This window comes from Plecotus auritus (genome assembly GCF_963455305.1).
Source record: "Plecotus auritus genome assembly, chromosome: 8".
Classification (NCBI taxonomy): Eukaryota; Metazoa; Chordata; class Mammalia; order Chiroptera; family Vespertilionidae; genus Plecotus; species Plecotus auritus.
Genome location: NC_137782.1, coordinates 94,377,222 through 94,616,151, shown reverse-complemented (window position 1 = coordinate 94,616,151; position 238,930 = coordinate 94,377,222). Strand labels below are relative to the sequence as shown.

The window sequence follows — 238,930 nt, the reverse complement described above, 5'->3', positions numbered from 1 at the left end:
AGCTCTTCCCTTGTAATTACCCGAGCTGGGCCTTGATCCCCAACTCTGACACTAAAAACCAAAGGACACAAAAGTCACAGCCTTACTCTTCTCTCCCTCCCTCCCTCCCTCCCTTCCTCCCTCCCTCCCTCCCTCCCTCCCTCCCTCCCTCCCTTCCTCCCTATTTCTCTCTCCAGCTCTCTGCAAACACTGGGTTTACACAGGACAGTAGGTGCAGGATACCATTTATCTCAGTGGTCTTTCACTAGAGTCAGTTTTGCCCCCTCGGGGACATCTGGCACTATCTGGGGATATTTTTGGTTGTCACACTTAGGGGTGAGGAGGTGATGATATTAGCATTGAGAGGCTGCGGCTACACATCCTGCAGTGCCCAGGAGAGCACCACCCTGGACCAGGAAGGGCTGGGGGAGAATTCCTGATCTGGGTAAATGGTGGGGAAAATAAGTTTGTGCCCACAGGAGAGAAAGGGTCAGAAAGACAAGCCCCCAGGTGTCTATAATTATTTATCTTTTGGTGAAAGGATTTGGGTAATTTTTTTATTTTTATTTTCTATGTTTTTATGTACTCATTGAATTTTTTAAGGAACAATGTGCATGCATCATTTTTATAATCAGGGAATAAAAAGAGCTGTTTTGATCTGTAAAATAAAAAGGGGCTTCAGGACTTGGTGAGCCTGATCCCACTCCTGCTAGCTGCTGTCAGGCCCAGCTCACTGGGAAAAGTCTGGGCAGTGAGAGCAGCAGTCCGGCCTGCGTTACGCTGTGGGATGTAAAGTACCGCCATCCTGGACAGGCCCGGGAGTGGGGAGGAGGAGGGTGGTGGAGAATGCTGAGCTGCTGCTCTCACGCAGCCCCTCTGAGACCATGTGTCCATTTTCCGCACAGAAATTTAGGCGACGGGACTCAGGAGGGCCTCTATGTGCCAGAGACCGGGACATAGGTGGGTTCGGCATGCCACCCCCCCTTAGGGTGGAGGCCTGAGTTTCCCCTTTCCAAGGTGGCATTTATCCCTAGATCACCTTTATGTCTTCTCAAGGCTGGGCTTTGGCTGGTGTTCTCAATCAGCGGACTATTGACATTTGAGGTGGGATAATTTTCTACTGCTTGGGGGTGGGGGGTGCATCCTGACATTGTAGCATGTTCAGCAGCATCCCTGGCCCCCACCCATCCTCTCCCAAGTCCCGACAACCCAAAATGGCTCTAGTCAAGGCCAAAAGGGCGGTAGGGGTGGCCCAGGTCACGGCTGGCAGGAGCATGGTCAGCCGTGCTGTGTTTTAAGCAGAGGACCTCCTAGAAACGGTGCGGGCTCCTGAATCAGGACGCCTGCTGGCAACATTGCTGAGTCACTGCCCGTGTCTTTCACCTTTGCAAATCTTCCCTTGTGGGTATCCCATTGGAGACAGCCCTGAAGGAGCTCTTTAGACAAGTCCCAGGAGGTTTTCCTTCAGACAACGACCGGCGGGCAGAGGGAGCCCGCGTTTTCTGGAAGCACATACCCCACAGACTTTGCGGGCAGGCTGGGCAGGTGTGGCTGCAGCCACTTTGCCCACTAGTGCCTAAATCAGACTCAGAAGATGTGCTTGAAATTGAGTAAGATAAAATAAAACCAGTCTGGAAATTCAATATCTCACAACCCTTCCCGTCTTTTTAAAAATCCATAATTCATAGATAACCCAGTCAAGGGGTGTGCAGTTTGAAACGAATGATCCTTCTTTCTAAAGACTGGGGCTGGGAGAGGCATTTTCTTGAAATGCAGAAAATAAAAGCTAACTCTTTGGAGCTCACGTCCCCTGATCTGGACCTCCTCAGCCCAGACCTCCATCCCATAGGGACGGGAACATGACAGACACGCTCTAAACACATGCTAACTACATGGCTAGGTATTTGTCCGGTGCTGACTTCTCATGGGCCCGCGATGACGGATACCCAGGGTTACTCATTGCGCTGGAAAACACGTAGCTACCTGCCACAGAGAACTGGTTAAATAACCGAGTCCTCCCTTGCAATGGAACGACCATGCAGCGCTAAACACAGAGCCGGGAGGCTCATTGTACAGTGAGAGGAGATGCGTCACCGCATTGTTGTAGTGCGGCGGGGAACAGTGCTTATGCTGTGCTACCATCTGTGTTTATAAAAAAAAGAAAAAACACACAGGTATGTTCTGGCTGGTAGACACCCGTGTGTCCCTCAGCTGGCGCCTCCCAGGTGGGGATGGGAGGCCAGAGCACACCCCACACACAGCCTTTTGTATGTTTTGATTCTTGAACCAGAAATAAGTGCTCAGAAATAAACATGTAAAATTAAATTTCCTTTAAGAAAAACCCCATACACAATGCCAATTTGTTAAGAAAAACACACCATGGGGGCGGAAATGATGAATACCGAGGAAACAAACCCGAGCGTGTCACCTTGGGGAGATCCAGGCCCCTCTCTGGAGCTTGAGGTCTATCCCTCGGCAGTTGTCTAAGGGTTCTCTGCTTGGTTAATATTCTGTAATAATTTGGCGTCTTCCGTATTACAGCGTGGCCCACAACACTCTCCAGAGCTTGTGGCCCCTTGCCCCGCGTCCCCCACAGGGTGGATGGTTATTATGCCGATCGCATGGACTGGTCTTTGGATATTATTTCCTATCTGTGTCAATGGATACAGATTCTTCCATTCGCTGTGGTAGTGTAAAAGTTCCTTTCAAATCATTGATTTAAGTAATGCAAGAGCCAAAAAAAAAAAAAAATGTTGAGTAAATACCAGCACAGCTAAGCCTGCAGATGTGCAAAGACCACAGAGCCGGGACCTGGCAGCTGAAATCTGGGACACGCAGCTCCACACAGCATCCCCCCAGCAAATCCACTTTACTCTCAATCACCTGGCCTCTTGGGCTCCTTGACTCAATATGATCAAGAAAAGAGAAAAAAAAATAGGCATTTGCAGTGAGCTTTCAGGGGCTCTGCTGAGCAGCAAATCCAGGTGTCCTGTCATTAGGTGGGCGGGGACAGCTCCTCAAAGTACACCGTGCTCCTGCGCGTGGTCTGTCCACCTCTGTACAGACCTCCCATTCCCTTTTAGAAGGTATGGCCCATTTTCTGATGTCAATTATGCTTTAAGTGCCACATATCCTAATCTGATAAGGGAGGCCTAGTGAGCATCAGGGTCGGCTGGATCAGTGGTCGGCAAACTCATTAGTCAACAGAGCCAAAAATCAACAGTACAACGATTGAAATTTCTTTTGAGAGCCAAATTTTTTAAACTTAAACTTCTTCTAATGTCACTTCTTCAAAATGGACTGTCCCAGGCCGTGGTATTTTGTGGAAGAGCCACACTCAAGGGGCCAAAGAGTCGCATGTGGCTCGCGAGCCGCAGTTTGCCGACCACTGGGCTGGATCAACACTTGCCTGCAGCCCATTCTCAGAGATGTTACAGCAGGCAGTGCCACAGATTGTCCTGGGATAAGGCACTACCCAGGTAGACCTGTGGTCTAAAGACTGGTCAACAGGCGAGATGGCCGTATTGCTTGATGGGGTACTTCCTTAAATGCAATGCGCTTGATTACACTGTGAAGACACATGGAGGGGGTCCAGAGAAGGTGTGAGGTCACCTTCCCCAGGGACCTGTGGGGACCGTTCTGTTCTGATACGCCCGAGAGATGGAACCAGGTTACCAGATGCCCACCCTCCACATTGCGGGAGTGGGTGTGGGTGGAAGGCGGGAGGCAGAGCTGTGGATTCCGTTGGCTGGGTGTGCGGAGAGATGAGCATTTACACACCTGTGTCACCGAAGGGCTCAGGTAAATGTGACTGGAACTAATGAGAATATAATTACCCCACTGGGAACTGCAGGGGCTCTGGAGGCCGCAATCTGGTGCTAATGGAAACACCCAAAGGGGAGCGCTGGCCAGAAGAAGCGGCCACTTTTGTACTTTCCTGAAGGTTCTGGTTCTGGAAAGTTCTTGGGTAGGGGCGATGAGAGGCGCCGGGAAGTCCATCTTAGACTGTCTCAGAACTAGGCCCCTCCTTTACTCCTAAGTGGGGACAAAGTGGAAAGACGAGGGCTTAGGCCTGGTGGCCACAGCTGTAGCTCCCGTCTTCTTGGCGGTCCCCACCTATTGCCTCTTGCCACCTGGCCGTCCATTTTGATAAAGCTGCAGGGAAGACAAGACGACCTTGACACACGCTAGGCCAGCCTTGGGCAAACTACGGCCCGCGGGCCGGATCCGGCTGTTCTATCCGGTTCTCTTGCTCTCCCCTCCGCTCCTTTACTTTGAATTTATATTAGTTCACACAAACACTCCATCCATGCTTTTGTTCCGGCCCTCCGGTCCAGTTTAAGAACCCATTGTGGCCCTCGAGTCAAAAAGTTTGCCCACCCCTGCCTAGGCCCTGGCCTGGTAATGACACCACCGAGTGCCCAGCTCCTCCCCACTTCCTGGAGGCCAAGCACTAAAGCTGGTGTGGCCAGGGGGCGTGGGCCGCAGGCTCTGCGAGCTCAGGTGGTTTCCAGCACGGCCCCCCTCCCCCCGCACATTCTTGGGGATCTAGATCACAACTGAGTTTGTTCTGTGAGAGAGGAAAACCCGTCTTATTGCTCATACCGAGCCAGCCTTCAGAATCACCTGTGGGCTATAGATCCCCTGAAGGCAACAGATGAGCCACCTCGCCTAAATGAGCATTTTCTTCCCTGTGTAGTGAGTGTGTGTGTGTCGGGGGGGCGGGGGGGGGGGGCGGGGGGGCGGCTTGGGCACTCTGCTACACAGACCTTTAAAAATACAGATCCCCAGGCCCTCAGATCTGCTGATTGTGTCCCCAGAAGTGGGGCCCAGGGTCTGCATCCTCATTAAAGCCTCCCTCTCTCAAACCCACTTTAGAGAAGGGGCCTAAGGATAATTCCAAAATGGAGTTTTCTTTCAAAAGGCTGCTGGGGAGAGTGGAGGTTGAGTGGTGAGCCACCACGTTGATTTGCATGAGGGTGGGAGGGCAGAGAAGTTTTCTGCCACCTTGAGACCTGCTCTCCGAACAACTCGAGGCTGTAATTATACATGCAAAGTGAAGCTAGAATTTCAGAGAAGTATCTGGAGAATTCAAGTCAGAAGAAGCACGTTCATCTGAAATACCTAGATAATTAAAGAAAAAAATATATTCATTGCATAAATTGCTCATTAATTCACTCCTCTATGGGGGCATGCAGCTTAAAAGCAGGCGCCTTGATTAATCCAAGCTATACGAAATCCTCGAGAGGCCCCCTTCTTTCCCTGTGCCTGCATCTTCATATTCCCTTCCTCTCCAAAAAATCATAAATAAAGTTGTCCCTTTGCAAAAATGTGTTTCGGATCTACCAATGTCCTCTCGTTGGTAGAATCAATTTAGGTGCGCTTTTTTCCTTAAGCACACATTTTGAAATCAGATGCATTCTTTCCAGTTCACTGGAAATGCTAATTTTTTCCCTTCACATTTTGAAGTTACATTGTGTGTGGCTGAGCATGTAAGAGCCTGCACAATAGCACTTCAGAGTGACTGAGGAGGGACGCGATCCCAATCAGAGGGAGAGCCGGGGAAATGGTTAATTTCACAGGCAGGCCACTGATTGGGAGAAGAATCTATAGAATTATTTATTTCCCTAAAAAAAAAAAAAAAGCCCTGAAAATTCAAAAACCACTTGGAAAGAACAAACGTCTAATCCTGATGGGTTGATTTTTTAAGACCCTCTAAATGAATTTCAGCACGTTCGGTCCCCACTCATTCCCCTGCCTGCCTCCACCTCGACCTGGGCCACCTGGTACTTTACCCCAGCTGCTTCTTTTCTGGTCAGCTATGTTACTCAGGTACCCTGGCTTCTCTGCCGGCTACCTGGTGCTCCTGCTCCTGGCTCCGCTCTTCCCCACACCTTCCCCGGCACTCCAGGAGGGAGGCCAGGATGACAGCCTCCAACAGGAACCAAGGTCCTCCACCGAACTCGCCTTTAAAAACATAGCCTTTTAATGTCTGCTGGCTGGAACGAGAGCGCGTCTCTTTAGTATCTTGCTTGGGATCAATATTAAATACTCTGTACTGCCTTGTTTTACAAAGCTATGGAGGCCCACAGACATCCTGGGTCAGAAAATTCTGCGTGTAAACAGGGAGGTGGATAAATAGAAACCATTTGCAGGCGCGTAGGGACACTTCTTTCCAGTCAGTTAACACACTGATAGGTTGTTTTTACTGCTCATTGAAGGACCCGATCCCCAGTCTGGGGATTTTATAGGCCAGTAAGAATAATTAGAGGGGAAATGGCCACTCTTCACTTTACCAGGAGAGGCATTGGAAAGCAGCCACTTCCCCAGGAAAGGAGCTGCACCTGGGTGCCCGGGGCAGCACGAGCAAGGACAAAACCTCAGGCCCAACTATGCAGGGAGCGTCCACCGCTGTGCGCCCTGCACTGAGCCCGCCTGTGGGCTGGCACATCTAGGCACTAGGCATGGGTAAGCAGGTCCTGCTGCCCCCAAGCTCCGCCTCTGACTTGAGTGCATCCAGCCAGGTGCAAATATTTCACAGGACAGACTTGTACTGAAGCACTACCCATCATTTGTCTGAAATCCCAGCGTCACCACGTGTGCTGTATTTTATCTGCTCCCAAGACGGACCAGCTCCTGCATGTCCCCTCTCCTGGCCCTCGCTTACTGCCAAGCTGACTCCCCTGACTCGCCCAGGTCCCTCCTGTTTCCTGAGTCAAATAAACATAGTTACACGTATTGCCTCTAGATTGATTTTACATCTTTTTATAGCATAAGCTCTTCTGATTACAATAGAAATCCATGCTTATTATAAAACAATAAAATCCTGGCTAAAATGGATAATAGAGGACGTGTCGTGATCCGGCTGCTGGATACCACCTGCCTCTCACAACTGTCTGGGTCAGAGCCTCCCGTGCCTCCTCCGGGCCTGTGCCCATGCGTGAGGTTGCCCCGCGCGTACAGATGCTGCTGTCATTTCTGGGTCATGATCTACTGAGACGAGCATCTTCCTGCCTCAGGACATTAGATTGACCGTGTTCCTTTGAACTGCTGCATGCCTGCGCTCTGATGCCACCACCCCGTGTTACCGCATCTCGGACCCGCTTACTCTGATGATGTGAACTAAAGAAGCTGGTCTTGCTCTAACTTCCTTCCCCCAAAGCAATGCATGTGCATTATTTACAGGCCTAAGAGTCCTTAATGCTCACGGAAATGAGGCTCCTGTGCCGCCCTTAGTCCCTACGCTGCTCCTCCGGCCATTTCTTCCCATGGTTCTAACCAACATGCTTATGTGGACATTTCTGACTTAACACTGGGGGTTTTGGGCCCCCCAGCACTCTATGCTGGAACCACTGTAAGCAGCACTTTCTGTCTTCCATCAGCATCACCCAGGGCGGCAGACACCGACCAGTGTGGCTTTCGAGCACTTGAAATGTGGCGCAGGCAACTGAGAAACAGATGTTTCATTTCCCCGAATTAAAGTGAAATTTCAAAGACGAACACTTGACTCCGTTATTGGAAAACTTGAAAGTTTGTTTGGAACAACTCGGGTGTGTGGATCTGTGTTTTCCACTCTAAATTTTATGGAATTAAAATACAGGTCAAGTACTTTCTATGAAAATTTAGCGTTCAAATTGCAAGGCTAGAGGAGCAAGATACACACCAGATTTTGAAAACTTGCTGTGGCCAGAAGAAGGTAAGGTATCATGGTAGTGTCTCATAACGCTAACCCAGTGGTCAGCAAACTCATTAGTCAACAGAGCCAAATATCAAGAGTACAACGATTGAAATTTCTTTTGAGAGCCAAATGTTTTAAACTTAAACTTCTTCTAACGCCACTTCTTCAAAATAGACTCGCCCAGGCTGTGGTATTTTGTGTAAGAGCCACACTCAAGTGGCCAAAGAGCCGCGTGTGGCTCGCGAGCCGCAGTTTGCCAACCACTGCGCTAACCTGTTAAAAGAGCAACGTGTGGGTGTTTTAAATCATCACTCGTGGCCCCACCCCCACACAGAGCAGACCTGCCCCAGAGGGTGGAACAGAGCTGTGATTTCAAGGAGGGGTTCCTACTCAGCGGTCCAGAGATGTCAGAGGCAGGGCCTCCTGCCAGCAGCCTTGGGTCGGCCCTTCCGCATGGAGGCATCCCTGGCGTCGAGCAGGCACACAGGTGGGCTCTGTGGACGGCTGGGGCTGTGAAAGCCGTGTTTTCCTCCAGAAACAAGAAGAGCTGGAGGTGCTCCCCAGGAGGTCAGCAAGCAGAGCGAGGACCTGGAGCTCCGCTCAGAGCTCGGACCTGGGCTGCAAGGAAGACCAAGACAGACAAGGGGTACATGCCACGCCCCCTCGGACTTTATTGTTGAAACGTCCTCAAGGTCACAGTAGCAGCAACAGTAAGAACCAAGCACTTCACAGGATCGCCATCCTGTTCTACAGACGAGGAAACCGGGGCAGCGCTGAGTGCCACCCGCTCAGGACAGCCCATCGGTAACACCGAACTCCAGCCCTGTTGTCTCCTTAGCGAGAGGCCTGCTGGGATAATGTGCCCGCAGCTGAGTTCAAACAAACCACTGGGGACAGCCCAGGCTCAGCCAACCAGGATGGCGCCAGTGGCCAGCCACCCCTGCCTGCCCCTGCTCGGCAGGTGGTGATGATTCCTTGGTTGGAATAGTGGGGGATGGGGGTGGGGGAGGGGGGCGGTGTGGCGAGGGCTCACAGATGCACGGCGGCTGGCTGGCAGGTGCTGCTCATCTCACAAGGGGTGTCAGGGCCCCCAGAAGCAAATAACTTGCCCAAGGTCAAATTCCCAGCTCCCCGAGGCCAGGCGAGAAGCTGTCCATCTCAGAAGAAATCATCTGTGTGAATGATTGCCCACGTCACTTGCTCCAGGGTGATCACACTCCCACTCACCTTGGCCGGACAGCCCGTCCTTTATCTTGTATCTGCTTCTGTGCATGCCCCTGTGACGACACTGGGAGCCCAGGCCCAAGGCGCCGGCAAGGACCTGTAATACAGAGAAGGGAAGTCTGTCAGAGCTGCCTCCATCACATGCATTTCTCCCCACGCAGGCAGGCTGGGAAAAACGGCCTCACGCCTGTCCCAGAGTGCTGCCCAGGGCACCAAAGTCCAAAACCAGAACCTGCTGGATTAGCTAAAAACACAAAAACCGAAACCAAGCACACCTGTGTGTCCATGCCTGGAGGTGGCCGCCCAGAAGCGTCCTCTATGCGTCAGAGCCACCAACCTGAGGCCGACCCAGGGATGGGATGGGATGCTGGCCCCATCACTCCTTTCACATTCCACCCAAATAAGCACCCGACTGTACGACACTGGGACAATGGGAACCGGTGCTGTCCTGTCCAACAGGTTTAGCCCCCACCCCCCCACCCCGCACAGCCCTGCAGGTGATAGATGTCTACACTTTATTTACCGGCAGACACACATAGCCCCTTGTTCCTCAGCCTGCTAACAAGCCGAGGTCGTTCATCACCCGCTTGCTCCTTTTTGAAATTCACCGAGCAGCGGGCGTCTCTTTAAACGCAGGCACATAATGCATTTTAAAGAGCATTTCTGCACAGATCCATTTGCTCGGCCTCGGCGCTGAGCGCGAGATGGAATGGTGTTTTAGCGCGCACCTCCCGCGGCCTGTTTGGAATGCATATACTGAGATGTTATGTGGCTCTGGACCGCCAGGCTCCTGGGGGAGGCTGTCCTTAACACTCGGGCTGAGTGACGGTTCTGGCAAGACCCCAGCCGTGGGCTGTGGGGGCTGCTAAGCCTATAAGGGTGGGTCCTGTCCTCCAGAACTGAGCACCCAGGCAGGGCGCTGAGATGTGGGTGTGAGAGGGGAAGTGTAGGGCGAGAGAAGCAGAGTGGGAAGCCCTTCGGTGAGGGGTGGGGCTTCTTGCTGCTTGGTCCTGGAAGATGGGCGCTGGTGTCTCTGCCCCTCACTTCACGCCTCCGTGAGGGGTGTTGGGGGAAGCTGGTGCGTGGCAAGATGTCCTGTAGGAAGAGCTGGCGTGAAGGATGGTTGGGGGTCTCTCTAGAGTGGAGGTGGTAGAAAGGTCATTCCTGGGTGCAGAAATATCCCGGGCGAAGTAAATATCTCTTGATGGGAAGGCAGTAGCTCTGGGCTGAGAAGGAGCATTGGCTAAGGTGTGTGTGGGGGGGGGGGGGGGGAGATGCAACTAATGCCCTCAAGGCCCTCTGAATTCACTTGCCCCAAACCAGACTCAGGATCTCCCCCCATCTGGTCTCCTTCCTGAACATCCTGCCTCAGTGGATGATAGCTGTGTCCAGCCAAATTCTGCCAACTATGTCCCTCACCCTCAACCTGTAAAGATAGCCCTCTCCAGTGCCCTCCCCAACCCTGGGCACACCCCTCAGCTCTCCCTGGGCCTCTGCACTGCCCCACTGTGCCCACAGAGTCTTGTCCTCTCTAGTCTATTCTATACACAGCAGCTACAGACATTCTTGTCAATAAATCTCCCACCCCCGTGAAGCCTGTAGCAGCTCCCCGTTGCTCTTCGGATAAAGACCAATATGCTCCACTTTGCTCCCCCCTTGACTCAGCCCTCACTATCCTTCCTTCAGCTCACTCCTCACCTGCTCCCAGAAGCTGCCCTGACCTCTGATCCCAGCCATAACTTTGTATGTGTGCCGTGTGTGTGTGTGTGTGTGTGTGTGTGTGTTTGTGTGTATGTGTGTGTGTATATGGTTTTCAAGGTCTCTGCTCCCTGACTGGATGGCAGAACAGGGGCTATTTTTGTTCATCGCTGTATGCGTGGCACATCACAGACCCTGAATGGATGGATGCATGAGACCTTGAAGTTGCCAAGGAGTTTAAACACCACCGTGTAGACCACAGAGGGCCCCCAAAACGGTGGTGATATGCTGGGGGCTATTGGTGCTGCAGATGGTGGGAAGGTAACAGAATGAAGATGCCGTAGGATGATTCTTCAGAAGCACAGCTAAGAACAGGTGTGACAGAGGCCAGGCTGGAGGCAACTAGAGCTGCTAAGGGCCATTGCAATGCTGGTGGTCTTGGGAGATGGGAGCACCCGCGTTCATGGGGCTGATGAAAGGAAAAGGCACGTAGAAAAGGCTCAGGTTCTGAAACAGGCTTTTTAGACACCACACTCTTCCAAGCAAGACACCAAGACCCTTGGAGTTTCACTGGCTTCTGCACAAGTCCTCACTGGAAATGTAATGACTAACAGCCATCCCTGCCGGCCTTCGCAGTGTCCAGGCCTCATCAGTGCCACAAAGCCCATGATTTCAGTCTCCCACCCAGGCGCCAGGTACAGTGGGGTGTGGGCCAGTAAGGGGGGCCTGCCCGTGTGCATCCATCTTCACTCTGAGCTTCAAATTCCTCCTCTGCGAGATGTGGGGGTGGGGGAGGGGGACAGCATGAATCCTCTACTCTGCACCCATGGGCTCCGCAGGCATAGCACAGGTGAAGAGAGAGCCAGGCACCCAGGACGGGGTAGACATGTCCCCCCAGTCCTCGACAGCCCTGCACTGGCCACTGCAGCCCCCACTCCTTGGACGACAGGGCCTCTGAAGGAAGCAAGAGTCGGTTTCGGCTCCTGGCCCCGGTGACAGCATGGAAACTCATGATTCATGTCCCGGGGAGGCTGCAGCTAAGCAATAAAGTTGTCGTTTGTTTTCCACTGCAGAGTCTATGCATTTTTATTTTGGCTGCTGCTGCGGCAGCAGGTCCTGGAGAGGTGATGCTGGCAGAGGTGAAGAAAGAGGCTCAGAGGGAAGGATGTGGGGAAGCGATGGTGAGGGTGGGTCTGGGGATGGGCTGCCTCTGGCCCCAGTAGCTTCCCAGGACATTTCTGTGCATATTTTGAGTTAACCATTCATCCGGGCACTGCAGAGTCTTAGGGAAAGGTGACGGCACCCCCTGGGCCCATGTTGCTGGCTCCTGATAGCTTTCAACGAGCTCACAGGCAGTGGTCTCGGGTAGCCCAGGCCACTCCCAGGAGCTCCGGGCAGGAGGTGCCATGTCGGTTAATAGCTTTTCTGGCACTGGCTTTTGTCCTTCAAGACTTTGATCTAGAGTTCTCTGGGCCTGGGCGGGATCTGAGCCACAGCACTCACACTGAAAAGAGTGATTCCCCGGGGGGTGGGAATGAGCAGGGGTCTTAGGGGGATCCCCTCTGACCCCTCGTGTTCCTAAGAGGCCACTACCTCCCCAGCCATCGGGCAGGGCCGGAGGTGGCAGGGAGGTCTCCAGCTGCCCCCCGCCCCCCCCCCCCCCGCCCACCTCCTCAACCTGTGTCTCTCAGTGGCAAACCCAGGGGCCCTCACCGAGAGACAGGACTGTGCAGGCCCAGAGAGCCACTGCCGGGCCCACTGCATTTCCCAGTGAGGTCCCAGAGCCTCATCCAGACAAGACACATCAACACTTTGCTCCAGATAAGCCAGAAGTCCTGATTCACAAGTAGGGAGAGATAGTGAGTGTACAAGGACTGGGGAGAGGGAGAGCCGGCTGGCAATACCACCCCAGTCGCTCCACAGGCAGAGCCCCCCCTCCCCCCCAGTGGCTTCCATGCTCTGAGCTCTGCTTTCCTGCAGGTGGCTTTCTGATAGTGGGTGTCGCTCCTGCTGTCCTACTTGCTGGAAGGCCCCCCTTCTGCCAGAAATCATGGCTTCTGGGAGCAGGAGCAGCTGGGCAACCAGATGGAGAGCTGCCCCAAGGCTCCTTCTTGGAAACCTGCAAAGGAGGTGGTGCAGTGACTCGCCAACAGAGCTGCGGGCTGAGCAGGGTGTGGTCAGGCCTCGGGCCAGCGGGGAGAAGGGGCTTTACTAATTGGTTCCATGCTCCCTGAGTCCCTCTGCAAAGCTTCTGGCACATTGAGCCCGTGGCAAGGCCTCTGGCAGCTCCAAGGCTTCCAGTCAGTACCTGAGTCCAGGGAGGGGGAACCATCAGGACTTGGCTTCCAGACCACTCCTACTCTGTCGGGATCCGGAGCCCATGTACTTGAAACCGCAGGGCATCTTACCCACCCCTTGGGGTTTCATTCGACTCTCACAAACCCATCCGCAGCCCACACCCTCGATTTCCCTGCGAGTCAGAGTCTATACCAAGAGCACACATCCTGGTGGCTCACTGAGAGTGCTGGGCCTGCTCAGGCCACAGGAGCCACCCACCTAAGCCCCGGAGTTCCCTTTCAAATGCGACTCCTGGGTCCTTAGAAATGAAATACTATTTGGTTATGAATAGAAATGGCTGCAGGGCCCCTGGAGGACGGTCTCTTTGTCAGGCAGGACCCAGGCTGGACCTGTTTCTCCGTAGCGAGGCTCCTCCCTTGGGCCCCCTCCCAGGTCAGAGCCCAGCCCCCAGCAGTTTGCCCCTGGAGCTGACTGGAGGTTCCGTTGCTGCCTCCTGGCTGCTGCAATCCTTCAGCCCATCACTGTGATAGAGACTTGCTGGGACCACCGGCCGCATAATATTCCCATTAAATGCAAGGGCACATCTGACAGGTGCTGCGGTCCCCGCGGAGCATTTGGAGATCCTGCTCGTAGACTCAGCGATGGGTTTCGCTCAGAGGATGAGAATTAGATTTACTTTCCATTTGCTGAGTCATCCGTTTGCAGGTGTTCTTTCCACATTGGTGGGGAAAGTTAGGCCCTGTGTCTTTGCAGGGTCAGTGGACAGAAGGGAGCGTCCCACTGCAGAAACTGCCCGGCATGGGTGTTGTGTGCTTAGTTTTTTTGTTTGTTTGTTTGTTTTTTATAATAAAATGAGTTTTATTTGTTTTCTTTGTTTTGAGGCGCTTTGTTTTTGCTGAGCCTCCTTTAAGGCTCGCGTGCACAGCGGCTGCTTAGTTGATGTTCTGTGTGCCCAAGGACCTGTTTTATTTTTGTTTTTACCATTCTGTACTCTCACTAAATTAAGATGCTGGCTGTGAAAGTTGGCTTTGGAAAGTTTCCTAATTTTCAGACTGAGTCATAACATGTTAGAATATTTCGCAGAATTATTATTTTAAGAGGTTGTACGTTGCCAAAGCGATTCTTTTTCTTACTAAGAAAAATTAAGCAGAGGCTGCGTCTTCTTAGGGCCTGAATCTGGTTTTCAGATCAAACCGAGCAACATTCCACATGCTCTGTGAAAAATGACACAAAACCCCAGAGCTTGATTCTTTTTCTCCCCAGGGGTTGTAGAATACTCATTTTTGTCTACATTATATGGTTTGTTTTTGGCTTTTACTCAGTTTTGCTCACATCCACTTTGGGAGCTGAAAGCTCTGAAGGCAAAAGGAAGGTGCTGTGAGCTCACCTGCCCCGCAGGGGCCGGAAGCCACCTGGGAGCCCATGTGCTGGGAGACCTGTGACACTGACCGCATGCCTGCTGAACATGAGGACAGAGCTTGGGGAGAAACATTCTCTTTTGAGGCCTCCCTCCTGGGACCCACTGGGTCAACTCGTGGAAGGGCATGAAGGGGGAAGATTTTCAGAGGCAGTTGACCAGGTTGGGGACTGGGTTGCCATGGTGATGTAACATGAGCACCAGCCCCCACTGTATTTCCAACACAAGTGCCCTGTGATCTGTATCCCCAGCAACACGAAAGACACTACTCGCATCTCCTGGCAGTCTCTTTTCTTTAGAATCTCCTCCTGTGGGGGTTCTCCCCTGAGGGCCTCAGCCCTGTGCTCAGCACCAGCCCAGCCGTACCCTGCTCTTCACCCTGCTAGTCTCATGCTTTAAACCAGGGTGGGGAACCTTTTTTTCTGTTAAGGGCCATTTGGATATTTATAACATCATGCAAGGGCCAAACAAGATTATCAACTTAAAAAATTAGCTGCTCTATTTGGTCAAACATTTAACTAACTTACCCCTAATGCCTTGGCAAAGCCAGACTGAATGATTTCACAGGCATTATATGGCCCTCGAGCCAGATGTCCCCCAGCCCTGCTTTAAACAATCCCAGCAGAGAAGGCATGCCCATCACTAGGGGCTGAACTAATGATGGGGTGTCTGGGCAGCTCCTTATATACTGAACGGAAAAGGCTTCACAGTAGATTGCCCAGTGAAGAGAGCAGGGTGCACAGCACTGTACACAGAATGTGCTGCAGTTCATGTAAGGGAAACGGAAACACACACACACACACACACACACACACACACACACACATTTATATATACAAAACACAGCTGTGGGGAATGCAGACAACACCTGGCTGGTGATTGCCTTTCAGGAGAGAGAGAGAGGTGAGAAAGATGGTCACTTGTCACTGTGAACTTTTTGTATCTTTCAAATTATTTTTAAACTATGCACATGCGCCGTCCAGTCAATATAACAAATAAATACGGTATTAAAATCCATTAGAGAGTTTGCTATTGAAAGAAATCCAAATGAAAAGGAATACTTTTATAAACAGAGGAGACTGGAGACATTAAAAATGGCAGCAGAGTAAGTGAATGCTGCGTGGACATGCTCCCAGGAACAAACTGGAATTACAACTAAAATACAGAAAAGCTTCCTGAATAGTAAGTGGAAGACTTCCAAGAGAAACCCTGATGCCCAAGGGCAGAAAGTAGAGATTTCATAGAGACTAGTAGGAGGGGCAGAGGTGAGGAAGGGCTGGCTTGGTTCCCACAGATAGCAACTGAAGTTCCAGAGAGATAGCTCAGCTGTGGGGATTGCCACTGAGAACTCTGGGATCTCATCCCCAAGCTGTGCTCCCCAGCAGAGAGCACTAGAACTGAGAAGGGTACCCACACATCTGCTATGAAAAGCACCAGAGTTGCTGTATGCCAGGGAGAGAAGGCTAGAAATTTGGGCACCTCTTAAAGGGCCAATGCACAAAATTCCCTGTGGAGCCACCCACCTTGTGCTGCAACAGAGGGAGGGTAGAGTGAACTGGAGCTGTGTGAGCAGAAGCCAGGATTGGGGACTCAGGAGTTAGAGCTAAGTAGGCAGACACCCCAATTTATGGTGCTGAGCCTCACGCAGCAGAGGACATCTTTCCCACATAGACATTTGCCTTGCCTGGGAGAAGACAGTTGACCCACCCTATTGGAAAACACCTTGCCCTGAGGCCACTTAAGAGATAAGAAATAACAATTAGCCTCCAGGCAGAAGCAACACCTCACCCTGTTGAAAAAAAAACAAAAAACTCTTAGCACTGGGGCAATTCAAGTCAGAATCCTATCAGTCCATAGACAGAGACAGTCTCTGGAGGCTTTGAGTCTTTGCCTGACCTAATTAGTCAGAAATAGCATTTGACACTATCCTCCACTAGATATTGAGAGGCATAGAGGCTCTACCTAAGACATAGTCACAAACCTAACCAGACAGCCAAAATGAGGAGACAAAGAAACAACCCCCAAATGAAAGGACAAGAGAATTCTCCAGAACAAGAGATAAATGAAGGAGAGATAAGAAATTTCTCTGAAACAGAGTAATGATGGTAAAGATGCTCGACAGCATGAGAAAAGATATAGTAACTATGAAAAAAGAACAGTCTGAGATAAATAATGACCTAACATAAATAAAGAACACATTGGAAGGAATACACAGCAGATTAGGGGAAGCTGAGGATCGAATCAGTGAATTACAAGACAGAGTTGAAAATATCACTCAATCAGAAAACCAAAAAGACAAAACAATTAAAAAACAGAAGGCAGTTCTAGCTGGTTTGGCTCAGTGTATAGAGCATCAGCCTGCGGACTGAAGGGTCCCACGTTCAATTCTGGCTCGATCCCCAGTGGGGGGCATGCAGGAGGCAGCCAATCAATGATTCTCTCTCATCATTGATGTTTCTCTCTCTCTCTCTCTCCCTTCCTCTCTAAAATCAATAAAAATATAATTAAAAAAAATAAAATAAAAAACAGAAGGCAGCTTAAGGGAGCTGTGGGACAATGTGGAACGTAACAATATTCAAATAGCAGGTGTGCCAGAAGAAGCAGAAAGGGAGAAAGGAATAGAGAACATGTTTGAAGAAATAATAGCAGAAAACATCCTGAACCTGGTAAAGGAAAAAGTCACACAAGTTCAGGAGGCATGGAGAACCCCAAACAAGAAGACCCCAAACAGGCCCACACCCAGACACATCATAATTAAAATGCCAAAAATAAAAAACAAAGAGAGAATCTTAAAGGAAGCAAGAGAAAAGAAAACTATTACCTAAAAAGGAATTCCCATAAGGCTGACACCTGATTTCTCATCAGAAACTCTACAGGCCAGAAGGGAATGGCATGAAGTACTCAAGGTAATGGAAAGCAAGGATCTGAGACCAAGATTACTATATCCAGCAAGGCTATCATTCAAATAGACAGTCAAATAAAGAGCTTCCCAGATTTAAAAAAAAGGCTAAAAGAGTACATTACCACCAAGCCAGCATTACAAGAAATGCTAAAGGGATTACTGTAATGAGAAGAAGAAACAGAGAGAGAAACCTAGCTATACAGAAATATAATGGCAATAATATTTCTGTACATATCAATAATAACCCTAAATGTAAATGGACTAAATGCTCCAATCAAAAGGTGTAGGGTAGGAGAAAGGATACAAAAATATGACCCAACTATATGCTGTCTATGAGAGACCCACATCAAAACAAAAGACACATAAAGGATGAGAGTGACGGGATGGAAAAAAATTTTCCATGCAATTGGGAAAGAAAAAAAAGCTGGAGTAGCAATACTCATATCCAGCAAAATAGACTAAAAATGAAGGCCATCATAGGAGACAAAAAAAGGTCACTATATAATACTAAAGGGATTGATCAAACAAGAGGATATAACCTTGTTAAACATATATGTACCCAACATAGGAACACCTAAATATATAAAAAAAATTTCAAGAGGACTTTAACAGAGAGATCAACAATAATACAGTCATAGTAGGGGACTTTAACACCCCACTGACTTCACTGGATACATCTTCCAGACAAAAACTTAACAAGTAAACAGAGACTCTAAAGGACACACTGGATCAGATAGATTTAATTGACATTTATAGAACATTTCACCCCAACGCATCAGAATATACATTCTTCTCAAGTGCATGTGGATCATTCACAAAGTTAGACCACATGTTAGGACACAAAACGAGTCCTACAAGTTCAAGAAGATTGAAATCATATCAAGCATCTTCTCAGATCACAGTGGAATGAAATTAGAAATCAACTACAGTAAAAAAAAAAACAACCCAAAAACATTTAAATGCCTGGAGGCAACATAGCATGTTATTAAACAATGCATGGGTTACCAACGAGATCAAGAAAGAAATAAAAAACTTCCTGGAAACAAATGAAAATGAACACACAACAACCCCAAATCTCTGGGACACAGCAAAAGCAGGCCAGAGAGCAAAGTTCATAGCACTACAGGCATACTTCAAAAAACAAGAAAAATCAGCAATAAACTTTTTAACCCTAGAATTTAAAGAACTAGAAAGAGAACAACAAGAAAATCCCAGAGTAAATAGAAGGAAGGAAATAACAAAGACTAGAGCAGAAATAAATAACATAGAGGCTAAAAAAAAAAAAAAATAGAAAGAAAAATCAATGAAACCAAGAGTTGGTTCTTTGAAAGGATAAACAAAATTCATAAACCATTAGCCAGACTCATCAAGAAACAAAGAGAGAGGACCCAAATAAATAAAATCAGAAATGAAAGTGGAGAAGAAACCACTGACACCACAGAAATAGAAAGGATTGTAAGAAAATACTATGAACAGCTATATGCCAACAAGCTGGACAATGAGGATGAAATAGACAAATTCCTAGAAACACACAAACTCCCAAAACTAAATCAGGAAAAATAATAAAACCTGAATAGGCCAATAACAACTGATGAAATAGAAGCAGTAATCAAAACACTCCCAGCAAACAAAAGCCTGGGTCCGGACTGCTTCACAGGGGAGTTTTACCAACATTCAAAGAAGAAGTAACACCTATACTCCTCAAACTATTTCAGGAAATCCAAGAGGAAGGAACACTTCCAAGCTCTTTTTATGAGGCCAGCATTAGCCTAATTCCAAAACCAGATAAAGACACTACAAAGAGGATAGGAAGTTGGCTGCCGATGGGAAGGCAGGCTGCAAGATAGTGTGTGAGTGAGAGAATGAAAGGAGAGTGTGTGGACGTACGGGGAGTGTCTATTTGTGAGTGAGGGACAGCTATATTCCAAGGGACTGTTGGGGACTGCCGGATTGGACTCCCCTGACCAAGCAGCCTCCACTGCTGCTGAAATCTCTCCCGGAGCGACCGGCTCTGCCACAGAGACCACGCTATCTTAAAGGGGAGAGTGGCTGTGATTGGAAGCCTAGCCTTATCTTCAACCTGGAAGAATTGGATATCACAACACCCAGGGACTAGCTGCAAACCCAGGAACACCGGGTCTCAAGCAACACGAATATGTGGACTTGGATGAGCTCTGCACCTTCTCACAGAAAAGTCAGATTTCTCCCAGAGAAAGGTGAGGTCTGCAGTCCAGGCTGAGGGAGAAACAGGCACAGTGGGGTCTAGAGGTTCAGAGGAAGTCTGTGCCCCACAAAACCTGTGGCCGTTGGGGCCAGTGTAGTCCGCGAATGTTGTAGGGGGTCCACAGGGCTGCTGACAGAAGGAAACTAGAAATCAACCCATAGCTGGGCTGGGCACAAAAAGGCGGCCTGAAGCTTTACCAGTAAACCAGCTGCACTGTGCTAGGGGAAATAGACATGAACAGAGACATGAGCAGAGTCGCGCAAAGTGCCGGGGCGAAAAAGTCGCGAGTTCATGCATTTACTCTGGCTCTTTTTTCTCTTCAAATCCTTGCTTTCAATTACTAAGCCCAGCACATAGGATCACCCAGTTAAAAACACTCTCAGAGACTGCAGGGGAAAGTTGTTTTTGTGGAACCTGGGGATCAGAGCGGGGAGAAACAATCAGAAAACCAGCTCTGGGGCAGTCCATGCCCCCAAACCAGTAGTAAGTGGAGCAAGAAAAACAAATTCTAAATACTGGGTTGAGAGGACTTATAGCCCCAGATGTCAATACAGAAACACTGCCACCCAGGGGTTGAGTCACAAATTGACTCTTGTGTAAATACAACCACAGGCAGGCTGAGAAACAAAGAAATACTGCCTGCTTGAAACAGGATTGTGGCTTGTGACACAGAGGAGCGGTAAAACGCAGGGAACTTCAATTCTGTCCTGACTACCTGACTGGAAACAGGCATGCCAAATAGAACAGTAGAAGAAGTGAATGACCTTCACTACTGTACATTTTTATTTTTTATCTTTTACTTAAGAAACTAAAATTTTTTTCTTTTTTCCTCACTTGATTTTACCTTTTTAGTTATATTTTATTTTTAATCAGTATTATTACTACTATTATTTTACCTTTTTTAAAGTTTCATTTTATTTTCTCTTTATTTTATTTTATTTTATTTGGGGATTAGTGTTCTACATCCTATTTTCATTTTAATTTTAGCATCATTTTACTCTATCTCAACTTTACCTTTATGCCAGCACTATCGTCCTCACTTTTCCCCTTTTGTTGTCGTGTTTCTCATACTCTATTCCTGCATTAGATTTTCCCTATTCCTCCTTTTTACCCCATTAAAAATTCATCCTAGCCAAGACCAGTTTGGCTCAGTGGATAGAGCATCAGCCTGTGGACTGAAAGATCCCAGGTTCGATTCCAGTCAAGGGCACATACTTTGGTTGTGGGCACATCCCCAGTAGGATGTGTGCAGGAGGCAGCTGATTGATGTTGCTCTCTCATCAATGTTTCTAACTCTCTATCCCTCTCTTCCTCTATGTAAAAAATCAATAAAATATTTTTAAAAACACAAAAATTCATCCTACTTATATATCTAATTTTTGTTCCCCTGCTCCAAGTCTATACACACCTTTCTCTTCTCTTTCTTCACTATCCAAATTTTTTCTCTCTTCCCTTTTTTTGTTTTCTTTTGTTTGCTTTTTGTTTTTTTCTTTATTATTATTTATGTTTTTTTGTTTTATTTTGTTTTGTTTTGCCCTTATTTCTCTCTGTCCTATTGTTGTTGTTAGTTTGATTGTTGATTAGGTTGGTATTTTTGTTTGTTTGTGTGATTGTTTCTCTCTCTCTTTTTTGCTCCCATTTTTCCTCTGCTCGCTTGTTATTAGTTGTTGTTTGTAGTTTGCACTCATATCTGGGAGTTAGTTGTTTGCACTTTTTTTTTTTTGTATTAGTTGTTGTTCTTTTGGAGTTTTCTTCCCAAATAAATAGTTTTTCCCCTTTCTTTTTTATTCTCTTTCTTTTCTCTCTTACTTCTTTTCCTTTTCTCAATATCATTTTTGCACTTTTTTCAATCCCCTAATTCTCTTTTCTCTGGTGGTCACCTTTATTTGGGGTTATTAGTATCGTGAATACATTTGTGTTCAGTGCTTTTTGCGTTGTGCCTTGTTGTGTTGTATTTTGTGCCTTTAAGTGAATGCAGGAGAGAGAGAGAGAGCTACATAACCAGACACCTGGAAAGGAGAGATCATGGGGAGACAAAGAAATAGCCTGCATATGAAAGAAAAGGAGGCATCACCAGAAAGGGAAGTAAATGAAATGGAGGAAAGAAATATGTCAGAGAAAGAATCCAGAGAAATGGTCATAAGGTCGCTGAAAAGATTGGAAGACAAATTCAACAATATGTGTAAGAACCAAGAGGAAATGAAGAAGAACCAAGAAGAAATGAAAAATGACATCACTGCAATAAAGAACTCAATAGACAGGACTGCTCCAGCCGTGAAGACAGAAGAGAAACAGTCCAGAGATGGAAGACGCTGACGACGCCTTGCCATACTAGCAGTCAGCAGCTGTGCATCACTGCAGGTTTCTCAGGACCAAACCAGAGAGGGTCGGACCTGCATTACCACCATTTGTCCACCATCCAGAACTGAAATATCATTGCTGACATGTACACATAAGGAACTGTTTGACATTGGAATTGGGACTCAAAAGAACTGTTGGCCCAGAAAGAAACTCACTACAGACTGATTCATTTGCCTCTCAGCATAACCATTATTGCTTGTCTCATTTTCGGTTCTTATAAGTGTATTTCTAGTATCACATGATCTCACTCATCTAGGGGAAATAATGAACAACATAAACTGATAAACAAAAACAGACCCAGAGACAGGGAAGCATCGATCAGACTGTCAAACCTCAGAGGGAAGGTAGGGGAGGGTGGGGGTAAGGGAGAGAGATCAACTAAAGGATTTGTATGCATGCATATAAGCCTAACCAGTGGTCACGGACAACAGGGGGGTGGGGGCATGCGTGGGGAGGGGTTTGGGATGGGAATGGGGGGATGAGGACAAATATGTGATACTTTAAGCAATAAAGAAATAAAAAAAAGAACTCAATAGAAAGTATCAAGAGTAGACTAGAAGAAGTGGAGGACTGCATCAGTGAGCTGGAAGACAAGGTAGGAAAAAATATCCAAGCAGAGTAGCATCTAGAAAAAAAAAAACTTAAAAAGCAAGAGGAGAGCCTAAGGGAACTTTGGGACAACATGAAACAAAACAACATCCACATAAAAGGGATGCCAGAAGGAGAGGAAACTGAGCAAGGAATAGAAAACCTGTTTGAAGGAATAATGACAGAAAACTTCCCTGACATAGGGAAGAAAAAACTCACACAAGTCCAAGAAGCTCACAGAGTCCCAAATAAAAAGGAACACCAAAAGATCGACACCAAGGCACATTATAATTAAACTGACAAACACCAATGACAAAGTAAGAATCTTAAAAGTGGCCAGAGAGAGACAGAAAGTTACTTACAAAGGATCCCCCCTCAGATGAGCAACTGATTTCTCAACAGAAACACATCAGGCCAGAAGGGAATTGAATGAAATATACAAAGTCATGCAAAGGAAGGGTCTGAATCCAAGAATACTGTACCCAGCAAGGCAATCAATCAAAATTGAGGGTGAAATCAGGAGCTTCACAGACAAAAAAAAAAAAAGGAGTTTATCACCACCAAACCAGAAATGCAAAAAATACTAAAGGGTTTGCTGTAAAAAGAAGAAATAGGAAACAAAGAAGGAACACAGGCATAAAAAATAAAAATGGTGACAAACAGTACTTATTAATAATAACTTTAAATGTAAATGGATTAAATGCCCCAATCAAAAGATGTTGGGTAGCTGAGTGGATAAGAAAACATGACCCATATATCTGCTGTCTACAGGAAACCCACCTCAGAAAATAGGACTCACGCAGACTGAGGGTGAAGGAATGGAAAAAGGTTTTTCAGGCAAATGGAAATGAAAAAAAAAAAAGCTGGGGTAGCAATACTTATATCTGACAAATTAGATCTCAAAGTGAAGGATATATGAGATAAGAAAGGCTACTTCATAATACTAAAGGGTGCAATCCAACAAGAAGAAATAACTCTGGTAAACCTATACGCACCCAAAACAGGAGGACCCAAATACATAAAAAAAAAACTTCTGGAGGATATTAAGGGAGAGATTGACAGCAATACAGTCATAGTAGGGGATTTTAATACCCCACTAACACCACTGGACAAATCCTCTAATCAAAAAATCAGCAAAGAAACATCAATCCTAAATGACTCACTAGACCAGATGGAATTAATTGACATCTTCAGAACATTTCACCCCAAAGCCACAGGATATATATTCTTCTCAAGTGCACATGGGTCATTTTCAAAGATAGACCATATATTGGGACACAGGCAAAGTCTCTTCAAATTCAAGAAGATAGAAATCATATCAAGCATCTTCTCAGATCACAATAGCATAAAACTAGAAATCAACTACCATAAAAACAATTAAAAAAATCAAACACCTGGAGGCTAAATAGCATGCTATTAAACAATGACTAAGTTACCAGAGAGATCAAAGAAGAAATAAAAAGCATCATGTCAACAAATGACTATGAAAACACAATAATCCAAAATCTATGGGATACAATGAAAGCAGTTTTGGACGGAAGTTCATAGCTCTACAGGCCAACCTCAAAAAATAAGAAACAATGGTAATAAATTACTTAACAATGGTAATAAATTACCTAACCCTACAACTCAAAGAGTTAGAAAGAGAGCAACAAGAAAAGCCCAGTGTAAGCAGAAGGAAGGAAATAATAAAGACCAGAGTGGAGATAAACGACATAGAGACCAAAAAATAAATAAATAAATAAATACAAAAGATAACAAAACCAAGAGCTGGTTCTTTGAAAGGATAGACAAGATAGAAGAATCTCTAGCCAGGCTAACCAAGAAGCAAAGAGAGAGGACCTGAATAAACAAAATCAGAAATGAAAGAGGTGAAATAACAACAGATCCTACAGAAATACAAATGATTATGAAAAAAATACTATGAACAACTCTATTCCAACAAAATGGAAACCTAGATGAAATGGACATATTCTTAGAAAAATGCAAGCTCCCAAAACTCAACCAAGAAGAATAAAAAAACCTGAATAGGCTGATAACTACTGAAGAAATTGAAACAGATATCAAAAATCTTCCAGCAAATAAAAGTCCTGGTCTGGATGGCTTTACAGGGGAGTTCTACCAAGAATTAAAAGAAGAACTAAAACCTATCCTCCTCAGACTATTCCAAAAAATTCAAGAGGAAGGCACAATTCCAAGCTCTTTCTATGAAGCCAGCATTACCCTAATCCCAAAACCAGATAAAGACAGCACAAAAAAAAAAAGAGAACTACAGGCCAGTATCCTTGATGAACATAGATGCTAAAATCCTCAACAAAATTCTAGCAAATCGGATTCAGCAATACATTAGAACGATCATACATCATGACCAAGTGGGATTTATTCTGGGGATGCAAAAATGGTACAATATCCGCAAATCAATAAATGTGATACATCACATAAATAAACTGAGAGACAAAAATCACATAAGTATATCAATTGATGCAGAAAAAGCATTTGACAAAATCCAATACCCTTTCTTGATAAAAATTCTCAGCAAAGTGGGAATAGAGGGATCATACCTCAACATAATAAAAGCCCTATATGACAAACCTACAGCCAACATCATACTCAATGGGCAAAAATAAACCCATTTCCTCTGATAACAGGAACAAGACAAGGATGTCCACTTTCACCACTCCTGTTCGACATAGTACTAGAAGTACTAGCCATAGCGATCAGACAAGAAGAAGAAATAAAAGGCATCCAAATTGGAAAAGAATAAGTAAAACTATCGTTATTCACAGATGACATGATACTATACATAGAAAACTCCAAAGACTCCATCAAAAAACTACTAGATCTAATAAATGAATTTGGAAATGTAGCAGGATACAAAATTAACACCCAGAAATATATGGCCTTTTTATACACCAATAATGAACTCACAGAAAGAGAAATGAAAAACCAATCCCATTTACCGTTGCACCAAAACATTAAGATACCTAGGAATAAACTTAACTAAGCAGGTAAAAGATCTGTACTCAGAAAACTACAGGATATTCAAAAAAGAGATAGAGGAAGACATAAACAGATGGAAGAACATACCATGTTCATGGATTGGTAGAATCAACATCATTGAAATGTCCATACTACCGAAAGCAATCTATAGATTCAATGTAATACCTATTAAAATACCAATGGCATATCTCAAAGAGAACAAAATCAGAAATGAAAGAGGAGAAATAACAACAGACCCCACCAAAATACAAAGGACTGTTAAAAAATACTATGAACAACTCTATTCCAACAAACTGGACAACCTGGAGCAAATGGACACATTCCTAGAAAAATATAACCTTCCAAAACTCAATCAGGAAGAATCTAAACATCTCAATAGGCTAATAAGTATGGAAGAAATTGAAGCAGTCATCAAAAAGCTTCCAGCAAACAAAAGCCCGGGGCCAGACGGCTTCACAGGGGAGTTTTACCAAACATTCAAGGAAGAACTAAAAACTATCCTCCTCAGACAATTCCAAAAAATCCAAGAGGAAGGAACACTTCCAAGCTCCTTCTATGAAGCCAGCATCACCCTAATACCAAAACCAGATAAAGACAACACAATGAAAGAGAATTACAGGCCAATATCCCTCATGAACATAGATGCCAAAATCCTCAACAAAATTCTAGCAAATTGGATCCAGCAGTATATCAGAAAGATCATACACCAAGACCAAGTAGGATTTATCCCAGGAATGCAAGGATGGTACAATAACTGCAAATCAATAAACCTGATACATCACATAAACAAATTGAGAGATAAAAATCACATAGTCATATCAATTGATGCAGAAAAAGCATTTGACAAAATCCAACACCCTTTCTTGATAAAAACTCTCAACAAGGTGGGAATAGAAGGATCATACCTCAACATAATAAAAGCCATATATGATAAACCCACAGCTAACATCATACTCAATGGGGAAAAACTAAAACCATTTCCCCTAAGAACAGGAACAAGACAGGGATGCCCACTCTCACCACTCCTGTTCAACATAGTACTGGAAGTATTAGCCATTGCAATTAGACAAGAAGAAGAAATAAAAGGCATCCAAATTGGAAAAGAAGAAGTAAAGCTGTCCTTATTTGCAGATGACATGATATTGTACATAAAAAACCCGAAAGACTCCATCAAAAAACTAACAGACTTAATAAATGAATTGGGCAATGTAGCAGGATACAAAGTTAATGCCAAGAAATCTATGGCATTTCTATACACCAATAGTGAACTTACAGAAAGAAAGACTAAAAAAGCAATCCCATTTACCATTGCACCAAAAAAATTAAGATACCTAGGAATAAACTTAACTAAAGAGGTAAAAGACCTATACGTGGAAAACTACAGGACACTGAAAAAAAGAGATAAAGGAAGACGTAAACAGATGGAAGAACAGACCATGTTCATGGATTGGTAGAATCAACATCATCAAAATGTCCATACTACCCAAAGCAATCTATAGATTCAATGCACTCCCCATTAAAATACCAACGGCATATTTCACAGACCTAGAAAGAACTCTCCAAAAATTCATCTGGAATAAAAAAAGACCCCGAATAGCCACAGCAATCCTGAGAAAGAAGAACAAAGTAAGTGGGATCTCAATACCAGATTTCAAGCTATATTACAAAGCCACTGTTGTCAAAAAAGCCTGGTACTGGCACAAGAACAGACATATAGACCAATGAAATAGAATAGAGAATCCAGATATCGACCCAAACCACTATGTGCAATTAATATTTGACAAAGGAGGCATGAACATACAATGGAGTCAAGAGAGTCTCTTCAATAAATGGTGTTGGAAAAATTGGACAGATACATGCAAAAAAAATGAAACTAGACCACCAACTTACACCATACACAAAAATTAACTCAAAATGGATATAGGACTTAAACATAAGACGGGAAACCATAAAAATACTAGAGGAATTCAAAGCAGAGAAATCTCAGACATATGCCGAAGCAATTTCTTCACCGATACAGTTCCTAGGGCAATGGAAACTAAAGAGTAAATAAACAAATGGGACTACATCAAAATAAAAAGCTTTTGCACAGCCAAAGAAACCATCAAAAAAACAACAAGAAAGCCCACTGTATGGGAGAACATATTTGCAAATGTTATCACTGATAAAGGTTTAATCTCCAACATCTACAGGGAACTTATACAACTTAATAAAAGGAAGATAAATGATCCAATAAAAAAAATGGGCAACGGACCTAAATAGAATCTTTTCTAAAGAAGACAGAAGGAAGGCCAAGAGACACATGAAAACATGCTCAAAGTCACTAATTATCTGAGAGATGCAAATCAAAACGACAATGCGGTACCATCTCACACCTGTCAGAATGGCTACCACGAACAAACGATAAGTGCTGGCGAGGATGTGGAGAAAAAGGAACCCTCGTGCACTGCTGGTGGGAATGCAGACTGGTGCAGCCACTGTGGAGAACAGTATGGAGTTTCCTCAAAAAACTAAAAATGGAACTCCCATTTGACCCAGTAATGCCACTTCTAGGATTATATCCCAAGAAACTAGAAACACCAATCAGAAAGGATATATGCACCCCTATGTTCATAGCAGCACAATTCATCATAGCTATGATTTGGAAACAGCCTAAATGCCCATCAGCAGATGAGTGATTAGAAAATTATGGTACATCTACACAATGGAATACTACGCTGCTATAAAAAAGAAGGAATTCTTACCATTTGCAGCAGCATGGATGGAACTGGAGAGCATTATGCTAAGTGAAATAAGCCAGTCAATGAAAAAAAATACCACACGATCTCACTCATTTGTGGATAATAAAGAACATTATAAACTGATGAACAAAAAGATAGATACCAAGGCAGTAAAGCATCAAACAGACTGTCAAATTACAGCGGGAAGGTTAGGGAGAGGTGGGAGAGATAAGAGATCAACCGAAGGACTTGTATGCATGCATATAAGCATAACCAATGGACGCTAGACATTGGGGGGTGAGGGCATGTATGGGAGTGGGGTGGGGGGCAATGGGAAGATATGCACACATGTAATACCTTAATAAAAAAAATGGAAAAAATTAAAAAAAAGAAAACTATGTTACCTCTACACAATGGAATACTACGCTGCTATAAAAAAGAAGGAATTCTTACCATTTGCAGCAGCATGGATGGACCTGGAGAGCATTATGTTAAGTGAAATAAGCCAGGCAATGAAAGAAAAATACCACATGATCTCACTCATTTGTGGATAATAAAGAACATTATAACCTGATGAATAAAAAGATAGATACAGAGGCAGTAAAGCACCGAACAGACTGTCAAATTATAGCGGGAAGGCTGGGGAGAGTTGGAGAGGGGGAGAAAGAGATCAACCAAAGGACTTATATGCATGCATATAAGCACACCAATGGACACAAGACACTGGGGGGCGGCGTGGGATGAGGGCATGCGACAGCGGGTAGGGCAGGCTGGGAGAAGGTCAATGGGGGGGGGGGGAAGGAGATATATGTACTAATATATGTAATATTTTAAACAATAAAAAAATACAACAGAACAGAGAACCCAGAAATCAACCCAAGCCATTATGCTCAATATTTGACAAAGGAGGCAAGAGCATACAAAGGAGTTAAGACAGTCTCTTCAATAAACAGTGTTTGGGAAATTGGGCAGATACATGCAAAAAAATGAAACTAGACCACCAACTTACACCATACACAAAAATAAACTCAAAATGGATAAAGGACTTAAACATCAGATGGGTAACCATAAAAATCTTAGAAGAATCCATAGACAGCAAAATATCAGACATGTGTCGTAGCAATATCTTTACTGATACAGCTCCTAGGGCAATGGAAACTAAGGAGATGATAAACAAATGGCACTACATCAAAATAAAAAGCCTGTGCACAGCAAAAGAAACCATCAACAAAACAACAAGAAAGCCCACTGAATGGGACAACATATTTGCGAATGTTATCTCTGATAAGGGCCTAATCTCCAAAATTTATAGGGAACTCAAGACAACTTCACAAAAGGAAGATAAATGATTCAATCAAAAATGGGCAAAGGACATAAATAGAAACTTTTCAAAAGAGGACATAGAGAAGTCCAAGAGAAATATGAAAACATGCTCAAAGTCACTAATTACCTGAGAGATGCAAATCAAAACAACGAGATATCATCTCACACCTGTCAGAATAGCTATCATCAACAAATGAACAAACAAGTGCTGGCGAGCTTGTGAAGAAAGAGGAACCCTAGAACACTGCTGGTGGGAATGCAGACAGGTGCAGCCACTGTGGAAGACCATATGGAGTTTCCTCAAAAAACTAAATATGGAGTTCCCATTTGACCCTGTAATCCCACGTCTATGAATATATCCTAAGAAACATAAAACACCAATCAGAAAGGATATATGCACCCCTATGTTCATAGTAGCACAATTAATAATAGCTAAGATTTGCAAACAGCCTAAGTGCCCATCAGCAGATGAGTGGATTAAAATCCAGATGTACCATTGTGTGGTACATCTACACAATGGAATACTACGCTGTAAGTAAGAAGGAACTCTTACCATTTGTAACAGCATGGAAGGACCTGGAAAGCATTATGCTAAGTGAAATAAGCCAGTCGGCGAAAAATAAATATCACATGATCTCACTCATTTGTGAACTATAATGAAGAAAATAAACTTATGAACCAAAATAGATCCAGAGGAAAAATATTTTTGAATATAATGGAAGTAATCCAGTTATTTGCAGATGTTTAATATTTCCTACAACTTTGGTGATATTACACTATGTTAGTACAGTTTTGGTAATATTATATTTAAAATATTTTTTCTTGAAATATTAACTTTTATTGCATGTAATATTATATTTAAAATCGGTTTTTTTCTGGAAAAATTAATAAAAAACTACTAGACTTGATAAATGCATATAACATTATCATACTTAAAAATTTTTTTCTTGAAAAAAACCCCAACAACATAAAAAAGAAATAATGGCAGAAAACTTCCCTAACATGGTAAAGGAAAAAGTCACACAAATCCGAGAGGGACAGAGAACCCCAAACAAGAACAATCCAAACAGGCCCATACCCAGACACATCATAATTAAAATGCCAAAAATTAAAGAGAAAGAATCTTAAAGGCAGCAAGAGAAAAGCAAACCGTTATCTACAAAGGAGCTCCCATAGGCTGACACGTGATTTCTCATCATAAACTCTACAGGCCAGAGGGAATGACATGAAATACTCAAGGTAATGGAAAGCAAGGATCTGAGACAAAGATTACTATATCCAGCAATGCTATCATTCAAAATAGACAGTCAAATAAAGAGCTTCCCGGAAAAAAAAAGGTTAAAGTAGTATATCACCACCAAGACAGCATTACAAGAAATGCTAAAGGGACTGCTGTAATGAGAAGAAGAAATGGAGAAACCTAGCCATACAGAATTTAAATGGCAATAAATAAGTACCTATCAATAATAACCCTAAATGTAAATGGTTTAAATGCTCCAATCAAAAGGCAAAGAGTAGCTGAATGGATACAAAAACATGACCCAACTATATGCTGTCTACAAGAGACCCACTTCAGAACAAAAGAGGCACACAGGATGACAGTGAAGGGATAAAAACAAGAAACAAAGCTGGAGTAGCAATACTGATATCTGACAAAATAGACTTCAAAATAAGTCCATCACAAGAGACAACAAAGGTCACCACATAATACTAAAGGGATTGATCCAACCAGAGGATATAACCCTGGTAAACATATATGCACCCAGTATAGGAACACCTAAATATATATATACACACACACACACACACACATACATACATACATATATATATTTCTAGATGAATTTAAGGGAGAGCTCTACAACAATACAGTCATAGTAGGAGACTTTAACAATAACTGACTTCATTGGATAGATCTTCCAGACAAAAAATTAACAAGGACACAGTGACTCAAAAGGACACACTGGATCAGATAGATTTAATTGAGATTTATAGAATATTTCACCCGAAAGCTGAAGAATATAAATTCTTCTCAAGTGCACATGGATCATTCACAAAGATAGACCACATGTTAGGACACAAAACAAGTCTCTACAAGTTCAAGAAGATTGAAATATCAAGCATCTTCTCAGATCACAGTGGAATTAAATTAGAAATCAACTACAGAAAAAACACCCCAAAACATTCAAACACATGGAGACTAATTAGCATGCTATTGAACAATGCATGGGTTACCAACGCGATCAAGAAAGAAATAAAATACTGCCTGGAAAAAATGAAAATGAACACACAACAACCCCAAATCTCTGGGACACAGCAAAAGCAGCCCGGAGAGGGAAGATCATAGCACTACAGGCCTACCTCAAAAAAACAAGAAATATCAGCAATAAACTATTTAACCTTACAATGTAAAGAATAAGAAAGAGAACAATAAGAAAAGCCTAGAGTAAGTAGAAGGAAAGAAATAATAAAGATTAGAGCAGGAATAAATGTCATAGAGACTAAAAAACAATACAAGAAATCAATGAAATCGAAAGCTGGTTTTTGAAAGGATAAACAAAATTGATGAACCGTTAGCCAGACTCATCAAGAAACAAAGAAAGAAGACCCAAGTAAATAAAATCAGAAACAAAATGGAGAACTAACCATGACACCACAGAAATACAAAGGATTGTAAGGAAATACTATGAACCACTATATGCCAACAAGCTGGACATTGTGGGTAAAATGGACAAATTCCTAGAAAAATATAACCTCCCAAAACTGAATCAGGAAGAATCAAAAAACCTGAATAGGCCAAAAATAACTGATGAAAGAGAAGCAGTAATTAAAAAACTCGCAGCAAACAAAAGCCCTTGTCCAGATGGCTTCACATGGGAGTTTTACCAAACCTTCAAAGAAGAACTAACACCTATACTCCTCAAACTATTCCAAAAAATCCAAGAGGAAGGAACACTTCTAATTTTATGAGGCCAGCATTGCCCTAATCCCCAAACCGGATACAGATCCTACAAAGAAAGAGAATTACAGGCCAATATCCCTGATGAACATAGTTGCTAAAATCCTCAACAAAATATTAGCAAATAGCATCCAGCAATATCTTAAAAAGATCATACTCCATGACCAAGTGGGATTTATTTTGGGGATGCAAGGCTGGTACAATATTCACAAATCAATAAACATGATACATCACATAAACAAACTGAAAAATCACATGATTATATGAATATATTCAGAAAAAAATATTTGACAAAATCTAACACCCATTTTTGATAAAAACTCTCAGCAAAGTGGGAATATAGAGAGAAAATCTCAACATGATAAAGGCCATATAGGATAAACCTACAGCCAACATCATACTCAATGGGCAAAACTTAAAAGCATTTCCCCTAAGAACAGGAACAAGATAGGGATGCCCACTCTCACCACTCATGTTCAACATAGTACTGGAAGTCTTAGCCACAGCAATCAGACAACAAGAAGAAATAAAAGGCATCCAAATTGGAAAGGAGGAAGTAAAACTCATTATTTACACAGGACATGAGATCATACATAGAAAACCCCAAAGACTCCACCAAAAAACTACTAGATTTAATCAATGAATATGGCAATGTAGCAGGATACAAAATCTACAGCCCCCAAAATAAGTAAGTAAGTAAATAAATAAATAAATAAATAAATAAATAAAGGAACAAACAAACAGAGGAGCCCACCCCTCCACCCCTTTTCAGTCTTAAAGTTTCACTTTGGAAATTTCAGAAGAGTTAAGAACTAAATAGTGAAGGAAATGCATTCTTCCACCTCAATTTCTGGAGTCAATTGTGCCCTGAGAATGTGCACAGAGCTTATATAAAAGTGCTTCCCCATGGTGCAGTACGCACTAGGCCACATAGCCTTTTTCCTCAGGACCAAGTCCTTGGTTCTGTCCAATCCCCACATTTCCTCCTGGCTTGGAACCATTTACTTGCCCATGCTAGCAAGCTCTCCATGGCTTGTATTTAAATGCCTGAGAGTGTTCTGCCTTTGGTTTTAGCCTGGGATCCAGTGGCGAAAAAGAGGCAACTCAGAAGTTGCAAACAAAGTAAGCCACCTTGTGCAGGATAAGTGGAAGAATCCTGCCAAGAATTCAGGGAGACAGTTGATTTGTTCTAACAAGAAAACCAGCAAGGCTGTTGACTTAATTGCCCAATTCAGCACAACCTCAGCATGCGCTCCTCTGAGATTGTTTTGCAGACTGTCCCGGAAGTGGGGTGCCGGGATGCCATTCTCCCCACCTTGCTTTGGCCTCAGCAGCCTTGTCTTCATCCCCAGGCCAGATACGGAGCCAGTGCACATCCGTTGGACCCTCAAATTCAGAATTCTATGACAATTCTGATAGTGGCTGGGCTGATGGCTGACACTGCACTTTCTCTTTCTTTTTTAAAAAATCCTCACTGAATATGTTCTTATGCATTTTTCCTTTATTATTATTTTAAAAATCCTCACCTGAGGATACGTTTATTGATTTTTTTTTTTTAGAGAGAGAGGAAGGGAGAGGGAAAGAAAGGAAAAAACATCAGTTGGTTGCCTTCTGTTTGTACCCCAACTGGGGATCAAACCCAAAACCTAGGTATGTGCCCTGACCAGGAATCGAGCCTGTAACCCTTCTGGTGATGGGACGACACTCCAACCAACCGAGCCAACGGGCCAGGGCTGCACTTTCAATGACAGCATAGTTTGCAGGTTAAAAGTGGCAGAGCTTCCGGAGTCTGTTGTGCTTCTTTGGGAGCTGCTGCTTACAAGCGACTGGGACCGCGCATGTGTTTGATTCAGCGCATGCCTAGGACTGACATCAGAAATGTTGCGCACTTCATGCCTGACATAGTCTCAGTGCTTCATCCATGCTAGTTTCTTTCGTTTTACCAAATTATAATCTTTTTCAAATCCATATTAAGTCCCTAATGCAGAAAGACTTCTCTTGGGCAGTGGTTACACTGAAACTCCTGGGCAGTGGGTCTGTTTTTATTCATTTATGCCCCATCACTGGCCATTTAGAGAGGGCCGAGCACTGCGCTAGGCACCGTGCCAAGCACTGGATGAATAAAGACAAATAATTGGTGTCTCCCCTTCAGGGAACTCTAGAGCAGGGTCAGCAAACCGTGGCCCCAGCCCCACCGACCTCCTGTTCCTGTGGGTACAGCGGCCCCGCGCGTCTGTGGGGAGAGGGCCGAGCCTGGGACGAGGCGGTGCAGCCTGCAAAGGCTCAGATCTTCACCCTGGGCCTTCACAGAGCAGCTGGCAGCCCTGGTCTGGGGGAAACAGGGCCTTGAGCAGACACTTGGGACCTGGGAGAACTGTGTCCTGAGGCGGCCAGGCAGGCAACTTAGGGTAGAGGGGTAGGATCTGTGTGGGGACGGAGGCCTGGCTGTGATTGGCATGATTAGAGAACAGCATTCTTTACAAGAAAATCAACCACTTCCTGGTTTTATCTGCTTTTTTCTGACTTGCCCTAAATGCAGAGGTCCTCACGTTGTTTTCAGCAAGAAACTAACCCCGTGGAGTCACGAGGACCCATGAGGGCCTTTCCCTGCCCCTCAGAGAAGGAAGTGATGATTGGGATGCGATGTCGACAAGCTGACCGCTGGTTTTCTGAAGCTTCTAGAAATGGTTAATGGAACTCAAGTGTTTCTGCAGCGCGTCCTGAAAATACACATCATTACTCCGTGTCCCCTGTGGCCCCCGCCCGCGCTGCAGGAGGCCTGGCCTCTCCAGAGACCACATGCCGTCATGTTTCAGAGCAGCAGAGTCAGGTTTTGAGACCTTTCGCTCTTTGTTCTGCACAGTGTTGACCTCTCATGAAAGGTCAGTGGGTGTATTTTTAGCTCCCGTTCCGCCCTAACCTGAAATACTCTGATTGCAGGCTGGAGTAAGAGAGGCCCCAGACTCCAACCCTTTCCTCCGGGACTCCTGATGAGCCCCCGCTGGGCCTCCTGAGGTGTGTCCCCAGCACTTCCAGCTTGCGCTCTGGGCACCCGCTCTCCACTGCCGGGCGCGTGCGTGCTGGCCTGTGACATGAGGCACCAACTCCAGTGGGTTGTGCCCTCCATCTGCTCTTCAGATTGCACGGAGGCGTGCTCCTGCCTCTCCCCTCCAGCCTCTGCCTGGGTCCGGAGGTGATGGAACTGGAGGGGAGTTTGAAAAGGTGACCGTTCTTAACGGGGAGCTCCCCCTGCCCCCCAGGCCCGCTGGTTGAGCTTTAAGTCCGCATTGAGGACTTTCAAAGAAGAATCAAGGCCTTTGGCCCAGCCTGGCCTTTACAGACGGGGAAGCTGTAGGGTTGCCTAGGAAGGGCTCTGCCTGGAGTTTTTCGGCCAGAGACCTTCCTAGGCAACCCTACAGCTTGAGTCCCTTTTGAGGCCCACAGTTGGGACAGACACACCACCACCATTTCTGTCTCCCCCCAGGTGTGGCAAGGAAACAGTATGTGCCCTTGGCCAAGCTCACCAAAACCTCAGTCCTTCCTACAGCCTGTGGGCCCAGCTAGTGGCCCGGAGCCTTAAGGAAATGGGATGGCAGGTTTGCCTTGTCTGAGGTGGGGTGAACTATGGCCAGGGTTAGTGGGCATGGAAAGATGGGGATGTGAGGGAAGCTCAAACCTGCAGGACCCATGCTAGGGAGCTCTGGGTGAGCTGAGGTACCCGGCTGGGCCTGGCATACAGCAGACACCACTCAGTGATCCAGCATCCCTTCCCGAGGAACATTCCATTAAGTAATTGCTTTAGTGGCCAAGTTATGTATCACCGAGAATGAACCCGGCTGCAGCTTATCATTCACTTTTACTGTTTTGCCTAGAGAGGTTTCCGAGGCAGCGCGCAAAGCCAGGAGTGAATAAGGACGGGGGTGACATTAAAGGCGGGCTGTTAGCAGAAGCGAAAATTAAACAACGCAGCCAAAATCGAAGTCTGGTGGCGCCTTGCCTGCACGAATGGGGAGATTAATTGCCACCCATCCCGGAGCCTCTTCTGAGTGCAGAGAGTCTGCAAGGGCCTGTCTCTTGAGATCCTAACCCTTTCGGCTCCACCCTGCAGTTAAGGGTTGTAGCCCCCCTTTCCAGAGGAGGACCTGAGGCTCAGAGAGGTGGAAGCACTTGTCCAAGGTCACTCAGAGAAGGACTGGTAGGGCTGGAATGAGATCCCATCTCAGGGTCACACTTGGCTGCTGGAACAGCTCACCTGGCCAGGTCACACCTGCAGAGCACGAAGCGAGCAGAGAAGGTCCACCCACAGTAGCAGGAGAGAGGGGGCACCCACGGTGCCCTCACCCTAGTGGCCTGAGCGTCGCCAGGCCTGCCTCGAACCGAGGATTACATACCAAATAAAAGGAGGCCCGGGCGCCATGTCTAAGCAGGAACGGAACAAAGGTGGCCGGCCGCCATCTCCGGTGGAGAAACTGGGGTGGTAAAGACAAAGAGTGGCTAGTGCTTGTGAGCCCAGAACCCTGCCCCTTGGCATCCTCCCGAGATGAACACTGCATCTGCTCGCCGCATTCTCACTCTGCCTGCAGGATGGGCGCTTCTAACGGCAGAACGTGAGACCCAGAGGGCCAGGGGCTCCGCCACAGCCATCCAGAAAGAGGCAGATCCCATCAGCCCAGCTCTAGAGCATGTTCTCATAGTGACACACAAGCAGACCATGCTGTGATGTGCCCTATGACCAGTCAGGCTGTGCCCCGGAAGGCGAGGGAAGGGTGACCTCCCTCATCACTGAAGAACTAATTGTGTCCCGTACACTGTTAAGGGGCAGGGAAGGGCAGAATCCTCTTCTTCCTTTTTTAAAACAAGTTACCAAGAAGATTAACAACAAGCTCTGCGGCCCCAGGGGGCAAATGCTCTGCTTGGTCTGAGTCACCATGGGCAAGCGCCCATGATTCATTTCCTGGGAGTTCTGCAGGGTTGGGCCTTCACTGTAGGACATTTTATTTTATTTTAAGAAGCATCAGCTTTGGTTGATTACCACTCAGCTCCAGACTTTGCCGCCAAAAGCATATGGAAAAGGACCAGCCAGCCATCCAACTCCTCAAACAGAAGTCCTATTTAGTATCCGTTTCCTAATTGGCTGAGGGGATGCACAGGAGGCCTCTGCTCAGCCGCGGGAGGCTGGTCAGAACAGAGCATCTTTATGAAGCCCATGAAAGGCGGGAGGAGGCCAAGGGCATCTGCATAGGAAGAGGGACAGCACTTGGACTGTCTGGAGCACCAAACAGACCACGCTCTTCATCTGAAAGAATTAGTTAGTCTCTTGCAAGTGCCCCGGGTTGAAGCACAGAGGGCATACTTATGGCTAAATATGAGCAAACAAGGTAATCCTTTTCCTTTCAGTGTCAGATAATCAATAGGGAAAATACAGCATATTTATAACCAACAATTAGGCTTTCACTGCATGTCCCCCCATTGCCGACCACCAACCACCCTCTATAATCCCCACCCCCAAATTTGAGTGACTCCTACTGCGAATCAACCAAGTCTTCCTGGTTGCAGGAAAGATGCCATAGCATGGCGTCAAACAAACAAACCAAGCAGCCACTAAGGACGATTTTTAAACTCACATCATGTGGCAAGGTGGATTTTAGCGTTAACCGGCAGCCTGAAGAGCTGGCAGCATAGAGAGGGGCGTCCTTGAAAGGGTGTGTGGGTGTTCTATTGTGTTATAAGGTAATATAATCAAGCAAACTAAATGAACTCATTATGATCGGCTTTTTATTCCCCGCTTGTCAGAAGTCATAACTGTAGGAAGCATTCTCCACCTCGATCAATTGGAAAATAAACGCCTTGGTGTTTGTGGAGAGCACCTCTGATAGGAAGAAACAGAAGGAAAGGTTTGGGGACCGTGGGGGCCAGCACTCGGTCCTTCTGACAACCTGGGCCTCGCAGCAGTCCCTCTGCTTCCTAAGAGCTGATGCTGAAACACGCATCTTCTCTTGGGAGTGGGCAGGTGGCTGGGATGGTGAATGGTGTTGGTCACCCAAACCACTTCTTGCTGGGGAATGGAGGATGGAGAAAGCAGATGGAGATGTCTGCGGTCTGCGGAATGGAGAGCCCTGAGCAACGAGGCTCTGTCCCAGGGAGCACCGCTTCTAGATTTGCTTTGCTTGGCAGAACCAGTTTGCCACCTTGGCCCTCATGACCTTGGAGGTGACAGTGAGCTGGCCTCAGAGGTCCCACCAACTGGCAGTCAGCTGCCAGAGCCCCTCACCATCACTCAAGTATATCTTGACCATGGGCTATGCAATGCTTTGCAGTATTTCATCAATCATGTATTTTAGCAGTTTGGGCTTGAGGTGACATCCCTACATATACTCCCATTTCCTAGATTGTTGCTCTTTTTTTTTTTTTTAATAAGGAAAATACCAAACATACAAAAATAGTGAGAACAGCATCATAAACCCCCATGTATCCTTCACTATCTCCAGCAAGTCTCAACGCACAGCAATTTTGTTTTCAACCATCCCTCCCTCCCCCATCCATGGGTTATGGAAATGCCAAATGTCATGAATATTTCTAAATGATATGCATTCTTCAAAAAATATAAGAACAATACCATTTTCACACCTAAAAATGGAACAATTCCTCAAAATCAAATATCCAATCTGTGTCCAGAGTTTCCTCATTGGCTCAGAACTTTAAAAGGGAATTTGTTTAATTCGGGATCCAAATAAGTCCACACATTATCATTGGTTACTTGGCTGATGTGTAGGGTCTTACTCTATAGATTCTCTTCATGTCCCTGCAATTTACTGAAGAAACCTGAGCAAATGCTGTAGAGGTTTTCAGTCTGCATTTTGCTGATTGCATCTCCACAGGTTTGTTTCAAATAGTGATATTCTAGTTCTATTGTGTCTCCTTCATTAACTGAGAGATTTCCATGAAGAGAAGCATTCTCTCATCAACTTTTCAATTTCCCTGAGATGCAGCCCTTTTTTTAAAAAACAAAAAACCCCGAAACAACCCAAAACCAAATAACAAGGCAATAAAAATGCTTGCTTTTTTTTCCCCAAAATAGGGAGCTAGTGTGTAGGACCCTCCCCAGGTGTCCAGCAAGTTTCCAATCTTTCAATCCATTGTCTCAGACTGCATCCCCTTGGTCCAGAAGGCAACCCTGGCTTTCCCTGCCAGGATCTTCCCAGTGGCCTCTGCCCTCTGCCTTCCCTTTTTTTAAAACCTCATGCCCACTGACAGGCCACGGAGCCATGGTGCTCTGCACCTTGTGGTTGCTGGATTCAGCTCCATCTTCTCTCTGGACCGTTTGTAGCAAACTGGGTCTTGTATTTATTCAATTTGCTGACACACAAATGGTTGTGATGAATGTCTGGGCTATGGGGATGCTATGCAAAAGCGCTAATGCAAAAAACCAATCAAGAACCCAACTCCCCAGCCTCCCCAAACCCCAGCAGCCTTCTGGTCCCAGGGACTGAGATGCCAATCCTGCCCCTGACGTTCATGGACATCTGTCTCACCCCTTTCACCCTGAACTTCAGCTGTGCTTGGTGGCTGCCCTCAGTGTCATAGGGCAGCGCATGGATTTCTACTCCCTCATCTTTGTCATCTGGCTGATTTATTTGCTGCATCTTCAGCGGAGAAAAGCAACTGCCAAGCCTGGCCCAGATACTGTGGTTTTCTTGTCAGTCTTATGATCTTTCAGTATTTCCTGTGACTTGGCTGCCTCCTGTTCTCTGCAAAGGTAAGCCAAGCCACCTGCACACCCTGGCCTCTGCAGGGGAAACTCGGAGTTCTGGCGAAAGCTGACTCGTCCTAGACATGCTGGTGTCCTTGGGCGGGGGAGCTGGGGTCCCCGGGCCTGCGCCCCTCCCAGGGAGCAGTGCTTCACCGAGGACTGCAGGGCCTCAGAAATGATCTCGGAGGCATCTTGTTCCTGGGCGAATCGACCAGCATCGCCACATCTGAGAAGAATCAGGTCCCTCCGCTCACCCATGTTGCCTGGAGAGAAAGAGGTGGTGCCCCTCTCTCTAAAAGGCAATTTAAAATGAAGAAAGCGGGAGGCACTGTGCACACTCTTGAATTCCTTCCTGCTCACAGCAATCCACCGGATTGAGTCAGACACCAACACTCCCATTGTACAGATGGGGAAGCTGAGGCTGAAAAGGAGTACAGGCTGCACCCTGAGTGCCGTGCGGGTGCTGACGGAGGGACAGGCCCAAGAGGTCCTGGTCTGCAGACTTGGACCTGGGCAGTCTTCTCCTTGGCTCGTCTTGTCCCAACACGGTAAAAATCCAGAACTCTTGTCCTGAGTCATATTTAAAACCTCTGCTCTCTTTGTAGGAACCATCTCCCTAGCATATACAACTTTTGTCCCTTAACGAGTTTTGCTAAGAACATTCTACAGTCTTCATCACATCCTCTGTTGAGTCCCTCTGGCTTTCCATGTCTCCTCCCTCCCTCCCTGTCCTCTTTTTCCTCTCTATCACCCTCCTCTTCTATTCTTTCCTCTCTCTTCTTTGTACTTCTCTCCTGTCTCCTCTCCAGCCTTCCCCTTTTTTTCTCTCTTGTTTCTCCCTTCATTGCCTCCTCTTCTTCACACAACCACATTCCCTCCATTCCTGCCTTCACTCTCCCTCTTTTTCTCCCAGGTTGGTGCTGAGACCTTTACCCCCTCCTACTCATGTCTCTCACTCTACAGTCATGCCCAGTCCCTGATCCCGAGTGAGGAGTGCCAGCTGGGTGGGCCATGTGCACATCACAGTGACTAAGTGTCCCCTGCCTGGAACGCAGGCTAGCGGTTGTCTCCATGAAACACCCCAACACCACGAGCACACTCAGTGTTCCCCAGGCCCGCAGCTGTCAGGGGGCAGATGCAGGTCCCAGCATGCTCTCAACTTTTTATAAAAAAGTCCTTCTCTTGACCCTGAAATCATATTCAACATCTTAGTCATTCCATATAATTTGAAAGAAGCATTAACAGAACATAGACTCAATGATCTTTAGAAAAATAATGAAGACAAAAAAAAAAAATTGCTCCTTCCTTTACAGATTACCCATGGAGAACTACAAGTACAGAAACGCATTCAAATCTCATTAAGTGGTTGTATCTCCCAGGCTTCGCCAAGGCGCCGCATGCCAATTTGTTCCTCTGTGAGCACCGAGGGTGTCTGAGTGCCTCTTCACGCTGGAAACTCAGGTTGGGCAGGCAATTGAGAACCTGGGACAGGCCAAGTGCCGTTTCAGTCCCCTCCTCTGCCAATCTCCTTTCTGATGTTTCTCCATCTCATCTTCTTGTAATCACCCAGATGGTACTCAGCGAAGAAATATAGTTACCAGGTTCCAAGGTCTCAATCTAATTAAAAAATGCTTGCACTAGAGAGAATTCTACTTCATAAGCATTGTTCTGATGGGGTGAGGGTGGAGAGGACTTTCAACAGATGATTTAAAACCCAGAGGGTTGGTTAGATACTAAATAAAAAGTGGACGGCTGATTTGCAAATAAGATTTCCAAATGTCATCTCAAATAAAGGCCTTCCAAAATTTGAGTTTTATAAGTTACACTTACCCATCTGCTCTTTGTGGGGAGTGTCCTTCTCAGTTAGTCCAGGAAATGTCCTCTTCCTGAAAACAGGCTGCCTCATACATGTGAACTGGGGGATGTGTTGGTTTTCATGACCTTTATCCGCTGCTGACCTTTTCCAAGTTCTGTCCCATGAAGAATCCATTTTTTAATGTATTCACCCGACCATCCATCTACCCATCAAGCGTGTGCCCCCTGCATGGAGCACCAGGTCCCCCTCTGCTTGTGCTCTGGAGTCCCACTCTGAGTGGAGGGAGGGGTTTGCGGAGGCGCAGCTTGGTCTGTGACTTCTCGGGGTTCCCAGTGACTCCTGGAGAGTCACACAGTGTTCATGTCCTATACCCCCTGCCAAGGAGATGGAGACAAGGGAAGTTCCCATGGATGGGAGAGGATGAGGTCGGCCCCTGCAGACACCTCTTGATGGCTCCTGATGGCGTGGGTATTCCCAAGGTCAACCTTCGGGCACCCATGCCCACTAGATGGGGCCGCCACTACCAAGAGCTAGGAGTCTTCCTTGGGTCTTCCCAGTTGACTTCCCGCTTCTCTGAGGCCTCCCTACCACAGCCAGCGTTTGTCAAGTACAGAGCATAAGTGAGAACTCAGCAGGAACACCATGCAGAGCGGCCGAGCTGAGGCCAGAAACCATTGCCAGCTCAGCCCTGTCCCCAACTTTATTTTTAGCCAGTGAGAACTGAGACCCTAGTCCGAGGCACTCTGGTGGGTGGGAAGTCTTCAGTCCCTCTCAGTACCATGGCCCCAAGAATTTCTTTCTTTGAAGAAGAAATTTCTATGACTTTATTTTTGAAATTAAAAACATTAAATTGACCCATAATTCCTATACAGTGGAACATTCAGATCTTAATTATAACACTCAATCAGTTTGGGTGGGTGCATGCCTACCATCCTGGAAATGGTCCTCATTCCTCTTCCGGTCAATTCTTCCCCCACCACCACTGCCTGACTTCTGCCTCAGAGCTTATTTCACCTGCTCTAGAATCTCAGTTACATGGCACCTATGGTATGTACTTGTTAGTGTCTGGTGTCCTTTGCTCACCATGTGTCTATGCGATCGCAGCATATTTAAGCCGGTCATTCTTTTTCATTGCCAAGTAGTATTCCACCACAGGAATATTCCACACCTGATTATGACCGATGTGCATCTGGGTTGTTTCTAGCTTGGCGTTAACATGAATAAAGCTTCCGTGAACATTTTTGCAGGGTTTCTTGCAAAATGGATGTATGTTAATGGATATACATTTTCATTTCTCTAGATAAATGCCAAGGAGTGGAATTGCTGGGTCATGTGGTAAATGAACATCTAGTGTTTTAAGAAACTGCCAAATGGCTCTCCAGCAGTCATACTTCCTCCTGTGACTTCTCAAAGCCTCCCCAAGTCACAGCCCATATGTTGACTGGGTCACTGCTGTGAGCACCTGTTATGTGCCAGGCACTGTTCAAGGCACTAGGAACTCAACAGGAAAAAAAGGCCCAGACCTTATTCCAGTAAGCTCTTTTAAAAAGATAAATGGACAAATTTGTACAGACAAGCAAAGGACCTAGAATATCCAAAACATTTTTGAAAAAAGAACACAGTTGAAGGACTAATACTAGCCGATTTCAAGACTTACTATAAGCACAGTCATCAAGACCATGCAAGCTACTGATGAATGGATAGCCACTTAGATCAAAGAGCAGATAGTTCAGAAACAATAGTCTTTTATTTTTGTCTATTGGTTTGTGTGTGTTTTTTGCTTAATCCCTTCACCTTTTTCACCCAGTCCCACAACCCACCTCCCTTCTGACAGCTGTCAGTATGCTCTTGATCTATGAGTCTGTTTCTATTTTGTTTGTTAATTTTGTTCATTCTATTCCACATATAAGTGAAATCATATGTTAATGGCCTTTCTCTGAGTGGCTTATTTCCCTTAGCAGGAAGAATAGTCTTTTCAACAAATGGTGCTGGGATATTTTTGGATATGTCCATATCAAAATAAACAAACAACCCTCAAACCCTAAAGCACAAAAAATCTTTTATCCATACTTCATATCATATACAAAAATGGAACTTGAAATGGATTATAGACCTAAATGTAAAACCCCAACCTATTAAACTTCTATTAAAAAAATTGGAGAAACTCTTTGTGACCTTAGGTTGGAGAAAGATTTCTTAAATAGGACACAAAAAGCATAAGCCATAATAGAAAAGAAGTTGATAAATTGGATTTCATCAAAATATAAAAACTTCTGCTCCTTAAAAGACACTGTTAAGATTATGAAAAGATAAGCCCAGACTGGAAGGAAAGATTTGCAAGCACGTGTCTGATAAAGGACTTGTATCCTGAACACACACAAAACTTTTACAGCTCAGTAAGAAGGAAAAAAGGCCAATTTCTAAATGGGCAAAAGATTGGAATAGACACTTAATCAAAAAAGAGAATAAGTGTATTTTGAAAAGATGTTCAACATCATTAGTCATTAGGAAAATTAAGTTGAGATGCCAGTATACGCTTAATAGAAAGGCGAAGATTTAAAAATCTGCCACAGACCTGACATACCAAGTGCTGGAGAGAATGCAGAACAATGGGGACTGTCATTCATTGCTGGTGGGGATGCAGAAACTCCGGAAGACAGTTTCTTATAATGTCCAACGTACACTGACTGCACGGCCCAGCCATTCCATCCCCGGTGTTCACCCAAGTGAAATGGAAACTCAGTCTCACAAAATCCTGTATGAGAATGTGGATGGCATGTTTACTTGAACTCACTGAGCTGGAGGCCCAAATGTCCATTAACTGGTGAGTGGATAAATGGTGGTATATCCATACAATGGGATACCACTCAGCAGTGAGCTGCTGGCGCATACAATCACAGGATACTCTAGAAAGGATTAGGCCACACCCAGAGATGACATGGGTCTGGTGCCCCTTACATATTTTAGACAAAGCAAAGCTATAGGGACAGAAAATAGATCGAGGATTCCCTGGAGGTGGGGGAGGGGACTGGCTACAAAGGACACAGGAAACGCTGAGGATGATGGGAAAATTCTATTATCTTGACTGTGGTGGTGGGTACAGAACTGCATGCATTTGCCCAAACTCCCGACTTTACAAAAGACCCTGCCTTGGGAGCACCCCACCTGCGTCTCCGAGGGTGCCTGCTCACCCCGCTTCTCTCCCCTCCTCTGTTTTGTGTCCTGTTTTAAGATGACCTGGGGGCGGGGGTATGTTTGTCACTGTCTGCCAAGTGACGCCATCTTTGCTTTTACTCCCTCTTCAAACCTTCAGGCCCTATTTGGACATGGTGAAAACTGCTGTTTTTGGTGTCATTTCTGGTCTGTGCTTTGCCTGGTGTTTCTTGCTGGAACGACACAAAGCAGCGTCCTGGTGCCAGGTACCTGGTAGCCTTCGGATACTGCACGCTGCACAGAGGCCACCTCCTCCTGAAGCTCACCCCGGCGCTGGGCTGCCTGGTCCCTCCTCAGCATCAGTGGTGGCTGGGGAGCCATTCCTTGTCAGCCTGGGACAGTCCTTCTTTCAAGGCTGCTCTTTGTTTTCCAACCTGACTGTCTTAATACCTAAAAGAGGTGCTGCCAAAACCAACAGCCACCTTAAAAGGCCTTTTCAAAGACATGTTTACCAAAGGTGGAGAGATGTGACCGCTCCTCACGTCATGCACAACGCAGCCAGCGTGCTCTGGCGTAGCTTTTGATGTTGAAGAGCTCTGGACTTAAAGGGAATCCAGAGGTAAAGGGAGGAAGTGCAGAAGAAAGCATGCTGTATGCCCTGCTAGCAAGCCAGAGCCTGTCCATTGTAATAGGGTGCGCCCTCCCAGCCCACATGCGCGGGCATTTCCAAGTGCAGCGGAACAAAGCAGATCAACCCAGCAGTACGAAGGCTGGAGAAGCCCTGGGTCTGAGAACTGGAAGGGGCCTCCAGAGGCCACCTGGTTCGCTCCTCCCTGCCCCCATCTCAGGTTGATAAGACGTCAGATTTCCCTCCATTTGAAGATGAAGGCAGAGAAGGAAGAGGCCAGCCCAGGCCATTTACCTGGTCCAGGAGACACTGACCCCACCTCCAGGCCCCACACACAACCTTCAGCTCAGTGGCACAGTGACATGTGATTGCGCCCCTGTGGGCGGAGACACTTAGGGGTCCTTTTGTGTCATACACTCGACTTCACCCTCTGAATGGCCAGCAGGCCTCCTCTCATCAAGATCACAGGCTGTGAGTTGGGAAGGAGTCTTCGGAGATGACGTGGTGACTGTGCAGACCGAACACTGGGAACGAGGAAGAGCATGGCAACGCCCTCATTGACCAGTGCTGATCCACGCTCAGTCCTTATTGACACCGAAGATTCTTCTGCAGCAGCTGCGGCTGCGGCTGCGGCTGCGGCTGCGTTTGTCAACCCCCACTACGCTCTGGGGAAGAGCATGAGTAGACCTCTTGGGTTGAACGGCCAAATGCTCCTCTGCTGGGAGACTGCCACACTCAGGGTCTCCGTGACAGAGACAGAGGGTAGGTGACACTGGTTACCAAGGCCTCGATGGGGCTGGTGCCGCCCAGGGCGCGGAGGCTTCTCTAGGCTCCTTGGTGGCACATGTACCTGGAGGCCCTCTGGCCCCGCTGCCGGCTGCCCCACAGTCCCGCATAGGCTGCAGTGAAAGGGCACTGGCTGGGTACGGCCTAGGACACTCCCCACAGGCGTGGACTGGGCACAGCTGGTGCAGAGCCCACAGGTGTTATTAGGAAAAAATGGTCAAATGCACAGCAAAGCAGAAAGAATAGTACAGCGGTGCCCCACTCCCATTCTTAGATTTACAGCTATTTTCTGCCACCTTTGCTTTTTCCATATTTGTGTGTGAGAGTATTATTGCAAAATCACTGGACGAAAGATGCAGACACCAAGAACTCACCTACATAACCACACAATTTTCAGCTCATCCTAAGAAAATTAACTGTAAGTCCACCAAATCCCCTAGGAGCTGATCTACACGCCAGCGCCCCACTTGCTCCTAAGCTGTGGAGGAGCTATTGTTAATCATTGTTATTATTGTTATTACTTGGACCCAGAATCCAATCACAGTTCCTGCGCTGCACTTGGTCATTTGCCAGACTTCTCTGTACAGGGACCCTGAGGAAAGCCCAGTGGAATAGGGAGATATCTATTCTCTCTGAGGAACCCCGACAAACAGGAGAGAGGTTTGCCCCGAGACCTAACGTGAAGTCCAGGACAGCGGCCCCCAGCCAATGGTCTCAGGCTTCAGGACCCCCACCCCACCCCCCACTCTGTGCCAGCAGCGCTTCCCCCAAGTTTGCGCAACTCCGGCCACACCATGCATTGCCAGGCTCTGGCCTTTCAGCAGAGGGCGGAGCCCTGGGTCCTGCGGGAAGGGCGCTGGCTTCCTTCTATGCATGAGGGAAAGGAGCAATGTGTTTGTTTTAACTCTTGCCTCTGACCAACATCCTGGGTTAAGCTCTCACTCTCTCTGTTTGTCAAGAAAATATGTGCAGACACATCTCTCATCTCTCACAGATGAGCCCGGAGCTCCAGGGCTTAGTGCAGTTGCTGAACATCCTGGCGAGATGGAAGGTTCTCGAGCCCCATGGATTACCTGTCCCACCTGTCAGCCAGCTCCACTGTTTACCCCAGGAGGAAGGCTAGGGTGTTGTGGGCATGAGTTGCCTAAGGGAACAGGAAGTGGGGTGGGCTCAGGCTCCAGGGAGGGGCCCCTGCAACGGAGAGCTTCATCTCCTGCTCCCCTAGAAAACCTCGTTGATGAGAAGTGGAGCAAAGAACAGAAGAGCCCAAAGAGAAGCAGTCAGGGTTTGCACGGTGAGATCTGGCTCTTCCCACCCAGAGTGGTGGCCCCACTGCACTGGCGAGATTCCTGGCTTCTTCTGTCTTCCATGCAGCCATCCCTGAGGACGAGCCCTGTGGACCCCCAGAAAAGGAAGTGGGGGTCCTTTGGGCTGCTGAGTGTTTCACCTTTCTGCTGATCCAGAGACAGAGCTTCCTGAGCTATTAACACCCTTATGTGGTAGCTGATCTGGACGCTACCAAAGCCTTAGCATCCAGGTACCAGGAAACTCAGAATAAAGATATCCATCTGATTTCAGGGGCTTGATGGGATAGGAAGGAATCTGTAGTCTAAGGATCATGACTCTAGAAATCAGAGAAACCTCAGACCACCTTATCTCAGCCTTCTCCTAGACAGAAGAGCGGAGGCTCAAGGGGCCACTGCCTGGGTGATTGAGCTATGGTGCAGAGCAGGGCTGACTCCAGCCCTACCCAGTGCCTTTCCACCCCACGGCTCTGCTCATCTCCCAGGGCTTCTGTTAGGCAGCTGGGAGGCCTTGGGAAATACTGATTTGTAAACATAGAGGAAGGGCAAGTGCACAGGGCCAGGTTCTCTCTTTGCTAACCTTTGGGTGAGTGCAAGGAACCCCATGGCTGTGAGGGACCAAGTCCAGCTCAGAGGCAAGGGGGAGGTTGGCTAACTTCTGTGCAGAATCAGCTGCCCTGCAAAGGTCCAGGACCTCTCTGGGCAGCCCCCAGCCATCCCGACCTTAGATTTCAGTCTTTGTTGAAAAGTTTGCTTGCCCAGCTTGGCTGACGGTCCCTACGAGTGACAGATTCCTCAGCTGGCACCAAACAGGTAATATAACAGCCCTGGTCACTCCTTCAGTGAAGAGAGCAAGGACCTGTGCCAGAGGGAAGGGGCAGGTGTGGTTCAAGGGGGCCACACCCTCCATCTACGTAGTGTAGACCAATATTCCAGAACTAGATATCGGCCAAGGACACTGGCCCCACAGACTCAACAACTTCTTGCCCTGTGCTCCTTCTGCACCCAAGCACAGCCTGTCGGCAGCATGCTGCGAGCACCCACTCCCACTCGCGATGCCTGTGGTGGCTGAGTGTCCTGTCTTCCATCTGTTGTGCTAAACGTGGTCTGTATGCTCTCTAGGTCCATGCTCTTTGGGGAGACAAGAAAAAAGGGTTCCTTTCGAATTTTCGGCTAGACCTGTCTTGTTATATGAATGATGGATCAATTCATCTTGACTTTTGGTGCAAAAACTGATAAGGACATTGTACCAACAGGAAGATGTTACCTAGCTAAGATTCCTTAAATTTGCTGTTTTGCACACCGAGGGGTGCTGAGCTCTCGGAGCTGTCGTTTAGCAAGCTGTGAAGACGATGAGACAGTACTGATGGTCACCATGAGGCAGTCAGTAGGTTTTCTTCTTCCTCCTGGAAGGTGGTCCTTTCAAAGGACCTGCCATCTTCTTGTTGCTCACTCCTTTCCTTGACACAGACCTCCCCCTTTTCCTTTCTTCCCCTTATTTGTGAGTTTCCCCAGAAGAGCCTGAGTGAGACTGGAAATGTGCCAGTGTTCAGATTGTGGTGCGCTAACGAGCTGTAAATGTGGGTCAATCAGCAGATGGAGGTGCAGAAATCACAGGCTGATTCTTCTAACTTGGAAAACAAAAGCAGTGTTCTGGAGAGTGATGGGAGCGTTTCCCCCGGTGACCCATCACCTCATGCAGTTCCTATGGGAGGAGGTGCTGCTCTCCACTCTGAGCAGCTCAGACTCTGCATTGGGTAAATCACTGTCGCCCAAAAGGCCACTTGCTTTCCTGGGCCCAAGCCTCAGTCAAGCTGCCTCTTGCTAAGAGGGGCTACTGGCTACTCTGGTTAGCAAAGACCATGCTTCATCCCTCAAAGCACTACAATGCATGCACCCAGGTGGTCTCCAGGGAGGTTTTAGGTGGTAAACACATGAATGTATTTTTCGCTTAAAGGTTACACTATTTATCTTAATGCAGTTTGGGGATGGGGGGTGGTGGTATCTAGAACATCTAGTGAATGACTTCAAGGATATTATTGCCTAGCAGGAGGCTAAGTTAAAAAAGGGAATTGACTTTAATCAACTTTGAAAAGGAAATACTCCTGGAGAAATCATGGTAAGCACATGACTGAAATTGGTGGAGCACCATTTTGTTGTCGGTTCAAGTCTGACTTCCCGAACTGCCTGAGCCCACCGGGACGCCCAGCGCAGCCGCTCCTCTGTGCACCGCCTCCCACTCACCCACGGGTAACGCGTGCCTGGTCTTCTGGAGCAGAGAGCAGAGCGGGTCTCCTACCTCTCACCATGAACACTGTGCAGCACCCAGAACAAGACCCCGTGGTTGCCCAAGATGCTGGCTGGCGCGGCCCCTTGTAACTAAGGGAAACTTGGGAGCAGAAGTTTGGGCCCCTTTTCCTCTGCCCGGGTCTAGGGAAAAAGGCAAGCAGGGAAACCAACAAAATGGCAAAGGCGTTTGGACTGGTGGGGGAGGAAATGGCTTTCTCTGTTTTTCTTCAATTGCCAGGATGGAGAAAATCAAAGCAAAGCAAAAGAAAATTGCTGCTCTGCAGCAGCCCGCAGGAGTCCTGCCGACTTGGCCCTGAGCGTGAACTGCCTGCCCAGAGAGGAAGCTGCGACAGGGCCGCAGCAATGGTGAGCTGTGGCGAAGGGTGCGTGGACACAGCCTGCCCCCGATGGTCTTAAAACAGGGACATTAAGCTGATCTCTCCACCCCCAAGCCACCGCAGGAGCCCACAAGAAAATGAATTTCTCTCTTCAAAACTGAGGTATAATGGAAGCGCCTTTTTGTCTGATGCATCTATGGAGCTTAGATTTAGAATTGTGGTTTGAGGAGAAATTCTGAACCCAAACTGAAGTCACAGAAAGGACCCCTTCCCATTTGCAAAACAAAAACACCCCTAGCCCAGAAGCCTTCTGCAGAGCCCTGGCCCTCAGAAATCCGTGGATTACCTGAAGAGCATTTCCTGCTTTTCAGTTTTGCAATTTTTCAGAAAACATGACTTCCCTAAAGGGCTAGGTGGATAAAAAAGAAAGACGTTTCAATCTTTACTGGTCATGAAATAAATAAAATATATTCCTAAAGTTGTTAACTTTTAAATTGGACTGGATTCTCTTTCTTTCAGTTTAATAAGTTAAAGAAAATAACATCATGCCTTGGCTACTGACTGATAAGATGACTGTTTCGTCTGGCGATTTATATGCAGCGTGTGATACATGGTTTAACCTTTCTAATTGGGGGACATGCTGTCTGAATTAGTGACAGGACTGAATTATAGTGCTTTTAAGAAAAGATATTCCATTTTAGTACTTTCACGTTCATGAAACCATTGGAACTAGTCTCCCAAGCACTGTCCGGGGGCGTCCCCCAGGGAATCTTCCTGAAGCAGAGAGAAGATGAACTTGCCAGCTTAGTGCCAGGCCGGCTTGCCCACACTTGAAAACAGCATATTAGTTTCAGTTGTTTATTCATTTCCGTTTCAAATTTTAATTGCACTAATTAATTTGTCTAATAATTCTGTAAGGTTGGTGGGGAGTTAATAAATGCTCAATGAGTTGATTCTGATCTCTCCAGCAGATGAGTAGGTTTTGGTCTAGTTCTTCTTTTGAACAATCGTGACCTGGTCCAGGTGGTGATGGCCAACAGATGTGGCCTCGTCTGTACTTCGGTGACTCGGTATGACAGCAAATGCAGAAGAGAAAGCACCAGAGAGCCTTGGGGAAGAGCCCTTCCAGTGAGCTGGGAGCATTAACAAGCGCTTAGAGCCCAGCCCTTCAGAGGCTGAGTATTGAGGGCTGGCTAGGCGAGGGGGCCCTAAAATGGGCCCACTGTCTAGGAAATGCCTGTCATTTCACACAATGAGGATGTGGCAAGAAGGTAGGCAGATGGCTAACACTTGTCACCCCATCAGGGCTATTAGAAATGAAACGCCCTTTGTGACAGTGGAGCCACAGGGCCCCTCTGCCTCCAGGGCAGCATGTGGGTGCCATGTGTCACGTGCACAGGACCCGCGTGTCGCAGCTGAGGAAGCGGGGTTGGAATTGCATAACTAATGAGGTGGATTGATAGTGAAGGGAAACGGCATCGGCGGGGGGCTAATGTGAAATATCAATTCCAATACATAATTTAAACTCAGGGGAAAGGTAAACTGTTCTGACAGTGTTTATTTCTGTTATAGAATGTGCCGGGAGGGGGGAACCTCATGCATAAAACAACACGCCCACCGGGTCATGGATACATCAGATGCACCTCAGGTGGGCGCACACTTGCCGCAAGGAGGTCTGTGGGCAAAGGGGCAGTAGGGATGCGTTCCGGGCTCTTTCTGAAGATGTTTCCTAGTGAGACCAGGAGCGGGGAAAAGGCCAGAAGAAGGAAGTGGGGCAGAAATAACAGACCATCCGCCAAAGCCGCAAACAACTCTCCAGGTAACCTCTGAACAGGACTCAGCCCATGATGTGGATGCAGTGGTGGGAGGCAGCCGCGCGTGCCAAAGGGTGTGCTGCTCTGCACGCAGTAGGTCAGCCTGCAGAACAAGGGGCTCGGAACAGAACTCTGGCCGGGCTAGCTGGGTTCCTCTGGGGAATTTCTAATTATAAAAGGGGCAACTGCTGCGTTGGAGCCGTCACCGGAGAGCTTGGTGCCTGCAATCAGGGAGCGACAGTGGGGGTGCCTTTTCCACTCCGGAGCCTCTCTTCTGAGTACAGGAAGTGTCAGCTGTCTCTTGGGATAAATCCTCCCACTGTCACAGACACAGGCAAGACCAGGTAGAGAACAGGGGGCTCACCTGGAGATGCCAATCCTCACCCTTGGGGTACTTCAGGCAAAAGGATGCACTACTTGAAGAGATGTTTCCTCCTCTTCTCCACCCCGTCTCTGTGTGTGTCTCTGTTGCAGTCTTGTTATTTAGGGTTTTCCTTTAAGTGTGCATTCTGGTTGAAAGTAATTACCCAGAAAAATACTGAAGGGAGGAAAAGGAATCCCATATCTTACTTACTCTTTGCTCATATATTAAGGGATCCATTTTCAAAATATAATTTTTTTTGGCAAAGCCAGAACTACTCACAGCAGACACAAGAAAGGCTGCCCCCATTTTAGCCTTTGTACCCAATGGCACTGGCTTTTCCGGGAATAAGGAGAGAGATCATCCAGTGAGATTTTGTTTGGGGTTGACTTTGATGTTCCCATGTCTCGATGCAACTTTAAACATCTCTTAAATCCACAAACCACTCCTGAGAGCCTTTTCTCCTCTGAAAAGAAATTACTTGGAACAAATATGACATCGATTTTCCATCTGCCTTGATTAGTCTCATTGGGTCTGATTTTTATTATTTAAGGCTTACCAACAACGAGAATACCCAGTTAGCAGTGGTTCTAATTCGATTCTGACCTTTAAAGGAGAGAAGGAAGGTCTGGGCCCGCAGGTGCCTGACACTGCCACGGAACAGGGCTGGGTCCGACTGTCCCCACAGGTGGGGTCGCTGGCCCGGCTGAGCGCTGAGGGTGCTCACAGGGTGAGGAGGCGGGAGGCAGGAGCAACGGCAGGGATGCGGGAAGAAGTGGGGCCCGCGGCACCGCTGTGGAAGTACTGTCCACGGCAAAACGAGGTTTGTGTGGTAACTTTGATCAACAGATGGTTGGCGAGGAAACATTGGTGTCAAACAGCTCTGTCTTGAGACTGGGTCCATTGACAACGAGCGAACTGTGCAGGAAAGATGAGGTCACGGCGCGTATAGGAAGCATAGGGGATCTTTTATAGCCGCCGGGGAAGGGGCCTGCGGGGCTGTCTGCACTGCATGGGTGTGGAGATCTGCTGGGGCCCACCTGCCGCCTGAGACACTGGCGGTATGCATTGCTCCTAGTCTTTTTTCCATAATGGCTTGAGCTTTGGAACACACTGACCAGACCCAGAGAGATAAATATGTGGTCTGTCGAGTGTCCAATCTTTCCTAAGTGAGGCATTCACTGGAGTTAAGCCTGACAAGTAGCAGACAGGAGCCAACACAAATTTGAAAGGCTTTCATCTTAGACGGACCTTCTTTTTCTAGCGTCTGCAAAGAAGATCAGGTGATTCGACATTAATGCCTGTAGTGTACCAGCCACCCCCTAAAAGTGCCCGCAATGCTATGTATGTTTAAGGTGAACCATAATTTCCACGGCACCATCAACACACCTGCCTTAGACACACAGACGTCCCTTTTGGGGCGAGGAACATTTACAGAAATGTAACTGAAAAATAGACGGGATTTCCGCAGCCATCCACTTTGTTTTCCTTTGGTTGATTCAGGAGGTGAGAGGCCGGCAGCTCACGAGGTCAAGGCTGAGGCCGGAGCAGAGTATTTGGAGGCACCTGGCATGCGCGGCCATCCCACCGTGTCCAACCAGAGAAAAACTACAGAAGGATCAACATGTTACTGAGTCAGTACAGACATGGGACATGTTTGCTCAGGGATACAAAGGGGAGATGTAGCTCAGAGACATGCAGAGTGAACCCAGCCCTAGGTAAGAAGGGCTGAGCTTCCCAATGCGGGCACTACAGCTCGAGGAGGAGAGGGGGTTTCAGGGAGGCTCCTGCGGCTCCGGGCTTCTCAGCGGGAGGTAGAGCCTTCATTCCTGGCAACAGGCAGCCTTTAGGGGTAGCGTGCCCTGGTACCCTCAACGTGCTTCTCCCACTTGAACATTCATGAGCAAGAAGGCTGAACACGCCTGCATCCCCAGGTTAGGGAAAGAGGCGCATAGTCACACCAAGATGGCAACCAGCATCCTAATGGCTGGTGCCACCGGGGCTCACCGTGAGTGGGAACAATCCTACGGTCCCAGGGCCTCTGCTGGCTTCATGGTGGCGGCTTAGTAGGTAAAGAACTGGCTCATGGCCCCTCAGCCAGAGTCAGGAGCCAGGCTCAGAACCAGGACCACCTGGGCACAAAGCCGATCCAACTAACAGACAGCTCTTCTTCGAGCTCACCCCTGCCCATCTGCAGAGCAGCTGTCCCAGTCTCCCCGTCCAGGATCTAAAATCCTTCAGAGCAAATGTGGGCGGCCTGGGTCAGACACTTCCACCCTCACCTGGGCTAATGACTCCGCGTCTCTATCTTCAAAGGGCAGATAATAAGAGCATCTGAGTGACAGGGCTGCTACAGGACTAAAGGGTCAGAACGTAGAACCACAGCAGGGCATTGTATACAGCAAGTGCCACTCCACGTTAGCCACTCATGATGCCTACAACACGGCTGCCCTCTCCTCCTGCCAGCTGGACCCCGTTCCCACTTCTGCCAGGAGCCCTCCCAGCATGGAGCCTCCCTCACGCAGCTCCTCAACGCTCAGCTGGCGGACGGGTGAATTCTCACTTTGTCTCTGTGGGGCAAGTCGAGACACAGAAACGGTGACTGTCTTGGTGGGGTTCCAACAGTTACTTGTCCGTGGTCACCAGGACCGGTTTGGTTCTGTGTCTGATGGCGCAAAGTTGAGCCACCAAGACACCATCTCCCCACAGAGGGCCAGCCTGGAGGCTAATCACTGTGGCCAGTCCTCCCGCTGCTGGGGAAGGTGGCACGGCGGCACCGCCAGGCCCTGTGCACTGCAGAGGGAATGCCCGCAGCGAAGCCTGGCGGGCAGAGGACACGCGTGGTGGGAGCTGTCAGGAAGGCGAGCCTTGTGACGGCAGGCACGCTTACTCCTACGGTATCAATTTTAATTATTCCATTCCGACAACTTTGAAAGTCACTCTGGAGGCTGATGGATGATTTATGCCTTGCATTAGCTCCTGGCAGTGACTGCTGAGGCCTCCGCTGCCACTCTGCCCGTTCCTTGGCGGCACCCTCCCCGCAGGTTCGGACTGGAGCCTGCAGGGAGTCTGTGTCTCGCCATCTGTGGTGACCCTAGCTCTTGTCCAGAGAGGCCAGTCGCAAAGATCGTGTTCCCTCAGTTCCCTGTAATGGAGAGCAGACCCACAGCTCCTTCTTTTCCTCCCCTCCTCATCCTCACATGCTCCCTCTTCTTCTTTGTCTTAATGTCATGAAGACCTGAAATTTCTCTGTAGGGGAAAAGGCCACCACAGAGAACATCCTGAGATCCTGCCACTCCCCCCACGAAGGGAACCCTCAAGCAGTCCAAGCCAGGAGGCAGGAGGCAGGAGGGGCATCCGGGCACCACAGGGCTACCTGCCTCCAGGAAGACACTCAATTGCCTGGTGAAATGGAAGAAGAAATGGCCCCAGAGGGTTAGCACAGAAACATAAGCAGCTTCAGCTAGAGCCCCAAGGAGGAGCTGGATGACCCCTGCAAGGCAGGCGCAGGTTCCTTCAGCCTGGAGCCTCCCCACCCTGGGGGATCTCAGGTGAAAAGGGCCCCCTGTGAAACCTCAGTCTCTCTGAAGGTCAAGACTCCGTTTTGTGGGCCAAGGACATTTACAGAGCTGTAAAAGGGGTCATTTTTGTTAATGCCACAAAATTATGCTCCCAGTCGATAACAGTGGCCCACGGCAGGCACAGGAGTAATTTTCCTCAAATGCAAAATCTGGCTTTTAGAGAAGTTGGAGGCAGCCCTGGGTGTTGTTGATGGGCCCCTTTCTCTGTGCACTTTAAGTGACCCTACAGGAGCTGTGACTTTGTAAATGTGTTCCTTTAAAAGTCACCTGGGAGGGCTGGAGGGAGCAGGTGGCACAGGCACACCACATGGGACTGGAGAGGAAGGATGACTACTCAGTGGGGAATCCTGAGAAAGCTGGGCCCAGATCGCCCCTCTATTCTCTCTCGGCTATGGGTGTCCAAGGTGCCGCAGGACAGAGGCCAGGCCAGACACCTGGCCCCCAGAAGCCCACAGAGTGACAGGGAGCATGTCATCCCATCAGAACAAAAACAATGGCCTTTCACAAACACTCACCATGCCGGCTGGCCCTGAGCAATTCTACCTGGTTTAACTCCTCTAGTCATCAAGACCCCTGGGAGGATGGTCAAACTATTATCCCCTAAGACACACGAGGAGGAGGCCGAGCCCCGGCAGTGTGTCTGGCCGGCCCAAGGTCGCACCACTGCCATATTCTGCTACCTCGCTGTCACTGCTAGCAGTCTCCATCTGGTACTCAGGGTTGCTGGGAGAGCCACGTCCTCCTGGCGACTGGCACAAGCCTCAGGCAGAGCCTTCACGAGCCATCCAGCCCCTGGTGCGGAGGCCTGGAGTCACTGCCAGCCCCTTCCTTTTCCTCCCCTCATGCCAGTGGGCATTGTACCCCATGGTCTCCATTTTGGAAATGTCTCTGAATTCCTCCCCCATGACATGCCCACTGCCCTGAATCAGACCTTTGGGACTTCCACCTGATCTGTTAGCCAACACTCCCTGCAACCAGCTTCTCCATCTGACATGCCCTTTGCATTGACCCAAACTCATCACCCGGCTGCCCTTGTCATCCATTTCAAAACCTTTTAATGGCCTTCCTATCTCCCTGGAATGTAACCCAAACCCTCAGTCTGGCTTACGAGGCCCTTCAGGATCTGGGCTTTCTGTTCCCCAAGGTCCATGTTCTTTGAATTGCACATGACATAAACCATATGTGAAGTGTCAATTCTACAGGCTTCTCTGCCTGGAGGGGTTTCCACTTGTCCTTTAAGACCCACCCCAACCCCTGTCCTCCTCTCAACCCCACGCTGCCTCAGAAGTCACTCCCCTCAGACCCTGCACCCTAGGCCCACTGCACAAATCAGGAGTTCACTTCCCCACGGTGTGAGCCCCACAAGGACAGAGCTTGCTGTGTCCATCTCCATGTCTCTGCAGTCTATTCAAGGTCTAAAACACAGCAGCCTTTCCATGCTTGCAACAGACTTGTAAAACAAAGCAATGCAGTTTCCATCAAAGATGAAGGAATAAACCTCAGACCGTATAAGTGACAGCAGCTTCCAGATGAGAGGAGTCTGGAATCAAAATTCATGAGCCTTGTAAAAAACTTAGAATGCCCTCGGGTGCAAACTCAGTCTTCTGGCCATCAAGGGTTTTAAAAAATGATGTCTTTGGGGAGGAGATTAAAAATGGCGGCGGAGTAGGTGGATGCTGCATGGAAATGCTCCCAGGACCAAACTAGAATTACAACTAAAATACAGAAAAACTTCCTGAATAATCAACAGAAGACTCTCTGGAGACCACATAGAGACTAGTAGGAGGGTAGAGGCACGAAAGTGCTCGCAGGCTCCCACAGACAGCAACTGATGTTTCAGAGACATATCTCAGCTGGGAGAGGTTCCCACTGAGAACTCTGGGGTCTAAAACCCAAGCTGAGCCCCCCAGCAGAGAGCACCAGAACTGAAAAGGGTGTCCACATAACATCTGGCTGTGAAAAGCAGCAGGGTTGCTGTCTGCCAGGGAGAGACGGCTGGAAATTCAGGCACTCTCTTAAAGGGCCAACTCACAAAATTCCTTGTGGAATCACCTTGTGCTCCAGCAGAGGGAGGGCAGAGTGGACTAGAACTGTGTGAGCAGACGACATGATTGGGGGCTCTGGGGTTAGAGCTCAGAAGGCAGACAGCCCAGTTTTCAGTGCTGAGTCATTCCCTCACACTGCGGAGGTCATCTTTCTCACTCAGACATTTGCTATACAGGTGACCTTTTCTGGGGGGAAGATAGCTGATCCATCTTATTGAAAAACACCTTGTCCCACAGTGCACAGTTGCTCAGGTCCACTAAGAGACTGAGAATAAAAATTAGCCTCCCAGCAGAAGCAATTGCCCCACCCTGATTAAAAAACACACACACAAAAAAATACAAAAACATTTTGCCACAACTGTGGACTATTGCCTGAGGTCAATTCAAGACAAAATTCTATCAGTCTGTAGGCAGAGGTAGTGTCTGGAGTCTTTGATTCTTTGCATCACCAAATTAATAAAAAACAGAGTTTGACACTGTCCAGCATCAGAGACAGAGAAGCATAGCAGATTTACCTAATATATAGTCACAAACCCAAACAAGCAGCCAAAATGGGAGATAAAGAAACAACCTCTAAATGAAAGTACAAGAGAATTCTCCAGAAGAGATAAATAAAAGGAAGATAAGAAATTTATCTGATACACAGTTCAGAATAATGATGGTAAAGATGCTCAACAGCATGAGAAAAGATATAGTAACTATGAAAACAGAAATAAAGAGTTACATCGCACAAATAAAGAAAGGACAGAAAGGAATAAACAGCAGATTAGGGGAAGCTGAGGATCGAAACAGTGAATTAGAATACAGGGTTGAAAAAAATCACTCAATCAGAGAACCATAAAGAAAAATCAATTTTAAAAAAGGAAGACAGCTTAAGGGAGCTGTGGGACAACAAGAAACATAACAATATTAGAATAGCAGGTGTGCCAGAAGAGTCAGAAAGGGAGAAAGGCATAGAGAACAAGTTTGAAGTAATAATGGCAAAAAACTTTCCCAACATGGTAAAGGAAAAAGTCACACAAGTCCAAGAGACACAGAGAACCCCAAGCAAGAATAACTCAAATAGGCCCATACCCAGACACATCATAATTAAAAGGGCAAAAATTAAAGACCAAGAGAGAATCTTAAAGGCAGCAAGAGAAAAGCAAACCGTTTCCTACAAAGGAGCTCCTATAAGGCTGACAACTGATTTCTCATCAGAAACTCTACAGGCCATAAGGGAATGGCATGGAGTACTCAAGATAGTAGAAAACAAGAATCTGAGACCAAGATTACTATATCCAGCAAGGCTACCATTCAAAATAGATGGTCAAATAGAGAGCTTTCCCAGAGGAAAAAAAAGGCTAAAGGAGTACATCACCACCTAGCCAGCATTACAAGAAATGCTAAAGGGACTGCTGTAATGAGAAGAAGAAACAGGAAGAGAAAGATAGGCATACAGAATTACAATGGCAATAAACAAGCACCTACCAATAATAATCCTAAATGTAAATGGATTAAATGCGCCCAAAAAAAGGGCATACAATAGCTAAATAGTTACAAAAAATGACCCAACTATATGCTGTCTACAAGAGACCCACCTCACAATAAAATATAAATACAGGATGAGTGTGAAGGAAGGGAAAAATTTCACATGCAAATAGAAAAGAAAAAAGCTGGAGTAGCAATACTCATATATGACAAAATAGACTTCAAAATAAGGCCCTCAGACATCAAAGGTCACCACATAATACTAAAGGGATTGATCCAACAAGAGGATATAACCCTGGTAAACATATATGCACCCAATATAGGAACACCTAAATATATAAAAAAAAACTTCTAGAGGACTTTAAGGGAGAGATAGACAACAATAGAGTCATGATAGGGGACTTTAACACCCTGCTGACTTCACTGGAGAGATCTTCCAAACAAAAACTTAGCAAGGAAACAGTGACTCCAAGGAACATACTGGATCAGATGGATTTAATTGATACTCATAGAACATTTCACCTCAAAGCTGCAGAATAAACATTCTCTGAAGTGCACAAGGATGATTCACAAAGATAGACCACAAGTTAGGACACAAAACAAGTTTCTACAAGTTCAAGAACACTGAAATCACATCAACCATCTACTCAGATCACAGTGGAATGAAATCAGAAATCAACGATGTAAAAACACTGAAAAACATTAAAATACATGGAGACCAAATAGCATGTAATTAAAAAATGCACGGGTTACCAAAGAGATCAAGAAAGAAATCAAAACCTGCACTGAAAAAAATGAACACACAACAACCCCAAATCTATGAGACACACTCCAGAGAGAAAAGTTCATGGCAACACAGGCCTCCTTCAAAAAACAAGAAAAATCAATAATAAATTATTTAACAATACAACAAAAGAAAAAGAAAAGGAAGAATAAGAAAAGCCGAGAGTAAGTAGGAGGAAGGAATAATAAAGAATAGAGCAGAAATAAATGGCATAGAGACTAAAAACAATTTAAAAAAACACAATGAAACCAAGAGACAGTGCATTGAAAGGATAAACAAAATGGATGAACAGTTAGTCAGAAGCATCAAGAAAAAAGAGAAAGGAGCCCAAGGAATAAAATCAGAAACGAGAGCAAAGAACTAACCACTGACACCATAGAAATACAAAGGATTGTGAAAAAAATACTATAAACAACAATATGCCAACAAGCTGCTGGACAATGTAGAAGAAATGGACAAATTTCTAGAAAAATACAGTCTCCCAAAACTGAATCAGGAGGAATAAAAAAACCTGAGCCAGCCAATAACAACTGATGAAATAGAAGCAGTAATCAAAAAACGCACAGTAAACAAAAGCCCTAGTCTGGGAGTTTCATCAAACCTTCAAAAAGAACTAACACCTCTACTCCTCACACTATTCCAAAACATCCAAGAGGAACGAACACTTCCAAGATCTTTTAGGAGGTCAGCATTACCCTCCTTCCAAAACCAGATAAAGACACTACAAAGAAAGAGAATTACAGGCCAATATACCTGATGAACATGGTTGCTAAAATCCTCAACAAAATATTAGCAAATAGCATACAGCACTATGTAAAAACAATCATACTCCATGACCAAGCGGTACTTATTCTGGGGATGCAAGGGTGGTACAATATTCCCAAATCAATAGACGTGGTACATCATATCAACAAACTGAAAGACAATAATCACATGAACTTATAAATAGATGCAGAAAAAGCTTTCAGTGAAATCCTACTCCCAATCTTGATAAAAAAAAACTCTCAGCAAACTGGAAATAGAGGGAGCATATCTCAACATAATGAAGGCCACATATGACAAACATACAGTGAATGGCATACTCAATGGGCACAAACTAAAACCATTTCCCCTAAGAACGGAAACAAGAGGGGGATGTCCGCTTTCACCACTCTTATTCAACATAGCACTGGAAGTCCTGGACGCAGAGATCACACAAGAAGAAGAAAAAAAGGGCACCAAAGTGGAAAGGAGGAAGTAAAACTCTCATTATTTTCCCAGGACATGATATTGTACATAGAAAAACCCTGAAGATTGCACCAAAAAACTACTAGATTTAATCCATGAATTTGGCAATGGAGCAGGATACAATATCAACACCCCAAAATCAATGGCTTTTTTATACACCAGCAATGAATTCTCAAAAAGAGAAACTAAAAAAGCAGCCCCATGTACCACTGAAACAAAAAAATTAAGATACTTAGGACTAAACTTAATGGAGGAGGCAAAAGACCAGTATTTGGAAAACTACAGGACGCTGAAAAAAGAGACTGAAGGAGACAAAAACAGGTGGAAGAATATGCTGTGTATATGGGTTGGTAGAATCAACATTATTAAAATGTCCATACTACCCACGGCAAGCTACAGATTCAATGCATCCTTATTAAAATACCAACCACATATTTCACAGATCTAGAACAAATACTTCAAAAATTTATATGGAACCAAAAGAGACCCTGAATAGCTGCAGAAACATTGAGAAAGAAAAACAAAGTTGGAGGAATCACAATAACAGATATTTTAAGTTACACTATAAAGCCACCGTAATCAAAACAGCCTGGTACTGGCACAAGGACAAGCATAGAGATCAAAGGAACAGCACAGAGACCTCACAAATCAACCCAAGCCATTACGTACAATTAATGTTTGGCAAAGGAGGCAAGAGCGTACAATGGAGTCAAGACAGTCTCTTCAATAAATGGTGTTGGGAAAATTGGACACATACATGCAAAATAATGAAACTAACCACCAACATATACCCTACACAACAATAAACACAAAAGGAAAAAAGACTTAAGTGTAAGGTGATTAACCTTAAAAGTCCTGTAACAAACCATAGGCAGCAAAATTTCAGACATCTTTTGCAGCAATATGTTTACGGATAAATCTCCCTAGGACAATGGAAGCAAAGGAGAAAATAAAGAAATGGGACTACGTCAAAATACAAGCATCTGCACAGCAAAGAAAACCATAAACAAGATGAAAAGGGAGCCCACTGTATGGGAGGACATATTTGGCAATGATATATCTGCTAAAGGGTTACCATCCAGAATATATAAGAAACTCATGCAACTTAACAAAAGAAAGACAAACAATCCTATTAAAAAATAGGTAAAATACCTAAATAGACACTTCTCCAAAGAGGACATACAGATGGCCCAGAGACATATGAAACAATGCTCATAGTCTCTATTCATCCGAGAGATGCAAATCAAAAGGACAATGAGGTATCACCTCACACCTGTCAGAATGGCTACCATCAACAAATCAACAAAAGACAAGTGCAGGCTAAGATGTGGAGAAAAGGGAACCCTAGTACATTGCTGATGGGCATGCAGAGTGGTTCAACCATTATGGAAAACAGCATGGAGTTCCCTGAAATAATTAAGTGTGGATGTGCCATTTGACCCCATGATCCCACTTCTAAGAATAGATCCTAAGAAACCCTAAGCACCAATCAGAAAGAAGGTATGCACCCCTGTGTTGATAGCAGCACAATTTACAATAGCTAAGATCTGGAAACAGGCCAAAGGCCCATCAGTAGATGTGTGGATAAAAAAGCTGTGTGGTACATTACATTTATACCATAAGATACTATGCAGCAGTAAAAAAACAACAAACAAAAACAAAAACGTCTCTTACCCTTTGAGACAGCATGGACGGACCTGAAGAGTATCATGCTGAGTGAAATAAGTCAGTCAGAGAAACATAAGTATCACATCATTGCACTCATATGTAAAATCTAAGTAACAAAGCAAACAGATGAATGGAGTGGATCCAGAGCCATGGAAGCATGAAACAGGGTGTGTAATCTCAGAGGGAAGGCCGAGGAGGTGTGGTGGGTGTGAGGTAATCAACCAAAGACCTATATATATATATCCATGGGAGTAGACAAAGGCAGCCTGGAGGATTCAATTGGGAGGGAAAGAGGGACACATATAATACTTTCAAAAATAAATTATTATTATTATTTCTTTTTTAAAAAAGAGCTGGTTATTTGAAAGGATAAAAAAAATTGATGAACCATCCCAAACTCATCAAGAAACAAAGAGAGAGGACGCCAATAAATAAAATAAAAAACCAAAGAGGAAAACTACCCTCTGACACCACAGAAATACAAAGGATTATAAGGAAATACTATGAAGAACTATATGCCAACAAGCTGGACAATGTGGAAGAAATGAGCAAATGCCTAGAAAAATAGTTTCCCAAAACTGAATCAGGAAGAATCAAAAAACGTGCATTGGCCAAGAAAAACTGAAGAAATAGAAGCAGTAATCAAAAAAAACTCCCAGCAAACAAAAACCCTAGTCCGGGAGTTTTATCAAACCTTCAAAAAAGAATTAAGATCTATATTCCTCACACTATTCCAAAACATCCAAGAGGAGGGAACACCTCCAAGCTCTTTTTATGAGGCCAGCATTACCCTAATTCCAAAACCAGATAAAGACACTACAAAGAAGGAGAATTACAGGCCAATATCCCTGATGAACATGGTTGCAAAAATCTTCAACAAAATATTATCAAATTGCATCCAGCACTATGTTAAAACAATCATACTCCATGACCAAGTGGGATTTATTCCAGGGATTCAAGGCTGGTAAAATATTCCAAAATCAATAGACATGGTACCTCACATAAACAAATCATAAACAAATGGAAAGACAAAAATCACATGAACTTATAAATAGATGCAGAAAAAGCTTTCAGTGAAATTCTACTCCCAATCTTGATAAAAACTCCCAGCAAACTGGGACTAGGGGAGCATATCTCAACATGATGAAGGCCACATATGACAAACATACAGTGAATGGCATACTCAATGGGCACAAACTAAAACCATTTCCCCTAAGAACAGGAACAAGACAGGGATGTTCACTTTTACCACTCTTATTCAACATAGCACTGGAAGTCCTAGATGCAGAGATCACACAAGAAGAAGAAAAAAATGGCACCAAATTGAAAGGAGGAAGTAAAACTCACACTATTTGGACAGGACATGACATTGTACATAGAAAACCCTGACGACTCCACCAAAAAACTACTAGATTTAATCCATGAATTTGGCAATGGAGCAGGATACAAAATCAACACCCCATAATCAATGGCTTTTTTATACACCAGTAATGAATTCTCAGAAAGAGAAACTAAAAAAGCAGCCCCATGTACCACTGAAACAAAAAATTAAGGTACTTAGGACTAAACTTAATGGAGGAGGCAAAAGACCAGTATTTGGAAAACTACAGGACGCTGAAAAAAGAGACTGAAGGAGACAAAAACAGGTGGAAGAATATGCTGTGTATATGGGTTGGTAGAATCAACATCATTAAAATGTCCATACTACCCACAGCAAGCTACAGATTCAATGCATCCTTATTAAAATACCAACCACATATTTCACAGATCTAGAACAAATACTTCAAAAATTTATATGGAACCAAAAGAGACCCTGAATAGCTGCAGAAACATTGAGAAAGAAAAACAAAGTTGGAGGAATAAAAAACAACAGATATTTCAAGTTATACTATAAAGCCACCATAATCAAAACAGCCTGGTACTGTCAGAAGGACAAGCATAGAGATCAAAAGAACAACACAGAGATCTCACAAATCAACCCAAGCCATTACGCACAACTAATGTTTGGCAAAGAGGCAAGAGCTTACAAAGGAGTCAAGTCAGTCTCTTCAATAAATGGTGCTGGGAAAATTGGACACATACATGCAAAAACAATGAAACTAACCACCAACATACACCCTACACAACAATGAACACAAAAGGTAAAAAGACTTATATGTAATTTGGTTAACCTTAAAAGTTCTAGAAGAAACCATAGGCAGCAAAATCTCAGACATCTCTTGCAGTATTATGTTTACAGATTCATCTCCTAAGGAAAGGAAGCAAAGGAGAAAATAAAGATATGGGACTACGTCAAAATACAAGCATCTGCACAGCAAAGAAAACCATCAACAAGAGGAAAAGGGAGCCCACTCTATGGGAGAACATATTTGGCAATGATACATCTGATAAAGGGTTACTATCCAGAATATATAAGGCACTCATACAACTTAACAAAAGGAAGACAAAGAATCCAATTAAAAAATAGGCAAAGCACCTAAATAGACACTTCTCCAAAGAGGACATATAGATGGCCCAGAGACATATGAAAGAATGCTCAGAGTCTCTATTCATCTGAGAGATGCAAATCAAAAGGACAATGTGGTATTATCTCACACCTGTCAGAATGGCTACCATCAACAAATCAACAAAAGACAAGGGCTGGCGAGGATGTGAAGAAAAGGGAACACTAGTACATTGCTCATGGGAATGCAGGCTGGTGCAGCCATTATGGAAAACAGCATGGAGTTCCCTCAAATAATTAAATATGGATCTGCCATTTGGCCCCGTGATCCCACTTCTAGGAATATATCCTAAGAAACTGGAAGCACCTATCAGAAAGAAGGTATGCACCCCTGTGTTGGTAGCAGCACAATTTACAATAGCAAAGATTTGGAAACAGCTCAAGTGCCCATCAGTAGATGAGTGGATAAAAAAGCTGTGGTACACCCTAACCAAGTGGTCGGCAAACTCGTTAACAGAGCCAAATATCAACAGTATGATTGAAATTTCTTTTGAGAGCCAAATTTTGTAAACTTAAACTTCTTCTAACGCAACTTCTTCAAAATAGACTAGCCCAAGCCATGGTATTTTGTGGAAGAGCCACACTCAAGGGGCCAAAGAGCCGCATGTGGCTCGCGAGCTGCGGTTTGCCGACCACTGCCCTAACCGGTTTGGCTCAGTGGATAGAGCGTCAGCCTGCGGACTCAAGGGTCCCAGGTTTGATTCTGGTCAAGGGCATGTACCTAGGTTGCGGGCACATACCCAGTGGAAGTGTGCAGGAGGTAGCTGATCAATGTTTCTCTCTCATTGATGTTTCTAACTCTCTATCCCTCTCCCTTCCTCTCTGTAAAAAATCAATAAAATATATTTTTTTAAAAAGCTGTGGTACATTTATACCATGGATTACTATGCAGCAGTAAAAAAGAAGAATCTCCTACCCTTTGAGATAGCACGAAGTGACCTTGAGAGTATCATGCTGAGTGAAATAAGTCAGTAAGAGAGAGACAAGTATCACATCATTGAACTCATATGTGAAATCTAAGTAACGAAGCAAACTGATGAATGGAGGTGATCCAGACACATGGAAGCATGGAACAGAGTGTGGAATCTCAGAGGGAAGGCCTGGGAGGGTGAGTGGGTGTGAGGTAATCAACAAAAGACCTATATATATATCCATGGTTTTAGATGGAGGCAGGCTGCAGGGATGCAAAGAGGGAGAAAAAAGTACATATTAATAGTTTCAAAGATAAAGAATTATTTTTTTTTTTAAAAAAGAGCTGGTTCTTTGAAAGGATAAAGAAAATTGATGAACCTTTAGCCAGATGCATCAAGAAACAAAGAGAAAGCATCCCAATAAATACAATCTGAAATCTAAGCGTAGAACTAACCACTGACTCCACAGAAATAGAAAGGATTGTAAGAAAATACTATGAACAACTATATGCCAACACATGGACAACGTAGATGAAATTGACAAATTTCTAGAAAAATAAAATCTCCCAAAACTGAATCAGGAAGAATAAAAAAAACCTGATGAAATAGAAGCAGTAATCAAAAAACTCCCAGGAAACAAAGACCCGATTGGGTCCAAAACTCTTCACAGGGGTGTTTTACCAAAACATCAAAGAAGAACTAACACTTATACTTGGATATTCCAAAACATCCAAGAGGAAGGAACACTTCCAAGCTCTTTTAGGAGGCCAGCATTACCCTCCTTCCAAAACCAGATAAAGACACTACAAAGAAAGAGAATTACAGGCCAACATCCCTGATGAACATGGTTGCTAAAATCCTCAACAAAATATTAGCAAATTGCATCCAGAACTATGTAAAAACAATCATACTCCATGACCAAGTGGGATTTATTCTGGGGACGCAAGGCTAGTACAATATTCCCAAATCAATAGACGTGGTACATCATATCAACAAATTGAAAGACAAAAATCACACGATCTTATAAATAGATGCAGAAAAAGCTTTCAGTGAAATCCTACTCCCAATCTTGATAAAAATTCCCAGCAAACTGGGAATAGAGGGAGCATATCTCAACATGATGAAGGCCACATATGACAAACATACAGTGAATGGCATACTCAATGGGCACAAACTAAAACCATTTCCCCTAAGAACAGAAACAAGATGGGATGTCCGCTTTTACCACTCTTATTCAACATCTCTGCGTCTGGAAGTTCTAGACGCAGAGATCACACAAGAAGAAAAAAAATGGCACCAAAGTGGAAAGGAGGAAGTAAAACTCTCATTATTTGCACAGGACATGATATTGTACATAGAAAACCCTAAAGATTCCACCAAAAAACTACTAGATTTAATCCATGAATTTGGCAATGGAGCAGGATACAAAATCAACACCCCAAAATCAATGGCTTTTTTATACACCAGCAATGAATTCTCAAAAAGAGAAACTAAAAAAGCAGCCCCATGTACCACTGAAACAAAAAAATTAAGATACTTAGGACTAAACTTAATGGAGGAGGCAAAAGAGCAGTATTTGGAAAACTACAGGATGCTGAAAAAAGAGACTGAAGGAGACAAAAACAGGTGGAAGAATATGCTGTGTATATGGGTTGGTAGAATCAACATCATTAAAATGTCCATACTACCCATGGCAACCTACAGATTCAATGCATCCTTATTAAAATACCAACCACATATTTCACAGATCTAGAACAAATACTTCAAAAATTTATATGGAACCGAATAGGTGCAACAATCTCAAGAAAGAAGAGCAATGTTGGAGGAATCACAATAACAGATATTTCAAGTTATACTACAAAGCCACCGTAATCAAACCAGCCTGGTACTGGCACAAGGACAAGCATAGAGATCAAAGGAACAGCACAGAGACCTCACAAATCAACCCAAGCCATTACGTACAATTAATGTTTGGCAAAGGAGGCAAGAGCGTACAATGGAGTCAAGACAGTCTCTTCAATAAATGATGTTAGGAAAATTGGACAGATACATGCAAAAAATAAAACTAGACCACCAACTTACACCATATACAAAAATAAACTCAAAATGGGTAAAGGACTTAAACATAAGATGGGAAATCATAAAAATACTAGAGGAATCCAAAGGCAGCAAAATCTCAGACATATGCAGAAGAAACTTCTTCACTGATACTGCTCCCAGGGCAATGGAAACTAAAGAGAAAATAAATGGCACTACATCAAAATAAAAAGCTTTTGCACTGCAAAAGAAACCATCAACAAAACAATAAGAAAGACCACTACATGGGAGAACATATTTGCCAATGTTATCTCTGATAAGGGTTTCATCTCCAACATTTACAGGGAACTCATACAACTTAACAAAAGGAAGATAAACAATCCAATCAAGAATGGGCAACGGACCTAAATAGAAACTTTTCGAAAGAAGACAGAAGGAAGGCCAAGAAACATATGAAAACATGCTCAAAGTCACTAATTATCCAAGAGATGCAAATCAAAAGGAAAATGTGATACCATCTCACACCTGTCAGAATGGCTATCATCAACAAATCAATAAACGACAAATGTTGGCTAGGATGTGGAGAAAAAGGAACCCTCGTGCACTGCTGGTGGGAATGCAGATTGGTGCAGCCACTTTGGAGAACAATATGGAGTTTCCTCAAAAAACTAAAAATGGAACTCCCATTTGACCCAATAATACCACTTCTAGGAATATATCCCAAGAAGCTAGAAACATCAATCAGAAAGGATACATGCACCCCTATGTTCATAGCAGCACAATTTACCTAGCTAAGATTTGGAAACAGCCTAAGTGTCCATCAGCAGATGAGTGGATTAAAAAACTGTGGTACATCTACACAATGGAATACTATGCTGCACTAAAAAAGAAGGAATTCCTACCATTTGCAACAACATGGATGGAACTGGAGAGCATTATGCTAAGTGAAATAAGCCAGTCAGAGAAAGATAAATATCACATGATCTCATTCATCTATGGGAAATAATGAACAACATAAACTGATGAACAAAAACAGATCCAGAGACAGGGAAGCATCGATCAGACTGTCAAACCTCAGAGGGAAGGTAGGGGAGGGTGGGGGTAAGGGGGAGAGATCAACCAAAGGACTTGTATGCATGCATATAAGCCTAACCAGTGGATACAGACAACAGGGCGGTGAGGGCATGAGTGGGGGGCGGGGTTGGGAAGGTAATGGGGGGATGAGGACACATATGTAATACCTCAATCAATAAAGAAATTAAAATGCAAAAAGAAAAAGAAACAAACAAAAAAAAGAAACAAAGAGTGAGGACCCAAATAAGTAAAATCTGAAACCAAAGCGGAGAACTATACACTCATACCACAGAAATACAAAGGATTGTAAGGAAATCCTATCAACAACTATATGCCAACAAGTTGAACTATGTGGATGAAATGGACAAATGCCTATAAATACACAGTCTCCCAAAACTGAATCACGAAGAATCAAGAAACGCGAATAGGTCAACAACTGATGAAATAGTAGTATTAATAAAAAAAATTCCAGCAAACAAAAGTCCAGGTCTGGATGGCTTCACAGGGGGTTATAGCAAACTTTCAAAGAAGAACTAACACCTTTACTCCTCACACTATTCCAAAACATCCAAGAGGAAGGAACACTTCCAAGGTCTTTTTATGAGGCCAGCATCACCCTAATTCTAAAACCAAATAAAGACACTAAAAAGAAAGAGAATTAAAAGGCAATATCCCTGATGAACATGGTTGCTAAATTCCTCAACAAAATATTACCAAATTGCATCCAGAAATATGTTAAAATGATCATACTCAATGACCAATTGGTATTTATTCCGGGGATGCGAGGCTGGTACCATAATGGCAAATCAATAAACGTGGTACCTCACATAAACAAATTGAAAGACAAAAATCACATGATCTTATAAATAGATACAGAAAAAACTTTCAATGAAATCTTACTCCCAATTTTGATAAAAACTCCCAGCAAAGTGGGAATAGAGGGAGCATATCTCAACATGATGAAGGCCACATATGACAAACCTACAGTGAGCATCATAATCAATGGGCAAAAACTAAAACCACTTCCTCTAAGAACAGGAACAAGACAGGGATGCCGCTTTCACCACTCTTATTCAACATAGCCCTGGAAGTCCTAGATGCAGAGGTCAGACAACAAGAAGAAAAGAAAAAAAAGGAATCCTAATTGGAAAGGAGGAAGTAAAACTCTAATTATTTGCACAGAACATGATATTGTACATAGAAAATCCGGAAGAATCCACCAAAAAACTAATAGATTTAATCCATGAATTTGGCAATGGAGAAGGATACAAAATCAAGACCCAAAAATCAATGGATTTTTTATACACCAATAAAGAATTCTCAGAAAGAGAAACTAATCAAGAAATTCCATTTACACAGTGACATAAAAAGTAAGATACTTAGGAATAAACTTAACCAAGGAGGCAAAAGACCTGTATTCCGAAAACTACAAGACTCTGAAAAAAGAGACCGAAGGAGATAGAAACAGGTGGAAGAATATGCTGTGTATATGGGTTGGTAGAATCAACATCATTAAAATGTCCATACTACCCACGGCAAACTAGAGATTCAATGAAATCCCTATATTAAAATACAAATGCATTATTTCACTGATCTAGAACAAATACTTCAACAATTAATATGAAACCAATAAAGACCCTGAATAGTTATAGCAATCTCAAGAAAGAAAAGCAAAGTTAGAGGAAGCACAATAACAGATATTACCAGTTATACTACAAAGCCACCACAAACAAAACAGCCTGGTACTGGCACAAGGACAAGCATAGAGATCAAAGGAACAACAAAGAGATCTCACAAATCAACCCAAGCCATTACGCACAATTAATATTTGGTAAAGTAGGCAAGAGCGAACAATGGAGTCAAGACAGTCTCTTCAGTACATGGTGCTGGAAAAATTGGACAGATACATGCAAAAAAATGAAACTAACCACCAACATGCACCACACAGAAGAATAAGCACAAAATGGAAAAAAGACTTAAATGTAAGTCATTTAACCTTAAAAGTCCTAGAAGAAACCATAGGAAGCGAAATCTCAGACATCTCTTGCAGCAAAATGTTTAAGGATACATCTCCTAGGGCAGTGGTTGGCAAACTCATTAGTCAACAGAGCCAAATATCAACAGTACAACGATTGAAATTTTTTTTGAGAGCCAAATTTTTTAAACTTAAACTTCTTCTAATGCCACTTCTTCAAAATAGACTCACTCAGGCCATGGTGTTTGTGGAAGAGCCACACTCAAGGGGCCAAAGAGCCGCATGTGGCTCGCGAGCTGCGGTTTGCCGACCACTGTCCTAGGGCAATGGAAGCAAAGGAGAAAATAAAGAAATGGGAATACGGAGAGGATCCAAGACGGCGGCGTAGGTAAACACCTAAACTGCTGTCTCGCACAACAATTTCAAAACTACAACTAAAAGACAAAACGTCTATCACCCAGAACCACGGGAAAGCTGGCTGAGTGGAAGTTCTACAACTAAAAGGAAAGAGAAAAGAGCATTGAGACGTGCACAAGTGCTGTAAAGCTGAGGTATACAGGCGCGCGAATCGGGCTGGCGGTGGGTGACTGGGAGCGCTGCTTTTTTCAACCTGAAGGGAGACAAGCTCCTGATTACTCCAAACTCCAGTTGTGGGGAGACGCGGGGGACCCAAACTCCTACCGGGAGAAGCTGGACTGTCTGCCATAGGGTTGGAAAGTGAGGGTGGCTTGCTTGCAGGGCTGCACGCAGGAATAATTGTTGACTGCACTGGGGCGCGGGACGCGGGGACGTGGTCGGAGACACAGAGCTGGCTGATTGGCAGCCATCACTGTTTGCCACACCCTAGCCTAGTGACGCCCTGAGACCCTGCCCCGCCCCGCACAACCTACAAACCGATCCAAGCTCCAAGCAGCGGCTCTAGCATATGAATGGCCTGCCCTATCACAGCTTAACATAGCAAACTTGCAGCCCAGGTCAGACAGCTCCAAAACCTCTAAACCCCAAGCAAAGAGGAGAAAAACTGTAGTTCTCACTGTAGCGCCTGCTGGGTGGCCTCAGACAGTAGCTGACCTGTACCCCATTGGAGATCCAGAAGACAGTGTACCTAGTGGTCAGTGTGAGATACCAGATTTCAACTACTCACATCCATAAGTGACACATTCAAGAGGCAGACTCAGTGAGCACCAAAGCCCCACTGAAACAAGTCCTGCACCATAAGCGTGTCTCCAGTGCAGCAGTTCTTCCATTATGGACACAGTGGGTCCTCACAGCCAATTGGCCTGGAGGTCAATTCCTCCCAGTGTACCAACAGCAATCAAGGCTTAACTACACCAAGACTTTGCACTCAGCCCACAAAGGGGTGTACCAAGAGGGTCCACCTGAGGTGATTGGGGAGGCTGAGCTACTGGCCCCTATAGGTCACCTACCACACAAAGCCACTCCATCAACACAGGGAAGCAGCAAAATGCAGAGACAAAGAAACATGTCACGAATGAAAGAAATGGAGGAAAGCAAACTACTGGACGACATAGAGTTCAGAACCACATTTATAAGGTTACTCAAGAATCTTCTAAAAACCGCCGAGAAACTTGATGAGACCTCCGAGGAGCTTAGTGAGACCTTCAAGGACCTCAATGAGAATGCCAAAAGAATGGAAAAGGACCAGTCAGAAATTAAGCATACACTGTCTGAAATAAAGAATATACAGAAATTCAACTGTAGATCAAACGACCCCAAGAATCAAACCAAAGATCTGAAATATGAGGAAACAAAAAACACCCAACCAGAAAAACAAAAAGAAATAAGAATCCAAAAATATGAAGATAGTGTAAGGAGCCTCTGGGACAACTTTAAGCGTACCAACATCTGACTTTTTGGGGTGCCAGAAGAAGAGAGAGAGCAAAATATTGAAAACCTATTAGAAGAAATAATGACAGAAAACTTTCCCTACCTGGTGAAAGAAATAGACTTACAAGTCCAGGAAGCGCACAGAACCCCATACAAGAGGAATCCAAAGAGGACCACACCAAGACACATCATAATTAAAATGCCAAGGGCAAAAGACAAAGAGAGAATCTTGAAAGCAGCAAGAGAAAAATGGTTAGTTACCTACAAGGGAGTACCCATACGACTGTCAGCTGATTTCTCAACAGAAACTACGCAGGCCAGAAGGGAGTGGCAAGAAATATTCAAAGTGATGAACAGCAAGAACCTACAACCAAGATTACTCTACCCAGCAAAGCTATCATTCAGAGTTGAAGGTCAGATAAAGAGCTTCACAGACAAGAAAAAGCTAAAGGAGTTCATCACCACCAAACCAGGATTACATGAAATGCTGAAGGGTATTCTTTAAGAAGAGGAAGAAGAAGAAAAGGTAAAGATAAAAATTATGAACAACAAAATGACATCAAATACATACCTACCAACAAGTGAATCTAAAAATCAAGTGAATAAAAAATCTGAAGAACAGAATGGACTTGTGAATATAATAGAATCAGGGACATAGAAAGGGAGTGGACTGACAATTCTCAGGGGGAAGGGGGTGGGAGGGGTGCGGGAAGAGATTGGACAAAAATCTTACATCTATGGATGAAGACAGTGGCGGGTGGTAAGGGCATGGGGTGGGGTGGGGTGGGGAATCAGGTGGAGGGGAGCTATGGGGGAAAAAAAAAGAGGAACATCTGTAATAATCTGAACAATAAAGATTTATTTTTTAAAAAAGACATAAGGTCTCAAAAAAAAAAAAAGAAAAAGAAAAAGAAATGGGACTACATCAAAATACAAGCTCCTGCAAGCAAAGGAAACTATCAAAAGACCAAAAGGGAGCCCAGGGTATAGAATAACATACTTAGCAATGATACATCTCATATACGGTTAATAATCACAATGTATGAGGGACTCATACAACTTAACAAAAGGAAGACAAACAGTCCAATTAAAAATGGGCAAAGCACCTAAACAGACTCTTCCCCAAAGAGTACATACAGATGGCCAAGAGACATATGAAAGAATGCTCAAAGTCACTATTCATCTGAGAGATGCAAATCAAAAGGACAACGTGGTACCATCTCAGACCTGGTTAGAATGGCTACCATCAAGGAATCAACAAAAGACAAGTGCTGGCAAGGATGTGGAGAAAAGGGAACCCTAGTACATTGCTGATGGGCATGCAGAGTGGTTCAACCATTATGGAAAACAGCATGGAGTTCCCTGAAATAATTAAGTGTGGATGTGCCATTTGATCCCATGATCCCACTTCTAAGAATAGATCCTAAGACCCCCCAGAGCACCAATCAGAAAGAAGGTATGCACCCCTATGTTCATAGCAGCACAATTTACAATAGCTAAGATCTGGAAACAGCCCAAGTGCCCATCAGTAAATGAGTGGATAAAAAAGCTGTGGTTCATTTACACCATGGAATACTATGCAATAGTAAAAAAGTAAGAATCTCTTACCATCTGTGACAGTATGAAGGGATCTAGACAGTATCATGCTAACTGAAACAGTCAGCAAAAGGCAAGTATCACATCATTGCACTCATATGTGGAATCTAAGTAACAAAACAAACTGATGAACAGAGTGGATCCAGAGACATGGAAGCATGGAACAGAGTGTGGAATCTCAGAGGGAGGGTGGGTGGGTGGGAGGTAATCAACCAAAGACTTGTATATATATCCATGGGGTTGGACAAAGGCAGTCTGGAGGATTCAATGGGGTCAGGGAAGAAGAGAGACATATATAATACTTAAAAAAATAAAAAATTATTATTATATTTTAAAAAGAGCTGGTTCTTTGAAAGGATAAACAAAATTGATGAATCGTTATCCAAACTCATCAAGAAACAAAGAGAGAGCACCCCAATAAATAACATCAGAAACCAAAGTGGAGTACTACCCAGTCACACTGCAGAAATGCAAAGGATTGTAAGGAAATCCTATCAACAACTATATGCCAACAAGCTGGACAATGTGATTGAAATGGACAAATTCCTAGAAAAATACAGTCTCCCAAAACTGAATCAGGAAGAATAAAAAACCCTGAATAGCCCAACAACAACTGATGAAATAGAAGCAGTTATAAAACAAACAAACAAACAGAAAAACAAAAACAAAAAAACCCAGCGAACAAAAGGCCTGGTCTGGGAGTTTTATCAAACCTTCAAAAAAGAAATATCATCTCTATTCCTTAAACTATTCCAAAACATCCAAGAGGAAGGAACACTTCCAAGCTCTTTTATGAGGCCAGCATTATCCTAATTCCAAAACCAGATAAAGACACTACAAAGAAAGAGAATTACAGGCCAATATCTCTGATGAACATGGTTGCTAAAATCCTCAACAAAATATTACCAAATTGCATCCAGAAATATGTTAAAATGATCATACTCCATGACCAAGTGGTATTTATTCCGGGGATGCAAGGCTGGTACAATAATCCCAAATCAATAGACGTGGTACATCACATAAACAAATTGAAAGACAAAAATCACATGATCTTATTAATAGATGCAGAAAAAACTTTCAATGAAATCCTACTCCCAATCTTGATAAAAACTCCCAGCAAAGTGGGAATAAAGAGAGCATATTTCAACATGATAAAGGCCATACATGACAAACCTACAGTGAACATCATACTCAATGGACAAAAACTAAAACCATTTTCCCTAAGAACAGGAACAAGACAGGGATGTCCGCTTTTACCACTCTCATTCAACACAGCACTGGAAGGCCAAGCAACAGAGATCAGACAAGAAGGAAAAAAGGCATCCAAATTGGAAAGAAGGAAGTAAAAATCATTATTTGCACAGGACATGAGATCGTCCATAGAAAACCCCAAAGACTCCACCAAAAAATTACTAGATTTAATCCATGAGTTTGGCAGTGGAGCAGGATACAAAATCAACACCCAAAAATCAATGACTTTTTTATACACTCATAATGAATTCTCAGAAAGAGAAACTAAAGAAGCAATCCCATTTACATTGTGACATAAAAATTAAGATACTTAGGAATAAACTTAACCAAAAAGGAAAAAGACCTGTATTCCAAAAACGACAGGACTCTGAAAAAAGAGACCAAAGGAGATAGAAACAGGTGGAAGAATATACCATGTTCATGGGTTGGCAGAATCAACATCATTAAAATGTCCATACTACCCACAGCAAGCTACAAATTCAATGCAACCCCTATTAAAATACCAACAGCATATTTCACAGATCTAGAACAAATACTTCAATAATTAATATTGAACCAGTAAAGACTCCAAATAGCTGAAGAAAGAAGAGCAAAGTTGGAGGAATCACAATAACAGATATTTCAAGTTATATTACAAAGCCACCATAACCAAAACAGCCTGGTACTGGCACAAGGACAAGCATAGAGATCAAAGGAACAGAACAGAGACCTCATAAATCAACCCAAGCCATTACGTACAATTAATATTTGGCAAAGGAGGCAAGAGTGTACAATGGAGTCAAGACAGTCTCTTCAATAAATTGTGCTGGGAAAATTGGACACATACATGCAAAATAATGAAACTAACCACCAACATGCACCACACAGAAGAATAAACACAAAATGGAAAAAAAACTTAAATGTAAGTCGGTTAACCTTAAAAGTCCTAGAAGAAACCATAGGAAGCGAAATCTCAGACATCTCTTGCAGCAAAATGTTTAAGGATACATCTCCTAGGGCAATGGAAGCAAAGGAGAAAATAAAGAAATGGGACTACGTCAAAATACAAGCTTCTGCACAGCCAAGGAAACCATCAACAAGACGAAAAGGGAGCCCAGTGTATGAGAGAACATACTTAGCAATGATACATCTGATAAAGGATAATATCCACAATATATGAGGAACTCATACAACTTAACAAAAGGAAGACAAACAATACAATTAAAAATGGGCAAAGCACCTAAATAGACACTTCTCTAAAGAGGACATACAGATGGCCAAGAGACATATGAAAGAATGCTCAAGGTCACTATTCATCTGAGAGATGCAAATCAAAAGGACAATGTCATACCATCTCACACCTGTCAGAATGGCTACCATCAACAAATCAACAAATGACAAGTGCTGGTGAGGATGTGGAGAAAAGGGAACCCTAGCACACTGCTCATGGGAATGCAGACTGGTGCAGCCATTATGGAAAACAGTATGGAGTTTCCTCAAATAATTAAACATGGATCTGCTATTTGACCCAGTGATCCCACTTCTAGGAATATATCCTAAGAAACCTGAAACACCAATCAGAAAGAAGGTATGCAGCCCTGTGTTGATAGTAGCACAATTTACAATATCTAAGCTCTGGAAACAGCCCAAGTGCCCATCAGTAGATGAGTGGATAAAAAAGCTGTGGTACATTTATACCATGGAATACTAAGCAATGGAAAAAAAAAAAAGAATCTCTTACCCTCTGAGACAGCATGGAGGGATCTGGACAGTATCATGCTGAGTGAAAGAGTCAACGAAAGACAAGTATCACATCATTGCACTCATATGTGGAATCTAAGTAACAAAACAAACATGAACTGAGTAGATCCAGACACATGGAAGCCTGAAACAGAGTGTGGAATTCCAGAGGGAAGGCCCGGGAGGATGGGTGCGTGGAAGGTAATCAACCAAAGACTTTGAATGCATAGATGCATAGGGGTGGACAGGGGCAGGCTCAAGGGAGCTAATGGGGGGCAGGGGGAAGAGGGACATATGTAATACTTTAAACGATAAAGACTTATTTATAAAATAATAGCTTGTTCTTTGAAAGGATAAACAATATTGATGAACCATTAGGCATTCTCAGCAAGAAACAAAGAGAGAGTATCCCAATAAATAAAATCAGAAATCAAAGAGGAGAACTAACCACTGACACCACAGAAATACAAAGGATTGTAAGGAAATCCTATGAACAACGATAAGCCAACAAGCTGGACAATGTAGAAGAAATGGACAAATTCCTAGGAAAATATAATCTCTCAAAACTGAATTACCAAGAATCAAAAAACCTGAATAGGCCAACAACAATGGATGAAATAGAAGCAGTAATCAAAAAACTCCCAGAAAACAAAATACCGGGTCAGACGGCTTCACATGGGAGTTTTACCAAACCTTCAAAGAATAACTAACACTTCTACTCCTCATACTATTCCAAAACATCCATGAGTAAGAAACACTTCCAAGCTTTTTTTATGAGGCCAGTATTACCCTAATTCCAAAACTACATAAAAACCCTACAAAGAAAGAGAATTACAGGCCAATATCCCTGGATGAACATAGTTGCTAAAATTCTCAACAAAATATTAGCAAATTGCATCCAGCAATATCTTAAAAAGATCATACCCCATGACCAAGTGGATTTATTCCAGGGATGCAAGGTTGGTACCATATTCGCAAATCAATAAATGTGATACATCTCATAAACAAATTGAAAGACAAAAAGCACATGATCATATCAATAGACATAGAAAAAGAAATCCACAAAATTCAACACCCATTTTAGAAAAAACCTCCAGCAAAGTGGAAACAGAGGGAGCATATCTCAACATGATGAAGGCCATATATGACAAGCCTAGAGTGAACATCATACTCAATGGACAAAAACTAAAACCATTTCCCCTAAGAACAGGAACAAGACAGGGATGCCCACTTTCACCACTCTTATTCAACATAGCACTGGAAGTCCTAGCCACAGAGATCACACAAGAAGAAAAAAATGGCACCCAATTGGAAAGGAGGAAGTAAAATTCTCATTACTCCCACATGACGTGATATTGTTCATAGAAAACCCTGAAGACTCTTCCAGAGTATTACTAGATTTAAATCCATGAATTTGGCAATGGAGCAGGATACAAAATTAACACACAATAATCAATGGCTTTTTTTATGCACCAATAATGAATTCTCAGATAGAGAAACTAAACATTAAGCAATCTCATTTACCATTGCAACAAAAAAATTAAGACACTTAGGAATAAACTTAACGAAGAAGGCAAAAGACCTGTATTCAGAAAACGATAGGACAATGAACAAAGAGACAGAAGGATATATAAACAGGTGGAAGAATATACTGTGTTCATGTGTTGGTAGAATTATCATCATTAAAATGTCCATACTACCCAAAGCAATCTAAAGATTCAATGCAACCCCCATTAAACTACCAAGTGAATATTTCACAGATCTAGAACAAAAACTCTACAAATTTATATGGAACCAAAATGGACTCCGAATAGCTGCAGCAATATCGAGAAAGAAGAGCAAAGTTGGAGGAATCATAATAACAGATATTTCAAGTTATACTGCAAAGCCACCGTAATCAAAACTGCCTGGTACTGGCAAAAGAACAGCATATAGATCAATGGAACAGAACAGAGACCCCAGAAGTCGACCCAAGCCATTATGCACAATTAATATTTGACAAAGGAGGCAAGAGCGTACAATGGAGTCAAGACAGTCTCTTCAATAAATGGTGCTGGGAAAATTGGACACATACATGCAAAAAAATGAAACTAGACCACCAACTTACACCATGCACAAGAATAAACACAAAATGGAAAAAAGACTTAAATATAAGTTGGTTAACCTTAAAAGTCCTAAAAGAAACCATAGGCAGCAAAATCTCAGACATCTCTTGCAGCAAAATGTTTAAAGATACATCTCCTAGGGCAAAGGAAGCAAAGGAGAAAATAAAGAAATGGGACTACATCAAAATACAAGCTTCTGTACAGCAAAGAAACCATCAAGATGATGAAAAGGGAGCCCATTGTATGGGAGGACATATTTGGCAATGATACAACTGATAAAGGGTTAATACCGAGAATATATAAGGAACTCATACAACTTAACAACAGAAACACAAACAACCCAATTAAAAAATGGGCAAAGGACCTAAATAGACACTTCTCCAATGTGGACATAGAGATGGCCAAGAGACATATGAAAAAATGCTCAAAGTTACTGATCATCAGATAGATGCAAATCAAAAGGATAATGAGGTACCATCTCACACCTGTCAGAATGGCTGCCATCTACAAATCAACTAATGACAAGTGCTGGCGAGGATGCGGAGAAAAGAGAACCCTAGTGCACTGCTGGTGGGAATACAGACGGATGCGACTATTATGGAAAAAAGTATGGAGTTTCCTCAAACTGGAAGGTAGGGGAGGGTGTGTTGGTGGGAGGTAATCAACCTAAGAATTTGAATGCCATATGCCTGGGGTGAATGGAGGTAGGCGGGAGGGATTCACTTGAGGGGAAAGAGGGAAATATGTAATACTTTCAACAATAAAGAATTTTTTTAAAAAATAGCTGGTTCTTTGAAAGGATAAACAAAATTGATGAACCGTTAGCCAGACACATCAAGAAACAAAGAGAGAGGATCCCAATAAATAAAATCAGAAACCAAAGCAGGAAAACTAACCACTGACACCACAGAAATACAAAGTATTGTAAGGAAATACTATGAACAACTATATGCCAACAAGCTGGACAATGTGGATGAAATGGACAAATTCCTAGAAAAATACAATCTCCCAAAACAAAATCACCAAGAATCAAAAAACCTGAATAGGCCAACAACTGATGAAATAGTAGCATTAATAAAAAAAACCTCCCAGCAAACAAAAGCCTGGATCTGGATGGCTTCATAGGGTAGTTTTACCAAACCTTCAAAGAAGAACTAATACCTATACTCCTCAAACTATTCCAAAACATCCAAGAGGAAGGAACACTTCCAAGCTCTTTTTATGAGGCCAGCATTATTCAAAACCACATAAAGACACTACAAAGAAAGAGAATTACAGGCCAATATCCCTGATGAACATAGATACTAAAATCTTCAACGAAATATTAGCAAATGACATCCAGCAATATATTAAAAAGATCATACCCATGACCAAGTGGGGTTTATTCTGGGGATGAAAGGTGGGTAACCTTAAAAGTCCTAGGAGAAATCATAGGTAGCAAAATCTCAGACATCTATCACAGCAATATATTTATGGATACATCTCCTAGGACAAAGGAAATAAATGAAAAAAAATAAACATAAGGGACTATGTCAAAATAAAAAGCTTCTGCACAGCAAAAGAAACCATCAACAAGACAAAAAGGGAGCCCACTGTATGGGAGAACATATTTGGCAATGATTCACCTGATAAAGGGTTAATATCCAAAATATACCAGGAACTCATACAACTTAACAGAAGGAAGACAAAGAAGCCAATTAAAAAATGGGCAAAGGACCTAAATAGACATTTCTCCAAGGAGGACATAGGATGGCCAAGAGACATATGAAAGAATGCTCAAAGTCACTATTCATCTGAAAGATGCAAATCAAAATGACAATGAGGTACCATCTCACTCCTGTCAGAATGGCTACTATCAACAAATGACAAGTGCAGACGAGGATGTGGAGAAAAGGGAACCCTAGCACACTGCTGGTAGGAATGCAGACTGGTGCAACCATTATGGAAAACAGTATGGAGTCTCCTCAAAAAATTAAATATGGAACTGCCATTTGACCCCATGATCCCATTTCTAGGAATATATCCTAAGAAACCCGAAGCACCAATCAGAAAGAAGGTATGAACCCCTATGTTCATAGCAGCACAATTTACAATAGCTAAGATCTGGAAACAGCCCAAGTGCCCATCAGTAGATGCGTGGATAAAAAAGCTGTGGTACATTTATAGCATGGAATACTATGCAGCAGTAACAAAGAAGAATCTCTTACCCTTTGAGACAGCATGGAGGGACCTGGAGAGTATCATGCTGAGTGAAATAAGTCAGTCAGAGAAAGACAAGTGTCATATGATTGCATTTATATGTGCAATCTAAGTAACAAAATAAACTGATGAACAGAGAGAATCCAGAGACATGGAAGCAGGGAACAGATTGGGGATTCTCAGAGAGAAGGCAGGGGAGGTGGAGGTAATCAACCAAGGACCTTGTATGCATATATACATAACCCTTGGACACAGACAATGGGGCGGTTGAGGGCCTGGCGCAGGGGGCAGGGCAGGCTGGAAGGGGCCAATGGGGGAAGGAAAGAGGGACTTATGTAATACTTTTAACACATGAAAACTATTAAAAAATTAAAAAAACAATTTTGTGTTTAGGAATAAAATATTTTAAAAAAATTATGTCTTTGGGATTTAGAGAGGTCACAGAGATGGTAATAGTTGCTGGGGGTCAGCCAGGATGGGAAAAGATACATGTAGGAATATAGGGAGGACCCTACTCTGGGCATGGTGTCCTCTATAGATAGTAGGCTAACAGGTCCAAGGAGACGCTCAGCCTTCCTGTTATATCCCACCCATTCAGAGAATAAAAAAGGCCAGAAGCTCTAGAAGAAAACCTCATTTTAGTATGCTGCCTGCCAGTGATCTATAATTTAGAAGGCAAAAGTGTCTGCAACTCAAGACAGAAACCAGCCCAATTTTCTTGTTCAGTGCAGCAGTCCAAATTGCTGTCCTTGAGTTAGCAAGTTAAGCTAAAAGGTGTTATGCTAGACACTCCAGGAGGCAAAGTAAGTGGTTCTTTGAAGTTGTTTACTTGTTTTTAAAATACTTTACTCAGTAGAGAAATTGTGAGCATTTGAGTTTTTTGCAAATCTCAAATATATTTTAATGTATCTGGGAAGTGCCTGTTAAACAGAAAACTTTGAGTACTCCAGGAAAGTAAAAAACCTCTCCCTATGCAGAGTTCAAAGAAGTGGAGTTATTTTTTCCTATTGGGTATTCTCACGGCAGGGCCATGCCCACCACATATAAGGCCAGGGGCCTGTCTGGCCTGGACTGGCAGCAGGGTCTCTCCATCCCTCCAGGATGCCCAGGAGGATGTGTTGGAACAGTCAGACAGGGTTACAGGAGCCTGCCAGGCCTGATGAAGCTGACCTTCACTTGTACCAGGTGGTTGCGTCCCAGTCAGCTGCCATGCTACCCTGTGATCATTCTGAATTACATGCTCCCCACTTCCATCCTCTCCATGGTTCTCCCCATCTTGTCTATGTTGTGTGCCATGTGTTTAGTCCCAAGGCCCTGCAAGCGGTTGTGGATGGCAACAATCTACTACACAGAGGTAGGTGCCAAGGTGATGCCCAAGGCCCCTCACAGACCCAGCTCCTGTCAAAAGATGAAGCATGGTTCCCACGATCATCCCATCCATTCTACACACCTGTGACATGATTTCAAGGCAACATATCAAGTGCTAGAACCAAGTTTGTGATGTGGCGGGGGAACCCTAACACTTCCCCATCTGGCAATCAGACTCTCCCAAGGGTACATTAGCTTTCAGGAGCCCAATGAAGCGATTAATGGCTGCTCCCAAGGCACCCTGCACATAGTAGGTGCACAGTAAACACTTGTGGATTTTTCCCAGTGGGCTCTGGCAATGCAGATTTCCATTACTGTAATTTAATTTAATTCTTTGGGATCTTGGATGTGATTTGCTACCAGCTCTTTCTCTCTGGTGCACTTTCTGACTCAGATGCAACATTTGTCAACGTGAGGACAGTCTGTCCATGAGATGAATTAGAGTGAAAGTTAAGTACTACTCCTTTGGTTATTTCTCTCATCACACCATTTTCAGAATCCCATGTGAATGAACTGCCCTCCCCTGCCCCCAAGTCCTGCACAAGGGGGAGGGGAGCCTCCTGGATCGGGGTGCCCTCCCCAGAGTCACTGTGAATACCCCCATGGGAAGCAGCAGCCAGCTGGACTCTGTCCACTCAGGCTCCTTACACTGTGATAGCCTACACTGTATGAGCTAGGAAGAAAGATTTGGGTTAGAACCAATAAACACTATTATAAGGGCTATTTTAATCCAGTGGAAGGATATGCTTTCAAAAGTCCATACAGTATTTTTTGTATATAAGTAGACCCTTCTAATTACAAATAAAACCGATCTATTTCAATTTACTGCTTATAGCTGAGTCCAATAAAATGGAATTCCCCTAAAAGGATTCCTATACTTGTAACTTTTAGTTTCTACCATCTTGCACTTGAAGGGCTTGGCCCAAATAGTCTGTGTGGTTCAATCTCTCCTCGCCTCCCTCCTCCCATCGGGGTCTGGGGATAGGGTGCTTGGAAGCGAGCCAAGCTCGTCCGGGTCTGAGGGAGGGACCCCAGGCCTAGGATGACGAGCTTGAGGGCATGACTGGGGTCCATACCTCCTGCCTCCGTGTTTATGGACGTTTGCTCCACACCAGGAAGGACAAAGCTCTCTGAAATGCATGTGCCCTGTCCTAACCCCCCCCCCCCGGGTTCTTTTTTCCAGGAGGCCTGCTACAGCCTCAACTCCCACTGATGCGGAGGTGGCGCTCCCATGAAACCCTGTTCCTGCCCGCAGCCTTGGGTGCTCCAGCTGCCATCTGCAGGACCAGCTCTGATGACACCCCACCTACCAGAGCCCTGTGGAGAGTGATGCCCAGCCTCTGAGCTGGCCCCGCACGGATCGCTTGGGGTTTCCCAGCTCCAGCACCGGCGGCGGGTGCTTTTACACTAGCGCTCTTACTACAGGGTGGTATCTCCTGCTCCGTGCAGATTGACTAGCAAAAATCGGGTTTTCTGTTTATTTGGGGTTCTGTGGGCTTCCTGGACTTGTAAGTCTATTTCTTTCACCAGGTGGGGGAAGTTTTCGGTGATTATTTCTTTCTTTTTTTTTTTTTTTTTAAATAAATCTTTATTCAGATTATTACAATTATTTCTCCTTTTTTCCCCCATAGCTCCCCTCCAGCCATTTCCCACCCCACCTTCTGCCCTTATCTACCCCCCACTGTCCTCATCCATAGGTGTATGATTTTTGTCCAGTCTCTTCATGAACCCCCCCATACCCCTTTCCCCCTGAGAATTATCAGTCCACTCCCCTTCTATGCCCCCGATTCTACTGTATTCACCAGATTATTCTGTTCCTCAGGTTTTTAATTCACTTGATTTTTAGGTTCACTTGTTGATAGATATGTATTTGTTGTTCACAATTTTTATCTTTCCTTTTTTCTTCTTCCTCTTCTTTAAGAATACCTTTCAGCATTTCATATAATACTGGTTTGGTGGTGATGAACTCCTTTAGCTTTTTCTTGTCTGTGAAACTCTTTATCTGCCCTTCAATTCTGAATGATAGCTTTGCTGGGTAGAGTAATCTTGGTTGTAGGTTCTTGCTATTCATCACATTGAAAATTTCTTGCCACACCCGTCTGGCCTGCATAGTTTCTGTTGAAAAGTCAGCTGACAGTCGTATGGGTGCTCCCTTGTAGGTAACTAACTGTTTTTCTCTTGCTGCTTTTAATATTCTCTCTTTGTCTTTTGCTCTTGGCATTTTAATTATGATGTGTCTTGGTGTAGTCCTCTTTGGATTCCTTTTGTTTGGGGTTCTGTGGGCTTCCTGGACTTGTAAGTCCATTTCTTTCACCAGGTGGGGGAAGTTTTCGGTCATTATTTCTTCAAATAGGTTTTCAGTATTTTGCTCTCTCTCTTCTTCTGGCACCCCCATAATTCTGATGTTGGTACGCTTGAAGTTGTCCCAGAGTCTTCTTACATTATCTTCAACTTTTTGGATTTTTTTTTTTGCTTTTTGCTTTTTCGGTTGAGTGTTTTTTGCTTCTTTGTATTTCAATTCTTTGACTTGATTTTTGTGTTCTTCTTGTCTGTTTTTGGGTCTCTGTATAATATTTTTTATTTCAGTCAGTGTATGTTTAATTTCTAGTTGGTCCTTTTTCATCTCTTCGAGGGTCTCGTTATATTTATCGGCCTTTTCTAGGATATTCTTAAAAAGCCTTATAACCGTGGTTTTGAATTCTATATCCAGTCGTTTGTTTTCCTCCATTTCTTTCGTTTGTGATCTGATTCTTAGACGCCGCATTTTCACTGCTTCCCTGAGTTGGTAGATTTGTGTGCTAGGTTTCCAATTTGGCCCAGTGGGTCTGCCTCCCCAGTTAACCTGAGGTGGACACTCTTGGTTCACACCTTTGTGGACTGTGTGTACAGCCTTGTTGTAATTAAGTCTTTATTGTTGTTGGTATCACTGGGAAGAATTGACCTCCGGGCCAGTTGGCTGTAAGGATCAGCTGTGTCTATGCTGGGAGAAGTCCGGTGCTGGAGACAGCCTTATAGGATTAGACTTGCCAAATTGCAATAGCCTCTGTGCTCAGCTTGGATGGGGTGGAGTCTCAGTCTTGGCTTCCCATCAGCCTTGCCCTTGCTAGCACGTGTGTGCCTTCAGTCCTCTGCCTTCCCGGCTCCCGATTCTCCGCCCGAGAGTCCAGACTCCCCCCACAAGAGCGTGGGTCTCCGGGGGCTCGCCTGGAACTGGGGTTCACTGCAGTCAGAACTGGGGCTCACTTCAGTCAGAACTGGTGTTCGGTGCCGTCAGGAGCCTCTCACTCCCTTCCGCTAGGGAAAGCCTGTGGCAGCCCCCGCAGCCTTTGTGCGCACTGGCGCGAGCGGACTTTCAGTCTTCCGCCTTCCCCGGCTCCCGAGTCTCCGCCCGAGAGTCCAGACTCCCCCCACAAGAGCGTGGGTCTCCGGGGGCTCGCCTGGAACTGGGGTTCACTGCAGTCAGAACTGGGGCTCACTTCAGTCAGAACTGGTGTTCGGTGCCGTCAGGAGCCTCTCACTCCCTTCCGCTAGAGAAAGCCTGTGGCAGCCCCCGCAGCCTTTGTGCGCACTGGCGCGAGCGGACTTTCAGTCTTCCGCCTTCCCCGGCTCCCGAGTCTCCGCCCGAGAGTCCAGACTCCCCCCCACAAGAGCGTGGGTCCCCGGGGGCTCGCCTGGAACTGGGGTTCACTGCAGTCAGAACTGGGGTTCAATGCGGTCGGGGGCTCCCTTCCCCCTTCCGCCAGAGAAAGCCAGCCAGGCACTCCGCCGCCCTTCCTCTCTGCGCGCACAGACCCTTTGCCGTACCTCCAATTCTCTGTGAGCTTTTCTCCTTCCTTCTAGTTGTAGAATTTTCACTCAGTCAGCTTTCCTGCGGTTCTGGATGGTGTCCGTTCTGTCTTTTAGTTGTAGTTTTGAAATTGTTGTGCGAGTTTAGGTGTTTACCTATGCCGCCATCTTGGTTTCTCCCCTCGGTGATTATTTCTTCAAATAGGTTTTCAGTATCTTGCTCTCTCTCTTCTTCTGGCACCCCCATAATTCTGATGTTGGTTCGCTTGAAGTTGTCCCAGAGTCTTCTTACATTATCTTCAACTTTTTGGATTTTTTTTTTTTTGCTTTTTGCTTTTTCGGTTGAGTGTTTTTTGCTTCTTTGTATTTCAATTCTTTGACTTGATTCTTGTGTTCCTCTATTCTGTTTCTGGGTCTCTGTATAATATTTTTTATTTCAGTCAGTGTATGTTTAATTTCTAGTTGGTCCTTTTTCATATCTTCGAGGGTCTCGTTATATTTATCGGCCTTTTCTAGGATATTCTTAAAAAGTCTTATAACCGTGGTTTTGAATTCTATATCCAGTCGTTTGTTTTCCTCCATTTCTTTCGTTTGTGATCTGATTCTTTGACCCCGCATTTTCACTGATTCCCTGAGTTGGTAAGGTAGATATTTGTGCTAGGTTTCCAATATGGCCCAGTGGGTCTGCCTCCCCAGTTAACCTGAGGTGGACACTCTTGTTGCACCCCTTTGTGGACTGTGTGTACAGCCTTGTTGTAATTAAGTCTTTATTGTTGTTGGTATCACTGGGAAGAATTGACCTCCAGGCCAGTTGGTTGTAAGGATCAGCTGTGTCTATGCTGGGAGAAGTTCAGTGCTGGAGACAGCCTTATAGGATTAGACTTGCCAAATTGCAATAGGCTCTGTGCTCAGCTTGGATGGGGTGGAGTCTCAGTCTTGGCTTCCTGTCAGCCTTGCCCTTGCGCGCATGTGCGCTTTCAGTCCTCCGCCTTCCCCAGCCCGAGTCTCCGCCTGAGAGTCCAGACTCCCCCCACAAGAGCGTGGGTCCCCAGGGGCTCGCCTGGAACTGGGGTTCACTGCAGTCAGAACTGGGGCTCAGTGCCGTCAGGAGCCTCTGACTCCCTTCCACTAGGGAAAGCCTGTGGCAACCTCCGCAGCCTTTGTGCGCACTGGCCCGCGCACGCCTTCAGACTTCTGCCTTTCCCAGCTCGAGTCTCCGCCCGAGAGTCCAGACTCCCCCCGTAAGAGCGTGGGTCCCCAGGGGTTCGCCCGGAACTGGGGTTCAGTGCAGTCAGAACTGGGGTTCAGTGCGGTTGGAGGCTTCCTTCCCCCTTCCGCCAGAGAAAGTCAGCCAGGCTCTCAGCCGCCCTTCCTCTCTGCGCGCACAAAGCCCCTTTGCCGTACCTCCAATTCTCTGTGAGCTTTTCTTTTTCCTTCTAGTTGTAGAATTTTCACTCAGCCAGCTTTCCTGTGGTTCTGGATGGTGTCCGTTCTGTCTTTTAGTTGTAGTTTTGAAATTGTTGTGCGAGGCAGCAGTTTAGGTGTTTACCTATGCCGCCATCTTGGTTTCTCTGTCGGGTTTTCTGTTTAAAAGTTAGTGTCAACCCTCTAATTTTATAGACAAGAAAACAAGAGGACGTCAGGTCCCAGCAGAATTTAGGACAGCCCAGCTGCTGCCTGCCTCTCCCACATTAAATAGGGGAGCCTCCACCCACAGTTTTGCCACTGGCTGCCAGTATTAGGGACAACAGATATGTGGTGGCCACCCTTGTGTCCTCCCAGGGGACTGGAGGTCCTCTCCAATTCCTCCTGTTTCCAAACAGAAGTATCCGCAGCCACCTAAGGGGTCCCCTCGAGGCAGGAGGCTGTGCACCTAGCTGAGAGCCTGCCCCCCGACAGGCTGGGGAAGAGGCGCATAGAGGAAGTCCGCAGGATGTTTCATAGGCAGCTACTCACTCTTTGGCGTGAGAAAACAGCTTCTCTCCCTGATGCTGGATAATCTAGCTGCATTAGACGGATGAGAACTTGACCATTCCCTCTTGCCAAAAGAAACGAAGCCATTTTTGAGCATTTTCAGCATAAAAAGACAATGTCTTAACATCACCATCCCGAGGCTCGCCTGTGAGAGGGGTGGGCTGGGAGAGCTGTCCTACATGCCTGCAGTGCAGCATGTTGACTTAGCAGGCAGCAGAGGTCAGGAGAAGTGAGCAGGGGAGTAAGAGCTCCCAGAAAAAACAGCAACCTCCAGCCTTCAGCAGCCAGAGGCCAGCCCCACTGCTCTCTAGCCTCTGCTGGCAACCGGTGCAACCTCACACTTGTGGAGCCTGTGAGCCTATACCAAGTGCTTGCCTGGCACTTGCTTGCTGTCGGGTGTGCATGTGTGTGTCCGTGTGTGCACACTCATGTGTTCATCAGACCATTTGCAACGACTCTGCCTCTCTCTCCTCCACTTTTTAGGCCACTCTCATGGTCAATATTTGCCACGGTTTGGATTCTTTCTCTGGCACAGATCTGCTGTCTTAACCCTCCGTAGGGAAAAGCCGTTTTCTCTGCCAAATGTAATTGGGATTGAGAGGAAGGATGCTGACTCCTGTGCAGCCTTCTGCAGGCGCTCATCCGGTCTTTCCAGGCTCCGCATGAACGTGCATGGGCCTCAGAGGAGTGGTGCCTGTAGGCTTCATTCTCCACGAGTCACCATTTGTTAGTAATTACAGTGAGAGGTGCATTGGCCAAGGACAGAGTAACCATCCCAAAAACCTAGATGAGGAAACAGACTCCATGCTGCTGGACCTGTCTCCTCCTGGGGCCATCACAACGGCAGCTGACATCGGCTGCAGCCTCCATCGTTTCTGCTGTTTGAGTGTATTTTCTACTTAGTGAAGTTTTAAATCACTGGGTTGGACACTTTCCTGTCCCCGGGGAAACTCCCACAGGAGTGTGAGCAGGGGCTGAATTCCTAAGCAGCTCTCTTCGATGCAGGTCTCGCACAGGTCGGCTGAGTGGGTCCTTGCACCGCCTGCCTGCTGCCTGCCTGCACAGCAAGCCCGCCCCCTGGTCCCGACCTCCACTTGGTGGCCTCAGGGCCCCTTGCTCCTCCCCACCTTGTTGCACACCTCAGAGCCCTCTCCCCAAAACCTTTGCTGTCGCTTCCAGGAAACCTCCTCTCCATCTCCTGCCATATCCTTGTCTCTCCTTCTGTTTCTCTCCCACAGAAGGCTGGATGGTGGGGAAGTGACCCAGACAGGACTCAGAGGTCAGAACTGGCCACCCGCTGTCCACGACGCTGGCGCATCCTCCTCCCAGCTGGCTCTCTCCCGGGCACCCCTGGGCACCGCTGGCTTGCTCCTCTGTGTGGGCACCATCTAGGTGTAGGGAACACATAACTAAACCTCACTCTTAGGCTGAGGCACCTTGACATCAGGTCCCAGGATGGGGCTCACAGTATGGAGAAGAATAGCGGAGGTAACTCTGGTACCTCAAGCCCCGTTCCCATCCCAGAGACCATCCTGGGGCCTAGAGTCACCTGTTTGGTTTTGGAGTGGCCCCCAGATCAACATTTTTAGGAGACTATGAGAGCCTTTGCTGACCATCCCACCTTCTCGTCTACCCATCCACTGACCGTCATCCTACCTACCACGTATCCTTCCACTCCCCGCACCCCCATTCCCTTGCTCATCTGTAGGGCTCTCCATATACCACAGATAATCAAACATGTACTTTCCCATTCCCAGTGCTGCTTCCCATCCATCCCAGCATTGCACCCTCACCACAGCCCATCGCCAGGCCCGGGCACATCCTCCTCAGTGGGCAGGTGAGGAACCTGGAGCTCGGAAACAGGGTACTTGCTTCGTGACGAACAGTGAGAACCAGAATCTGGCGCCATCCTACCACTCAGAGTCTTCATTCTGCATCTGAGTCTCCTCTGGGTGAGACCCTTGGGAGCCTATGACTGGGTTAGAGTTACAAGGTCCAACCGTGGGCAGCCAGCCCTAACCGAGGTGGACATGAAGGTGTTGAGAGAAAGAGGCATGGCATCTACTCAAACACCAGAACAGCGTCCTTCTGTGCTTCTTGCAAATACAAGTTTTGGGAAAATGAACTCGTGTCTAGCCCTCAGTTGTCCCATGTGTCAAACCAGTGCGCTCCCAGAACCTAGCTGGTGCTAAGGTGTGCTCCCACCAGGAGGGTGGCCATCAACATCACCCTCTCCCCTACAGGATCCACTACCTCACCGCCAGCTCTTCTACAACCTCACCCAGCCCGGCACGTGACATGTTTGTCCTCTCTTCCTGGTGGAAGGCTGGACTTGGTCATCATCCTCTCTGGGGCCTGGGCCGCTAGGGTGAGCCAGCGAGCCCAGGCCCACGCACTTAGGCTTTCTGGGAACCACTGTCAAGAACTCTGGGTTCATGGAGCTGCAATTTTCCTGTGTTGTTGGAGATGGGGTGGCCATCAGTTATCCTTAATAACTAGGCAGACGACAGGACAGCTTTGCCCTCGGCTCTTAATAGCAAAGAGTGGTCTCCCTCTCCCTCTCTTCTTAGAATAGCAATTCCACTGACTCCATTACTGAAATGGCTCTTGCCTTCCATGCCCTATCCAAGTTGCTATGTTGTTGTTTTATTGCTTCTCTGAAAAACTCCTACTAATTAAGGTGAAAGCCAGATATAGATGGGGCTGGGCTGCAGTGCGAGGTACAGGTCCCTCACTGAGCTGACTGTGTGGGCTTCACTCGGAGCCCTGTGCTGCCACCTCCTCTTTGGCCAGGGCTCCTGGCCTCCCTTGAGAATTCATCAAGGCCTGCACCATCAACTCAAGAACGGGGATGTTTGCCAACCAGAATGGGGCTGGAGGGAGAGACCAAACTGCCCCTCAGGACTCTCAGTCAGGCCTGTGTGCAGACAGTGGGAGCAGGCAAAGTCCCCACCAGCTTGGGATCTCTGGTAAATGTCCACCTGTGTCTTGGTCTCACAGAAGTGCTCAAGGCAGCCCCAGCCATCAAGGGACTGCGCATTCAATTGAGGAAGTGGGACATACATCTGAGAACTGCAAACCATACTTGAGCCAGAGGATGTCCAGGATCCCAGGGCCATGCAGCCAGTAAGGTCCTGGGTGTGCAGGGGATGGCCACTTTGCTGGGGGCAGGGGAGGGGAGGCCAGGGGAGTATTCTGGAGTCAGGAGATAGTAGACCAAGGCCTTGAGGGCCAAGTCAAAGGAGAACGAGAGAGAAAGAGGAGCAATGGGCTCCCCACCATTTTCTGGGGCAGTGGAGGAGGGACCCCTGTATAGGGGGTGAGCAGAATGAGGCCAGCAGAAATTAAAGGCTAGTGCCAAGCTCAGGTTTGGGGGTGGAAGGACCTCTGAAATCCAGGCTAAAGAGGGTGATGTCTCCCTGAGCACTGATGTCTGCTCAGGCCTGGCCCTCTTCCGATGCCGCTTTCTGGCTTTCTGGCCGCAGTAGAAACACTCAGCCACCGGCCCCGCCAAGTCACTCTCAGAGGACAAGGTGCCCGAAGCGCTCCTGGCAATGGTGCTCATGTCGTTTGGCGTGATGACAGTGGACCGGGCCCTCCACCTGCGGAAACCTTAATTGGGAAGCGTGCTTTCATCTCACTGGGCAGCACCACTAAGGGACCTTTGCTGTCTTATCTGGCCTCCTTTCTCTCTGTCCCCAAAATAAATAAAAAAATAAAAAAATTTAAAGAAAGACCCACCTGTCAGGGAAGCATCTGCAATTCCAAAAAAGTGAGAGGTGGGAGGCTCGACAGCTGATGCATCTGGGCTGAGCTTGTATAGAAGCTTGAGGAATATTTATCGGCCTCATAAACTTCCTCCAGCGAGATTCCCCCAGGGACCACTCTAGCTCAGCCCAGCTGCACTCTGCTCCCTCCCTACAAAAAAGGCGAACACCGAGCCTGTCAGGGAGGGGACAAGGCGGTGCCCAGTCCCCGCTGAGAATGGTGGGGCACACAAGGTGGCATCGACCTACTGCCCCCAGGCCTGGGGCTCTAAGCCCAGATTTAGAGACATACTCGCCCCCCCCCCACCATGGTGCACCCCAGGGTCTCACCCCAAATTTCTCTCTGGGAAGAGATATTTGCTGCAAGCTTTCTGGGGCCTCATTTCTCCCCATTCTGCCAAGAGGAATGTCAAGAGCTTCCCAAGGCCCCTCTGAGGAGGCGGATTGGCTGGCCCAATGAAGAAGATTTAAGGATTATCTTAATAATAAATCAGCAGCCAGGCAGCAGGCAGCCCTGGAGGGGCGAGATTTCAGCACCTGCAGCTGCGGCTGTGGCTTCTTTGTCAAGAACAGATGAGGGGAGAATAAAAACTCGCCTTTTACAGGAAACCAAAGGCAGTCCAGGTATCCCCAGGGGCCACCTGCAAATCAAATCATTTGGTGAAAGGTAGTTTTATTTTTTCTTCCTTTCTCCCAAAATAACAACAATTCTTGAAAAAATAACCCCAGTTCTCCTCTTGGCTTTGATGAACCCAGGGAGCTGTGTGGGTCCCCAGGGTCCCAGTGGCTGCCGGGAGGCCCCTCCTCCTCGGTGGGACGTGGACGCCAGCCATGGCCGGTTCACCAGCATCTTGGGCATTTGCACGTTTCATCTCAGTTCTGTGGCGCAGGCCTGGGACCTGGTAAAATGCACCTGCTTCGGCCTGTCTGCCTATGAGGTCAAGTGCAGCTCCCCAAACTGGATCCTTGGCAATTTCCTGACCAAAACCTCCAACTTCATCAACCTCATCTTGCTCAAAAGGTGAGGAGACAACCAACTTCGTACACATCTGGCTGGGACTCACCAGGAGCGGACAGGGCCCATCCAAGAGAGTCCTGCTGGCTGTTTCTACATGTTCTCTAGACTCTTCCTCCTCTCTCTTCACTTCATTCACACTTGTCTCTCACGAAACGTGTTTTCCTCTCTGCTCCACGTTAGGGGCAGACGCCGAAAGCTGTGAAAGACGGAGTTGGGGGCATTGTCCCTCGCTGTGGTTTTCCTCGTGTGGCTCCCTGGTTTTCGTGTTCCTGCCGAAGATGGTGGGCGACATGGCCAGCCAGCTGTGCCTGTGTCTGCCGGAATCACATCAGTGGTCACGAGGTGGCTGCAGTGCAGGAGGAAGGGGGTGATGCTTCGGGAGGGGCTTGCCGGCACCTGCTCCCCACGCTGTGGTGCTGGGTGTGGATTCAGAGCTCAGATCTGCTGCTGTCCTTTGTTCTTGCTGTCCTTCCCCCGACATAACCTTCCCATCCCCACACCTGCAGCTCTTCTCCAGGTCTGGCCTCTGAGCACCCCTGAGCACCTCTGCTCATCCCAGCTGTGCATCCCCCAGGGAGAACGGAGCCCCTTGAGCACAGTGTGCGATTCCGTGCCCCTCTGCTTCCGAGGCAGCACTCCACTGTCCTCCTTTCTCTCAGACCCCAATTTCCCATGAGCTCCCAGCAGCAGAACCTGGTCCCCTCAGACACAGACCATGGCAGGCTGACCCAGCAACCCCACTCCCTCTGGAGCCCAAAGAAACCACGGGGCATCCAGTTCCCAGCTGTGCATTTCCTTTCCTGATTCCTACCAGATGGTAAGACTGTGTAACACTACAATTGTTAAAATGGAATGGACCTGGCCCAAGGAAAGCGAGGCAAAACCAGTGCAACAAGAGCATGAAGACAAACCCCAATGATGATGAGCGATGGCGTCGTCCGGAAGCGGGTCTCCTTTTCCTCACCTTGCCCCGCAGCCTGCATGCAGTTCCTAGCAAACTGCAAACCCCAGGACCTCATTCTCACCAAGAGCCAAAGTCACACCAATCTGCTATGGGGCATCAATCCCACCAAGCGAGCAGCTATGGTCAGGGAACTAGCCAATGCCACCTGCATCTACATCACCATCTCCATCTCCATCTCCATTACCACCTCCATCTGTACCATTCAGAAGAAACCTGGCATCATCCAAATCCACAGCCCTGTCTGAACCCCCTGCTGTTCCTGGATCTCACAGATAAACATTAGGAAGCTCTCAGCCACATTTAAAAAATGATCATAATGACTGACCTTAAATGAGGACCACGAAGGGATCAGGAACTGTGTCCAGATGTCTGTCCTTTCCTTCCTTCCCCTTTCTCCTTGCTGTCTTCTGTTCTCTTCTCTCTTTCAAAAAACAATTTCTATTGGAATTTATCCATTGTTGCCAGTCTTTCACTCTGATTAACATTTTAGGATTAATTTGCTCTTGTTTTTAATTTTATAAAAGTGTAACTGAGAGACATTGAGGAAAGTGTGTATGTGTGTACATATATGTATAAATAAAGTAAGTGCAAAGTTGATAACTTTTCACAAGCAGAAAATGTGTGCAACCAGCACCCAGATCAAGAAACAGAACTTCCTGTCCCCTTCGGAGCACCTCACATCCCCTCGGCTCCACCCTGCTCCCAAGGGAAGCCACCACCTGGACTTCTAACAACACAGATTAGGTTTTATTTAATTTATTTGTTTTTAAAATCAGTCACTGTGATTTGTTTGGTTTTATTTTGTAAGACACAATACCAGAATAAAACAAATACCATTTGTTTTAGTTTTAATAGGATTAGAAAGAACATGTTTCAAAAGTGGACTTGCTGAGGGACAAACTATGTTACTTGCCCCCAAATTATTTTGGCATTATGTTAATAGACTTTCAATTTATTATCTTTTTACTTTATGGTCTATTTGTGTAATGCTATAGATTTTCTGAGGAACAACAAATGAGGTATATGAAAGCATAAAGTATGCTAGCTGAAGGTCAAACAATATGTATTCGTAATAACATTTTTATTGAGGCTAAATTTATATACAGTAAACTCACAATTTGATGAGTTTTGAGTAATGTAAATACCCCTCTAACAACCACTCCAATCAAGACAGCTATTTCTATTGTTCCAGAAAGTTCCCTTCTAGCTCATACTGACTTACAACCACTGTTCTCATTTCAATTATTGTAAATCCATCTTCCCTGTTTATGACCTACATATACAAGTAATCACAGAATATGTACTCATTTGTATAACACACTTCTTTTCAGATTCAACTATATTATTGCAAGTATTGGTTGTTTGTTCTTTTTTTAGACCAAGTATTATCTCATTGTATAAATATATACAATTTATTTAGTCACTCACCTATTAATAGACGTTTGTGTTGTGCCCATTTTTATGGACACATGTTCTCCTTTTTCTTGAGCAAACACCTAGTATTGCAATTGTTTCCTGATGGGGTTGTATGTTTAACTTTTTAAGAAACGTAGAAACCATTTCCAAAATAGGTATATCATCTTTCATTCCCAGCAGCTATGCATGAGAGTTCTACTTACTCCACATCCTCACCAACAGTAGACATTACCAATCCTTTGAGTTGTGACCGTTCTGATGGATGTGAGTGGTATCTCATTGTGCTTTTTAAAACTGTGTTTCCCTGATGACTGATAATATCGACTTTACATATGCTTATTGTCCATTTGTGTATCTTCTTTTGTGAAGTGCCTTTTTAAGTCGTGTTCTGTTGTGTGTTTTTCTGTTATTGAATTGTAAGAATTCTTTAAATATTTTAGATATAAGTCCCCTGTCAGATATATGCATTAAAAATATATTCTCCTAATCTGTGACTTGCCTTTTCATATTCTCAATGTTTAATTTTGATGAGCAGAGGTTTTTAATCTTGCAGTCTAATTTGTTAATATTTCTTTTTGTGGTTAGTACTTTCTGCGTCCTCTTTAAGAAGTTTTTGCCTACCTCAAGTTCATGAAGATATTCTTGTATGTACTCTGCTGGAATCTTTATACTCTTAGCTTTTATGTTTAAGTCTATAATCTAGGTCTAATTTTTATGTGTGTTGTGAAGTATACTTTTTAAAATCCTCACTCGAGGATTTTTTTTTCTATTAATTTCTAGAGCCAGTGGAGGGAGGGAGGAAAGAAAGAGGGAGGGAGAGAGAAAGAGAGACACACACAGAGAGAAACATAGACATGAGAGAGACACATAGATTGGTTGCCTCCCGCAGGCATGAAACCAGGGCCAGGCATTGAGCCTACAACTGATTAAAAGCCCTTGACTGGGAAATTGAACCCGGACCCTTTTGGCCCATGGGCCAATGCTCTAACCACTGAGAAACCTGCCAGGGCAAGACTTATTTTTTTTTTAACACATTTTCCTAATCCTCTAGGAAATATCTGCTAAAAAATAATTCTTTCTCATTGAAGGTGGCATTGCCTTTGTAAAAAGAAAAAAAAATCGGTTGATTGTAAATCTGTCTCTGGGTTCTTCATTATAATCCATTGATCTATTTCTCTATGATTTCAATACCACACCATTTTGATTACTGTCGCTATTGATACATTTTAAAATCAGGAGTTCTCCTACTTGGTTGTTTATTTTTCAAGATTGTTTTGGCTATTCTAGGTCCTTTGTATTTTCATTGAAATTTTAGAAACAACTTGTCAATTGTACAAAAAGCCTTGTTGATATTTGGATTGGAATTATGTTGAAACTATAAACAACCATAATCCAATTTGGAGAGAACTTTCAACAATATTGAGTCTCAAAGTCATGCAACTGGTTTATCTATCCATTTAGATCTTTAACTTCTCTTAGCATTGTTTTCTACTAATATACAGGTCTTGCAAACCTTTAAAGTTATTATTAAGTATTTTATTTTTTTATGTTATTATCAATGGAATTGTTTTAAATTTTCATTTCCAAGTATTTGCTGCTGGAAAAAATTGAGTTTACATATTGAGTTTGTATCCTATGGCCTTATTAAAGGTATTTATTAGTCCTAGTAAAATTTTTGTATATTCTTTTTTTTAATAAATCTTTATTGTTCAGATTATTTCAATTGTTCCTCTTTTTCCCCCCATAGCTCCCCTCCACCCGGTTCCCACCCCACCCTCTGCCCTTACCCCCCCCCACTGTCCTCATCCATAGGTATACAATTTTTGTCCAGTCTCTTCCCGCACCCCCCACACCCTTTTCCCCCTGAGAATTGTCAGTCCACTCCTTTTCTATGCCCGTGATTCTATTATATTCACCAGATTATTCTGTTCCTCAGATTTTTTATTCACTTGATTTTTAGATTCACTTGTTGATAGATATGTATTTGTTGTTCATAATTTTTATCTTTACCTTTTTCTTCTTCCTCTTCTTAAAGAATACCTTTCAGCATTTCATATAATCCTGGTTTGGTGTTGATGAACTCCTTTACCTTTTTCTTATCTGTGAAGCTCTTTATCTGACCTTCAATTCTGAATGATTGCTTTGCTGGGTAGAGTAATCTTGGTTGTAGGTTCTTGCTATTCATCACTTTGAATATTTCTAGCCACTCCCATCTGGCCTGCATAGCTTCTGTTGAGAAATCAGCTGATATGGGTGCTCCCTTGTAGGTAACTAACTGTTTTTTTCTTGCTGCTTTTAATATTCTCTCTTTCTTTTGCTCTTGGCATTTTAATTATGATGTGTCTTGGTGTGGTCCTCTTTGGATTCCTTCTGTTTGGGGTTCTCTGGACTTGTGCTTCCTGGACTTGTAAGTCTATTACTTTCACCAGGTGGGGGAAGTTTTCTGTCATTATTTCTTCAAATAGAGGTTTTCAGTATCTTGCTCTCTCTCTTCTTCTGGCACCCCCGTAATTCAGATGTTGGTATGCTTGAAGTTGTCCCAGAGGCTCCTTACACTATCTTCATATTTTTGGATTCTTTTTTCTTTTTGCTTTTCTGGTTGGGTGTTTTTTGCTTCTTTGTATTTAAAATCTTTGACTTGATTCTTGCGTTCCTCTAGTCTGCTGTTGGATCTCTGTATATTATTTTTTATTTCAGTCAGTGTATGCTTAATTTCTAGTTGATCCTTTTTCATATCCTTGAGGGTCTCGCTAAATTTATCAGCCTTTTCTAGAAAATTCTTGAAAAACCTTATAACTGTGGTTTTGAACTCTATATCCAGTCGTTTGCTTTCCTCTATTTCTTTCATTTGTGACCTGTTTCTTTGTCTTCGCATTTTGGTTGTTTCCCTGAGTTGATAGAGTGGCTTTGTGTGCTAGGTGTCCTATAGGGCCCAGTGGCTCAGCCTCCCCAGTCCTACTCCCCAGTGGACACTCTTGGCGCACCTCTTTGTGAGCTGTGTGCACAGTCTTGTAGTTAAGCCTTGATTGTTGTTGGTATCACTGGGAGGAATTGACCTCCAGGCCAATTGGCTGTGAGGATCAGCTGTGACTACGCTGGGAGTTCTGTGCTGGAGACACCCTTATGAGACAAGACTTGCTTCATTGGGGCTTTGGTGCTCACTGAGTCTGCCCCCTGAGTGTGTCCCTTATGGATCTGAGGAGTCGTAATCTGGATGGTCCCACTCTGACCATGGGTACACTGGCTCTTGGATCTCCAAGGAGGTGCTAATTTAGCCTCTGTCTAAGGCCACCCAGCAGGAGCTACAGAGAGATCTGCAGATTCCTCTTCTTTGTTTGGGTTTTGGAGGTGCCCAGATGAGGCCCAGCTGTGAAGCAATGCAAGCTGCTGCGGGGCCTTGGGCCTTCTTTTGGATGTTCTGGGTCTCACTGACTCAGCTGCAGTTTGTTAGGTAAGTTTAGAATTCAAAGGACCAGGCCATTCATATGCAAAAGCCACTGCGCTCAGCTTGGATGGGGCAGAGTCTCAGGGTAGAGCAAACAGCAATGGCTTTGTGGGGTGGGATCTCAGGGCAGAGCAAACAGCAATGGCTTCCCATCAGCCCTGCCCTAAGAGGCCCCTGGGTCTCAGTGTCCCGCGGTAATCGCTGCAAGCACCTCTGAGAAAAAGCCGCCCTCGAGTTTCGCCCACTGCCAGACAGTCCAGTTTCTCCCCGAATGAGTCTGGGTCCCCAGAGTCTCGCCCGGAACTGCAGTTCAGAGCAGTCAGGAGCATTTGTCTCCCTCCAGATTGAGAAAGCCAGCCGCATACTCAGTTGCCAGCCCTCTCTGCACGCGCGCCTCCGTACCTCTGCCTTCTGCAGCTCCTGTGAGTCTCAGTGTGCTTTTCTCTTTCCTTCTAGTTGTAGAATTCCCACTCAGCCAACCTTCCTGTGGTTCTGGATGATGTCCATTTTGTCTTTTAGTTGTAGTTTTGAAATTGTTGTGCAAGGCAGCAGTTTAGGTGTTTACCTATGCCGCCATCTTGGTTTCTCCCTATTTTTGTATATTCTTTAAATTTTTTCACATAAATAATTATGACATCTATAAGTATAGGGAGGCTTGTTCTTTCCTTCCAGTATCTACAACTTTTCTTTTTCTTGCCTATGACACTAGCTAGGCATTTCAGTACAGTGTGGAATGAGAATGATGAGAATAGACATTCTTGCCTTGTTTCCAATCTTAGGAGAAAAGCTTTTAATGTTTCAGCAGTAAATATGATGTTAACTAGAATTTTCATATATGTCCCCTATCAAGGGAAAGTTCTCTTCTCCTAGTTTGCTGACAGTTTTGGTCATGAATGGGCACTAAATTCTGTCAGGTACTTTTTCTGTATCTTTTGAAATGATCATACGGTTTTACTCATTTGTTTTGTTAATGTGATGAATTATGTCAGTTGATTTTTAAGTGTCATATCTTTGCATTTCTTCCTTGGAAAAACTACTTAATTTTTATGTATTACCATTATACATATCACTGGGTTTAATTTGCTAATATTATGTTAGGGATTCTTTGCATCTGTTTCATGAGGAATTTTGGTCTGTAGCTTTCTTATAATGTCTCTGTCAGGTTTTGGTATCAGGATTAGGCTGATTTCCTAAATGAAAGAGTTTGTATAAGAGTGGTATTATTTCTTCCCTGTGTGTTTGATAGTGACCACCAGTAAAGCACTCTGGACCTGGAATTTCCTTGTGGGAAATTCAATAACAAATTCAATTTCATTCATAGATATTGGGCCATTCAAGTATCTACCTCAAGTTGTATCACTTTTGGTAACTTGAGTTTTTCAAGAAATTGGTCCACCTCATATAAGTTTCAAACTCACTGGCATAGATCCTCCCAAAATAATTCTTTATTTTATTTTATGTCTGTTGGATCTATAATGATATCCTCTCTTTAATTTCTGATACTGGTAATTGTTTAGTGCCTTTGTCTTTTATCTTGATCAGTACTGCTAGGGATTTTAAAAGAGTTTTATAAAGGTATAACTGATATACCTTATGTATAAACTGCACAATTTGATGAATACTGACATACATATACATCCATGAAACCATCACCATAATCAAGATAATAAGTATTTCCATCATCTAAAAGTTTACTCAGGCCTCATTGTGATTCCTCTCCCTTCACCTCCACCTGCCGGGGTGTTTCTCAGCATCTAGAAGGATTCAGGAATCTGGAAAAGGGGCTGCATGTAAATTAATAGAGACTAGACATGAAATATAAATTTGGAAGGCATTTGGGGGGAGCCAGAGGAAGCTTAGTTCTAGCATCTAAGTTCTCCGAATCTCCACACACAGGGCTTTTTATTCACACATATTGCTCTCTAGCAAAGCAGATATACATATCAAAGGTAAAGTTTGATAAACAATAAAAATATTATCAGGTTGGGTAACTGCCTTCGGCTGTTCCAGCAGCAGGCAATAATATATGCAGATATTAAGCCCTGCTGAAAGAGTCCATTCAACCTTTTGAGGACTTCTCGCATTTATTATAACATGCTGGAATTAGCCTCCAGCATCCACCTCCATGCTTTCTGTAACTAAAGATTAGTTTATATTTTCTAGAAGTTTATAGAGATAAATATATAGTACATATGGTATTATTGGAGCTGGCTTCTTTCATTCAGCACCATGATTTTGAGATTCATTCATTCATACTAGTGCATAAATCACAAGTCTGTTCTTTTTTATGGATGTATAGTATTATATTATAAAGAAATACCAAAATGTATTTCTTTGTTCACCTGGTGATGAACATTTGAGTTATTGACAGTTTTAATCAATAAAACTAATATGAACATTCATATGTAAGCCTTTGTATGCCTTCATTTCTCTACCTTGAAGTAGAATGATTGGATTGTGTGTTAAGTTTTCTTTAACTTTTTAAGAAATTATCAAAATATTTTCCAAAGGAATTGTACGATTTTATATTCTCATCAGCTCTGAGAATTCCAGTTGTTCTGTGCCCTCTCCAACATTCTGTGGTCAGTTTAAACATTTCAAACATTCTAATGGCTAAAACAACCTTTAATATGATCATTCTTAATTATAGTTTTAATTTTATCATATTGTTTTAATTTGCAGTTACTGAAAAATGATGTTAGACATCCTTTCATGTGTTTATTTGCCATCTATATATCTTCTTCAGTGAAGTGTCTGTTCAAACCTTTAGGCCATTTTAAAGTTGTTTGTTTGTCTTCTTGTTAAAGAGTTATAAGAGGTCTTTATATATTTTGGATAAAAGTCCTTTGTCAATTATGTGTTCTGCAAATATTTTCTCCCAGGCTGTGGCTTGCCTTTGTCTTTTCTTAACAGTGTCTTTTGGCAAATAAAGCTTTTTAATTGTGATGAAGTCCATTCGGCATGATTCTCTTGAGTACATCCAAGTTGTCGCGTATGTCAATAGCTGTTCCTTCTTAGGACCACTGAGTAGTATTTCATGGTATGGATGTACCACAGTTATTTAACTGTTCACCCGGTGGAGGTCATCTGGGTTGTCTTTTTTTTTTTTTTTGTCTATTACAACTAAAGCTGCTGTGAACATTTGTGTATAGGTTTTTGTGAAATATGTTTCCATTTCTCTAAGTGAATGCCCAAGAGTGCAATTGCTGGGTCATGTTGCATGCTTAGTTTCCTAAAAGGCTGCCAAACTGTTTTCCAGATTGCTGTGCCTTTCTGTCAATGTATGAGAGGTCTAATTGGATCGTATGATAAGAGTCTATTTCGTTTTGTAAGAAACTGCCAAACTATCTTCCAAAGTGGCTGTACCATTCAGCATTCCCACCAGCAGTGAAGGAGAGTTCCTGTTGCTCAACCTTACCAGCAATTGCCATTATCAATGTTCTGAATTTTGGCCATTCTGACAGGTATGCAGTGGTATCTCATTGTTTTAATTTACATTTCCTTGATGACCTATGATGTGGAGCGTCTTTTCATAAGCTTATTTGCCATCTGTATATCTTTGGTGAGGTGTTTGTTTAGGTCTTAGGACCTAGGACCTAGAACCTAGGACCGAAACAAATCGGGTTGTTTTCTTACTGAGTTTTAAGAGTTGCGGAGGGCTTTACTGTGAATAGATACTGAATTTTGTCAAAGGCCTTTCTTGTACCTGTTGAGTTAATCATATACTTTTCTTGTATGGTCTGTAGATATTAATTACATTCATCCATTTTCTAACATTAAAATAGCCCGAGTTCCCAGGATAAACCCTACTTCATCATGAGACATTACATATATATATATTATTGCACAAATTTGAGAGAATCTTGAAGAATTTTGCATCTATGCTTATGAGGGTTATTGTTCTGTTGTTTTATCCTTGTAATGCATTTGTGTGGTTTTGGTCTCAGTAATGCTGGCTTCATAAAGTAAGTTTGGAAGTACACTCTCCTATTTTCTGGAAGAGTTTGCATGGAATTGATATTATCTGGTTCTTTAATGTTAGCAGCAAAACCATTTGGGCCTGGTGTTGTCTTTGTGAGAAGTTTTTAAAGTTCAAATTCAATTTATTTAATAGTTACATGGCTATTCAGGTTTTATATTTCATCATGGGTAAGTCCTTGTAGTCTGTCTTTTAAGCAGTTTGTCCATTTTATCTTAGTTGTTGAATTTATTGACAAAACATTGTTCATAATACTCACTTAATATCTATAGGATCTTTAATGATTTCATCTCGTTCTATATTAGTAATTTATGTCTCCTTCCTTTTCTCCTGATCAATATGACCATACATTTATAAATTGTATTGATATTCTTTTGAAATGAGCTTTTGCTTTTCTTGTTTTCTATATTGTGTTTCAGTTTTCTCTTGCACTTTGGGTTTAACTTACCTTTTTTTTTTTCAGGTGGAAGTTTAGGTCATTCAAGTTTTTTCCTACTTTTCTAATATAAGCACTTAATGCTTAAAATTTCCCTCTAAGCATTAGCTGCATGTCACAAATTTTAAGTAATGTTTGCATTTTTATTCAGTTCAAATATTTTCATTATGATTTCTTCTTTAACTCATTTTTATTGTGATTTCTCCTTTAACTCATAAATTAAATAGAAGTATGTTTTTTAGCCTTGGCTGGTTTTCTCAGTGGTTAGAGCATCAGCCCCCAGACCAAAGTTTCACGGATTCAATTCCCAGTTAAGGGCACATACCTCGGTTGCAAGCTTGATCCCTGACCCCGTTGGAGTGCAAATGGGAGACAACCAATCAATGAGTCTCTCTCACATCAATGTTTCTCTTTCTTGCTTTCTGTCTTTCTCCCCTCCTTCCTCCCCTCCACGCTCTCTAAAAAAGTCAATGGAGAAAATATATCCTCGGGTGAGGATGGGGAAAAAATTATATAAATAAAATTATCTTTTGAACTCATACAACTAAAAAAAGGAAGACAAACAAGCCAATTAAAAAACGGGCAAAGTACCTACATAGACACTTCTCCAAAGTGGACATTCAGATGGCCAAAAGACATATGAAAAAATGCTCAAAGTCACTGATCACCAGATTAAAACGACAGTGAGGTATCACCTCACACCTGTCAGAATGGCTATCATCAACAAATCAACAAATGACAAGTGCTGGTGAGGATGTGGAGAAAAGGGAAGCCTAGGACACATGGTGGTGGGAATGCGGACTGGTGCAGCCATTATTGAAAACAGTATGGAGTTTCCTCAAAAAATTAAATATGGATCTGCCATTTGACCCAGTGATCCCACTTCTGGGAATATATTCTAAGAAACCCGAAACACTAATCAGAAAGAATGTATGCACCCCTATGTTCATAGCAGCACAATTTACAATAGCTAAGATCTGAAAACAGCTCAAGTGCCCATCAGTAGATGAGTTTATAAAAAAGCTGTGGTACATTTATAGCATGGAATACTATGCAGCAGTAAAAAAGAAGAATCTCTTACCTTTTGAGACAGCATGGAGGGACCTGGAGAGTATCAAGCTAAATGAAATAAGGCAGTCAGAGAAAGACAAATATCACATGATCTCACTCACATGTGGAATCTAAATAACAAAATAAACTGATGACCATAGTGGATCCAGAGACATGAAAACATGGAACAGAGTGCGGAATCTCAGAGGGAAGGCAGAGGTGGGGGAGTGGGAGGTTAGAGATGGGAAGTAATCAACCAAGGAATTTGTATGCATATATGCATAACCCATGGACACAGACAATGGGGTGGTGAGGGCCTGGGGCAGGGTGGGGGCAAGCTGGAAGGGATTAATGGGAGGAAAAAGGGGACATATGTAATATTTTCAACAATAAAGAATTATTTAAAAAATAAATAAAATAAAAAATCAATAAAAACATATTTTTAAAAAAGAAAAAGCATTTCAGATTAATAACCTAATTGTATATATTAAGGGGCTAGATAAAGAAGATAAAACTAAACCCAAAACTAACAAGAAAAAGGAAATAATAAAGATTTAAGCAGAGATAAATACAATGGAAAATAGAAAAACAATACAGAAGTCAATGAGACCAAAAACAACAAAAAGATCAACAAATTGTTAAACTATATTGCAAAAAAAAGGGAGAAGATCCCAAAAACTAAAATCAGAAATTAACAAGGGAACATTACAACTGATGCCACAGAAAACAAAGGATTATAAGAGTATACTATGAACAACTGTATACCAACAAAATGGATAACCCAGATGAAAGACAAAACCTACCAAGACTGAATCACGAAGAAACAGAAAATCTGAACAGACCCATAATTAGTAAGAAGATTGGATCAGAAATCAAACTATCCCAACAAGCCTGGCCACTGTGCTCAAAGGCTCAGTGTGACACATGCACCAACAGGTTGCCCATTTGATTCTAGTTGGGCACAAGCCCAGGTTGAGGGCTCATTCCCCAGGATAGGGCATGCAGGAAGCAGCGAGTTTCTCTTCTATTGATATTTAATTCTTCCCCCCACCTCCCCAACAATGTTTCTATCTCTCTCTCTCTTTTTTTTCCTCTTTTTCTAAAATCAATTTTAAAATTAGGCAAACAAAAATAATAAACGTCCCAACAAAGAAAAGCCTAGGATCAGATGACCGTCACTGGTGATTCTACCAACATTAACAGATTGAACATGAATCCTCTTCAAACGTTTAAAAAAAAAAAAAAGGCACTTTCCAAACTCAAATAAACCACAACCTAGCATTACCCTGATACCATAAAGTCAGACAAAGACACTACAAGAAAAGAAAAACGTATCCCAACAAGAGGATATAACCCTGGTAAACATATATGCACCCAATATAGGAGCACCTAAATCTATAAAAAATCTTCTAGAAGACTTTAACAGAGAGCTCAACAACAATACAGACATAATAGGGGACTTGAACACCCCGCTGACTTCAGTGAATAGATCTTCCAGACAAAAACTTAGCAAGGAAACAGTGACTCTACAGGACACATAGGTTCAGGTGGATTTAACTGACATTTATAGAACATTTCACTCCAAAGCTGCAATACATACATTCTTCTCCAGTGCACATGGGTCATTTACAAAGAGAGACCACATCTTAGGAAACAAAACAAGTCTCTACAAGTTCAAGAAGACTGAAATTACATGAAGCATCTTCTCAGATCACAGTGGAATGAAATTAGAAATCAACTACAGTAAAAACACTCAAACACATTCAAACACATGGAGACTAAATAGTATGTTATTAAACAATGAATGGGTTACCAATAAGATCAAGAAAGAAATAAAAAACTTCCTGGAAACAAATGAAAATGAACACACAACAACCCAAAATCTCTGGGACACCACAAACACAGTCCTGAAAGAGAAGTTCATAGCACTACAGGCATACCTTGAAAAAACAAGAAAAATAAAAAATAAACTATTTACACTAAACTTTAAAGAACTAGAAAGAGAACAACAAGAAAAGCCCAGAGTAAGTAGAAGGAAGGAAATAATAAAGATTAGAGCAAAAATAAATAACATAGAGACTAAAAAAAAAAACAATAAAAAAATAAATGACACCAAAAGCTGGTCCTTTGAAAGGATAAACAAAATTGATGAACCATTAGCCAGACTCATCAAGAAACAGAGAGAAAAGACCCAAATAAATAAAATCAGAAATCAAAGCGGAGGAATAACCACTGACACCACAGAAATACAAAGGATTCTAAGGAAATCCTATGAACAACTATATGCCAACAAGCTGGACAATGTGGATGAAATGGACAAATTCGTAGAAAAATACAATCTCCAAAAACTGAATCAGGAAGAATCAGAAAACCTGAATAGGCCAATAACAACTGATGAAAGAGAAGCAGTAATCAAAAATCTTCCAGCAAACAAAAGCTCAGGTCCAGACGGACTCACAGGGGAGTTTTACCAAACTTTCAAAGAAGAACTAACACCTATACTCCTCAAACTATTCCAAAACATCCAAGCTCTTTTTCTGAGGCCAACATTACCCTAATTCCAAAACCACATAAAGACACTACAAAGAAAGAGAATTACAGGCCAATATCCCTGATGAATATAGTTGCTAAAATCCTCAACAAAACAGTAGCAAATTGCATCCAGAAATATATTTTAAAAATCATATACCATGACCAAGTGGGATTTACTCTGGGGATGCAAAGCTTGTACAATATTCACAAATCAATAAACGTGATACATCACATAAACAAACTGAGAGACAAAAATCACATAGTCATATCAATTGATGCAGAAAAAGCATTGGACAAAATCCAACACCCTTTCTTTTTTTTATTATTATTTTTTTTAAATATATTTTTTGATTTTTTACAGAGAGGAAGGGAGAGGGATAGAGAGTTAGAAACATCGATGAGAGAGAGACATCGATCAGCTGCCTCCTGCACACCCCCTACTGGGGATGTGCCCTCAACCAAGGTACATGCCCTTGACCAGAATCGAACCTGGGACCTTTCAGTCCGCAGGCCGACGCTCTATCCACTGAGCCAAACCGGTTAGGGCCCAACACCCTTTCTTGATAAAAACCCTCAGCAAAATGGGAATAGAAGGATCATACCTCAACATAATAAAAGCCTTATATGACAAACCTAAAGTCAACATCATACTCAATGGGCAAAAACTAAAACCATTTCACCTAAGAACAGGAATGAGACAGGGATGCCCACTTTCACCACTCCTGTTTGACATAGTTCTGGAAGTGATAGCCATAGCAATTAGACAAGAAGAGAAATAAAAGGTATCCAAATTGGAAAAGAAGATGTAAAACTGTCATTATTCGCAGATGACATGATACTGTACATAGAAAGCCGTAAAGACTCCCTCAAAACATTATTAGACTTAATAAATGAATTCAGCAATGTAGCAGGATACAAAATTAATGCCAAGAAATCTATGGCATTTCTATACACCAATAGTGAACTTACAGAGAGACTAAAAAAACAATCACATTTACCATTGCACCAAAAAAATTAAGATACCTAGGAATAAAATTAACTAAGGAGGTAAAGGACCTGTACTCAGAAAACTACAGTACACTGAAAAAAAGAGATAGAGGAAGACATAAACAGATGGAAGAACATGCCATGTTCATGGATTGGTAGAATCAACATCATTAAAATGTCCATACTGTCCAAAGCAATCTATAAATTCAATGCAATCACCATTAAAATACCAATGGCATATTTCACAGACCTAGAATGAACTCTCCAAAAATTCATCTGGAATAAAAAAAGACCCTGAATAGCTGCAGCAATCCTGAGAAAGAAGAACAAAGTAGGAGGGATCTCAATACCAGATTTCAAGCTGTATTATAAAGCCACTGTTCTCAAAACTGCCTGGTACTGGCACAAGAACAGACATATAGACCAATGGAACAAAACAGAGAACCCAGAAATCGATCCAAACCACTATGCCAGTTAATATTCGACAACGGTGGCATGAACATACAATGGAGTCAAGACAGTCTCTTCAATAAATGGTGTTGGGAAAGTTGGACAGATACATGCAAAAAAATGAAATGAGACCACCAACTTACACCATATACAAAAATAAACTCAAAATGGATAAAGGACTTAAACATAAGATGGGATACCATAAAAATATTAGAGGAATCCACAGGCAGCAACATCTCAGACATATGCTGAAGCAATTTCTTCACTGATACAGCTCCTAGGGCAATGGAAACTAAAGAGAAAATAAACAAATGGCACTACATCAAAATAAAAAGCTTCTGCACAGCAAAAGAAACCATCAACAAAACAAGAAAGCCCACGGCATGAGAGAACATATTTGCCAATGTTATCTCCGATAAGGGTTTAATCTCCAACATTTACAGGGAACTCATACAACTTAACAAAAGGAAGATAAACAATCCAATCAAAAAATGGAAAACAGACCTAAATAGATACTTCTCGAAAGAGGACATATGGAAGGCCAAGAGACATATGAAAACATGGTCAAAGTCTCTAATTATCCGAGAGATGCAAATCAAAACGACGCTGAGGTACCATCTCTCTCCTGTCAGAATGACTATCATCAACAAATTAACAAACGACAAGTGCTGGCGAGGATGCGGAGAAAGAGGAACCCTCGTGCACTGCTGGTGGGAATGCAGACTGGTGCAGCCACTGTGGAGCACAGTATGGAGTTTCCTCAAAAAACTAAAAATGGAACTCCCATTTGACCCTGTGATCCCACTTCTATGAATATATCCCAAGAAATCAGAAACACCAATCAGAAAGGATATATGCACCCCTATGTTCACAGCAGCATAATTTATAATACTAAGATTTGGAAACAGCCTAAGCGCCCATCAGCAGATGAATAGATTAAAAAACTGTGGTACATCTACACAACGGAATACTATGCTGCAGTAAAAAAAAAAAAAAAAAGGAATTCCTACCATTTGCAACAACATGGATGGAACTGGAGAGCATTATGCTAAAGCTAAGCGAAATAAGCCAGTCAGAGAATGATAAATATCACACATCTCACTCATTTGTGGAATATAATAAACAACATAAACTGATGAACAAAAACAGATTCAGAGACAGAGAAGCATCAATCAGACAGTCAAACCTCAGAGGGAAGGCAGGGAGGGTGGAGGTTAGGGGGAGAGATCAACCAAAGGACTTGTATGAATGCATATGAGCCTAACCAATGGACAAAGACACCAGTGGGGTGAGGGCATGAGTGGGGAGGCGGTGGAGGGACAATGGGGTTAGGATAAGGACACATATGTAATACCTTAATCAATAAAGAAAAAAATAAAAATAAATAAATGACACCAAGAGCTGGTCCTTTAAAAGGATAAACAAAATTGATGAACCATTAGCCAGACTCATCAAGAAACAGAGAGAAAAGACCCAAATAAATAAAATCAGAAATCAAAGCGGAGGAATAACCACTGACACCACAGAAATACAAAGGATTCTAAGGAAATCCTATGAACAACTATATGCCAACAAGCTGGACAATGTGGATGAAATGGACAAATTCGTAGAAAAATACAATCTCCAAAAACTGAATCAGGAAGAATCAGAAAACCTGAATAGGCCAATAACAACTGATGAAAGAGAAGCAGTAATCAAAAATCTTCCAGCAAACAAAAGCTCAGGTCCAGACGGACTCACAGGGGAGTTTTACCAAACTTTCAAAGAAGAACTAACACCTATACTCCTCAAACTATTCCAAAACATCCAAGCTCTTTTTCTGAGGCCAACATTACCCTAATTCCAAAACCACATAAAGACACTACAAAGAAAGAGAATTACAGGCCAATATCCCTGATGAACATAGTTGCTAAAATCCTCAACAAAATAATAGCAAATCACATCCAGCAATATATTAAAAAAATCATACACCATGACGAAGTGCGATTTATTCCGGGGATGCAAGGCTGGTACAATATTTGCAAATCAATAAACAAGATATATCACATAAACAAATTGAAAGACAAAAATCACATAGTCATATCAATAGATGCAGAAAAAGCATTCAACGAAATCCAACACCCATTTTTAAAAAAACTCCCAGCAAAGTGGGAATAGAGGGAGCATATCTCAACATGATGAAGGCCATATCTGACAAACCTAGAGTGAACATTGAACTCAATGGCCAAAAACTAAAACCATTTCCCCTAAACAGGAACAAGATAGGGATGTCCACTTTCACCACTCTTACTCAATATAGCACTGGAAGTCCTAGCCACAGTGATCACACAAGAAGAAGAAAAAAATGGCATCAAATTGGAAAGGAGGAAGCAAAACTCTCATTACTCCCACATGACATGATTTTGTGCATAGTTAACCCTGAAGACTCCACCAAAAACCTACTAGATTTAATCCATGAATTTGGCAATGGAGCAGGATATAAAATCAACACCCAAAAATCAGTGGCTTTTTTATACACCAATAATGAATTCTCAGATAGAGAAACTAAACAAGCAATCCCATTTACCATTGCAACAACAACAAAAATTAAGATACTTAGGAATAAATTTAACCAAGGAGGCAAAAGACCTGTATTTGGAAAACTACAGGATGCTGAAAAAAGTGATAGAGGAAGATATAAATCAGTGGAAGAATATACCGTGTTCATGGATTAGTAGAATCAACATCATTAAAATGTCCATACTACCCACGGCAACCTACAGATTCAATAAAATCCCTATTAAAATACCAACGGCATATTTCACAGATCTAGAAAAAATACTCCAAAAATTTATATCAAACCAAAAAAGACCCCAAATATCTGTAACAATCTTGAGAAAGAAGGGCAAAGTTGGAGGAATCACAATACCAGATTTCAAGTTATACTACAAAGCTACCATAATCGGAATAGCCTGAATAGGCATATACACTGAGTGGCCAGATTATTATGATCTCTGAATGCATAATAATCTGGCCACTTAGTGTATGTATGTGTGTATGTGTGTATGTATGTGTGTGTGTATGTATATATATATATATATATATATATATATATATATACACACATACATACATACTAGAGGCCCGGTGCACGAAATTCGTGCACGGGGGTGTGTGTCCCTCAGCCCAGCCTGCACCCTCTCCAATCTGGGACCCCTTGAGGGATGTCTAACTGCCCGTTAAAGCCCAATCCTGGTGGGATCGGGCCTAAATGGGCAGTTGGACATCCCTCTCACAATCCAGGACTGCTGGCTCCCAACTGCTCACCTGCCTGCCTTCCTGATTGCCCCTAACTACTTCTGCCTGTCAGCCTGATCACCCACTAACCACTCCCCTGCCAGCCTGATTGATGCCTAACTGCTCCCCTGCCAGCCTGTTTGCCCCTAACTACCCTCCCCTGCAGGCCTGGTCACCCCTAACTGCCCTCCCCTGCAGGCCTGGTCACCCCTAACTGCCCTCCCCTGCAGGCTTGATCGCCCCCAACTGCCCTCCCTTGCAGGCCTGGTCCCTCCCAACTGCCCTCCCGCTGCTGGCCATCTTGTGGTGGCCATCTTGTGTCCACATGGGGGCAGGATCTTAGACCACATGGGGGCAGCCATCTTGTGTGTTGGAGTGATGGTCAATCTGCATATTACTCTGTTATTAGATAGGATAGAGGCCTGGTGCACGGGTGGGGGCCGGCTGGTTTGCCCTGAAGGGTGTCCCGGATCAGGGTGAGGGTTCCCTTGGGGTGTGGGGCGGCCTGGGCGAGGGGCCTGTGGTGGTTTGCAGGCCAGCCACGCCCCCTGGCGACCCAAGCAGAGGCCCTGGTATCTGGGGTTTATTTATCTTCTACAATTGAAACTTTGTAGCCTGGAGCAGAGCCAAGCCTTCTGCTTGCTCCGTGGTGGCAGCCATTTCTATTGGGATTTATTTATCTTCTCTAATTGAAACTTTGTAGCCTTAAGCAAGGCCTGGGCTGGCCAGGGTGTGCAGAAAGCTTGGCTTCCTCCATCGCCAGGGGCAACCCTAGCCTCCTGCTCTTTCCAGCTCCGTGGCTGCCACCATTTCTGTTTGGGTTTATGTATCTTCTATCATTGAAACTTTGTAGCCTTGAGTGGAGGCCTGGGCTGGCCAGGGTGTGCGGAAAGCTTGGCTTCCTCCATTGCCGGGGGCAACCCTAGCCTCCTGCTCTTTCCAGGTCCGTGGCTGCCACCATTTCTGTTTGGGTTTATGTATCTTCTATCATTGAAAATTTGTAGCCTTGAGTGGAGGCCTAGGCCAGCAAGGGCAGGTGGAAAGCTTGGCTTCCTCCATTGCCAGGGAAACCCAAGCCTCCCTCCTGCTCTCTGTGGCCGTAGCCATCTTGGTTGGGTTTATTTGCATATTCGCTCCTGATTGGCTGGTGGGCGTGGCTTGTGGGTGTAGCGGAGTGATGGTTAATTTGCATATTACTCTTTTATTAATAGGATATGAGGCCTGGTATATGAATTCGTGCATGGGTGGGGTCCGGCCAGCCTGGTCAGGGGGAGGGAACATGGGCTGTTGGCCGGCCTGCCTGCTGGCAGAACTCCTGGTTGAGGGGACAATTTGCATATTAGCCTTTTATTATATAGGATATACACTGAGTGGCCAGATTATTATGTATTCAGAGATCATAATAATCTGGCCACTCAGTGTACATTAATGGAACAGAATAGAGACCCCACAAATTGACCCAAGCCATTATGCACAATTAATATTGGACAAAGGAGGTAAGAGCATACAATAGAGTCAAGACAGTCTCTTCAATAAATGGTGCTGGGAAAACTGGACAGATACATGCAAAACAATGTAACTAACCACCGACTTATACCATACACAAGAATAAACTAAAAATGGATAAAACACTGAAATGTAAGTCAGTTAACCTTAAAAGTCCTAGAAGAAACCATAGGCAGCAAAATCTCAGACATCTATTGTAGCAACATGTTTACGGATACATCTCCTAGGTCAGTGGTCGGCAAACTCATTAGTCAACAGAGCCAAATATCAACAGGACAACGACTGAAATTTCTTTTGAGAGTCAAATTTTTTAAACTTAAACTTCTTCTAATGCCACTTCTTCGAAATAGACTCGCCCAGGCCGTGGTATTTTGTGGAAGAGCCACACTCAAGGGGCCAAAGAGCCGCATGTGGCTCGTGAGCCGCAGTTTGCCGACCACAGTCCTAGGTCAAAGTGAACTAAGGAGAAAATAAACAAATGGGACTACATCAAAATAGAAAGCTTCTGCACAGCAAAAGAAACCATCAACAAGATGAAAAGGGAGTCCGCTATATGGGAGAACATATTTGGCAATGATACATCTGATAAAGGGTTAATATCTAAAACATACCAGTAATGCTTGTAATTGTTGGTCTTCAAACTTTTTCAGTTGACCTGGACATTCTTTGTATTTCACATCAAAATCATCACCTTTAAAGCGTTTAAACCAGTGTTCACAAGTATCTTGAGATGGAGCATGTTCACCATAAGCTTCCCGAAGTATTCAGCAGCACTTTTCTTTAAAATAAAATAATGAATTATAACTTCCTGCAAATGCTCTTTTTTTTTTTGGCACGAAATTCGACATTTTTAAGTGTAAAAATATCTATGATGTTAACACCTTCAGCAAATTTGACATATGAAGTTTTGAAGCTTGTTGTCAATACAACAAAATAGCATACATATCAAATTGCACATATATCAACATATGTGTAACGCCATCTAGTGAAAAAAATCCACATTATTAACCAGTACACCTAGTATTGGATAAAGATGCGTGTTAAACTCAGAAACAACTTGCAGAAAGATTAAACGTTGCTCAGCAAACAATTTCTGATCATTTACAAGCAAGGGGAAAGATTTTAAAGGAAGGAAAATGGGTGCCACTTCAACTGAATGAAATACAAATGGAAAACCGAAAAGTCATCAGTAAAATGTTGCTTCAATGGCATGAAAGAAAGTCTTTTCGGCATCGAATTGTGACTGGTGATGAAAAGTGGATTTATTTTGAGAATCCCAAACGCACAAAATCATGGGTTGATCCAGGTCAACCATCAACATCGACTGCAAGTTCAATTCGCTTCAGAAAGAAGACAATGCTCTGCGTTTGGTGGGATCAGGAAGGTGTGGTGTATTATGAGCTTCTAAAACCAGGTGAAACCATTAATACTGATGGCTACCGACAACAGATAATCAATTTGAACCATGCTTTGATCATGAAACAACCAGAATGTTCCAGAAGACACAGCAAGGTAATTTTGCTTCATGATAACGCACCATCACACACTTTAAAGACACGTTAAAAGATCTTGCCTGGGAAGTATTGACCCACCCACTGTATTCACCAGACCTTGCTCCTTCAGATTACCACTTGTTCCAATAGATGGCATATGCACTTTCTGAGCAGCACTTCAAAACATACAAAGAAGTGGAAAATTGGGTCTCTGAATGGTTTGCCTCAAAATAAGAAAAGTTCTACTGGGACAGTGTGTAGCTAGCGATGGACATTACTTTAAATAAAGCACTTTTGATGTTTCTCTTGAAATTATCATGTTTTCTTTGATTACAAAATCCGCATTATTAACCAGTACACCTGGTATGCACCCCTATGTTCATAGAAGAATAATTTACAATAGCTAAAACCTGGAAACAACCCAAGTGCCCCATCAGTAGACGAGTGGATAAAAAGCTATGGTACACTTAGCATGGAACACTATGCAGCAGTAAAAAAGAAGAATCTCTCACCCTTTGAGACAGCATGGAGGGCCCTGGAGAGTATCATGCTAAGTGAAATAAGTCACTTAGAGAAAGACAAATATCACATGATCTCACTCCGATGTGGAATATAAATAACAAAATAAACTGATGAAGGGAGTGGATCTAGAGCCATGAAAACATGGAACAGAGTGTGGCATCTTAGAGGGAACGTGGGGAGGGTAGGTGGAAGGGAGGCAATCAACTAAGGACCTTGTTTGCATATATATATGGCCCATGGACATAGACAATGGGGGATGAGGGTCTGGGGCAGGGGCAGGGGCGGGCTGGAAGAGGCCAATGGGGGAAGAAGGGAACATATATAATACTTTCAACAATAAGGAATTATAAAGTAAAAAAAAAAAAAAAAGAAAACCACGGACCAATATCCCTTATGAACATAGCTGCAAAAATCTTCTACAGAATACCAGCAAACAATTCAGCAGAATATTAAAAGAATGATGCACAATAACCAATTGGGATTTATTTCTAGAATGTAAGGGTGAGTCAACATACAAAAATCAATAAATGCAATATACCACATTAATAGGATGAAGAAAAAGCTCATGTAGATTTAATATAATTACACATATGGTTGGATTCATGTCTGCCATTTTGCTACCTGTTCTCTATATGCCACATGCTTTTGTTCCTCTTTTATTGTCTTTTGTTATATTTAAGAAATATTTTTGCATCCCATTAAAAAATAACTAAAAGTATCCTTTTTGTTTCAAATATTTGTGATTTTCTAGATATTTGGATGCTAATTTCCAATGTAATTCTGTTGTGTTCAGAGAATATTACTTGTGTAATTTCAGTGCTTTTAAATTTATTAAGAATTGTTATAGGGCCCACAATATACTCTATCTTGATAAATGTTTCATCTGCCCTGAGATGAATATGTATTCTACTACCGCTGACAGTGTTGTTCATGTCTTCTGTATCTTTACTGACTTCCTGTCTGCCTGTTTTATCAACTATTAAGAGAAGGATGTCAAAAACTGCAATTAATTCTGGATTTGTCTATTCCTCCTTTGAAACCTGTCAGTTTTTGCTTCATGTATTTTGAAGCTCTATTACTTGGTGCATAAATATTTAAGATGATTAGGTCTTCTTGATGAATCATCCCTTTAATCATTACGAAATGGTCCTCTTTATCCTTGTAATATCCCTTGCTCTTAAATTGACCTTGTCTTGTTTAATATAGCAGCTCCAGTTTTCTTTTAGTTAGTGTTAGTATTGTATCTTTTTCCATCATTTTACTTAGAAGTCTTGAAGTGAGTTTCTGATTAGACAGTATAGAATTGGGTATTATTTTTATTTCCAATCTCTTCCTTTTAACTGGTACATCTAGAGTACTTGCATTTTGTGTGATAATTGATATGGTTGAATTTAAATGATGTTGTTGCATGTTTTATAAGTCCATTTGTTTTTCATTTCCTGTGTGTGTGTGTGTGTGTGTCTGCCATTTAAAGAATGAACAACAATCCTCTTCAAACACTCCCCCCACGCCCACCCCTCCCCGCTGGAAAAAAGAAAGTGTGTGTGTGTGTGTGTGCGCATGTCTGGAGTTTCAGGGCCACAGCATAGGGAATGGGGATGCAAACATAGTCCAGTGATCTCCATGAGTTCAGCAGAGTTTGGGGTTCAGGGAGCCCAAGGTGGTAAGAATTTGCAAGTCAGAGTAGAGAGAAGAGAAAGCTGAACACAGGGAAAACATTAACATCTGCAGAGGTTCCCCTTGAGCCTATAGCTGAGTGTTGATCATGAAGTGTGTGTGAGAAAACTGTCAAGGTGGTAGGAAAAAAACCACTGGAAAGCAACAGAAAGCATAATTTCTGGAGCTCAAAGTAGTCCAGGAATAATTTGTATTCCCATGATTCCTGGAGGAAAGGCCTCATAATGCATGGGGCGTAGAGCATGGCTTCAGGGATCGCTGTCTTGTCTGCTGCTTGTTCTTTATTTCACTGGTTTCTGCTTTTATCTTTATTTCCTTTATTCTCTTACTTGGGCTTAACTTGCTCTTCTTCCTCTAGCTTCTTAAATGGTAATTTATATCATTGAGTTTTCAACCTTTCTCTCTTTTCCAATACAAATTAAAATCTATGAATATTTCTTAAAGCACTGCTTCAACGGCATCTGACAAATTTTATGTCAAATTTTCATTCAGTTGGAAGTATTTTTTTAAATTTTCTGAGATTTCATCTTTGATACATGTCTCATTTGAACATGTGTTGTTTAATTTCCAGATATTTAGGAGCTCTTCTATATATCTTTTTTATTGATTTCTAATTGAACTCCGTTGTGTTCATAAAATGAGAAAAAACCTCTCTAAGTTTTCAATCTTTTGAAATTTACAGAGATGATTCATGGCCTAGCATATGTTCTATCTTTTTTGTTGTTGTTATTAAACCTCACCCAAGGATATTTCCCCATTGATTTTATTTTTTTTTATTTTTGTAAATATATTTTATTGATTTTTTTTACAGAGAGGAAGGGAGAGGGATAGAGAGTTAGAAACATCGATGAGAGAGAAAGATCGATCAGCTGCCTCCTGCACACCCCCTACTGGGGACATGCCCGCAACCAAGGTACATGCCCTTGACCGGAATCGAACCTGGGACCCTTCAGTCCGCAGGCCGACGCTCTATCCACTGAGCCAAACCGGTTTCGGCCCCATTGATTTTAGATAGCGTGGAAAGGGAGGGTGAAAGGGAGGATGGAAGGGAGGAAGGATGGGAGGGAGGGAGGGAGGGAGGGAGGGAAAAAGAGAGAGGGAGGGAAACATGGATGTGAGAGAGACACACTGATTGCCTCCCACACTTGCATGGACTGGAGCTGGGGATTGAACCTGCACCCCAGGTAGGTGCCCTTGACTGGAAATCAAATCCATGACCCCATAGTCCACAGGCTGATGCTCTAACTACGGAGTTACACTGGCCAGGGCCATATGTTCTATCTTGATGTATATTCCATATTTATGTGAGAATGTGTATTCTGTAGTTTCTGGGTATGGTGTTCTATAAATGTCAAAAAGAAAAGGTGGTTAAATATTGGAATCTTTTATATGTTTATTTTTTGTCTAGTTTTACCACTAGTTTCAGAGAGGAAGTGTTAAAATCTGTCTACGAATCTTTCCATACTTTTGGTTGTTAAAAGTTTTGACTTCATGCATTTGAAATTTTGGTATTAGATCATATACATTTATGGCTATGTTTTCCTGATGAATTGTATAATGTTCTCATCATTATTATGAAGTGTTTCATCATTATGACATGTTCCTTATAATCTCAGGTAATACTGATTTTGTTTAAAATTTTTTATTTTTAATACTTATTTTCTTGTAGTCCACATTGTTATATTAATGTAACCATATCAACCTAATTGTGCTTGCTGTTTGCGTAGTATATATTTTTTACCCTTTTACTTTTAACCTGTGTCTTTATGTCTTGACTGTTGTAAATTACATGTAGTTGGATCCTGTGTTTTTAAATCTAATTGAACAATATTTGCCTTTTAATTGGAGTGTTTAATCCATTTGTATTATAAGACAGTGATTTATAAGGTCATGTTTAAGCCTACCATTTCCTATTTGTTTTTGTGGGTTTTTTGTTAATCCTCACCAGAGGATATTTTTTCCATTGATTTTTCTAGAGAGAGGGGAAGTGAGGGGAGAGACCAAGAGAGAAACATCGATGTGAGAGACACATTGATCAGCTGCCTCCTGCATGAGTCCCAACCAGGGCCAGAGATGGAGTCTGCAATTGAGATTCGTGCTCTTGACTGGGAATTGAATCTCCGACCCTTCAGTCTGAGGGCAATGCTCTTATCACTGCGCCAAACCAGCGAGGGCCCTATTTGTTTTTATTTTTATTTTTTGCTTCTCTGTATTTTGCCCTCTCTTCAGTTAACAGGAACATTTCAGTATTTTTTTAAAAATATATTTTATTGATTTTTTACAGAGAGGAAGGGAGAGGGATAGAGAGTTAGAAACATCGATGAGAGAGAAACATCGATCAGCTGCCTCCTGCACACCTCCTACTGGGGATGTGTCCCAAACCAAGGTACATGCCCTTGACCGGAATCGAACCTGGGACCTTTCAGTCCACAGGCCGACGCTCTTTCCACTGAGCCAAACCGGTTAGGGCCATTTTAGTATTTTTAAAATCCCATTTTAATTCCTTGTTAACTTTTAAAATATGCAACTTTACACTTTGTTTTTAATGTCTGTTCCAGGGATTATAAACAGAATTTACCATATAATCATTTTTAAATGTACAGTTCAGTGGTATTAAATATGTACATATATAATGTGCTACCATCACCACCATCCGTCTCTATAATTCTTTTCATCTTGTAAAACTGAAACTGTGTCCCCATTAAATACTATCTCCCTATTCTCTCCCCGCCTTCTCTACCTGGTAACCACCATTTTCCTTTCTGTCTCTATGAATTTGACTACTCTTAGTACCTCATATATAAGTGAAATCAGACAGTGTTTGTCTTTTTGTGACTAGCTTATTTAATTTAGCATGATGTCCTCAAGGTTCATCCATGTTGCAGCATGTGTCAGAATTTCCTTCCCATTTAAAGCTCAGTAACATCCCACTGTATGAATATACCATATTTTGCTTATCTGTTATCCATTGATGGACACTTGGATTACTTCCACATTTTGTGAATAATGAACACGGATATACAAATATCCCTTTGAGACCCCATTTTCAATTCTTTTGGTATATAGCTAGAAGTGGAATTGTTGGATCATATGATAATTTTATTTTTGTTTTAGAGACCACCATACTGTTTTCCACAGAGGCTATACTGTTTTACATTCCCACCAACAGTGCACACGAGTTTCAATTTCTCCACATTCACACTAATCATTTTACTTCCTGGGTTGCTTTTTGTTGTTGTTGTTTATAATGACCATCCTAATGGGTGCTAGGTAATATCTTATAGTTTTGATTTGCATTTCCCAAATAATTAGTGACGTTGATCATCTTTTCATGTGGTTGTTGGCCATTTGTATATCTTCTTTGCCTATTTTTTTTGAGGTTTTATTTATTTATTTTTTAAAATAAATCTTTATTGTTCAGGTTATTACAGGAGTTCCTCTTTTTTTTCCCCCATAGCTCGCCTCCACCTGATTCCCCACCCCACCCCATGCCCTTACCACCCGCCACTGTCTTCATCCATAGGTGTAAGATTTTTGTCCAATCTCTTCCCGCACCCCTCCCACCCCCTTCCCCCTGAGAATTGTCATTCCACTCCCTTTCTATGTCCCTGATTCTATTATATTCACAAGTCCATTCTGTTCTTCAGATTTTTTATTCACTTGATTTTTAGATTCACTTATTGGTGGGTATGTATTTGATGTCATTTTGTTGTTCATAATTTTTATCTTTACCTTTTTCTTCTTCTTCCTCTTCTTAAAGAATGCCCTTCAGCATTTCATGTAATCCTGGTTTGGTGGTGATGAACTCCTTTAGCTTTTTCTTGTCTGTGACGCTCTTTATCTGACCTTCAACTCTGAATGATAGCTTTGCTGGGTAGAGTAATCTTGGTTGTAGGTTCTTGCTGTTCATCACTTTGAATATTTCTTGCCACTCCCTTCTGGCCTGCATAGTTTCTGCAGAGAAATCAGCTGACAGTCGTATGGGTGCTCCCTTGTAGGTAACTAACTGTTTTTTTCTTGCTGCTTTCAAGATTCTCTGTTTGTCTTTTGCCCTTGGCATTTTAATTATGATGTGTCTTGGTGTGGTCCTCTTTGGATTCCTCTTGTATGGGGTTCTGTGCTTCCTGGACTTGTAAGTCTATTTCTTTCACCAGGTAGGGAAAGTTTTCTGTCATTATTTCTTCTAATAGGTTTTCAATATTTTGCTCTCTCTCTTCTTCTGGCACCCCAAAAAGTCAGATGTTGGTATGCTTAAAGCTGTTCCAGAGGCTCCTTACACTATCTTCATATTTTTGGATTCTTTTTTCTTTTTGTTTTTCTGGTTGGGTGTTTTTTGTTTCCTCATATTTCAGATCTTTGGTTTGATTCTTGGGGTCGTTTGATCTACAGTTGAATTTTTGTATATTCTTTATTTCAGACAGTGTATGCTTAATTTCTGACTGGTCCTTTTCCATTCTTTTGGCATTCTCATTAAGGTCCTTGAAGGTCTCACTAAGCTCCTCGGAGGTCTCATCAAGTTTCTCGGCGGTTTTTAGAAGATTCTTGAGTAACCTTATAAATGTGGTTCTGAACTCTATGTCGTCCAGTAGTTTGCTTTCCTCCATTTCTTTCATTCGTGCATGTTTCTTTGTCTCCGCATTTTGCTGCTTCTCTGTGTTGATGGAGTGGTTTTCTGTGGTAGGTGACCAGTGGTTCAGCCTATCACCTAAGGTGGACACTCTTGGTGCACCCCTTTGTGGGCTGAGTGCTAAATCTTGGTATAAGCCTTGATTGATGTTGGTACACTGGTAGGAACTGACCTCCAAGCCAACTGGCTGTGAGGACCCGCTGTGTCTATAATGGAAGAACTGCTGTGCTGGAGACACGCTTATGGTGCAGGACTTGCTTCAGTGGGGCTTTGGTGCTCACTGAGTCTGCCTCTTGAATGTGTCACTTACGGATGTGAGGAGTTGAAATCTGGTTTCGTCTCACACTGACCACTAGATACACTAGCTTCTGGATCTCCAAGGGGGTGCAGGTCAGCTACTGTCTGAGGCCACCCAGCAGGAGCTACAGCGAGAACTAGTTTTCTCCTCTTTGCTTGGGGTTTGGAGGTTTTGGAGCTGTCTGACCAGAGCTGCAGTTTGTTAGGTTAAGCTGCGATAGGGCAGACCATTTATATGCAAAAGCCGCTGCGTGGAGCTTGGGTGGGTTTGTAGATTGTGCGGGGCATGGTCTCAGGGAGTCAATAGACTAGGGCGTGGCAAACAGCGATGGCTGCCAGTCAGTCGTCTCTGCGTCTCCGTGTTTCCAAGTCCCTGCATCCCTCACCCCAGCGCAGTAAACAATGATTACTGCATGCACCTCTGCAAGAAAGCCACCCTCACTTTCCAACCCGATGGCAGACAGTCCAGCTTCTCCCCGTAGGAGTCTGGGTCCCCAGCGTCTCCCCAGAAACTGAGTTCAGAGTAATCGGGAGCTTGTCTCTCTTCGGGTTGAAAAAAGCAGCACACCCAGTCGCCCGCCGCCAGCCCGATTCGTGCGCCTCCGTACCTCAGCTTTTCAGCGCTTTTGCACGTCTCAATGCTCTTTTCTCTTTCCTTCTAGTTGTAGAACTTCCACTCAGCCAGCTTTCCCGTGGTTCTGGGTGATAGACATTTTGTCTTTTAGTTGTAGTTTTGAAATTGTTGTGCAAGGCAGCAGTTTATGTATTTACCTATGCTGCCATCTTGGTTCGGATCTCTTTGCCTAGTTTTTAATCAGGTTGTTTTGTTGTTGGGTTTAGGATATTAATTACCCTATATATTTAACATATATTAATATTCTGGATATTAATGATCTGATACATGATTTGAAAATATTTTCTCCCATTCTATGGGTTCCCCTTTTACTCTAAGGAAAGTGCCTTTTACTGTACAAATTTTATAGTTTTCATGAAATCTGTTTTTTTATTTTGTTGCATGTGTCTTTGGTGTAATGTCACATTTGTCTAAGAAATTAATAACAAATCCAATGTCATAAAGCTTTTGCCCTATGTTTTTTTCTGAGAGTTTTATAGTTTTAGGTTTTACATTTAAACTTTTGATAAATTTTGAGTTAATTTTTGTATGCAGTGTTAGGTAAGGTTCCAACATCATTATTTTGCATGTAGATATTCAGTTTTCCCAGCATCATTTGTTGAAAAGACTGTCTTTTCCACACTGAATAGTCTTGACACACTTGTCAAAAAATCATTCGACCATACATGCAAGAGTTTATTTATGGGTTCTCTATTCTATTCCATTCTTTATGCCAGTACTACACTATTTTGATTACTGTAGTTTTATGGTAAGTTTTGAAATCAGAAGTATGGGTCCTGGCTAGTTTCTCAGTGGTTAGAGCATCTGCCTGCAGACTGAAGGGTCTCAGGTTCCATTCCTGGTCAAGGGAACATACCTTGGTTGCAGGTTCCCCAGCCCCAGAGGGGCTTGCGGGGGAGGCAACCAATTCTTGTGTCTTCTCACATGGCTGTTTCTCTCTCCTCCCCCTCCTCCCTCCTTTCCATTCTCTATAGAAATCAATGAAAAAATACCCTTGGATGAGGATTAAAAAAAAAAAAGAAGTAGTATAAGTCTTCTGGCTATGTTCTCCTTTTTCAAGATTGTTTTGGCTATTTGTTATGGAGTCACTTGAGATTCCATATGAATTTTAGAATGGGTTTTTTTATTTCTGCAAAAAAATGTCAAGGGGTTTTGATAAAATTCCTTTGAATATGTAGATAAATTTGGGTAGCACTGACATCTTAGCAATATTGTCTTCCAATCTATGAGCATAGGATGTGTTTATGTAATCTTTAATTTTTTTCAGCAATGCTTTTTAGTTTTGATTGTATAGTCTTTTATATCCTTGGTTAATTCCTAAAAATTTTATTCTTTTGGATGATGTAAAATGAAGGTGCTTCCTAAATTTCTTTTTTGGATTGTGTGCTGTTAGTGTATAGAAATGCCACTGATTTTTGTGTACTGACTTTGTATACTGCTGCTTTGCTAAAATTCATTTATGCTAAAAATTGTTTTGTGGCATCTTTAAGATTTCCTACATATTAGATCATATCATATGTGAAGAGAGATAATTTTACTTCTTTCTTTCCAATTCCGATGCCTTTTTTCCCCTTTTTCTTGACTAACTACTCTGGCTAGAACTTCTAGTACTATGTTGAATAGAAATGGCAAAATAGACATCCTTGCCTCGTTCTTCATCTTACAGGAAAATCTTGTAGTCTTTTACCACAGAGTACAATTTTATTTATCCATTCATCTGTTGATAGACACTTGAGTAGCTTTTACTTTTGAGTATTGTGAATAATGCTACTATCTATGAACATAGATGTCTGATTTAAATTTACATATCAAATATTCATTGCTAATATACAGAAATATAATATTGGCCTTGAATCCTGTTACCTACCTAAAAATAATTTCATATTTTAGGGGCTTTTTGTAGATTTCAGTAGATCTTAGAATTTTCTATGTAGACAACCATGTCATCTGTGAATAAATATCATTTTATCTCCTCCTTGCCAATGCTATTTATTACTGATCTTAGGGAAAAACTTTCAGCCTTTCACCATTAAGTGTGATGTTAGCTATAGTTTTTTTTATAGATGCTCTTTACCAGATTAAGAAAGCACCCTCTGTTCGCAGTTTGCTGAGAATTTTTATCATATGTACATGTTGAATTTGTCAAATACTTTTCCCTCACCTATTGAAATATGATCCATCTTTAGCCTTAGTCTGTCAATATGATGAATTACACTGATTTACTTTGTAATGTTCAATCCCATTTGGTAAAGATGTCTTACCTTTTAATAAATTGTTGGATTCGATTTACTAATATTTGATTGAGGATTTTTATGTATATTGGTGAGGTATATTGGTTGTTAGTTTTCTTTTCTCCTAATGGCTTTGGTTTTGATATCTGGGTAATGTTGGCCTCATAAAATGAGTTGTAAAGTGTTTTCATCTTTTCTATTTCTGGAAGAGCTTGGGTAGAATTGGTATTACTTCATTAAATGTTTGGTAGAATTTGCCTTTGAAATAATCTGGGCCTGGAGTTTTCTTTGTTGGAAGATTTTATTTTTTTAAGAGTTCACTGTCTTTGCCCTAACCGGTTTGGCTCAATGGATAGAGCGTCGGCCTGTGGACTGAAAGGTCCCAGGTTCGATTCCGGTCAAGGGCATGTACCTTGGTTGCGGGCACATCCCCAGTAGAGGGTGTGCAGGAGGCAGCTGATCGATGTTTCTCTCTCATCGATGTTTCTAGCTCTCTATCCCTCTCCCTTTCTCTCTGTAAAAAAATCAATAAAATATATTTAAAAAAAAAAAAAAAAAGAGTTCACTGTCTTCTTGAGTTTTGGTGTTTGGTGTCTTTCAAGTAATCAGTAGACTTTATCTAAATTGTTTAATTTATGGCATAGAGACATTGCCTTATTTTCCTTTTAATATCTCTATTATCTGTAATGATATCCCATCTTTCATTTCTGACATTTATAACCTATGTCTTCTCTTTCTATTTTTGTCAGTCTGCCTAAAGAGCTGTCGCATATATTGATTTTTTCAAATAACTAATTTTTGGTTTTATTTATTTTCTATTTCTGTTTTCAATTTCTGCTCTTATCTTTCTTGTTTCTTTTCTTCTGCTTTGAGTTTAATTTGCTCTTTTTCTAGTTTCTAAAGTGCAATCTTAGATTATTTACTTGATACTTTCTCTTTGGTTCCACGTTAAGAGGTATGTTAATTTCCAAATATCTGTGAAGTTTTCAGGTATCTTTGCTATTGATTTCTATTTTAAGTCCATTATGGTCAGAGAATATCCACTGTATAATTTTAATTCCTTTAAGGTTTTAATTTTTAATGTCACAGAATATGATTTATTTTGGTGAAAGTTCCACTTGCACTTGAAAAGAATAAGTATTTTGTTACTGTTGGCTAGAGTGGTCTATAAATGTCAACTAGGTCAAGTTGATAGTATTGTTCAGATTTCCAGATCCACGCTGATTTTCATTCTACTTATTATTCTGTTGATTATTGAGAAAGAAGTGATGATGTCCCCAAATATAATTGTGGGTTTGTCTATTACTTTTAGTTCAGGCAGTTTTTGTCTTGTGCTGTTTGGTACTCTGTCATTGGGGGCATCCTTATTTAGGATTGTTCTGTCTTCTTGGTGAATTGATCCTTGTACCATTATGTAACGTCCCTATTTATACCTGATGTTTTGCGTTTTATTTATACCTGGTCATTTTCTTTGTTCTGAAGTATTCTTTGTCTGCTATTAATATAGCAACTTCTGCTTTATTTTGATTAGTGTTAGCCTGATATGTATTTTTCCATCCCTTTAATTTTAATCCATCAATATGAGGAGCCAGCAAACTTTTTCTATAAAGGGCCAGTAAGAAAATATTTTAGCCCTTGTGGGCACATATGATCTCTGTCTCCTCTTCCTTCTTCTTTTCTTCATAACCCTCACAAAGTATTTTTAAAAAATTTTTTAAAACAGGAGATGGGCCCTAACTGGTTTGGCTTAGTGGATAGAGCATCTGCCTGCAAACTGAAGGGTCCCAGGTTCGATTCCAGTCAAGGGCATGTACCTTGGTTGCAGGCACATCCCCAGTAGGGGGTGTGCAGGAGGCAGCTGATAGATGTTTCTCCTTCATTGATGTTTCTACCTCTCTCTCCCTCTTCCTTCCACTCTGTAAAAAAGCAATAAAAATACATAAAGCCAAACAAACAAACAACAAAACAAAACAAAACAGATAGACTGGATTTGACCTGTTGGCCAGTTCACTAGTCCCTATAGATTTTTATGTAGGGTACATTTCTTATAGACAGCATCCTCTTTTTTCTCTCAATCCAATATAGTAATATGTTTTTAATTGCTGTGTTTAGACTATTCAGATTTAATATAATTATTGCTAGAGTTGATTTAGGTTTACCATTTTATTACTTTTCTATCATTCCCATTTTTTTCTCTTTTCCATTTTCTGCCTTCTTTGAATTGTTTGAACTCTTTTTTAAAGTATTCCATTAATTTTGTCTACTGGTTTTCTAGCTGTGTATCTTTGTGTTACTTTTTAGTTGTTGCTTTAGGGATATATAAACCAAACTTTTCACAATCTATTTTAGAATTGACATCTTACCACTGCATGTAAAATATAGAAGCCTTATAATCATCTTTACCTTCTCTATGTTCCCTTCTCTGTTATAGTTGTCATATGTATTACATCTATATAGACTAAATCTCTCAGACAATATTTTCATGTTTGCTTTTTAATGTTATACATGTTTTAAAGTACTTTAAAATATATTCCATTGCCTGGTCAGCATGGCTCAGTGGTTGAGCATCGACCTATGAAACAGGAGGTCATGGTTCAATTCCTAGACAGGGCACATGCCTGGGGTTGCGGGCTCAATCCCTGGTGGTGTGTGTGGCGGGGTGGGGGGGGGGGGTGCAGGAGGCAGCCAATTAATTCTCTCTTCATTGATGTTTCTCTCTCCCTCTTCCTCTCCCTTCCTCTCTGAAATCAATAAAAAAATATATTTTAAGCCAAAACCGGTTTGGCTCAGTGGATAGAGCGTCGGCCTGCGGACTGAAGGGTCCCAGGTTCGATTCCGGTCAAGGGCATGTACCTTGGTTGCGGGCACATCCCCAGTGGGGGGTGTGCAGGAGGCAGCTGATCGATGTTTCTCTCTCATCGATGTTTCTGACTCTCTATCCCTCTCTCTTCCTCTCTGTAAAAAATCAATAAAATATATTTAAAAATATATATATATATATTTTAAAATATTCCATTATTTTTGCCCAGATATTTACCTTTTCTGTTATTTTTCCTTCATTCTTGATGTTTTGCGTTTTATTTTGGTATCATTTCCCTTTTGTCTAGAGAAAATTCTTTTATATTTCTTATAAAGCAATCCTGCTGGTGGAGTTATAATTTTTTTCTTCTTCTGAGTATGTTTTTATTTTGCCTTCATTCATGAAAAATATTGTTGCTATATTTAGAATTCTGAGTTGACAGTTCATTGCATATTTTTAAAGACATTGTTTTGTTTCCCTTTCTTTTGACCATCATTGTTTCTGATGAAAAATTTTCAGTCATTTTCCCCTTCAAGTAAGGCATAATTTTCCTCTGGCTCCTTTCAATATTTTCCTTTATCTTTGGCTTTCAGTAATTTGATTCTGTGGCACCTGGGTGTGGTTTTCTTTGAATTTACCCTGTTTGGAGTTCTCTACGTCTCTTGAACCTGTAAATTTAAGTCTTCCAATATATTTGAGAAGGCTTAGCCATAATTCTTTCATAAAATTGTTTTGGACTCTGGTGGAAACTACAAATATTTAGGCCATTAAAATAAATAAGTTCTAGAGATATACTGTAAAACATAGGGCCTATGATTAATAATACCGAATTGTGTATTTTCAAAAAAATTGCTAAGAGGAGAGATCATAGGTTTAGTGCTCTTACCACAAAAAGAGAAAAATAAAAGAAGGGGAAGGAGGAAACTTTTGGAGATGAAAAATGTTATGGCATTGGCAGTGATGACAGTGGGTGTACACTTCAACCTGTTTCTCATCTGCTCAAAACTCACTGGCTTCCATTGCTCTCAGAATAAAACTCAACTCCCCACATAACTTGCAAGGCTGCGCATGCTCAGGTCCTGCTCACCACTCACAACCCCTCTCATCGCCTCATCTCCAGTCATTTCTCCTTTCCTTTCTGCTCTGCTAGCTGGGCATCACCTGTCCCACCCTAGGGCCTTTGCACGTGCAATTCTACTGCCTGCAATGATTTTTTCCATCTTCTGCACCATTTAATATCCACTCGTCCTTGCACTCAGCTCAGTTGCCACTTTCTGGAGGACAGCCTGCCTCTGCTGGCCCTCTCTCCTGCCGTGCGCCCCTCACCTATAACTGCGATTTGTGGGCTGTGTATTTATAGCTCATTTTCTTACCTGAGCGGTGGAGGAAATGGGACTTCATTATTCTCCAGTCACAGTAGGAAACGGCGGCGCCTTCCTGGGCCCAGCTGGCTGGCAGGGCTGTGTCGCCAAGCCTTTCTGACCGATCCACGGGGCGCATTTGTTTAGAGTCTGAAAAATCTCCAAAAAAAAAAGCCCCTCACAGGTGAGGACAGCATGGCAGGATCCTGCAGGGCCCTGGGAAGCCAGTGCAGGTGTGAATGTCGTCCTTGTCCACCTACGCAGGTCCCTCTGCTGCATGCTCAGCGCCTATTGTCCAAACGCCAACGTGCCTTCATTTTGGAGCACCCGCTGCAGCTGCGCCTGGCTGCTGGTCACCATCATGCACCAACCCCTTCTCTCTGGTTTGTGGGACAAAGAAACTGAGGCTCAGGAGTCAGTGGATGTCCCTGGTGCGCGGTGCAGGGCCAGGAGCCAGGCTCCACCAAGTCCTGTTTGCTGAGCCAAACCTATCAGCAGCACACTCAGCATCCTGCTCTTGGGTCACAGGAAACCAGAGGGATCTAGAGCCCCTCCATTTTACAGGTGAGGATGCTGGGACCAAGCCCTAGGCCTCAGGGCTCCCTGGACAGTTTAGCCAGCGATGAGCTGCACTGAGCCGGCCACATCTGTCTGCCATCCAGGCTTGGTGCATCTATTGACTCTTCTCCCTCCTCTGTAGGGGAGAAGCTCCAAAGGCCAGAGGTCTTAAGACAGAAGCAGAAATCAAGCAGAGAGAACACAGGCCCTCCTTCCCCCCAAATTTGCAAACTAACTTCTGCCCCTCCCAGTTGGGAATGAGATAATCTGCCTTGCTTGAGGCAAACTGCTTGTGAAATGTCAGCTATGCTACTGGTTGCTAATAACCATTCCCAGGGTTGGTACAAGAAAGTGAGCATTTGAGGTCGGCAAGGGGGACCCTTCCAGCATCTGGGCCTCACTCAGAACAGTCCGCTTGGGTGCTGGGGGTGCAGTCTACCTACAGCCTCCTGCCTAGTGGCTCTAGCTCCTCCTCAGATGCTGCTGGAAACCAGCTCTGTCAGAAGCTGACTTCATGTGCCACAGGCTGGGAAGGTGTCAGCTTTTAGGGGTTTTATACGGATGGCGCTTAATAAATATTATTGGATGAGGAAGCTAGCTTCAGGCCATCACTGCACTGGACCAAGCATACTCAGGGTTGCCACAGAAAGCCACCCAACCCGTGGGTGGGAAAAGAGTCCCGGGCATTACAAAGAAGTCTGTAGGTACAAAGTTAGTAGAAACTTCCTAAATTGATTTGGAGGTCGGGGAAGGGGTCCTAGCAGCTTGGGGTTTTTTGGTTTCAGCTAGAAGCTACCTTGTGTTCTAACTGTGCTAATGGTGAATGTAAACCAGGTTTCTGAGGTTTTCAATTTGGGGGGTTTGTTTTATTTTGTTTCTTGACTGAAGGATGCACCCTGGACTTATCCCCAAAGCTTTCAGGACCACAGTGGGGACTGAAGTGAAAACAGCGCACCAGTTGGAAGTCCGTGAGAACCAGTTCTGCTCCTTGAGGGAGTGCTAGCCTTCTGGAGACTCCTGGCCCCTGGCCCCCAGATGCTGCTGGGAAGACACAGCATTCCTGGGCCATCGGGCCTGGGTTTAGGGACCTAACTGGCAGCAGAAGGATGAAGGCAGTCTCTTACCCCCATCCTAGCCACCTGTGCAAGGACCCCCACCTGGGCAGCATTCTCCACGAGCTGAGCCTGGCTCAGGGTGCAGGGCTGAGCCCACCGCTCCCATGAGGACAGCATCTCAATGTGCATGGGGCCTGGTACTTTTCCAAGGGCTTTTAAATGCATTATCTTGTTGGAGGCTCATTTGAGGCAAGGACTCCAAGCAGACTGGAAAACAACTCATTTACTGACTCCTGAATGGGGAGGAAGCTGAATGCAGCTATGTTTTTGCTGAATCTCAAACCAAAACAACCTTTTGTTAAAGAACAAACAAATAAACAAAAATGCTGAACATCAATTCACCAGGGAACATGGTCTGAAGGGAGGTTCTAGGCAGAAAATCACACAGCAAATTCAATTCAACAAACATATATTGGGGGGCTCCTGTGGCCACAGATGTGCGCAGGGAGTGACAGTGAGAAATCCTCCCTCTCTTGAACAGGGTGGGGGTGGGGGAAGCAACAGCTCAGCTGTCCCAAGGTGGGTAGTAGTGAGCCCGGAATCTCAGTGACCAGGGTGGCTGCCCCTCTCCCAGGGCCCTGTGGCCTCCTCGCTCTCCTGAGAGCCAGGTGACAATCTAACGTTTCCCTAAACATGTCAGAGGCCCTCCCCTTGAGTGGCCCTGTCTTCCCAGGCCTGCACAAGCCCTGCAGGGCCTGACAAAGGCTCTCTCCTGGTGTCACCACCTCTGCTGACACAGACCTGACCTCGGGGATGGGGTTCTGGTCACAGCGCTGGGGTTGGACTTGCGGTCCTTCTCCTGGGGTGCTGCTGACCACACCCTTCTTTTGCACAGCCCACTCCCACAGGCTGCAGGACGTGGCCGGCTGGCCCGCAGTGTCACAGTCTGGCTCCCGCCACTAAGGCCTGCTACCAGCCCAGCCGCCGAGCAGTAGGTGGTCCAGGAGCGGAGGCCAGGCTGTGACCAGAGCGGGAGCTGCAGCCAGTACCTGGACCTGGAGTGGTCTATAGTGACAAAATAGGTCCCCAGAGCCCAGGCTTCCTGGCGGGATATGGGGAAGGTTCTCCCGGCCTGGGATCCTCTGACCCTTCAGGCGTCTTCTCACCCCTGATCCCCAGAACAGCCGCGTCTAGGCTTCACCCTCATAGGAGAGTGGGGTCTCCTGTCCTCTCACCTGCTGCCCAAGTCCTGGAGAAGCCCATTAGCTCCAGCAGGAAGCCAAGAATTCTTTCCACCCCTGGTACCTCCTTCTCAAAAGACACTGCCCTTCCCTGTCTCTCATTCTGTCTGCTGGGTAACGTGCTCTGCTCCTGGCTGCCCTCCAACCCCAGGTGGGTGCGGGGTCACAGACCACTCTTGGGAAGTTCCCAGGCCGTGTCAGTCTGCTCTCTCTCCCACCTGGCTGAGTGCAGGGCTGTGGTCTCCTCTCTGGGGACAGGGTGCCGACCCCCACACGCCTCCCCAGCTATGTAGGGCTCTACCGTGTCATGTCGGTGGTGATAGTTGTGGCCAATTTCACCCAGAAGCACTTCCTCAGCATTGCCCGCTCTCTCGTGTCTACCCAGCTGCCTGCTTGGGCCACAAGCTCAAGCTCCGCACACACCTTCCTGGTTCCCAAGCTGCGGGGGCTGGGGCAGAGAATCTGTGCCAAACTCATGTTTCTGTATCGCTCGCCAGGAACCACTATCAAGTGGACCCACTGGTGCCCACCTGCCCCCCGCCACCCCCAGAACCAGTTGCCTGGGCTTCGTGGGGTCAGGGGAAGCAGCTATCTTGTCCTAAGGCCCTTTGGCCATTGGGAGAGCAAGGCCTCCGGCTCTCAGCAACCCCCCGGCCCCCGCCCGAGTCTCCCTAAAGCCTGGCACGTAGGCAGGCCCTGAGCCCGCAGCTGCTCCCCAGCTGGGTCCCTGGCCCTAAGGCCTCCTTTGTGCCCACACAAGGCAGACTCAGTTCTCCTGCTCCTTGACCCTGCATCCTGCAGCCCCTGGTGTGGGGAGCAGATAGTGCCAGCTGCCTGGAGCAGGAACTGGACCACCTCAGTGACCTCTGTCTCCTTCAGGGCACCTCAGCGGGAAGCTGGTGAGAGCTGCTTACTGCAAGGCCATTAAGCAAGCTAATGACCCATGAAGGCTCCTGGCTGTTCTGGCCACCCTAGTCATGCCTCCCCTGGGCTCACAGAGCCTGCTACTCCCCGCCCGCCTTGTGACCACTATTATTGTTACTTAACGTGTCAGGCCACAGTTTTTCCACACGGGGCCCAGGTCTTGGAGCTGCTGCTTGACCTTTCCGGCTGAGCTAAGGCTGTGCACACAGCAGGCAGTTAATAAATATTTATTTGGAATCAAGCCCAGAAAGAGTCACCTTGATTTCCAAGGCTGGGAGGGGACTTGAGTCTGGGGACACTTGGTCAGGGTGAGGTAGTCAGTGGGCCAGGGCACAAACTGGGGACATATGTCCTGCACCTGCACTCTCACCCATTCCCAGCAGAGGTGCGGGCAGCTGCCTCTCTGCCAGGTGGGGCCAGAGCCCCTGATCTCTTCGCCTAGGCAGCTGTGGGACAGAGCACAAGAGGGGACAGAAGCCCTGCTTTACTCTCACTGAACTCTGGAGAAGCTGGCTCCCAGGCGCCCTGGGCCCGCCTCATCTGCCTCATCTGGGGTCAGGTGGGAGGTCTCCCTGAATCCTGGCTGGTCTTGCCCTTCAGCCCTAGAATCATGCCTTCAGTGCCAAGGAAACATACCTGACCCAGTACAATTACTCAGTCTCAGGATATGCTGGGGGCTGGACAGCCTTCCCTGCAGACCTGGGCTCTCAAAGCCTGATGCTCACTTGGGAGAAGGTGACAGCAGGCCTCAGGGTGGGTTTCTAAAACAGGGCGGGAGAAAGAGTGAGACAGACAGCAAAGATGTGATGTGGTGCAGCCATATTTAATTCAACCGCCAGTGAATTCTAAGGGGCCAGCACAGAGACTCCTCTCGCCTTATAAAACGGAGTCCCCAAAGCAAGTCGCCTCCATCCTTTCAAAAGGGGGAGCTGTCTGGAGACAGCAGCAGCCCGGGCCAGAGCACGAGCTGGGCTCTCTGTGATGTGGGCCATGTGGGAAATCTGGGGCAGGACCCAGGGTCCCAGCCACCCATCTGGGCACCACGTAGATGCAGGAGGCCTGAGGGCCAGTAGGCCAAAGGCGTTGGGCTGCCCATGTGGAGGCCCCAGGAAGCACAGTGCAGAAGCTGGGGGGAGGCCTGCCGACCACGCAAACAAACAGCCCAATGCTTCCAACCCTTCCTCAGGGCCCCCGTCCCGCCCACCCCTGAGCTGTTGTCAAAGACATAAGGAGCCATTTCCATCACCACCACAACTGAAAACAAAAACAAACCAAAGCCCATCTTAAGGTATAATCTTCCAATTGCTTAAAATTAATCAGTGCAAAGTGAGGCAGAGCCCCTGCCGCTGGGCCAGGCGGGCAGCCAGCCTCACACAAGCCTGCGCCTCTTGGAGTCCCTCTCCGTGTCCCCCTCCTGGGGGTCTTCCTCACAGCCAAGCGGGGACACCAGGTTCAGCAGAGGATCCTCAGAGGCTCGCCCGAAGAGTGCCAGGAGGAGGGCCACCCCGAAGCCCGTGGCGCGCTCACCCTGTGGACAAAGTGCAGGTGGAGCCCCTGCCAGGGAGCCAGAACTGCTCAGTGAGTCACCTCTGTGGGGAGGGGCTTGGGCCAGGGAGAGGACCACCCCCCCCCCCCTCCACTTTCCCTGCAGACCCTGTCTACTACACTGCACACTCGAACCAAGGAGTGCTCTGGCCTCACTCAGGTTTTATCAGGGTGTGAAAGGGTGACACCAGGGCCCTGGGCCTCCTGCTGAGGATGGCTGACTGGGGAAGGATCGCAAACAGCAGCCACTCTGTTCCCAGGGATGAGGAGACCAGAGGTCAGGGGGAACCACAGCTGGCTGGGAGGCTGGGCCATGAACAGTATGACCCTCAACACAGAATGTTTCCGATGAGCTCAGCCTGCAGCTCTGGAGCCAGACAGGGCTCTGGATGTGCATCTGATGGCGGGAGCCAGGCTGAGGGGAGAGACGGGAAAGGAAGCAGACTGGAGGGCCAGCCAAGGAAGTGTCCTAATCAGGAGGGGAGGACGCCCACTGGGGCCCCGCACTCACTGCATGCACAGGTGCGGCGATGTCCAGATGGACCCAGACCCCAGGCCAGTCGAAGCCAATGTGTGAGGCAATGAAAAGGCCGGCACAGGAGCTGGGGCTGTTGTCCCGGTCCTGGGGAGACAGAAGGACAGACAGTGACCCTTCCCCACCCAGCAATGGGGGCTTGGGTGAGGGTCTCCACCAAGAGCACAATCAGGGCCTATTGTGGACCCACCTTGCCATCCTTAGACACCTCCTGTCGTGTCTGAAAGGGGCTAGGGAGGGTCCAGTGCAGGAGTGGCAGCTGAGAGGGACTTGGGACCCCAAGGACCTTGCATGTGGGCTTAGGTATGCCTTTACCCCAAGGCAAGGGGGCAGCCAGCAAAGGAACTGATGGGGGGCAACAGATAGACCCCAGATGGGGAGGAAACCCAGTACCAGACGTGGTGGGTATGCTGGCAGGGAGCCCAGTGAATGGTATATCCCCTCTTTAGAGGCCCCCTCCAACTCCCGGCCACAGCAAAGGTCTGGGGCCTCCTGGGAGGGACCCTCGTCTACACTGCTGCTGTTTCTTGGGGTCACACTGACACCTTACGAGCAGGGCTCTGCCTGCCCCGCTCCCTCACCTCAGGAGCCACTCCAAACCTACCGCCACAGAGTTCTTCATGTCGGCCACGGCCGAGGTGAACTCGCTGAAGTGCAGCTCAGGGCAGTAGACGAGGGGGTGCACAAGGTCCCCGCATTTCCTCCCAGACTTCACGCAGGCCGCTTCCCACTCGGCGCTGTTGGTGAGCACGGCAGCGTGGTACTTGCCCGTGGCGATGCCCTGGGGGACAGGGAGAGTGGGCAGAGCCCCCAGGAGAGGGAACAAACAAGACAAGAGAGAGTGGTGAGTGACGGCGACAGATGCAGGGGAGGAAGGCATCCCCTCCGGTCCGGGCACCCAGGCCTCAGTCCATGGGCTCTGCTACCTGTACCCTCCCTGGGTCCCCGCCACGTTATGAAGATGAAACCCATGCTTCCGGGAGGCCAGGTGGCCTTAGGCTCCCACCTGTGCTCCGGTCAGCGTGGCCATGTCTAGGATGATGTCAGCCTCCAGGTCCTTGCAGGCGTAGGACACGCCGTCAGCTAGCACCAGCCTGCCCTCAGCATCCGTGTTGTTGATTTCCACTGTCCTGGGGGCAGCAGACACCCCACTCAGGAGGGCACTCCCTGAGGCACTGGGAGTGAGTCCCTTTGGAACTCACTAGAGCCCTTGTTTCTGTAACTTCCCCTCTCCCTACAGTGCCAGGGTCAAGAGCTAAGGCCATTGCGTCAATCCCGCCCATCACCACAAGCTACCCAGCTCCTGGCCTCCGTTTCTTCTTCTGTAAGATGGGAGAACAGGATTGTGTGGGCAGCATCCACAACGTTCCCTGGCCCTAAGTAAGTGCAGGGTTACCTGTCAGGGTAACCCTGGGGATGGGCACCATGTGGAGGAGAAAGGGATCACCCCACTAAAGCAGGGTGGTTCCTGAGCCCCCGAGCCAGGACCCTGGTCACCCTTCTGGGCACCCCTGGGAGCAAGCAGCCTGTGGGCCAGGGCTACCTGTCACAGGGCACCTCTAACAGGGTCAGCCCCTGGCTGGAGCAAGCAGGGTGAAATCTGCCCCCAGCCAGCATGGCTCCAGCTGACCAGCCTGTCCTGGGAAGGAGAGGACAGCATACCCGAGGGCACTGGGCTGCTTGGTGAGCGAGGGGCGGCCTTACTTTCCTGAGTAGAGCAGGTGGATGTCATCAGGCCTCGTTGCGTTGGGCCCCACGGAGTTCTCAGCCAAGCAGAATACCGCGTGAAGGTTGTCTTTGAAACCCTGGAGGAGAAGTGGGCAGAGGCTCCAGTTATAAGCTGGTGGTGCTCGGACCCCTGGTGTCTTTCGGACAAGCTCATCAAGGGAGGCAGTGGGGCAATGGGGGGCAAGGGGCAGGGCAGGTGGCAGGAGCCCAGCGCTGTCCCCTAGGCCGAGCCTGCAGTGCTGAGCAAGGTGAATGCTGGCTGCACTCCTCATTAGTCTCCAGTCAGCAAGGGGACAAGAGAGATGACTGGGGCTCCATGTGCCGCATCCCCTACAGGGACCATGGTGGCCTGTAGCTTGTGGCTCTGCTTCAGAGAGACCCCAGGAAGGCCCATTTCAAATGAGACTGAGTGGGGCAGAAGCAAGAGGCAGCCAGGCTCCGGGGCCCTCCCTCCTGCAAGTCTGCTCCTCTCGCAAGGAACAGGCTGGGCTCCTGATCGGCATTAATTAGAAACTTTGCCAAGACCTGCTCTCACTTTAAGTTTACCCCCAGGAACCAAGCCAAACAGGTAGGTCCTACAGAGAGAGGAGGCCTTGCATTTGGTGACAGGAAGGGCTGGGCCCCCCAGAAGCAGCCTGAGCAGCTCCTTTTAGGAGGTAAGCCATCCCCATGGTGGTCAGGCACACCACCCCTCTGTTGAACACACACTTTTTACCAGTATGACACTGGAGCTGTGGGCTCAAAGGACTGCATCCCCCAACCTCACCCTCTGGCAGTGATCACTGTTCCAGGCAGGGAGGAGCTGCCCTGGAGCCCTCACTTCTTCCCCTTTTAGAGCCTTTGGCCTGTGATGGGTGTGGACTCCGCAGGAAGGATGGGATGAGGGTCCTCCTCTCCCAGGACTGCAGGAGTGGGATCCCACTAACCTGCTTGACGGCAGCTCTGAAGGCCCCTAGGATGGCTGCAGCACCACCGCAGTCTCTCTTCATTCCAGGCATGGTGGTCTGCAGACAGCATGATGGGCAAGAGAGGAGTGAGTAAATGCTGACTGGTACACAACAATGCTCCACCTGCCCCATCCCACCCTACTCAGCACACAGGGCCCAGAGGGGTTCCCTAAACCTGCAGGATCTAGAAAAGGGAAGCCAGGACACGCTCACTGGTCAGGTGGGTATTCTCTAGAAGCAACAGGCAGTAATGGCCAAAGACCAGGGGACCCTTTCACCTGAGCAGAGTTTTGGGGGTTATCCAAGGAAACTGTGGGGGAGGAGGAAAATGAATAGGAGGAGGAGGAGCAGGAGCAGCAGGAGGAGGAGGAGGAGAATGAAGAGCAGAAGGAGGAAGAGGAGGAGGAGCAGCAGAAGAGAATGAGGAAGAGCAGGAGCCGGAGGAGAGGGAGGGGAACAATGATGAAGAACACACAACAGAGGAGATTAAAAACGGCGGCAAGTAAGTGGAAGGTTCATGGACATGCTCCCAGGACCAAACGAATTACAACTAAAATACAGAAAAACTTCCTGAATAATCAATAGAAGATTCTCTGGAGAGAACCCTGATAACTGAGGACAGAGAGTGGAGACACATAGAGACTGGTAGGAGGGTTGGAGGTGCAAAAGGGCTGGCTGGGTGCTCACAGACAGCAGCTGAAGTTCCAGAAGATATCTCAGCTGTGGGGGGTTGCCACTGAGAACTGTGGGATCTAATCCCCAAGCTGGGCCCCCCAGAAGACAGCACCAGAACTGAGAAGGGTACCCACAAACATCTGGCTGTGAGCAGCAGCAGGGTGGCTGTGGGCCAGGGAGAGACTGGAAATTCCAGCACCCTCTTAAAGGGCCAACTCACAAAATTCCCTGTGGAGCCACCCACCTTGTGTTCCAACAGAGGGAGGGCAGAGTGGACTGGAGCTGTGTGAGCAGAAGCCAGGATCAGAGGTTCTGGGATTAGAGCTCAGAAGGCAGACACCCGGTTTCCTGTGCTGAGTCACTCTCTTATGCTGTGAAGGTCATCTTTCTCATACAGACATTTGGTATACAGGTGACCTTGCCTGGGGGGAAGACAGCTGATCCACCCTATTGAAAAATGTCTTGCACCACAGTGCAGAGTTCCTGAGGCCCATTAAGAGACAGGATAACAATTATTGTCCAGGCAGAAGCAATTGCCCCACCCTGTTGAAAACACTCTTGCCTCGCCTGTGGATGATTGCCTGACTGCAATTCAAGACAAAATCCTATAAGTCTGTAAACAGAGGCAATCTCTGGAGGCTTTGAATCTTTGCCTGATCTAATTAGTCAGAAACAGCATTTGACACTTTCCTGCACTAGAGATTGAGAGGCGTAGCAGATTTACCTAATACACAGTAACAAACCCAAACAGGCAGCCAAAATTGGGAGGCAAAGAAACAAACCCCAAATAAAAGAACAAGAGGATTTTCCAGAAGAAGAGATAAATGAACCAGAGATAAGAAATTTATGCAGTACAGAATTCAAAATAATGATGGTAAAGATGTTCAACAGCATGATAAAAGATATAGTTAACTATGAAAAGAGAAATAAAGAATGACACAGCACAAATAAAGAATACATTGGAAGGAATAAACAGCAGATTAGGTGAAGCTAAGTATTGAATCAATGAAATAGAAGACAGGGCTGTAAACATCACTCAATCAGAGAACCAAAAAGAAAAAAAAATTAAAAAACAGGAGGACAGCTTAAGGGAGCTGTAGGACAAGGTGAAACATAACAATACTCGAAAAGCAGTTGTGTCAGAAGTGGCAGAAAGGGAGACAGGGATAGAGAACGTGTTTGAAGAAATAATGGCAGAAAACTTCCTGAACCTGGTAAAGGAAAAAGTCACACAAGTTCAGGAGGAACAGAGAATCTCAAGCAAGAAAAACTCAAACAGGCCCACACCCAGACACATCACAATTAAAATGCCAAAAATAAAAGACAAAAAGAGAATCTTAAAGGTAGCAAGAGAAAAGCAAACTGTTACCTACAAAGGAGCTCCCACAAGGCTGACAACTGATTTCTCATCAGAAACTCTACAGGCCATAAGGGAATGGCATGAAGTACTCAAGGTAATGGAAAGCAAGGATCTGAAACCAAGATTACTATATCCAACAGGCTATCATTCAAAATAGACGGTCAAATAAAGAGCTTCCTGGATAAAAAAAAAGACTGAAGGAGTACACCAGCACCAAGCCAGCATTATTAGAAATGCTAAAGGGACTGCTGTAATGAGAAGAAATAGAGAGAGAAACCTAGGCATACACAATTAAAATGGCAATAAATAATTATCTATCCATAATAACCTTAAATGTTAATGGATTAAATGCTCCATCAAAAGTTATAGGGTAGCTGAATGGATAAGAAAACATTACCCATATATCTGTTGTCTACAAGAGACCCACCTCACAACAAAGGACTCACACAAACTGATAGTGAAGGGATGGAAAAAAAAATTTCAGGTAAATGGAAATGGGAGAAAAAAAAAAAGCTGGGGTAGCAATAGTTATATCTGACAAAATAAACCTCAAAATGAAGGTCATAACAAGAGATAAGGAAGGCCACTTCATAATACTAAAGGGAGCAATTCAGCAAGAGGATATAACCCTGATAAACATATATGTACCCAATGCAAGAGCACCCAAATACATAAAAAAAAACTTCTGAAAGATATCAAGGGAGAGATCACCAACAATACAATTATAGTAGGGGACTTTAATACCCCATTGACACCACTAGATAAATCTTCTAAACAAAAAATCGACAAAGAAACATCAATTCTAAATGACTCACTAGATCAGATGGAATTAATTGACATCTTCAGAACATTGCACATCAAAGCTACAGAATATACATTCTTCTCAAGTGCACATGGAACATTTTCAAAGATAGACAACATATTGGGACACAGGCAAAGTCTCTTCAAATTCAAGAAGATAAAAATCCTATCAAGCATCTTCTCAGACCACAATGGCATAAAATTAGAAATCAACTACAATAAAAACAATGAAAAAAAATCAAACACTTGGAAGCTGAATAGCATGCTATTAAACAATGATTGGGCTACCAAAGAGATCAAAGAAGAAATTAAAAACACTCTGGAAAGGAATGACAATGAAAACAAAACAATACAAAAACTATGGGACACAGTGAAAAGCAGTCCTAAGAGGGAAGTTTATAGCTCTACAGGCCTATCTCAAAAAAACAAGAAAAAAATGGCAATAAATTATCTAACTCTACAACTTAAAGAATTAGAAAGAGAGTAACAAGAAAAGCCCAGAGTGAGCAGAAGGAAGGAGACAATAAAGATCAGAGCAGAAATAAATGACATAGAGACCAAAACAAACAAACAAACACAATGCAAAAGATCAATGAAACCAAGAGCTGGTTCTTTGAAAAGATAAACAAGATTGATGAACCTCTAGCCAGGCTCACCAAGAAGCAAAGAGAGAGGTCCCAAATAAACAAAATCAGAAGTGAAAAAGGTGAGGTAACAACAGACCCCACAGAAATACAAAGGACTGTAAAAAAAAATACTACAAACAACTCCACTCCAACAAACTGGACAACCTAGAGGAAATGGACATATTCCTAGAAAAATACAACCATCCAAAATTCAGTCACGAAGAATAAAAAAACCTGAATAGGCCAATAACTACTGATGAAATTGAAACAGTAAGCAAAAATCTTCCAGCAAACAAAAATCCTGGTCCAGACAGCTTTACAGGGGTGTTCTACCAAATATTCAAAAGGTAGCTAAAACCTATCCTTCTCAGACTATTCCAAAAAATTCAACAGGAAGGAACACTTCCAAGCTCATTCTATGAAACCAGCATCACCCTAATACCAAAACCAGATAAAGACACCACAAAGAAAGAGAACTATAGGCCAATATCCCTGATGAACATAGATGCTAAAATCCTCAACAAAATTCTAGCAAATCGGATCCAGCATTACATTAGAAAGATCATACACCATGACTAAGTGAAATTTATTCCCCGGATGCAAGGATGGTACAATATTCGCAAATCAATAAATGTAATACATCACATTTGAGAGACAAAGATCACATAATCATATCAATCGATGCAGAAAAAGCATTTGACAAAATCAAAAACACTTTCTTGATAAAAACTCTCAGCAAAGTGGGAATAGAGGGATCATACCTCAACATAATAAAAGCCTTATATGACAAACATATAGCCAACATCATACTCAATGGGCAAAAACTAAAACCATTTCCCCTAAGAACAGGAACCAGACAGGGATGTCCGCTTTCACCAGAATGATTCAACATAGCACTGGAAGTCCTAGCCACAGAGATCAGACAAGAAAAAGAAATAAAAGGCATACAAATTGGAAAAGAAGAAGTAAAATTGTCATTATTCGCAGATGACAGGATACTGTACATAGAAAATCCTAAAGACTCCATCAAAAAACTACTAGACTTAAGAAATGAATTTGGCAATGTAGCAGGATACAAAATTAAATCCCAGAAATCTGTGGCTTTTTTATACAACAATAATAAACTCACAGAAAAAAAGAAACTAAAAAAACAATCCCATTTACCACTGCACCAAAAAAAAAAAAAAAAAAAAAAAGATACCTAAGAATAAACTTAACTAAGGAGGTAAAAAACCTGTACTCAGAAAACTACAGGACATTGAAAAAAGAGATAGATGAAGACATAAACAGATGGAAGGCATACCGGGTTCATGGATTGGTAGAATCAACAACATTGAAATGTTCATACTACCCAAAGCAATTTATAGATTCAATGCAATCCCCATTAAAATACCAATGGCATATTTCACAGACCTAGAATAAACTCTCCAAAAATTCATCTGGAATAAAAAAAGACCCCGAATAGCCACAGGAATCCTGAGAAAGACGAACAAAGTAGGTGGGATCTCAATACCAGATTTCAAGCTATATTACAAAGCCACTGTTCTCAAAACTGCCTGGTACTGGCATAAGAACAGACATATAGACCAATGGAATAGAACAGAGAACCCAAAAATTAACCCAAGCCATTATGCTCAATTAATATTTCACAAAGGAGGCAATGGAGTCAAGACAGACTCTTCAATAAATGGTGCTGGGAAATTGGTCAGATACTGGTACAAGCAAAAAAATGAAACTAGATCACCAACTTACACCATACACAAAAATAAACTCAAAATGGTTAAAGGACTTAAATGTAAGGCGGGAAACCATAAAAATCTTAGATGACTACATAGACAGCAAAATATCAGACATATGATGTAGCTACATCTTTACCAATACAGCTCCTAGGGCAATGGAAACTAAAGAGAAAATATACAAATGGGACTACATCAAAATAAAAAGCCTCTGAACAGCAAAATGAACCATCAACAAAACAACAAGAAAGCCCACGGCATGGGAGAACATATTTGACAATGTTATCTCTGATAAGGGTTTAATCTCCAACATTTACAGGGAACTCATACAACTTAACAAAAGGAAGATAAACAATCCAATCAAAAAATGGGCAAAGGACCTAAATAGATACTTTTCGAAAGAGGACATACAGAAGGCTGAGACATATGAAAACATGCTCAAAGTCACTAATCATCTGAGAGATGCAAATGAAAACGACAATGCGGTACCATCTTATACCTGTTAGGATGGCTATCGTCAACAAATCAACAAACAACAAGTGCTGGCAAGGATGTGGAGAAAAAGGAACCCTCATGCACTGCTGGTGGGAATGCAGACTGATTCAGCCACTGTGGAAAACAGTATGGAGATTCTTCAAAAAATTAAAAATGGAACTCTCATTCGATCCAGTAATCCCACTTCTAGGAATATATCCCAAGAAACCAGAAACACCAATCAGAAAGCATATATGCACCACTATTTTCATAGCAGCACAATTCACCATAGCTAAGATTTGGAAACAGCCTAAGTGCCCATCAGCAGATGAGTGGATTAAAAAATTGTGGTACATCTACATAATGGAAAACTACGCTGCTATAAAAAAGAAGGAACTTTTACCATTTGCAAGAGCATGGATGGAACTGGAGAGTATTATGCTAAGTGAAATAAGCCAGTTGGGGAAAGATAAATATCACATGATCTCACTCATATGTGGAATATAGTGAACAACATAAACTGATGAACAACAATAGGTCCAGAGACAAAGAAACACTGAACAGACCATCCAACCTCAGAGAGAAGGGTGGGCGGGGGGTGGGGGGGGGGGTAAGAGATCAACCAAAGGACTTATATGCATGCATATTAGCATAACCAATAGACACAGACACTGGGGTGGTGTGGGCTTGTCCTGGGAAACGGCAGTGGTGGGGAGGGGGGTCAATCGGGGAAAAAGGAGACAGAGGTAATACTTTAAACAAACAAAAAGTCATAGGGTAGCTGAATGGATACAAAAACATGACCCAACTATATGCCATCTAAGAGACCCACCTCAGAACAAATGACACACACAGAGTGTGAGTGAAGGGATGGAAAAAATTCTCCATGCAAATGGGAAAGAAAAAAATGCTGGAGTAGCAATACTCATATTTGACAAAATAGACTTCAAAATGAAGGCCATCACAAGCGACAACAAAGGTCACTACATAAAACTAAAGGGACCGATCCAACAAGAGGATGTAACCCTGGTAAACATATATGCACCCAATATAGGAGCACCTAAATATATAAAAAAAACTTCTAGAGGAATTTAAGGGAGAGATAGATAACAATACAGTCATAGTAGGGGACTTTAACACACCACTGACTTAACTGGATAGATCTTCCAGAAAAAAACTTAACAAGGAAACAGTGACTCTAAAGGACACACTGGATCGATGGATTTAATTAACATTTATAGAACATTTCACTCCAAAGCTGCAGAATATACATTCTTCTCAAATGCACATGGATCATTCACAAAGACAGACCACAGGTTAGGACACAAAACAAGTCTCTACAATTCAAGAAGATTGAAATCATATGAAGCATCTTCACAGATCACAGTGGAATAAAATGAGAAATCAACTACAGTAAAAACACTCAAACACATGGAGACTAAAGAGCATGTTATTAAACAATGAATGCGTTACCAATGAGGTCAAAAAAGAAATAAAAAACTTCCTGGAAAGAAAGGAAAATGAACACATAACAACTACCCAAAATCTCTCCTACACAGCAAAAGCAGTTCTGATTGGGAGGTTCATAGCACTACAGGCATACCTCAAAAAAAAACCACACAAAAAACAAAAAACAAAAAAGAAACATACAAACAAACAAAACACACACACAAGAAAAATCAGCAATAAATTATTTAACCCTATAACTTAAAGAATTAGAAAGTGAACAAGAAAAGCCCAGAGTAAGTAGAAGGAAGGAAATAATAAAGATTAGAGCAGAAATGACATAGAGACAAAAAAAAAAAAAATCAAGGAATGCAAAAGCTGGTTCTTTGAAAGGATAAACAAAATTGATAAACCACGAGTAAGACTCATCAAAAATCAAAGAGGACCCAAATAAATAAAATCAGACACCAAAGTGGAGAACTAACCTCTAACACCACAGAAATACAAAGGATCGTAGGAAAATACTATGAACAAGTATATGCCAACAAGCTGGACAATGAGGATGAAATGGACAAATTCCTAGAAAAATACAACCTCCCAAAACTGACTCAAGAGAAATCAGAAAACCTGAATAGGCCAATAACAACTGATGAAACAGAAGCGGTAATAAAAACACTCCCAGCAAACAAAACCCCAGGTCAGGATGGCTTCACAGGAGTTTTACCAAACATTCAAATAAGAACTAACACCTATACTCCTCAAACTACATCAGATTAATCCAAGAGGAAGGAACACTTCCAAATTCATTTTATGAGGCCAGCATCATCGAAATTAGAAAACCAGTTAAAGACACAACAAAGAAAGAGAATTACAGACCAATATCCCTGATGAACATAGATGCTAAAATCCTCAACAAAATAGTAGCAAATTGCATACAGCAATATATTAAAAAGATCATACACCACTACTACCAAGTGGGACTTATTCTGGGGATGCAAGGCTGGTACAATATTAGTAAATCTATAAATTTGATAAATCACAGAATCAAATTGAAAGACATCAAACACAAGAGGTTATCAATAGACACAGGAAAAACATTTGACGAAATCCAACACCCATTTTTTATAAAATCTCTCAGCAAAGTGGGAATAGAGAAAACATATCTCAACATAATGAAGGCCATATCTGATAAACCTAGAATGAACATTATACTCAATGGGCAAAAACAAACCATTTCCCCTAAACAGGAACAAGACAGGGATGTCTGCTTTCACCACTCTTATTCAACATAGCACTGGAAGTCCTAGCCACAGAGATCAAACAACAAGAAGAAAAAAACGGCACTCAATTGGAAAGGAGGAAATAAAACTCTCGTTATTTGCACAGGACATGATATTGTACATAGAAAACCCAAACACTCCACCAAAAAAACTACTAGATTTAATCCATGAATTTGGCAATGGAACAGGTTTCAAAATCAACATCCCAAAATCAATGGCTTTTGTATACACTAATAGTGAATTCTCAGGAAGAGAACCTAAACAAGCAATCCCATTTACCACTGAAACAAAAAAATTAAGATACTTGGGAATAAAATTAACCAGGGAGGCAAAAGACCTGTATTCGGAAAACTACAGGACACTGAAAAAAAAGAGACTGAAGAAGATAGAAACAGGTGGAAGAATATACCGTGTTCATGGACTGGTAGAATCAAAATCATTACAATGTCAATACTACCTAAGGCAATCTACAGATTCAATGCAATCCCTATTAAAATACAACGGTATATTTCACAGAGCTATAACAAATACTCTAAAAATTTATATGAATTTAAAAAGACCCAGAAAGGCTGCAGCAATTTTGAGAAAGAAAAACAAAGTTGGAGGAATCACAATACCAGATATCAACTTATACTACAAAGCCACCATAATCAAAGCAGTCTGGTACTGGCACAACAACAGGCATATTGACCAATGGAACAGAACAGAGACCCCAAGCCATTACGCCCAATTAATATTTGACAGTGGAGGCAAGAGCATACAATAGAGTCTAGACAATCTCTTCAATAAATGGTGTTGGGAAAATTGGACAGATACGTGCAAAACAATTAAACTAGATAACCAACTTATACCGTAAACAAGAATAAACTCAAAATGGATAAAAGACTTAAATGTAAGTCAGTTAACCTTAAAAGTCCTAGAAGAAACCATAGGCAGCAAAATGGCAGACATCTCTTGCAGCAATATGTTTACAGATAAATTTCCTAAGGCAAAGGAAACTAAGGAGAAAATAAACAAATGGGACTACATCAATATACCAAGTTTCTGCACAGCAAAAGAAACCATCAACAAAACGAAAAAAAAACCCACTGTATGGAAGAACATATTAGACAATGATACATCTGATAAAGGGATAATATCCAAAATATATGAGGAACTCATACAACCTTATGAAAGGAAGACAAAAAAGCTAATTAAAAAAATGGGCAAAGGACCTAAATAGACACTTCTCCAAAGCGGACATAGAGATGGCCAAGAGACATATGAAAGAATGCTCAGTCACTGATCATCAGAGAGATGCAAATCAAAACCACAATGAGGTACCATCTCACTCCTCTCAGAATGGCTACCATCAACAAATCAACAAATGACAAATGCTGGCAAGGATGTGGCGAAAAGGGAACCCTAGTACACTGCTGGTGGGAATGCAGACTGGTGCAGCCATTATGGAAAACAGTATGGAGTTTTTCTCAAATAATTAAATATGGATCTGCCATTTGACTCAGTGATCCCACTTGCAGGAATATATCCTAAGAAACCCAAAATACCTGTCAGAAAGAATGTATGCACCCCTATATTCATAGCAGCACAACTTATAATAGCTAAGATCTGGAAACAGCCCAAGTGCCCATCGGTAGATGAGTGGATGCAAAGGCTGTGGTACATTTACACCATGAAGTACTATGTAACAGTAAAAAAGAAGGATCTCTTACCCTTTGAGACAGTATGGAGGGACCTGGACTGTATCACACTAAGTGAAATAAGTCAGAGAAAGACAAGTATCACATGATCTCACTCATATGTGGAATCTAAATAACAAAATAATCGGATGAACGGAGTGGATCCAGAGACATGGAAGCTTGGAACAGTGTGGAATCTCAGAGGGAAGGTTGGGGAGGGTGGATGGGTGGGTGGGAGGTGATCAACCAAGGACCTTGTATTTATATATGCATGGCTCATGGACACAGACAATGGGGCGATAAAGTCCTTGGACAGGGGCGGGGGCAGGCTGGAGGGGATCAATGGGGGGTGGGGGAATGGGTAATATGTAATACTTGCAACAATAAATAATTATTAAAAAAACACAACACAGAACAGTGGGATGTCCAGAGCTGCTGCATTCGCAGTGGCCATGCTGTTATGTAAAAAGGGCCAGCATGGCTTGGAGACTAGGCTGTGACCTGGTCCCCAGACTGCCCTGGGAACAGGCCCACTTCCTTGCACTGGCATTTAAAACTGGCACCATATGGCCTCATTGGCACTTTTGTTCTCAGCTCTCTGCTTCTCCACGTCACTTTCTTGAGCCATCCACTTGGGATAATGTGAAATTTTCCCAAATGTCACTGTCACATCACCAAGCCCCCCCTCCCCGCCCCCGCACACACACACTGGCGAGGACACCTGCAGTCCCACCACCCTGCCCATCCGTTGGCACCTCCTGGGTAGACCAGTCTAATGAGAGGCCGCTGGAAACAGAGGTGCCTTCCTGCAGCAGTGGTAATTGTGATTTTCTGTAAACTGTGGAGAGTGGTCACATATTTTTACATTTTATAGGCTCCCAATGCTAATTGACAAGTTCATATTTTAAATTAACAGCAGGTCATCACATATAAGGATTCGGGTCTGAAATGTACCGAGCAATGTTTTGAACCTTTATTGGATTACATGAGCCCGGAGTTTTAATGGAAAGTATTTTTAGGTATAAACTGAGCTGCTTTTACAATTAAATTGAGTGAAAATGACCCAGCTAGCACTATTGAAAATAAGCTGTCTCTTTTGACCTAAACTGCGAGAAAGCACAGGACTGTTTAAAAGGAAAAATAGGGTCTCGGATCTGGAAGCAAACCACTTGCAAAATGGCCTATAGGAAAATGCTCGAGATGGTCACTGGAAGTGTGTCCCTGTCACCGGCGCAGCCTCCCAACCGCAGGCAGACAATACCAAACCACAGGGGTAGAGCTGCTCATTGTGCTTGCTTTGCAGCACCCCTGGGCCCGTTCCTCCTTTTATCAGAGAAATGATCCCCATCTGACACTCAGGTGGCATTGCCTTTTGCACTGGGCTGACACTTGCACCTGTGGACCTCAAGTGAGAAGTGGGCTGCAGGTGGCACAGAGCACGGCGTGGCACCAAGTGAGCTGCCGGTGCCTGGCCTTGGCTCCAGCCTCCAGGAGAGAAAAGCACTGCCCATTTCACTTGCGTTTCCTTGCTGAAGCAGTTAAAATTATTAACTTGAAAATATCTCAACCACTGATGCAGCCACTTTCCACATTCGGTGTGACGGAATGAAAGGACTCGCAAAGCACCCGAGGGCTCAGGTTTATGGCTACCAGCTTCACGCTGGCCCCACGCACAGCCTCAGCAATGCGCCTCCATCCGAGGATGGGTTTGTTAGAGCAGAGGCAGGACACAGCCTAGAGTTCCCTCTTCGTCTGGCTTCTGTTCTCACCAGCACCCTTCTTCCTTGAAAGAACAGCTGACACACGGTGGTTATTCACACATAGGTGTCTGGTAGCTATTTTCACAAAAATGAACAAAGCAAGCCTCTTACTTCCACAAAAACGGTCCCATTGTTATTTGTTGCTAATGGTAAAATTTGGACTTTTAAGAAAAAAAAATCAGAATTTTGGAAAACTTCTATCTGCCTCCAGCTTCTGAATACTCAATGACTTTTTAAATGAGATGAAGGGTGATATTAAGAAATGTGACTTAATGAAAGGTGTCAAGCTTTAGAAGTCCTGCATAATTCTACCAACAATGTCTTTCAAATGACCCAGGCACGCTATTACAAAGTCATGCATTCCAAGTTCAAGCTGGACCACTCAATTTTAATGTAATAGAGCATAAAAGTTCACTGGCATTGTTTCAGGTTCCACATTAGAGTGAGCCTTTGGGAGCCACTGCTTGAGGAGTTTTGGTGTAATAGCAAGACGAATGGCCTCAGTTCCTTGAATTGTATACCCTACTTTTCCCTTTCCAACTATGAAGTGAGTGAGGCCAAACTTCCTTTTTACATTTGACTGAAACAACATATCACGATACACTAAACGCAGCAGGCACGTGGCACTAAAGAGATTTGTAGAAATGTAACATGATGTCACTCTCCTTGCTAATTATTTTCCACTTTGGAAAATATAGTTATTTTATAGCATTTACGTTAAATGCAGGTTTAAAATGGGTTTATATTATTTTCATTTCTTAAAAATCTTTACAGATGTCCCCTTTTTATCCCCCCATTACCCCCCTCCACCCTGTTCCCACCCCACCCCAAGCCTTCACCACCCTATTGTCTGTGTCCATAGGTAATGCACATATGCATATAGGATCTTTGGTTAGTCTCTTCCCACCACCCTTCCCTCTGAGATTCGTCAGTCTGTTCCATGTTTCCATGCTTCTGATTCTATTTTATTCATCAGTTTCTTTTGTTCATTAGATTTCTTGGTCATTTATTTTGATTTTTAGATTAAATTATTGATAGATATGTATTTACTGCCATTTTATTGTTCATATTTTTTTTCTTCTTCCTCTTCTTAAAGAATACCCTTCAACATTTCATGTAATACTGGTTTGGTGGTGATGAACTCCTTTAGCTTTTTCTTGTCTGTGAAGCTCTTCATTTGACCTACAATTCTAAAAGATAGCTTTGCTGGGTAGAGTAATCTTGGTTGTAGTTCCTTGCTATTCATCACTTTGAATATTTATTTGCCACTCCCTTCTGGCCTGTAGAGTTTTTGTTGAGAAATTAACTGACAGTTGTATGGGTACTCCCTTGTAGGTAACTAACTGCTTTTTTCTTGATGCTTTTAAGATTCTCTCTTTGTCTTTAACCCTTGGCATTTTAATTATAATGTGTCTTAGTGTGGGCCTCTTTGGACTTAAATGAATTAGTAAATATATCTTTAAAATTTCCCTGTTTTAATTTATTGTAGGGGAAATATCTACAGACATCACCCTTATACACAAAACTTCTTTGGATCCATAATTATTAAGGATGTAAGAGGTTCTGAGACTAACATCTTTGACACCTGCTAGCTCATGCTGATCCTGATTTGTCTTTGAAACCTTTGGAAATGGAGCTATGATTGTCCCTGCTAAATGGGGAGCTGGTGCCACCAGCAAAATGACTAATTCACAGGAAGCCGCTTCTCACTCTGACCCTCCAACAAGCCAACATCAAAAAGAAGCCTCTGATCCCAGGAGAAACAAACCCACAATTCTACCAACCGGCACTCAGCTGCCTCCGGGGCAAGGGTGGGAGGGAGGGGGTAGGCCAGCAACAGGGGACTAGAGAGGTTCATTGTCTGGGGAGAACTTAAGAGCAGTAATAAACTGACTAAAAGTCAGTGATAAATTCTTCCTCCCAAAAAAACCTATAGCTGGTAAAAGTGAGTCCTAATCATCTAAATAAAAGCTTCAAATTGCCTATTTTAATTACTTATCCTTTTAGAAACATTATTCTAATGGATGGTAATAACTGCTGGCTTCACAGCTGGCCCCACACTCACAGCCTCAGGACAGCGCCTCCAATCTGAGGACCATTCCTAACGGTCAGAATGGTGTGGGCTGGCTTCCGTGTCACAGTGTCCACGGTGTCTGCAGTGCCACATGCTCCTGCTCTCAAACATGGACTCAAAGTCAACCCAAGGGTGCCATGAGCTCATGCTCCTCGCCTCTCTAAACCTAGGTGAATGCATGGAGTTGTGTTTGAAACATTCTTACTCCACGGACATTTGAAAGCTGCTAGAAGCAATCTCAGAGAACTGAACACACGGTCAGTATAGCAATTTCTGGAGTTTCTTGGGAAACAGAGATTTTAGCAGACTTCATCAAGAGATTCTTATGCTAAAGACTGTTCCTGAGTATTTGTGTATGTTGCTTCATGTCATAGAAACTCCTCAAAATGAAAATGAATAGTGATTTATGGGCCATGAGTGAAGACAGACTGACAAATCTGGTGCCTTTGTCTATCTAGTGATTGTAAAAAGGTGAAGATCTTTTCTGATTAAGTCATTGACAGATCTGCAGATGCCAATGCCTGAGAACAAAACTACAGCGGACATCTCCTAATACAAACAATATGGAGGGATACATTTTTTTCTATTAAAAGAATTATACCCTGGCTGGTAGCTCAGTTGGTTGGAGTGTCATCCCAATACACCAAGGTTGGGGGTTTGATCTTCAGCCAGGGCACATACAAGAAGCAACCAATGAATGCATAAATAAGTGGAACAACAAATGGATGTTTCTCTCTCTCTCTCTCTAATACATAAAAAAGAAAATAAAAAATACAAATTACATTAATTCTATTTAAAAGTGTTAATCCATTACTGTTTTCTTCATTTGTACTGTAATATTTATTTTAAGAGTTTTTACTGGCATGAAAATACGTATGGAATTCAATAAAGGAGAATTTGCTGTCGGTTAATTCACTATTGGTGTGTGCTTTTTAAAACCCTTATTATAATTAGTTTCATTTCCTGATTAGTCCTGAAAATAATTTTGTTGTTTAAAGAAGGAAGAATGTTATAAATCAAACATAAAATCAAACAAACAGATCATCCACGGTAGGAACCAAATCACTAGACAGGCTAGAAGTACAAAAACCAGTAGCACAATGCCTACCCTAAATAGTTCAATGTCTGAGAGGCGGCAGGGAGTGGTGGGGCTTGTGGCAAACTGCAGGATGTAGGCTATATCCATGGGGTCAGCCACCACTGGGCAGTGGCAGAACGCCACCAGGGGGGATGCAGGACAGGCATGGCCAGACCTTCTGAGTTTATAAAAGGTCAGAAATCCAGTCTTTTGGGAGAATTCTTCCTGTTTTTAAAAGTTGGTAACTAATTCAAATGTTAAAACACCATTTGGGCCAACAGGACACATCTGTGAGCCACGCAGGCAGCCAATTTTCAGTGTCTGCTCTGTATGATCTCACTTGTCCTCTCCCTTCTAAAGCTTTCTCTCGGGGGTGGTTGATTCTCCTCCTTTCAGACTTCCTTCTGAATAAATTTCACATGTCTGCTCTTTCTGAGTCCCTCCCTAGTCTTTGTCCCTTAGAGCCCGGCCCAGGCCTGGTGCAGTATGTGGGGTGAGCTGATGAAGGTGGCTGGCTCTGCCTGTGCCCAGCTGGGTGTGGAGGAGGGCAGGCCTCTCAGAGGCCAACAGACAGGGGCACAGATTGACATCTCGCATGCATCCATCCCAGAGACAGCGAACTCCAAAGGCCACCCACAGACGTGACTGCTGAGACCTCAGCCTCATAGCCACACCCCAGGGGCTTGCCTCTGGGCCCACATCCCCCTGGCTTCACCTAGTGGTCTGCTTTCTGAGCGGTCTGTACAGACCACCCCTGAGCATTCAGTCCCTGGAAACCTGCTCATTCATCTTCACGCAGAACAGAGATGCCTGATTCCTTGCATGCTGCCTCCCCAGTTCCCCCAACCCCCCTTTCATCACTTCTGCAGCTTGCTTCTAGATCCTATCCAGACTTTCTGTTTCCAGAACCCTGTTAGTGGTGGGGCACGTAACTACCCCTCTCAGAAGGGGAATTGGGCCCACTATCTCCCTTCCCGAACCCAGCTCCCCAGAGGTACGCCCAACACCACGCTCCTGGCCATCTTCCTCGGACACGAGAGAGCCGTGCACCCCCTAGATCCCCTGCACCTGGGACTGCATGAGAGCGGCCAGCATCTCACCTTCCCTTTGATGCTGAGACCCCCGGTGTCATAGACGATCCCTTTGCCAACCCAAGCAATGGTCTGGGTGGCTCCGTCGGGGGTGTGGCTGAGGACGGCCAGAGCTGGGGGGTGGAGGGCGGCTTTGCCAACACCATAGATTCCTACAGGAAGCACAGGGAGGGGCAGTCAGGCTCAGGTTGAACCGAGCAGAGGAGACCCAGCAGCCCGCCCCCCCCCCCCCCCCCCCCCCGGCCCAGAAACATCAGTCCCCCCACAGGAAGTATCCTTAGGCTTTGGGGTATTGCTCCTGGAGAGCTGTGCTGTCCAAGCTGAGCTCCCTGCCCCCTTTCCTGTCCATGGCCAGCGGGGGATGAGGCATGCAAATTAGTTCCAAAGCTCTGGACTGCAAACAAATTCTATGCGAAGCATTGTTAGGCAAGAAAACCCGCTGAGAAAAAAATATTGTATCGTTCCCAGAAAGAAATGAACAGGATTGAAGAATGAAATGATTTTTGGACAATGCTTCAAGGTTGCTCCAGCCCACGCTTGCTCTCCCTTCCCTGAACCCTCCGTGCACTCAGCACACTGCACCACCCTTTCCAAGCTCACTCCAACTACTGCCTCACTGTTCAGTTTATGCCCCATCATGCCTGCCTTGGGCAGAGTCCATGCCTTGGGTCCCCAAGTAACTGAACTGAACTGAACGATCACAGCAACCAGGACAAGAGCCAATAATGGCTGCCTGACAAACTCCTACTCACCCTGCAAGACCCACTGCAAAGGACCCCTCCTCTGTGAAGCTTTCCCCTACAGAAGTGGCCTCTCCCTCCACTTGTCATTGGCACCTCTAAAGTGACCTCCTCCCTAAGTATGGCCAAGATCCTGTGTCTCACTTCTGCTTGGAGGTGGTGCTGAGACACCAACTCCAAGATTAGGTTACAAGGAGACCTTGCCCTGAGGGAAGAAGCTACTGCTTTGTGAGCCACTGGAGGAAAGGCCTGCATGGAAAGGAGCAGCCAGTGAGTCCAAGGCCTGCTGGCAGAGCCATGAGTGTGCCTTGCTGGGAGCACAACCTCAGGCCCAGTCAAGCTTTCAAATGATGGCTGCCCCAGTGCACATCTTGGTGGCAGCCTGGGAGAGACCCTGGCCCGGTTCCCTACCCACAGAGCTGTGAGATCATGCAGCATCCCTTTCTGCACTACCTCCTGGGGTAACCTGTTCTGAGGCCACAGAGAACAAAGACAGTGACCCTCCTCCAGCCAGTCTGAAAGCACCGTGTCCTGGTCATCACTGCACCGCCAGGGCCGGGCAGCGGGAGAAGATGGGCCTAGTTATCAGGGAAGTCTCTCTGAGGAGGGGGCTTTGAGCTGAGGTGTGCAGGGTAGGACAGCCCTGCCTGAGAGTATCTTGGGAAAACATATCCTAGATACAGGAATCTGTAGTACAAGGCCCTGGTGTGGACGTGACTGTATGTATTCGAGGAACAGAAAGTCCCTGATGAGTTGGCCCAAGGACCAGGCCAGTAACACGTGAAGAGGCTGGAGAGGGAGCAGGCGGGGGAGGACTTGGACCCTACGGCTTCCAGAATCTGAATCAGAACCTGAACCACTGCCTCCTTTCTCCCCAGTGACAGTCTGCTTCCCAGGGTCTGGTCTTGGGGTTGGACACAGGCCGGTTTCTTTCAGGATGAAGCTTGGGACGACACACCATGTGCCCATTGCCACTCTGCCAGCCAAGTGCCCTGGAGCACTCCCTGAGGCCCAGTCCTGCAAGGACCAGCCCTGACCCACCTCCAAACCCTCTGGTCTTCAGCTCCTCATCCCGGATGATGGTTGGGGCGATCCCCAGATCTTTTCCAACTTTCTTAATCTCCTGGATGTGTTCGTGGAAAAAACAACAACACAAAGACACGTGAAGACAGCTTAACTCAAGGCGAGGCGGAGGCTCTAGGCCAAGGACTAGCTGATGGCTGCACGATGGGGGAGGAACCAGGCTTGGAAGCCAGCGGCTCTGAGTCTCTTGCTTTGAGTGTGATTAAACCCAGGAGAGAAGGCTGGCCCTCCAACTTTGCAATTTCCTGCAGCTCATGGCTGGAGTTCTGCAGAGGGGCCTTCGAAAGAGGCTCTGCCCCGCGCCGCCTCCCCGGCCTTGGTTGAGGCTGCTGGCCCCTGAGAGCTGGGCGGACAGTAGGTCTTTGTCTGCAGCAGCCCCAGGCTTCCCCAGGCAAAGCGCAGAGACTATGAACACTGTCCCTCTCTGGCCCTCAGCTTTCCTGTGACCCTCCCTGGGGTCTACTGATACCCACCCCATCCTGGTCCCACCCCCTGGCCTGACCCCCAGGGCCACGCACCTCAAGGAAGGTGTCTGTGTTCATCTCATTGCAGGGTGTGTCCACAATGCGGGCTGCCAGCCGTACGCCTTCCGTGGCATTTGTCAAGCACTAGAAAAAGATATAGGCTGTCATAGGGCTTTGAGACCAGGTAGAAGGGGGCTGTCCCTCCTTGTCCGTTCCCCTGGTGACTGAAAGGCATCAGAGGCACTCGTCACCTGGGGGAGGTTGTGGGGCTGCTGACAAAACAGCAAGGGGCAGGTAGAGGAGGAAGCAAGAGTCAAGCTGCCTGCTCTCACTCCCCAGCTCCTGACCCACCCAGCAATCTACAGAATGCCAGTGACCCTTCAGCCTGGCTAGCGTCCGACCTGGCACTGTAGGGGCCCACCTTCCTTTCCAAGCCTCCTCTCCTGCTACTGTACTCCTCACAGCAGCAGGTGACCCTTGAGCTTGGCCTGCTACATGTCCTGGGCATTCCCACCTGTGGCCTCTGCCAATCCCCACATCCTCTCTCAGGGGGAGGTGCTAACCTCTATTAAGAACATGACTGAGCCCCTCAAGACACACTGTTGAAGCCTCAACCCCCACTGGGATGGTATTAGGAGGCCTCTGGGAGGTCAACAGGGTGGGGCCCCTTGATGGGATTAGTGTCCCAACAAGCACGCTCTCTGCCCTGTAAGGCACAACAAGGAGGTGGCCGTCTGAAAGCCAGGGAGGGAGCCCTCAGCAGAACCAACCCTGATCTCCAACTTCCAGCTCCAGAACTGAGAGAGGTAGATGTCTGTTGGTTAAGCTGCCTCGTCTGTGGTATTTTCTCATGGCAGCCTGAGCTGACCAATACACCCTCTCTTCTCTTCTCTTGAAGACCTCAGCCATCCAGAGGCACTGCTCAGAGGCCACACCCCCAGAAGCTCCTCTGGATCTTTCCAGAGTAAAAGCACTCCCTGCTGGCCCTCGGGGAGGCATTTTTCTGACCTGAGCCCCTTGTGAGTGTGTTGTAGACCCGAGCCCATCCTTGTTTTCCTGGTCACCTGATGCCATTCTGCTCTGAGACAGGAGCGAGGGAAGAAACAGGCAGACCTGCCTTGTGCAGCCCATCCTCCACCCAGCACCCCAAGCCGGCCACCACAGGTACTTCAGGCAGGGGCACACCCATGTGTACAGACCCAGAAACTGGCTGCCCCACCCCCACCCCACCCTGGCCTTTCAGCTGAGAACCTCCCTCTCGCTTTTGCTTCTGCCCTGACCTGGAAGTTTTCTGCCTTCTCTCATTTGTCTCTGCCCCACTCCATCTCCCCAACCACCCCCAAGCTTCAGACAGGCAGCGATATTAAAAGAGAAAAGCCGTGCAGGTTTAGCGGGGGTGCAGACAGCATCATGTTCATCTGCGCCTTTTCTGGCCCCACGGTGTCAGGGAGGGTAGGCTCAGGGACAGCGCCAGCCCACCACCTTCCAGGCCCTGACCAATTGCTGCGCGAGCTCTGCCTGTTCCGAGGTAATTAAACCCCAAAGCCTAAAAGGCAGAGATACAGGACTTGACAGCTCAGATATGAGATGTGCCTGTGGGGTCCTGGTGACTGTCAGCGGGCTCTCCCCAGGGGAGGACCAGGTCCCCACCTGTGGGCGTCACACACAGAAATCCATTGCTCATCTCTGACGCAGCCCGTGGCCGCTGTCTGGGAAGTGCGTCAATGCCCTGAGACTGGTCTCGAAGGAGGCCAGGTGGCCGCCTCACAGACCTCCGGTGAGCAAGCTCTCCCACGCAGCTGACGCGGGTCGAGGGCAGAAAGCACACAGAGCCATGTGGACTTGGAAAGAGCTTGTACCTCATCACCTCAGTTCCCTCACCACACACACAGGATCATTCATTCCACCCATGCTTATTCGAGCACCTACTATGTGCCACATTGGATTTAGAATCCAAAGATGTCCAAGAGACTCGAGTCCAGCAGAGACCCGAGTCCAGCAGAGACCACAACATGCCCTTCCATTCAAGGCTACAGTGACCTGGAGGAGACCAGGAAGTGGATAGGGGCTGAGGAGGCCCCACAGTGAGGAAAAGGCCAGAGATCAGCACCACCTGTGCTCACCATTCTAGACAGACAGCGGCAGCAATGAAAGACTGACTCTACCCCTTGCTGGAGTGGCCCCAGAAAGTCACCTCATGTCTCTGAGCCTGTTTGCTCAGCTCTACAATGGCAATAACAACAGGACCCACCTCACAAGGGCTGTTGTGAAAATTCAGTGATCTGACAGGTGAGTGTGCACACATCGGCTCAGAGTAGGGCCTGGTACCTGACAAGCACTTGGAAGACACTGGTGCTCGTGTGTAAGGCAATGGGGAGGGACCCAGGGGCAGCAGGACCAGTTAAGGGACCACTGCAGTGGTCCAGGTGAGCAGGTGTGGATGGGGCACCCCGAGGCAGTGGGCAGTTGAGCCAAGTCCTGGGAAATCATGTGTCAGATCAGGCCTCTGCCCTCCAGGAGCTCCAGAGTGACAGTGACCACTTTCCCGAGAGAGAACGGTGAGATGGGGAAAGGACAGCGCAGGTGTGGCTGCTGGAATGGGACTGGAGGTGGAGAGGGCAACGGCACATTGGTGGGATCTGAGATGGTCACACCACAGGGGAGGGAAGCTGACACTCAATCCATACAAGGCCTTCTGAGTTGGAAATCACTTCCGGCCTTGCTAGTTCACAAAGGGTTGTCCTGAGGTTCCAGTGAAATAACATATGGAAAAATATGCCATAAAGGGGTATGTGACATGTATGTGCACAGGATTACTAGCATCCAAACATGAAAGAGCCTGGCACTGCTTAGGTGCTCAATAGACACTAGCTGAACAAAACCACATCCTGAAAACAAAGAGCACCCTGAGGGAGAGGGAGCCCGCAGCCCTTAGGAAAGGCCTCTGGGGCCTCCTCAGGAATGACAGCAGCCCAACCATCCTCCCCAAGAAGGGAGACAGCGCTCCCCAGAGATTCCTCCCAGCAGCCCAGACACTGCTGAACATCCAGACACCCACTTGCAATGTGGACACTTCCACTGGCCCGTTGTCTTGTCCCACCAGGAAAAACTCCACTGTGACCGTCTTCTTCTCTGTGCGTCTGGAAGCACCTGAGCGGTGGGTGAACAGCGGAAAGGCTCGGGCCAGGGCACAGGCAGAGGCGAAGGCATCAGCCTGCTCGCAGACCATCTGCAGCACAGAGAGGAGAGCTGTGATGAGGGCAGGTAGGGCAGGACACAGGCCCCAGGGAGCTGCACTCAGGCTCAGAGGCCACCCTGCATCCAATGTGGACACAGGAGGCCCAACCAAAGCCTTCACCCCGCGGCCTTCCCCAGGACCACTGCCTCACAACCTGACAGTAGACCCGAGTCTGGATCTGAGTCTCAGATGTGCCTACAGAACTGTTCTGGGGGAAATGGCTTCTCTCTAACCCCGAGTTCCCCTGTGTGTTAAAATCGGGGTTACCATGCCGGGCTGCGGCAGCTCTGAGTTCTGTGGACCATGCTGCAGTCAGGCAGGACTCGGAGGCAGCCCTGCAGGTAGGAGCCCTCCTCTCAGACCACTCACCACGATGCACCGGTGCGTTCCTGGCGGCAGGCAGGTCCGCACAAGCCTGGTGACGAAGTGCGCTGCCGAGGGGCTGTTGTGCCGGCTCACCCGCGAGGGCAGCGCGGCCACGGTGGCGCAGTTCAGGTAGAGGGGGCAGCTGTCCGTGGGGTTGGGGTTGAGCGTGCTTAGAGCAGCCTGCCACAGCTGGTTGGGAGGGAGAGAGACAGAGCGAGATCAGACTCCGTCTGCAAGGTGACCCCTGGTGTGGGCGCTGCATCACTAGCCGGACTAGTGCAGCGCCCGAGTGGAGTGTGGCACCTCGCTACCTCAGTGTGTGTGCTGGCACAATGCACTTTTGTGGGGCTGAGCAGTGCGACCGACAAGGCCAGTTTGGGGGCTGCTTTACTTCGAACGCAGGAAACCCACGCTGGGGGGGGCCCATCCAGGTGCCACTGGAAGTGGGGACGAGTGGGCACTGCCATAGGGCCTGGAAGGAGGCAGTTCCTTCGAGGAGGCCCTGTGCGCGCGAGCTGGTCGCGTCGAGGCGGCGGCCTGGGCCTGGAGGCTGGCCTGGCGCTGCGCCCGGCGGGAAGTGGTGGCGGCGGGGGTTCGGCGCGGGGATCGCACAGGCCAGGCAGCCTCCGCGCCCCCCGCCTGGACCCCGCGTCCTCAGCTGGCGGTGCGGCCCGCTCACCTCCTCGGTGACCCGGGGCTGCAGCTTCCCGCGGACGTGGCTCCAGGGCACGCGGTGCAGGTGGGGCAGCTGGCCCAGCAGCAGCAGAGGCCGGCTCTGCGGGTCCGCGTCCCCCGCGCTCGCCTGGAACTGCAGCCCCACGTTCGCCATCTTCGCCGCCCTCGGCCCCGCGCCGCCTGCTCCGCTCGGGCCTCGGCGCCGCCCCAGCCCTGCCCTGCCCGGCCCCGCCTCCCCTGCCGCTCCGGGCCGCTCGCGAGACGTGCAGGGCCCGCCCGGAGCGCGAGGGGGCGCGAGGGGGCGGAGGGCTGGCCAGCGCACGGAGCGGACCCAAAGGTCCAGCCCCAAACTCCGAGCAGGCCCCAAACTCCAGGCCCTGAGCCCCACAGGCCTCCGCCCGAGCAGGCCCCAAATCCTGGCAGGCCCCCAAGTAGGTCCTGCCCTCAAAGCCGGAAGCACCGCCGCAGACGGCGCTCTGGCGAAGGTCCTGGCCTGCAGCCCACAGGAGCCAGCGGACCTCGGCCTTGACCTCCAGCAGGACCTGAGCAGACTCAGGCCCAACTGCAAGTCCGCCCCAGCAGTGCCCACCGTCCTGTGTACATGAGCCCTGAGCAGGCCCAGCTCCTACAGGAGGCAGGCCCCAGGAGTCTCTGAGGACCCCGTGGTGACCCTGGGGGACCCACACAGGCAGGCTTGCCCTACCACACCAGCCTGGCTCGGGGTGGGATGGGCATAGTGATTTTTGGACCAGTGCCAGCTCCAAGTTGTTAAAGCCCCTGCCTGGCAATGTCAGGGCTCTCCTTCCTCACTGAATGGGTTCCTCCATAATGCTCATACCTTTGCTATGTGCCAGGCACTGTCCTGGAAGTGACAGAGGGTGAAGGACGTGGCCTTCCACCCAGGCTGCTGTGTCTGGGGTGGCCACTTATAAATCCAGGTTATTGCCTTGTTTAGTGGGGGGACCCCTACCCCCCCCCCCCCCTACAGCCTGGGCAAGCCACAGGCTCGCCATAGGCTCATCCAATTTGGGGAGAGAGGAAGGTATAGGAGAAGGGGGGGAAGTCAGTGGTTTACAAAACAGCACCCGAGTTATCTGTCATTGAAGAGGGGCGGTGCCTGAAGGGTGTTGGGGGCACCTTGTGGATGGTGGAAGATGTTGGTGAGGGTCCTAGCTCCTGCTGTGGCTCAGATACAAGATTTGGGGATTGATGACCCAGTTGTGGAAGCTGTACCCAAGTCATTTAAAAATAAAAATGTTACCCATCCTGCCCACGGCCCAATATCCGAAGGCCTTTTGGTTGGCATCCCTCTTCTTACTGTTTCCTTTTCATGATCAGCCTTTGAAATAGCAAAGCCAACTCCCTAGTGTGGCACCCAAGGCGCTCAGCCCCTCTCCCGTCTCCCTCTTCCTCACTTGCAGTCCAACCACAAGCCACACTTTCACTTCCCTGCTGCTCCCTCCCTGTTCCTTGGAAACACCCCACTAGATACGAGCTTCAGCATTCTGCAGGCAGGTCTTTTTGTCTGCTTTCTTCTCCAGCGCCTGGCACAGAGCAGGTGCTCAAAACACAGTTTTTGAATGGCGCAATGAATTCCTTCGAAACCCTCAGCTTTCCGACATAAAGTCGGTGCTAATTGGATCTTATTTTCTTCAAAAGATTTTGCAGCAGCTGAATGTTTTCACACATTTGTAAAGGGTATGAAGAGCAAGTATTAAGATCTATCACTCTTTTCTTGTTTGCAAACACATTGCAGACAAGCGCAGGGCTTTCTAGCAGGGGTGAGGCAACAGGGGACCGTCCCAGAGGGTGAGGGAGGTAGGCTGTGCCTGATGGATAAAACGGGACTCCCACAGGCAAACAAGACAGGGGAAGGCATCTAAGTGGGGAGAGGCCCGGCAGAAAGTGCAGACCCAGGGTGTTCCCGGAGACACCCTGGAGAATAGAGAAGGGGAGGAATGGGTGATGGTGGTGGGTTGGGGAGTCTGAATCACTCCATCTACTTTTGCAAACTGTGGAAGGATCCAAGAAGTATTTCAGAAAGCCAGATCCTGGCGCTCTGTGTGCGGGGAGCTGGAAAGGAAAGGAACTGTCTGTGATTAAATGATTTCGGAGGTTCTTTCCCTATAGATGGCCCCAAGACAGGACGAACAAGATGATTCAATGCAACCACATTTATTGAACACTTATTCCACACAAAGCAAGAAAAAAATGGGATGTGCTTGTTGGAAGCAGACTACTGATTCTGGTTTTAAGCCACCCCTGAATCAAAAGAAACCCAAACTAAACAGAACATTAAGGAATTATTCCACTTCAAATGCCTGACAGTTTCCTCAAATGCAGCCTGTGACAGACACAAATACCTCCCAGGAAAGGACACTTTCCACTGCACTTTCCAGACTTCAGACTGAGACAGGCGCACTTTGTTCAGATGCATTTTTATTAAGCTGTTAATCCACAGGTTGGAATATATTTCACCATCAATGAAAAACTCACCTTAATTACATTTTCTTTTAAAAATGCAAATGCAAAATAACTTACCAGATCTTTAATGCAATCCGAAAAGTAACTTAGGTGTTTGGTGACTTGAGACTCCTTCCAAACTCAAGTGGGTGTTCAGACTTAATTTAGGAATCGAGGAAAAGGCTAATAACTTCTGGAAGAAATCAGAATAAAGTTCCCAAGACTTATTAGGAAGTTTCGGGATACAGTTCATATTCTAGACACATTTCTGAATGACATCATGTAAGATGGCTCCAGGTGTGTGAGTTGTACATGCCTGTGTTCACTGCATGCTGGAGCTTACCTGCACTAAATACCCTAATCCCTGCTCAGACTCAACCCATAGCCACAAAGCTCCAGATCCCATCACACCTCATATGAGAAGGAAACACTGACCACCCACCTACCCTGGGATCACTTGTTTTATCTTTCTAGTGTTTTCATTTATTCATTCAATATAGATTTACTGAATATCAATTCTGAAGAGCTCCAGGCTGGGTCAGACTTGGGGGATATAGTGGGGGAGGGGTGTGGTTGTATGTGTGTGCATGCACACACACAGGCGTGTGGCAAGGGTGGGGAGCAAATACAGCAGTGAAGCCCAGCAATCCAGACACTGGGAGCCGAGTCTTGAGGATATTGGATTTGGGTCCTGAGGGTGAGGTGTGTGCCAGGCAGGCTGATCCCAGACAAGGAAATCCTTCAGCAAGGGCCCAAAGTACTAAAGGGTGTGGTCCAGTCCAGAACCGTCAAAAGCTCTAGTGATATGGGCTGGGCGTGGGATGTACTCCAAGCCAAGGAGTTTGGGGTTGACCTTGTGGGTAACTGCAAGCCAGGGGAAATGCCTCAGTCAGGACTGGCATGAAGTAGAGGTGGGGCTCGTGCCTGGGAGAGAAGGCCTGCTGTTTCCTTCTTCATAGGAGGAAGCCGAGGAAGGGCTCAGCACCAACCACCTGCATCCTTGGCATCCTGGGAGCAGCTGGCCTAGAAGGGAGCCCACCTGCCAGAACTCTGCCTTCCCTCACCTGCCCCCGCTGCCTGCATGTCAGGGAATGCCTTGGTCACACTCTGTCAATATTGTGAGATGTGGCCCTGGCCGGGTAGCTCAGTTGGTTGGAGAGAAGTCCCGTACACCAAAAGGTGGAAGGTTTGATCCCTGGTTGGGAGGCAACCGGTCAATGTTTCTCTCTCTCAAATCAATTTTAAGAAATTGTCAGACGTGCCACCTGGAAGATCTGCACTCAGGATTCCCCAAAGGATTGAAAAATGAACTAATCACCATGAAAATAACATTTCTCTAGAAACTCTTGAAAAATGCACTAACTTATGGAAAAGTTGAAAAGCTGGTACAAATTATACTCTTTACCTATATTCAGATATTGTGTTTTTTTTCTGCACCATTTAAAGTTACTTGCAGACACTTAATCCTAAATACCTCAGTGCATCTTTCTTAGGAACAAGGGACACAGCCTCCAACACCCCCCCCTAATCACAATAACATCCTGATCATATCCATGACAATTTGTCAATGAAGCAATGCTATTACCTAAAAAAAAAAAAAAGTCCACAATGGGATTTCTTGAGTTGTCCCAAAAATGTCCTTCATGGCCTTTTCTCTTAAAATCAGAATCCAAATAAGAATCAGGCATCTCACCTGGTTATCCCCTTTAATCCAGAACTGCCCCTGCCTTCTCTCCTGGAGGTCCCACAGGCTGGACTCTCCTGGTTGTTTCCTTATGTGAGATCTCGTGTGAATGTTTTTTTGGCAACAATACATATTGTTTCCCATGGCACCCAATCAGAAGCCACGTAACCCATGCAAGCACCCATTACTGGCCAAGGCTGGTTGCTTGGTTTCCACGGGTTCACATGGTGAAGATGTAAATCACCCTTCATAATTAATAGAATTAGGGTCAGTTTCCTCCTTTTAATGTGTAGTTTGACACTGAGAACAATAGGATGCTCGGTATCCAGCGGCCTTTCCCCCCTGGCTTTTTCGTGCAATGGTAGTGTCTGTCTGAATCAAGCATCGGCTGCGGCCAACTCCTCCTTCCACACACAGCACCTGCTATTTTTTTTAAATTTATTTTTAAATCCTCACTGAAGGAGAGAGGATATTTTTTCCATTGATTTTTAGAGAGACTGGAAGGAAAGGGGTGGGAGGGCAGAGAGAGAGAGAGACATTGCTGTGAAAGAGACACATCCATTGGCTGCCTCCAACACGTGCCCCAACTAGCTGGGGATCAAACCTGCAATCCAGAACTTGCAATCCAGGTATGTGCCCTTGACTGGGAATTGAACCCGAGACCCTCTGGTGTGCAGGCCAATGCTCTAACCATTGAAAATACGGGCCAGGTATCCATCATTCTTGTGTACAGACTTGCCAGCAGAGCACTGAGCCAGAAGTGAGCCCCGTGTGAGTGCGAAGGCTGCATGCTCAGGAGCTGCCCTGTCCCCATGGCTTGTGTGTATCTTCCAGTATCATGGCCCCCAGTGTACCCACGGAGGCTGCTGAGCCCACCAGGCCGGCTCCTTGCCTTTTTCAAACATTCCTATCTGTTTTTGAGCACTTCTGTCCTTTCTGGAACATTAAGATGATCCCTCAGCTCACTGTGTTCCTCCCTTGCCCAACTCTAGTGTCAGCCATTCCTTCAATAAATCTGTCCTATGAATCAGAACAATGGGTGTCTAGAAACCCAAGTTTGTGTGGGAGGTAAGCTCACTGCTCCCTAGTCATTGTTTACAATCCTTTCAGAGGCCAGGAGTAAGATTGGTTTTCTTAATCTCATGAGATCACAACAATTCAAACCCCACGCTGCCGCCACCGGGATCTGTCTCCATCTCCCACAGTGAGAACCCTGGTCCCAATCTCCCTTCTAGGGACACTCACTCGCCCTTTCCTACAACACTCAGCAGACAGCCTCCATCCCTGGCAATAGACTTAACACCTGAAGGTCAAAATTTCTCTGTTGTCTTGTTCTGTTCTTAGAATGCATCCCACTGATCTAGTCAGAATTTATTGGTTTTTGTGTGGTCTATCTGGTATACATCTAATTCCAGTACTCTTGTCTGTATTCAATGTAAGGCTTTGCTGTGCTCATTTCTCTTCCATTTCCATTTTTTGAATACATAAAACATTTCTATGGTTGAAACTGTAAAAAGGAAAGCTCTCGGGAACCTCCTGCGCCTCCCACCCTATCCTCCTCACTCATCCGTCCACAGGGAAGCATTTTTATTAGTTTTTTGTTTATCTTTCCTGGGTTTTCTTTTTTTCTTTTTTAAAAAAATACCAGGTCTTTTATATTCATGTATCTGACACAAAAGATAGCTCATTGCATGCAATCTTTTGCACTTTCCCTCAAAAGCACATTTTGTAATGTCATCTAAAGCTTGGTGTTCTTACCTTCCAATATCAGTGGGATTAGACACGGTGTTAATAAAAATGTACTCGGGGAGCCATTTCTTAATGACGAAAAACATTCCTTCTCACATCAGTTTCTAGGATGTTTCGATAGAACGAGGGGGCTGAAGGAGTTGTTCTTGGAGGTCCTTTGTCATTCTAGTAGTCTAAATTATTCTCCCAGGAAGGGCATGGTGTCGGGTGGCAATAACCCTCGTGTCTTGGGCACTGAATTCCTATTTACTTCTGAACACCAGCAAAATTATTTTTTTTGTAGTTGCAAAAGTTTTCAAGGGCATATGAAGACCTGAGGGGGCGGTGCTACAGGAAGGCAAAGAGAAATCATTAACAGACCGCATGCTGGTTCCACATTCCTGGAAACAGCCAGCATATGAAATGGAGATGTATAGAAAAGCAAGATGAAGGGCAAATGTGTATTTTGATGGAGAATTCTTTTCTTTAGAAAACCTTCCCTTCCAGGGTCCTTTAAGCAGGATGTTTCTCTAGAGCATTGAACATGATTCACTCTTCAAAACCCTGAGTCACACTTTTCCCAGAAACACCTTGTGTCAAACAACACCTCTATCTGTAGTGTCTAAATGCGGATCTTTTTAAAAAGTAGAAGGGTTTTGGTGGCTGAGTAGTGTGAGGAAAGGGTGGGGGAAGGAAAAATGAACCAGATTTGTTAGTTTTTCTAAGGGCCATGAGAAGGAAATTAAATTTTTCCTCTCACTAAATCTGAAGGTTCCATATTTTGGGCTGGTTCAAAGTCATGAATGAAAAGTATTGATACTTTTATTACAATGCAGGTTAAAATGCCAGATTGCAAAGAAGACCACTTATCCCTTCTTAATGATTTATGAAACTCGAGGGACATTCTAACCCAATTTAGCAAAATAAAAAGGACATTCCAATCAGGGTCGTGTCATGGTTCTAAGATCTTAGTAAATTCAGCAATACTTACACATTACCTATGAGAACCAGAAAAATACATTTTGAAGTCTTAACATGCTGGGAACACAGTATAAAGCACTATTTTAAAAACACGACTTGTTACATTATGAACTTGGCAGCCCATAAAACCTAGTGTATACACCAAGAGTTCCCCTCTTTTGTTTTTCTTTAAGTGAGAGGTTACACTCCATTTCCCAATACTCTTGGGGCTGTAGAAAAGGGAAGATGGGAGGTGAGTGGGGGAGAGTGGTTTGCTGGGACCAGAACTCTCCAGTGTGGGCTGCAGAAATTGGAAGGGGATGGAGCGATACAGATGGCAACCACTCGGAGACTTACCAGGTCAGGGTTCATGGTCTGCGGGCGTGCCCGCATTGTGGCCGAGGACCTCCGCAGCCCCTGTTGTGCAAAACACATGATGTGTGCCTGCGTGAAGCACGACAGAAGTGCTGAAGTTCCGTGTATATTTAATAATTAGCATGAACTGAAGGTACTGTCATTGTTTAACTCGGCCGACCTTTTAAATGGATAACCAACCTTGAGGCTTAATTGGATTTAAAAAAATCAATTTCTAGCCATGGCACAGTGTGGGAACGAAGTGCTACATTTTCGGGCAACTGTTAAATCAGTTTTGCTGGAGACTATGTTTTTATTATTTACGTTAAAATGACATGATCCATCTTGGTAGGCATTTTGTGCATAACATATACTTTTTTGAAACAGCCACAAATGCCCACGTATGCACACCAAGTCACGTCACACAGAATCATTCCTTTCCGCTCCGTGGCAGGCTTAGTCACCAGCAGCAATCTCTTCGCACCAATTACACGAAAAACCGAGCGAGGGATAATGACATACCACTGTCTGAAAACCTCTCTCAGCCTCAGTCGTGTCTCATCTTTGCAATAGGAAAAAAAAATCCTTGAGGAAGCTTTTACCAAATCACATCTTGAACATTAAATCTTTCTTGAAGGTCATTTAATTTTATGCAAAGAAATGAACAATTAAAATGGCAAAAGCAGTACTGGTCTTGACATGAGAACAGGGAAGATTCTAGTGCGTCCAGGGTTACACTAGCTGTGTGACCTTGGCAAGCCCGCACCTGGGTCTCCATCGACCCATCTGGAAAAGGGGCGGTTGATGAAACAGAGGCCTATTACAGTGTCCTGAGTCAGAACACCATGTTAAAAAATATCTGATTCCCTCAGCTCTTCTTCAGAGAAAGAGAACAAATGATGCAAACCCAAGCCCTTTAGCCTCCATTATGACATGTTTTTTATAAAATGAGAGAAATGGCGATTACTAATGGCAGAATTTGGATGATTAGCTAAAAGCAATTCTAGAATAATAGTTGACCAGCAGAAAACACTAAACCCAGGGGTTTATTCTAAGCCTGGTCTAAATGTACACTGTGTTGAATGCAGTTTCCTTGAAATGGTCCATTTTACCCAGATGACGAGCTCAAGAGCAGGCCCACACAATTACCCTGAGCATTCAGGACAGTGCAGAGAGCTCATGAGGACGACTGGACAAATGACTGTTTGCTTTTGCCTCCACTGGCCAGGTCACTGCACAAGTCTGTGCCGCCTGACTCTGGGAATGTTCCTACAGCGTAAGAAGACTCCACCATAGACTGGTAAAATGACGTCACAGGCAGCGTGGAGTGGGATGCAGGACACAGAGCCCACGGGTGCTGCCCATCGACCCCAAGTCCCAGATCTGAGCCACTTTCTGATGAGCTGCAAGTCTCTGTACGACCACCCGAGCCCTCACTGGTTCACTCTAATACCCATCTTTTTGAAAGGGGCTGTTTGCATTATATTTCAAAACAAAACTAAACTAAAACATCAGGCAACAAGGTAAGAGGTGGCATCTGGGTGGTCAAGGGAGTTTGGAGAGAGAAAATTTAGTTTTTAAAGGCTAACACAGAAATTGACCATTCAAGGCCCACATTTACATGCAGGCACAGTGCTAAGTTCCAAAATGTAGCAACATCAAATGAACCAAGTCTGCCTGTCTTAGAAGAAATGGAAACTCATGATAACTCATCAAAGAATCAGCACCTCCAAACCGCTATCCAACCCCCGCCACGAACTAATGATTGTCTTCCTGAGAAGCCACGTAAGCCAAGTCTCTCTACGTGGCTCCCACATTTTGACTAAAGTAAGGGACCTGATTATCTAAATGAAGCCAGTACATATAACAACATGGCATGCTTTCAATGCAGACAGTCTACACTAGGCCAGGTGAGTTGTTTGGCCAGGAGTACACAGATACAACAGACAGACCAGGAAGCATTCTAAGTTACTCAAACTTTGTGAAATATCAGAGTTCTTAGAGGATGTTCAGCACTGTCAGCAGGGTAACCCTACACCCAGACTGTTCTACAGTCGCCGGGACATTCAGGAGCAACCACCCGAAGACTCAACCTTCCAGTCACACCTGAGGGCCAGGCCCTGCAGGGTCTCCAGCTCTCTGCTCAATTGGCAATGTGCCCGGTTGTACCTGCACACAGGTACAACCTGTGTAGCACCATTTCAAGAGTGGTCCACCGAAACTCAGTTGGGAAAAGCCCGTGAGGTTACCACGCAAGAAGCATACGCACCCTACAGAGCTGACCTCAGCAGGATAGAGGTCTTCAATGCTATCACTGGTCTGGAATGTTCTTAAAGCCTATCCTTTGAGTGGATTTCATTATTGGGCAGAGCCAATAGGTTGTGAGAAGTTGGGGGAATATAATATCTAGTTAAAAAGGATGGGAGAGCATAGTAAGAGGTGTTTCTGTGCTGTGACCCCTCAATAGGTAAGAACTGGTTCTTGGTATGTATATAAAGCATAGATTTTCATAAGACAATTATCTGCCTTTTTGTCTACTGGAGAGCAAAAGAGATTGGTTCCTTTCTAAGTGTCCACTAGATAGATGGACCTTCAGACATCGAGGCAAAGGCCTTGGGTACAAAATAGTCATCAGCCCAAATACCCTCCCACCTCCTACCCCCTCCCCCATGTATTTGAAAAAAAAAAACACATGAACCCGTCATCAAAATTAACACTAGGATTGCAGGATGTTGTTAAATCTGCACAGTTGCTTTATTGTACAAAAAGTTTCCAATAACAGTAAATTAGTTTTAAAAAAGGACCAAAAAAAAGGCATGTTGGATAGAAGCGCTTCACTAATTGCTTTATTTAAGCACACAAGAAAAAAAAAGTCTTATCTGACCAATTAGGTTGGGAGGGTTTCATTACCTTTAGGAAGCCATTAGCCAGGATACAACACTGAAAGCACTGTGTCAAAACAAATAAATAATGCTCTCTCAATTAGCAGAGAGACGTCAATCCATTAGACAAACACTGCTTCATGCCCATGGCGCAGCCAACCCCCTCCCAAATTAATAAAACCAGAGACAGTAGATTTCAGCCACAATCTGGGGTAAGATCAGAAGCTCTGGAGACCTGACAGTAAAAGTTCCCATTTCTCCTCGCGAACCCAGGCTGACAGAGCCACCACGGAGCACGTAGAGGGGCAGATGTCCCTGCTGGCCTCAACTTGGGGAGATTGAGGGCCCTGCCTTCCCACAGACATGGGCTTCAGCAAGAAAAGGAGCTGAAGCTTCAGGGCAGCATGACTAAGCTCCTCTCACTGCCCCTGTGCTGATCTGCCCTCAGGAAAGGCTCCACAGAAAAAGACAGTGTTCTGAGGAGCCCAGCAAGCTGGCGCACAGACTACAGGCCACTTCCCTCTCCAGGTCACGGTCACGGCAGCTGGGGCTTTAGCTGGCATTACCCTGATTTCAGTCAGAATGGACGGTCCCACCACCCCAATGAGATCCTTAACATCACTTCTAATCAGATCCATGATTTTACCCAAATGGGTTGGGGGACAAAAGCCAACCCTAATCACCCTACTCACTGAAAATATAAATAAATGGTGATCCTTCCTTAAAGGGTCACTTTCCTTCAAGGATAGTTAAGACAGCTTTAAAAGCTTTAACAGTGATCCAGTATCCCCAGCAGAGGCCATCTGGGAGGGAAGCCCCTAGTCTGAGCAGCTCCACTCCTAGGAGCAGCTGGTCGTTGCGTTATGGTTGGGCGAGACGAGGACGAAGGCCTACAGCTATCCTCAACTGCTGTAGAAGCCCCACACTTTAGGGACGATCAAGGAAGGGCTGGATTCTTATTCCCAGACCTTCTTTCCTAATAAATACTTGTCAGGGAACACCATGCTATTTCCTGAAATGCCAGGGACAACCGCTGATCATTCTACAGCCACATCCGTAAAAAAACCAGTGGCTCCCTGGTGCCATCAACAACCTGGGAGGAAATGGCTGGGACAACTTGAATCTCTGAACTGGGGTTTAAATTTCTAGCAACAACTCCAAAGTCAAATTCTAGAGAAGCATTTTACAAGACTGGTCCAAATAAAATGTAACACATTAGAGATAAAAACAATGGAAAAGCCATAAAAAATATACAAAGACCATTAAAACAATACTTGAGTCTCAAGAGCAACTGAAACATGAATAACTTCTGTTTTCAAAGCCATCATCACTTTCCTCATGACTCTACAGTTGGGGATATATCTGAGCACCGTATTGATAACAGGGAAGGACGTGACAAAGCCCCACGTGGGTGATCTGATTCGCACTCACTTTGCAAACAAGGGACTCCCCAGTCCTGCTTTCCACCGCCTGCTGGAACATGCCTACTTTCTGGGCATATTAAGTGGCAACGGGAAAGCCAATAAATCACACCTCTGGTGGAATATTTTACTTTGAAATGGAGTGATGTTTGGTTAATAATTTCAGACCCAAATGGGGTGACCCATTTAGAATGGCCTCTGTGTAAATTCACAGTTCATTAAATGGTGGCTGGTTTGAACAGGTCATTATGTGGTTAGTATATGAGCAATGGATTGAGCGAGGATGGCTGGGGATGTGTGCAGGGACACACTGCCCAATTCTGGTGACATTCATGACACTGCCAAGCTTCCTTTTAATTCGAGGTTAGTTCAAATCACCAACTTTTAAATTTAGGTGGTTTTGCTCAGCAACCCCTTTTGGTTTACAGTAGAAAACGTGCATAAATTTTAGATGAGGAATATTCCATTTACAATTAATTTAAACTTATGAAGCTCTTTTAACTGGCCCATCTAAATGTGTTAATTAACATCAATGATGGTTTCTTATTTTTCACACTTTGTTACTCTGATCATTAACAGTGATGGAAAAGCAAAATTAAGGTAATGGGGAATGGATTATAAATTCTTAAAGGACTTCTCAGTTTGTTTTCAACTGGAAAATATAGAGAGAAAGATGAAGAGGCATTTTTGCCTCTATCCATAAATTTTTGGTACCAAATCCTTAAAAACCAGATGGTTTTCAAAAAATTTTTCCCAGAAATGATTTCTGCTCAGACATGATTGCTAAGAAAAATAGCTTATTCACAATAATATCGAACAGCTTGTGGAGTGCTGTAAACGTCCCACTCATTTTCTCTTTCTAAAAGATAGTGTAACTGATGACAGTGCTCCATCTCTAGTCTGCAGCAGTACCAAGGTCTTTAAATTCTCCACAATGGAGGAAAAACAGAGGCCCGCTCCCCTCGCTTCAGCACTGTGCAGGAGTCCACGAGATGCTGGTGCCCACGCGGGGCCGGGCCCTCCGCAGGCAGCCAGCAGCCCAGCCCCTGGCGCCCGGATCCACGCGGCACACACAGCCCCCAGGCCGCTTAGCGAGACTTCACGCCGACGAGGACAACAATGAGGACAATAATGATGACAAATAATATTAAAATCACAAGCATCTTCCGATTCTTCTTTTGATACTGCTCTGCCTACAGAAAGAGGAGGGAAAAAAGCCGTCATTTTCCCCAAAATCAAGCCTCACTCGTTTCCAGTCCTATACTCTCTGTATAGCTGACCTCTTGGCTACAGACTCCTTTATTACAACCTTCCATCAATTCACACGAATTCAGCATGTGTGGAAGGGCCCCTAACCTGCAGCTACTGCCTCCCAGGAGGCACTAATGTGGTGTGGGATCTGCCACCCAGACAGACATAGGGTGAAGGCAAAGGTCAGCCTTCAGCCCACACGAGCCCGCTCCCCCTCGCCTCTACTTCCACTGCCCTGAGGACCCCTCTCTCCAGGAGGCCCTCTGGCAGGCGCACACCTTCATGATGAAATCACACTGCTGGCTAAGGGGGCCACAGCAGTGATGTGCAACCGCTGGCCCCAAAGAGCTTGATTTCTACCTCCCCTGAATATGGCAACAAGGAAAATTCATCCTCTGAAATAAAACTGAGAAAGTGCTCCCCTTGGGGTCAAGTGCAGAAAGAACCCCCACCTCCCCAGATAAACCCTGTGCTCCTGATGACACACCTCCAGGCTTCACCTGCACACACCAGCCTGGCCTATTCCCAGGTGCCATGCCTGCTTGCAGAAGTGAGACCAGAGGAGGGGCAGTGAAGAAGAGAGGTGAGGGTCTCTAACCACATCCAGAAGGGCACGCTGCCCAGATACTATTTCAATATTTCACAGTGAAGGACAAGAAGGAAACAGACTGATGAAAATACCTGTCGTCCTTCTATATCCTCACCACCTGACTGTAGTTCTGTTTGCTAAGTGGGTCGCCCTGCCCCCAAGACCACTCCTCGGTCAGGAGGAAACATTAGGACAGACAGGTCTTGAGAGTCCAGGGTGTGAAGCGACTCCCGAGGCTCAATCATCCCTAGATGAGCTGCTGCCAAGGAGACGGCCAGCAATGTGACATGAGAGGTAAGAGGAGCATGCTTACTTTTCCAAGTAATAACCCAGAGCACCAGGAAAGCCAAGACTAAGTGATATACCTTAAAACCTCTCAGAATGATTTATAAAGGAAAACCTAAAACAATGTTTTTAGTTCCCACTAGATTTGTACACTCCTGCAGACAAGCTTTTCCTGTTACCTGTGTAATACTACAAATCATGTTTCACTAGATTTTAAGAAACTTCACGACCAATGCATAATCCCACAGCAGATCAAAACATGGGTATTACAGAGTGAGAAACTAAAGTCTGTTTTACTCTTTTAATATACAAGAACTGGCCACCAAATGAATCTAAGTGCTTAAAAAGTCCTCTGCATACAAGGCAAGCCTTTCCTTCCTGTTACAGGCGGACTTGAATGCCCACCCCGCGCAGCGACGAGCACACCAAGAGCATGAAGGTTCCTGGGCACAGCCTTGCCTCTCTACTAGAGGAAAGGGCTGGTTTCGGAAAAAGGATGGGACAGTGCAGTAATGAATTGGAAAAATGCTCAGGATGTGGCAGAAATACCCATGGGTCTCAAAGATGTGGGGAGATGGACAATACTTATTTTGTGAAGTATTATATTCTTTTTAGAGAAAACATGCACCCAATTACACACAAGAGCCACTCAGCAGTGTATGGATATGTTTCTCACAAATGATTACCAGAGTTCTACGATGCTTTCCGTTTATTTTTAACAAATATCATCAAAAATATTCCAAAATAGCTACCTTATTAGCAAAGAATAAGAGAGCTAATAACATTTTCACTTCAACAAACTACTCTTTTGTCAAGGTAAGTACACAGATGTACTGTGGTAATTAAAAGGGAAAATTAGATTTTTGTCTTCTCCAGGGTGATTTTCCACCAGCAATTCATCAGAAAGGTATCACGGCACGAGAGGCTGCGTCAGCAGCAAGCAAACAGGATGCTGAACCATATCTCAGCAAATGCAAATTCAACTGATTTCCTAAAACAAGAAGACTCAAAGAATGAAATGTTTTCTAAAAGAAGGAAAATAACTTCCAACCTAAGTGTGAGTGCCCTGGAAACATTAGCTACAGCAAAGGGGCGGCAGCCCATGTGGTCAGCTCTGGATGGCATGACGCTCATGTCCGCACTATCACACTGAGTGATGGCGGGCAAGAGTGCTGAAGACAGTTGTGACGGAAGACAACCCTGATGAATTTTCAATACATGGCAACAGTTCCTCCAATCCTCAACCACTGAAAGATAAGGGATTACCTTGTGAAGCTGCTTCAAGCCGTCCTCAGTTTTGATACAGGATTGTTCAACGTTATAGTCAATTCTATCAAGGACTGTGCCCTGTGGTAATAAATGACAGTGACAGAAAATCAACTACTGCACGTGGGAAAGTGGCCTCAGGAGCCCACATGCAGATCGCGATGTCGCCATGCACAGGAGTATCTGTCTGACTGAGCCTGCTGGCTAGGGCACGCTGGAAGCTCTGGGACCTCTACCCACTAGCATCAGGCATTCTGGGGCAGAGTATGGTGTTGGCTGCAATCAAGTCTAGTTAATGAGGAAGAAATACTGATAAATTGAGGTTTGTCTTGGATTTTGCTACTATGGGATATGCCATATTCAGACTTACTGGTGCTTTAAAAAATATATGGTTCAGTGGAAATAGGCTCTGAGTGACGAAGGACGAGCTTCTGTGCCCACCTGCTGCTTAAATACTTGGGATTCAAGAAAGCAGAGCACCAGCTTAGCTCGACCCGTTATGATTAGAAATTGACTATCATGTCTACAGACGTCAGCACAGGTCTCCGTGGATCAGAGCAACAACAGTGAGCTCCAATCCACCATGTAAAATTTCACATCTGCCTCAAGGAGAATTTTGTTCTTAATTGTTTAATCTCTTGGTTCAGACAGAGAGCAGAGAACACTGGGCTGTATGGAAGAACAGGGCTCTTAGCGGAAACACGCTGCATTAGAAGAGATAGCAAGAGCAGTTCCCTGGGAACCACGGGAGTAATTAATGTAACTAGATCTTCCGTAGCCTCGACACTCCATTCTCAGCTGGTTTCAGGGGGATCAGGACCCAAATCCCTACTGGCAAGATAATAAAATACCCTAATCAGATTGTAGCAGTGAACAAACAATTTAATTCCACTTGAAAGCTAGTGGTTCCAGTCGCCATTACCCAATAACCTGCCAAAATTCGAAGGGAAGCCTTATCTACTGCCAGAATCACTGCTGAGCCTGGGCAGCACTGCCAGGCCCCCAGGGAGGGTGTTCTCACAAGCACCCCTGAGGCAGAAAACACAAGAACTTCTATTGACATTTATCTAAAGAAAAGTGTACTGTTTTAAAATAAAAAATGGAAGTGGTATATGTATATAATTTGTATATACATGCATACATTGGAGGAGGAGGTTATTATTATTATTATTATTATTTTTAATATATTTTATTGATATTTCGCAGAGAGGAAGGGAGAGGGATAGAAAGCCAGAAACATCGATGAGAGAGAAACATCGATCAGCTGCCTCCTGCACACCTCCCACTGGGGATGTGCCCGCAACCAAGGTACATGCCCTTGACCGGAATCGAACCCGGGACCTCTCAGTCCGCAGGCCGATGCTCTATCCACTGAGCCAAACCGGTTTCGGCGGAGGTTATTATTTTTTTCCTGATAGGAGTGCAGAGTCAACCAAGTTTGGAGAAGGACCAGATTTTATGGCAGAAAAACCCATTGATGAGGAAGGTAAACTGACATACCTGCTCTATAATCATTGCTCCTAAGTCCCGAAAGATCTCATTTAGGTCAGAAATCGACTGCACAATCTGGTGGATCTCCCGCTCCCTCTCCTCCACCATCAGTGTGTTCTGGTCCAGGAGCACCAGCTGGTCATCTGTGAAACCCTAGTAGAAAGGAGTACAGAATCCACATGTTAGATTGCCCCCCTGGAGAAAGCTTTGGTGTACCATTTTAGACATAATTTAAAGAAAATGATACCTGAAAACATTTCTATAAAGCACATATACATAAACACTTATTTTTCCGAGAAGGAAAAACCCATATTTCCATAGCAAGCGGCACCTAAAGCAGGACTGGTGAAAGCAGAACGCCTGGAGAGAATCTCCTGCCTGTGGCCACGCAAGGCCTGGCTAGCAGAACCTGGAGGGAGAGCCATGCGTGTCTCTCCCCAAGTCCAGAAGGGAATTACAAGGTCTCCCTGAAGCCTTTGGAAAGGAAGAAGGTATGGCCCATGACTGTCTGCCAGCCTGCTGTAAAATCTACTTGATGGACCACGAGTCACGCAGCACTGGTCTGTTGCCTTGTAAAGCTACGGTCTGTGAAGAGAAGAAAACAGAACATAGTCCCTTCACGTACCCGATCATAAAGAGTATCATCGTCTCCATCATCCATTAGTGGTACTGATGTATCAAAAAAATGCTGGGATCTTTCCTCTCGGTTCTTCATGCCTATCACAGATAGGAATTCACTTTACTTGGAATATGTAAAACATCCTGGTTACTGCTTACCATTAGAAAGGGGAAATCTAGATTAAAACTCAACAGTCAAAGTGGAGATATTCTCAGCAGCTTTGGGGAGGGAAGGCATTAAAGATTATAAACATACAACATGTGAAAGACCAAATGACACTGTAAATGTGTACAGTTCACTCGATGCCAAGTGAATGACAAAATGACAGAACCATATGAGAATCTCTAAGTGGAGCAGAAATATTTAATCTAACTGCTGCTACAAAACATAAAAAAAAAAAAATCAATATTTTTCTCTAGAAGCATTTCTAGTATGAATTCCCAATGGCATTAAATCAAATTTTAGGAGTAACAAAATTAAAATACGAATATGCAGTTGTAGAAGAAAGGAGGACTAGACTGCTAGAGTATGTGGGGATGTTATTGATGCCAATGGTGGTAAAGAAACAACAGTCTGTAGGGAAACCTGACCAACTTTTTTGAATCACGTCTATTTGGAGTCACGAGACCCAGCCTAAAGCAGTGTTGAAACTCCACCCAGAAAGGTGCTGGCCGCTCAGAGACTCGGGTTGCTATGGAAACACGGAGCTTTAATACCATTAGAACACGTTTTACCTATTAATTACCAGCTCCCCATTCCAGCACCTAGAAAGCTACAGGTTTTCACATGGTCTGGGTTGAATTTCAAGTTCTTTAAGCTTGACACCTAGTAAGTTTTGTCTTCCTAGCTGTGAACTACATGACACCACCCGCGCCTCCATGGGACCGGTGTCACACGGGGGGTAGCCCAGTTAAAGGTTCAGGACCGAGCGGAGAATCCGTGGCCAGCAGAGAAGACAAAAAACGTGGCCAGGCCGCGGTCACACTCACGTCTCAGGTAGCAGCCCTGTGCGTGCCGGAAGCCAGCGGACAGCTCCTGCAGGGCCTGCGCCAGCGAGGCTACCACGTTGCGGAGCAGCCGCTCCTCCTGCTCCGAGCAGGTCCTGCGGGCCCGGCTGGGCAGAGCCTGAACCGCGCGTTGGCACCTGTGGAAGAGCTGAAAGGAGCCAGGAGGCCCAGTGAGGCTTAAAACTCTGCTCAGACTAGCACTGACAGGAGCACAGGGCAAATTCACACGCAGGCCACTCTGTGTGCACAGCCCGCTGAGCTCGGATGGCCCTCCCACACCCACGCCCCACAGCTCTAGCTTCTCCTTCTCCCGCACCGCCCTCCTCAGAGGCACGAGCTACTATTCCCATTTTGCAGACAAGAACCCTGGTATGGGGGGATTAAGAGAGAATCTGGCCACTGCTCCACTGTTGAGAGCCGCATCCAAACAGTACATCACCCAGCTTCTCCTCAGCACCCAGATTTAAATAAAGAATGTAAACACTAAAGTTTAAACACTGGTTATATTGCTCAAAATGACTCAAACTTAACATTTTACAAGAGAGGACACGTTTTTCTAGGATACTAAGTTTCTCAGTCTAGGGCAGAAACTCCCAACCTCTAATTACGAGGACCACTTTTAACACAAAAAATGTTTAAACACTAGTATATGATAGAAGTTATACACATTTTAAAATCAAATGATTGAACTCAGTAATGCTCTGGGTTTAATTTTTTAAATTAATCCACAGTAGTATGTATCAACAACTGAAACCCATCCCAACTCCTGCAGACATGGCGCTGGTAGAGGACACCGGAGAAGCTCCGCCTCCACTTGTACTTTCTGACCCTCAGGCTGGGAAGTGAAACTGTAGGCAAAGGTGCTTCTGACTTGAGTTCTACCAGCTCCGGCTTCTGAGGTGGTCCTAAAGGCTGGGAACTGACTTCCAGCCTCACCTGCGTGACCTCTTGGGTGGTTATCTCAATGGCGTGCTCCTGCTCACTGCTGTCATCCAGGGTGGGTCTGTTCAAATGCTGGTCATGCAGGCTGGCTAACTCCTTCATCTTCTGTTTAATCCGGCCAACATCGTACTGGATCTAAACAAATGAAATCACCAGAACTCCACTGAGCCTGCCAGGTACCTGCCTGCCACCGAGACAGTCAGTGACACTCCAGGTAGAGTTGTGTCTCCAGCCAACTTGCAGGCTGCCTGACGCATGAGCAATGTCCCATTCAGAGAGCCAGAAATTCAAATACCACTCCTCCATGATACGCATTTCTTCAATTTCTCTCTATGGTTCAGGTAGTTACTGCTAAGCCAAAATCACTTACTCACTCTCTCACACACACACCTTTCTTGTGGTGTGCACACTGAAGTAACCGAAAGCTAAAGTTTTCCTGGGACATGCATTCAAGTGTAGCCAAATCAGTTTTTATGGCAAATATCTTAAAACATGTTAATGTCATAATTACTTAAATAAGTAAGACAGTGTAAAACTAATATTCAACTTACTTCATCCACTCCATCCACCCATTTAGGAGGTAACCGTTTTGTCACGCCAATCACTGCTTCTGGATCTAAGCTAATGCTGGACACCAGAGCCATCCGGTCATCGGCAAGCTACAGGGAAATAAAGGAATGTTACAAAACCATTCAGATTCAGTTTAGCTAAGCACATGCTCACTCCCTGAGAAAGTACAGAAGTGGAGGAGCACACACACGTGCCTGACTATCCACATGCTTTTGAGATTGCTAAGACTGGAACTGCTTTCCTATATTTCCATGCACCAGTTCTTAATTTTCTTGGACATACTTGTGAACATATATTTGACTTGATCTGCCTATAGAAATATAACTAGAAAGTCAACAAAAGCTCCTTAAAAGACCTCTTAGTACTCAACAATTAATGTGATCAGACAGAAGTAAAAAACAAAAACAAAAATAAAACAAACAAACAAAAAGCTAGGCTGGGATGCAAAGTACAGCATAGGGAATATAGTCAATAATATTCAAATAACTATGTAGGTGCCAGGTCGGTACTGAAAATATCAGGGGGAGCACTTTGTAAAGTATATGATTGTCTAATCACTCATGCTGTACACCTGAAACGAATACAAAATAAAATTAGATGTAAACTGTAATTGAAAATAAAATACTAGGCAGTAAATGGAATCAATGTGCAAAGTTCAACAGCAGCAGCAGCAGCAGCAGCCTTCACTTCCATACATTCAGCTTATTTTGGAAACAGGGCTGATCCAGTTAACTTGGCCATGAGATCATTAACCATGTGTTCAAATGTGTGAAAGAAATGCTTAAATGGTTAGCAAATTATCTACCATTTGGCAAAAGCAATCCTTACAATCTCAATGCAGTGTTACACTGTCATTTCCTTTCTTCGATAAAATGTCCACAGACAACATTTTCACTTATTTTGAAATAATATCGATAGTCGTTGCTTATTTTACCTATATAATACCCTGCCTTAGAGAGCTCTGAAGAACAGGAAGGAAATCATGGGTTTGGGGGTTGGTTAAGCTGTTCTCTCGCCTGGAGGCAGTAAGCAGGAAGAAAGACTCTTGAGGGGCCCTCCGGAGCTCAGAATTTATAAATGCCCGTTTCAAAAGATCCAAATGATGAGGAAAACAGAATGGCAAACAGCATATAAAAGTCCTTTGTAGGTAAACACTAGTACATTTTCTAAGCCACACTGCAAAATTGGGGAAGAATTTATATTGTCTTTCTTCCCCCCTTTCCTGCATTTATCTAAATTTACGTTTTCATTCGTTCAGCAAATACTTGTTTGCTTTTTTAACAATAAAGGAACAAGATAAAAATTTTAAATCCACAGATGAAGGAGGAAATATATCACATAAGAAAAAACAGAGATCAAAAGAACCCTTCAAGTAATGAGCCCTGAATTCTGAACAGGGAGTTGACTGACAGCAAAATCCCTAAAAGCAATTGGAGGTCTTGCATCTGCTCCCCCTGCGTGGTTCTGCCCCCATTTCTCAGAGCATTCTGTGTGTTCAGGAAGTGCGTATCACATAAAGACCATACTGAAGGAACCATGCCCATCACCGTCCCAGAGAGCTGAGCCTTGAATAAGTCACCTGCATTTGCGTCATTTCAGTTTCTAAAACAAAAATGGTGTGTCAGCCACCTCCACTGTCTGGGACTCTGAGTCCGAGAAGGTGGTCATCTTGTTTGTTTTTAAGAGTTCACTAATAGGAATTCTACATGCCTTTTTTTTTACTTTAATCCTCACAAAAGCTAGGTGAGCTAGGAACCTATTATTCCAATTTATAAGTGAGGAAATTGAAACTCAGAAAAGTTAAGGACCTTGCCCAAGGCCACAAAGCTATTAGTGACAGATTAAAACTTGGTTGGCTGACTCCAGAAGCCCCATGCACTCCACCAGCTGCCAATCACTTTGACAGGCCCATGAAATATAATTGCAATTTGCTAAGAAAATGACTAATCAGGACAATAAACACCCTCAGATTAAAACAAGCCCTGCCGGTGTGGCTCAATGGTTGAGCGTTGACCCATGAGCCAAGAGATCACTGGTTCAATTCCCAGTGGGGGGCGTGCAGGAGGCTGCTAATCAATGATGTTTCTCTCTCATCAATGTTTCTATCTCTCTATTCCTTCTCTCTTCCTCTCTCTCTAAAGTCAATTAAAACAACAACAAAAACTACAACACAAAACAGGCCCCCACCAGGAACCACAGGACAGGCTCCCATGACAAGTGTCAACAAAAAGCAGTCTCTCTGACCAACTGTGGACGTAGGGACCAGGTGCAGACCTCATCCACTCGGCGCAGGCACAGACAGTGAGAGGCAGAGCTGTTTATTCCTGAGGTCCCGCTGCAAAGTCACCAAGGGTTGGGACTTTGCGGAGGGTACACTGACCAAGGCACAAGGGGCAAACCACCTGCCCAGCTCTCGGGTTCTGCCAGCTCTACAGCCGGTGCTGGACACAGAGTTGTTACCTGATTGGAGCAGAACTTGAACTTAACCTCCAACTGTTTACACAAAGCAAAACCTGAAATTGCTAAGGTCATGGGTCATAGTACTGCCACTGTGGCAATTTATTATCTAACCCACTATTATTTCACTAGAGTAATAATAATAATTCGTTGTATTTACAGTTTTTAACTCAGGATGTACCGTTTTTACTGTTTACAAATACACATTAAACTAAAAAAGATAAAGAGATATCTGCAGAGTAACTAGTATCAACTTATCTGAAACAAATGAGAAATTTTAAATCATGTATGAAAAGTCTGTTGGAAGTACATTCAACTATTTAAAGCAGTACTTGACTTTATACTTTAGATGTGGTCCCTCTCCCCCTCCCAAAATGAATGTAAATCAAAACTAGGAAGAAATCACTCTGTTGTGTCATGTCCTCACATGAAGGGTCAGATGCCAGCCCACCTAGCTGGCCTTGTCTGCCCACACTCCACATCAGGATTTTGCCAGTAAGACAGAAAAGCTGACTCTTTGGGATTACAAACTAAATAGGGAATAACCTGTCCCCTTTGTGACAGTCTATAGCAGCGTTCGCCAACTGGTGGTCTGTGAGGTCCGAAAGGTTGGTGACCACTGGTCTATAGCAACAGCTCACCATGATAATGAAATGCAGCCGACTCAGAAGAAATGTGTCATGTTTTTATTGGTGTGGCTTGTGATCTATATCACAGTTTGTACTATTTCTTTTCTTTTTTTTTTTTAAAGAGTATGTTTTGGGAAGGAAAAACATAATAGAAGTGTCAATTATTTAAAATGCAAACTAATACGAACATAAATACATTTTAAGTGCAAAATCACCCTTTCAACTTCAGAAATCTCAGTTCCCATTTAAAAACCATTTTTTAAAATCATTTTAAGATCCAAGACATGTTGCCATCTTAGTCAATAGACCTTTAAAAACCTGCCAGATTTTTAATTCTCTTTACTTATCCTTGCTGAACTTCAACATAATCTCCCTCCAGATATATGATGTTGGTGATTAAAGCTTTTCTTAAATAAACTTCTGCTTCTGAAGTAAAAAATAAAATAAAATCTCTCCATACTTGTTAAATAAGAAAACTTTTTAAATAAAAAAATTGTACTTATGAGAATTAAGAACTTATGAACTCTTGTCTCTTTGTTTTTAGCTCTGTCCTTCAAGAACTCTGGGGTGACTATCTGAGCACACACACTCATCTACCTTGCCCTCACCAACGCAGGAAAACCTCAGCAGATGCTCAAAACATCACACCAAAAGGCTTCTTGCTAGTTTCACTAGTTATCTTTTGCTCTTGGTCCACTTTAAATGTTGACACCTGTGCCCCTGGAGAGTGCCAGACTGTGTGGACAAGTTCTTAATCTATGGAAGGCGCACATGCACACGCACACACACGCTCTTGCTGATAAATATTGCTGTTCCAAACATACGGCCTTCCTACTTATAAAACCCTGCCTTTACGAGATGTCTGAGTTAGGGAACTATAATATTAAGGAAATGGCAAAGCTGCTGTTGAGATTAAGAAAGTCAGACACATACACCCCTCCATCCCCACCCTTACCTCCACCCCCCCATCTAAAACAATGAACTAGGTTCGGCCACAATGCATGCTGATCAGCAGCAACACTGACAATTCTGGATGAACATTTAAAAAGGTCCAAAAGGACGGTGAAAACTACAGCCTAGCAACTCTCTCATCCAAGTGAGACAATCCTGGAGCACAAGCATAACTCCCAGGCTCAGAGGCTCCTGACTTCACTGATGGACTATTAGGCTTAAGAAACCTCACTTTCCTTGAGGGAGTGAATAAGCACGTGGGTAAGAGAGAATCTGGATGTCAGCACTACACTTTATTTTAGAGCTGTGATACTCTTAAAATAGTGTTTACTTTCTTGATTGTGAAACAATAAATGTTCAAAATAGACACTGCTTTAAATGTGCAAAACTATAGACATAAAAAAAATCTGAGAATCACAGCAATCAGATATAAATGCTGCTAGTCTGATGGGCTTTTCTTGTTTTCTCAATGACTACACCCCCTTAAAAATGCTGAGAGGGAGCAATAATGACCGCGTGCTGTGGGTGCTGCACTTCCACTGACTTTGTTTTTTTAGTCCCAACAACAAACCTGTAGAGGGGATTGGGCACCACTCCTTGTTTTACAAACATGGACACTGAGGCCCAGCTGGGTTCAGAGACTTTCTCAAAGCCACCCTCAGCAGGATGATCAGGGAGCCCAGCCTGTGGCCTCCATTTACTTCACCCTGCCCTCCCCAGGCTATGCTATGTGGTTTGGGAGCTTGACATTTATCTCTTAATTACAAGAGATAAATATTCTTATGCAGATTTTTAAAAACCCACAACCTTGAGACGACTCCTCTTAAGACAACTGTCATCAGAAGAACGAGATTAGAGACAAGGAGGGAAGACTGTCTGGGGAAGAGGCAAGGCCTCCTCCTCGGGGACACCGCACTTAGTATTCTGCAGGACAATGAAGGCTGGTACCCCCAGGATGCAGGTTTTGAGTTGGTTTCAGTAGGAGAATGACCCACTAATGTGGACAAATGACAGGAAGCCCCAGATGGCTTTACTCTGGGAAGCCCAAGTGCTGCAGTCAGGAAAGCTGGCTCAGGCCTCACCTACCAGGGCTGGCCTTCCATCTAACCCACACCGGGAACTGGGGCCACTTTGACCCTTCCCAGAAGACGGCTGTTTGAAGCACCCTGCAGCCTTGGCGAAGCAAGGCTCTGGACACCATCCCCAGCACCTCTCCAGTGCCTCGCTCAGCACCTGGCACTCAGCAGTCATAACTATCCAATTATAATTAGCTGAATGAGTCAACAACAAATGGGTGGAATGAACAAATGAAGTAAATATGTCATGTACAACTCTAAAAGCTAATTCATAAAAGACACAAAGGTTGTGGACAAAGGACAAGAAGGGGCAAGTAAACTACTGAAGGGGATGAGGTGCCTAGAGTCGAGTACTGGGCTCTGTTCAGAGAACTCTAACAGCACTGGGTGTGGTGGAGAAAGTGGCGTCACTCAGGTCACTGGTCACAGAATGCAGCCCCCTTTGAACACCCAGAAGCTCAGAGTAAGGCAAGCAGCGGGACTGCTCGTCCCCAGTGAGCAGCCAGGCGGTGGAGCTTGATGCCTGAAGAGGATGAGGAAGAGCCTGGGACCAGTCAGATGACAGACCCCTAAGTGTGACCAAAGCTGTGCTTGCCCCGCGTGTGACAAGTACTCAGTGCTTCTTCAATGTAAGGCTGTTCCGTGGTCATTATTTCCCCCATCATAAACTTCTTTTGGGACCATGAGACCCCTATTTCCAAACTGTTCAGCAAGGGGTAACATCTGTTCTAAAAGGCCTGCTCTCCATGTCCCAAGCGTCTGGTCAGCAAACCCACCACGACTGCTGTGCCCCAGAGATGCTGAGGTTCATTGTGTGTGAGCTGCAGTGACCTCTGACCTCTCTAGGCCCAGTGCCCAGGTGGTACAGGCAGGAAGGTTCCTCAGTCAGGCATGGCCACGGCACCAACTCAGCGAGCCACCAGCTGAGGGAATGTTTATAAACACTAATTGTTTCTTAATGAATAAAGTAATACTTGCAGGTGGTTAAAAATATATATCCAACCTAAGAAAAAAGTTTGCAATACAAAGGAAGTTTCTCTTCCATCCCAGCCTTTTCCTGTAAGGCAGTGGTTCTCAACCTTTCTGATGCCGCGACCCTTTAATACAGTTCCTCATGTTGTGGTGACCCCCAACCATAAAATTATTTTCGTTGCTACTTCATAACTGTAATTTTGCTACTGTTAATGAATCGTAATGTAAATATCTGTGTTTTCCGATGGTCTTAGGTGACCCTGCTAGCGGTTCTCAACCTGTGGGTCGCGACCCACAGGTTGAGAACCGCTGCTGTAGAGCCTAAGACCATCGGAAAACACAGATATTTACATTACGATTCATTAACAGTAGCAAAATTACAGTTATGAAGTAGCAACGAAAATAATTTTATGGTTGGGGGTCACCACAACATGAGGAACTGTATTAAAGGGTCGCGGCATTAGAAAGGTTGAGAACCACTGCTCTAAATCAATTCACCTGGTGTGAAAATATATTCAATAAATCCTAGGTGTTAAATCATTAAACACAGCAATTATAAGTAATCAAAACAAATGCTAAAATGTGTGTGAGCTCTGTTAGCATTTTATATATGACCAGAGACTTCAGAAAAACAGGCATAATTTCATGAATTAACATACAAAAATATTCAAAACACAATACCTCATCCAGCTCCTGAAGAGATATGTCGGTCCCAAGAGTCCCATCCAGTTAGGGACAGCAAAGAGAAAGCAGGATGGGGACGGACAGACAGACAGACAGATAAGATATGGTCAGTTGAGAAAGCACTGAGATTTTAAATAACTCTAAAGCTGACTAAAAATAAAGATCCACTAACCAAGGCATTTAAACAATCTCCCAATTATGATTCTTCCTTTGTGTTTTTTTTTTATAAAAAGGCTACATAAATATGTTTTTTATTTTTATTTACTGTGATTGTTGTTTTGGAAATAATAGGAAACATACAATACATAGTTGTAAAAATTAAAACACAATAGAAACAAATAAAACACACTTGCTTTAGTTTCACTAAAATATAATGCTCATCTGTTTCATAAATGTCAACTACTACATATAATATTCTAAATTCCCCTTAGGAAGAGAAAATAGGAGAGCAACGCTGAAATGCAATTTTACCGTGTCAAATGCATGTATATTTTAACATGTAAATCAGCCCTGCAAATGCAGCAAAATTAGAAAAATGAACAACCCACAAAAATTGTCTATGGCTGTATTTAGACAACAGTTGAGTGACCACATATGTGAGGTCTGCACAAATTCAATCCTGTAGCCCGAGCTTTCTCCGCGGTAACAAGCAACCCGAGAAACCGCTCTTCCCCGGAGAGAGACACAGGTGGTAAAAGCAGAGAAAAACTCTCCCCATTTGCTTGGCATATGTTACTATTAGTCTAGAAAGCACGCTTATTTATAAAGCTATTATAAAAGCAAGTAAACAAAACAAAAACAGGGAAGGAGAAAAAAAATTTAAGGGGTAGTAGGAAGGAAGAAGCCCCGGCACCCAAAGGATTAAGTTTCAATTGAAAATAAAGGTCCTTTTTCAGATCAATGTGGAACTCCATCTTCTGAATAGACATATACTAATGACAGATAATCTAAGCAGCTAGCTCTTTTTTTTTTTCTTCACGGTATTGATCCCTGAAATAATTAGTGGTGAATTTCAATAATCAACTGTGTTGATTGTTTTTAATGCTTAGCAGTAAATTCAGAAAAACACACACAAAAACAAAAACATAACTTCCTATTTAAAAATTAATAGTGCAAATGAAACTGGTCTATCAGAGCCAAAATATATTAAACAATGAGAGCAATAAAAATGTAATTAAACATTCCTCTATGTAAAAATTCAATTAGCTGACATTCTATAGAAAGCTGAGAGTCTTCTGTGTTCCTTCCACAATTTGTTATGACAGTAAAAGAGAACTACACATCCTGCCATAATTGTGGTATAGAAGATATTAATAGAGAAGATAGTGTCAAATGGAAATCTGAATTACCTTTTACTTTAAGAAGAAAATGTTTGTATTTTTTAAGCATAACATTTTCAGCAACAAAGCATTTAAGTGTTTTTTATTCCTGAAACAAGACACAGGCAAAGCCCCAACTTCGGTGTCTCATGTGCACATCCGCCGTATTGCAGCGGCTCCTGGCCTCGGCTTTGAACAGTGTTATTACTGCAAAACATGGTTGAGGTCTCCGCTACATGTGTGCCTGCCCTCTTCTGTTATTAACCAAACACACACCCTAATCCTTGGTTTCTACAATTACTAGCTGATAAGAGGTGGGATCAGAGTCATGGGCTAGATACAACTCTATTTTTTACAAATAAGAAAACCAAGCTTCAGAATGTATAAATCCATTTCCCCAAAGCCACAGAGCTTGTTACTGCTGGCTGACATGGGGACAGACCCAGGTGTTCAGGCCTCTTTCCACCTTACCTTCCAACTTCTCCAATTTTATAAACCATTCAGTGAATTATAAGTGATAGGAAGCCACCATTACACCACCTCGGAAATTAAATTCAGAAGGTCATCTCTTCGAAGGAACCCCACTCCCACCCAAATCTGCTACTTAAAAAACAAAGGATTTCAAATCCCCTCCCCTGCCACCACCACCACCAAATTCCAGAAAATTTTATCAAGACCCAAAGTAAAACATTTAGAATTACCATCAGGAAAAAACAAAATACAGCCAAATGAAAACACATTACTACGCATCATCACCTTCTAAATCTTTATAATGTCTAAATCTAGGTTTCTGACCTGCCAATGGCATGCAATCAAGAAAATATTGAAAACTCCAAGTAGCATGTGGAATTTATAGTCTAAAGAACTTTCTACATAAAACTGAAAAATAAGTGGAAACCCATCTGTGTTTATTCAGGAAGTCTGGAAAAGTTGAGTAAAATGAATTGGAAATTCAAGTCTATGCTATAGTGATATTTACTTTATTTCCATTACTGCCAAAATAAAAGTTTGCTTCACTTTTATCCAACAAAGTACCCTTATTCTCAAGTAAGCCTCGATGCTCAAATTGAATCTTTAGAAACAAAAAAGCAAATAGATCTAAAGAGAAATATACAATGATTTCATACTTGGATTCTAAAGGCAGAGAACTAATTTCTCAACAGACTCAGCCTGGACTGAAACTTACAACCGTCAACATGCGTTTAAAATGGACTATATATGGTTGTAAAGTGAGGTAAAGAAAGATGCTTTCTTATTTTAAGGAAAAAAGCAAACAAACAAAAAACGGGTCCTTGCATTTTCCAGGACCTGCAGCATCAGCCCTGGGAAACAGCAGTGCTGCGGTGCCCATCAGGTCAGCACAGGGCTCGGGGAGGCAGGTTTGCCCGAGTTCCATCCCAGCTCCCGGGCCTGTGCTAGGTGACACTGGGCAAGGCTCCCAACTCTTCTAAACCTCAGTTTCCTTGTCTGTATCATGAGAAAAACAGCAGCACCTATTTGATACAGCTCTGTGAGGATAAATTGGGGCTGCACATGCAAAAAGACTTAGCCCAATACTAGGCACATAGGAAATGCTCAATAAATCTTAGCTAATAATATCATAGTCAAGACTGAAGGAGCTCAGGTTTCTTATAATCAGTTAATCCTTTGTTTTTCCCCCAAAGCATACCATGTTTTATTAAAAATAATGTGCTTGTTTCAAACTAATCTAAGACCAATTAACTCTAGCTTCCATTTATAGATTGTGCATTATTTTAAAGCAGAGAACAGATTAGGCAGTAAACACTAACAAAGTAGCTGCAATCTCTCCATTAGATCTTTCTGGGAGATCAAGAGAAACCGTATAGGTCACAGGGCACCTCATCAGATCAGAAGAACAACTCCATATCTACTTTTCATTCTTTCATTCATTCATTCCTTCCTTCCTTCATTCATTCAAGACCTTAAACATTTTTTGAATGATTATTTAACTTTGTAAATTCATTTCAGCTTCTTGAAGCCAAACTCCCTGTAACTACTTGAATGAGGTACTACCTTAAAATCTGCATTTGGCTGATATAATGTCAAAATTATTTTTGCACAGTATTGGAGCTACTTCTAAGGATTTTTGCCGGTAACATTGGGCTAACAGGCCGCAGCACTATTATTGACTACGGGTTTCTCCTTTACAAATTGAAAGCTAAGGCTGTATGCCTTGGTCAGAAGAAACAACGTAATAAAACAGAACTTGAAGATGCATTGTTGAATCCATAGGGCCACTAGAAACCACCTAACTCAAACCCTTCAATTTATAAATAAGGCAAAAGATAGCCAGAGATTAAAAGCTTGCCTAAAGACAGGTTCTAAGTCAGGGCCAGGGCCATGGAATTTAGCCCTAAATTCCTGGAATTAGAGTACAATGCTCCTTCCTTTATTTCATGCTGCCCCAAGGCATAACCATGATGGTGGACCCACAACTGGGGCCAAAACAGAATGAATGAGAAATGCCAACAACTGCACTTTGCTGACAGTCTAAAAATCAAATCCCAGCTTGCTTTTAACAATTAGTCTGCTTTTATCAATACAACCAAGAACACAATTAAGTGGAATTTTGTTCAGTTCTGGGTGTTGAACTTAAAAAGGACACAAAAAATTGGACTTCATTCATTGGCAAGAAACAACCTCTTCGTCTGAGCCGGGATGGCTGAGCTAGAGAAATCTCTTGGGAACAAGGAGCCTGCAGGGTTGTCATGCATAAGAATCAAGAGACCCTAAGGGCCAGAACCTGGGCTAGGGCCCCAGGATGCAAGATACAGGCAAGGTTGGGGTTAAATGAGGCGCGCATTTATTTATATATATATATATATATATATATATATATATATATATATATATATATAAAATTAAAATTTTTTTTTTTTTTTGCAAGTACAAACGGTGTACTGAGCGGCTGCTGGAGCTTCTTATCGCCATCACAGAACGTGGTCAAGAAAGGCAGGCATAGGGATTTATCACAGCCAGGCATGTTGGGTCAAATGACCTTTAGGTCCCTTCTGGCCCTTAGGACTTATTGTTTTGTTTTGTCACTGCACATTTCCTTGAATTCCTGTGACATATTTGCCTGAATGCTGCATAAATCTGTTTTAGTATGCACGTATAGGTACCCACAATAACTCCACCATCATCACCAACCAGCCTTTATTATTTTCCCCTGAAATTAGGATGCAAAAAAAATGCATATTTAAATGTTTTGAATTATAGGGTTTTAGTCCTGCATTGTTTCATCGTGTGTGACATACACACACCAATTTATAACCAATTTCCACAGCATTTTCCTTAAATAAGGATGTGGAAATTCAAGTTTAAAACTAAAAAACCAAAAACTCTTACTTTAGATGTCATTTATTTTCAGTTGTGTGAGATAACAAACACACACACCAAAATAAATGTCTACAGCTTGTTCTTCTAACTAGGAATTAGAAATTTTAGGTTCTGATTTTTTAAATTAAGTTAAACGCTAGAGTTTAGTTACTTCCTTTTTTTAATTACTTGAGTTTTAGGTATTTACAAATTATCTTCTTTTAATTGTTTTGCTCATGTTTTTACCATAATAGATGTATATATATTTTAAGTTTTTACTTATAATTTTCAAGCATACAGAAAAGTATAAAAAATGGTATAAACTATCTGACCTAATTATTACTATGAATAATCAAGAAAATCTTATGTTATCCAATGTTTCAGGGTGTTTTGAACCTTATAAATATTTAAAAAGCAATTTAAAAACAGTGTTTTTCAATCAATTAAAACCAATACCTTAGAAACATGATCATTACTACACTGGACAATTAGTAACACTTTGCCTTATTTTTTTCCTTTATGGGGGGGGGAAACTATAAAGTAAGTGATATTCTGACATTTCACCACTAAAAATTTCAGCAGGCCTCTCTAACAAAATTAAAAATTAAGTCAATTAATCAGTTTAATTAATAATTTCCTAAAAATATCACCTAAAACCCAGCCCATATTCAAATTTGACAGATATAGTTTAACTTGCTATATGGTTTTGAAATTTACAAGTCAGAAATGAGATTTAAAAATTTTGGGAGGTAGGTATGCAGTGAAAAACATTGCATGAGTATATTCAAAGTTTAAAAAAAAAATTGTTAGAAAAGGGTTTTTCCCCAAAAAATGTTTTTAACACTTTTCCAACTTCCAGAAGTTGAAAACTGTACTCGCTATTTATTCATGTTAAAATCTGGCCATATTTGATTTTGTGTGTGTGTCAGAATAGTTTCTGTAGAATCAACTGTAAGCAGATTGCAGATAGAATACTTCACCCCTAAACACTTCAGAAATTCATGACATGCTACATGTTTTTCAATGCACACAATTAAAATACATATATTTCTAAAATATATATACATTTTAAAATATTATAAAATTTTTTTTAATTCTAATGTAGGCAAACCATTTTTGTTTAACTGCCAATCTATATCTTAGATTTTCTGAATTGACTACAAAAATATTTTAAATGCTCTGATTGCTTATACTGATCTTTTAAACAGTCAGACTGATAAATATATTTTAAGTAGTATAAGTACAGAAAATATTTTTTTATGTTCAGACGTAGACATGTATTTTCAGTTTGATTTTAGAAATCTATTTTCAAGAAATTGTCTGAGTTGCCTAAAAATATCTGTACATTTTCTGACATATCTGTTTTTCCAAATTGTGTACTTTAGGTATTGATTTTTAATTATTTTACTTAGGTTATAATGTTTCTGACGTATCTATTTTTCCAAATTGTGTAATTTAGGCATCAATTTTTAATAATTTGACTTATCTTACATGTTTTTTTAATTGCCTAACTTAGAGAACCATTTTTAAAATCGGTCTGACTTAGAGATGCACTTTTAAAAAGCTGCCAGTCTCAGACACCAGGTTTTTAAACTGACCTAATTATGTTGATTAACAATAAAAAAGTGTCATGTTTCCCAACATTTCAGGGTGTTTTTAACTTTATAAAAATTTAGAAAGCAAACAATATATTTTTCAATCAATTAAAAGTGATACCTTAGAAACAAGGCTGAGTTGTTGTTGTTTTTTGCCCACTGAGGTAGTATAAAGGCAAGCCATTTAAGGGACATGCAATTTTTACATCTTTAACAAAATTCAAGTCCCAATGTAGAATTTTATTCATTTAATTTCTACTCTAATTCCTGGCTTATTTCAGAATATTCTTTTCAAAATTAGTGCTGAAATTACTCTGTCTCCATTTTACACTAATTTCAGTATAATAGCATTTTTTTTCAGTTTACAAATACAAAAAGAACCTTCAAATTCTTAAGTAAACAAAAAGTAAATAAAAACCTAAACACATTCCATCCCTGTTTTCTATGATTTTTGATCTGATAATACATGATTTTATTCCCAAAACTGCTCACACGGCTTAGAATAGCTTTTTTATAGGAGCAATACGGCCAAGACAGTTTCCACTTGTGATTTACAAACAGGAAAAACTGTCTATGCAGGCAACCTGTCAATAATTAAGACACATGGCATAATTTTTCTCTGAAGCGTTTAGATAATGTCATAAAGAAAAGAATTAAAAGGCAATACAGTCCCTAAGAGGTGAAATAAGCTATATATTTCCAGTATAATCCCCAAGAATCTGGTTGGGGGATGACTTTATTCCCTTTCTTCAATGCTGCTTTTAGACAAACCTGAGCTGTCTTCAGCCTGGACCCCCCTCTGAAAATTAGTTTCATAACTTCACTTTTCCATTTAAGATTTTACAAAGCTGCTAATCACTGTCTTGTTTAGATCATCCAAACACCCCCCGCCCTCCCCCCGCCCCTAATTTAACAGAAAACTGAGGCTCAGAAAGGTGAAGGAAGCCCTTATCAAAACAACACAAAAACATCAGTCATCTTTAAGCTCTTCCTATAAAGAAAGGCCATTAAAGAAAGGTTCAGGCTAATGAAACAAACAAAACCTTGTGTTATTTGGGATTCGTTTTCACAAACACATCATATTTTGTTATGTTTTAAGTTCGAATGGAGGGAAAAGCTTAATTTCCTGTCTGGGAATTGGAAAACGAAGGACCTAATAGCACCTTCGTCTCACACACATGAGCCCCCAGGAAAAACAGTGAAGCAATTATTCATAGGTTACAGAGGGCTTCAAGGCCATTAAAGAAAACGGGAGAGAATAAAAAACAAAACAAAACAAAAAACTCCTTCCTCGTGTGGGGGAGGGTGTCGTGCATTTGCAAGGATTTGGGGCTGCGATCACGCATCCCCGCCATCAGAACCGAAGTGAGGCTCTGTACGGGGGTGGGTGGGGGGAGGGGGTGAAAACAAAACGAAACAAAAAGGCTTCAGAAAGCCTCCAAATCTTAGTGTAAATTGGAGGCGGATTGTCGTGCAGTGACGACGGGAGGGGGGGGGGAGGGGGGGTGAATTGGGAGGGTGGCGGAAGTGAGGAGAGCGCTAGGCAGAGCAGGGACCTAAAACTGATCCCCCCCCCCCCCTCAATCCAGGGTTACAGATGCCAAGAGACCTTGCATTTCCGTATTATTCTTATCTTTTTTTAAACAGAGAGACAAACAGACAGACAGACAGGCAGAGCCGCAGTGCACACGACGCGTGTGTCGGAGAGGCCGCCCAGGGACTCACCGCAGCATTGCTACGTGAATGCAGAGGGCTGGAGGTGGTGTGACTACTCACTTGCTCGGCTAACAGCTGCCGGTTTTGGATGGAATTATTCCGCAACAACAAGAAAGCGTCGGTTAAACGCCTGGTGGCCATATCTCACCCTTTGTGACCCCCCTCTCAGGAGCCCCCCACCCACTTATATTCCTGCTTTGTTCACTTTCTCTTGGCCTGGCCTGGTCGGCCCACCCTTCACAAAAGCTTCTTGTAAGGCCTCAGACCTCGAGCCAGACAGGAGCAGCTCTGCACTTCACCAAGGCGCGAAGACCCCTCCCCAAATACCATCTAGGCTTTCCAGTGGTCCGAGTCCCCCTCCCCAAGACCTGCCTTCGATCTCTAAGCACTTAAATTCCCCCAATCGTTGCCTAGCTAGCCAACGTCTGAGAGACCCCTCCCCAATCCAACGTTGGATCTACAAGCGTCTGACTCGCCAATCCAGCTCAGGGAAACCGTGAAGCCCCTTACCCCCCTTAGTCTCGGAGACCCTCGAAGGTCCTAGCTCCCTGGCCCTAACTGGGCTCACACACAACGTCTGGGCCGTGCTCTGGGGCCGGGGTCTGACTCAATTCCCCCACTAGAGGAGTGGCCTATGCCCTCTTTGGACAACTGAACGAGGCGAGGGCCCTGAACTCCAGGGCGCCTGGTGCTGCCTCCTGGGCCTTGTCTGAGCCTGCTGAGGCCCAGGCACGACCTCCTGACCCCTTCTCTCTCTGGGCTGCCTGCTCCTCCACTGCCACAGCAGGCTGGCGGCCTCCAGGGGAACAGGAGGGCAGCCAGGCCTGCTTCCCGGCCTCCTCACTCCTCTTCTCCGGCTCCCTCCATTCCCGGATCCAAGTTGCAGCTCAGCCCCGGGCCGTTTCCGTACTGTGGTCCCGGGTTCTGGCGTCCCCCCTGGCCCTCTTCCTGTCCGTCTCTCGAGAGTGCCCCCTGCGAAGTTCACAAGCCTTGCTTGCAACGTTCCGGGCGCGGGAGCTCCCTGCCCCTTGCCCCAGGGCGCGGGAGGGCTCCGCCCTCTCCCGGGGTGCTGCTGCCTGTTTCCCCTTTCTCTATGTGCCTAGACTGGGGGAGCGGGCAGGCCTGGGCCTCGGGACTGTGGCCCCCACGCTGCCAACCTCTGCCAGGGGCCTGGGCGCGCACATTAGAGTGGAGTTGCGTGGTAGACAAATTTGGGCCCCAGCAGGTCCAAAGTTTGAGGCGTGCGGGACTCGGGGCGGGAGAGGAAAAGTTGGAGACGACTGCCTCTGGAGGCCGAGCACGCTCCACTGCAGGCCGCTGCTCCGGCTCGCTTTTTTTTTTTTTTTTTTTTTTTTTTTTCCAATTCTAAAAAAAGACGTATCTGAAAAACAAGAAAAAAAAAAAAAAAAAAAAACAGGCAAAAGCAACAGCTAAAGCTCCAGACCGCCTGAGCTGCGCCGGGGCGGTAATCAGGGGTCGTGGGGGCGCCCTCCCTCCCCAGCGGTCGCTTTCTGTAGGGGGCACTGCAGGGTTGTGGAATCTCAAGTGGAAAAGGTCCCAGAAACTTTGACAGCCCCCTCCCCACAAAGAACTTTTCCCTGCCGAGTAGGGGGCTTGCGCGCCGGCGTGCCAGGCCTGGCCCTGTGCCCCCGCTTTCCTGCCGCGCTTTCTCACGCTCAGGCCATGCCGCCAGGGGAAGGGGGCGGGGAGGGGGCGGTGGCTGGCCACCCCGACACGCCGCCCCGGTCCCGGGTCGGCGGGGTTCGAGCAGAGTCCCCGCAGGTCCGCGTTGGGCTCGAACCGCCCCAGCCCGAGAGGGTCCAGGGGACCATCCTGCAGCCGGGAACGGTCTGGGCCGAGCCGGTTGGAGTCGCGGAGCCGGCGACCGCGCCTCCCCGGGGCCAGGCTCCCAGGCCCGGCCGGCTTCCCCCAGGGCGAGCCGAGACCACTGCGGGGCCTCCGGGCAGGAATCGGGAGTGAGGTCTTAACAAAGGAATTTGGAATCAGGCTCTGATCCCTGTATCTGTTCCTGCGTGACACAAACGACACACGCGTGTCTGTGCGCGTTTCCCGTGTGCTGAGCACGCCCGGCTTGCAGAGGAGCGGAGCCGCGAGCACACAAAGCCGCGGCGGCGCTCACAAAGGGCCGGGCGTGGCGCGGCGACGACGGGTCCCGAACCGGCTCCGCCGAATCGCTGCGACCCGGTGTATACATACATTGTTCTCTAAAGGAGAATGTTTCTATGTGTCGGTTGTGCCACTAAAAAATGTTGAAATGTGTTCGGGAGATACATCAAAATGCATAACATAAAAGAACAAGAAATGGAGAACCGGAGAGCCGGGCGGGCGAGTTCATTTCGAGGAAGGGGCTGCGGGTCTGGGAGCGGGTCGCGCGGATCCCGGAGCGCCGGCTCGCACTTTCCCGGGTCTGGACCCTGCGCGGGCGACACCGAACCCCGCATTGTGTGTCTCCTCGGCAGTGTAGCCGGCAGACAGCGAGCAGCCAGCCTGCTTTCTGAGCTGCAGGATGCCGCAGGGTGAAGACGCCGCTGTAAAGGCAGAGACACCCAGTTATCTCGTGCAGGGAAATTCGGGGAGCCTGTGCGTGGACCCCGGTTTAGCTCTGCACCCGGGAAATATTTGCATGTTTGCCAAATGAGGGAGAGCTCTGTCCCCACACTATATATGATTCCCCCAGTGACAACTGACCCTGGGCACATGGCTGGGACTCCCTCATCCCCCTTTGCAGGGCAGATATTGTATATTAACAACTGAGCAGGTCTTCCTAAAAACATCAGATTAGCAATGTGGTCCGTGCTCTGTTCCTGTCTCTGAAACACTCATCACCTTGCAAAGCAAGGACATGTTTACTTCACCTGGCTCTCTTCCTGGGCTAGAACACGACCTACCTCCTAGCAAAGACTGTTTTATTTGTCTGTGTACCGCTGCCATTTTCTCTGGCTTCAAATAGGCTCCAGATAAATGTGTGTGTTTTTAAATATGTGTATGAATAAATGAGAGACCCTCGATTTAGTCCCCATGCTGTCTGACCTTCCTTAAGTGGCTTTAAGCCTTTACAGCCCTTATCTGCCAAGAAAGAAAAAAAAATGTGGGGTTTTAATAATCCCTGTAATCCATGCCCTGTCTACCTCTCTGGGGCTATTGTGATCAAATGAGATAAGTGAAAAACCTTTGTAAACTATCCGGTGCTGAGCAAATATTATATAGGATGGTTATTCATTCATTCCCTTCCCTGGGAAAGTAATTTCTGGGCTGGTGTTTTAGCAGATCAGTCTTTAGTTGGTCAGTCTTAAATATTTATTGCAGGGCAATCTCATTCTTACATTTAGGAAATCAATCAGGCTTCCATTTCTTTGAGAGAAATGAACAGTGCTTGCACACATAAATAGTGGAAGAAAAATTCTCATATTCCCAAGCCACCTCAAGCAAACCCAGAGCCCAAGCACAGGGAAATCATGAAGAATCCATGAGATTGGCATGGCAACCCCAAGGCGGCACCATGCAGCGCTAGCCCAGCTCAGGATTGCATGTGTTAAGTGAAAAGCAGGGAGCTGGGAGAGGGACAAGCACACTGGCAGAGACTGAGTCCAGGTCTGCCCTGACCCATATTGGAAGGGAAGGGAAGGGAGGGGGAGGATGTAAATCATTATATTTGAATGTTCCTTGGCTGTTTTATTTTCCTGTCAAGTGGCTTAAGCCTGATTTTTTTTTTAAAGCATTCCCTCATGGCCAAGTATGTGTTTCCTTGGAATTGAAATCTAGGTTGATGGTTTTATATTTTAAAAGCTTTCATTGTGACTCATTCTTGGCCTGGGCTAGGATTCTGTAATACTCCCCAAGCTCAAAGAGCCTGGGTGTCCTGTTTCTTGGGCTTCATACCCACTCTCTAACATTTTGCCAGTGGATCCAAGAAGTCACTTTTGGAGACAAGTGCTTCATTGTCTTCTTGTCATTTTAATCAGTGTGGAAGGGAACCATAAACATAGACTTTCCCAGCTCAGGTCAGACAATGGCATGTGCACAAGAAGGTTTCAAGTGCTAGCAGGTTTGTGGTTAGACAAAATAGGTCAGCAGGGTGAGACTCATCCCCTTGGGTGAAGAAGTTTCTATGAAATGGGGCTCATGAAGCCCTCATGGGGGGTCCAGCACAGAGTAAGTGCCCCATAAATGGGCAACATGGTTCATTACAGTGGCCATCTTATTGACACAAAGCTCACAGTGGCTCCACTCTCCCTGGAAAGCATCACGGCAAATTCCAGAGAGTAGGACATGGTGATGGGAACTGGGTACTTACTCTCCAGCACATTTTTGAGATTCTTGTTCTGTGGCTTGGGAATCCAGATGTGTCTGCCATACTCTCATGTAGAAGAGGGGTTTAAATGGCTACACTGGACACCTTTGTACTTTGGCCTTTCGAGCTCCTATTGTAAGACCCTTGATAAAAGGTAACTCTTTTATCAAGATGAGCAGCAAAAGCCCCCAAGCTTAATGAATGTCTCATTTGCACAAATCTGACATAAAACAGGAGCATTGGGTTCTATCTCCCCAAATAGCTTCTCAAAACTATTGAGTATGTCCAACCTCAGAAAACTCCCTAGCTCTGTCTGCCTTCAGCTACAATGCCTCTCCCAAGCAGAGGGACTCCAGAGAGAGGCAACAGTTTTGTGTTGTCTAGACTCCATTCTTTTTGTTTGTTTGTTTGTTTGTTTGTTTGTTTGTTTTCCAACCAGACAATTCAGTGGGCATCTCTAAGAATGTAGCAGTGGCTGTGCCCAGCCTGCCCAGTCTCCACCACCTCTGCTCCAATGCTGGTTCTCATTGTGTGTGTTTCTCCAACAGCCTTCTAACGGACACCTTGTCTTCCCTTCCATCCATCCTCTGCCTGCCGCCGCGGTGACCTTTACAAGGCACAAATCTCATCACATCGCCGCCTGATTGAGGCCCTGAGACAGCTCCCTCTGGCCCACACAGCGCTGTTCCGCAGAAAGCAGGTGCTCCAGGCCGGGCCATCACTAACAGTAACTAATGAAGGGCTTTTCTTCGTTGGCAGGGAAAAAATTACCTAATTGATGGAATAGTCTCCATTATAAGCGTCCCTCCCCCTCGCTTTTCCTTAAGCCTTTGGTCCCCGCTACCACTTGGCTGTATTAGACTATAGTATAAGACTCTATCAGATTTCACCCAGAATCATAGATTAACTTTTTTTTTTCGTGTATCAACATTTCCCGGTGTTCTGCATATAGGTGCTCTGCTCTACCAACATGGTGGAGATGGAAGCCAGGCATTCAAGCCCTTCCCAACAGGCCCCACCCAGCAGGGAGCTTTTCCTTTCCAGGCTTTGGCTCCTGTGGCTTTCTATGCCTAGATTGTGGGTCCTCCCTTCTGCGTGGAGAACAATTCCTTCAGGACTCAGTGCTGCCTACTGTCTGGTGTAATAAATGTTTGTGGAATAGATGAATGGATGAACAGATGGAAAGATGAGACCAAATATATTAAGTACGAGAGTAGACCAGATAGCCAAGAGCCTAAATGGGTGGCACATAGAAAATGTGGTGGTCCTCTCACCTGCTCTCACTCACTGCGGCTCAGATTCACTGGCCTTCTTACTGTTCCTCAGACTTTAGCACTTGTTAGTCCCTCCTACCTAGCATCTTCAGATTTCTGTCTCCTTCTCATGACTCAGACCACTACATATAAAGTAGTCCCCCCACCTTGTCCGTGGCATTGGGTAAGGACTGTCCTCTCCCAGGCCCCTGGGCCCATCATACCATGTGCCCATGCTCAGCCAACTTCCTCAAACAACATCTAACCTCATGGGCTTTGCATCTTTGAGGACAAGAAAGAGACTTCTGGTAATAGCACATGCCAGCAAAACATCTTATGCTCTCTCTTTTTTGCAGGATGATGTTGACATTCAAGTACTCAAATAAATCAACCTTCCCATCTTAACCATCTTCCTTGGCAGGGACAATATGTTGACGTGCCCAGCCAAGTCTGGCATGTGTGACTCAGCCCTTGAAAAACGTAAAGGGAATCTTTGTGTTTCCAGGCTGACAGGTACTGACACAGAGCCAATTCATCCATTTCTAGTTGTGTGTGTTTTCCTGTGACCATAATCTGTTCATGGTATTTTGTGTGATGTGCAGGGCTGGACTCAAGTCTTTTCCAGATGCCACTCTTTTACCCAGCAGCCTCTCAATAGCCACGTAGCCTTGTAGGGGTCAGGACCCCTTTGATGGTAAGTGACAGGACCCAAATGAGATGGGCTTAAGCTTAAAAGCAAATGTGTTGGCCCAAATGACTTTAAAAAAACCTAGGCATTGCTGGATGCAAAGAGTAAATGATATCAACAACAGTCCCTGTGTCTCAGCTCTTTTTCCCCGTGTTGGTTTCATGTTCAGGCTAGCTCTCCCAGCAGGTGACAAATTGAGATCTGGGAGCTCTTCCCTGCTATCTTACAGCATAGCAACCCCAATAGGAAGGACGAGTCTCTTTCCCAATGGTTTCAGCAAAAGCCCTAGAATGGACTCTCATTGGCCTCTCTTGAGTCACAGTTTTATCCCTAAACCCTAAACTATGGCCAGAAGGTAGTGATCATCCTGCTGGTCAGGCCTGGGTCATGTGACCACTTCAGGACTCAGGAAGGTGAGGGTGGCAGGGTCAGCGTCACCCAAACAAAATGCACTACAAGTTTGCTCCCTTTGAAATCAGTGTGTTGGACCCAAGAAGAGGGATGGTGGGTGTTCAAGTGCAACAGCTTTCTGCCTTGGGTCAGTTTTCGATCTTTACGCATTGCCATCTGCCTTTCCTTGAAGCTTACTCCTCTAACTTCTGGACCTGGATCCTGACTGGTTCCTCCCCTTCATAATCTCTCTGAGGCCCAGCCCAAATGTCCATCTGCCCCCAGTGTTTGGGTCTTATTTTTCTGTCTTACCTTTCACCTATCACTACCTAGGATGTCTCCACAAACTCTGCCCTCACCTCTCATTCTAAGCACTCTGATCCATGTGGACAGAGCTGCCTAGGTGTCCCACATGTCCCACAGTGAACCACTGGCTTCCCATTTAGGTATGCTTCTCCTCCTCTATTCCTGACCATTGGCAATGGCACCACCAGTCATTCAATCCCCCTAAATAGAGCCTTTGGCATCACCTCACATCCCAGCCCCTCTGTGCTTGAGCCAATATACTATTCGCGACCAGAATGCAAAGGATGCTGCCTCCTAAGTCTCAGCGGTCCTTCTTCCTTTCCATCCCACCCCATTCCACTGGGCTCAACTCTTTTGCCTGGAGCATTGCAGCATCAGCCTGTCTACCAGGCCTCCACACCTCCAGTGCTGGTCCCAGGTGCAGGATGGCCACAAAATCATCATCTTTCTAAAAAGAAGTTCCTGTTCCTCTTCTGATTAGATACCTGTATTGTCACCTTGCTGCTTACTGGAAACAATGAACTCCTTAACTTTGCCTCTAAAAGCCTGAGGTGCTCGTGGCCTCTTGAGCCACACCCACCTGGAATCCTTGACCTTGTGGAACATTCACAGCACACTCCATACCTACCATTGCTGCCCCTTTTGACATTTGATATCCTTCACCTTGAATACTTTCCTCCTCTACACCCCCTTCTGGAAAACTCTCACTTCCCTTCTGGAAAACTCTCACTCGCCTTTCAAGATCAAGCTCAGATGTCAAGCTGAGCCCTCCCCCCCACCCCGAAACATCAGTCATTGTTGCTTCTTAGAGCACAGAGCCCCAAAGCACCCTATTCCTTCATGACCTGCAGGACATGCCGCCCTGTCTTGTGCTGATTTGTTTTCATGACTCTCCTCCACTAGATGGGGAGTATGGAGAGGGTGGGCATCACGTCTGAGTCTCCAGGGGCTGCCAGAAGAGGCGTTCCCTCATTGCACTCGACCAGATAAAGACATCTGAGCATCCCTGTCGTGTGGTAGGGAGTGGAGTGAGCCCACCAGAATCAGAAAGAGCTGGGGAGACATCTCACAGCTCCTCACAGTAGGAAGGCAGATCCTTGTTTGGCAATCAAAGCCCAGGGTTTGAGATGGGAGATTTGTGAGACTGTGCTGGGCCAAGCAGAGCCTAGATAGATGCCTGTAGGGCCTGCTCCCTGGAGTCCAAAACCATCCACAAACCCAAGTGCCTTGAGGGGTATGTGGGCTAATGAGAAGGTCGAATAAATAAACCAAGAACAGTGAAAAAACCTCCAGCTGAATTTTGCATCTGCAATTGGCACTGTTCTCCCGCCTTTGCCAGGCCAGCTCATCCTTAGCCGGCAGGCTAAATCAATTTGAGCCCCAAGCTTGGATTGTCGGTGGTAAACACACATCTCTGGCACCCTCTTTCTCTTTTTTTCCTCCCAAAGTTTAGTTGCAAACCTAGTTCGATGTTTTTGGGGGCTCTATTAAATCTGGCTTAACTCTTCTACCCTAATGGGATCGACGGCCTGCTTCCTGTCTTTCTTGATGGAAATGAAGGCTGATTGAGTCAGACTCGTGTCTAATTATCTCTGAAATAGGCCTGGACATGGAGTCTGGGTGAAGCTCCCTTGATTCTCTCTGGAGGCTCTGTTTATCCCGAAGAGCCAAGGAAGCAAGACAGGTGTTCCGTGCAACTTACAGAAGATGTTTTTAGGTCCAGAGGGCCCACAGAGCAGTGAGACCCGAGGCCGCTCTTGCAGAAGGCCCAGTCTAAGTGGGTTGGAGTAGAGGTCTAGCGAGAGCCAGTTCCCACGGACACATGGCTTGTGTCTCCTACTAGAAAGGGCATGAGGACCATGATGCTTAGCACCTCCTTGGGCCCCCAAGGACAATCTCCAGCAATCAGTGTGGAAATCTGACTCAATCAATGAAGGAGCCAATTGCTTTACCAATACGGAAGTACTGAGCAGCCACCATGAGCCCGGCGCTGTGGGAGATGCTGGAGTTGTGTAAGACACTCCGCTCTCAAAGAACTCACTGTCTATCTGGGGACACAAAACCAACAGACGGGAAACAATTAGTGAGCAATGGAGCTTGAAAAAAATATGCCGAAGTGACTATAAAGGCAGCAGCAGTTCAGGAAAGGGAGAGATTGATATTTCAGCGAAAGCGTCCCTTGTGAAGGAGGTGGAGGAAGAGCCCCGCCTTGGAGGAAGGGAGAGGGCTTCAGGGAGGGGAGGGCATTCCAGAGAGGGGAAAGGGCATGAGCAAAGCTGGAGCATCCGGACTCGGGAAGAGGCTGGCGAGGGACAAGGAGACAGCCTGCTGAGCCAGGTGGGCACTGAGGGGCCTTAGGAGGTGAGGATGCAGAAGTAAACTAGGGAGGAAAAAAAAGAAAACAGAAGTAAACTAGGGCAGAGCAAAATTTGGCATGCCCTGAAAGCCAAGGGCTTAATTTTGATGTTCATTCAATTCCTAGTCGCATGCCTACTGTGTGGTAGGCACCGTGAACTGTACTGGAGAGTCAGAGGTGAAAGCACACAAGGAAAGTGAGACACACGAATACCCTGTAGTAAGAGTTACATGGCAGGTGTGTGCCAGGTGGCCTGGAAGTCCCAGAGAGCAGCCAGCCAAACTTAATCAGGATTTAGGGGGGCTCCTTGGAGGGATCCTGTAGAGCACTAGAAGCTGGCCAGGTGTCAGAGGGCCTGAAGCATGATCTGGGCATGTGCAAAGATATTCACCACAGTTGCTTATCGGAGTGGAATAGTGCCAACAGTATGAATTTCCAACAAAAAGCGACCAGTTGAATAAATTATGGTTCCCTCCCCCTTCGTGGAATCCCAGGCAGCAGTTACAAAGAACAAAGCTATCTCATGTATAGTGATTCAGAAGGTCTCCAAGAAACAGTGTTAAGAGAAAAAAATGTAAGATGCAGAAAAAAATATATAATGGGTGCTATCTTTCATGTGAGAAAAAAATATATATATATTTTGTTAGTGAATGACTAGACTACCTCTGGAAAGAGACACAAGAAACATGGGATAATGGAGTTTGCAGGGAGGGACACACAGGAAGTCTCAGCCTTGGTTGGCAGTGACTCCCAAAGGTGCTATTGTTGAAGCTTGAATATTGAAAAGTGTTGAGAGTACCCAGGCAGAGGGGTGAGGATCAATCAGTGTTCTGGGCAGCGATGATAGCCCAGATGAGCCTGGGGTGTTTGTGGGCCCTTGAGGAGGGTTGGGAGAACTTGAGACAGGCAGGTGGAGGACAGGCAGAGGCAGGACCTCCCAGAGAATGATGTACCAGGCTCAGGGGTTCACACCCCAGTCCAAAACAACTCGCTTGCTCCATCTGTCCGTATTGACATGGATCTAGTACGATGGCTTTGTAATGTGTCAACTTGGTGTCTCAGTCCAGGTCTGCTGCTATAACAAAATGTCAGACTAGATGGCATATAAACAATAGAAATTTATTTCTCACAGTTCTGGAGACTGGAAGTCCAAGAGCAAAGCACCAACACAGCTGTGCTCTGGTGCGGGTCCTCTTCCTGGTTCATAGGCAGCACATTCTGTGTCCTCACCTGGTGAAGGAGACAAAGAGCCTCTTTTATTAAGAACACTAATCCCCTAGACCTAAGCACCTTCCAAAGGCCCCACCTCTTAACATAGGGGATTAGGATTTCAACACAGGAACTTGGGAGGGACACAAACATTCAGACCATAGCACTTGGCCAGGCTGTGCACGTCTCCAAGAATGCCCTTCCGAATGTTTGCAGATAGGATGGGCCAGCAGGAGATTCTTGCAAGATCCGGAAGGCGCTGTCTCTGACTCGGGATACAATGATGAACAGCCGATGTGACGCTTGCCTTCCCACAGTTCATTTTCTGCCAGGAGGAATCAGAAAATAAACAGCAAATAAATAACATGCTCTCAGAGAATGAGAAGTGCCAGGAGAAAACGAAAAAGGGGGGCTTGCTTTAGACGGGCGATATTCCAGGGAGGCCTCTCAGATCAGGAAACATCAAGCTGAGGCCTGAGGGGCAGCAGGGATGGCTCCCCAAAGAGTGCTCAGACTAAAGGGACATGGATATCAAAGGCTCTGAAGTAGGACAAGCCCGAGTCTTCGAGGAACAGGAAGGAGCCAGGCAGGCTGGCGGGTCGTGAAGGAGGAGAGAGCGAGCAGGGTGAGGTCAGAGCCAAGGCCTCGTTGGCCTTGGAAGTGCAGAGTTTGGATTTTATTCTAAGAGCATCCCGGAGTCGAGGCATCTTCCAAAGTTGGCCAAGTGAAGCCCACACACAGCTCTTCTTTGAAAAGTGGAGAAGAAACATGGCATCGTTCTCTCTGTGTGTGTGTGTGTGTGTGTGCGCGCGCGCACACTCACGCATGTGTGCATGTGCGTGTTTGTGCATGTGGGTGTGTAAGGACAGAGAGGGAGAGAAAGTTCATGCCTGGGTCTTTGTCTCAGGTTGCCTTGCAGAGCCTCTACCTGGCCTCTGTGCTGGGAAGTTGGTCTCGCAGAATTCCACCTTTCCAAGGAAACCAGACTCGCTCTTGCTGAGGGTTCTGGCCAGGCCCCTGTGAGAAGCACCATGTGAAGCTGCATAACTGGCGCGGTTTTACGCTGCATTTTCCTGGGATCCCATTAGCGACATTGAGCATTTCTGTCTTCCTTTGACAGAATTCCCTACCCTGTTCTGTCTGGAACAGAAAGAAGATGGAAGGGGAGGGGTGGTACTGGGAACCTGGGCTCGGTGTGGCGAGTGGCTCTTTCAGGGCCACTGGGGGTCCAGCGCAGGAGGAACCTCTGCAAACATGACAGATGGCAGCCACCTTCCCGAGAGGTCATTGGTCAGCCCCACAGACTCTGGCTCCTGTTCTAAGCCTCCTGGACTCGGCCTTTCTATCTAATTGATTTAGAAATAACAAATTTATTGAATAGGCTCCTAGAAACCATGTAGGTCAGAGAAGGGAAGCCACTTGTCCAAGGTCACACAGCTGCCCAGGGACAGGGTTTGCCCTTGAACCCAGCTGGACTCCCAGACCGCTTTAGCGCACTGTAGAGGTCCTTGGAGAGGAATCAGCACGTCCTGACAACCTCTTCACAACCAGTGGCTCCTGAATGTGGTTCTCTGGGGACTGCTGCCGTTTCTCCCTTTCAGAGGAACTCACTCAGATCACTGTCTAGTTCTCAAGCAGGGGCTGGAGTGGGGGGTTAGAAACCACTTATATGCTGGTGAGAGGTCCCCAATCTTTTTGCCAAGCCACAAGCAAGCATAGAATACATCCACCTTTTCTCGGAACCACCTGGTAGTTCTTCAACTAATGTCAAGTGGATGGGTCAGTAGATGGCTGATGGCCACATAGGAGTGCTGGCTGGAATCACTTCCTTCCCTTCCTGAAGGTGGACTTGACATTCCACCTACAGGAAGTCTTTCTGGATTAATGGAAGAAGGAATGGAGTCTTCAGCCTTGAGCAGTGTTTCTGGACTCATTGGTTATTTCAGTCAAGGTCCCAGAACTGAGTCTCACTGGCCTGACGTGGATCACATGCCTCTCATCCCTGACCCAATCAATTCCTCCCTCAGGAAGGAGTGAGGCTCTGTCTGGCCCAGCCTGGTTCACCTGTTCATGAGAGAGCCAGCACTGGGCTGGGCCCCCTGACTGCGGCAGGCGGGGGAATGCTTTCCCAAGCAAAATCAGGCTGTGGCTCCCCGAGAAGGAAAAGTTGATGCTGGGCAGACCTAAAGAACAGCAAGGCCCGCCGGCTGAGAAAAACGTTCTCACTTGTCTTTCAGAACCACACAGAGTGGTGGGACCCTGAATTCTGAATTTCTTTCTGCATTATGCTTAATCAGATGGAGGGCTTTGTAAGTATTTGTTGAGTGAATGAAAGAAAATATGAACAGTGAATGAATGAACCTCCTGAAAGCGAAAGGCGTCCTCACAGTGGAAGGAAGGCAGGGACCCCAATGCCGGTGGCAGGGGCTGGCCTTGGAGACAATCTGGGGAGCCAGGCTGTGTGGAGAGTATGCAGGACCTCCACAGGCCAGATTGCACCCCAGCCCAAGGCACTTGGGCTTGAAGTTAAGTGGGAAGCTGCATGAGTGGGCATGCGGATGTCAGGTCTGGGGACTCAGGGTGTAGCCTGGTATGAAATGAGGGGTCGCTCTGCTAAACATGCCAGTGTTGGCCCAGAGCTCTGGTCCTCGAGGAACTTTGGAGGCAACATATGGATCTGGAGTGATAGGAGGCCTGGGGTTGGGCATTTCCTTGCTTCTTGGAAGCTGAGCCATCACCAGCCCAGAATGCAGAATCATTGCTAGGCACTGTCTTGAGGTGGGGGTTGGCGGCAGGAGGCTGCCGGGTGATGTGGGGTTCTCTGGGGCCCTGCCAGCTCTGCTGGGCATATGCTAACAGCGACCAAATCTACAAATCTTTTGTTTTCGGTGCAGGAAGCTCCAACGGGCCACCTCTAATATTTGGCAAGGGTGGTGGGAAGGGGCCACACATATCTGAAGGCTGAATAAGGCGGCTTTGAGATGCTTTTCATGCAAATCCCTTGACTGAGTTTCCCATGTGCAGGGAGCGGCTTTTCTACAGCTCCTTGGTCTTTTCAAATGAGTCGTACATGGAGGGTGGAACATTTTGGTGGTCCCCAAAGGAACTACTGGGAAAGAGACTTCCCCAGGCTCTCGGGTCATAGAGAAAAACCGTCCCATTTTTCAAGGACCTCTGCCTAACCATGCTTCTCCTGGTGTGGAGGGGGTGCTATACCTACCACTGGGTTCAGCACCCCAAACGAATCATCTCATCTAACTCTCCAAACAGCCCTAGGCACCAAAGCTTCCACCCTCTGATTTACAGACAATAAAGCAGTTGCATGTGGCTGGCCTGAGGTCACAGAGAGGGAGAGCCAAGATGGAACTCGGGTCCAGCTAGATCCAGAGCCCACGCCCAGCCTCTTGATCATGTTGTTAATTTTGGGGGGAATCTACTAATACCATCCACGATGAGCTTAGTTAAGCCAGTCAGGGGAGAGCACCTCATAAGTAAGTCATCTGAGGAGGCCCTGGCAGAGCCCCTAGAACAGGAGTGCGACCCAGTTAGCAACATATTGACAGAGCAGCTGCTGTTTGCCAGGCATGGCCTGCACAACACACGGTCCCTGCCCATATGGTAGACTCACATGGAGGGTCATAGAGACTCAGGCAAGGCCTCTAGGAGGAGGTGACATTGGAGCAGAGAAACTGTCCAGGAGGAATGTCACAGGAAGAGGGTACAACAGGGAAAGACCGGGGTAGGAAGTGCCTGGGGATAGAGCAGCAGGCGGGGGCGGGGAAGGGCAGAGGCCAGAGGATGCAGAGCCAATGAGGACTTGCCTGAGCCTAATGTAATCAATCACCAATCCCTGAGCTCTCTGGTTCCCAAAGCTCAGCTCCTCAGTGCTCTCCAGGCTGGGAGCGCTCAATCTGCTTCCAAGCTTTGGCCATGGAGAAGGTTCAGAGTCGGCCTCTCTTTTTCATGTTGGGTCTGGCGGGCTCCCACCAATTGGGAGGTCTCATTCCGCCCTCCCTGTGGTCTCCTGGAAGGGAAGGATGGAGAGGCCCTTCTCTGGGAATTTCTACAGACCATCTCCATGGGACACACACAGTGGGCTGGCCAGCACTTTCTTCTCTCTGCTCCAGGGCCAATCACCACTAAGAACATTTTCTTTCTTTCTGATCTTTTGGGGTCTCTCAACACCACCGATTTTCAGTTGGCTCTCCCTGTCCTTGAGTGAGAAAGACTGTGGGCTTGTGTCTGGCACTCGGTCTTACTTGATTTTAGTTTTGAAGGTGCAACAGGCCACCCATCAAAGAACAGGAGGAAGAGAGTGAGTAAGGAGGGGAGGTGGCAGGAATGGCTGCAGGTGGCTGTCCTAGCCTGTTAGGAACTCATGCCTCCCACTACATTCCTTGGTTTGTTGCCTCTTCAAATGGGCACATCAATTCTTGAACCATGGGAAGGTCCTTAGAGACAAAAGGAGGAGGGGCAGTCACATAGCAGAAAGGGTTCAAAGGAGAAGGTGTAAGAGAGAAATCTCTCCAGACCAGCATCCCGGGCCAGCACTGATGAGGGCTGGAGAGTACTCCTCTGTGGGCTGCCCTGTGCGTGGTCAGTGTTTAGCAGCGTCCTAGTCTGCATGCATGAGATGCCAGTAGCAGCACCCCTGAACTGTGACAACCGCAAATGGCTCTAGACACAGTCAGATGGCCCCTGGGGGGTGGGAGGGTCACCCCAGTTGAGATCTGCTGCTTTTCACATGCAAGGCCTGGATGGTGTCCTCATGTGACTGGCACCTCTCTGGGCCTGGTGCCCTTCAGAGAGGCTCTTGGTGACTCAAGGGCTGGAGCAGTGACACTGAGGGGGACCAGGAGAGACTTTAGCCCAAAGCTGGTGATCAGCCACCCATCAGAGAGGTTGTCACCTCCTCTGAACACACAGAAGGCAACAGGGATGCGGAGAAGCCTTTGGAGGCCACTGAGTCTCCCCATGCAGTGTCCTACAGAGCAGGAGCCCTTCTCACAAGAGGCGTGTGATGAGTGCCAGGTGTGGGGCCTGGAGCCTGTGTGTCTCCAGGGCATGTCAGGTCAGAGGGTGAGGTTCTAGGAGTCGGGCCCTGGGCCTTTGAGACAGCGGCCTTCCACGGCTCCCCAAACTGTGGTGGGTATGGCCTAAACTTCATTTTTCTTACATTTTCATTTTTAGCTTTTTTCCTGGTTCCTGGCTCTGGGAAAAGTGGAAAAACATACAATGACCATACTGTTGATGTCTTGGTCTAAGAGGAGGAAAGATTTCAGTCACTGAGAGAAAACACTGGTTGACGTGTGGACTCATAAATCACGCCCACATTTATGCATTTGCGGGTGTGGATCTGCATGGTATTTTCCTTTCTCAAGAAAAGAGTTTCAACTCTAGACTCTCTGACAAGGCCCTAGAAAATAGGTCCTTTCTCCCGCTGCTGAGGGCTGCTTTCATTGGAGTGTTTATCAAACAGACCCCAAGCTCCCCTTCCTATCCACGGGGTGAGTGGCTCAGCACTGAAGACCTGGGGGGGGGGGGGGGGGGCGGGACGAGCAGGTTTTCCTGGCGCAAAGTTCATGAAATTAGAGATGGGAAGGGTGCCTTCCTGAGCATGGGCATGGCACCCTTAGCCTCAAGGCCACCACCAGGCACATCGTAGGTCCTTGGTCGGCATAGAAAGAATGACCTCTCGTGCCCAGATTGGTGAGATGGTTGACCTTTGACTTTGCCACAGTTCCCATCTCCTCTCTGGCAGCCAGATTCTTCTCCCCTTCCCTCCCTTACACCCTCTCTCTTAATCTAGCATGTAGTCACTGGGCTATAAAATGACTACTGAATAAACTATCGATCAAATAACAAATATTTTTAACATCTATCATGTATATGTCACTGGGTTAAGACCTAGAAAATGTATGGGGCTTTGGGGAGGGAGAATGAGGTTCTCAGTTATGAAGGATGGCAAATCCATGGCACACCTGTCTCCATGCGCTCCCCCCCCCCCCCCCCCCCCCCGTCATGCTCCTAGAAGACATTGCTAATCAATCACTGCACAATTCTGTAGCGTCAGAATTCCACTGGACAGACGTGGAGCTCTGGGCTGCTCCTCCTGGGGAAGGTCTATCACTTTGTACCTCTGAGGGGTCAGGGGCCACCTGCTTAACCAGCCAGTTGTGTCACATCAACCCTGGTGATCAGGAGGAACAGAGAAATCATGCTGCTTTATTCTGCATATCTTAGGAGGATCATAAACCCACCCCTCAGAATGCAAAGAACCTTAAGAGACAAAGCCACAGGTGATGATGGTCAGATGAGGTCATGGCAAGAGGCCTAGACTTTCACACTGTTGCTGCTCATCTCCACCAAGCCCACCCTGAAGGACTTCCTGGAGGAGGTGATGTGCCAGTGTGTCAGCTGTCTCCCTTCTCCTAGGCATCTGTCTTTGATGAAATGGAATCGTTGTGTCCTCTCCTTTCCTTACAAGGACACCAAGTCATTGGACTTAGACCTACCCTAAATCCAGAATAATGTCATCTCAAGATCCTTCCTTAGTTAAGTACGTTTGCAAAGATCTTATTTCAAATAAGATCCTTGATGGGTGTGAAATTTAGGGGGGCACTACTCAATCCATTCCAGGGGTCATCAGGGCAGTGGCTGGTGATAGGCAGATGTCCTGGGTGTTTGGGGCTGCCCTCAGGTCGAGATGTCTGGGAGGAGAGGGAACCTGAGTGGCCAGAGCTCCCTGTGCTCATTACCCAGTGGGTGTTACACTTGCGCACCACCTGTGCCTCCTCGGAGCAGAGCTCCCTCTCAGCAGGGTCTGTACACCCCTGTTTTCCAGGGTGGCTTCAGGAAGGGACTTCATTGCCTTCTTTGGTCCCAGATGGAAGTAAGGTCACCTTGGATTCCATCATTATCATTAATTTTTAGTGTGTGAGTGTTGTTGTTGTTTCTTAACAGGCACCAGGGCAGGGAGTCTTGATGTCCTTGTAACAGTCACCACAGGCTCACAGAGGATCCATTGTCCGAGGGGCCAGCGGCCCTCTGGGGAGATGTAGGTCTCTCTCCTTCTAGGGCCTGGGCTGGTCTCAGCTATCCCCAAATCTGGCTTTTGCTGGGAAGTGGGCTGCAGAATGGGCCCCGTAAGAGTCATAAACCCCAGGCAGGAATGAAGTATGGTTTAAAAAGCTAGGATTTGCCCGGAATAATATACAGCCTGGGAGACAGCCTCATCTTACTCCAGGCCTGTGCTGCTGTAATAAAGCCCACAGATGGGGTCCCCAAGAAGAGCCGAACCTGCCTGCCTGCCGGTGCTCAGCAGGCAGAGACAGTCCAGCTGACTCTGCCCTCACAGAGCCCCATTCAACACGCAAACAGGGTGCGGGGGTGAGGTGTGTGGGGGAGTCAGGAAGAAGGCAAGGAATCCAGGAGTGGGAGGTCCAGAAGGAAGGCTTTGGAATGCCCCAGCTGCTCTCCATCTCCCCCATCTCCCTGGTGCATGACAACCATGACTGCTCCCTTCATTGGGATCCTGGGTTCCCCCTGCATCCCCAAATGGTCTCCACACAGGGACCAGAGGGATCTTTTAAAAATCAGTGAGAGAGTTAAAAGCTGTATCCACTGGTCCAATGAAAGCTATCTTACTGAAAGAGCATTTCATATACACTTTTCAATCTGTTATATATTATAGGCCACATAGTGAATATATTATATTAGATGGACTATATTATGATATACAAATCATAACTCTTATTACATCAAATGCAGGAAAATCTATTTATTATTGTTTCCCTAAAAAACTTGTATTATGTGAGCCGACTCCTACCTGCTCTCAAAGCATAGCTAAATATTACCTATCTGCAGGACTGCCATTGGCATTTCCTCCATTTCCAAACAAAGCCAGTCCCTCTGATATAATTTTCACAAAAAAATATGACATACTTTTCATATACAATTCCGTGTTTATTACATGTGTTTTCTGTTGTATGTGTATGTGGGGGGGCACCCCTTTGAATCTACTCCCCTCCCCTCCCCCACCGTCCTGTGCTTTTTCACCCTGTCCCTTGGTCTCCGGCCACCCCTGCTGGAGCAATTCCTCCCTCTGGCCATGCCCAGACTTCTCTGGGGTAGGTGACGAGGATCTCTGCCTACCACCTCCATCCTTTGAAAGTCACACACAGCTCTCAAGACCAAAACAATGCCCTTTGCCCAGACTTAGAGTGTCCTTGGCACCCACCGAGGGCCTTTGAGGAAAGACATTTTCTCCCTGAGGGACAAATGCATCCTCCCAGTGAGGGACCAGATTCCAAAACCTCCGAGGAGACCCATGGGCACCACTTTCCGGTGGTGTCCGAAGCACCCGGTCCCGTGAAGGTGCTTGATCAGTACCTGAGTGAGCCAAACAGTGATGCTCAGAATCAGGCTGAGATGCTGGCCCTTTACTGGGCACATAGGAGAAACGGTCCCTGTGCTAAGCACTCATTCTTAATGTGGAGCCAGCCCTTCCCCCTGTACAAGACCAGGTACATCCGGGCTCTGGGCAGGAGAGGGATAGGTGGGTGTCTGCCCGGCACTCTGGAAGCTCCTATCTTGTCAGAAAGGCAAGCTATTGAAAACTTTTCCACTGATAAGGGTTAAATAGCTGTTCAATACAACAATAGAAGAGATATTCAAAGCAGGACATGATTAATTGCCTGGCCAATCGTCTGGATGATAAATGTTTTAGGAGCTCAGGGAGGAAGTCATTTCTCCAGGCTGAACCGACAGACACCACCGGGGGTGACTGCCCCTTTGAAGGGGCCTGTGGGGCTGCAATCAGAGGGGGTCATTGTCTTGGGACCCATGATGGCGGGAATTGGAGGGGGAGAATCTTCCTCTTTTTTCTTAAGTAGGTCTGATATTCTATTTTGCTACAGTCAACCGACACCAGAGTCATTAGCCAACCAGCTGCTTCGAGGAAATGGAGAACCAGCAAACATGATATTTACTCCCCATCCAGCTGTTTAAACTTCTTCTGGACAAACCATCTATCACAAATCTCCTGTCTAGAAGGTGATATTGGAATTCAGGGTTTGCATTACATGAAAACAGGGTGAAGATGCTGGCTCGGATCCCCAAGAGCAGCTGGGGCATCTCTCCCTTGGCAGGCAGGTTCCACATAATATTACACAAACACATCATTTTCATGGTAGTGATAAGACTGACAAGTGTTTGGATTTTGCCCAACATTTCAAGAGGCTGGAGCCGAGAAGTTTCTTTGAGGCTCTGAGCGCTGGCTTGTGCTCAGTTGGGTATCTATTAAGAGAAGAACCATTTCATCACGGCTGGTACCATAAATTGGTTCATGGATGCCCCAGGCTTTATCTCATTAAATTGTGTCACTATCTATAAATGGTGTTCAGGCCATTTCTCTGGGAGCAGGGTTATCTGACTGTTTCAAAACTGCAACCTGGAGTGGGGAGATGCTCCTATCTGCAGACGGGTGAGACGCCCAGCATTTCCCAAATGCCAGCAATCCTGAAAGGCCGGCCGCCCTCCCAGGGCTGCCCCGGGGGCCATGCTGAGCCCTGGCGTCCCTTGCAGGGAGAAAGCCGATGGCCGTGATGAACCCAGGCTGTCATCTGCAGGGGCTGGCTGCTGCTGTCACAGCTGGGAGGGGGCTCCTGCAGCCACAGCCCGGAGAGGCGTGTGCTGGGCACTGCATTAGCTACAATGCCCACCCTTCTCTCTTTCTCTCCCACTCCCCATTCCCCCAAACCTAACCACTTGAATCCCTCCTGAAATAACTGGTGCCTGTGAAAGAACATCTTGTCACTAACCTTGTCATTGAAGCGCCCCTCTCCCCGCTGTGTTCCAAATTAGCTGTGATGGAATTGTGATGGGAACAGTATTATGGAGGAGTTGGGGGGGCAGGCTTCAGGGTCAGCATTGGGGTCAAGTCCTCACTGCACCCCTCTACTTTGGGTAGGCCACGCAGGCTTCTGAGACTCAGCTTCCTTATCTGTAGAATGGGCTTTCAACAAGGATGACATCAAACAGCACATCCCAACCATTAGATAGTGCCTGACACTGCAGCGAGAGCACAGGCCGGGGTGCCGCTGTGGGGGTATAGCACTGGAGCACCAGGCCACTCACAGTCGGGAGGCACCCCCCTCACCATGGAGGGACATTGCCATGAGACCAAGTCCCCTTGGACTTCTCATCCGAACCCTCTAAGCCCTTAGGCCACTGTTTTTCTTCTCAGGACCCTCCCCCAAGGGCAGGAAGAGGGGAGATGCTCGGGAGAGAGAAGTCAGAGGGGTGAATAAGGTGGGGTGGGGAGGGTCAAGCATGTCTGTGGGGTGTCCCTGGTCCAGCGAGAGTCTTGGCCTGGCCCCGAAGTGTGGGAACATTTGGCCAAGCCAAGCCGGGAGAAGATTCTCCAGGCTGGACACAGTGAGCAAGCCCCGGAGGCAGCAGCAGCCTGTGTTTATGGACAGCCAGGGACGGCAGCAGGCAGTGGGAGGAAGAGGAAGAAAGCAGTCTGTTGTTCTTTTAAATTAAAAATAAGTTCCATATGTTGTTGGTGCCCAAGGAAGGCAGCTTCGGCATTGAAGGCCCTGGTCGTCGTTCGAAGACAGGCTCTCTGGGGCCTGGGTCTTATGGAGAACACGTTGCCAAATATTTCATGAGTGGTTTGAGCTCTTGGAGGAAGATATTCCCTGAGCCCCCCTGACACACAGCGCTGTCAGGACATGAAGCCGGAGGGAGAGGAGAGCCTCCCAGAGACACTGGCCAGGCTGGGGGAGAAGTTCTGAGATGGGAGCGCCAGCACCACCACAGCCCTGAGGCCCTCACCCGCTCTCCACAGGGACCAGATGGCGCCTTGCTCAGCACGGAAATGTCCAGGGATGCCATCCCTTTGTCCACCTCTGGGAGTCTAGATGCATGGCCTGGCCTCCGAAGCCCGCCAGTGGGAGGTGGGCCAGCAGGCAGGAGGCGCGGCACTGGGGCCAGAGGCCCAGAGGGACGCCTGCTCCACCGTCCTCTTCGCAGGCCTGTTTTTCCCGGCCAGGGGCAGCATGGTGGAGAAGACCTCCATGGAGCCCATGTCCTGGGGACGGAATGTGCTAAGCAGTCAATAAGTGCCTCAGGTCACTCCCTCCCAAAAGAGGTATGGGATGGCCCTTTAATTGGTCAAGAAACAGGATCTGAGAGGGGAAGGGGCTTGACCGAGGCCACACAGCCCAAAAGTGGGAAACCAAGATTTGAATCCAGATCTAAATCTTCTTGCCCACCTCACTTTTTTTGACTCCTAAAATGCCTTTCTCGCCCCCTACACCTCTGCCACACCCAGGCACCTCACCCACTTTTTTAAAAAATATATTTTTTACTGATTTTTTACAGAGAGGAAGGGAGAGGGATAGAGAGTTAGAAACATCGATGAGAGAGAAACATCGATCAGCTGCCTCCTGCACACCTTCCACTGGGTATGTGCCCGCAACCAAGGTACATGCCCTTGACCGGAATCGAACCTGGGACCCTTGAGTCCGCAGGCCGACACTCTATCCACTGAGCCAAACCGGTTAGGGCCACCTCACCCACTTGTCGCCCTGCTCAGCTCCCATGCCACTGCCACCCAGCACATCTCAGTCCCCCGCCTGGGTCTGGGTTCTTCCACTGGCCTCGGTCCCCTGCCTTGTGCCACGGCCAGCTGAGTCGGTGGCCAGTTCCTCCCAGAAAGCAAGCCCCCAATAAGAAATGAGCACTCAATCCATGTATGGGAAGAAAAACTGGGAATGGTATTAGTCTGGCGGCCTTGCAGGGGGTGGGGTACACCGCCATGCGTCCCCCATGCTTGCCCCACGGACTCCCACAGCTGCAACAGGCCTGGGAAGGAACCTCGTCCTCAGCATGAGACGGCCTCAGGGCAAAGAACCCACACGATCCTGTGGTGTCCTGTCCTCGGAGCTCCTTGGATTCCACGTGGAAAGAGGAGGGCGAGAGGGGCAGAGAAGAGGCAAGGAGGAGGAGGAAGAGTAGAAAGAGAGAGAAGAGGAAGAGAAGGACGGTGGAAGACAGGACAGAGCAAAGGCAGAGGCACAGAAGGAGAGCACAAGAACCAGAGGGAAGTGTGAGCCCACCAAGAGAGATGGAATGACCTTCAATGGTTTGAGCTTACTGTCTAGCGAGTTCAGCCAAGAAACCCACATCTAACCCCACGTTCGGGCCATCCCTGCTCTGGCAACAGGTTCTCAGTCAAGCGCGGCCCAGACAAAGGGAAGGACACGCGGCGGGAGAACCAGGCGGCTGGCGTCAGCACGCACGCAGCCCCCGAGGACAGGCATTTATTCCCAGCACGGCATCCGATCAGAAACACCCAATACCCAAAACCGTTTAAAGTTTCTGCCGCTAATGGCATGATTTCTTTCTCTGTCATCAGTGGTAACAAACTGATCTATAAAAGGCTCTAAAAGGGCAACAAATAGCTCTGGCAGTCCCCTGAAGTCAAGCTCGCCGAGAAACGGCTGATTGTATGGCTCCCTGCAAATTTGGGTGTTTGGACACGGTTGATAGACTGAGTTCAGGGCCAGTGGGCACTCCAGGAGTGGGGTGAGGTGACAGCCGGGCGAAGCCATTCTTTGGAGCCTGCCTGGGCTGGCCTTCCTCCCCATTGGGCAGGACTAGGGTGAAAAGGGCCAGGCAGGAATGAAAGTCTCAGGTGGGCATGGGCTGGGCCTGGACCGAGGGGGTTTGCATTCGGGTAACATACAATTGTGGACGATAACTTCAGGGGTTCTGACAGCTATAAAAGAACATAGAGCAGCACCTCCCACCATTTAGTATTATTCCTTGTTATTTATCTGTCTGTCTGTCGTTGGACCCTCCCAATGGACTGGACAGAGCTTGCACGTGGGAGGCGCCCATGGGGTTCTGAGCAGGGTGGTCTGGAGAGGCAGCTGCTTGCCCTCTGCCCTCTCCCATCTGGCTGGGAAGCATCCACTGTCTCATTGAGCCTGTCACTCTCCCTTTCCAGCTCAAGAAGTGGCATTTTCAACACAATAACAGGCACAGGAGTGGGTGTGGGTGACTCGGCGGGGGCTCAGACTGAGAACCGAAGGCCAGCGGGATTTAGTGCGAGCGCGCCCCCGCTTCCATGGCTCAGGCGGGGCGTGACTCACCCTGTAAGTGGTGTGAGTCAGCTCCGTGCGGATGCCCTCGGCACAGCGATGAGACCCGGCATTAAAAATTGATAATGGGAGAGCTGGCAGTCAGCACAGGAGGGTGCCACACATGCGCGCACACACACACTCACATTTATACACCCTCAAATACACACACCCGTACATACACATATACACACTCAAATTCACGCTCACACACACTCATGCACATATACCCACACACTCATGCCCTCTCACTACGCACCACACCTGCACACACACACAAACACCTTCCTTCCTTTTCTCTCCCCTTCTCCTCCCTCCCACCCTTCCTATTAAGAACATGGGCCTTGGAACCAGAGATGCATACCCCAGCCCACCCCGAGGGCATAGCTCCTGGAGGAGGTGGCATGGCCAGGGTTCAAGTGAAGTGAGGGCGAGAGGAGTGAAGGCTGATGCATGGATTTGAACCTGGATGGCCAGGAAGGGGGGCAGTGGTGATGCTCCCTGAGAACAGGGCAGTGCAAGCAGGTTGGAGGAAGATCATGAGTCCCTCAGCGGGTGGATGGAATTCTCTAATGGGGACCCCATATTTGGACAGTGCTGGGCAGCCTTCTGGAGGAGATGGCATGAAAGCCATGGAGGTGGGGGGAAGGCTGGTGCCCAGGGAATGACTTCAATGGCATCTGTAAGCACTGTGCTTAGTTCCAGCCCATGGCAAGAGTCCCCAGAGTTTCAGAAAGTGTTTACCACAACGCATCTGAGCCCACAGAATGAAACTCTACATGAGAGTCAGAAATTCAAGGGCCCCCAGGTTTCATTTTCTTGGGCTCCAACCTGATGGGTCTAGTCAGCAGTCCAAGACCATCTCGAGAAACCAGGAGGCGTGACAAAGGCTTCCTGTGCAGTTCTGAGAAGTGCTGGATCTCTGCTCCAGGCACTGCCCATCAGCGTCCCAGGACCAGGAGGGGAGGTGGGAAGAGGACCCCAACAGGGAGGAAAGACCCTCAATGGCAAGGTCTCAGAGCCCCGAATCCACCCTGTGAGGTGGTTTGCCACCATGGGCTTGTTGTTTGTAGAGATTGTTTTTGTTCCTGGCTACTAAAAGTTGGGTGGGATTGTCTCTGGGACCACCCAGAATAGGGCAGGTTTAGATGCTAGATTACACACATAGACACTAAAACATGCAAACTCACATACTCACACATTCTCACACTAACATTCACACATGCACACAGTAACTAAATGTAATTCCTACTCACAGAAGAAAGACAATGAGAGAGAGGACAACCACAAGTCAACTTAACCAACCCAACTCAACCTCAGCTCCAAATCTAACCCAGACCTAAACCAACTCCAACCCAACTAGACCCCCAGTCCAATCCAACCTAACCCAACTCAGCTTTACTCCTAATTCTAAACTCAGTCTCAAACCCAACGCAACCCAACTTTAACCCCATCTCCGCCAAATTCAACCCAACCCAATTCTAATGCAAAGTCTACTCCTAACCTTAAAGCTTCCCGTATCGTAACTCCAACCTCAACTCTAACTCCAAGAAGATTCCCATTGGTGGCTTCTCAGAAAGACCTCCAAGGGACTAGGAAGTAGGTAAGCATTGCTTGGCCCATTGTCCTAAAGATGCAAAGAAATAGTGCAGGGATCCCAGGAGCCCAGGAGCCCAGCAGGACCAAGAGCTATGTTCTGGGTTCCGGGACCAACATGGAGCTGAGCCGGGTCTTCCAGGCAGGGCCCGGCTGTGGGAGGCAGAGGGCCTCGCATGCCTGTGCCGGATGGCCTGGGGCTCGTCTCTGTGTTACCATCTAACAGAACCTTCCCCGGCTGGCCGGGGTCGGGGGAGGTGGGGTGTTCTAGATAAGTATCAGCAAGCTGAAAAGGGGGAACAGAGAGGCGCAGAGGAGCTGTGGGAGAGGACCCGGGAGTGAGAGTTGATGTGGAAACCTTTCCAAAAGGAAGGAAAACTGGGCTGTCACCAAGATGTTATTGCCTTGCTTTCTCCAACCTGTTTAATCCTCCGAGTGGGGAGCTGGGGGAGAGGAACACGTCCACAAAGCAGACATCCAAACGCAGCATCCTCCTCGCTGACAGAAGCCACCGCAGCTCCCAGATGCAGCCGCAACAGCCCATCCAAGCTGCCTCCCAGGCCCTCAGTGCTTAGCTAGTCTCGCTGCCAGGCGCACATTGGAAACTGCCCGCCCAGCCCTCCCTCCTCGGGCACCCCCTGCCGCCCCTGAACACTGGCACAGCCTGGCAAGGAGCCGTAGCACCCACTCCAGCAGGATTTCTCCCAGGGTGCCATGGGGCCTGGCTCCAGGATGTGAGGCAGCAGCCTGACATATTGCTTTGTCCCTAACCGAGGGAAGTGGCCAAAGAGGCCAAGTCATTTCCACTGCTGTCCAAGGCGGGTTGGGAGCACAGTTGTCCTAGTGTCCCCTGCAAATGTTTCGGTTTCAATATGGAACCTGTGGTCTGCTGGGGCGGCCTGCTCCCCTGCCCACTGAGGGTAGGAATAGGGTGCTGGCGGGCTGGGCATGGGGCACCTGGCAGAGGCTAGGCCTGAGTACCCCTCCTCTGCCATCAAGTCAGGAGGGCACTGGGCCTCCAGGGACTGGCCTAGAAAACTGGGCTTGCCCCGCCCAGCCTCATCCCGGCAGTGGCGTGGGCATGAACAGGACGAGGGCTGAAGCTCCCCTGAAGGGGCCCCAGCTGGGCTGGAGGGGCCAAGGCTTGGGCTGTGCCTGCATTTCCCCAGTGGAAAAGCATCACCGACTCAGACCATGCCTCTGTTTAAGAGAGTGCTCATTCATCCGCTCTAACCCTAACCCTAGCCCTATCCCAGCTCTTTGCCTGCCCTGTCCAGGACAGGTCCCTGGGCCTTGCTAAGGCTCGGTTTCCTCATTCGCAGGATGGAGAAAACGACAGATCTTACTCATGTCACATCAACATCAAATACGTCAACACAAAGTCCATACCTGCCTACTGCGCTACCTATTAAGCACCCCAAAATGACTGATGATGATTCGTCCTTTAGGCCTGGTACAAACCCAGCCGTCTCTGACCACCTCCTCTGAAATACGTCAGCTTTGCTATAATCGCTCATCATGTCTTTTTCATTCTCCTTCATGGCGCGTTGCACATTAGTAATTATATGTTTACGTGCATGATTCTTTTATTTCGACGTTTGTAATTACATGTTTATATGTAATTACATGTTTACATGTGTGGTTCGTTTATTTAGTGTATTTCCTGCACCTGGCTGGCAGCCTGGAGGGGGTGGGCAGGGTTTTGCTCCCCCTGCACATCAGGGAGTTAGTGCAGCCCCGGGGGGTGGCAGGAGTCAGTCAATATTGAATGAAAATAGCCATTGCGTGACTGAACAACTGGTGCAGCTTAGGGAGCGACAGGGCAGGGTGCCAAGCCACCTGCTGTATGCCCGCCCCTCAGAGAGAGACCCCAGCAGGGAGCAGAGATCACTTGTTACCCAGCCAGCCTCCAGGCTGAGGGGTGTGGGAGCCAGAACCCCCAGGAGTGCAGGAAGCCCCCCACTGGAAGGCTGACAGGCTCAGAGCCTCTGGCCAGAGCTGACCACATGCTTTGGCATTCAGGACGGGCCAGGTTCTGGGCACAGAAGGAAGCTGCTCAGCCTCCGCCTCCCTCCTCTCTGACCTCCAGGAGAGGTCTTGTGGTCGGGTCTGATGATTCCCATAGCTGCTTCTGCCCTTGGAGTCTGCTGACCTCTGGGATGCACCCGTTTTTGCCCTGGACTCTCTGCCCTTCAGGGCATCTCTCCCTGCTTTCCTCTGCGTCTGCATCTGTGTCTCCCCCACAGAGACCCCGGAGCTGGAGCAGATGGGCCCTGTGGCTGCTCTGCCCCTCACCTCCAGCCCTCACGGGCGCCTGAACTTGTCTGAGGTCCAGGTGGATCCCCCAGGTAGGGCCACTGGAGAGCAAATGCTCAGCCAACCCTGGCAGCCAAGGGCAGGGGTCGTGCGTCCCCAGCAATGCCACGCCGGGTCTCAGTGACATGGTCAGCTGTGGAAGCTGGGCTAGATTTTGAAATATAATTAGTGAGCTGAGCTCGCCACTTTTCTCCTCCCACGTCCTCCCGTGAGGCCAAAGACGCCCGCGACGGCCTTCATTTTCACATTTCCCAGCAGCCAGGGCCGGTTCCTTTGCTGACTGGGCCGAGGCACCGTTTTCTAAAATGCAGCACTTGTAGCCGGATTGAAAAGAAAAAGGAAAAGGGCTCCTCATGTCCCCAACACAAAGCAAACGACCTCGCTTTTTATTGAAAAGTCCTCGCAGACAACGGGGTACGCAGAGTATCTAGAAAACCTATAAATCATGACGGGAGCCGTGAGACAGCCGCAGATGGCTGCAGATAGTGCACGGTTATTACAGGGGACGTGATGGAAGGCTTGCACTTGGCAGGAATCCAAGGGGTGGCCTCGGATGGCCGTCGGCTCTGCCCAAACCCGAGTCTCCCAGGGGCAGGACTGTCTGTCCCCCAAAGCTCTGTGCTCCGACCCTGAATTGGAGAAAAGGATTGAGACCTTGAACAAAATAATTGCGACGCACAAGAGTGTATGTCATAAAGAACCTGGGAACCCCATCAAATAAAAACCTGACCCTTTGGGAGGGGTCTTCCCTTGGAGCTGCTCTCCCCATGGCCCAGACGCCTATACCAACAAGATGGAAACACAGAGATCTTAACACACGACTGGGCTCGGCCGCTGGAGACCTGGCTGCGCCGAGAGGGCCTTGCGTTGCATGCAGGAGCAATTAGAAGCCCGCTGCACGGGCCATTGTGTTTAATGGGTACAAAGGCACTGGTGGCTGCTTATGTGTGTCCAGTTGGTCACAAATGTCACTGTTCTCATCTTCATGATTTGTATGAAATCGTCGACACAAGCTGGCCTGCGATTTAGGGACTGCTCACACCGGGAGGGCCCGCAGCAAACCCAAAGCTAAGCTTGCCTTCACAGGCCCCACTGACCTAGTGGGCGGGCAGAAAATGGGCAAGGCCCCACACTGGCGTCTTTGGCTTCTATGCACAATGCCCAGCACACAACCGGCAATCAAAGAATAGTTATTAAGTGAAGGAAGGAAAAAATACAAAGCCTCTTATCCCTCCCGCTCTCTATTCAAAATGCTTCTTGTCCTTCAGAGCCCTCCTCCAGACACAACTGCTGGGCTGTCTGTACCCCTTCCCGCATGTGCCCTGCCTCATCATACAACCTGGCATGGCTCTCGTTTCACCTCCCAGCCCCAGGCAGGACCAGATGCACCTCCAGCGCTTCCTTGAGACCTGGCCTTGGACTTTCAACAGGGAGAGCGGAGGCCCGGTCTGATGTCCCTCACTGTCCTTTCAAACTCGCCAAGCCACACTCAGTGAGGAGGTCTTGTGGAGCGGAGGCAGGGAGAGGGGCCGAGGAAGGAAGACCCCTTCGTTCATTTGATAGAGGGAAAGCAGTATGATAAACTTGATGGATAAATGCAAATAAAAACCACCAGGAGACGCCACATCACACCCTCTGGGGCAGCTGGAATAAAAAAGACAAGTGCTGGCGAGGATTCCGAGAAACGGAACCTCCATATGTTGCTGTGGGCACGTCAAATGGTGCAGCTGCCTTGGGAAAGTGTTTGACAGTTCCTCCAGAAGTTACTCGTACAACTGCCGTCTGGTTGAGTCACTTCGCTCCAGGTGTATACCGGAGAGATGAGAACTATTTCCACCCACAAACGTTCATGGTAGTATTATTCACAATAGCCCAACCATGGGAGCAACTCAAATGCCCATCAACTGATGACCCGACAAACAAAATATGGTCTCTCGACAACAGAATAGTTTTCAGCCACAACAAGAAATGATGTTCTGACACCGCTGCAACACGGATAAACTTTCAGACATGATGCTCGGTGAAAGGCGCCGGGCACAAAGATCCCCTCCACACGACACGTTCAGAAGGGGCAAATCCATGCAGAGGAACGTGACTAGTGTTTGCTTGCTGCTGGCAGGGGCCGGAAGAGGAATGGGGGTGACTGCTAACACGGATGGGCTTTTGGGGGGATGCAGCATTCTAAAATTTAGATTATGGTGATAGGGGCACAGCTCTGTAACTAGGCCGAAAGCCCTGGGATTTACACGTCAAATAGGTAAAGGGTGCGGTTCCCAGTCGAGCTGTTAAAACGCGGTGGCAGTGGGCCCATGTCTTGCCTGGGCCACCCCTGCATCCTCCTCTCCGAGCCCTGAGTTCATGGCCCCAGCACGATGCCTGCCTGCGGGCTGTTGGGAGATGAAATGAGAAGCTGGGCCTGAAGGGCTGAGTGCCCAGCCAGGGGGGTGGGCTCTGGTCAGCTTGTTCGGCACCTGTTTATGAGGCACTTCTGAATGTGTCCTGGGACCGGTGGGGGACAAGAGTCTCCTCTTGAACCTCCCAGGGAGCTGCCGCTCGGGCTGCATGGCTGCCCAAACCTCAGCGGCCCAGGCCTTCTGATGGGCACCCGCACTGGCATGGTGCTCAGCGCTGTTGGCCGAATGATGCCAGGAAAGACCTGATGGGACCTAGCCAGCAGATCCCCAGCTGTGAGCCCTCACGCTCCGAGAGTGGATGGAATTCCAGCCCAAGTCAGACATTTCCCATCCTTGGCGGTGGTATCCCGGCCGTGTGCCAGGCTGGGCCCCACGTGGCTGCCTGTGCTGCGTTGCCTGCTCGCCTTGTCCAGCGTCCCTGAGCAGCAACCAGTGCAGGTGGGCGGGGAGGGGCCCCACCCTGCCCCAGCCCTCTGAGGCCAGCATCCCTGGTTCCCTGCCTGCCCGCAGGCCCCAGAAGTGCCAGCAGCCCCCCAGCTCTGTGTGGGGTGCCTTGTTCATCTCATACTTTCCTAATCCCATCGGTCACTGAGATGAATGACTGGTGCCTCTAAGAACAATGCTGTCTGGGCCGTGGCGCCACCCTGAGTCTTCTGTCCACCTGGCCTCGCTGCTCTTTGTCAGAGGAGATGCTTTCAGGAGGAACAAGTGTGTGGACAGCTCTGTTAGTCTTTTCTATAGTTCCTGCAGACTCCTCCCTCAAAGCCAGCCAGCCAGCCCGGGGATGCCTTTGGCATCCTGCTGATGGCACCCTGGCGAGGGGTCCACATCTGCTGCTTTCTCGGGGTCCAGTGGACACACCTGCAGCATCCGGGGTGACCAGGAAAGTTCACCATGGTCGGCATGGGGCAGGGGTGGCACCAGTGGGAGGGGGACACTCCGGGACTGCTAGCGGGCTGTGAGGTGCTGGGTTAGTACTTGGACCACTCTGAACCTCTGTTTCTTCATCTGTGAGATTGGGACAGGTGTGGGATCACAATGAGAAAAGACATGCCAAGTGGCCTCACCTCGCACCCAGCACCCAGAGGACACTCAGCCACTGGCAGCCCATGGCTGAGATGGGCACGCCAACGAGGGGAGTGTCTGTGTCTCCCATTTCAAAACCAACACAAGCACACACAGGGGCCTGGCACAGGGCACCTAGGCATCGAGTGACAGGGATCTTGGGGCCAGAGGGGAGATAGAAGGATGAATGAGGGGTGCCCAGTGCCAGGCACTGCTCTAAATACTTTGTGTATATTAATCCCCCACACCCACCACGAGTCCACAAAGCAGGAACTGCCACTAGCCCCATTGGACAGGAAACTGAAGCTCAGAAAAGTTAAGTCACTTGCCCAAAGATGCACAGCTAAGCAGTGCAGGGAGTAGCAGACACAGTCCTGGAACAGAAAGCAGTCCCAAACGACAGGGCTCAAGCCCCCCAGGGGTCCTTGCTTTCATGTGCCCCTGGCTCCTCACCTTCCAGGTAAGCCTGCCCACTTCTTTTTTCTTTTTTAGAAATTATTTTTTTTATTTAATTTAATTTTTTCCATCACCATTTGTCCACTTCTAACTGAGCCTCCAGGTGGGTGTGTGGCACAGTGCTCTATGTGTGGGCAGCGTCCTTGCCAGGATGCGAAGGGAGGGTGAGCAGCCAGGGGAGCTGCCCTGGAGTGGGAAAGGGGCCGGGAGGGCACGTTTGCTGGTAGTGTGTGGAGGTGTGGGCAAGTGCTCAGAGAAGAAGGAAGGTGTCCACAGGGGCCCAGGCGCGTGGGCACGATGACTCAGGCTGGCCCTGGTGCGTCACGGAGAGACCAGGTGGGCCAGCCTTTGAAGAAAGGGCAGGCTTGCGGGTGACCCCGAGGCCCTGGGGAGGCCTCGCTGTGCAGGCTGCAGGATGTGCTGTGCCCTCCCGTCAGTCTGGCCAGCAGCACAGCTCATTGTTCTGAGTGACAGCTCCTATCCCTGCACTCCTCCATCTCTGTGTCCACACAGTCCCCTCTGCTAACGCCCCACTCGCCCCCTGCGCCCCTCACCCACCTGTCCTTCTCTAGCTCACAGAGGGGCTTCCTTGTCCCCCAGATGAGCTTTGGTGTCCCATCTCACCAAGGACAAGTCCCTGTGTCCTGGGCCAGGGGCTGATGGCAGCTGTGCCCTGGTTTGCCTGAGCCTGAGCTAGGCCAGGGGCACAGAATCTAATTTTGGGGACCCTAATGTTGGCGGCGGCTGTGTCACTGGCACGAGATGGTGGCCAGCCTGCCTTAGACAGGTCCCCAGGCTCCATATACCTGAAGCCCAGGCCTTATCTAATTTTGTCCTCGTCTGCTGAAATCACGCCTCTCGCCCTCCTGCAGGGCCGATGGCTCAGACAAACAAGGTGACTTCTCCTTCCTGGCTGCAGCTTTCAGATTTTCCTCCTGAGAACAGGAGGGTCCCCGGAACCTCCCACCTCCCTTCGCTGTCCTCTTCCTCGGTCCTTTTTCTTTTATCTAGGAAATGACCAGGGACCATATTACCCTCTGAGGGGAGGAAGGGGGAGAAAGTCCTGAACATGATATAAATTCATATTCTTGGAGCTGCAGGAAGCCAAGGCCATACAAATCATGTCTTGTGTTAAAGCAATATAGGAAAATTTAAAATAATAATAATACTTCCTACCCATGCCTTCCACCCAGCCACCTCCTTAAAACAACAAAAAATAAGGGTTTCTGTCTGCCCAGGTTCCCACAGTGATAGAATGTAAGTTTTTAAAACAACCCAAACATTTACCTTGGCAGGTGGCCCCGGGGGAAGAATAGGAATTGTCTACAGGATGAAATGACTTGAGAAAGACGAGGTGCCTCCCCAAGGAAGTGGGGCACAGCATCTTCCCAAGTCTATTCATGGGGTGCCAGAGTAAACGAGGGCTCCTGCTGGCGGGGAGCACCCAGGCCCGGGCCCATCTGCAGGGGCCTTCCCTGGGCCACTGGCTAGTCTGCAGGTGCGAGAGCCGTGCCTTTTGCCAGGTGTCCACCTGGCTGCACCAGGGCGCTGCCCCTTGGGGAGCTCACAGCCTGGGGGCATGCGCAGCAAGCCAAAAATGTGACTTGACTAAGTTATCTAGTTACTAGAGGGGAGGGAGACAGCAAGAGAGAGAGAGAGAGAGGAGAGGGAGGACTCCAAAGCATGTATAAATGGATGGCAAGAATGGGGAGAGAGGGAGGGAGGGAGGGAGAGAGATCGCTTCCTCTCCAGCCACCTGGATGCTTCAAGCAAAGTGTGAGTCTGGGTGAAAAGGTCAAATACATTGGAGACCAGCGGGGTCACCCTGGAACCACCCCTCCACCCCCCCCCCCCGCCAGCCCCGCCATTGCTTCTGTGAGGGCCTGCGGGCATCCACACCTCCACGTGGCTGGGCCTCAGTGTCACGTCTGGGAGATGTGCACCAACGCCAGGGCCTGGTTCACGGGTTCAGGCTGAACGGAGCTACTGCCGGTCCACACGTGGCTGTGTTAATATGGGAGGAGCCAGCGGGTGTCTGAGTGCTTGGCTGGGGGAGGCCCAGCAGAAGGTCCAGGTGGGCACCACTGGCAGGAGGACCTGAACTTTGGGAATGCGGGCCAGAGTGTGGCCCCGGGGCCTGTGGCCTTTAGAAATGGGTAAACTGAGGCCCAGAGTAGTTTAATCACCTGCCCAATTCAAGCTCATAGCCCCCATGCTGGCAGAGATGTCCAAGAAACATGGGCTCGGCCCCACCTTCCTTGGCACCCCCACCTGGAGGCCCATTCGCAAGAGCACCCACAGGTCTCTGTGCCCCAGGCATGTCCCTCACAGCTGCTGGGCAGGGGTGGGATGCTGGTTGGTGGCCATCCTTCTGAGGGGTCTGTTTGGGGTCCAGGAAGAAGGAAGTTTCCACGGAGGCCTCTGAGCTCGAAGCCCAGGGCCCTCAAACACCTTGTCTGAGCGTCAGCTTGGTTCATGCCGCCCGTCCTGTGGTCCGGCTCTTTCTGCCTCATCAAATCCTGGGTCCCTCCACAGTCCCGCTCGACCATCCAGAGGCAACAGGAAATTTCAGGATGATCCTCCATCAGGAGAAACAGAAAGCCGGGCCCTCAGAGGCCTCCCTCCCAGCCCTCCCACCTGGGTCCTGGGGGGCTCTGAAGCCTTCCTGAGCTCTTGCACACACCAGGAGTCCTTGCTCCCGGTGTCCACATCTGTAACGTGGGGGTGACAGCAACAGTAAATGACATGACAGAGGAAGACCTTGGTCCTGAGGTCTCCCAGCCTGCCCTGGCCCAGGAGCTACGGGCGATGAACCCCTGCTTCGTGTAGCTTGTCATCTCACACAGGGAGAAGGGCGGGAGCAGGTCCACAAACAAATAGCACTGTTGCTCTAGGATAGTGTTGCCCAAATATTAACAATCCTTGTCCTCTGACCCTTAATTCCTTTCCCAGGTTCCCCAGGAGCCCCCCTCACCCTCCTGGTAAGGCCCTGGATCTCCCCAACCCGCTAGTGGGAGAGATGATTGTGGTTGGTGTGTGGCCCAACGTTTTTATTTTGATTCTTGGAATCTTGGCAGGGACTGGAATGAAGGAGGCAAAGGCCAAGATTAGGGTTTGGTACTGAACTCAGGTTTGGTGCGCGCCATGCTCCATGCCCTCCGTCCAGCCTCTCATGTATTTGTTTTAATGTGAAATCAAGCCCATGGGCAGCGATGTCTGGGTTTTCCTTTAACTTCTTTTAACTGCAGACTTGGGAGGGCTTTGTCCCTGTGGCTGTTCCCTCCGCCTCCAGGGTTGCACTCCTCTCCTCTGAACTGAGCGCGAGTCCGAGTGGATGTGCAGGGAGGCAGGTGGCAGAGACCTGACCCAGTCCCCATTGGGCCGATTCTCATGGGTAGCGGCCTGGGCAAGCTGCTGGGAAGAAGCCGATTACTGTGTGGCCTGAACGTCCCCTGCCAGGGCCCCAGGGAAATCAGAGCCCAGCCCCAGCATATCAGCAGGCCAGAGGAGTCCGCTGCAGCCAGGGCGGGAGAGGCAGAATGGGAATGTGTCTATTTTGGCACCAGCCAGCCCCTGAAAAGCCACACAGAATATTTCACCTCAAACTCGCAAGACCCATGGCAGCCAACAGCCTCCATGGCTTCCTCCCTCTGCTGTGAGCCTCGTGGCCGTCTGTGGAAGGGATCAGAACAAAGGAGCGAAGGAGGAGTGGAGGCTCAGCGTGAGCTTCCTGAGCCTCCATCCTTCTGCCTCCTTCCACCCATGGTCCTGCTATGGGCCACGAGGTGTGCGGTGCTGGAGAGCATGATGAACAAGAGCCAGCATGGCCCTGCCCTCTCCGAGCTCACGGGCCAGAGGGAGGGAGTTGAGTAATTGCCCCAGGGTGGGCATCGAGCCCACTCTAACAAGCTCAGTGAAAGCAAGGTACAGGTTGCTGCTGGTGATTAAACAGAGAAGACAGGCGTGGACCGTGAGTTCTGTGCAGAGAATATTCCAAGCAGAGGAAGCAGTTCGTGCAAAGGCCCTGAGGCAGGAGGGAGCATGGTCAGGGGAAAAAGGGGACCATGACTTGCCTTGGAATCCTCCCCAGGTCATCATAGAGACTGAACTGGAGGAGTCAGAAGGGACACAGGTGGCTTTCAGATGAAGGATGAGGTCAGTGCCATTCCCTGCCCCAGCCAGACCAAATTCTCTTCCAGATTCTGTGTTCACGCCAACACCCCCAACAGCCCTGTGAGGCGGGTTTTAAGATCCCCACTTGTCACAGCAGTGAGGTAAGGACCAGAGAGGGTGTGTGCTTTCCTGGGACATGCTTGCACTAAGAGATTATTTATTGTTTATCTGAAATTTGAATTTGACTGGGTGTCCTGCACTTAACCTGGCAACCCTTTCCCCAGCTGATGCGGGTGCCCCAGGAACCAGAACCCTCAGAGTGACGCCTGCCTTTCAGGAACTCAGATGGGGCAGGCTGTGTCCTTAACCACGCACAAGCTCGTGGCTCCAGCCTGAGCAACACAGACAAGGCCCCTGCTCTCAGGAAACTCACTTTCCAGCTGCACCTGCCAGGGTCACCACCAGCTTGCACAGGTGACTCCAAGAGGGCATGGCTGTGGAGGTCTCTCCGAGAGAGAGGCCTGTAGAGGAGGCCCAGAGGCCTGCTGGATTGGGGCTCATGCCCCAGGCAGGCCTTCCTGGTAGTCAGGGGCCATCTGGGCTCAGACCTGGCATCTCCCGATATCTGGCACCTCCCGAGTGAGAAACACTCCACCCTGCCCCCCTGGGATAGTTTCCCACCGATGGCAGCAGTCAAATGGCCCAGAGGGTGGTGGGGGTCGGGGGTGGGCGCCGGATCACGCTCTGGAGCCAGCCACATGCCCTCGGAGCAGCAGCTGTGTTTTCATTCCAGCCTCAGAGACTGTTTCTGGGAAAACAGACACATGCACAACACCCACAGCCCTCTGGCGGTTTCATTTCAAAGAAACCCAAGGCTTAAACAGAATCTAATTAAGCATCTCCTCCGCGGTCTCATCTTGCATGGAGTGTAATTGCTCATGAAATCTGGCTCAGCCCTGATCAGGTACTGAGGGGCCAGTGGCTCTGCTGGGACCTTGGGGGGACTCTGGCGGTGCCAAGGGGCTGGCTTCTCTTGGGCAATGCTAGAACTCATGAGTAGGTCCGCCTCTCCCCTGTGGTCCAGCACCCACCCATCCATGCCCAGTACTCTCACGGATCTTCAGGAGTGTTAGGAATTGACTCTCTTCCCCAGATGCTGAGAGCCAGATGCCACTGGATTTGGCCAGCTGCATGACCTTGGGCAAGACACTTAATCTTTCTGAATTTTTACAAAATCTGTAAAATGGACCTGATCACAGTTTCATTGTAGGATCCTGGTAGAATTACATGAAACATCGGGGATGCCCTATGAGTTGCTGATGCTACTCTGCTTAGCTCTCACTTCCTTTTAGTGTTGGTTGACTGCCCATTTTTCCCCATGAGAAGCTTCATGAGGACAGGACCTCTAGTTTGTCCACAGCTAAGTCACTAGCACCAGCGTCAGGCTCCTGGTGGGTTTCTAATAAATAAATGAATGAGAGGATGGATGCCTGGGGTCTGGGAGAAGCTGGAGTTTAGTTACATGGAGCTGAATGGACCACATGGGTCCACAAAGTGCTTTCAAAGATGTTACCTCCTGAACATGGGATTAGCACCCCCATTTTCAGATAAAGACACTGAGGCTCAGAAGGGATAATCAAATCCTCAGGCTGGTAAGAAGATGAAAATACAAATGTTGGTCCCCAGTCATCGAGGTGATCCTCAAAGATTCTCACCTCTTGCTATTCATTCATTCATGCCTTATAAAATGTCTTCTTATATCGAGTAAGGCTGATCTGTATAAACCTAAGCAGGATTTTGTGGAAACTATCATGTAACTTCTGAGGCTAGGTCATAAAAGACTTTCTGGCTTCCATCTTGCCTTCTCTTAGGAAGCTGGCAGCCATGCTGTGAGGATGCTCAAGCAGCACCAGGTGAGTGAGTCACCATGAAGGCAGATCCTCCAGTCCAAGTCCAACCTTCTGATGACTCCAGCCCTGGCTGATGAGTTGCTGGCAACCTCATGAGAAAACCCAAGCTAGAACCAGCCTGGCTGAGCTGCTTCTGAATTCATGATCCCCAGAAACTGTGGGAGATAATAAATGTCTGTCATCTTCATCTCTAAGGTTGGGGATAATTTGTTACACAGCAATAGAGAACTGATACAACAAGCCACAACTTGGGAGAAAATGTTTGCCAGACCATACCAGAGAACACACATATCCAGAATATAGGAAGAGCTCTCACAACACAATAATTAAAAAAAAAAAATTTCAAAGGCAAAAGATTTAAACTGGAATTTCACAAAAGATCTATGAGTAGTCAATAAACACATGAAAAGATGCTTAACATCTTTCATCATTCAAGAAATCAAAATTAAAATCACATTGAGACACAGCTACACACCTATTAGAACAGAAAACATTTCTAAGTTTGACAGTTCCATGTGATGACAAAGGTATAGAACAACCAGAACTCTCCTTTATTGCAGGTGGCAATGCAAAATGATGTGGCCACTGTGGAAGAGTTGGGCAGTTTCTCATGAAGTTAAACATATATTTATCATAGGACACAGCAATGCCACTTATACTTAGCCAAGAGAAATGAAAACTCATGTTCACGAGAAGCCTGCACGTGAGTGGACATTAATAGCAACCTTATCTGTAATTGCCAAATCTAGAAACAACCCTGGAGGTCTGTCAACAAATGATGGTATATCCCTACACTGTTATACTACTTGTCAATCAAAAGGAACCAACTACTGATATTTGCACAGCATGGATGGATGTCAAATGTGTTCTGCTAAGTGACAGAAGCCAGGCTTACAAAGATAAGCACTACATGATTCATACACATGATATGCTGGAAAAGGCAAAACCATATGGACAGAAAAGAAACCAGTGGTTTCCGAGGGCTGGGGGTTGGGAGAAATCTTGACTACACAAAGAGGCAGGAGAAAAGTTTCTGGGGTTACAAACTATTCTATACCTTAATGACAACAGTGGCTACAAGATTGCATTTATCTGTCAAAATTCATGGAACTGTATACTTGAAAAGGGCGAACTTCACTCTAAGAAAATTATACCTCAATAAACTTGACTTTAAAAGATTCTTCCATTTGACAAGAGTGTCAAGACCATCCAATGGGAACAGAATTGTATTTTTGACCAATGGTGCTGGGACAACTGGACATTCATACGCAAAAGAATGAAGTAGACCTCTGCCTCACACCACATACAAAAATTAATTCAAAATGGAGCAAAGATCTAAATGTAAAAGTGAAAACTATGAAACTATTAGAAGAAAACACAGGGGCAAATTTTCATGATCTTGGCTTGGCAAAGGATTCTTATACATAACACCAAAAGTATGAGCAACAACAAAAACTATAGATGAATTGGACTTCTTCACAATTAAAAACTTGTGCCTCAAAGGACACCATCAAGAAAGTGAAAAGACAGCCATGGCTGGTGGCTCAGTTGGTTGGAGCGTCACCCCTTAGAGCAGCCATGGGCAAACTACGGCCCGCAGGCCGGATCCAGCTGTTCTATCCGGTTCTCTTGCTCTCCCCTCCGCTCCTTTACTTTGAATTTATATTAGTTCACACAAACACTCCATCCATGCTTTTGTTCCGGCCCTCCGGTCCAGTTTAAGAACCCATTGTGGCCCTCGAGTCAAAAAGTTTGCCCACCCCTGCCTTAAACCAAAAGGTTTCGGTCGGGGTATATGCGAGGCAACCAATCGATGTTTCTCTCTCTCTCTTGCCTCCTTCCTCTCTTGCTAAAATCAATAAAATCATATTCTCGGGTGAGGATTTTTTTTTTTTAATCTAAAAAGGGAAAGTGAAAAGACAGAACACTGAACAGGAAAAAATATATATATATAATAAATGCTTACAGCTTAATAATATAAAAAACAACAACACCCAATTTTAAAATAAGTAAAGAATCTGAATGGACATTTCTCCAAGGAAAGTATACAAATGGCCAATAAGCGCAGCATCAGTGGTCATGGGGAAATGCAAATCAAAACCACAGCATACCCAATAGGATGGCTAGAGTGAAAAAGTCCAGTAATTAATGTTGGCCAGGAGGTGGAGAAATCGGAACCGTCATACACTGCTGGTGGGAAGTGAAAATGGTTCGGCTGCTTTGGAAAACAGTACAGCATTTTCTCAAACGATTAAGCATAGCGTTCCATATGACCTAGCAATTCAGTTTCGGTATCTGCCCAAGAGAAATGAAAACACAGGTCTTCACAGAAGTGTACACAAATGTCCACAGCAGCATTCATAATAGTCAAAACAACCCACATTTCCATCAGCTGATGAGTGGATAAACAAAATGTAGTTTATCCAGAAAATGGAATATGAATTATTCAGTCGGGAAAAGGAAGAGAGCCCTGACACCTGCTACAACACGGATGAACCTCGAAAGCATTATGCTGGGTGAAAGAAGGTGATCGTAAAACACAAATAGGAGGTGAGTCCAAATACATGAAAACCCAGACTGGGGAGATCTACAGGGACAAGAAGTAAACTCATGGTTGCTCAGGGCTGGGGGTGAGGTTCGGGAATAGGAGTGGGATAGCTAAAGGTTATGGAGTTTCTTTCTGGGGTTGTAAACATGGCCTAAAATTGATTGCACATATCTGTGAATATACTAAAAACCATTAGATCGTACAACTAAAGTGGGTGAATCATGTGGCGTATGAATTACATCTTTATAATGCTTTAAAAAATAAAGAAGAAAGGAAAGAAAAAATACATCCCCAGGCCTTGTTGGACAGAAGGTGGGAGTCCCTGAGCCAGCACCCCAGGTGAGGCGCCTGTGCTTAAGGGGAGACCCACCCCAATGCACCATCTGTCTTCCCAGCTAAAAATCCATCTCAATGGTGATTTTTCCCCCCAAAAATAGTCCCTGTCTGTATTTTCTTCTCTGTGGACCGTGTGCCCCAGAACCCAGAAATTCTATTTGGGGTGAGTCTTGGACCAGCCCCTGGACTCTGGTGCGCCCCACGCTCAGGACTGTGATTTGAGAGAATCCAGGAACCCTGACCTTCTGCACCAGCAGTGCCCAGTCACTGGTGGAGGCTCCATCTTTGCTGTTGCCCTGCCTTCTTCAGAAGCTGTTTTCACGGCAGTTATCACCAGGGAGTGTCAGGGGCAGAAAGAGAACACTGGAAACTAACTATAATTATAAGAATTATTAATCCTGCTCTGTTAACCGTGTTGCTCTGATTAGAAAACACATGCTAACCTGGCTGGGAGTTGCACACCCTGGGACATGGGAGCTCACATCCATCGGAATGTAGCCCATCCTCCTGTCCTGAGAACTGCCCGTCATCCTGGAAAGATTTACAACCTCTCGGCTGAGACAGTCTAGTCCTGGAGGCATCTGCTCTTCACAACCCCAGCTTCTATTACCTGTAATCTGGTCCCAGGGCGCCTGGAGGTACCTGCCCTATGTGATACCCCGCCCCCCCCCCCATGACTTGTAACCTGTCATGCTTATCCCAGGCCCACTTTCCCATACCTGCAAGTCCTACTTCCCCACGTAATCTTTGTCCTTCTACCCAATATAAGCAGCTGGCTTATGGGGGGCAGAGCAGATGTTTGTGGGTGACCTGCTGTTCTCCCGTACTGCGGCAGTATTGGAATAAGCCCTCATTTAGGATTCAACCCTGTCTCTGCTGAATTGGCTCCAGTAGTGGCAGGCAGCCCGGACCCCTTGGTTATCCGGTTACAGGAGGACACAGTTACCAGACTCTTGGGGAAGAATTAGGTAATCAGGTAGTTTTTTCTCCTTGACAAGGAAGAGCCTGGGACAGTGGGGAGATGCTAGAGGCCTATAGCAGCAGCAGCACCCTGGGAAACTCATTAGTAATGCAAATCCTCAGGCCTTCCGCCAGACACTGGGTCAGAAACTCTGAGTGTGGGCTCAGCAATCTGTTCTAAGAAACCCTCCTGGTGAATCTGATGTGAGATCATGTTTAGAATCACTAAAGTAATAGGTGAGCTCATTCATCCATTCATTTACTCCCTCAACAAATACTTAGTGAGCATTCCCAGACAGGCTGGGAATTGCTGGAGGCCCAGGAGTTAAAATACATTGGTGAGCAAGATGTTGTGGGTAAAATGGTGTTCCCCCAAAAGACATGTCCCCCCAAAGCTGCGATTGGGACCTTATTTGGAGAAAGGGACTTTATAGACATAACTAAGTTAAGGATTTTGAGGGGAGATCATTCAGGATTACCCAGGTGGGCCCTACACCCAGTGACACATGTCCTTAGAAAGAGACAAAAGAAGAGCAGACACAGGGAAGGCACAGGAAGTTGGAGGGGGAGATGGGGTGATGCAGCCACAAGCCAAGGACCTGAGTGTATTAGTCAGCTACTGCTGAGTAACAAAGGACCCCAAAACTGAGTGACAAAGCAACCCCTATGTACTGTCTCCCAGTGTCTGTGGCTTAGTGGAGTGCTCTGGCTCAGGGTCTCTCGTGAGGCTGCAGTCAAGGTGCTAGCGGGCACTGTGGTCATCTTAAGGCTCCCCTGGGAGCCTTAAGGCTCCCCAAGACCACCCACACAGCTGCACTGAGGCCTCAGGACCTTGCTGGCTGTTGGCCAGACACACCAGCTCCCCACTGCACAGGCCTCTCCATGGAACTGGGCAAGATGTAAGTCAGTTTCTGGAACAATCTCAGATATGACCTGCCATCGCATCTGCCACAATCTATTTGTTGGCAGCGAGTCACTGGGTTCTGCCCACACTCCAGGGGAGGGGCTACACGAGGGTGTGAAACCTAGGCCTGGGGTGAGTCTTTTCAGAAGCTGCTTACACATGGGGGAGTGGACCAAAAGTTTTACTTATGATAGGTAAGTTGTAGATGCTTTTAAGTGATGCTAAGATTAGAGCATGACTGATGGTAGACAGGAGAAGGAAGGGAAAAAAAGGAGGGGAGAGGGAAGGAAGGGGGCTAGAGGGAAGGAAGGAAGGAAGGAAGGAAGGGAAGAAAAGGAAGCGAGTGAGTGAGGAAGGAAGAAGGGAAGGAAAGAAGGAAGGGAGGAAGGAAGGGAAAGAAGGGAGGGAGGAAGGGAAGGAAGGGAGGGAGGAAGGAAGGGTAGGCACTCTGACCAACAGAAGGATGGATGCTAAAATCACTAAAAGACCCCTCCACCAAGGACAAGCTTGAGAAGCGTGGCCATCAGAACAGTGGCTCCATCTCGGATGCTCCCTGCCCTCTCTCCAGCCCTCCCCCTCCCCTGCACCGGCTGAGCTCTGGGGAAGATGAGCTCAGAGGTGGTTTTCTGCCTAGCCCATGGAAACATGGCTTCCATCCTGCTGGAGAGACATGTCAGCACACGGGTCCGTGGAGGGAAGCACTGGCCTTGGGAGAACTGCTGATTGATCATGGAATTCCACCGGCCAAGCCATCACCTCCTGGCCAACGAGCTTGAATTATGAGAGAAGGATTAGGAGCCTGTGGAAACTTGGAGGTCACCCGCGAAGATATTGGAACATTTGTTTTCTATCTACAGCATCGCTTTCCAGCTGCACGGTACACTTAATCCAACATGAAGTATTGCATATTACATTTTCTCCCTGATTATAGCCCTTCTCATTCTCCAATGATCTCTGGCACCCAGTGGGCACTGTCTTCGATCTCTCTTGGTGTGTGTGGATGTGCGTGGTTGCAGCCA

The 238,930-nt window shown here is 45.7% G+C and overlaps 2 protein-coding genes across 13 annotated transcripts; both read right to left on the bottom strand.

Annotated features, from left to right (window-relative positions):
* Positions 1-8,139: 8,139 nt before the first annotated feature.
* On the bottom strand, positions 8,140-161,581 carry NPEPL1 (aminopeptidase like 1). 4 transcript variants are annotated; one of them, XM_080686197.1, is made up of 18 exons: positions 161,383-161,581; positions 160,707-160,892; positions 160,158-160,328; positions 157,154-157,243; positions 156,594-156,675; positions 154,822-154,964; positions 138,712-138,789; positions 137,762-137,862; positions 137,064-137,187; positions 136,662-136,838; positions 136,034-136,144; positions 134,614-135,505; positions 130,212-130,924; positions 115,169-115,335; positions 105,838-105,875; positions 95,806-95,901; positions 8,885-8,978; positions 8,140-8,275 (listed from the first exon to the last, which is right to left on the bottom strand). In XM_080686197.1, exons 1-12 carry the CDS (start codon positions 161,530-161,532, stop codon positions 135,347-135,349), a joined length of 1,572 nt encoding a protein of 523 aa, XP_080542323.1. In that variant the 5' UTR covers positions 161,533-161,581; the 3' UTR covers positions 8,140-8,275; positions 8,885-8,978; positions 95,806-95,901; positions 105,838-105,875; positions 115,169-115,335; positions 130,212-130,924; positions 134,614-135,346. The 4 variants fall into 4 exon arrangements, with proteins under 4 accessions (XP_080542323.1, XP_080542321.1, XP_080542322.1 ...); XM_080686195.1 differs by lacking the exon at positions 8,140-8,275 and having other exon boundaries at positions 8,307-8,978; XM_080686196.1 differs by lacking the exon at positions 8,140-8,275 and having other exon boundaries at positions 8,307-8,978; positions 130,212-130,579.
* STX16 (syntaxin 16) lies at positions 160,766-196,539 on the bottom strand. 9 transcript variants are annotated; one of them, XM_080686199.1, is made up of 11 exons: positions 195,638-196,529; positions 187,657-187,668; positions 180,872-180,979; positions 180,315-180,455; positions 179,361-179,526; positions 178,378-178,469; positions 177,762-177,905; positions 176,262-176,342; positions 168,571-168,630; positions 163,920-164,034; positions 160,766-160,892 (listed from the first exon to the last, which is right to left on the bottom strand). In XM_080686199.1, the coding sequence occupies exons 1-10, from the start codon at positions 195,767-195,769 to the stop codon at positions 163,927-163,929; spliced, it is 1,044 nt and encodes a 347-aa protein (XP_080542325.1). In that variant the 5' UTR covers positions 195,770-196,529; the 3' UTR covers positions 160,766-160,892; positions 163,920-163,926. The 9 variants fall into 9 exon arrangements, 8 of the variants coding, with proteins under 8 accessions (XP_080542325.1, XP_080542326.1, XP_080542327.1 ...); XR_013961527.1 differs by lacking the exon at positions 160,766-160,892 and adding an exon at positions 167,284-167,601 and having other exon boundaries at positions 163,924-164,034; XM_080686200.1 differs by lacking the exon at positions 168,571-168,630.
* Between the last annotated feature and the right edge of the window lie 42,391 nt (positions 196,540-238,930).

Bases quoted from the DNA above. Each gene is read 5' to 3' on its own strand.
- NPEPL1 (XM_080686197.1), bottom strand. From the start codon at position 161,532: ATGGCGAACGTGGGGCTGCAGTTCCAGGCGAGCGCGGGGGACGCGGAC. The intron at 157,244-160,157 runs GTGGGTGTCTGG...ATCTTTTTCTAG, and splicing joins TGGAAGTGTCCACATTGCAA to TGCTTGACAAATGCCACGGA. The intron at 137,188-137,761 runs GTAAGGCCGCCC...TGCTGCCCCCAG, and splicing joins CACCTGCTCTACTCAGGAAA to GACAGTGGAAATCAACAACA.
- STX16 (XM_080686199.1), bottom strand. From the start codon at position 195,769: ATGGCCACCAGGCGTTTAACCGACGCTTTCTTGTTGTTGCGGAATAAT. The intron at 179,527-180,314 runs GTGAGGCTGGAA...GGCTCCTTTCAG, and splicing joins CCACCCAAGAGGTCACGCAG to CTCTTCCACAGGTGCCAACG. The intron at 168,631-176,261 runs GTAATCCCTTAT...TTTGCACAACAG, and splicing joins GCTTGAAGCAGCTTCACAAG to GGGCTGCGGAGGTCCTCGGC.